Source organism: Phasianus colchicus, chromosome 25 (genome assembly GCF_987193195.1).
Source record: "Phasianus colchicus chromosome 25, bPhaCol1.hap1.1, whole genome shotgun sequence".
Taxonomy (NCBI): domain Eukaryota; kingdom Metazoa; phylum Chordata; class Aves; order Galliformes; family Phasianidae; genus Phasianus; species Phasianus colchicus.
The window spans coordinates 25,687-307,992 of NC_143460.1; the positions used below are offsets into that span (position 1 = coordinate 25,687).

At 48.7% G+C, this 282,306-nt stretch overlaps 5 protein-coding genes, 7 long non-coding RNA genes and 1 pseudogene across 61 annotated transcripts; 6 read left to right on the forward strand and 7 right to left on the reverse strand.

Annotated features, from left to right (window-relative positions):
• Positions 1-5,896: 5,896 nt before the first annotated feature.
• LOC149914998 (uncharacterized) lies at positions 5,897-11,901 on the reverse strand. Of its 2 annotated transcripts, XR_016459917.1 has the most exons (6): positions 11,873-11,901; positions 11,738-11,804; positions 11,229-11,297; positions 9,577-9,708; positions 7,532-7,683; positions 5,913-6,645 (listed from the first exon to the last, which is right to left on the reverse strand). It is a non-coding gene; the product is annotated as an uncharacterized LOC149914998 (long non-coding RNA). The 2 variants fall into 2 exon arrangements; XR_016459916.1 differs by having other exon boundaries at positions 5,897-6,645; positions 7,532-9,708.
• Positions 11,902-12,077: 176 nt separating this feature from the next.
• LOC149914999 (uncharacterized) lies at positions 12,078-35,122 on the forward strand. 11 transcript variants are annotated; one of them, XM_090124681.1, is made up of 5 exons: positions 12,078-14,492; positions 15,628-15,710; positions 17,117-17,226; positions 26,782-26,897; positions 33,465-35,122. In XM_090124681.1, exons 3-5 carry the CDS (start codon positions 17,155-17,157, stop codon positions 34,552-34,554), a joined length of 1,278 nt encoding a protein of 425 aa, XP_089980807.1. In that variant the 5' UTR covers positions 12,078-14,492; positions 15,628-15,710; positions 17,117-17,154; the 3' UTR covers positions 34,555-35,122. The 11 variants fall into 11 exon arrangements, 3 of the variants coding, with proteins under 3 accessions (XP_089980807.1, XP_089980805.1, XP_089980808.1); XR_016459914.1 differs by lacking the exons at positions 12,078-14,492; positions 15,628-15,710; positions 33,465-35,122 and adding exons at positions 16,197-16,301; positions 30,703-30,820; positions 30,956-31,131; XR_016459908.1 differs by lacking the exons at positions 12,078-14,492; positions 15,628-15,710; positions 33,465-35,122 and adding exons at positions 16,195-16,301; positions 30,703-30,949.
• Positions 27,867-29,074, reverse strand: LOC149915000 (uncharacterized). The gene is made up of 2 exons (XR_016459918.1): positions 28,990-29,074; positions 27,867-28,453 (listed from the first exon to the last, which is right to left on the reverse strand). It is a non-coding gene; the product is annotated as an uncharacterized LOC149915000 (long non-coding RNA).
• A 62,655-nt stretch (positions 35,123-97,777) lies between the features above and the next one.
• LOC149915001 (RANBP2-like and GRIP domain-containing protein 8) lies at positions 97,778-128,009 on the forward strand. The gene is made up of 13 exons (XM_090124343.1): positions 97,778-97,945; positions 99,359-99,472; positions 109,264-109,371; positions 110,014-110,151; positions 110,238-110,384; positions 110,893-111,078; positions 111,159-111,242; positions 111,729-111,863; positions 123,729-123,898; positions 125,069-125,270; positions 126,372-126,455; positions 126,786-126,968; positions 127,419-128,009. The coding sequence occupies exons 1-8, from the start codon at positions 97,778-97,780 to the stop codon at positions 111,858-111,860; spliced, it is 1,077 nt and encodes a 358-aa protein (XP_089980469.1). The 3' UTR covers positions 111,861-111,863; positions 123,729-123,898; positions 125,069-125,270; positions 126,372-126,455; positions 126,786-126,968; positions 127,419-128,009.
• A 1,489-nt stretch (positions 128,010-129,498) lies between these two features.
• LOC149915002 (uncharacterized) lies at positions 129,499-134,812 on the forward strand. 4 transcript variants are annotated; one of them, XR_016459904.1, is made up of 5 exons: positions 129,499-130,410; positions 130,834-130,909; positions 131,256-132,223; positions 132,513-133,231; positions 134,238-134,812. It is a non-coding gene; the product is annotated as an uncharacterized LOC149915002 (long non-coding RNA). The 4 variants fall into 4 exon arrangements; XR_016459906.1 differs by having other exon boundaries at positions 132,108-132,223; XR_016459903.1 differs by having other exon boundaries at positions 130,834-132,223.
• A 3,890-nt stretch (positions 134,813-138,702) lies between these two features.
• On the reverse strand, positions 138,703-148,832 carry LOC149915003 (uncharacterized). Of its 8 annotated transcripts, none has more exons than XM_090124536.1 (16): positions 148,738-148,832; positions 147,743-147,871; positions 145,768-145,991; positions 145,122-145,626; positions 144,574-145,038; positions 143,999-144,060; positions 143,291-143,444; positions 142,783-143,039; positions 142,378-142,448; positions 141,947-142,026; positions 141,713-141,824; positions 141,224-141,347; positions 140,513-140,650; positions 140,051-140,193; positions 139,721-139,846; positions 138,703-139,611 (listed from the first exon to the last, which is right to left on the reverse strand). In XM_090124536.1, the coding sequence occupies exons 5-16, from the start codon at positions 144,650-144,652 to the stop codon at positions 139,491-139,493; spliced, it is 1,467 nt and encodes a 488-aa protein (XP_089980662.1). In that variant the 5' UTR covers positions 144,653-145,038; positions 145,122-145,626; positions 145,768-145,991; positions 147,743-147,871; positions 148,738-148,832; the 3' UTR covers positions 138,703-139,490. The 8 variants fall into 8 exon arrangements, with proteins under 8 accessions (XP_089980662.1, XP_089980663.1, XP_089980666.1 ...); XM_090124537.1 differs by having other exon boundaries at positions 147,743-147,868; positions 148,738-148,824; XM_090124540.1 differs by having other exon boundaries at positions 144,574-145,017; positions 147,743-148,828.
• Positions 148,833-151,701: 2,869 nt separating this feature from the next.
• On the reverse strand, positions 151,702-166,822 carry LOC149915004 (RANBP2-like and GRIP domain-containing protein 8). 20 transcript variants are annotated; one of them, XM_090124612.1, is made up of 13 exons: positions 166,624-166,822; positions 165,486-165,553; positions 164,891-165,002; positions 164,071-164,223; positions 163,198-163,428; positions 161,516-161,606; positions 160,560-161,094; positions 159,049-159,222; positions 157,095-158,333; positions 156,513-156,847; positions 155,542-155,656; positions 153,998-154,150; positions 151,702-151,841 (listed from the first exon to the last, which is right to left on the reverse strand). In XM_090124612.1, exons 1-7 carry the CDS (start codon positions 166,696-166,698, stop codon positions 161,036-161,038), a joined length of 789 nt encoding a protein of 262 aa, XP_089980738.1. In that variant the 5' UTR covers positions 166,699-166,822; the 3' UTR covers positions 151,702-151,841; positions 153,998-154,150; positions 155,542-155,656; positions 156,513-156,847; positions 157,095-158,333; positions 159,049-159,222; positions 160,560-161,035. The 20 variants fall into 20 exon arrangements, with proteins under 20 accessions (XP_089980738.1, XP_089980737.1, XP_089980736.1 ...); XM_090124611.1 differs by lacking the exon at positions 151,702-151,841 and adding an exon at positions 152,403-153,152; XM_090124610.1 differs by lacking the exon at positions 151,702-151,841 and adding an exon at positions 152,403-153,278.
• A 4,806-nt stretch (positions 166,823-171,628) lies between these two features.
• LOC149915005 (uncharacterized) lies at positions 171,629-178,270 on the reverse strand. The gene is made up of 2 exons (XM_090124344.1): positions 175,035-178,270; positions 171,629-173,872 (listed from the first exon to the last, which is right to left on the reverse strand). The coding sequence occupies exon 2, from the start codon at positions 172,472-172,474 to the stop codon at positions 171,629-171,631; it is 846 nt and encodes a 281-aa protein (XP_089980470.1). The 5' UTR covers positions 172,475-173,872; positions 175,035-178,270.
• A 268-nt stretch (positions 178,271-178,538) lies between these two features.
• LOC149915006 (uncharacterized) lies at positions 178,539-181,950 on the forward strand. The gene is made up of 3 exons (XR_016459850.1): positions 178,539-178,867; positions 179,849-179,933; positions 181,315-181,950. It is a non-coding gene; the product is annotated as an uncharacterized LOC149915006 (long non-coding RNA).
• Positions 181,951-183,256: 1,306 nt separating this feature from the next.
• On the reverse strand, positions 183,257-188,757 carry LOC149915007 (uncharacterized). The gene is made up of 2 exons (XR_016459849.1): positions 188,362-188,757; positions 183,257-185,665 (listed from the first exon to the last, which is right to left on the reverse strand). It is a non-coding gene; the product is annotated as an uncharacterized LOC149915007 (long non-coding RNA).
• Positions 188,758-197,216: 8,459 nt separating this feature from the next.
• On the forward strand, positions 197,217-206,252 carry LOC149915008 (uncharacterized). Of its 9 annotated transcripts, none has more exons than XR_016459865.1 (7): positions 197,217-197,712; positions 198,225-198,677; positions 201,637-202,134; positions 202,340-202,789; positions 203,467-203,626; positions 204,021-204,395; positions 204,632-206,252. It is a non-coding gene; the product is annotated as an uncharacterized LOC149915008 (long non-coding RNA). The 9 variants fall into 9 exon arrangements; XR_016459866.1 differs by having other exon boundaries at positions 197,217-197,678; XR_016459871.1 differs by lacking the exon at positions 197,217-197,712 and having other exon boundaries at positions 198,008-198,677; positions 204,021-204,080; positions 204,272-204,395.
• Positions 206,253-211,913: 5,661 nt separating this feature from the next.
• LOC149915009 (uncharacterized) lies at positions 211,914-221,009 on the reverse strand. 2 transcript variants are annotated; one of them, XR_016459881.1, is made up of 4 exons: positions 220,439-221,009; positions 219,670-220,044; positions 212,837-212,972; positions 211,914-212,094 (listed from the first exon to the last, which is right to left on the reverse strand). It is a non-coding gene; the product is annotated as an uncharacterized LOC149915009 (long non-coding RNA). The 2 variants fall into 2 exon arrangements; XR_016459880.1 differs by lacking the exon at positions 211,914-212,094 and having other exon boundaries at positions 212,429-212,972; positions 220,439-221,004.
• On the forward strand, positions 216,765-219,546 carry LOC149915010 (olfactory receptor 4M1-like; annotated as a pseudogene).
• Positions 221,010-282,306: the final 61,297 nt, after the last annotated feature.

The following is a 282,306-nucleotide window of genomic DNA, read 5'->3' on the forward strand; positions in this document are numbered from 1 at the left end:
CATAGATCCGGCGAGGCAAAGATGGCGGCGACGGCAGAGAGCGGAGGCGGAGAGACGGAGAAGAAGGAGTCGCCGAGTCAGTCATGTGAGCCGACAGCTCCGCCCCCGCCTTACCCTGTCCCGTCTTTATGCCCTTCTTTGGACAAAACGTCTCAGCCAGAACCGCCCCTTGAAGAACGCGATAGGGCGGTGGGCGGAGTGGGGCGGGGGAGCCCGCGGCCGGGAGGGAGCCCGTGCCGGGGGGGGGGGCCTGGTTACTGACTGGGCTAAAGTTAAAGAGAAAGCGAAAGAAAAGGGCCTAGCGAATCCAGCCGCGTTTATAGTCAGCCCTACAAACACGGGCGCTTTCTCTATCGCATCGGGTTATTGCGGAATCCGATTGGCCCTCTACATGGCCTACAGGGGCGGCACAGATGATAGCGGGAGTGGGAGGAACAACGCCCACCCGGAGGTCCGCCCAGATGGTTGAGATTATCGTAATCAGCAGGGATGGTTCCCTGGAAAGGCCTGTTCTGCTACAGCAGAACAGGGGCAGCACGCATAACAAATTTATAGTGGGGGCCACGATCTGTCAATTGTCAGCGCAGTATGCGATCCCACTACGCTGGAGACAGGAAGTGCGACCTGTCTGGGTGGATCAGTGGTCCTTACTGACGGAAAAGCTTGTAGCGCTTCACGCATTAGTACAGCAAGAGCTTCGCTTAGGTCATATAGAACCCTCTCTTAGTCAATGGAACACTCCTGTATTTGTGATAAAAAAGCGGTCAGGATCCTATCGCTTGCTGCACGACTTGTGCGCAGTTAACGCTCAGTTAGTGCCTTTTGGTGTAGTTCAGCAGGGTGCGCCCGTACTATCCGCCGTGCCTGCAGGCTGGGGGGTTGTTGTTATCGATTTGAAGGATTGCTTTTTCTCCATACCCCTGGCTGAGCAAGACAGGGAGGCTTTTGCCTTCACGGTTCCTGTCCGTAATAACCAAGGCCCGGCTAGCTCAGTCGGTAGAGCATGGGACTCTTAATCTCCGGGTCGTGAGTTCGAGCCCCACGTTGGGCGCCAGCGTTCAGATGCTCGAGGTCAGGGCTGTTGCGATGGCGATTGTTTATTGGCCCTCCCTTCCCTGTAACATAGTCACAGATTCTGCTTTTGCAGCTAAGCTCGCTTTGAAAATGGGCCAAGAAGGCATCCCTAGTATGGAAGCAGCGCTTATCTTAGAAGATGCTTTGTGCACCCGAGTAGAGCCTATAGCAATTTTACATGTAAGAAGTCATTCGGGTGTACCAGGATTCTTTTCAGAGGGCAACGCAGCCGCAGATGCGGCTGCAGGGTCCCGTGTCCTGACGATCCGAAAGGCCAGAGACCTCCACTCCACGCTTCACATAGGCGCCCGGGCACTCGTTCGAGCCTGTGGTATTTCCATTACAGCTGCAAGGGATGTGGTGCAGGCCTGCCCTCACTGTAATTCAGCTCCTGCTATTGGGGCGGGGGTCAACCCCCGCGGCTTAGGGCTGCTGCAAATATGGCAGACGGACTTTACGTGGGAGCCGCGAATGTCACCTCGGTCGTGGTTGGCAGTTACTGTTGACACAGCCTCCACGATGATCGTGGCTACCCAACACGGAAAAGCTAATTCTACCTCGGCCCAGGCCCACTGGGCTGTAGCTATTGCGGTCCTTGGCTTGCCAGTGCAAACCAGATCTGATGAAAGAGAACAGTAACGGGGGACTCTGAGTTTTGCAGGTATGGCTCCTGTGAACGCTGAAGAAGGAGACAGCCCAGGAACCTCAAAAGAAGGCCGGGAGAAGCGTGGAGGAAACTCAATCGTTGCTGCCAACGAGAAAACGCGTTTCTAACAGGGGCATGAATGTGAAGACCTAGAAGGAATGTGCTGTTTCAATCTCAGCGATCACAGTGAATCCATGCACAAGAAGCTCCAGTATCTGAAGGAACATGTCAGCAAGATCGGCGTGGAAACGGACCCCATCAGGGACTGGCTGAGAAGTGTGTTCGGAGGCATCGGAGAATGGGGTGTGCACTTATTGAAGGGTCTGCTTTTAGGGCTTGTAGTTATCCTGCTCTTGGTAGTATGTGTACCATGCTTTCTACAAATTATGCTAGGTTATATTCAAAGGATGATTGACCGCACAGTTAACTATCGCGTAGAATATAGTAAAATGCAAAAGGCTTGTAGGCAGTCAGGAAACGCAGCGGTATAAGGGTAGCGCGGGATTACTTTGCGATTCGGGATGTAACGGGGCAAGGCTTAACTGAGAGGACAATGGCATGTATAGGCGCAAAGCGGGGCTTCGGTTGTACGCGGTTAGGGTCCTCTCAGAATAGGGTAATTACGCTTGTGCATAGGGAGGGGGAGATGTAGACAGCGAGCATAGAACCTTCGAGTAATTGCTAGTAGTAACCAGATAAGAAAGTAGTGACGCAAGTGCTTACGCACGATAAGAGGGGTGTAGACGAAGTTGAACAAGGCTATATAAGCTGTTGCCACGAGTTAATAAACGCCATTTTACCACACACCACATTGGTGTGCACCGAGGTAGATGGACAGACCGATGAGTCCCTAACGATTGCGAACACCTGTATGAAGCTGAAGCGGGCTTCCGGCTTCACTAACCCTAACCTAACCCTAACCCTAACCCCTACCCTAACCCTAACCCTCACCCTCACACTCACCCTCACCCTAACCCCTAACCCCAACCCTAACCCTACCCTAACCCTAACCCTACCCTAACCCTACCCTAACCCTACCCTAACCCTAACCCTACCCTAACCCTCACCCTCACCCAACCCTAACCCTACCCTAACCCTACCCTAACCCTAACCCCAACCCTAACCCTACCCCTACCCTAACCCTAAACCCTAACCTAACCCTACCCTAACCGATGGTGCCTAACCCTAACCCTAACCCTACCCTAACCCTTACCCTACCCTTACCCTAACCCTACCCTAACCCCTAACCCTAACCCCACCCTAACCCTTACCCTTACCCCAACCCTTCCCTAACCCTAACCCTACCCTACCCCTAACCCTACCCTTACCCTAACCCTACCCTTACCCTACCCTTACCCTTAACCCTAACCCTACCCTTACCCTTAACCCTAACCCTACCCTTAACCCTAACCCTACCCTTACCCTTAACCCTAACCCTACCCTTACCCTTAACCCTAACCCTACCCTTACCCTTAACCCTAACCCTACCCTTACCCTTAACCCTAACCCTACCCTAACCCTACCCTAACCCTTACCCTACCCTAACCCTAACCCTACCCCAACCCTTACCCTACCCTAACCCCAACCCTACCCCTACCCTAACCCATAACCCATAACCCATAACCCTAACCCTACCCTAACCCTAAACCCTAACCCTATCCCTACCCTAACCCTACCCTAACCCTAACCCCAACCCCAACCCTACCCTAACCCTAACCTAACCCTTACCCTACCCTTACCCTAACCCTACCCTAACCCTCCCCTAACCCTACCCTAACCCCTCACCCTCACCCTAACCCAACCCTAACCCTACCCTAACCCTTACCCTTACCCCAACCCTTCCCTAACCCTAACCCTACCCTAACCCTACCCTACCCCTAACCCTACCCTTACCCTTAACCCTACCCTAACCTAACCGTAACCCTACCCTAACCCTACCCTATCCCTAACCCTACCCTAACGCCTAACCCTAATTGATGGCCCTAACCCCTAACCCCAACCCCTAACCCTACCCCCAACCCCTAACCCTACCCCTAACCCCAACCCCTTACCCAACCCCTTACCCAACCCCTTACCCCAACCCCTTACCCCAACCCCTTACCCCAACCCCTTACCCAACCCCTTACCCCAACCCCTTACCCCAACCCCTTACCCAACCCCTTACCCCAACCCCTTACCCCAACCCCTTACCCCAACCCCTTACCCCAACCCCTTACCCCAACCCCTTACCCCAACCCCTTACCCCAACCCCAACCCTACCCCTACCCTAACCCCACCCTACCCCTACCCCCTAACCCGACCCCTACCCCCTAACCCGACCCTAACCCCAACCCCTAACCCCACCCCTAACCCCAACCCCTAACCCCAACCCCACCCCCTAACCCCAACCCCTAACCCCAACCCCTAACCCCAACCCTAACCCTACCCCCTAACCCACCCCTAGCCCCTAACCCCCAACCCCTAACCTACCCCCTAACCCACCCCTAGCCCCTAACCCCCAACCCCTAACCTACCCCTAGCCCCTAACCCCCAACCCTCTACCCCCTAACCTACCCCTAGCCCCTAACCCCCAACCCTCTACCCCCTCCCCAACCCCTACGCCTACCCCCAACCCCTACGCCTACCCCCAACCCCTACGCCTACCCCCAACCCCTACGCCTACCCCCAACCCCTACGCCTACCCCCAACCCCTACGCCTACCCCCACCTCTACGCCTACCCCCACCTCTACCCCCTAACCCTACCCCTAACCCCAACGTACCCCTACCCCTAACCCCTAATCCTAACCCCAACCCAACCCCAACCTAACCTAAACCCTAACCTAAACCCTAACCCTAACCTAACCCCCAACCCCTACCCCTAACCCCCTCACCCCAACCCTAACCCTCTCCCCAACCCTCACCCCAACCCTAACCCTCACCCCAACCCCTACCCCTACCCCTAACCCACCCCCCCTACCCCTACCCTAACCCTTACCCTACCCTAACCCCAACGTGCCTCACCCCACCGTGCCTAACCCCAACGTGCCTAACCCCAACGTGCCTAACCCCACCCTACCCTAACCCCCTAACCCTCACCCCAATCCTGCCTAACCCCCAGCCTCCGTACCTAACTCTCAGACCTACCTCCAAGTGTGATCCAAGTCGTGATTGTGACAAAGCAAGTCACTCCACAGCATTAAATGACTCAGCAATAATACTTGTTAAAGCACTATTTTCACAGAATCATATGCACAGAAACTATACCAGCAATTATACCTTGGGAAGTACATCAGGGTTACCCATATTCATTACAATTCCTGAACTTAGTTTATAGCCACAGCATTCATATATTCTGTACATGGCACAATGCAATTTATAGGTGCAGCATCCATACATTCCATATGTGGCACAACACAGTTTACAGGCGCAGCATTACACAGATTGAATATGTGGCACAATGCAGTTTAGAGATGCAATATACACTTACTCCATACAGTTTAACACACGTGGTTTACATACATCAGATTAACCAGAGAAAGGTCACAGAGCCTCCATACCCCATTAGTGACATTACATTTTCAAAAACATTATGTATTGCAATCCACCTCAAAAGCAGTTTAGATCTCAGCCCATCCAAAACAGAATGCAAGTCTCAGACTGGCCGGAAAGGAAGGCAGAATCACAGAATCACAGAATTGCCAGGGTTGGAAGGGACCTCAAGGATCATGAATCTCCAACCCCCCTGCCACATGCAGGGCCACCACCATTCCACCTAATGCTAGACCAGACTGCCCAGGGCCCCATCCAATCTGGCTTTGAACACCTCCAGGGACGGGGCATCCACAACCTCCCTGGGCAGCCTGTTCCAGTACCTCACCACTCTCTCCGTAAAGAATTTCCCCCTGACATCCAACCTATATCTCCCTTCCCTCAGCTTAAAACCATTTCCCCTTGTCCTGCTGTCACTCACCCTTTCAAAGAGTTGATTCCCCTCCTCTTTGTAGGCTCCCTTTATGTACTGAAAGGCTGCAATGAGGTCACCCCGCAGCCTTCTTTTCTCCAGGCTGAACAAGCCCAGCTCCCTCAGCCTGTCCTCATAGGGGAGGTGCTCCAGTCCCCTGATCATCTTTGTGGCCCTCCTCTGGACCCTCTCCAACAGCTCCCTGTCTTTCTTGTACTGGGGGCTCCAGACCTGGACGCAGTATTCCAGATGGGGCCTCACAAGAGCAGAGTAGAGGGGAACAATCACCTCTCTGTCCCTGCTGGCCACCCCTCTTCTGATGGAGCCCAGGATCCCATTTGCCTTCCGAAGGATCCCATTTGCCTTCCGAAGGCAAATGACCTCCAACGGCCCTTGGGTGTTTCTTACAGGGTTGGGTTAGCCCTGCGGTACAAACAAACAAAGCAAAGCTAACCCAACCCCATAAGCAAGGCAAAGCTAAAGCCTATTTGGTTGAAATAAACCGAATGTAAAACTAAAGCCAATTTGGTGGAGAGAAATTGATTGTAAAGCTAATGACAATTTGGTTGACGTAAGTTGAATGCACATACTGAAATCAGCGCAACTCTCAGAATAGCCACAAAGGGGCATGAGTCTTAAACTGGCTGGGAAGGAACACAAAATCACATGAGAAGGAAGGATTGATTGGCCTGGGAGTAGAAGGGCCCTAAGGAAGGGTGTGGGTGGGTTGGATTTGCTGGGCTGAGGCCAATGGGGTGAACTATAATGAGAACAAGTACTGCATTCCACACATTGCCTGTGATGACCTTGGGCAGTGGTAGGGGCTTGTGGCAGAGTGAAAGGAAGACTATGGGAAGGGAAGAGACCGGGGGATATGGGTAACAGCTCAACTGAACTAAGCTGGCGGTGAGTGTGGGAGGCCTGGAAAGAGCATGGCATCCCAGGGGGGAAGTCATCGACTGGAAGTGTCAAAGGCATCTTTGCCTGCAATACAGAGAGACACACTTTAGAAAGAGGAACGCCAAGACACAAACAGCGCTCACCGTAAGACCACCCCCACAAAACGTGCAAGCAAAAGACCACCCCAAAAAATGGCTTAACATTAAGGTTAGGAGTATTTAACAGGGAAGATGTAGAATTATTTTCAGTATTACACTGAAGGTTAGAGATGGGTTAGAGGGTAGGTTCAGGGTTAATTTGGACAGTTAGTATACTTATCTATACAGTCATGGTTACAATTAGCACTACATTTGGTGTTCAGAGCTCATTAAGGTTGGGGTGAAGATATTACAGTTAGGTTTATTAAGATCATGCTCAGCGTGACTGTTAGGGAAAGCCTAGGCAAAGGCAAGAACACTGAAGCAAACACCAAAACAGAGTGTAAAGGTATAGACAGTACCCAAGGGAGGGCAAAGTATCAAAGTAAGGCTAAGTCATGGAAAACAGCAAAGAGGTGGCCACGTCAAGAGGCCGGGCCCAAAGAGGCGGCCGGGCCCAAAGAGGCGGCCTCAGGGAATGCCAAAACGGCACAAGACTGAAGAGAACGTTACACATAACACCATAACAGAGGGCAAAGCCCAAGATAATGCCACAGGGAACACCAAAATGGAGGGCAAGGCCCAATAGAACATCACCACGAATGCCAAAACACTGGGCAATGCACAAGAGAATGCCACCACAAACACCAAAATAGAGACTAAAGAGAATGCTGCAGGAAATAACCAGGCACAGAGGAGAGGCAAGGATAACGCAGAAGGAAGAGAACAGACAGCCTGTAAGGCACGCTGAAGTGCAGAAATGAACTCTGGGTACCCTACCTTGCGTCTTACTAAGTAATATATAAACACTGGTAGATGTACATTGCCCTTACCTGTTGGGCAGATAATTACCGGTCAGCAAAGTCGGCTTCCAGGGCATCCCAGGAAATACAGATTTCTGTTCCTAGCTGCTCTCAGGAGGAACCACAGATCTCTCTGTACAGTTTTTACACTGCTCAGGAGCGCCGCAGCTCTCCGCTGCCACCTGTTGGACACAATACAGTAATGAAGGCACTGTCCCACAAATGCGGGGGCTGCACCCTGTGCACATTGCTCAAATGATGACGCAAAGGAGTGTTAGGGATATAACTAATGCTATTTGTTGGCTTGAAGTCACAGTTAGTTTAACAATTCTTTTCTGCACTACAATTAGGATGAAGGTTATTTTGACAGAAAACAAGGAGTGTTATTTTTATTGCTGCATTTAGGGTTAGAGACATTTTTAATATCAGGCTAAGGGTTAGGGTGACAGACACATTGCAGGTAAATGTAATTATCATTAGAGCTCCCATTAAGCTAGGGATTCAGGTCAAGATTACAATTAACACTGCCTCCCAGCCAATCCCAGAGATCCAAAGGCAAAGGTGAGCCAAACACCCAGGACAAGCAAAGGGAAATCCAAGGTAAAGGCAAAGCAAACAGCTAAGGCTAAGGGAAGGGCAAAAGCAAGGAAAATACCCAATGAAAAGCTATGGTGAGGGCAATGAGAGTACAGCAGGGAAGGCCAACAGCAAAGGCCAAGAGAACACAGCAATAAACACCAAAACAGAAGGCCAAGAGAACATGGTAAGAAATGCCTAGGCAAGAGCTAAGAGAACATGGCAAGAAATGCCAAAACAGGAGGCCAAGAGGACGTAACGCCAGAACAAGCGGCCAAAGAAAACATGGCAAAGAAAGCCAATGCAGAAGGCCAAGAGAAGGTGGCTGGGTATGCCAAAACAGGAGGCCAAGGAGAATGCCACAAGGAAGGGAACGCCAAAACAGGACGCTGAGGAGGACATCACAGGGAATGCCCAGGCAAGGGCTATGAGATGGCAGGAAATGCCGAGGACAACGGCCAAGAGAACACGGCAAGAAATGCCAAAACAGAAGGCTAAGAGAACACAGCAGTAAATGCCTAGGCAAGGGCTAAGAGAACATGGCAGGAAGTGCCAAAACAGGAAGCCAAGAGGATGTGGCAGGGAATGCCAGAACAAGTGGCCAGAGAGAACATGGCAAAGAAAGCCAATGCAGAAGGCCAAGAGAAGGTGGTTGGGAGGCCAAAACTGGAGGCCAAGAAGAATGCCACAGGGAACGCCAAACAGGACACCGAGGAGAACATCACAGGGAACGCCCAGGCAATAGCTATGAGATGGCAGAAAATGCTGGGGACAACAGCCAAGAGAACATGGCAAGAAACACCAAAACCAAACGCTGAAGAGAATGCAGCAAAGAAAGCCAAGTACAATGGCCAAGACAATGGGGCACAGAACACCAAAACAGGACAGCAAGAAAATGCAGTAGAGAATGTCTAGGGTAAAGAGAAGGAGAACACTGCAGTGAAAGGCCAGAGACAAGGAGAACACAGAAAGAAAAGGACAGGCAGCCTTCTGGGCACCATAAAGTGCAATTAAGAGCTCTGGGAGCACCATGTTGTGCCATGCTATGGAATGGGTAAACACTGGTGGGCGTGCGTTGCAGATTTCAGTTCCTGGCTGCTCTCACAAAGAGCCACACATCTCTCTGTGCAGTCGTTACAGCACTCTGGAGCACCACAGCTCTCTGCTGCCACATGTTGGACACAATACAGTAATGAAGGCACTGCCACACATATATAGAGCAGTGCCTCTTTCACAAACGTGCGCTGTAGTCTCCTTTCTCAGAGCAGCGTGGCTGCACTCTGTGCCTGATGCTGCTTACCGGCATCACTGCAGCTGGGAACAACGCACAGGAAAAAGCTCAGATACACAACACCATTTTTGCTTCCCTCTTCTCTGATAACTGCTCATTAGACACAGCCCTCATCTTTGGTTTGGTAGGTGGGGATTGAGGAAGCAATGCCAGTCCCACAGACCCCTCCCCATCCCACACTGTGATGGGACATCAGGTTCTGGACCACCTGAGGATCCAAACATCCAGGAGTCTTTGGGTCCTGGCGAGATGAATCCCAGAGTTCTGAGGAAATTCACCGCTGTAGTCACCGAGCCACTCTCAATGGTATTTGAGAAGTCAAAGCAGTCAGGTGAAGTCCCTGATGAGTAGAAAAAAGCAACAGCACACCTGTTATTAAGGATAGGGAACTACCACCATGTCAGTCTTACCTCTGTGCTGGGAACGATCGCAGAGCAGATCCTTCTGGAAGTGACCCTAAAGCACTTGTTCCAGGGCGTCACCACCCTCCGCGTGAAAAAATTCCTCCTAATAACCAACCTAAGCCACCCCTGGCTCAGTTTAAAACCATTTCCCCTTGTCCTATCACCATCCACCCTCGTAAACAGCCATTCCCCCTCCTGCTTATGCATTCCCTTTGAGTATTAGGGGGCTGTGATGAGGTCTCTCCGGAGTCTTCTCTTCTCCAAGAGAAACAATCCCAGTTCCCTCAACCTTTCTTCATAGGAGAAAGGTGCTCCAGCCCTCTGATCATCTTAGTGCCCTCCTCTGGACCCGCTCCGAAAGCAAAAGCTCCACGTCCTTTCTGTGCTGGGGCTCCAGGCCTGGACACAGTACTGCAGATGGGGCCTTACAAGAGCTGAGTAGAGGGGGACGATCACCTCCCTCTCCCTGCTGGCCACCCCTCTTTTAATGCAGCCCAGGATATAGTTGGCCTTCCAGGCTGCAAGCACACTCTGCTGGCTCATGTCCAGCTTCTCATCCACCAGGATCCCCTAGTCCTTCTCTGCAGGGCTGCTCTCAAGGGGTTCTACGCTCAGCTTCTACAAACATCTGGAATTGCACCTTCATCAGTGACATCAACAGTGGGATCAAGTGCACCCTAATGACATCAAGTTGTGGGGTGCAGCAACACACCAGAGGGATGAGATGCCATCCAGAGGGACCTCAACAGGCTGAGTAGGGGCATAAATCCAAGTGCTGGGTCAGCAGCTGGGATGAAGGAACACCCACCACCAAAACATGCTGGGGGATGAAAGGACTGAGTGCAGTCCTGCCCCATAAGGCCTTGGGGGTACTGATGGGTGGGAGCTGGACACAAATCAGCAATGTGCCCCTCCAGCCCAGAAAGCCAACTGTATCCTGAGCTGCATCCAAAGATGCGCAGCGTAGTCAGCAGGCGAAGGGAGGTGATCCCCGCCCCTCTGCTCTGCGCTGGTGAGGCCTCACCTCGAGTGCTGCATCTGGATGTGGAGTCCTCAGTGCAGGAGAAACATGGAGCTGTGGGAGCACATCCAGAGTACAGCTGCAAATACGAACCGAGGGATGGAACACTTCTCTTATAAGAAGAGAGAGTTGGGCTGTTCAGCCTGGAGAAGAGAAGGCGCCAAGGTGACCTGGTAACAGCCTTTCAATGCCTAAAGGAAAGAAGAAGGGAAAATTGAGGTTAGATATACAAGAAATGTCTTCCACAGTGAGGGTGGTGAGGCAGTGGAACAGGTTGCCAGAGATGTGGTGAATGTGCTATCCCTTTCAAGGTGAAACGGGGTCAGGCTCTGAGCAACCTGATCCAGCTGTGGATGGTCACTGTGGGGGAGTTGGACCGCATCACAAACCTGCATACAAGCAGTGCACCAACGTGGGGCTTGCGATGTTCATTACCTGCTGCACAGATCTCACACCACTGATCAGAGGAGCCCAGGCAATCCTTAAACCCCATCGGGTTGCAAACTGAAGTCAGAAGAGATGCAGAATGTAATTTATTACATGATAATAATGCACAGAATGCCCTTAAAAATTCTGTATTGGTGCAATTAACACATGGCACTATGAATTACAGCCATGAAGTGGGATGACATAGGAGCAGACAAACCACGTTTGGAGCCCCAGACTGGAGATTATGAGGTGAGAATCACTGAAGAGGTAACAACACACACAGCAGATACAGCTGCTCTAATCCAGCTTGAGATTCCCCCAGAAAGGCAGAGCTCACAACTCTGAATCAAAGCAGGAATTGCTCACCCCATACCCCAAAGGAAGCAGTCTCCAGGTTCAGATGTTGTCCTTACAGCTACCACCCTTAAATGACATTAGGATCCCCCAAAGAGGGGGGATCACAGCCCTGAAATAAAAACAGAGCCGCTCACCCCATTCCAAGGACCAACACTCACCCACACACTAAAGGAAGCAGTTTCCATGTACAGATGGCTGCCAGCCCTCCAACATAGTCAGGAAACCCTAGAAAAGAGAGAGATCACAGCCCTAAAATAGGGAAGGGATCACCCACCCCGTTGAGTAAGACTCACTCCACACTCTAAAGGAAGCACTCCCCAGGTTCAGATGCTGCCCCTGTGCTTCCCAGCCCTTAAATGGAGTCAGGGAGAGGTGGAGACTGGTTCTGCCCCACCCCACAGCCAAACTGCCCCCAGCTGTGCTTGCAGGGCTGCACCCCTCCCCAGGCGCTCTATCACAGCTTCAGGCTGTGCTCTTAAAGTGCTGATACAGCCACAGAGCAAAGGAAATGAGTAACGTGAATGTCTACCAAGGGAGGCTGATGGATGACCTGTGATAGTCCTCACACTTTGATCCCAGGCTGTCCTCGGTGCTGGTTGGTGACTCTTCTAACAGACTGGGGAGCACGGATCTCAGTGCTGACACAGCAGATGCTGAGATCTGTGTGAGCAGCCCAGACAGCGAAGGCTGAAATCACAGCTGGGTATGCAGAGTGCTGTTTGCACACCTACAACTCCCAGTGACACACATCTGTCATTTAATGGCCCTGTGAATGGGAGCTGTTGAGTCATAGCTTGAACTGTTTATGCCACTTCATATCTTCTCCATGGTCATGTAGGTAATGCCACAAGGCAAAATGTGACATAGTCTTACTGTTGTCACTTGCTCAAGCAGGAGGACGTCTTCTTTTGATAGAAGAGACATTGGATGACACCAGCTGGGAGGAAACCAAGTTGATCAGGCCCTCCAGTAGGCTGTTTTGGGAATTCTGGTTCCCATTCGATGCATCTGTTACCACCTTGGATCCATCAGCATTAGGCACAGTTGACAGTTTGTCTATTATATCTTCTTGTTTGCTTTCCATTCTGTTCAGCTTTTCAGCTACTTCTGCAATGGCTGAAACACAAACTTGTAGAGGGTGTAAATGTAACTCAAAGTCTTGAAGTTTATTAATCAGTTCACTTATAAGGGGTCTTCTTTCTCCTCTGCCATACATTGCTGCAAATGTACTGGCATACCTTTCTGGTGCAGTCTTTGTGAATGTACACCACATTTGGTGTACACCTGACTCTCTCAGGATCATGCTCTTGGTCTGGCTCATCAGGAATGAAATTGGGACTATGTAGCATTTCCACCACAGCATATTCTCTCAAATAACGGACGCCTTTTTCTATATCAGCCCATTTCTTTTTCTCAGGCATCAGATCGTCTTTGAAGGGGTATCTTTCTTTTACAGCTAACAGCATCCTCTTCCAGAGGGTGAAGGCCTGGTTCTGGCATGTACTAATGCCTCTATCAATGGCTGATTCCCTAGCAATGCCACCCAGTTGGCGAGCTTCTCTCTATCTTATCTAGCCACACACTGTTGGCCCCATTGTCCCAGCATTGAAGTAACCAGGTGGCAATAGGCTCATTTGGGTGACATGAAAAGTCTTTTCTCGGACTTCGAATTTCATTCATTTTCAGAGATCGATCGACAATGGTAACAATATCTTGCTCACCTCTTACTCTTTCAGGACTTCTTGTTGCCCTCATAGGCGTTGATGACCGTGGTCTTACTGAGGGCCCCTCCCCTGGACTCAGGGGTGCTTCCCCTGGATCTCAGAGCCACTCCTCTGGACCTCTTTGCTCCTCTTTCTTCTCTTCTAACTGAGTTGAGATTCATCTTGTTTTCCGTCCTCTCACAGGGGCAACTGACATCAGTTGTGGTGCCTCCTGTGGTTGATCAGATTGGTCAGTTCCAATGCTCTCACCCTCCAGCTCGGCTCGGAGTCTGTCTTGTTTAATTATGAGAGCATTTAGTTCAGATTGGAGGGTGTCTCGGTTAGGATTGGATGGTGTCCCGTTCAGACGGGAGGGTGTTGAGTTTGGATTGCAGGGAGTCTCTTTCGATTCGGAGGGCATCTCATTGAGATTGGAGACTCCTTCTCTCAGCTTGGAGATCTTCCCCTTCGGCTTGGAGACTTTCTTTCTCAGTGTGGAGACACTCTTGCCAGGTTTTGAGATTCTCTCTCCTGGCTAGGAGACTCTCTTTCTCAACCTGGAGATTCTCTCTTTGAGATTGCAGGGAGTCTCTCTCGATTCAGAGGGCATCCTGTTCAGACTTGAGAATATCCCTCTCAGACCGGAGGGCATCTCTCTCAGATTGGAGATTCTCCCTCTCTGCTCAGAGTGTCTCCTGGAAACTCTCCATTTCAGTTTGGAGACTCTCTTGCTCATTTTCTACTGTCTCCCTGAGACTGTCCCTTTCAGCTCTCAGACACTCATGCTGAGCTATCAGAAATAGAAGTAAACATCACAAGAAGCTAGTAGTAGAGACAATGGCAAGACTGAAATGTTCACCACTGCATGGAACTTCTGATAGCAACAGAAAACCAAGCCTTACAAATGTGCAGTTCCTGTGCCACTCTTAAATGGTGATATTTGAAAAGTTCTACCTTACTTTAAGATGTTCTGGGTATCATTAAGTGTATGGGAACTGCTGAATCATGGCCTGAACCTCTGATTGACCACCTGAGACAAGCAATGTGTCAGCCACGGGAGCACAGGTGAAGGTAATTCACCTGTACTACTGGAAGGGGTGGAGTCTGTCTGCACCTCTCCTAGATCCCATTTAAGTGCTGACTGCCACTGAGGAAGGATCTCTTCCTGGAGATCGCTCCTTGTGGAAAATAGTGTGAGCCTACAACATTGGTAAGCATTTTCCATTTATTATCCTCTTGTAGCAATGATCTTACTTAGCCTAACTTTCCTGGATATTTCTTAATTATAACATCTGTATATTCATTGATAGTCTTTCCTAACGCTGGAAGTGAGGCACAGATCTTATGTTTCTCAGGGAGAATAAGGAGTTACAGCTGTATCCAAACCTACAATTTACTTTGGCTAATATAGGAAATATCCAAATAATTTTCTAGGACAGAATCTCTGATAAAGCAGGTTTTATTTGCAATTGCAATGGCAGGCCTCCTGCAAGCAGGAGAGCACATAGAAAACAGAGTTACATCTTTAATTCCCTATTCCTTGGCTTATCTCCTTCTCCCTAGTTCCTTATTGGCTGAGGTCTTCAGGTTCGCAATCTTCTTGATGCTTCACTAAACATTGGAAATACTAAACAAACATAAATTTTTGCTGCATGAGTGTGAATCTGTAGTTAATTATTTCACACCTGATCATTATTCTGCAGATATCTGCTTGTCCTTCTTTCTACAAAGATAAGCTTGAGAGAAAGACAGGGGAGTATCTTGATGCCTGCCTGTCACATCCCAACTTCTCACAGAGTGAGACAGTCTGGCCTTGTGTAGAGGCCCTGGCTTCTTTAGTGTTTGCTAAATCTGTTTTTCTCTTGCTGGGAGTTTCTTATCCTAACAAAACAACTCTACAATATGTTTTCTAATCTCTAACACACTCTAAGTCTCATTGTTTAGAACATTTAACAACTATTCCAGTTTTGCAAGAAAGAATTAATCACATAATTCAGTAAAAAATGTTTCTAAAACGTGCTGCTAACATACATAATATTTTACTTCTAATTTTACTTCTTCTTATTTCTAAGGATAAGTTACAGAATACAACATTCCATTTCCACAGCTAGTAAAATTCCTCCTACAATGTATGTATGAATTAATTCATTTCAGAGAGAGATTTCAAAGAAAAACAGTATATTTTATGGAATGATATTACTTCAAAGCTACATCAGTTACTTTAGTCACCTGTTGTGTAACACCGTAAATAAAAACAATACCCCATCTGCAGGGCAAAATTGGGATTAGGTGAAAATTGGACGGGTTTTGGAGCCGTTTCAACATTTTTTCCTTGATTTTTCCAGCTCCGGGAATGAGAAGAAGCTCTAAAGGAGCTAGAAGCAAAGCTCTAAAGGAGCTAGAAGCCTCTCTGGATAAACTAAAAGAGGTGCAGTAATTTAAGGATGCTTATTTCCTTAAGTGCCATTTAACTTCGTGTTTGTTAACTGAAGCCATCATATGTTTGCCAGCTTTAATGCTTTTTTCTTTGAAGTACTTGAAATATGGAATTGTAAGTTTATCAGATTGCTTTAATACTGAAGCTGACAGGAGCTGTCAGTGCTTCTGGAGCCCAGTTCTATGTAGCTGTCTGTGATGGGTGCACCGAGCAGCTGTTCAGACAGACACACAGCCATAACCTAGCCTTCTGCCTTGCTTCCTCAGGTTTTCTGTGTTATTTCACCTAGAATCCTGCTAGTTTTCTTTTGTTGTTTTTCTTTCATCTATTGCTTTGCTTTGCTATGCTGTATAAGAAGTGTTGAATCCCAGCCTGAACCACTGATTGAGCACCTGAGGAAAGGACCCTTTCCTCAGCCCTGGGAGCACAGGTGAACGCAATGCAGCTCCGTGGCTGGAAGGGGTGGAGCCTGGCTGCCCCTCTCAGAGCTCGTTTAAGGGCTGATTGCCACGGGGGAAGGGTTTCTTTCTGGAAGTTTCTCCATTCTGGAGTCAGTTCTGTGGGTGTAAATCCTTGGAGATGGTGAGCAGTCCTTTTCTTACCTTTGTAATATACTCCCATTCCACTGGTGTTTCTGCCGTTACTTATGTTATGGCTTTCTTTCTTATTTGCTTTTTTTTTGTGTGTGTGTTCTGTCACACACGGCCGGACCGGGCCGTGCTGCGCCGCTCCGGGGGGGGGGGGGGGGCTGCCGCGGCCGGGCGGCTCCGGGGGGGTGGGGGGGGCGCCGCGGCCGCGCCGGGCTTCTTTATGTACATTTCTTTATGTACTGATACGTTGCTGCAGCTGCCCTTCTGTATTGTCGTTGCTTTTTTTGTTAAAGAATATTAACACGTTATGGAGACGATAAGGGTCTGGAGCAGCTCCCCTACAAAGACAGGCTGAGGGAGTTGGGCTTGTTCAGCCTGGAGAAAAGAAGGCTGCGGGGTGAGCTCATTGCAGCCTTTCAGTACCTAAAGGGAGCCTACAAACAGGAGGGGAATCAACTCTTTGAAAGGGTAGATAACAGCAGCACAAGGGGAAATGGTTTGAAGTTGAGGGAGGGAAGATTCAGGTTGGATGTCAGGGGGAAGTTCTTTACAGAGAGAGCAGTGAGGTGCTGGAACAGCTGCCCAGAGAGGTTGTGGATGGCCGTCCATCCCTGGAGGTGTTGAAGGTCAGGTTGGATAGGGCCCTTGGCAACCTGGTCTGGTATTAAATGTGGAGGTTGGTGGCTCTGTATGTGGCAGGGGGGTTGGAGCTCCATGATCCTTGAGGTCCCTTTCAACCCTGGCCATTCTGTGATTCTGTTATCTCTGTGTTTGTTGCCATCCCGTTTTCTTTTCTCTGTTTTGCAGGTCAGCTTGTGCTAGAAGTTGATGGTGTCACTGTATGAATGAAGGTCAATTTAGGAGTAGCTGCTGATGGAAAGAATGAAGTCCATGTTAGTAAACTGAAGCATCTCATGGTAAGGTGTCAGAGCCAGCAGTAGTGATGTCTGTCACTGAAAAAAACAGAGGGCTGGCTCCTCCAAGTGCTTGCTGGTTGTGTGAGAGCATCTGCCCTCTCCAACTGAATGATAAGAAAGCTAAATATGCTGAATCATTACAGCTTATGCAGAAGTTGTGAATATGCTCTCCAATGTTTCCTTTAGTGATAAATTGTGTTTTGGCACTGTGGTGATCCTATCTCTGGCATGATCTGGAACACTTGCAGGCCTTGTGTGTCTGTTTCCATGAGCCTTCCTTTCTTTCTCTCTTCAGAATAAGTGCAGGGTGCTTTTGGGAGAATCATCCAGGAGACTGTCAGAAAGCCAACTGTGGTTTTCATAACATGAAAGGACACATCAGCTTTCTACCTCACTCAGCAGTTTCTACCTGAGCAGAGGTTTGGTCACTTTCCAGTTCCTCTGTAGCACCCCCCTATGCCGTTAGTTCTCTTTTTCTATGTTGGTATCCTGTCTAATTGTCAGTTTGCCCCAGGATGCCAGGCCAGTTGAAAAGACTGTCATTACCATCAAGCAGAATTGAGCTTCTTATGTCATGAAAGATATAATTTTGATTGTTAATTATGAGCAGTTGCAGTGCAATAGGGCATCTCAAGTAACCATTTATTTGGGAGTTCAGGGAAGACTCATGAGAAGTGAAATGCTGGTTTCTGTTTTGGCTGTCAAAATGGTGGAGCTTTATTGGAAGTGAAAGGTGTGGGCTTTCTGTAGGTAGGCCCCAGGTTTACTTCTGTAAGCAGGCCCCCTCTCAGAGATTGGTCTTTGCTTGCTGCTTTGCTGTGCCTACCTGCCTGCTCCCTGTGCTTGCTGCATCTGATACCAGTGGTTGTGGAGCAGGCTCCCCAGGGCTGTGGGCCTGGTCCTGAGCTGCTGCAGCTTAAAGACCGTTTGTGTTTGGGTGGTCCTTCTTGGAACATGAGGTTGGACTTGATGATCCTTGTGGATGCCGTACAGCTTGGGACATTCTGTGATTCTATGATCTTGGTGTTTGCCTGGAAAATACCAGATGATTTTTTTTTTTTTCCCTCATTTTTTCCTGGCATTTGAAGTTGTAGTTTCACTTCTAAATGTGAGAGAGGAGTTAGATAAGGGGAGGGTAAATTGCTTCTTTATTTTCTATTCTCCCAGGTGGGTCTGTATATTTTCTGCCCAAGTTGTGGTAGCTCTGTAACTGGGAATGTTCCTAATGGTCATAAGAAGAGTTTGCTGCCAGCACAAAATTTGGCCACAGGACTGCCTGCTGGATTAAATTCTGTAGATTGATTATATGTTATTTGAGATGGCGTGTTCTGTTTATTTTTTCCAAGACAATCAGGTTTTGAGGTTGCTGAGATCTATTGATTAATCAGTCACTTGCAGCTTGTTTGAGCTTGAAGCAGTTGAATCGTCCCACACAACAGCATTGTTAAATAAAACCTTATAATCACTTTGGAATTGTAGCTCTGTGTTAGGCTATGCCACATTGTGAATGTCTGTGCTGCAGATATCATCCATCCTCATCCTCCCACTGTGCTCCTCATTGGCAGAAGGTATCACCATCAGCTTTCTGCCTTACACAGCAGTTTCTACCTGAGCAAAGATTTGGTCACTTTCCAGTTTCTCTGTGGCACCCCCCTATGCTGTTGGTTCTCTTTCTCTGTACTGGTGTCCTGTCTAGTCTTCAGTTTGTCCCAGGATGCCAGGTCAGTTGAAAAGAATTTTCAAATTATATCCATCCTGATTTTTTTAATGTATTATCTTTTTTCTTGATGAGGAACACACTAGAGTCTTCAGAAGAAATCACCATTTCAGGCGTGCGTACTGTTTATCTGTGTAACCAACTAGTCCTCTCAAGGCTCTTGTTCTCTAATGTGTTCGGTTCAGGATCAGTCCATGTCCTTCGTCCTCCTTGCTTTGCTGTCCTCTATGGATTTACCTGAGGTTTTTCTTCAGCCTGCTTTGCTTTCAGTGCTGACAATCATGAGGAACTCTTAGTTGTATGCTGCTGTGTTCATTTTCCTCAGCACGTTCCTTCTTGATGTATAGCAGGTACTGGTGATAGCAGAGCCACTGTTCTGTGTGAGTGACTTGTGCCAAGCCAATGTTTATTGAGCTCTGATCTGCAAGATTAAACATAGCTTCAAGCTACCTGTGTGGAATTGTGGTTTGCGCTGCTTTGAATTTAGTCCTGCTGGCCAGAGATGGACAAGGCAGGGATGTTGGGATACTGAGGAAAGTGTTGGCGCTTGATATTCTCGCTGGATTTTATTTTTTAAGCAAGCATTGGGAACCACTGAAGTTTAGCAAAGGAGCCTTAGTGGTGTGGTTGTATCAGGTGTACCTGATTTCATGATGATATGTGGTCTTTTAGAAGAGTTTAGGCTCTGACCCCTCAAAGCAGTGAATGGAATGAGTTCTGGGTGATACCAAGGCTAATACAATAAGGTTCCGATGAAGCTGTCACAGAAGAGTTACCTATCTTTACCAGCCTGGCTGGTGTGTGATGTATGTTACTGAGACGCTCCTTCCTCTGTGTTTGATGAAGTAGATGCTGTTACATAAGGGCATTAAGGCATTGGATCTTAGCTTCAAAGCACAGTGAAGGCAGTTGGAAAGCAGGAAGGTGACAAGTTGGAATCATATTGTGAGCCCAAATTCAGCAAGCCATTACTGCTAGACAGGGGCCTCAGGCATACGTTTTAAGTTGTTCTGATTCCTATAAGATTTAAACATCTGTTTATAGGTTTGCAGTGTAGATGCCTAGGAGCCATGTTTTTCCTAGGGAGAACGGTGTGCTTGCGTATCTTGTGTGCTCTTCAGCAAGGACATGGTAAAAACCAGTCCTGGATGTTTGGTGAGGGAGCAGAGTGAGAGAGGTGAGCCCAGTTAGTGATGGGAGTCCTGATCCAACGGGTTTCTGTGCCTCTCTCTAGAGCGAAGACGTTTGGAAATTGTCAGATTAGCTTTGGATAAGCCTCTGAGTTTTGGGATGCTTTTCATGACCAGTTCAGATCTCTCAAAAGCTTGAGGTTTGTCCATTACTAATTTTCAAGGAATTGCATGGAAAAAATATATATGTTTCTTATTTTAAAAATAGAAGCAATAATGAATATGCTAGTAGTGTCACAGTCATGGAGGAGCACAAAGTAGTAGTGAAGTGATGGGAGAAAGGAGGAAGAACGTCCTTTGTTTTTTTCCTCTAGGATCTCCAAGAAATCTTGATAAATGTGAAAATATGTAATGTGCTCATAAAAAAAAAAAAAAAGGTAGTTCTAACAATTGGGTACCTCGCATTTTTTTTTCCTAATTTTACTCTGGGTCAGAAAGCTTTGGAACGCTCCCAGAGTAGAGAACAGTTTCTCTGATTTTTTTTTTTTTTTTTTTTTAATTTTGCTGAGCAGTTGAAAGCATCTGTCATGGTTTTATGATTTTTGGTTATCAGTATTCCACATCATAACATCATGTAATGCACTGGAGGTTTGACTGTGGATGCTCAAGTTCCGGGTGCCTGTCTGGAGGAGAACAACAACTGCATTCCCCAGGGGGCTTTGCGGTCAGTAAGGAGATGTAACTCCTGGCAAGGTCACTTGATGTTCTCTTCTTCACCTGCACTTCTCCGTCTGCTCTTCTGTCTGCTTTTCTTCATCAGCTCAACTGGACTGCACTTCTCACCTCAGCGTTGTGGTGAGACCAATCCACCTTTCACACACACTCCCTCTCTCATTATATTTTGCTGATACTGTATTTAGTACATTAGTTTGTTTCTCCTGAGATCGTTGCTGCTGTTTTCAATTATTTTGGGTCCCCTGTTTCCCTTTTCCAAAGGTGCAGATCTGTGGATCCCTCCGCCCCGCTAGTCACAGAACCAGGCTGAACCAGCCCATAAACCGTTGACAGCATCCGAGAGGACTTGCTGGCCTCTGGATGAAGAGAGAGTATTGAGAGGAAGTGGAAACCAAGTTGTTAAGATCTGTGAAGAAGGAAGAAATTTATTACTGTTTGCATTGATATTTCATAGAATCATAGAATCGCAAGATTGGAAATGACCTACAAGATCATCTAGTCCAACCATCCTCCCATCACCATTGCCACCACAAGCACTAAATCTCATCTCGTAGCTCCTCATCCAGATGCCCCTTGAACACTGCCAGGGACGGCGACTCTACCACCTCCTTGGGCAGCCATTCCAGTGCCTGACCACTCTGAGAGAAAAACCTCAGAGAGGTCTAACCTAAACCTCCTCCAGTACAACTTGTGGCCGTTTCCTTAGGTCCTGTTTGTTACCTGGGAGAAGAGGCCAAACCCCTCCTCATCATCACAACCTCCCTTCAGGAAATTGTAGAGTGCAGTAAGGTCTCCTCTGAGCCGCCTCTTCTCCAGACTAAACAATCCCAGCTCCCTGAGCTGCTCCACATAAGATTTGTGCTTCAGACCCCTCATCAGTTCTGTTGCCCTTCTTTGGACATTGGGGCCTCAGTGCCTTTTTTGTAGTGAAGAGCCCAAAACTGGACACAGTACTTGAGGTGTGGCCAGAGCTGAGTACAGGGGGATGATTCCCTCCCTGCTGCTGCTGGCCACACTATTTCTAATGCAGGCCAGGATGCTGTTGGCCCTCTTGGCCACCTGGGCACACTGTTGGCTCCTGTTCAGCCGAACATCAACCAGTACTCCCAGGTCCCTTCCTCTTCACAGTCATCCAGCTGCTCAGCCCCAAGCCTATAGCACTGCATGGGGTTGTTGTGGCCAAAGTGCAGGACCTGGCACTTGGCCTTGTTGAACCTCAGCCCAGCGATCCAGCTTATCTAGATCCCTCTGAAGTGCCTCTCTGCCTTCAGGCAGGTCAGCACCACCTCCCAACTTGGAGTCATCTGCAAACATACTGAGAGTACACTCAATCCCTTCATCTAGGTCATCAGTAAAGATATCAAACAAGATGGGCCCCAGTACCGCCCCTTGGAGTTGCCAGCTGGATTTAGCTCCATTAACCACTACCCGTTGGGTGCAGCCCTCTAGCAGTTCCTTAGCCAAAGAAGGCTATACCTGTCCAGGCCATGGGCAGCCAGTTTCCCCAGGAGAATACTGTGGGAGACCATGGAAAAGGCTTTGCTGAAGTCTAGGCAGACTACATCAATAAATAGCCTTTCCCTCATCTACCAGGCTGATCACCCAGTCATAGAAGGAGATGAGGTTTGACAAGTATGACCTGCCTTTCAGCCCGGTCCCTTGGGCTTGTGACAGTCCAGATGGAGGAGGAGCTCTCTGACTGTCTCCACCTGAATCACCAGGGGTGTATTCTGCGTAGCATCCCAGACTTACAGATTGGGACACAAAGTGCCCTGATGATAACTGATCTGCCTTTTAAAGGCAGATGTAAAGAAGGCATTGAGGACCTCAGCCTTCTGCTTATCCTCAGTGGTTGCACTCCCCGCTGCATCAAGTAAAGGATGGAAATTCTCCTTGGTCCTTCTCTTACCATTGATATATTTATAAGAGGATTTCTTACTCTCTTACTGCGGTGGCCAGTCTGAGTTCAAGTTGGACTTTTGCCGTCCTAACTTCCTCCCTGCATACCTTAGCAACTTCTTTGTAATCTCCCCAAGTAGCCTATCCCTTCAATTTTGTCACCTTACTGCCCTTCTTGTCTCCCTAGAGCCCATCTGACTTGCTGGGATTGCTGAATAGCTGTGTTTTGCTACCTCCTGCTTGTAACATCCAAAACCAGTGGTATAAAAATCAATGGGAATTTGTTGGAGTAAGTTTTTGAGTATTCTTTATTTTAGTAAAATGCACTGAATGTCTTTGGATGAAAGTCCAAATACCTACCCAAGTGTATTACAGTAATCATGGAATTTCTATTTCAAAGAGTTTTTCAAAGCCCTTCAAATGGAAAGACAAAAGGAAATGCAACTTCGGAGAAGTAAATGGTGCATATTAAGCAAACAAGCATCTAGGAATTTTAAAGAGGACTAACTTATGAAAACTGACTCCAGTAATGTTAGCATATAGCTTTCTTTATGAGGGTACTCAGGAATTCTTTTGGTAGTGAATGATACAATCCCAACTCCAGGTACACACTCAGCTTGGAAATGCGTGCACATTGTGTTTGGTTGGCCAGCTGCTTTGACTCCATCACATTGCATCATCTTGTCTTGATTTCTTTGCTCCCTCTGTTGAAAGCTTTGCTCAATCTAGACTCATTGCAGGTGCTGAATCTGTTATTTTGATCCACGTGAGATTGATACAGAGATTAAACAGAAAATAAGGTAGGGTTCTGCCACACTAATTTGAGTGTCTTAGGAGCACAATCTTGCTTAGGATAGGGTATCTGCCACAGTGCCAATTGTCATCGCCCCACAGCCTTTGTGGGAATCAGACTTGTAGAATTAGCTCCTTGAAGAGAGGGGCTCACAAGGTGTTAATCCATGTAAACTTCAGAGTGCCAGGTTGTGTGATGGCATTTATAGGGCAGAACCCATAGAGAATATGCCTCTGTCGCCACTCTGTCTTGTGATGACACAGCACCTGCTGTAGCATGGGGTTAGCGGGACTGCAGGCACAGCGGGATGGGAGCTGAGCCAGCCACAGCCTGGCAGATGCCATGCAGGGTGCCCTGCCTGGTGCTGGGCTTAGGCTGCCCTGTGCTGGTGAGGCTGCTTGGGGTGGGTGTAGGGCAGCTTCCTGCCAAGCAGGACCACAACCAGCAGCAGGTTACTTGTGTGAGCAGGGGCGTGGGGGGAGAGCGTACTGCACTTGCTGTTACTGCCTCAGAGGAATGTTGTTATCTTTAAAATGTTTTTAACTGCTGTAGGACTCATGTCATTCTTACCTCCACTCTAGAGCACTCTGTCACTACATTTGAGAGTACAGGCTAAGAGTACAAGCTGTTGTTGGATTTCATTTTATTTTTACTATCCACAGGAAACAGTGGGTTGTTTCAAAAATAGAATCGTCTTTGCTAAGATGAAGATTCACTCCATGTAACACAGAACCCTGAACTCTTGGTATTTTATAGCTGATACAACCAGTCTTTCCAATCTACTGAAGAAGTAGGCTTAGGAACACAGAGAATAAGTCCCAGCTGCAGTAGATGATCGTGTAGCTTGAGAAAGGCTGACCCTGGGGGCTCAGGTAGTTCAGATCTAACCTTTTGGTATTCTAAAGCGTGAATAATTCAGCTGATGTACTTTTCCTTGTATTGTTGCCTCTTCATTGTTGATGGATAATTACAGTAGTTTTTGCTGGGCTGGTTGCTGGTTAGCAGATAGGCTTTTGTACTTACCTTCATAAGGCAAAGTGATTTTAGAAATCGTAAATGTTCTGCTTCCGAGTGATTTTCTTCCATTTTTTGATTCAAACAAGAACAACTTATGATTATTTTTATTTTTTTTTAATGCCAGGCATTGTGTTCAAGTTAAAAAATTAACACATCTGTATAATCAATGACAATTATATAAAGGAATATTATATAATCAAATAATATTAAGATGTTATAATAGCAAAATAAGCAAGAGAGTTAGGCACAGCGAGACAAAGAGAGTAAATAGGATGCTTACCTGTGTTGTGGGCTCGCTCAGGAAACTCCAGTGGAGTGGATCTTCTGAAGAGAGAGAGAGAGATCCTTCCCTACTGGTAGTCAGCTCTTGAATGGGTCTAGGAGAGGTGCAGCCAGGCTCCACCCCTTCCTGCAGCACAGCTGAATTGCTTTCACCTGTGCTCCCAGGGCTGACTCATTGCTCACCTCAGGTGATTAATCAGAGGTTCAGGCCGTGACTCAGCAGTTCCCATACACACATTAAACATAGCTTTGTTCACATGTTGGTAACTGCTGAGGCTTTGGCTGACAACAGCTTTCAGCTATGTCTGAACTATACTGGATTTGTCTCATGCTTTTAGTATGTCAGTATTTCTCTTCCAGACCTCTGAATCAATTATTCCTCTGCTATTTATCTTTTTTGGTTGCTAGAGAGAAGAGTTACTATGTTACATCCTGATTTGTAAAATCAAGCGTGGTGATTTTCAGTAATTTAGGATTATCTTGCTTTTCTTTATGTGAAATAAATGGTAACCTGTCCTTTTCCTGTGCGTAATGCAGAGGGATGGGGTTGGAGGTCTGGCTGGTTCATGTGGCATCCCAGATTTTCCTACGCAGCTTAAGTTAATTCCTACATAACCTACATAACCAGAAATTCTCAAATATGGTAAAACTTGATTTCTAGTTTTTTGGTATGCATGTTAAAGTCACTTGTTTCCAGTTCAGACAGCATTGCCTCACATATGTTTGTTGTCTCATAGTAAAAAATTCTTTTAATAATTTGGCTACGTACATACTCCACCCATAGTTTGCATATTGTCGTCTTATGATGAGGTTTGCCTGTTAAGTAGAAAGACAGTGAGCTTAGATTACAGAAGCAGAGGAGCAAAGACAGCTTAGAGGCTCAACACAGTATAGATGAGTTAGACTTTTACTTTAAAGTTGTAATGTTCTGGGTCTTATGTGGGATGAGATACAGGTGTGAGTGTTACAGACAAGTGTTTTTCCTGGGTACATTGTTTACCTGCTGCCATGCAAGCCAGTTCTTTTTTTCTCTGCCTCCGCTTTTATTGCCCATATCTATCTGCATCACAAAATCTCTAACAGATTTCGTTTCTAAAATTGTATGTCCAGAAGAAGGGCTTATCGCAGTCTTTATATCATCCTTGGATGGAAATTGGTAGTGTATGGGGGAGTTTGCATAAATTATTAGCATCTTACCAAAACCAAGGAACAGGAAAAAAAAAAAACCCAAAGAAATGATTATAGCTGAGCCAGGAGGAAACATTATCTTCAGTTTGTGGAGTCTACCCTTTGTCCCCATTCTGCTCAGCACTGACTGGATGGGGTTAACATTGACCACTAACAAAAGCACTCTGCTACCTGTCTCACAGTGCTCCGGTCTTTGTTGCTGCATTATGAGTGTACTGCTCCTACTGACATGTTTTCTCACACCCTCGCTTGTTATCTGAGCAGTGTTATCCCTCACAAGCTGTACAGTACCTGCTTGCTCCAGGTGCTACATAAGCACAGCAGAAGGATGCCAGGGGGCTTGCAGTAGTGTCTGCACACTGTTGTTCTTTCAAAGAAGCCCCTATTCTGGCTAACTGTAGAAGAAACCATTTTTTTCCTTCATAAGATCCTTGCAAACACAGTCAAAGTGAATGGAAGTTTGTGTCTAAATGTCTTTTTGCAGTAGGGGCAATGAGGTTATCTATTTTTCAGGAAGATAAGTGAGACAGTAAGGAAAACTGCTGGCTCAGGCTTCACCTCCGTTGTTGTGTTACCCACTCACAGGTATCATGTCTTTGGTAACGGGGTGTAACACAATGAATCCTGTACCAAGACTGCTGTCATAGGTCAACAAGGGCCTGTGATGCCAGGGTGAAGGCTGATATTGCAGATTACTTCCAGTCACTGGAATACATGGAGTTTACACAGTCTTGGACATGGGGCTTTGCTCCTTTATTTTTTTTGTTTGCTTGTTTGTTTCCTTCTTGTTGCAGGGAGACAGCTGTTCGTTCTGCCCCTGTGAGGTCACTATGTGGAATGAAAGGGTCTGCAGCTGTGGAAGGAGGATCACTGCGTCGGGGTGGCTGCACGTTCAGACACATGGAAATTGGTGTGTTTGCCTAAAGATGTGTTCTCAAACTCAATCCCCAAAACTACTGCATTGCTGTAGGAGGCTAAATGTGCTTTTACAGGCTAGATTCACTTGCTTTGAAATACCGGTTTTGATGACAGGGAAGACAATTGAATGCTGCCAAAGATCTGTGTTGATGAGACAGGTTAATAGTGGGCGTTGGCCTCCTGTGAGATGGGCTTGATACTGATCCACCAGGACTCTTCTGTCCTGGATTTCTACAGAGAACGTTGTTCTAGCTGCTTGTAGTTTTGAAGTGTGGGGAAGGAAAGAATGGTAAGGAACTAAGAACCTGCAAGATAATTTTGGATAGATTTAACTGAGGCAGCTGAAGACAATGTTTCCCTCTGAAGAATCCAACTGTTTTGCACTGTGTATTAGTTCAACAGGCATCTGGATTGGACGCAGGGCTTTTCTGTTCAGGTTTCTGTTTGTTCTTTCATGGGACTGTTCTCTATGCATGTTGATTCAGGTCGAAAACCCTGGGATTTACAGTTACAGTAAAAGATAGTTGTATTATTGCATTTCTACTATTTTACCACTAAGTAAAGCAAGTGTTTTGCCTTCCTGCAGAGAGATGCTTTGTTCTAACTGGCAGCCACAGACTCCTTCTGGGCTGGCGACCCTGAAGTCTCGTCTCTGGTGGAGGTAGCAGCATGCCCAGCAGCTACCCCTTCCTCCTCCCAGGCACGGATGCAAAGATTTTGGCCTCCTGCAGACTCGGTGGTCATCTCTGCTTTGCCATGACCGTGTATTCATTTCCTTTGCTTTTTCGTGTTGCTGCTGCTGCTTCTGGATGGGTTGATGTTGGTTTACTCTGTTTGTTTTCCTGGTTGTTCTTCTGTTGTTTCTGCCTTGGTGTCCTGCTCCTTCTGCACTGCAGTGCATTGGTTTCTTTTCAGTTTTGTTGATTTTCGTTCCCCGTCTGTTTCTGTTCTTTGAACTAACTTTTTCTGTCCTAAGCGTATTCCCCTGTGTTTGTGAGGGTTTCAAGGGATTTAGCTTTGCTTTCCTTGGCTTCCCAGTCCTTCGTCTTTCTTTTATTTTTCCTGGTTTTGCTTGGCTTTGGTTTGCTCTTTGTTTTTTTGTTAGTATCGTGGCCCTGCGTTGCTTTTCAGTTTTCATTCTTTCTTTCCATGGCTAAGCATTGGTGAGCGTTTTTATCTGTTTCCTTTGTTTGGATTGTTTGCTTCATCTTGGTTTGCTTTGGTTTGTTTTCCTTCTTTGTTTTGATTTGCCTTTTGCTTTTTCTGCGGTGAGCCTTTTTGCTTTTTCTGCAGTGAGCCTTTTTGCTTTTTCTGCAGTGAGCCTTTTTGCTGTGCTTTCCATTGTCTTTGTTTCATATCTGATGGTCCTTTGTCTTTCCTGCTCATTTCTTTGCATGATGTTGTTTTTTGCTGAAAGCATTCCTTTCCTTCTCAGAGTATGTTTCTTGGCTTTGCTTTGTTTGTTATTGTTATTCATTTTCTTAATTCTTTTCTTTCCTGTTCTTTTCTTTGGTTTATTTTCCTTTTTCCCAAGAGGATGGCTTGCCTCTAAACCAAATGTTGAGCCCTTTTGTCTTAACACTATCCCCTACGTGAAGCTCTTAACCCCAAACTTAAAGAAGAAAGGCTTAGCGTGTAATCGTGTCTAATAATGTTAACACTTTGCCCTCCTGCTTAATGGGTTTTCTTTAAGCCTGCTAGGAAAATGTAACCCTTAACCAGCAGGTTAACTGTCTGCCTGTTAACTGTCTTATGCCTACCACTTACTCTGTAGTGTAACTCATATCACTAACTCAAATGCATAAACCTGAAATCTTCACTCTAAAGCAAACAGGTAATATGTAACCCTCACCAAATGGATAGCACGTAACCGTTTACTGTTAATGCAACTGGGAAAGCCTTAACCCGAATCAAAAAAGGGCAGCCCTTAATACTAACACAAGAGGGTAGCCCTTAACCATACCCCCATGTGGGAATCCTTTACTCTAATCCAATATCAGAAGCGTTAAACCACAAAAGGGAAGCCTTTCATCCTAATTTAATATGGTACCTCTTCATCCTAAACACTGGCCCCGAACACTCACCTGTAACCTAAAGGGTTTTCCTTAAACCTTAGCACTAGAAGAAATTGGTAACATTTCACCTTTAAACGTAATCCAAATAGTGACCCTAAAACCTAATGCAGAAGGGTAACCCTTCACAATTAGCAGTAATGCTGAACTTCACTATGCACTTCAGCATAATCCAGAGCGGGATGAGGCTGAGTTTGTCTGCTTCCAGGGCTGCTGTGAGGCGCGGGGCTGGTGAGCGGCTGCAGGGCCCGTCGTCATCATGGAAACGCACTGTGACAGCACACAGGTTGCGGGAGCCCGGGTGATGGCTGCTGTGACATCCTGTGGCGGGCCTGGAGCTGCAGCCTCCAAGCTTTTTTGGCCTTGCGCCCTAAGGAGTTAAGCCTGCTGTCCTGCACATGGTCCCACTGCAGAAGCTCTTTGGACGTAAGAAGTTTCTGGGGAGAGGGTAGATGCCTGAAGGCATTATTTTCTTCCTTCCAGAGAGTTTTCTTTTTCTTTTTTCTTTCCAATTGGATTTTCTTTGCTTTTCCTTTTGCTATTTAATATTTTTTTTCTTTCTTTCATGCTTATTTCTCTGTTGCTTTGCAATGCTTTTTCTTACTTTTTTTTTTCTTTTCCTTTTTTCCTTTTCTTCCTTTCAGGCAGAGCCCTGGGGGCTGCTTGGTCAATGCCCTTACTTGGAGCAGGAGGCTGGGTTTTCCTTCTGAGGGCTTCATGCACAAATAGCAAGGAGAACTGGGACACAGGGCAGTCCTCAGGAAAAGCACTACTTTCCTGAGACGCTGTCTCAAGCTGCCTGTGCTCACCCTCCTCTCTTTTCTTGGAAGGTAACTCCCCTGCTTTTTCCATCTCTTTGTCTGATTGCTTGCATTTTTGTACAGCTAGGGCTTAGGAGATGTGTCCCAGGAAGGAACAAAGAGAAAACCTAGGTAGAAAGACAGTGCATCAAGTCCAGGTGGCTGTTGTGTATCTGTACCTCTCGTCGGTGCCTTCTAAAGCTCTGTCTTCTTCCGCTGCCCTTCCGCATGGCTGAGCTTCAGGGGAAGGCCACTTGCATCAGCTGGTGTCACAAACAAAGCAGTACTTGAGGAGCGCAAGCTTCCTATGTTCGATCATAGTTCCTTACGTTTGCCATTCCACTTCTACATGGTGTCCCGTTTCTACAGCTGACTCAGCTGTAGATGTCTCTCCTACATCAAACACATCCTTTCATTCAAAATGTGGGTTCTTACCCACAGAAGCTTTCCATTTCCCACTTTCTCAAAAAGATTGAATCGACTCCTAAGGCTGCTTCCCTAAAACAAAGTGTAATTTTTCTATTTCGCTGAAACCAGTCACCAATAGAAGTTGTCCTCTCCTTTATTACTGTCTCGTCTGTATGTGCTCTTCCCCTGTTCTGCTCTTCTAGTGCTCTTGTCAGCATCCAATCTCTGCGCCGCAGCTCTATGTCGGACTTTATTTTGGGGTGGAGGAAGGTACGTAGGGCCTAGATTTGTACAAGAAAAGCTATTGTGCTGTGCCCAGAAGGGGATGAAGAAGAGCCCTGGGGAACCAGGAGCACAAAGGCAGCGTGTTTCTCCGAAGGCCACAGCGTGAGCACGTGTTCCCTTTGGCGGACTCCTTTGTACCTCTCCAGGAAGTGCTTTGGAATGGAGAATTTTCTGGACTTGTTTCCAGTTGTTGCTTGGATGAGCTGAGGCTTTTCTCCTTGTATCTTGGCAGGAAAGCAGAGCGGAGGGAACGTCTGTGGTGAGATGCTCAGGTGAAGTTGCCTTCCCTGCACCAACAGCCTGTTTGTGTCCACGTGATGCACGGTGAAGGGAAGCCTGCTGTTCTGTCAGTAAGCCTGCCTAGTGGAATGATGTTTTTGGCCTTTTTGGCAAGTGTGTGAGGAGAGGTCCTTGGACAGGCTTTTCTTTTCTGGTTTTATTTTTGGTTGCTTTTTTTTTTTTGTTGTTTGTTTGTTTTTTTCCAGGGGACCAGGGCTGTTCAATTGTTAGTTACAATGGTTGATTGGTGCTTGTTTGAAAAATATTTGTCATCTCGAGAAACAGTGTTCTCGCACCAGAGAAGGAGAAAGTCTCCCCCGATGGAAAAAAGGGCTTGTTGAATGCCTTGGGTGAGATGTTGCAGAAGAGGAAATGAGTGAGGTTAGTTAAAATGTGCCACCTGGGTTCTGTTTGAGCCCCCTCCAACCCCACAAGTGCCGTCCAAAGCTCTCCGGTGCCCCCTGGTGCTCTTTGCAGTTCCCCACTAAGGTCCCATTGCCTCTCGGCGTTGTCTGGACTCTCCTTGTGCAAAGTCAGTGCCCCCCAGTGCTGCCTGGAGCCACCCCAGTGCTGTGTGCGGCCCTCGCTAGCCTCCCAGTGCCCCGCAGTGGACCTCCCCGTGCCACCAGTACTGCCCAGTGCCCCCAGTTCAACACCCCCATTGCTCAGTACGTGACCATCTCCTTCCCCAGGAACAAAACAAGGCAGCAGAGATGATGACAGCAGCGATTGTGCTAGAGATGTTCAGTGTGGAGGAGCTGCAGCTCTTGGCTCCCTGCAGCCACCCCAACATCCCCAGAGGTGGGCACGGAGGCCTGGGGGGGCTTTGGTGCTGCATGAACGACTGCAGGCAGAGGTGTAGCAAAGCGAACGCAAACCATTTAATAGTTAAACGTACAAAAGAGTAAATAAATGACAATATTCCCAACCATTTCCCACCCTAACAATAGTTGCTGATCCCACCCCCTAAAATTCCCACCCTCTAATCAGTTTCCCACCCCCCGATCAAGTTCTCACCCCCCCGCTCCCTCCCACCAACAGTTTCCTCCCCGTCCAAAAAACTTCCCAGCCCCCCCAGTTCCCACCCCAGTAATTCTTTCCTCCCAGTTCCAACGATTTTGGAGTATAACATTGTATCAGAGTACAATTTCTCACTCAGAATTGCCACCCCACAAAAGTCCCTCCCCCTCCCCACATCCCCAGTGCCAGCAGTTACGGAGTACAAGAATTTTTGATGCCAGCCATCTCCCACCGCAGCCAGTTCTCACCCCAGTCATTTCCCACCCCAACAATATCACAGTACAGCCATTTCATTTCCCACTCCAAAAAGATCCCACCGCCCCAAAATGCCCACCCACAGCCATTCCCCACCCCAAGAATTCCCACCCGCAATGCCCACCCACAGCCATTCCCCACCCCAAGAATTCCCAACCCGCAATTCCCACCCGCAGCCATTCCCTCCCCCCAGCCATTCCCACCCGCGATTCCCACCCGCAATCATCCCTCCCCCCACCCCCATTCCCACTCGCGATTCCCACCCCCAACCCTTCCCCACCCCAGCCATTCCCACCCCCCAACCATTTCCCACCCCCCAAGCAACATTTCCCAGCCCAAAGCTTTGACAGTCCAAGACTTTTGCAGTCCATCAGCTTCAGAGTCCCACATTGTCCCAGTCCAAGACGCCGCTTGTGGACAGCCCAGTTTGGGAGGGGTAGGGCTGGCGCCGGTGCTGGTGCCCCTGGAACAGTGCCGCTGCTCTCTGGGTGTCGTGGGGGCCAGCGAGGAGCCCAGGGCTACAGGGAGCCATATTCATCGGCTACGGCCACGTCTCCTGCTGCACCAAGAGGGCTGGTTTCTTGGTCTGCTCCCGCTCGGGCCAGAGTTGGGGTGTGATGGGCACCGAGCCCTCCTGCTGGCCGCCGTGCTGCCACAGCCAGCTTTGCCTAGCGCCGATGTTTGTGGCCTGGAACATCCTGGCAGCGCGGCAGCTTCCTCTTTGCGGCTGGGATGCTGCCAGCGTGCTGCTTGTGCCCGGTGCTCTTGCGTTTGGTGGTGGTGCAGGCGGGCGTTGGGCACCTGGGTGGCTCGGTGCTGTCCCCGTGGTGCTTGTCTGCCAGCCGGCAGGAGATGCATCCGGGTGGCAGTGCGAGGCGCGTGAGAACCACGCGGGGCTGTTTCTGCTGCGCCTCTTCCAGGAGCCATCCAGTTTGCGGCAAAGGAGGCACAGGGCGCTTGGCTGTCTCAATGCTGTCCCCCTGGTGTTTGTCTGCCACCCGGCAGGAGATGCATCCGGGTGGCAGTGCCAGGCGGGTGAGAATCACCCGGGGCTGCCTCCGCAGCACCTCTGCCATCAGGTGTGCCGCGGTGGGCGACGGTGGTGCGGAGGCAGCCAGTGGGTTTGGCAGTGGCAGACGGGTGAGAATCACCCGGGGCTGCCTCCGCTGCACCTCTGCCATTAGGTGTGCAGTGAGGGGCGCCAGAGGTGCTGGGGCAGCCAGGGGGGTCGGCACAGGCAACTCCGGGGATGCTGTCTTCTGCGGGAGCGAGTTGGTGCGGAGCCCAGATTCAGCATCTGTCTCGTTGCTGAGCTCCCTGCTGGCCCTGGGGGAGTCAGGCAGCTCTGCGATGGAAGAGCAGGAGTCGAAGCTGCTGGAGACATCTGGGCTCAGTCGCTCCGTGGCAGTGATGCACTGCATCAGGTCTTTGCTTTTGCAGCTGTCCGGAGCACTCGCTGCTTCTGGAAAAGCGGAACATCCCCCAGAACAATGATGGCAGCCTTCCCACGCCAGCTCGGTGTGGACACGGACCCGCCATCTCTGCAGACCACAAACTCACCATCAATCCAGTTGAGGAAATGGTCAATTTCCGCATCGTCAGCAAGAGTGTTGGTGCTGGGTCTCTCTTCTGGAAAAGGGAAGAAATCCCCAGTGGGGCAATGCCAGCTTTCCCACGGCCACTCGGCGCATACAGCCGCCCAGCAGCTGTGCTGCTCCCAGACTCACCGTTGTTGATCCACGTGAGCAGGTCATCCATGTCTGCGGTGTCGTCCAGGATGCCTGTGTTGGCCGTCACTTCTGGAAAAGGAAAAAATCCCCAGTGGGGCAATGCCAGCTTTCCCGCGCCCACTCGGTGCGAACACCCCCCCGCCAGTTGTGCTGCCCCCAAACTCACCCTCGTTGATCCACATGAGGAGCTCCTCGATGTCGTCCACGATGTCCTCCGGGGTGTCTGCGCTCGTTGTCACTGCTGGAAAAGCAAGAACATCCCCGGTGGAGCAATGCCAGCTTTCCCACAGCCAGCCGGTGCGGACAGCGTGCCGCCCGCTCCGCAGCCCCTGAACTCACCGCCTGGTTCCAGCGTGGCAGCGCTGCAGGTGAGCGGAGCCGTGGCGGGATGGGGGCACACGTCGGTGGGCGCAGGGTGCCCCCGGTCCTCCGAGAGCACCACGGCGTCTTGGAAGGGCTCCATCGGCGCCTCCCAGGTGTCAGGCAGGGTGCAGGGCACGGGGAGCACCTGCTGCTGCAGGGAGGGTACCTGCAAAAGAACGGGTGGGGGGCCGGGGCGGGCGGGGGCCTGCGGCAGGCAGGTGCCTGCGGGCTGCGGGGGCTCCCCGTGGAGGAGCACGGCCCCAGGCCACAGCCCCATGGGCTGCTGGGGCAGCAGCGTCCCTGCCAGCAGGGGATGTCCCGAGCAGGGAGCAGGGGCGGTGGGGGAAGCCATAGCTGGGTGCAGCCCCCCAGGTAGGAGCAGCAGCACCGGTAAGTGCAGCCCCGCAGCTGGGGTCAGGCCCCCAGGTGGCAGCTGAGCCGGGGTTGGGGGCAGCCCCCCAGGTGGGAGCTGCGCTGCCTGTCCCCAGACACCTGGTCCCCCAGGCCAGACAGAGGCCTGAGGTGCCAGGTAGGTGGCAGTGGGGACAGGGGAGGGTTGGGGTGGTACCGGCATCGGTCCGCGGACGGTGGGCTGCATCCAGGCGGGGTCCGGTGGCGGCACAGTCGCTTCAACGAAAATGGCGTCGGGTGTCAGAGGCACCGTCAGCGCTCGTCGAGGGAATCTCTCTGTGGGGAAATGCCAGAAGGGGCGCTGGGCTGAGAGCCGGGGCACTGGGGTGAGATCCGGGTGAGAGGAGAGGGATCTGGGGCGCTGGGGTGCGATCTGTGGTCACAGGGATGAGATCGGGTGTGCTGGGGTGAGATCTGGGGCCCTGGGCTGAGATCTGGTGCGCTGGGCTGAGATCTGGGGTCACAGGGATGAGATCTGGGGCCCTGGGCTGAGATCTGGAGTCACAGGGGTGAGAGAGACCTGGTGCGCTGGGGTGCGATCGAGGGTCACAGGGGTGAGAGAGATCTGGTGTGCTGGGGTGAGATCTGGGGTCACAGGGGTGAGAGAGATCTGGGGCCCTGGGCTGAGATCTGGGGTCACAGGGGTGAGAGAGATCTGGGGCCCTGGGCTGAGATCTGGAGTCACAGGGGTGAGAGAGATCTGGTGCGCTGGGGTGAGATCTGGAGTCACAGGGGTGAGGTCTGGGGTGCTGGGGTGCGATCGAGGGTCACAGGGGTGAGATCTGGTGCGCTGGGGTGAGATCTGGGGCACTGGGGTCAGGTGGAGCATCAGAGCAGGGGGAGCCCGCTGCCTTACCTGCCATGACAGCTGGAGAGTGGCAGTTGGGGGAGCCCCTCCCCCCAGGGGGGTTCCGTGACCGTTGGGGTCAGCCCCTTTCCCCCAGGCTTGCGATGGTTTGACTTTTCGTACCCAAACATCCTTCCCATGCCAGTTGTTTCCCATCCCGATGATCAGTGACCATCCCGATGGGCATTTGGCAGCCCAGTGCTCTTCCTTGCCAAGGGTCTGCCCGTCCCAGTGGGGATTTGCCATCCCTGCAGTGAGTTCTCACCCCAGGGATGGTTTCCCCTCCCGTCCAAGCGATTTCCAGTCGTCACCGCCCAAAATTGTGTTTATCCAGGCCATGGCTAAGAACTTAAAGTGCCAGCATTAGTTACGAGTTCTTGAAAGTGGTAGCGGCCGTGGTAGGCCAGTTAGACCTATGGTAACAATGAAAAGGAGGGATTTCTGTGGGACAGCCCTGGTTTAGCTGAGAACAGTGCAGGAATGAGTCAGTGCCCGTGCAGCGTATGCCGAGCTTGTTACTGTGAACTGGTCCTTTGTGCCTCGGAGAACATCACTAACTTTAAACCGTGGACTTTTTCTCCTGGCTTTGGCTGTCTCTTGGGGGCATTGCTAGCGAGGACAGAAGAGACAGCATTGTCTTTTCTGCTCTTCCCTCTTCCGTGCTTCCCCTTTCTGCTCTCTTCCTCATCTACTCTTCAGCTCTTCTCCCTGAGTGTTATCCTCTTTTTTTCTGCTCATCTGCTGTTCTTTCTTCCTTGTATCCTGAGTCCTCTCCTGCATCTGTACTCCTCTTCTGCTTTTCTTTTTTCTTACCCGTATCCTCTCTTCTCCTCTTGTTCTCCTCATCCACTCTTCTGACTTAACTGTATCCTCTTTGCACATCTTGCGCTCTACGGTTCTTCTGTTCTGACCACTCTCTGCTCTTCTACTTCACAGCTCTTTTCCTTCTCTGCTCTTCTGTGCTCTCTTCCTCCCTTCTGTTCTTTTTCGTTTCTGCGCTTCTCACGGACCCGTGTCCTGTCTTCCCATCTTCTGTACTTCTGCCATACCCGTATTCTCTCTTCTTCTCTTCAGCTCCTCTCCACTTCTGCTTTTCTGCCTTAGCTGTCTTGGCTCATCTCCCTTTCTGCTCTTCTCCCCGTCTGCACGTCTTTCTTACCTTCATCCTCTCTTTTATTCTCCTGCTCTCCTCCTCTTCTGCTCATCTCCTCATTGCTCTGCTGTCTTGCCTGGATCCAACCGTCTTCTCTCTTGCGCTTTTCATCTTCTGCACTTCTTTCTTACCTGCATCCTTTCTTCTTTTTCTTCTCTGCTGCTCTTCTTTATTTCTGCCTTGTCTGTATGTGCTCTTCCCCTGTTCTGCTCTTCTAGTGCTCTTGTCAGCATCCAATCTCTGCGCCGCAGCTCTATGTCGGACTTTATTTTGGGGTGGAGGAAGGTACGTAGGGCCTAGATTTGTACAAGAAAAGCTATTGTGCTGTGCCCAGAAGGGGATGAAGAAGAGCCCTGGGGAACCAGGAGCACAAAGGCAGCGTGTTTCTCCGAAGGCCACAGCGTGAGCACGTGTTCCCTTTGGCGGACTCCTTTGTACCTCTCCAGGAAGTGCTTTGGAATGGAGAATTTTCTGGACTTGTTTCCAGTTGTTGCTTGGATGAGCTGAGGCTTTTCTCCTTGTATCTTGGCAGGAAAGCAGAGCGGAGGGAACGTCTGTGGTGAGATGCTCAGGTGAAGTTGCCTTCCCTGCACCAACAGCCTGTTTGTGTCCACGTGATGCATGGTGAAGGGAAGCCTGCTGTTCTGTCAGTAAGCCTGCCTAGTGGAATGATGTTTGTGGCCTTTTTGGCAAGTGTGTGAGGAGAGGTCCTTGGACAGGCTTTTTTTTTTTTTTTTTTTTTTTCAGGGGAAATGCTATTTCAGTTGTTAGTTACAATGGTTGATTGGTGCTTGTTTGAAAAATATTTCTCATCTCGAGAAGCAGTGTTCTCGCACCAGAGAAGTGAGAAATCTCCTGTACATCCTGTCTTCTCCGTGAGACCTTTGCACAATGTCTCTAGCTGCCTGTAGAAATGGTGGGGGGATAAATGGGGAAGAGCTGAGGTGCAGTTTCTGTGCGTGCTCTGTACACGGAGCAGGCGTCGCCTAGTGAGAGCTAGGGGCCCTTTGCAGCGTGGTGGATTTGTTTTCCTTGCTTGTTGGAGCGTGATGCTTTTGTAGGTGCTGTGTGCATTGTAAGTAACTGTGAACTGTGCTGAGACAACAGGTGTGCTGGAGAGAGCCCCGCTGCAGCCTTTTTGTTTGGGCAGTTTTATTCCCTCTGGGGATTAAAGGGGTCTTGAAAAACTCACAAGTGCAACGTGCTACTGCTCCAGCCTGTCAAGTGGAGATGATGCCTTTCCTCCCATTGGGGCAGGGAGGAAAGTAGGTGAGAAATTCATCTGCCAGTGTGAAGTGGCAGGTTCGGAAGATGGTAACAGGCACGGTAGGCCAGGTAGCAAGATCTCAGAATCCTAGTATCGCCAAGGTTGGAAGAGACCTACGAGATCAGCAGTCCAACCATCCACCTATCATCAATAGTTCTCACTCATCCATGTCCCTCGACACAGCGTCTAACCGTTCCTCGAACACCTCCAGGGTCAGTGACTCCACCAACTCCCTGGGCAGCCCTTTGCAGCGCCCAGCCACTCTTTTGGAAAAGCAGTATTTCCTACCATCCAGCCTGAATCTCCCCCGGCTCAAATGGAGGCCGTTCCCTCCAGTCCTATTGCTAGTTAACAATGTGAGTTAACAGTGAGAGAGTGTTAACAGTGAAAGCGAATGTGTGTGGGGCATCCCTGACTTGGCTGACAGGAGTGGAACAGTGTTCACGTAGACGGCGGGGGGCTTGTTCCTGTGAAACGGCTCCAGGAATCTCTCTGACTTTCTATCATGGCCTCTTCCTCCTGGTTTTCAGTGTGTACAGAGGCACTGGTAATGAAGAGAGAACAGACCTCTTCCTGGGCCACAGAATGGAATGTGCTTGAGAAGCAAAGGCAGGCAGGTGTGTGCAAAGCAAAGGCGTGTGTGTGCTTGCAGAGCAAAGGGAAGCATGTGCACGCATCGAAAGCAAAGGCGGGCAGGTGCTTGTGAGGCAAAGGCAGGTAGGGGTACGTTTGTGAGGCAAAGGCAGGTATGGGTGTGCTTGCTTGCTTAGCAAAGGCATGCAGGTGCATGCTTGCATAGCAAAGGCAGGCAGGTGCATATGAAGGAACGGCAGGTAGATGGATGCATGCTTGCTTCGAAAAGGCAGGCAGGTGCATGGCTGTGAAGCAAAGGCAGGGAGACGTGTGCTTGCTTAGCAAAGGCAGGCAGATGGGTTCTTGCAAAGCAGTGGCAGGCAGGCAGGTGATTGCTTGTGAAGCGAAGGCCGGGAGGTGGTTGCTTGGTTAGCAGTGGCAGGCAGGTGTGTGCTTGCAAAGCAATCTCTAGCCAACTGAGGGGATGATGTTCTCAGGTTTTGTTGCTCTTTAATGACTTTTCTTTTTTTTTTTTTTTTTTTCCCTTTTCTTCTTTACTGCCTTCAGTGTCCCCGTCTCTTCCAGAAGCTGCTCTTTTGGCAGCCGCCGCATGGGCTCGTTAGATGCCCTGAGTGTTTGGAAGAGAGCAGTTTTGTTGAGGGCTGTTGGTGGAATTTCTGTTGCCAGGAGCGCGCGGACAGAGAAAGAAGCGTTGTGCAGGCGGGGCAAAAGGAGTGCTGGGGGTCCTGGGAGCAGCAGCGAGGGAAGGTTTTTGAGCTAGTGCCGTTCCACTGGAACGTCCCTTTGGTTTTCTACTTCTGAGAGTACTGGAACTGGTTGAAAAAGATGTGACTTTAAGCGAGGGTGCAGAGCAGATTTAAGCTTTACAGGCGGCTGTGCCAGAGCGTGAAGCATCATCAGCAAGCATGGGTAGCACCAGCTTGAAACATCAGGGGAAGCAGTTAGCTTCCTCAAAGCCCCCAAGTGGAGTGCCAAGGTGATGAGATGAAGCAGCACTGAGGGTGGTTTTCCAGGATCTGTGTCTTCTAGGGCTCGGGACCAGGGCTGTCACTGGGGTTGCTTTCACTGGACACCCGCCACCCCTCCTCAGGACCCATGGTGAGCGTGTGGGTGACAAACGTGTCACTGAGTGAGAGCATCAGGGTGGGAATGCATGGAACATAGCGGCCAGGGGAGAGACAGGCAGCACAGGGAGGGGGCGTGGGGGGGGAAGGTCAGCCCCAAGGAGAAAGTCTCCCCCGATGGAAAAAAGGGCTTGTTGAATGCCTTGGGTGAGATGTTGCAGAAGAGGAAATGAGTGAGGTTAGTTAAAATGTGCCACCTGGGTTCTGTTTGAGCCCCCTCCAACCCCACAAGTGCCGTCCAAAGCTCTCCGGTGCCCCCTGGTGCTCTTTGCAGTTCCCCACTAAGGTCCCATTGCCTCTCGGCGTTGTCTGGACTCTCCTTGTGCAAAGTCAGTGCCCCCCAGTGCTGCCTGGAGCCACCCCAGTGCTGTGTGCGGCCCTCGCTAGCCTCCCAGTGCCCCGCAGTGGACCTCCCCGTGCCACCAGTACTGCCCAGTGCCCCCAGTTCAACACCCCCATTGCTCAGTACGTGACCATCTCCTTCCCCAGGAACAAAACAAGGCAGCAGAGATGATGACAGCAGCGATTGTGCTAGAGATGTTCAGTGTGGAGGAGCTGCAGCTCTTGGCTCCCTGCAGCCACCCCAACATCCCCAGAGGTGGGCACGGAGGCCTGGGGGGGCTTTGGTGCTGCATGAACGACTGCAGGCAGAGGTGTAGCAAAGCGAACGCAAACCATTTAATAGTTAAACGTACAAAAGAGTAAATAAATGACAATATTCCCAACCATTTCCCACCCTAACAATAGTTGCTGATCCCACCCCCTAAAATTCCCACCCTCTAATCAGTTTCCCACCCCCCGATCAAGTTCTCACCCCCCCGCTCCCTCCCACCAACAGTTTCCTCCCCGTCCAAAAAACTTCCCAGCCCCCCCAGTTCCCACCCCAGTAATTCTTTCCTCCCAGTTCCAACGATTTTGGAGTATAACATTGTATCAGAGTACAATTTCTCACTCAGAATTGCCACCCCACAAAAGTCCCTCCCCCTCCCCACATCCCCAGTGCCAGCAGTTACGGAGTACAAGAATTTTTGATGCCAGCCATCTCCCACCGCAGCCAGTTCTCACCCCAGTCATTTCCCACCCCAACAATATCACAGTACAGCCATTTCATTTCCCACTCCAAAAAGATCCCACCGCCCCAAAATGCCCACCCACAGCCATTCCCCACCCCAAGAATTCCCACCCGCAATGCCCACCCACAGCCATTCCCCACCCCAAGAATTCCCAACCCGCAATTCCCACCCGCAGCCATTCCCTCCCCCCAGCCATTCCCACCCGCAATTCCCACCCGCAATCATCCCTCCCCCCACCCCCATTCCCACTCGCGATTCCCACCCCCAACCCTTCCCCACCCCAGCCATTCCCACCCCCCAACCATTTCCCACCCCCCAAGCAACATTTCCCAGCCCAAAGCTTTGACAGTCCAAGACTTTTGCAGTCCATCAGCTTCAGAGTCCCACATTGCCCCAGTCCAAGACGCCGCTTGTGGACAGCCCAGTTTGGGAGGGGTAGGGCTGGCGCCGGTGCTGGTGCCCCTGGAACAGTGCCGCTGCTCTCTGGGTGTCGTGGGGGCCAGCGAGGAGCCCAGGGCTACAGGGAGCCATATTCATCGGCTACGGCCACGTCTCCTGCTGCACCAAGAGGGCTGGTTTCTTGGTCTGCTCCCGCTCGGGCCAGAGTTGGGGTGTGATGGGCACCGAGCCCTCCTGCTGGCCGCCGTGCTGCCACAGCCAGCTTTGCCTAGCGCCGATGTTTGTGGCCTGGAACATCCTGGCAGCGCGGCAGCTTCCTCTTTGCGGCTGGGATGCTGCCAGCGTGCTGCTTGTGCCCGGTGCTCTTGCGTTTGGTGGTGGTGCAGGCGGGCGTTGGGCACCTGGGTGGCTCGGTGCTGTCCCCGTGGTGCTTGTCTGCCAGCCGGCAGGAGATGCATCCGGGTGGCAGTGCGAGGCGCGTGAGAACCACGCGGGGCTGTTTCTGCTGCGCCTCTTCCAGGAGCCATCCAGTTTGCGGCAAAGGAGGCACAGGGCGCTTGGCTGTCTCAATGCTGTCCCCCTGGTGTTTGTCTGCCACCCGGCAGGAGATGCATCCGGGTGGCAGTGCCAGGCGGGTGAGAATCACCCGGGGCTGCCTCCGCAGCACCTCTGCCATCAGGTGTGCCGCGGTGGGCGACGGTGGTGCGGAGGCAGCCAGTGGGTTTGGCAGTGGCAGACGGGTGAGAATCACCCGGGGCTGCCTCCGCTGCACCTCTGCCATTAGGTGTGCAGTGAGGGGCGCCAGAGGTGCTGGGGCAGCCAGGGGGGTCGGCACAGGCAACTCCGGGGATGCTGTCTTCTGCGGGAGCGAGTTGGTGCGGAGCCCAGATTCAGCATCTGTCTCGTTGCTGAGCTCCCTGCTGGCCCTGGGGGAGTCAGGCAGCTCTGCGATGGAAGAGCAGGAGTCGAAGCTGCTGGAGACATCTGGGCTCAGTCGCTCCGTGGCAGTGATGCACTGCATCAGGTCTTTGCTTTTGCAGCTGTCCGGAGCACTCGCTGCTTCTGGAAAAGCGGAACATCCCCCAGAACAATGATGGCAGCCTTCCCACGCCAGCTCGGTGTGGACACGGACCCGCCATCTCTGCAGACCACAAACTCACCATCAATCCAGTTGAGGAAATGGTCAATTTCCGCATCGTCAGCAAGAGTGTTGGTGCTGGGTCTCTCTTCTGGAAAAGGGAAGAAATCCCCAGTGGGGCAATGCCAGCTTTCCCACGGCCACTCGGCGCAGACAGCCGCCCAGCAGCTGTGCTGCTCCCAGACTCACCGTTGTTGATCCACGTGAGCAGGTCATCCATGTCTGCGGTGTCGTCCAGGATGCCTGTGTTGGCCGTCACTTCTGGAAAAGGAAAAAATCCCCAGTGGGGCAATGCCAGCTTTCCCGCGCCCACTCGGTGCGAACACCCCCCCGCCAGTTGTGCTGCCCCCAAACTCACCCTCGTTGATCCACATGAGGAGCTCCTCGATGTCGTCCACGATGTCCTCCGGGGTGTCTGCGCTCGTTGTCACTGCTGGAAAAGCAAGAACATCCCCGGTGGAGCAATGCCAGCTTTCCCACAGCCAGCCGGTGCGGACAGCGTGCCGCCCGCTCCGCAGCCCCTGAACTCACCGCCTGGTTCCAGCGTGGCAGCGCTGCAGGTGAGCGGAGCCGTGGCGGGATGGGGGCACACGTCGGTGGGCGCAGGGTGCCCCCGGTCCTCCGAGAGCACCACGGCGTCTTGGAAGGGCTCCATCGGCGCCTCCCAGGTGTCAGGCAGGGTGCAGGGCACGGGGAGCACCTGCTGCTGCAGGGAGGGTACCTGCAAAAGAACGGGTGGGGGGCCGGGGCGGGCGGGGGCCTGCGGCAGGCAGGTGCCTGCGGGCTGCGGGGGCTCCCCGTGGAGGAGCACGGCCCCAGGCCACAGCCCCATGGGCTGCTGGGGCAGCAGCGTCCCTGCCAGCAGGGGATGTCCCGAGCAGGGAGCAGGGGCGGTGGGGGAAGCCATAGCTGGGTGCAGCCCCCCAGGTAGGAGCAGCAGCACCGGTAAGTGCAGCCCCGCAGCTGGGGTCAGGCCCCCAGGTGGCAGCTGAGCCGGGGTTGGGGGCAGCCCCCCAGGTGGGAGCTGCGCTGCCTGTCCCCAGACACCTGGTCCCCCAGGCCAGACAGAGGCCTGAGGTGCCAGGTAGGTGGCAGTGGGGACAGGGGAGGGTTGGGGTGGTACCGGCATCGGTCCGCGGACGGTGGGCTGCATCCAGGCGGGGTCCGGTGGCGGCACAGTCGCTTCAACGAAAATGGCGTCGGGTGTCAGAGGCACCGTCAGCGCTCGTCGAGGGAATCTCTCTGTGGGGAAATGCCAGAAGGGGCGCTGGGCTGAGAGCCGGGGCACTGGGGTGAGATCCGGGTGAGAGGAGAGGGATCTGGGGCGCTGGGGTGCGATCTGTGGTCACAGGGATGAGATCGGGTGTGCTGGGGTGAGATCTGGGGCCCTGGGCTGAGATCTGGTGCGCTGGGCTGAGATCTGGGGTCACAGGGATGAGATCTGGGGCCCTGGGCTGAGATCTGGAGTCACAGGGGTGAGAGAGACCTGGTGCGCTGGGGTGCGATCGAGGGTCACAGGGGTGAGAGAGATCTGGTGTGCTGGGGTGAGATCTGGGGTCACAGGGGTGAGAGAGATCTGGGGCCCTGGGCTGAGATCTGGGGTCACAGGGGTGAGAGAGATCTGGGGCCCTGGGCTGAGATCTGGAGTCACAGGGGTGAGAGAGATCTGGTGCGCTGGGGTGAGATCTGGAGTCACAGGGGTGAGGTCTGGGGTGCTGGGGTGCGATCGAGGGTCACAGGGGTGAGATCTGGTGCGCTGGGGTGAGATCTGGGGCACTGGGGTCAGGTGGAGCATCAGAGCAGGGGGAGCCCGCTGCCTTACCTGCCATGACAGCTGGAGAGTGGCAGTTGGGGGAGCCCCTCCCCCCAGGGGGGTTCCGTGACCGTTGGGGTCAGCCCCTTTCCCCCAGGCTTGCGATGGTTTGACTTTTCGTACCCAAACATCCTTCCCATGCCAGTTGTTTCCCATCCCGATGATCAGTGACCATCCCGATGGGCATTTGGCAGCCCAGTGCTCTTCCTTGCCAAGGGTCTGCCCGTCCCAGTGGGGATTTGCCATCCCTGCAGTGAGTTCTCACCCCAGGGATGGTTTCCCCTCCCGTCCAAGCGATTTCCAGTCGTCACCGCCCAAAATTGTGTTTATCCAGGCCATGGCTAAGAACTTAAAGTGCCAGCATTAGTTACGAGTTCTTGAAAGTGGTAGCGGCCGTGGTAGGCCAGTTAGACCTATGGTAACAATGAAAAGGAGGGATTTCTGTGGGACAGCCCTGGTTTAGCTGAGAACAGTGCAGGAATGAGTCAGTGCCCGTGCAGCGTATGCCGAGCTTGTTACTGTGAACTGGTCCTTTGTGCCTCGGAGAACATCACTAACTTTAAACCGTGGACTTTTTCTCCTGGCTTTGGCTGTCTCTTGGGGGCATTGCTAGCGAGGACAGAAGAGACAGCATTGTCTTTTCTGCTCTTCCCTCTTCCGTGCTTCCCCTTTCTGCTCTCTTCCTCATCTACTCTTCAGCTCTTCTCCCTGAGTGTTATCCTCTTTTTTTCTGCTCATCTGCTGTTCTTTCTTCCTTGTATCCTGAGTCCTCTCCTGCATCTGTACTCCTCTTCTGCTTTTCTTTTTTCTTACCCGTATCCTCTCTTCTCCTCTTGTTCTCCTCATCCACTCTTCTGACTTAACTGTATCCTCTTTGCACATCTTGCGCTCTACGGTTCTTCTGTTCTGACCACTCTCTGCTCTTCTACTTCACAGCTCTTTTCCTTCTCTGCTCTTCTGTGCTCTCTTCCTCCCTTCTGTTCTTTTTCGTTTCTGCGCTTCTCACGGACCCGTGTCCTGTCTTCCCATCTTCTGTACTTCTGCCATACCCGTATTCTCTCTTCTTCTCTTCAGCTCCTCTCCACTTCTGCTTTTCTGCCTTAGCTGTCTTGGCTCATCTCCCTTTCTGCTCTTCTCCCCGTCTGCACGTCTTTCTTACCTTCATCCTCTCTTTTATTCTCCTGCTCTCCTCCTCTTCTGCTCATCTCCTCATTGCTCTGCTGTCTTGCCTGGATCCAACCGTCTTCTCTCTTGCGCTTTTCATCTTCTGCACTTCTTTCTTACCTGCATCCTTTCTTCTTTTTCTTCTCTGCTGCTCTTCTTTATTTCTGCCTTGTCTGTATGTGCTCTTCCCCTGTTCTGCTCTTCTAGTGCTCTTGTCAGCATCCAATCTCTGCGCCGCAGCTCTATGTCGGACTTTATTTTGGGGTGGAGGAAGGTACGTAGGGCCTAGATTTGTACAAGAAAAGCTATTGTGCTGTGCCCAGAAGGGGATGAAGAAGAGCCCTGGGGAACCAGGAGCACAAAGGCAGCGTGTTTCTCCGAAGGCCACAGCGTGAGCACGTGTTCCCTTTGGCGGACTCCTTTGTACCTCTCCAGGAAGTGCTTTGGAATGGAGAATTTTCTGGACTTGTTTCCAGTTGTTGCTTGGATGAGCTGAGGCTTTTCTCCTTGTATCTTGGCAGGAAAGCAGAGCGGAGGGAACGTCTGTGGTGAGATGCTCAGGTGAAGTTGCCTTCCCTGCACCAACAGCCTGTTTGTGTCCACGTGATGCATGGTGAAGGGAAGCCTGCTGTTCTGTCAGTAAGCCTGCCTAGTGGAATGATGTTTGTGGCCTTTTTGGCAAGTGTGTGAGGAGAGGTCCTTGGACAGGCTTTTTTTTTTTTTTTTTTTTTTTCAGGGGAAATGCTATTTCAGTTGTTAGTTACAATGGTTGATTGGTGCTTGTTTGAAAAATATTTCTCATCTCGAGAAGCAGTGTTCTCGCACCAGAGAAGTGAGAAATCTCCTGTACATCCTGTCTTCTCCGTGAGACCTTTGCACAATGTCTCTAGCTGCCTGTAGAAATGGTGGGGGGATAAATGGGGAAGAGCTGAGGTGCAGTTTCTGTGCGTGCTCTGTACACGGAGCAGGCGTCGCCTAGTGAGAGCTAGGGGCCCTTTGCAGCGTGGTGGATTTGTTTTCCTTGCTTGTTGGAGCGTGATGCTTTTGTAGGTGCTGTGTGCATTGTAAGTAACTGTGAACTGTGCTGAGACAACAGGTGTGCTGGAGAGAGCCCCGCTGCAGCCTTTTTGTTTGGGCAGTTTTATTCCCTCTGGGGATTAAAGGGGTCTTGAAAAACTCACAAGTGCAACGTGCTACTGCTCCAGCCTGTCAAGTGGAGATGATGCCTTTCCTCCCATTGGGGCAGGGAGGAAAGTAGGTGAGAAATTCATCTGCCAGTGTGAAGTGGCAGGTTCGGAAGATGGTAACAGGCACGGTAGGCCAGGTAGCAAGATCTCAGAATCCTAGTATCGCCAAGGTTGGAAGAGACCTACGAGATCAGCAGTCCAACCATCCACCTATCATCAATAGTTCTCACTCATCCATGTCCCTCGACACAGCGTCTAACCGTTCCTCGAACACCTCCAGGGTCAGTGACTCCACCAACTCCCTGGGCAGCCCTTTGCAGCGCCCAGCCACTCTTTTGGAAAAGCAGTATTTCCTACCATCCAGCCTGAATCTCCCCCGGCTCAAATGGAGGCCGTTCCCTCCAGTCCTATTGCTAGTTAACAATGTGAGTTAACAGTGAGAGAGTGTTAACAGTGAAAGCGAATGTGTGTGGGGCATCCCTGACTTGGCTGACAGGAGTGGAACAGTGTTCACGTAGACGGCGGGGGGCTTGTTCCTGTGAAACGGCTCCAGGAATCTCTCTGACTTTCTATCATGGCCTCTTCCTCCTGGTTTTCAGTGTGTACAGAGGCACTGGTAATGAAGAGAGAACAGACCTCTTCCTGGGCCACAGAATGGAATGTGCTTGAGAAGCAAAGGCAGGCAGGTGTGTGCAAAGCAAAGGCGTGTGTGTGCTTGCAGAGCAAAGGGAAGCATGTGCACGCATCGAAAGCAAAGGCGGGCAGGTGCTTGTGAGGCAAAGGCAGGTAGGGGTACGTTTGTGAGGCAAAGGCAGGTATGGGTGTGCTTGCTTGCTTAGCAAAGGCATGCAGGTGCATGCTTGCATAGCAAAGGCAGGCAGGTGCATATGAAGGAACGGCAGGTAGATGGATGCATGCTTGCTTCGAAAAGGCAGGCAGGTGCATGGCTGTGAAGCAAAGGCAGGGAGACGTGTGCTTGCTTAGCAAAGGCAGGCAGATGGGTTCTTGCAAAGCAGTGGCAGGCAGGCAGGTGATTGCTTGTGAAGCGAAGGCCGGGAGGTGGTTGCTTGGTTAGCAGTGGCAGGCAGGTGTGTGCTTGCAAAGCAATCTCTAGCCAACTGAGGGGATGATGTTCTCAGGTTTTGTTGCTCTTTAATGACTTTTTTTTTTTTTTTTTCCCTTTTCTTCTTTACTGCCTTCAGTGTCCCCGTCTCTTCCAGAAGCTGCTCTTTTGGCAGCCGCCGCATGGGCTCGTTAGATGCCCTGAGTGTTTGGAAGAGAGCAGTTTTGTTGAGGGCTGTTGGTGGAATTTCTGTTGCCAGGAGCGCGCGGACAGAGAAAGAAGCGTTGTGCAGGCGGGGCAAAAGGAGTGCTGGGGGTCCTGGGAGCAGCAGCGAGGGAAGGTTTTTGAGCTAGTGCCGTTCCACTGGAACGTCCCTTTGGTTTTCTACTTCTGAGAGTACTGGAACTGGTTGAAAAAGATGTGACTTTAAGCGAGGGTGCAGAGCAGATTTAAGCTTTACAGGCGGCTGTGCCAGAGCGTGAAGCATCATCAGCAAGCATGGGTAGCACCAGCTTGAAACATCAGGGGAAGCAGTTAGCTTCCTCAAAGCCCCCAAGTGGAGTGCCAAGGTGATGAGATGAAGCAGCACTGAGGGTGGTTTTCCAGGATCTGTGTCTTCTAGGGCTCGGGACCAGGGCTGTCACTGGGGTTGCTTTCACTGGACACCCGCCACCCCTCCTCAGGACCCATGGTGAGCGTGTGGGTGACAAACGTGTCACTGAGTGAGAGCATCAGGGTGGGAATGCATGGAACATAGCGGCCAGGGGAGAGACAGGCAGCACAGGGAGGGGGCGTGGGGGGGGAAGGTCAGCCCCAAGGAGAAAGTCTCCCCGCATGGAAAGAAGAGCTTGTTGAATGCCTTGGGTGAGATGTTGCAGAAGAGGAAATGAGTGAGGTTAGTTAAAATGTGCCACCTGGGTTCTGTTTGAGCCCCCTCCAACCCCACAAGTGCCGTCCAAAGCTCTCCGGTGCCCCCTGGTGCTCTTTGCAGTTCCCCACTAAGGTCCCATTGCCTCTCGGCGTTGTCTGGACTCTCCTTGTGCAAAGTCAGTGCCCCCCAGTGCTGCCTGGAGCCACCCCAGTGCTGTGTGCGGCCCTCGCTAGCCTCCCAGTGCCCCGCAGTGGACCTCCCCGTGCCACCAGTACTGCCCAGTGCCCCCAGTTCAACACCCCCATTGCTCAGTACGTGACCATCTCCTTCCCCAGGAACAAAACAAGGCAGCAGAGATGATGACAGCAGCGATTGTGCTAGAGATGTTCAGTGTGGAGGAGCTGCAGCTCTTGGCTCCCTGCAGCCACCCCAACATCCCCAGAGGTGGGCACGGAGGCCTGGGGGGGCTTTGGTGCTGCATGAACGACTGCAGGCAGAGGTGTAGCAAAGCGAACGCAAACCATTTAATAGTTAAACGTACAAAAGAGTAAATAAATGACAATATTCCCAACCATTTCCCACCCTAACAATAGTTGCTGATCCCACCCCCTAAAATTCCCACCCTCTAATCAGTTTCCCACCCCCCGATCAAGTTCTCACCCCCCCGCTCCCTCCCACCAACAGTTTCCTCCCCGTCCAAAAAACTTCCCAGCCCCCCCAGTTCCCACCCCAGTAATTCTTTCCTCCCAGTTCCAACGATTTTGGAGTATAACATTGTATCAGAGTACAATTTCTCACTCAGAATTGCCACCCCACAAAAGTCCCTCCCCCTCCCCACATCCCCAGTGCCAGCAGTTACGGAGTACAAGAATTTTTGATGCCAGCCATCTCCCACCGCAGCCAGTTCTCACCCCAGTCATTTCCCACCCCAACAATATCACAGTACAGCCATTTCATTTCCCACTCCAAAAAGATCCCACCGCCCCAAAATGCCCACCCACAGCCATTCCCCACCCCAAGAATTCCCACCCGCAATGCCCACCCACAGCCATTCCCCACCCCAAGAATTCCCAACCCGCAATTCCCACCCGCAGCCATTCCCTCCCCCCAGCCATTCCCACCCGCAATTCCCACCCGCAATCATCCCTCCCCCCACCCCCATTCCCACTCGCGATTCCCACCCCCAACCCTTCCCCACCCCAGCCATTCCCACCCCCCAACCATTTCCCACCCCCCAAGCAACATTTCCCAGCCCAAAGCTTTGACAGTCCAAGACTTTTGCAGTCCATCAGCTTCAGAGTCCCACATTGCCCCAGTCCAAGACGCCGCTTGTGGACAGCCCAGTTTGGGAGGGGTAGGGCTGGCGCCGGTGCTGGTGCCCCTGGAACAGTGCCGCTGCTCTCTGGGTGTCGTGGGGGCCAGCGAGGAGCCCAGGGCTACAGGGAGCCATATTCATCGGCTACGGCCACGTCTCCTGCTGCACCAAGAGGGCTGGTTTCTTGGTCTGCTCCCGCTCGGGCCAGAGTTGGGGTGTGATGGGCACCGAGCCCTCCTGCTGGCCGCCGTGCTGCCACAGCCAGCTTTGCCTAGCGCCGATGTTTGTGGCCTGGAACATCCTGGCAGCGCGGCAGCTTCCTCTTTGCGGCTGGGATGCTGCCAGCGTGCTGCTTGTGCCCGGTGCTCTTGCGTTTGGTGGTGGTGCAGGCGGGCGTTGGGCACCTGGGTGGCTCGGTGCTGTCCCCGTGGTGCTTGTCTGCCAGCCGGCAGGAGATGCATCCGGGTGGCAGTGCGAGGCGCGTGAGAACCACGCGGGGCTGTTTCTGCTGCGCCTCTTCCAGGAGCCATCCAGTTTGCGGCAAAGGAGGCACAGGGCGCTTGGCTGTCTCAATGCTGTCCCCCTGGTGTTTGTCTGCCACCCGGCAGGAGATGCATCCGGGTGGCAGTGCCAGGCGGGTGAGAATCACCCGGGGCTGCCTCCGCAGCACCTCTGCCATCAGGTGTGCCGCGGTGAGCGACGGTGGTGCGGAGGCAGCCAGTGGGTTTGGCAGTGGCAGACGGGTGAGAATCACCCGGGGCTGCCTCCGCTGCACCTCTGCCATTAGGTGTGCAGTGAGGGGCGCCAGAGGTGCTGGGGCAGCCAGGGGGGTCGGCACAGGCAACTCCGGGGATGCTGTCTTCTGCGGGAGCGAGTTGGTGCGGAGCCCAGATTCAGCATCTGTCTCGTTGCTGAGCTCCCTGCTGGCCCTGGGGGAGTCAGGCAGCTCTGCGATGGAAGAGCAGGAGTCGAAGCTGCTGGAGACATCTGGGCTCAGTCGCTCCGTGGCAGTGATGCACTGCATCAGGTCTTTGCTTTTGCAGCTGTCCGGAGCACTCGCTGCTTCTGGAAAAGCGGAACATCCCCCAGAACAATGATGGCAGCCTTCCCACGCCAGCTCGGTGTGGACACGGACCCGCCATCTCTGCAGACCACAAACTCACCATCAATCCAGTTGAGGAAGTGGTCAATTTCCGCATCGTCAGCAAGAGTGTTGGTGCTGGGTCTCTCTTCTGGAAAAGGGAAGAAATCCCCAGTGGGGCAATGCCAGCTTTCCCACGGCCACTCGGCGCAGACAGCCGCCCAGCAGCTGTGCTGCTCCCAGACTCACCGTTGCTGATCCACGTGAGCAGGTCATCCATGTCTGCGGTGTCGTCCAGGATGCCTGTGTTGGCCGTCACTTCTGGAAAAGGAAAAAATCCCCAGTGGGGCAATGCCAGCTTTCCCGCGCCCACTCGGTGCGAACACCCCCCCGCCAGTTGTGCTGCCCCCAAACTCACCCTCGTTGATCCACATGAGGAGCTCCTCGATGTCGTCCGCGATGTCCTCCGGGGTGTCTGCGCTCGTTGTCACTGCTGGAAAAGCAAGAACATCCCCGGTGGAGCAATGCCAGCTTTCCCACAGCCAGCCGGTGCGGACAGCGTGCCGCCCGCTCCGCAGCCCCTGAACTCACCGCCTGGTTCCAGCGTGGCAGCGCTGCAGGTGAGCGGAGCCGTGGCGGGATGGGGGCACACGTCGGTGGGCGCAGGGTGCCCCCGGTCCTCCGAGAGCACCACGGCGTCTTGGAAGGGCTCCATCGGCGCCTCCCAGGTGTCAGGCAGGGTGCAGGGCACGGGGAGCACCTGCTGCTGCAGGGAGGGTACCTGCAAAAGAACGGGTGGGGGGCCGGGGCGGGCGGGGGCCTGCGGCAGGCAGGTGCCTGCGGGCTGCGGGGGCTCCCCGTGGAGGAGCACGGCCCCAGGCCACAGCCCCATGGGCTGCTGGGGCAGCAGCGTCCCTGCCAGCAGGGGATGTCCCGAGCAGGGAGCAGGGGCGGTGGGGGAAGCCATAGCTGGGTGCAGCCCCCCAGGTAGGAGCAGCAGCACCGGTAAGTGCAGCCCCGCAGCTGGGGTCAGGCCCCCAGGTGGCAGCTGAGCCGGGGTTGGGGGCAGCCCCCCCAGGTGGGAGCTGCGCTGCCTGTCCCCAGACACCTGGTCCCCCAGGCCAGACAGAGGCCTGAGGTGCCAGGTAGGTGGCAGTGGGGACAGGGGAGGGTTGGGGTGGTACCGGCATCGGTCCACGGACGGTGGGCTGCATCCAGGCGGGGTCCGGTGGCGGCACAGTCGCTTCAACGAAAATGGCGTCGGGTGTCAGAGGCACCGTCAGCGCTCGTCGAGGGAATCTCTCTGTGGGGAAATGCCAGAAGGGGCGCTGGGCTGAGAGCCGGGGCACTGGGGTGAGATCCGGGTGAGAGGAGAGGGATCTGGGGCGCTGGGGTGCGATCTGTGGTCACAGGGATGAGATCGGGTGTGCTGGGGTGAGATCTGGGGCCCTGGGCTGAGATCTGGTGCGCTGGGCTGAGATCTGGGGTCACAGGGATGAGATCTGGGGCCCTGGGCTGAGATCTGGAGTCACAGGGGTGAGAGAGACCTGGTGCGCTGGGGTGCGATCGAGGGTCACAGGGGTGAGAGAGATCTGGTGTGCTGGGGTGAGATCTGGGGTCACAGGGGTGAGAGAGATCTGGGGCCCTGGGCTGAGATCTGGGGTCACAGGGGTGAGAGAGATCTGGGGCCCTGGGCTGAGATCTGGAGTCACAGGGGTGAGAGAGATCTGGTGCGCTGGGGTGAGATCTGGAGTCACAGGGGTGAGGTCTGGGGTGCTGGGGTGCGATCGAGGGTCACAGGGGTGAGATCTGGTGCGCTGGGGTGAGATCTGGGGCACTGGGGTCAGGTGGAGCATCAGAGCAGGGGGAGCCCGCTGCCTTACCTGCCATGACAGCTGGAGAGTGGCAGTTGGGGGAGCCCCTCCCCCCAGGGGGGTTCCGTGACCGTTGGGGTCAGCCCCTTTCCCCCAGGCTTGCGATGGTTTGACTTTTCGTACCCAAACATCCTTCCCATGCCAGTTGTTTCCCATCCCGATGATCAGTGACCATCCCGATGGGCATTTGGCAGCCCAGTGCTCTTCCTTGCCAAGGGTCTGCCCGTCCCAGTGGGGATTTGCCATCCCTGCAGTGAGTTCTCACCCCAGGGATGGTTTCCCCTCCCGTCCAAGCGATTTCCAGTCGTCACCGCCCAAAATTGTGTTTATCCAGGCCATGGCTAAGAACTTAAAGTGCCAGCATTAGTTACGAGTTCTTGAAAGTGGTAGCGGCCGTGGTAGGCCAGTTAGACCTATGGTAACAATGAAAAGGAGGGATTTCTGTGGGACAGCCCTGGTTTAGCTGAGAACAGTGCAGGAATGAGTCAGTGCCCGTGCAGCGTATGCCGAGCTTGTTACTGTGAACTGGTCCTTTGTGCCTCGGAGAACATCACTAACTTTAAACCGTGGACTTTTTCTCCTGGCTTTGGCTGTCTCTTGGGGGCATTGCTAGCGAGGACAGAAGAGACAGCATTGTCTTTTCTGCTCTTCCCTCTTCCGTGCTTCCCCTTTCTGCTCTCTTCCTCATCTACTCTTCAGCTCTTCTCCCTGAGTGTTATCCTCTTTTTTTCTGCTCATCTGCTGTTCTTTCTTCCTTGTATCCTGAGTCCTCTCCTGCATCTGTACTCCTCTTCTGCTTTTCTTTTTTCTTACCCGTATCCTCTCTTCTCCTCTTGTTCTCCTCATCCACTCTTCTGACTTAACTGTATCCTCTTTGCACATCTTGCGCTCTACGGTTCTTCTGTTCTGACCACTCTCTGCTCTTCTACTTCACAGCTCTTTTCCTTCTCTGCTCTTCTGTGCTCTCTTCCTCCCTTCTGTTCTTTTTCGTTTCTGCGCTTCTCACGGACCCGTGTCCTGTCTTCCCATCTTCTGTACTTCTGCCATACCCGTATTCTCTCTTCTTCTCTTCAGCTCCTCTCCACTTCTGCTTTTCTGCCTTAGCTGTCTTGGCTCATCTCCCTTTCTGCTCTTCTCCCCGTCTGCACGTCTTTCTTACCTTCATCCTCTCTTTTATTCTCCTGCTCTCCTCCTCTTCTGCTCATCTCCTCATTGCTCTGCTGTCTTGCCTGGATCCAACCGTCTTCTCTCTTGCGCTTTTCATCTTCTGCACTTCTTTCTTACCTGCATCCTTTCTTCTTTTTCTTCTCTGCTGCTCTTCTTTATTTCTGCCTTGTCTGTATGTGCTCTTCCCCTGTTCTGCTCTTCTAGTGCTCTTGTCAGCATCCAATCTCTGCGCCGCAGCTCTATGTCGGACTTTATTTTGGGGTGGAGGAAGGTACGTAGGGCCTAGATTTGTACAAGAAAAGCTATTGTGCTGTGCCCAGAAGGTGATGAAGAAGAGCCCTGGGGAACCAGGAGCACAAAGGCAGCGTGTTTCTCCGAAGGCCACAGCGTGAGCACGTGTTCCCTTTGGCGGACTCCTTTGTACCTCTCCAGGAAGTGCTTTGGAATGGAGAATTTTCTGGACTTGTTTCCAGTTGTTGCTTGGATGAGCTGAGGCTTTTCTCCTTGTATCTTGGCAGGAAAGCAGAGCGGAGGGAACGTCTGTGGTGAGATGCTCAGGTGAAGTTGCCTTCCCTGCACCAACAGCCTGTTTGTGTCCACGTGATGCACGGTGAAGGGAAGCCTGCTGTTCTGTCAGTAAGCCTGCCTAGTGGAATGATGTTTGTGGCCTTTTTGGCAAGTGTGTGAGGAGAGGTCCTTGGACAGGCTTTTTTTTTTTTTTTTTTTTTTTTTTCAGGGGAAATGCTATTTCAGTTGTTAGTTACAATGGTTGATTGGTGCTTGTTTGAAAAATATTTCTCATCTCGAGAAGCAGTGTTCTCGCACCAGAGAAGTGAGAAATCTCCTGTACATCCTGTCTTCTCCGTGAGACCTTTGCACAATGTCTCTAGCTGCCTGTAGAAATGGTGGGGGGATAAATGGGGAAGAGCTGAGGTGCAGTTTCTGTGCGTGCTCTGTACACGGAGCAGGCGTCGCCTAGTGAGAGCTAGGGGCCCTTTGCAGCGTGGTGGATTTGTTTTCCTTGCTTGTTGGAGCGTGATGCTTTTGTAGGTGCTGTGTGCATTGTAAGTAACTGTGAACTGTGCTGAGACAACAGGTGTGCTGGAGAGAGCCCCGCTGCAGCCTTTTTGTTTGGGCAGTTTTATTCCCTCTGGGGATTAAAGGGGTCTTGAAAAACTCACAAGTGCAACGTGCTACTGCTCCAGCCTGTCAAGTGGAGATGATGCCTTTCCTCCCATTGGGGCAGGGAGGAAAGTAGGTGAGAAATTCATCTGCCAGTGTGAAGTGGCAGGTTCGGAAGATGGTAACAGGCACGGTAGGCCAGGTAGCAAGATCTCAGAATCCTAGTATCGCCAAGGTTGGAAGAGACCTACGAGATCAGCAGTCCAACCATCCACCTATCATCAATAGTTCTCACTCATCCATGTCCCTCGACACAGCGTCTAACCGTTCCTCGAACACCTCCAGGGTCAGTGACTCCACCAACTCCCTGGGCAGCCCTTTGCAGCGCCCAGCCACTCTTTTGGAAAAGCAGTATTTCCTACCATCCAGCCTGAATCTCCCCCGGCTCAAATGGAGGCCGTTCCCTCCAGTCCTATTGCTAGTTAACAATGTGAGTTAACAGTGAGAGAGTGTTAACAGTGAAAGCGAATGTGTGTGGGGCATCCCTGACTTGGCTGACAGGAGTGGAACAGTGTTCACGTAGACGGCGGGGGGCTTGTTCCTGTGAAACGGTCCCTTGTGCTCCAGGAATCTCTCTGACTTTCTATCATGGCCTCTTCCTCCTGGTTTTCAGTGTGTACAGAGGCACTGGTAATGAAGAGAGAACAGACCTCTTCCTGGGCCACAGAATGGAATGTGCTTGAGAAGCAAAGGCAGGCAGGTGTGTGCAAAGCAAAGGCGTGTGTGTGCTTGCAGAGCAAAGGGAAGCATGTGCACGCATCGAAAGCAAAGGCGGGCAGGTGCTTGTGAGGCAAAGGCAGGTAGGGGTACGTTTGTGAGGCAAAGGCAGGTATGGGTGTGCTTGCTTGCTTAGCAAAGGCATGCAGGTGCATGCTTGCATAGCAAAGGCAGGCAGGTGCATATGAAGGAACGGCAGGTAGATGGATGCATGCTTGCTTCGAAAAGGCAGGCAGGTGCATGGCTGTGAAGCAAAGGCAGGGAGACGTGTGCTTGCTTAGCAAAGGCAGGCAGATGGGTTCTTGCAAAGCAGTGGCAGGCAGGCAGGTGATTGCTTGTGAAGCGAAGGCCGGGAGGTGGTTGCTTGGTTAGCAGTGGCAGGCAGGTGTGTGCTTGCAAAGCAATCTCTAGCCAACTGAGGGGATGATGTTCTCAGGTTTTGTTGCTCTTTAATGACTTTTCTTTTTTTTTTTTTCCTTTTCTTCTTTACTGCCTTCAGTGTCCCCGTCTCTTCCAGAAGCTGCTCTTTTGGCAGCCGCCGCGTGGGCTCGTTAGATGCCCTGAGTGTTTGGAAGAGAGCAGTTTTGTTGAGGGCTGTTGGTGGAATTTCTGTTGCCAGGAGCGCGCGGACAGAGAAAGAAGCGTTGTGCAGGCGGGGCAAAAGGAGTGCTGGGGGTCCTGGGAGCAGCAGTGAGGGAAGGTGTTTGAGCTAGTGCCGTTCCACTGGAACGTCCCTTTGGTTTTCTACTTCTGAGAGTACTGGAACTGCTTGAAAAAGATGTGACTTTAAGCGAGGGTGCAGAGCAGATTTAAGCTTTACAGGCGGCTGTGCCAGAGCGTGAAGCATCATCAGCAGGCATGGGTAGCACCAGCTTGAAACATCAGGGGAAGCAGTTAGCTTCCTCAAAGCCCCCAAGTGGAGTGCCAAGGTGATGAGATGAAGCAGCACTGAGGGTGGTTTTCCAGGATCTGTGTCTTCTAGGGCTCGGGACCAGGGCTGTCACTGGGGTTGCTTTCACTGGACACCCGCCACCCCTCCTCAGGACCCATGGTGAGCGTGTGGGTGACAAACGTGTCACTGAGTGAGAGCATCAGGGTGGGAATGCATGGAACATAGCGGCCAGGGGAGAGACAGGCAGCACGGGGAGGGGGCGTGGGGGGGGAAGGTCAGCCCCAAGGAGAAAGTCTCCCCGCATGGAAAGAAGAGCTTGTTGAATGCCTTGGGTGAGATGTTGCAGAAGAGGAAATGAGTGAGGTTAGTTAAAATGTGCCACCTGGGTTCTGTTTGAGCCCCCTCCAACCCCACAAGTGCCGTCCAAAGCTCTCCGGTGCCCCCTGGTGCTCTTTGCAGTTCCCCACTAAGGTCCCATTGCCTCTCGGCGTTGTCTGGACTCTCCTTGTGCAAAGTCAGTGCCCCCCAGTGCTGCCTGGAGCCACCCCAGTGCTGTGTGCGGCCCTCGCTAGCCTCCCAGTGCCCCGCAGTGGACCTCCCCGTGCCACCAGTACTGCCCAGTGCCCCCAGTTCAACACCCCCATTGCTCAGTACGTGACCATCTCCTTCCCCAGGAACAAAACAAGGCAGCAGAGATGATGACAGCAGCGATTGTGCTAGAGATGTTCAGTGTGGAGGAGCTGCAGCTCTTGGCTCCCTGCAGCCACCCCAACATCCCCAGAGGTGGGCACGGAGGCCTGGGGGGGCTTTGGTGCTGCATGAACGACTGCAGGCAGAGGTGTAGCAAAGCGAACGCAAACCATTTAATAGTTAAACGTACAAAAGAGTAAATAAATGACAATATTCCCAACCATTTCCCACCCTAACAATAGTTGCTGATCCCACCCCCTAAAATTCCCACCCTCTAATCAGTTTCCCACCCCCCGATCAAGTTCTCACCCCCCCGCTCCCTCCCACCAACAGTTTCCTCCCCGTCCAAAAAACTTCCCAGCCCCCCCAGTTCCCACCCCAGTAATTCTTTCCTCCCAGTTCCAACGATTTTGGAGTATAACATTGTATCAGAGTACAATTTCTCACTCAGAATTGCCACCCCACAAAAGTCCCTCCCCCTCCCCACATCCCCAGTGCCAGCAGTTACGGAGTACAAGAATTTTTGATGCCAGCCATCTCCCACCGCAGCCAGTTCTCACCCCAGTCATTTCCCACCCCAACAATATCACAGTACAGCCATTTCATTTCCCACTCCAAAAAGATCCCACCGCCCCAAAATGCCCACCCACAGCCATTCCCCACCCCAAGAATTCCCACCCGCAATGCCCACCCACAGCCATTCCCCACCCCAAGAATTCCCAACCCGCAATTCCCACCCGCAGCCATTCCCTCCCCCCAGCCATTCCCACCCGCAATTCCCACCCGCAATCATCCCTCCCCCCACCCCCATTCCCACTCGCGATTCCCACCCCCAACCCTTCCCCACCCCAGCCATTCCCACCCCCCAACCATTTCCCACCCCCCAAGCAACATTTCCCAGCCCAAAGCTTTGACAGTCCAAGACTTTTGCAGTCCATCAGCTTCAGAGTCCCACATTGCCCCAGTCCAAGACGCCGCTTGTGGACAGCCCAGTTTGGGAGGGGTAGGGCTGGCGCCGGTGCTGGTGCCCCTGGAACAGTGCCGCTGCTCTCTGGGTGTCGTGGGGGCCAGCGAGGAGCCCAGGGCTACAGGGAGCCATATTCATCGGCTACGGCCACGTCTCCTGCTGCACCAAGAGGGCTGGTTTCTTGGTCTGCTCCCGCTCGGGCCAGAGTTGGGGTGTGATGGGCACCGAGCCCTCCTGCTGGCCGCCGTGCTGCCACAGCCAGCTTTGCCTAGCGCCGATGTTTGTGGCCTGGAACATCCTGGCAGCGCGGCAGCTTCCTCTTTGCGGCTGGGATGCTGCCAGCGTGCTGCTTGTGCCCGGTGCTCTTGCGTTTGGTGGTGGTGCAGGCGGGCGTTGGGCACCTGGGTGGCTCGGTGCTGTCCCCGTGGTGCTTGTCTGCCAGCCGGCAGGAGATGCATCCGGGTGGCAGTGCGAGGCGCGTGAGAACCACGCGGGGCTGTTTCTGCTGCGCCTCTTCCAGGAGCCGTCCAGTTTGCGGCAAAGGAGGCACAGGGCGCTTGGCTGTCTCAATGCTGTCCCCCTGGTGTTTGTCTGCCACCCGGCAGGAGATGCATCCGGGTGGCAGTGCCAGGCGGGTGAGAATCACCCGGGGCTGCCTCCGCAGCACCTCTGCCATCAGGTGTGCCGCGGTGAGCGACGGTGGTGCGGAGGCAGCCAGTGGGTTTGGCAGTGGCAGACGGGTGAGAATCACCCGGGGCTGCCTCCGCTGCACCTCTGCCATTAGGTGTGCAGTGAGGGGCGCCAGAGGTGCTGGGGCAGCCAGGGGGGTCGGCACAGGCAACTCCGGGGATGCTGTCTTCTGCGGGAGCGAGTTGGTGCGGAGCCCAGATTCAGCATCTGTCTCGTTGCTGAGCTCCCTGCTGGCCCTGGGGGAGTCAGGCAGCTCTGCGATGGAAGAGCAGGAGTCGAAGCTGCTGGAGACATCTGGGCTCAGTCGCTCCGTGGCAGTGATGCACTGCATCAGGTCTTTGCTTTTGCAGCTGTCCGGAGCACTCGCTGCTTCTGGAAAAGCGGAACATCCCCCAGAACAATGATGGCAGCCTTCCCACGCCAGCTCGGTGTGGACACGGACCCGCCATCTCTGCAGACCACAAACTCACCATCAATCCAGTTGAGGAAGTGGTCAATTTCCGCATCGTCAGCAAGAGTGTTGGTGCTGGGTCTCTCTTCTGGAAAAGGGAAGAAATCCCCAGTGGGGCAATGCCAGCTTTCCCACGGCCACTCGGCGCAGACAGCCGCCCAGCAGCTGTGCTGCTCCCAGACTCACCGTTGCTGATCCACGTGAGCAGGTCATCCATGTCTGCGGTGTCGTCCAGGATGCCTGTGTTGGCCGTCACTTCTGGAAAAGGAAAAAATCCCCAGTGGGGCAATGCCAGCTTTCCCGCGCCCACTCGGTGCGAACACCCCCCCGCCAGTTGTGCTGCCCCCAAACTCACCCTCGTTGATCCACATGAGGAGCTCCTCGATGTCGTCCGCGATGTCCTCCGGGGTGTCTGCGCTCGTTGTCACTGCTGGAAAAGCAAGAACATCCCCGGTGGAGCAATGCCAGCTTTCCCACAGCCAGCCGGTGCGGACAGCGTGCCGCCCGCTCCGCAGCCCCTGAACTCACCGCCTGGTTCCAGCGTGGCAGCGCTGCAGGTGAGCGGAGCCGTGGCGGGATGGGGGCACACGTCGGTGGGCGCAGGGTGCCCCCGGTCCTCCGAGAGCACCACGGCGTCTTGGAAGGGCTCCATCGGCGCCTCCCAGGTGTCAGGCAGGGTGCAGGGCACGGGGAGCACCTGCTGCTGCAGGGAGGGTACCTGCAAAAGAACGGGTGGGGGGCCGGGGCGGGCGGGGGCCTGCGGCAGGCAGGTGCCTGCGGGCTGCGGGGGCTCCCCGTGGAGGAGCACGGCCCCAGGCCACAGCCCCATGGGCTGCTGGGGCAGCAGCGTCCCTGCCAGCAGGGGATGTCCCGAGCAGGGAGCAGGGGCGGTGGGGGAAGCCATAGCTGGGTGCAGCCCCCCAGGTAGGAGCAGCAGCACCGGTAAGTGCAGCCCCGCAGCTGGGGTCAGGCCCCCAGGTGGCAGCTGAGCCGGGGTTGGGGGCAGCCCCCCCAGGTGGGAGCTGCGCTGCCTGTCCCCAGACACCTGGTCCCCCAGGCCAGACAGAGGCCTGAGGTGCCAGGTAGGTGGCAGTGGGGACAGGGGAGGGTTGGGGTGGTACCGGCATCGGTCCGCGGACGGTGGGCTGCATCCAGGCGGGGTCCGGTGGCGGCACAGTCGCTTCAACGAAAATGGCGTCGGGTGTCAGAGGCACCGTCAGCGCTCGTCGAGGGAATCTCTCTGTGGGGAAATGCCAGAAGGGGCGCTGGGCTGAGAGCCGGGGCACTGGGGTGAGATCCGGGTGAGAGGAGAGGGATCTGGGGCGCTGGGGTGCGATCTGTGGTCACAGGGATGAGATCGGGTGTGCTGGGGTGAGATCTGGGGCCCTGGGCTGAGATCTGGTGCGCTGGGCTGAGATCTGGGGTCACAGGGATGAGATCTGGGGCCCTGGGCTGAGATCTGGAGTCACAGGGGTGAGAGAGACCTGGTGCGCTGGGGTGCGATCGAGGGTCACAGGGGTGAGAGAGATCTGGTGTGCTGGGGTGAGATCTGGGGTCACAGGGGTGAGAGAGATCTGGGGCCCTGGGCTGAGATCTGGGGTCACAGGGGTGAGAGAGATCTGGGGCCCTGGGCTGAGATCTGGAGTCACAGGGGTGAGAGAGATCTGGTGCGCTGGGGTGAGATCTGGAGTCACAGGGGTGAGGTCTGGGGTGCTGGGGTGCGATCGAGGGTCACAGGGGTGAGATCTGGTGCGCTGGGGTGAGATCTGGGGCACTGGGGTCAGGTGGAGCATCAGAGCAGGGGGAGCCCGCTGCCTTACCTGCCATGACAGCTGGAGAGTGGCAGTTGGGGGAGCCCCTCCCCCCAGGGGGGTTCCGTGACCGTTGGGGTCAGCCCCTTTCCCCCAGGCTTGCGATGGTTTGACTTTTCGTACCCAAACATCCTTCCCATGCCAGTTGTTTCCCATCCCGATGATCAGTGACCATCCCGATGGGCATTTGGCAGCCCAGTGCTCTTCCTTGCCAAGGGTCTGCCCGTCCCAGTGGGGATTTGCCATCCCTGCAGTGAGTTCTCACCCCAGGGATGGTTTCCCCTCCCGTCCAAGCGATTTCCAGTCGTCACCGCCCAAAATTGTGTTTATCCAGGCCATGGCTAAGAACTTAAAGTGCCAGCATTAGTTACGAGTTCTTGAAAGTGGTAGCGGCCGTGGTAGGCCAGTTAGACCTATGGTAACAATGAAAAGGAGGGATTTCTGTGGGACAGCCCTGGTTTAGCTGAGAACAGTGCAGGAATGAGTCAGTGCCCGTGCAGCGTATGCCGAGCTTGTTACTGTGAACTGGTCCTTTGTGCCTCGGAGAACATCACTAACTTTAAACCGTGGACTTTTTCTCCTGGCTTTGGCTGTCTCTTGGGGGCATTGCTAGCGAGGACAGAAGAGACAGCATTGTCTTTTCTGCTCTTCCCTCTTCCGTGCTTCCCCTTTCTGCTCTCTTCCTCATCTACTCTTCAGCTCTTCTCCCTGAGTGTTATCCTCTTTTTTTCTGCTCATCTGCTGTTCTTTCTTCCTTGTATCCTGAGTCCTCTCCTGCATCTGTACTCCTCTTCTGCTTTTCTTTTTTCTTACCCGTATCCTCTCTTCTCCTCTTGTTCTCCTCATCCACTCTTCTGACTTAACTGTATCCTCTTTGCACATCTTGCGCTCTACGGTTCTTCTGTTCTGACCACTCTCTGCTCTTCTACTTCACAGCTCTTTTCCTTCTCTGCTCTTCTGTGCTCTCTTCCTCCCTTCTGTTCTTTTTCGTTTCTGCGCTTCTCACGGACCCGTGTCCTGTCTTCCCATCTTCTGTACTTCTGCCATACCCGTATTCTCTCTTCTTCTCTTCAGCTCCTCTCCACTTCTGCTTTTCTGCCTTAGCTGTCTTGGCTCATCTCCCTTTCTGCTCTTCTCCCCGTCTGCACGTCTTTCTTACCTTCATCCTCTCTTTTATTCTCCTGCTCTCCTCCTCTTCTGCTCATCTCCTCATTGCTCTGCTGTCTTGCCTGGATCCAACCGTCTTCTCTCTTGCGCTTTTCATCTTCTGCACTTCTTTCTTACCTGCATCCTTTCTTCTTTTTCTTCTCTGCTGCTCTTCTTTATTTCTGCCTTGTCTGTATGTGCTCTTCCCCTGTTCTGCTCTTCTAGTGCTCTTGTCAGCATCCAATCTCTGCGCCGCAGCTCTATGTCGGACTTTATTTTGGGGTGGAGGAAGGTACGTAGGGCCTAGATTTGTACAAGAAAAGCTATTGTGCTGTGCCCAGAAGGTGATGAAGAAGAGCCCTGGGGAACCAGGAGCACAAAGGCAGCGTGTTTCTCCGAAGGCCACAGCGTGAGCACGTGTTCCCTTTGGCGGACTCCTTTGTACCTCTCCAGGAAGTGCTTTGGAATGGAGAATTTTCTGGACTTGTTTCCAGTTGTTGCTTGGATGAGCTGAGGCTTTTCTCCTTGTATCTTGGCAGGAAAGCAGAGCGGAGGGAACGTCTGTGGTGAGATGCTCAGGTGAAGTTGCCTTCCCTGCACCAACAGCCTGTTTGTGTCCACGTGATGCACGGTGAAGGGAAGCCTGCTGTTCTGTCAGTAAGCCTGCCTAGTGGAATGATGTTTGTGGCCTTTTTGGCAAGTGTGTGAGGAGAGGTCCTTGGACAGGCTTTTTTTTTTTTTTTTTTTTTTTTCAGGGGAAATGCTATTTCAGTTGTTAGTTACAATGGTTGATTGGTGCTTGTTTGAAAAATATTTCTCATCTCGAGAAGCAGTGTTCTCGCACCAGAGAAGTGAGAAATCTCCTGTACATCCTGTCTTCTCCGTGAGACCTTTGCACAATGTCTCTAGCTGCCTGTAGAAATGGTGGGGGGATAAATGGGGAAGAGCTGAGGTGCAGTTTCTGTGCGTGCTCTGTACACGGAGCAGGCGTCGCCTAGTGAGAGCTAGGGGCCCTTTGCAGCGTGGTGGATTTGTTTTCCTTGCTTGTTGGAGCGTGATGCTTTTGTAGGTGCTGTGTGCATTGTAAGTAACTGTGAACTGTGCTGAGACAACAGGTGTGCTGGAGAGAGCCCCGCTGCAGCCTTTTTGTTTGGGCAGTTTTATTCCCTCTGGGGATTAAAGGGGTCTTGAAAAACTCACAAGTGCAACGTGCTACTGCTCCAGCCTGTCAAGTGGAGATGATGCCTTTCCTCCCATTGGGGCAGGGAGGAAAGTAGGTGAGAAATTCATCTGCCAGTGTGAAGTGGCAGGTTCGGAAGATGGTAACAGGCACGGTAGGCCAGGTAGCAAGATCTCAGAATCCTAGTATCGCCAAGGTTGGAAGAGACCTACGAGATCAGCAGTCCAACCATCCACCTATCATCAATAGTTCTCACTCATCCATGTCCCTCGACACAGCGTCTAACCGTTCCTCGAACACCTCCAGGGTCAGTGACTCCACCAACTCCCTGGGCAGCCCTTTGCAGCGCCCAGCCACTCTTTTGGAAAAGCAGTATTTCCTACCATCCAGCCTGAATCTCCCCCGGCTCAAATGGAGGCCGTTCCCTCCAGTCCTATTGCTAGTTAACAATGTGAGTTAACAGTGAGAGAGTGTTAACAGTGAAAGCGAATGTGTGTGGGGCATCCCTGACTTGGCTGACAGGAGTGGAACAGTGTTCACGTAGACGGCGGGGGGCTTGTTCCTGTGAAACGGTCCCTTGTGCTCCAGGAATCTCTCTGACTTTCTATCATGGCCTCTTCCTCCTGGTTTTCAGTGTGTACAGAGGCACTGGTAATGAAGAGAGAACAGACCTCTTCCTGGGCCACAGAATGGAATGTGCTTGAGAAGCAAAGGCAGGCAGGTGTGTGCAAAGCAAAGGCGTGTGTGTGCTTGCAGAGCAAAGGGAAGCATGTGCACGCATCGAAAGCAAAGGCAGGCAGGTGCTTGTGAGGCAAAGGCAGGTAGGGGTACGTTTGTGAGGCAAAGGCAGGTATGGGTGTGCTTGCTTGCTTAGCAAAGGCATGCAGGTGCATGCTTGCATAGCAAAGGCAGGCAGGTGCATATGAAGGAACGGCAGGTAGATGGATGCATGCTTGCTTCGAAAAGGCAGGCAGGTGCATGGCTGTGAAGCAAAGGCAGGGAGACGTGTGCTTGCTTAGCAAAGGCAGGCAGATGGGTTCTTGCAAAGCAGTGGCAGGCAGGCAGGTGATTGCTTGTGAAGCGAAGGCCGGGAGGTGGTTGCTTGGTTAGCAGTGGCAGGCAGGTGTGTGCTTGCAAAGCAATCTCTAGCCAACTGAGGGGATGATGTTCTCAGGTTTTGTTGCTCTTTAATGACTTTTCTTTTTTTTTTTTTCCTTTTCTTCTTTACTGCCTTCAGTGTCCCCGTCTCTTCCAGAAGCTGCTCTTTTGGCAGCCGCCGCGTGGGCTCGTTAGATGCCCTGAGTGTTTGGAAGAGAGCAGTTTTGTTGAGGGCTGTTGGTGGAATTTCTGTTGCCAGGAGCGCGCGGACAGAGAAAGAAGCGTTGTGCAGGCGGGGCAAAAGGAGTGCTGGGGGTCCTGGGAGCAGCAGTGAGGGAAGGTGTTTGAGCTAGTGCCGTTCCACTGGAACGTCCCTTTGGTTTTCTACTTCTGAGAGTACTGGAACTGCTTGAAAAAGATGTGACTTTAAGCGAGGGTGCAGAGCAGATTTAAGCTTTACAGGCGGCTGTGCCAGAGCGTGAAGCATCATCAGCAGGCATGGGTAGCACCAGCTTGAAACATCAGGGGAAGCAGTTAGCTTCCTCAAAGCCCCCAAGTGGAGTGCCAAGGTGATGAGATGAAGCAGCACTGAGGGTGGTTTTCCAGGATCTGTGTCTTCTAGGGCTCGGGACCAGGGCTGTCACTGGGGTTGCTTTCACTGGACACCCGCCACCCCTCCTCAGGACCCATGGTGAGCGTGTGGGTGACAAACGTGTCACTGAGTGAGAGCATCAGGGTGGGAATGCATGGAACATAGCGGCCAGGGGAGAGACAGGCAGCACGGGGAGGGGGCGTGGGGGGGGAAGGTCAGCCCCAAGGAGAAAGTCTCCCCGCATGGAAAGAAGAGCTTGTTGAATGCCTTGGGTGAGATGTTGCAGAAGAGGAAATGAGTGAGGTTAGTTAAAATGTGCCACCTGGGTTCTGTTTGAGCCCCCTCCAACCCCACAAGTGCCGTCCAAAGCTCTCCGGTGCCCCCTGGTGCTCTTTGCAGTTCCCCACTAAGGTCCCATTGCCTCTCGGCGTTGTCTGGACTCTCCTTGTGCAAAGTCAGTGCCCCCCAGTGCTGCCTGGAGCCACCCCAGTGCTGTGTGCGGCCCTCGCTAGCCTCCCAGTGCCCCGCAGTGGACCTCCCCGTGCCACCAGTACTGCCCAGTGCCCCCAGTTCAACACCCCCATTGCTCAGTACGTGACCATCTCCTTCCCCAGGAACAAAACAAGGCAGCAGAGATGATGACAGCAGCGATTGTGCTAGAGATGTTCAGTGTGGAGGAGCTGCAGCTCTTGGCTCCCTGCAGCCACCCCAACATCCCCAGAGGTGGGCACGGAGGCCTGGGGGGGCTTTGGTGCTGCATGAACGACTGCAGGCAGAGGTGTAGCAAAGCGAACGCAAACCATTTAATAGTTAAACGTACAAAAGAGTAAATAAATGACAATATTCCCAACCATTTCCCACCCTAACAATAGTTGCTGATCCCACCCCCTAAAATTCCCACCCTCTAATCAGTTTCCCACCCCCCGATCAAGTTCTCACCCCCCCGCTCCCTCCCACCAACAGTTTCCTCCCCGTCCAAAAAACTTCCCAGCCCCCCCAGTTCCCACCCCAGTAATTCTTTCCTCCCAGTTCCAACGATTTTGGAGTATAACATTGTATCAGAGTACAATTTCTCACTCAGAATTGCCACCCCACAAAAGTCCCTCCCCCTCCCCACATCCCCAGTGCCAGCAGTTACGGAGTACAAGAATTTTTGATGCCAGCCATCTCCCACCGCAGCCAGTTCTCACCCCAGTCATTTCCCACCCCAACAATATCACAGTACAGCCATTTCATTTCCCACTCCAAAAAGATCCCACCGCCCCAAAATGCCCACCCACAGCCATTCCCCACCCCAAGAATTCCCACCCGCAATGCCCACCCACAGCCATTCCCCACCCCAAGAATTCCCAACCCGCAATTCCCACCCGCAGCCATTCCCTCCCCCCAGCCATTCCCACCCGCAATTCCCACCCGCAATCATCCCTCCCCCCACCCCCATTCCCACTCGTGATTCCCACCCCCAACCCTTCCCCACCCCAGCCATTCCCACCCCCCAACCATTTCCCACCCCCCAAGCAACATTTCCCAGCCCAAAGCTTTGACAGTCCAAGACTTTTGCAGTCCATCAGCTTCAGAGTCCCACATTGCCCCAGTCCAAGACGCCGCTTGTGGACAGCCCAGTTTGGGAGGGGTAGGGCTGGCGCCGGTGCTGGTGCCCCTGGAACAGTGCCGCTGCTCTCTGGGTGTCGTGGGGGCCAGCGAGGAGCCCAGGGCTACAGGGAGCCATATTCATCGGCTACGGCCACGTCTCCTGCTGCACCAAGAGGGCTGGTTTCTTGGTCTGCTCCCGCTCGGGCCAGAGTTGGGGTGTGATGGGCACCGAGCCCTCCTGCTGGCCGCCGTGCTGCCACAGCCAGCTTTGCCTAGCGCCGATGTTTGTGGCCTGGAACATCCTGGCAGCGCGGCAGCTTCCTCTTTGCGGCTGGGATGCTGCCAGCGTGCTGCTTGTGCCCGGTGCTCTTGCGTTTGGTGGTGGTGCAGGCGGGCGTTGGGCACCTGGGTGGCTCGGTGCTGTCCCCGTGGTGCTTGTCTGCCAGCCGGCAGGAGATGCATCCGGGTGGCAGTGCGAGGCGCGTGAGAACCACGCGGGGCTGTTTCTGCTGCGCCTCTTCCAGGAGCCGTCCAGTTTGCGGCAAAGGAGGCACAGGGCGCTTGGCTGTCTCAATGCTGTCCCCCTGGTGTTTGTCTGCCACCCGGCAGGAGATGCATCCGGGTGGCAGTGCCAGGCGGGTGAGAATCACCCGGGGCTGCCTCCGCAGCACCTCTGCCATCAGGTGTGCCGCGGTGGGCGACGGTGGTGCGGAGGCAGCCAGTGGGTTTGGCAGTGGCAGACGGGTGAGAATCACCCGGGGCTGCCTCCGCTGCACCTCTGCCATTAGGTGTGCAGTGAGGGGCGCCAGAGGTGCTGGGGCAGCCAGGGGGGTCGGCACAGGCAACTCCGGGGATGCTGTCTTCTGCGGGAGCGAGTTGGTGCGGAGCCCAGATTCAGCATCTGTCTCGTTGCTGAGCTCCCTGCTGGCCCTGGGGGAGTCAGGCAGCTCTGCGATGGAAGAGCAGGAGTCGAAGCTGCTGGAGACATCTGGGCTCAGTCGCTCCGTGGCAGTGATGCACTGCATCAGGTCTTTGCTTTTGCAGCTGTCCGGAGCACTCGCTGCTTCTGGAAAAGCGGAACATCCCCCAGAACAATGATGGCAGCCTTCCCACGCCAGCTCGGTGTGGACACGGACCCGCCATCTCTGCAGACCACAAACTCACCATCAATCCAGTTGAGGAAATGGTCAATTTCCGCATCGTCAGCAAGAGTGTTGGTGCTGGGTCTCTCTTCTGGAAAAGGGAAGAAATCCCCAGTGGGGCAATGCCAGCTTTCCCACGGCCACTCGGCGCAGACAGCCGCCCAGCAGCTGTGCTGCTCCCAGACTCACCGTTGTTGATCCACGTGAGCAGGTCATGCATGTCTGCGGTGTCGTCCAGGATGCCTGTGTTGGCCGTCACTTCTGGAAAAGGAAAAAATCCCCAGTGGGGCAATGCCAGCTTTCCCGCGCCCACTCGGTGCGAACACCCCCCCGCCAGTTGTGCTGCCCCCAAACTCACCCTCGTTGATCCACATGAGGAGCTCCTCGATGTCGTCCGCGATGTCCTCCGGGGTGTCTGCGCTCGTTGTCACTGCTGGAAAAGCAAGAACATCCCCGGTGGAGCAATGCCAGCTTTCCCACAGCCAGCCGGTGCGGACAGCGTGCCGCCCGCTCCGCAGCCCCTGAACTCACCGCCTGGTTCCAGCGTGGCAGCGCTGCAGGTGAGCGGAGCCGTGGCGGGATGGGGGCACACGTCGGTGGGCGGAGGGTGCCCCCGGTCCTCCGAGAGCACCACGGCGTCTTGGAAGGGCTCCATCGGCGCCTCCCAGGTGTCAGGCAGGGTGCAGGGCACGGGGAGCACCTGCTGCTGCAGGGAGGGTACCTGCAAAAGAACGGGTGGGGGGCCGGGGCGGGCGGGGGCCTGCGGCAGGCAGGTGCCTGCGGGCTGCGGGGGCTCCCCGTGGAGGAGCACGGCCCCAGGCCACAGCCCCATGGGCTGCTGGGGCAGCAGCGTCCCTGCCAGCAGGGGATGTCCCGAGCAGGGAGCAGGGGCGGTGGGGGAAGCCATAGCTGGGTGCAGCCCCCCAGGTAGGAGCAGCAGCACCGGTAAGTGCAGCCCCGCAGCTGGGGTCAGGCCCCCAGGTGGCAGCTGAGCCGGGGTTGGGGGCAGCCCCCCAGGTGGGAGCTGCGCTGCCTGTCCCCAGACACCTGGTCCCCCAGGCCAGACAGAGGCCTGAGGTGCCAGGTAGGTGGCAGTGGGGACAGGGGAGGGTTGGGGTGGTACCGGCATCGGTCCGCGGACGGTGGGCTGCATCCAGGCGGGGTCCGGTGGCGGCACAGTCGCTTCAACGAAAATGGCGTCGGGTGTCAGAGGCACCGTCAGCGCTCGTCGAGGGAATCTCTCTGTGGGGAAATGCCAGAAGGGGCGCTGGGCTGAGAGCCGGGGCACTGGGGTGAGATCCGGGTGAGAGGAGAGGGATCTGGGGCGCTGGGGTGCGATCTGTGGTCACAGGGATGAGATCGGGTGTGCTGGGGTGAGATCTGGGGCCCTGGGCTGAGATCTGGTGCGCTGGGCTGAGATCTGGGGTCACAGGGATGAGATCTGGGGCCCTGGGCTGAGATCTGGAGTCACAGGGGTGAGAGAGACCTGGTGCGCTGGGGTGCGATCGAGGGTCACAGGGGTGAGAGAGATCTGGTGTGCTGGGGTGAGATCTGGGGTCACAGGGGTGAGAGAGATCTGGGGCCCTGGGCTGAGATCTGGGGTCACAGGGGTGAGAGAGATCTGGGGCCCTGGGCTGAGATCTGGAGTCACAGGGGTGAGAGAGATCTGGTGCGCTGGGGTGAGATCTGGAGTCACAGGGGTGAGGTCTGGGGTGCTGGGGTGCGATCGAGGGTCACAGGGGTGAGATCTGGTGCGCTGGGGTGAGATCTGGGGCACTGGGGTCAGGTGGAGCATCAGAGCAGGGGGAGCCCGCTGCCTTACCTGCCATGACAGCTGGAGAGTGGCAGTTGGGGGAGCCCCTCCCCCCAGGGGGGTTCCGTGACCGTTGGGGTCAGCCCCTTTCCCCCAGGCTTGCGATGGTTTGACTTTTCGTACCCAAACATCCTTCCCATGCCAGTTGTTTCCCATCCCGATGATCAGTGACCATCCCGATGGGCATTTGGCAGCCCAGTGCTCTTCCTTGCCAAGGGTCTGCCCGTCCCAGTGGGGATTTGCCATCCCTGCAGTGAGTTCTCACCCCAGGGATGGTTTCCCCTCCCGTCCAAGCGATTTCCAGTCGTCACCGCCCAAAATTGTGTTTATCCAGGCCATGGCTAAGAACTTAAAGTGCCAGCATTAGTTACGAGTTCTTGAAAGTGGTAGCGGCCGTGGTAGGCCAGTTAGACCTATGGTAACAATGAAAAGGAGGGATTTCTGTGGGACAGCCCTGGTTTAGCTGAGAACAGTGCAGGAATGAGTCAGTGCCCGTGCAGCGTATGCCGAGCTTGTTACTGTGAACTGGTCCTTTGTGCCTCGGAGAACATCACTAACTTTAAACCGTGGACTTTTTCTCCTGGCTTTGGCTGTCTCTTGGGGGCATTGCTAGCGAGGACAGAAGAGACAGCATTGTCTTTTCTGCTCTTCCCTCTTCCGTGCTTCCCCTTTCTGCTCTCTTCCTCATCTACTCTTCAGCTCTTCTCCCTGAGTGTTATCCTCTTTTTTTCTGCTCATCTGCTGTTCTTTCTTCCTTGTATCCTGAGTCCTCTCCTGCATCTGTACTCCTCTTCTGCTTTTCTTTTTTCTTACCCGTATCCTCTCTTCTCCTCTTGTTCTCCTCATCCACTCTTCTGACTTAACTGTATCCTCTTTGCACATCTTGCGCTCTACGGTTCTTCTGTTCTGACCACTCTCTGCTCTTCTACTTCACAGCTCTTTTCCTTCTCTGCTCTTCTGTGCTCTCTTCCTCCCTTCTGTTCTTTTTCGTTTCTGCGCTTCTCACGGACCCATGTCCTGTCTTCCCATCTTCTGTACTTCTGCCATACCCGTATTCTCTCTTCTTCTCTTCAGCTCCTCTCCACTTCTGCTTTTCTGCCTTAGCTGTCTTGGCTCATCTCCCTTTCTGCTCTTCTCCCCGTCTGCACGTCTTTCTTACCTTCATCCTCTCTTTTATTCTCCTGCTCTCCTCCTCTTCTGCTCATCTCCTCATTGCTCTGCTGTCTTGCCTGGATCCAACCGTCTTCTCTCTTGCGCTTTTCATCTTCTGCACTTCTTTCTTACCTGCATCCTTTCTTCTTTTTCTTCTCTGCTGCTCTTCTTTATTTCTGCCTTGTCTGTATGTGCTCTTCCCCTGTTCTGCTCTTCTAGTGCTCTTGTCAGCATCCAATCTCTGCGCCGCAGCTCTATGTCGGACTTTATTTTGGGGTGGAGGAAGGTACGTAGGGCCTAGATTTGTACAAGAAAAGCTATTGTGCTGTGCCCAGAAGGTGATGAAGAAGAGCCCTGGGGAACCAGGAGCACAAAGGCAGCGTGTTTCTCCGAAGGCCACAGCGTGAGCACGTGTTCCCTTTGGCGGACTCCTTTGTACCTCTCCAGGAAGTGCTTTGGAATGGAGAATTTTCTGGACTTGTTTCCAGTTGTTGCTTGGATGAGCTGAGGCTTTTCTCCTTGTATCTTGGCAGGAAAGCAGAGCGGAGGGAACGTCTGTGGTGAGATGCTCAGGTGAAGTTGCCTTCCCTGCACCAACAGCCTGTTTGTGTCCACGTGATGCACGGTGAAGGGAAGCCTGCTGTTCTGTCAGTAAGCCTGCCTAGTGGAATGATGTTTGTGGCCTTTTTGGCAAGTGTGTGAGGAGAGGTCCTTGGACAGGCTTTTTTTTTTTTTTTTTTTTTTTTCAGGGGAAATGCTATTTCAGTTGTTAGTTACAATGGTTGATTGGTGCTTGTTTGAAAAATATTTCTCATCTCGAGAAGCAGTGTTCTCGCACCAGAGAAGTGAGAAATCTCCTGTACATCCTGTCTTCTCCGTGAGACCTTTGCACAATGTCTCTAGCTGCCTGTAGAAATGGTGGGGGGATAAATGGGGAAGAGCTGAGGTGCAGTTTCTGTGCGTGCTCTGTACACGGAGCAGGCGTCGCCTAGTGAGAGCTAGGGGCCCTTTGCAGCGTGGTGGATTTGTTTTCCTTGCTTGTTGGAGCGTGATGCTTTTGTAGGTGCTGTGTGCATTGTAAGTAACTGTGAACTGTGCTGAGACAACAGGTGTGCTGGAGAGAGCCCCGCTGCAGCCTTTTTGTTTGGGCAGTTTTATTCCCTCTGGGGATTAAAGGGGTCTTGAAAAACTCACAAGTGCAACGTGCTACTGCTCCAGCCTGTCAAGTGGAGATGATGCCTTTCCTCCCATTGGGGCAGGGAGGAAAGTAGGTGAGAAATTCATCTGCCAGTGTGAAGTGGCAGGTTCGGAAGATGGTAACAGGCACGGTAGGCCAGGTAGCAAGATCTCAGAATCCTAGTATCGCCAAGGTTGGAAGAGACCTACGAGATCAGCAGTCCAACCATCCACCTATCATCAATAGTTCTCACTCATCCATGTCCCTCGACACAGCGTCTAACCGTTCCTCGAACACCTCCAGGGTCAGTGACTCCACCAACTCCCTGGGCAGCCCTTTGCAGCGCCCAGCCACTCTTTTGGAAAAGCAGTATTTCCTACCATCCAGCCTGAATCTCCCCCGGCTCAAATGGAGGCCGTTCCCTCCAGTCCTATTGCTAGTTAACAATGTGAGTTAACAGTGAGAGAGTGTTAACAGTGAAAGCGAATGTGTGTGGGGCATCCCTGACTTGGCTGACAGGAGTGGAACAGTGTTCACGTAGACGGCGGGGGGCTTGTTCCTGTGAAACGGTCCCTTGTGCTCCAGGAATCTCTCTGACTTTCTATCATGGCCTCTTCCTCCTGGTTTTCAGTGTGTACAGAGGCACTGGTAATGAAGAGAGAACAGACCTCTTCCTGGGCCACAGAATGGAATGTGCTTGAGAAGCAAAGGCAGGCAGGTGTGTGCAAAGCAAAGGCGTGTGTGTGCTTGCAGAGCAAAGGGAAGCATGTGCACGCATCGAAAGCAAAGGCGGGCAGGTGCTTGTGAGGCAAAGGCAGGTAGGGGTACGTTTGTGAGGCAAAGGCAGGTATGGGTGTGCTTGCTTGCTTAGCAAAGGCATGCAGGTGCATGCTTGCATAGCAAAGGCAGGCAGGTGCATATGAAGGAACGGCAGGTAGATGGATGCATGCTTGCTTCGAAAAGGCAGGCAGGTGCATGGCTGTGAAGCAAAGGCAGGGAGACGTGTGCTTGCTTAGCAAAGGCAGGCAGATGGGTTCTTGCAAAGCAGTGGCAGGCAGGCAGGTGATTGCTTGTGAAGCGAAGGCCGGGAGGTGGTTGCTTGGTTAGCAGTGGCAGGCAGGTGTGTGCTTGCAAAGCAATCTCTAGCCAACTGAGGGGATGATGTTCTCAGGTTTTGTTGCTCTTTAATGACTTTTCTTTTTTTTTTTTTCCTTTTCTTCTTTACTGCCTTCAGTGTCCCCGTCTCTTCCAGAAGCTGCTCTTTTGGCAGCCGCCGCGTGGGCTCGTTAGATGCCCTGAGTGTTTGGAAGAGAGCAGTTTTGTTGAGGGCTGTTGGTGGAATTTCTGTTGCCAGGAGCGCGCGGACAGAGAAAGAAGCGTTGTGCAGGCGGGGCAAAAGGAGTGCTGGGGGTCCTGGGAGCAGCAGTGAGGGAAGGTGTTTGAGCTAGTGCCGTTCCACTGGAACGTCCCTTTGGTTTTCTACTTCTGAGAGTACTGGAACTGCTTGAAAAAGATGTGACTTTAAGCGAGGGTGCAGAGCAGATTTAAGCTTTACAGGCGGCTGTGCCAGAGCGTGAAGCATCATCAGCAGGCATGGGTAGCACCAGCTTGAAACATCAGGGGAAGCAGTTAGCTTCCTCAAAGCCCCCAAGTGGAGTGCCAAGGTGATGAGATGAAGCAGCACTGAGGGTGGTTTTCCAGGATCTGTGTCTTCTAGGGCTCGGGACCAGGGCTGTCACTGGGGTTGCTTTCACTGGACACCCGCCACCCCTCCTCAGGACCCATGGTGAGCGTGTGGGTGACAAACGTGTCACTGAGTGAGAGCATCAGGGTGGGAATGCATGGAACATAGCGGCCAGGGGAGAGACAGGCAGCACGGGGAGGGGGCGTGGGGGGGGAAGGTCAGCCCCAAGGAGAAAGTCTCCCCGCATGGAAAGAAGAGCTTGTTGAATGCCTTGGGTGAGATGTTGCAGAAGAGGAAATGAGTGAGGTTAGTTAAAATGTGCCACCTGGGTTCTGTTTGAGCCCCCTCCAACCCCACAAGTGCCGTCCAAAGCTCTCCGGTGCCCCCTGGTGCTCTTTGCAGTTCCCCACTAAGGTCCCATTGCCTCTCGGCGTTGTCTGGACTCTCCTTGTGCAAAGTCAGTGCCCCCCAGTGCTGCCTGGAGCCACCCCAGTGCTGTGTGCGGCCCTCGCTAGCCTCCCAGTGCCCCGCAGTGGACCTCCCCGTGCCACCAGTACTGCCCAGTGCCCCCAGTTCAACACCCCCATTGCTCAGTACGTGACCATCTCCTTCCCCAGGAACAAAACAAGGCAGCAGAGATGATGACAGCAGCGATTGTGCTAGAGATGTTCAGTGTGGAGGAGCTGCAGCTCTTGGCTCCCTGCAGCCACCCCAACATCCCCAGAGGTGGGCACGGAGGCCTGGGGGGGCTTTGGTGCTGCATGAACGACTGCAGGCAGAGGTGTAGCAAAGCGAACGCAAACCATTTAATAGTTAAACGTACAAAAGAGTAAATAAATGACAATATTCCCAACCATTTCCCACCCTAACAATAGTTGCTGATCCCACCCCCTAAAATTCCCACCCTCTAATCAGTTTCCCACCCCCCGATCAAGTTCTCACCCCCCCGCTCCCTCCCACCAACAGTTTCCTCCCCGTCCAAAAAACTTCCCAGCCCCCCCAGTTCCCACCCCAGTAATTCTTTCCTCCCAGTTCCAACGATTTTGGAGTATAACATTGTATCAGAGTACAATTTCTCACTCAGAATTGCCACCCCACAAAAGTCCCTCCCCCTCCCCACATCCCCAGTGCCAGCAGTTACGGAGTACAAGAATTTTTGATGCCAGCCATCTCCCACCGCAGCCAGTTCTCACCCCAGTCATTTCCCACCCCAACAATATCACAGTACAGCCATTTCATTTCCCACTCCAAAAAGATCCCACCGCCCCAAAATGCCCACCCACAGCCATTCCCCACCCCAAGAATTCCCACCCGCAATGCCCACCCACAGCCATTCCCCACCCCAAGAATTCCCAACCCGCAATTCCCACCCGCAGCCATTCCCTCCCCCCAGCCATTCCCACCCGCAATTCCCACCCGCAATCATCCCTCCCCCCACCCCCATTCCCACTCGCGATTCCCACCCCCAACCCTTCCCCACCCCAGCCATTCCCACCCCCCAACCATTTCCCACCCCCCAAGCAACATTTCCCAGCCCAAAGCTTTGACAGTCCAAGACTTTTGCAGTCCATCAGCTTCAGAGTCCCACATTGCCCCAGTCCAAGACGCCGCTTGTGGACAGCCCAGTTTGGGAGGGGTAGGGCTGGCGCCGGTGCTGGTGCCCCTGGAACAGTGCCGCTGCTCTCTGGGTGTCGTGGGGGCCAGCGAGGAGCCCAGGGCTACAGGGAGCCATATTCATCGGCTACGGCCACGTCTCCTGCTGCACCAAGAGGGCTGGTTTCTTGGTCTGCTCCCGCTCGGGCCAGAGTTGGGGTGTGATGGGCACCGAGCCCTCCTGCTGGCCGCCGTGCTGCCACAGCCAGCTTTGCCTAGCGCCGATGTTTGTGGCCTGGAACATCCTGGCAGCGCGGCAGCTTCCTCTTTGCGGCTGGGATGCTGCCAGCGTGCTGCTTGTGCCCGGTGCTCTTGCGTTTGGTGGTGGTGCAGGCGGGCGTTGGGCACCTGGGTGGCTCGGTGCTGTCCCCGTGGTGCTTGTCTGCCAGCCGGCAGGAGATGCATCCGGGTGGCAGTGCGAGGCGCGTGAGAACCACGCGGGGCTGTTTCTGCTGCGCCTCTTCCAGGAGCCATCCAGTTTGCGGCAAAGGAGGCACAGGGCGCTTGGCTGTCTCAATGCTGTCCCCCTGGTGTTTGTCTGCCACCCGGCAGGAGATGCATCCGGGTGGCAGTGCCAGGCGGGTGAGAATCACCCGGGGCTGCCTCCGCAGCACCTCTGCCATCAGGTGTGCCGCGGTGGGCGACGGTGGTGCGGAGGCAGCCAGTGGGTTTGGCAGTGGCAGACGGGTGAGAATCACCCGGGGCTGCCTCCGCTGCACCTCTGCCATTAGGTGTGCAGTGAGGGGCGCCAGAGGTGCTGGGGCAGCCAGGGGGGTCGGCACAGGCAACTCCGGGGATGCTGTCTTCTGCGGGAGCGAGTTGGTGCGGAGCCCAGATTCAGCATCTGTCTCGTTGCTGAGCTCCCTGCTGGCCCTGGGGGAGTCAGGCAGCTCTGCGATGGAAGAGCAGGAGTCGAAGCTGCTGGAGACATCTGGGCTCAGTCGCTCCGTGGCAGTGATGCACTGCATCAGGTCTTTGCTTTTGCAGCTGTCCGGAGCACTCGCTGCTTCTGGAAAAGCGGAACATCCCCCAGAACAATGATGGCAGCCTTCCCACGCCAGCTCGGTGTGGACACGGACCCGCCATCTCTGCAGACCACAAACTCACCATCAATCCAGTTGAGGAAATGGTCAATTTCCGCATCGTCAGCAAGAGTGTTGGTGCTGGGTCTCTCTTCTGGAAAAGGGAAGAAATCCCCAGTGGGGCAATGCCAGCTTTCCCACGGCCACTCGGCGCAGACAGCCGCCCAGCAGCTGTGCTGCTCCCAGACTCACCGTTGTTGATCCACGTGAGCAGGTCATGCATGTCTGCGGTGTCGTCCAGGATGCCTGTGTTGGCCGTCACTTCTGGAAAAGGAAAAAATCCCCAGTGGGGCAATGCCAGCTTTCCCGCGCCCACTCGGTGCGAACACCCCCCCGCCAGTTGTGCTGCCCCCAAACTCACCCTCGTTGATCCACATGAGGAGCTCCTCGATGTCGTCCGCGATGTCCTCCGGGGTGTCTGCGCTCGTTGTCACTGCTGGAAAAGCAAGAACATCCCCGGTGGAGCAATGCCAGCTTTCCCACAGCCAGCCGGTGCGGACAGCGTGCCGCCCGCTCCGCAGCCCCTGAACTCACCGCCTGGTTCCAGCGTGGCAGCGCTGCAGGTGAGCGGAGCCGTGGCGGGATGGGGGCACACGTCGGTGGGCGGAGGGTGCCCCCGGTCCTCCGAGAGCACCACGGCGTCTTGGAAGGGCTCCATCGGCGCCTCCCAGGTGTCAGGCAGGGTGCAGGGCACGGGGAGCACCTGCTGCTGCAGGGAGGGTACCTGCAAAAGAACGGGTGGGGGGCCGGGGCGGGCGGGGGCCTGCGGCAGGCAGGTGCCTGCGGGCTGCGGGGGCTCCCCGTGGAGGAGCACGGCCCCAGGCCACAGCCCCATGGGCTGCTGGGGCAGCAGCGTCCCTGCCAGCAGGGGATGTCCCGAGCAGGGAGCAGGGGCGGTGGGGGAAGCCATAGCTGGGTGCAGCCCCCCAGGTAGGAGCAGCAGCACCGGTAAGTGCAGCCCCGCAGCTGGGGTCAGGCCCCCAGGTGGCAGCTGAGCCGGGGTTGGGGGCAGCCCCCCAGGTGGGAGCTGCGCTGCCTGTCCCCAGACACCTGGTCCCCCAGGCCAGACAGAGGCCTGAGGTGCCAGGTAGGTGGCAGTGGGGACAGGGGAGGGTTGGGGTGGTACCGGCATCGGTCCGCGGACGGTGGGCTGCATCCAGGCGGGGTCCGGTGGCGGCACAGTCGCTTCAACGAAAATGGCGTCGGGTGTCAGAGGCACCGTCAGCGCTCGTCGAGGGAATCTCTCTGTGGGGAAATGCCAGAAGGGGCGCTGGGCTGAGAGCCGGGGCACTGGGGTGAGATCCGGGTGAGAGGAGAGGGATCTGGGGCGCTGGGGTGCGATCTGTGGTCACAGGGATGAGATCGGGTGTGCTGGGGTGAGATCTGGGGCCCTGGGCTGAGATCTGGTGCGCTGGGCTGAGATCTGGGGTCACAGGGATGAGATCTGGGGCCCTGGGCTGAGATCTGGAGTCACAGGGGTGAGAGAGACCTGGTGCGCTGGGGTGCGATCGAGGGTCACAGGGGTGAGAGAGATCTGGTGTGCTGGGGTGAGATCTGGGGTCACAGGGGTGAGAGAGATCTGGGGCCCTGGGCTGAGATCTGGGGTCACAGGGGTGAGAGAGATCTGGGGCCCTGGGCTGAGATCTGGAGTCACAGGGGTGAGAGAGATCTGGTGCGCTGGGGTGAGATCTGGAGTCACAGGGGTGAGGTCTGGGGTGCTGGGGTGCGATCGAGGGTCACAGGGGTGAGATCTGGTGCGCTGGGGTGAGATCTGGGGCACTGGGGTCAGGTGGAGCATCAGAGCAGGGGGAGCCCGCTGCCTTACCTGCCATGACAGCTGGAGAGTGGCAGTTGGGGGAGCCCCTCCCCCCAGGGGGGTTCCGTGACCGTTGGGGTCAGCCCCTTTCCCCCAGGCTTGCGATGGTTTGACTTTTCGTACCCAAACATCCTTCCCATGCCAGTTGTTTCCCATCCCGATGATCAGTGACCATCCCGATGGGCATTTGGCAGCCCAGTGCTCTTCCTTGCCAAGGGTCTGCCCGTCCCAGTGGGGATTTGCCATCCCTGCAGTGAGTTCTCACCCCAGGGATGGTTTCCCCTCCCGTCCAAGCGATTTCCAGTCGTCACCGCCCAAAATTGTGTTTATCCAGGCCATGGCTAAGAACTTAAAGTGCCAGCATTAGTTACGAGTTCTTGAAAGTGGTAGCGGCCGTGGTAGGCCAGTTAGACCTATGGTAACAATGAAAAGGAGGGATTTCTGTGGGACAGCCCTGGTTTAGCTGAGAACAGTGCAGGAATGAGTCAGTGCCCGTGCAGCGTATGCCGAGCTTGTTACTGTGAACTGGTCCTTTGTGCCTCGGAGAACATCACTAACTTTAAACCGTGGACTTTTTCTCCTGGCTTTGGCTGTCTCTTGGGGGCATTGCTAGCGAGGACAGAAGAGACAGCATTGTCTTTTCTGCTCTTCCCTCTTCCGTGCTTCCCCTTTCTGCTCTCTTCCTCATCTACTCTTCAGCTCTTCTCCCTGAGTGTTATCCTCTTTTTTTCTGCTCATCTGCTGTTCTTTCTTCCTTGTATCCTGAGTCCTCTCCTGCATCTGTACTCCTCTTCTGCTTTTCTTTTTTCTTACCCGTATCCTCTCTTCTCCTCTTGTTCTCCTCATCCACTCTTCTGACTTAACTGTATCCTCTTTGCACATCTTGCGCTCTACGGTTCTTCTGTTCTGACCACTCTCTGCTCTTCTACTTCACAGCTCTTTTCCTTCTCTGCTCTTCTGTGCTCTCTTCCTCCCTTCTGTTCTTTTTCGTTTCTGCGCTTCTCACGGACCCGTGTCCTGTCTTCCCATCTTCTGTACTTCTGCCATACCCGTATTCTCTCTTCTTCTCTTCAGCTCCTCTCCACTTCTGCTTTTCTGCCTTAGCTGTCTTGGCTCATCTCCCTTTCTGCTCTTCTCCCCGTCTGCACGTCTTTCTTACCTTCATCCTCTCTTTTATTCTCCTGCTCTCCTCCTCTTCTGCTCATCTCCTCATTGCTCTGCTGTCTTGCCTGGATCCAACCGTCTTCTCTCTTGCGCTTTTCATCTTCTGCACTTCTTTCTTACCTGCATCCTTTCTTCTTTTTCTTCTCTGCTGCTCTTCTTTATTTCTGCCTTGTCTGTATGTGCTCTTCCCCTGTTCTGCTCTTCTAGTGCTCTTGTCAGCATCCAATCTCTGCGCCGCAGCTCTATGTCGGACTTTATTTTGGGGTGGAGGAAGGTACGTAGGGCCTAGATTTGTACAAGAAAAGCTATTGTGCTGTGCCCAGAAGGTGATGAAGAAGAGCCCTGGGGAACCAGGAGCACAAAGGCAGCGTGTTTCTCCGAAGGCCACAGCGTGAGCACGTGTTCCCTTTGGCGGACTCCTTTGTACCTCTCCAGGAAGTGCTTTGGAATGGAGAATTTTCTGGACTTGTTTCCAGTTGTTGCTTGGATGAGCTGAGGCTTTTCTCCTTGTATCTTGGCAGGAAAGCAGAGCGGAGGGAACGTCTGTGGTGAGATGCTCAGGTGAAGTTGCCTTCCCTGCACCAACAGCCTGTTTGTGTCCACGTGATGCACGGTGAAGGGAAGCCTGCTGTTCTGTCAGTAAGCCTGCCTAGTGGAATGATGTTTGTGGCCTTTTTGGCAAGTGTGTGAGGAGAGGTCCTTGGACAGGCTTTTTTTTTTTTTTTTTTTTTTTCAGGGGAAATGCTATTTCAGTTGTTAGTTACAATGGTTGATTGGTGCTTGTTTGAAAAATATTTCTCATCTCGAGAAGCAGTGTTCTCGCACCAGAGAAGTGAGAAATCTCCTGTACATCCTGTCTTCTCCGTGAGACCTTTGCACAATGTCTCTAGCTGCCTGTAGAAATGGTGGGGGGATAAATGGGGAAGAGCTGAGGTGCAGTTTCTGTGCGTGCTCTGTACACGGAGCAGGCGTCGCCTAGTGAGAGCTAGGGGCCCTTTGCAGCGTGGTGGATTTGTTTTCCTTGCTTGTTGGAGCGTGATGCTTTTGTAGGTGCTGTGTGCATTGTAAGTAACTGTGAACTGTGCTGAGACAACAGGTGTGCTGGAGAGAGCCCCGCTGCAGCCTTTTTGTTTGGGCAGTTTTATTCCCTCTGGGGATTAAAGGGGTCTTGAAAAACTCACAAGTGCAACGTGCTACTGCTCCAGCCTGTCAAGTGGAGATGATGCCTTTCCTCCCATTGGGGCAGGGAGGAAAGTAGGTGAGAAATTCATCTGCCAGTGTGAAGTGGCAGGTTCGGAAGATGGTAACAGGCACGGTAGGCCAGGTAGCAAGATCTCAGAATCCTAGTATCGCCAAGGTTGGAAGAGACCTACGAGATCAGCAGTCCAACCATCCACCTATCATCAATAGTTCTCACTCATCCATGTCCCTCGACACAGCGTCTAACCGTTCCTCGAACACCTCCAGGGTCAGTGACTCCACCAACTCCCTGGGCAGCCCTTTGCAGCGCCCAGCCACTCTTTTGGAAAAGCAGTATTTCCTACCATCCAGCCTGAATCTCCCCCGGCTCAAATGGAGGCCGTTCCCTCCAGTCCTATTGCTAGTTAACAATGTGAGTTAACAGTGAGAGAGTGTTAACAGTGAAAGCGAATGTGTGTGGGGCATCCCTGACTTGGCTGACAGGAGTGGAACAGTGTTCACGTAGACGGCGGGGGGCTTGTTCCTGTGAAACGGTCCCTTGTGCTCCAGGAATCTCTCTGACTTTCTATCATGGCCTCTTCCTCCTGGTTTTCAGTGTGTACAGAGGCACTGGTAATGAAGAGAGAACAGACCTCTTCCTGGGCCACAGAATGGAATGTGCTTGAGAAGCAAAGGCAGGCAGGTGTGTGCAAAGCAAAGGCGTGTGTGTGCTTGCAGAGCAAAGGGAAGCATGTGCACGCATCGAAAGCAAAGGCGGGCAGGTGCTTGTGAGGCAAAGGCAGGTAGGGGTACGTTTGTGAGGCAAAGGCAGGTATGGGTGTGCTTGCTTGCTTAGCAAAGGCATGCAGGTGCATGCTTGCATAGCAAAGGCAGGCAGGTGCATATGAAGGAACGGCAGGTAGATGGATGCATGCTTGCTTCGAAAAGGCAGGCAGGTGCATGGCTGTGAAGCAAAGGCAGGGAGACGTGTGCTTGCTTAGCAAAGGCAGGCAGATGGGTTCTTGCAAAGCAGTGGCAGGCAGGCAGGTGATTGCTTGTGAAGCGAAGGCCGGGAGGTGGTTGCTTGGTTAGCAGTGGCAGGCAGGTGTGTGCTTGCAAAGCAATCTCTAGCCAACTGAGGGGATGATGTTCTCAGGTTTTGTTGCTCTTTAATGACTTTTCTTTTTTTTTTTTTCCTTTTCTTCTTTACTGCCTTCAGTGTCCCCGTCTCTTCCAGAAGCTGCTCTTTTGGCAGCCGCCGCGTGGGCTCGTTAGATGCCCTGAGTGTTTGGAAGAGAGCAGTTTTGTTGAGGGCTGTTGGTGGAATTTCTGTTGCCAGGAGCGCGCGGACAGAGAAAGAAGCGTTGTGCAGGCGGGGCAAAAGGAGTGCTGGGGGTCCTGGGAGCAGCAGTGAGGGAAGGTGTTTGAGCTAGTGCCGTTCCACTGGAACGTCCCTTTGGTTTTCTACTTCTGAGAGTACTGGAACTGCTTGAAAAAGATGTGACTTTAAGCGAGGGTGCAGAGCAGATTTAAGCTTTACAGGCGGCTGTGCCAGAGCGTGAAGCATCATCAGCAGGCATGGGTAGCACCAGCTTGAAACATCAGGGGAAGCAGTTAGCTTCCTCAAAGCCCCCAAGTGGAGTGCCAAGGTGATGAGATGAAGCAGCACTGAGGGTGGTTTTCCAGGATCTGTGTCTTCTAGGGCTCGGGACCAGGGCTGTCACTGGGGTTGCTTTCACTGGACACCCGCCACCCCTCCTCAGGACCCATGGTGAGCGTGTGGGTGACAAACGTGTCACTGAGTGAGAGCATCAGGGTGGGAATGCATGGAACATAGCGGCCAGGGGAGAGACAGGCAGCACGGGGAGGGGGCGTGGGGGGGGAAGGTCAGCCCCAAGGAGAAAGTCTCCCCGCATGGAAAGAAGAGCTTGTTGAATGCCTTGGGTGAGATGTTGCAGAAGAGGAAATGAGTGAGGTTAGTTAAAATGTGCCACCTGGGTTCTGTTTGAGCCCCCTCCAACCCCACAAGTGCCGTCCAAAGCTCTCCGGTGCCCCCTGGTGCTCTTTGCAGTTCCCCACTAAGGTCCCATTGCCTCTCGGCGTTGTCTGGACTCTCCTTGTGCAAAGTCAGTGCCCCCCAGTGCTGCCTGGAGCCACCCCAGTGCTGTGTGCGGCCCTCGCTAGCCTCCCAGTGCCCCGCAGTGGACCTCCCTGTGCCACCAGTACTGCCCAGTGCCCCCAGTTCAACACCCCCATTGCTCAGTACGTGACCATCTCCTTCCCCAGGAACAAAACAAGGCAGCAGAGATGATGACAGCAGCGATTGTGCTAGAGATGTTCAGTGTGGAGGAGCTGCAGCTCTTGGCTCCCTGCAGCCACCCCAACATCCCCAGAGGTGGGCACGGAGGCCTGGGGGGGCTTTGGTGCTGCATGAACGACTGCAGGCAGAGGTGTAGCAAAGCGAACGCAAACCATTTAATAGTTAAACGTACAAAAGAGTAAATAAATGACAATATTCCCAACCATTTCCCACCCTAACAATAGTTGCTGATCCCACCCCCTAAAATTCCCACCCTCTAATCAGTTTCCCACCCCCCGATCAAGTTCTCACCCCCCCGCTCCCTCCCACCAACAGTTTCCTCCCCGTCCAAAAAACTTCCCAGCCCCCCCAGTTCCCACCCCAGTAATTCTTTCCTCCCAGTTCCAACGATTTTGGAGTATAACATTGTATCAGAGTACAATTTCTCACTCAGAATTGCCACCCCACAAAAGTCCCTCCCCCTCCCCACATCCCCAGTGCCAGCAGTTACGGAGTACAAGAATTTTTGATGCCAGCCATCTCCCACCGCAGCCAGTTCTCACCCCAGTCATTTCCCACCCCAACAATATCACAGTACAGCCATTTCATTTCCCACTCCAAAAAGATCCCACCGCCCCAAAATGCCCACCCACAGCCATTCCCCACCCCAAGAATTCCCACCCGCAATGCCCACCCACAGCCATTCCCCACCCCAAGAATTCCCAACCCGCAATTCCCACCCGCAGCCATTCCCTCCCCCCAGCCATTCCCACCCGCGATTCCCACCCGCAATCATCCCTCCCCCCACCCCCATTCCCACTCGTGATTCCCACCCCCAACCCTTCCCCACCCCAGCCATTCCCACCCCCCAACCATTTCCCACCCCCCAAGCAACATTTCCCAGCCCAAAGCTTTGACAGTCCAAGACTTTTGCAGTCCATCAGCTTCAGAGTCCCACATTGCCCCAGTCCAAGACGCCGCTTGTGGACAGCCCAGTTTGGGAGGGGTAGGGCTGGCGCCGGTGCTGGTGCCCCTGGAACAGTGCCGCTGCTCTCTGGGTGTCGTGGGGGCCAGCGAGGAGCCCAGGGCTACAGGGAGCCATATTCATCGGCTACGGCCACGTCTCCTGCTGCACCAAGAGGGCTGGTTTCTTGGTCTGCTCCCGCTCGGGCCAGAGTTGGGGTGTGATGGGCACCGAGCCCTCCTGCTGGCCGCCGTGCTGCCACAGCCAGCTTTGCCTAGCGCCGATGTTTGTGGCCTGGAACATCCTGGCAGCGCGGCAGCTTCCTCTTTGCGGCTGGGATGCTGCCAGCGTGCTGCTTGTGCCCGGTGCTCTTGCGTTTGGTGGTGGTGCAGGCGGGCGTTGGGCACCTGGGTGGCTCGGTGCTGTCCCCGTGGTGCTTGTCTGCCAGCCGGCAGGAGATGCATCCGGGTGGCAGTGCGAGGCGCGTGAGAACCACGCGGGGCTGTTTCTGCTGCGCCTCTTCCAGGAGCCGTCCAGTTTGCGGCAAAGGAGGCACAGGGCGCTTGGCTGTCTCAATGCTGTCCCCCTGGTGTTTGTCTGCCACCCGGCAGGAGATGCATCCGGGTGGCAGTGCCAGGCGGGTGAGAATCACCCGGGGCTGCCTCCGCAGCACCTCTGCCATCAGGTGTGCCGCGGTGGGCGACGGTGGTGCGGAGGCAGCCAGTGGGTTTGGCAGTGGCAGACGGGTGAGAATCACCCGGGGCTGCCTCCGCTGCACCTCTGCCATTAGGTGTGCAGTGAGGGGCGCCAGAGGTGCTGGGGCAGCCAGGGGGGTCGGCACAGGCAACTCCGGGGATGCTGTCTTCTGCGGGAGCGAGTTGGTGCGGAGCCCAGATTCAGCATCTGTCTCGTTGCTGAGCTCCCTGCTGGCCCTGGGGGAGTCAGGCAGCTCTGCGATGGAAGAGCAGGAGTCGAAGCTGCTGGAGACATCTGGGCTCAGTCGCTCCGTGGCAGTGATGCACTGCATCAGGTCTTTGCTTTTGCAGCTGTCCGGAGCACTCGCTGCTTCTGGAAAAGCGGAACATCCCCCAGAACAATGATGGCAGCCTTCCCACGCCAGCTCGGTGTGGACACGGACCCGCCATCTCTGCAGACCACAAACTCACCATCAATCCAGTTGAGGAAATGGTCAATTTCCGCATCGTCAGCAAGAGTGTTGGTGCTGGGTCTCTCTTCTGGAAAAGGGAAGAAATCCCCAGTGGGGCAATGCCAGCTTTCCCACGGCCACTCGGCGCAGACAGCCGCCCAGCAGCTGTGCTGCTCCCAGACTCACCGTTGTTGATCCACGTGAGCAGGTCATGCATGTCTGCGGTGTCGTCCAGGATGCCTGTGTTGGCCGTCACTTCTGGAAAAGGAAAAAATCCCCAGTGGGGCAATGCCAGCTTTCCCGCGCCCACTCGGTGCGAACACCCCCCCGCCAGTTGTGCTGCCCCCAAACTCACCCTCGTTGATCCACATGAGGAGCTCCTCGATGTCGTCCGCGATGTCCTCCGGGGTGTCTGCGCTCGTTGTCACTGCTGGAAAAGCAAGAACATCCCCGGTGGAGCAATGCCAGCTTTCCCACAGCCAGCCGGTGCGGACAGCGTGCCGCCCGCTCCGCAGCCCCTGAACTCACCGCCTGGTTCCAGCGTGGCAGCGCTGCAGGTGAGCGGAGCCGTGGCGGGATGGGGGCACACGTCGGTGGGCGGAGGGTGCCCCCGGTCCTCCGAGAGCACCACGGCGTCTTGGAAGGGCTCCATCGGCGCCTCCCAGGTGTCAGGCAGGGTGCAGGGCACGGGGAGCACCTGCTGCTGCAGGGAGGGTACCTGCAAAAGAACGGGTGGGGGGCCGGGGCGGGCGGGGGCCTGCGGCAGGCAGGTGCCTGCGGGCTGCGGGGGCTCCCCGTGGAGGAGCACGGCCCCAGGCCACAGCCCCATGGGCTGCTGGGGCAGCAGCGTCCCTGCCAGCAGGGGATGTCCCGAGCAGGGAGCAGGGGCGGTGGGGGAAGCCATAGCTGGGTGCAGCCCCCCAGGTAGGAGCAGCAGCACCGGTAAGTGCAGCCCCGCAGCTGGGGTCAGGCCCCCAGGTGGCAGCTGAGCCGGGGTTGGGGGCAGCCCCCCAGGTGGGAGCTGCGCTGCCTGTCCCCAGACACCTGGTCCCCCAGGCCAGACAGAGGCCTGAGGTGCCAGGTAGGTGGCAGTGGGGACAGGGGAGGGTTGGGGTGGTACCGGCATCGGTCCGCGGACGGTGGGCTGCATCCAGGCGGGGTCCGGTGGCGGCACAGTCGCTTCAACGAAAATGGCGTCGGGTGTCAGAGGCACCGTCAGCGCTCGTCGAGGGAATCTCTCTGTGGGGAAATGCCAGAAGGGGCGCTGGGCTGAGAGCCGGGGCACTGGGGTGAGATCCGGGTGAGAGGAGAGGGATCTGGGGCGCTGGGGTGCGATCTGTGGTCACAGGGATGAGATCGGGTGTGCTGGGGTGAGATCTGGGGCCCTGGGCTGAGATCTGGTGCGCTGGGCTGAGATCTGGGGTCACAGGGATGAGATCTGGGGCCCTGGGCTGAGATCTGGAGTCACAGGGGTGAGAGAGACCTGGTGCGCTGGGGTGCGATCGAGGGTCACAGGGGTGAGAGAGATCTGGTGTGCTGGGGTGAGATCTGGGGTCACAGGGGTGAGAGAGATCTGGGGCCCTGGGCTGAGATCTGGGGTCACAGGGGTGAGAGAGATCTGGGGCCCTGGGCTGAGATCTGGAGTCACAGGGGTGAGAGAGATCTGGTGCGCTGGGGTGAGATCTGGAGTCACAGGGGTGAGGTCTGGGGTGCTGGGGTGCGATCGAGGGTCACAGGGGTGAGATCTGGTGCGCTGGGGTGAGATCTGGGGCACTGGGGTCAGGTGGAGCATCAGAGCAGGGGGAGCCCGCTGCCTTACCTGCCATGACAGCTGGAGAGTGGCAGTTGGGGGAGCCCCTCCCCCCAGGGGGGTTCCGTGACCGTTGGGGTCAGCCCCTTTCCCCCAGGCTTGCGATGGTTTGACTTTTCGTACCCAAACATCCTTCCCATGCCAGTTGTTTCCCATCCCGATGATCAGTGACCATCCCGATGGGCATTTGGCAGCCCAGTGCTCTTCCTTGCCAAGGGTCTGCCCGTCCCAGTGGGGATTTGCCATCCCTGCAGTGAGTTCTCACCCCAGGGATGGTTTCCCCTCCCGTCCAAGCGATTTCCAGTCGTCACCGCCCAAAATTGTGTTTATCCAGGCCATGGCTAAGAACTTAAAGTGCCAGCATTAGTTACGAGTTCTTGAAAGTGGTAGCGGCCGTGGTAGGCCAGTTAGACCTATGGTAACAATGAAAAGGAGGGATTTCTGTGGGACAGCCCTGGTTTAGCTGAGAACAGTGCAGGAATGAGTCAGTGCCCGTGCAGCGTATGCCGAGCTTGTTACTGTGAACTGGTCCTTTGTGCCTCGGAGAACATCACTAACTTTAAACCGTGGACTTTTTCTCCTGGCTTTGGCTGTCTCTTGGGGGCATTGCTAGCGAGGACAGAAGAGACAGCATTGTCTTTTCTGCTCTTCCCTCTTCCGTGCTTCCCCTTTCTGCTCTCTTCCTCATCTACTCTTCAGCTCTTCTCCCTGAGTGTTATCCTCTTTTTTTCTGCTCATCTGCTGTTCTTTCTTCCTTGTATCCTGAGTCCTCTCCTGCATCTGTACTCCTCTTCTGCTTTTCTTTTTTCTTACCCGTATCCTCTCTTCTCCTCTTGTTCTCCTCATCCACTCTTCTGACTTAACTGTATCCTCTTTGCACATCTTGCGCTCTACGGTTCTTCTGTTCTGACCACTCTCTGCTCTTCTACTTCACAGCTCTTTTCCTTCTCTGCTCTTCTGTGCTCTCTTCCTCCCTTCTGTTCTTTTTCGTTTCTGCGCTTCTCACGGACCCGTGTCCTGTCTTCCCATCTTCTGTACTTCTGCCATACCCGTATTCTCTCTTCTTCTCTTCAGCTCCTCTCCACTTCTGCTTTTCTGCCTTAGCTGTCTTGGCTCATCTCCCTTTCTGCTCTTCTCCCCGTCTGCACGTCTTTCTTACCTTCATCCTCTCTTTTATTCTCCTGCTCTCCTCCTCTTCTGCTCATCTCCTCATTGCTCTGCTGTCTTGCCTGGATCCAACCGTCTTCTCTCTTGCGCTTTTCATCTTCTGCACTTCTTTCTTACCTGCATCCTTTCTTCTTTTTCTTCTCTGCTGCTCTTCTTTATTTCTGCCTTGTCTGTATGTGCTCTTCCCCTGTTCTGCTCTTCTAGTGCTCTTGTCAGCATCCAATCTCTGCGCCGCAGCTCTATGTCGGACTTTATTTTGGGGTGGAGGAAGGTACGTAGGGCCTAGATTTGTACAAGAAAAGCTATTGTGCTGTGCCCAGAAGGTGATGAAGAAGAGCCCTGGGGAACCAGGAGCACAAAGGCAGCGTGTTTCTCCGAAGGCCACAGCGTGAGCACGTGTTCCCTTTGGCGGACTCCTTTGTACCTCTCCAGGAAGTGCTTTGGAATGGAGAATTTTCTGGACTTGTTTCCAGTTGTTGCTTGGATGAGCTGAGGCTTTTCTCCTTGTATCTTGGCAGGAAAGCAGAGCGGAGGGAACGTCTGTGGTGAGATGCTCAGGTGAAGTTGCCTTCCCTGCACCAACAGCCTGTTTGTGTCCACGTGATGCACGGTGAAGGGAAGCCTGCTGTTCTGTCAGTAAGCCTGCCTAGTGGAATGATGTTTGTGGCCTTTTTGGCAAGTGTGTGAGGAGAGGTCCTTGGACAGGCTTTTTTTTTTTTTTTTTTTTTTTTTCAGGGGAAATGCTATTTCAGTTGTTAGTTACAATGGTTGATTGGTGCTTGTTTGAAAAATATTTCTCATCTCGAGAAGCAGTGTTCTCGCACCAGAGAAGTGAGAAATCTCCTGTACATCCTGTCTTCTCCGTGAGACCTTTGCACAATGTCTCTAGCTGCCTGTAGAAATGGTGGGGGGATAAATGGGGAAGAGCTGAGGTGCAGTTTCTGTGCGTGCTCTGTACACGGAGCAGGCGTCGCCTAGTGAGAGCTAGGGGCCCTTTGCAGCGTGGTGGATTTGTTTTCCTTGCTTGTTGGAGCGTGATGCTTTTGTAGGTGCTGTGTGCATTGTAAGTAACTGTGAACTGTGCTGAGACAACAGGTGTGCTGGAGAGAGCCCCGCTGCAGCCTTTTTGTTTGGGCAGTTTTATTCCCTCTGGGGATTAAAGGGGTCTTGAAAAACTCACAAGTGCAACGTGCTACTGCTCCAGCCTGTCAAGTGGAGATGATGCCTTTCCTCCCATTGGGGCAGGGAGGAAAGTAGGTGAGAAATTCATCTGCCAGTGTGAAGTGGCAGGTTCGGAAGATGGTAACAGGCACGGTAGGCCAGGTAGCAAGATCTCAGAATCCTAGTATCGCCAAGGTTGGAAGAGACCTACGAGATCAGCAGTCCAACCATCCACCTATCATCAATAGTTCTCACTCATCCATGTCCCTCGACACAGCGTCTAACCGTTCCTCGAACACCTCCAGGGTCAGTGACTCCACCAACTCCCTGGGCAGCCCTTTGCAGCGCCCAGCCACTCTTTTGGAAAAGCAGTATTTCCTACCATCCAGCCTGAATCTCCCCCAGCTCAAATGGAGGCCGTTCCCTCCAGTCCTATTGCTAGTTAACAATGTGAGTTAACAGTGAGAGAGTGTTAACAGTGAAAGCGAATGTGTGTGGGGCATCCCTGACTTGGCTGACAGGAGTGGAACAGTGTTCACGTAGACGGCGGGGGGCTTGTTCCTGTGAAACGGTCCCTTGTGCTCCAGGAATCTCTCTGACTTTCTATCATGGCCTCTTCCTCCTGGTTTTCAGTGTGTACAGAGGCACTGGTAATGAAGAGAGAACAGACCTCTTCCTGGGCCACAGAATGGAATGTGCTTGAGAAGCAAAGGCAGGCAGGTGTGTGCAAAGCAAAGGCGTGTGTGTGCTTGCAGAGCAAAGGGAAGCATGTGCACGCATCGAAAGCAAAGGCGGGCAGGTGCTTGTGAGGCAAAGGCAGGTAGGGGTACGTTTGTGAGGCAAAGGCAGGTATGGGTGTGCTTGCTTGCTTAGCAAAGGCATGCAGGTGCATGCTTGCATAGCAAAGGCAGGCAGGTGCATATGAAGGAACGGCAGGTAGATGGATGCATGCTTGCTTCGAAAAGGCAGGCAGGTGCATGGCTGTGAAGCAAAGGCAGGGAGACGTGTGCTTGCTTAGCAAAGGCAGGCAGATGGGTTCTTGCAAAGCAGTGGCAGGCAGGCAGGTGATTGCTTGTGAAGCGAAGGCCGGGAGGTGGTTGCTTGGTTAGCAGTGGCAGGCAGGTGTGTGCTTGCAAAGCAATCTCTAGCCAACTGAGGGGATGATGTTCTCAGGTTTTGTTGCTCTTTAATGACTTTTCTTTTTTTTTTTTTCCTTTTCTTCTTTACTGCCTTCAGTGTCCCCGTCTCTTCCAGAAGCTGCTCTTTTGGCAGCCGCCGCGTGGGCTCGTTAGATGCCCTGAGTGTTTGGAAGAGAGCAGTTTTGTTGAGGGCTGTTGGTGGAATTTCTGTTGCCAGGAGCGCGCGGACAGAGAAAGAAGCGTTGTGCAGGCGGGGCAAAAGGAGTGCTGGGGGTCCTGGGAGCAGCAGTGAGGGAAGGTGTTTGAGCTAGTGCCGTTCCACTGGAACGTCCCTTTGGTTTTCTACTTCTGAGAGTACTGGAACTGCTTGAAAAAGATGTGACTTTAAGCGAGGGTGCAGAGCAGATTTAAGCTTTACAGGCGGCTGTGCCAGAGCGTGAAGCATCATCAGCAGGCATGGGTAGCACCAGCTTGAAACATCAGGGGAAGCAGTTAGCTTCCTCAAAGCCCCCAAGTGGAGTGCCAAGGTGATGAGATGAAGCAGCACTGAGGGTGGTTTTCCAGGATCTGTGTCTTCTAGGGCTCGGGACCAGGGCTGTCACTGGGGTTGCTTTCACTGGACACCCGCCACCCCTCCTCAGGACCCATGGTGAGCGTGTGGGTGACAAACGTGTCACTGAGTGAGAGCATCAGGGTGGGAATGCATGGAACATAGCGGCCAGGGGAGAGACAGGCAGCACGGGGAGGGGGCGTGGGGGGGGAAGGTCAGCCCCAAGGAGAAAGTCTCCCCGCATGGAAAGAAGAGCTTGTTGAATGCCTTGGGTGAGATGTTGCAGAAGAGGAAATGAGTGAGGTTAGTTAAAATGTGCCACCTGGGTTCTGTTTGAGCCCCCTCCAACCCCACAAGTGCCGTCCAAAGCTCTCCGGTGCCCCCTGGTGCTCTTTGCAGTTCCCCACTAAGGTCCCATTGCCTCTCGGCGTTGTCTGGACTCTCCTTGTGCAAAGTCAGTGCCCCCCAGTGCTGCCTGGAGCCACCCCAGTGCTGTGTGCGGCCCTCGCTAGCCTCCCAGTGCCCCGCAGTGGACCTCCCCGTGCCACCAGTACTGCCCAGTGCCCCCAGTTCAACACCCCCATTGCTCAGTACGTGACCATCTCCTTCCCCAGGAACAAAACAAGGCAGCAGAGATGATGACAGCAGCGATTGTGCTAGAGATGTTCAGTGTGGAGGAGCTGCAGCTCTTGGCTCCCTGCAGCCACCCCAACATCCCCAGAGGTGGGCACGGAGGCCTGGGGGGGCTTTGGCGCTGCATGAACGACTGCAGGCAGAGGTGTAGCAAAGCGAACGCAAACCATTTAATAGTTAAACGTACAAAAGAGTAAATAAATGACAATATTCCCAACCATTTCCCACCCTAACAATAGTTGCTGATCCCACCCCCTAAAATTCCCACCCTCTAATCAGTTTCCCACCCCCCGATCAAGTTCTCACCCCCCCGCTCCCTCCCACCAACAGTTTCCTCCCCGTCCAAAAAACTTCCCAGCCCCCCCAGTTCCCACCCCAGTAATTCTTTCCTCCCAGTTCCAACGATTTTGGAGTATAACATTGTATCAGAGTACAATTTCTCACTCAGAATTGCCACCCCACAAAAGTCCCTCCCCCTCCCCACATCCCCAGTGCCAGCAGTTACGGAGTACAAGAATTTTTGATGCCAGCCATCTCCCACCGCAGCCAGTTCTCACCCCAGTCATTTCCCACCCCAACAATATCACAGTACAGCCATTTCATTTCCCACTCCAAAAAGATCCCACCGCCCCAAAATGCCCACCCACAGCCATTCCCCACCCCAAGAATTCCCACCCGCAATGCCCACCCACAGCCATTCCCCACCCCAAGAATTCCCAACCCGCAATTCCCACCCGCAGCCATTCCCTCCCCCCAGCCATTCCCACCCGCAATTCCCACCCGCAATCATCCCTCCCCCCACCCCCATTCCCACTCGCGATTCCCACCCCCAACCCTTCCCCACCCCAGCCATTCCCACCCCCCAACCATTTCCCACCCCCCAAGCAACATTTCCCAGCCCAAAGCTTTGACAGTCCAAGACTTTTGCAGTCCATCAGCTTCAGAGTCCCACATTGTCCCAGTCCAAGACGCCGCTTGTGGACAGCCCAGTTTGGGAGGGGTAGGGCTGGCGCCGGTGCTGGTGCCCCTGGAACAGTGCCGCTGCTCTCTGGGTGTCGTGGGGGCCAGCGAGGAGCCCAGGGCTACAGGGAGCCATATTCATCGGCTACGGCCACGTCTCCTGCTGCACCAAGAGGGCTGGTTTCTTGGTCTGCTCCCGCTCGGGCCAGAGTTGGGGTGTGATGGGCACCGAGCCCTCCTGCTGGCCGCCGTGCTGCCACAGCCAGCTTTGCCTAGCGCCGATGTTTGTGGCCTGGAACATCCTGGCAGCGCGGCAGCTTCCTCTTTGCGGCTGGGATGCTGCCAGCGTGCTGCTTGTGCCCGGTGCTCTTGCGTTTGGTGGTGGTGCAGGCGGGCGTTGGGCACCTGGGTGGCTCGGTGCTGTCCCCGTGGTGCTTGTCTGCCAGCCGGCAGGAGATGCATCCGGGTGGCAGTGCGAGGCGCGTGAGAACCACGCGGGGCTGTTTCTGCTGCGCCTCTTCCAGGAGCCATCCAGTTTGCGGCAAAGGAGGCACAGGGCGCTTGGCTGTCTCAATGCTGTCCCCCTGGTGTTTGTCTGCCACCCGGCAGGAGATGCATCCGGGTGGCAGTGCCAGGCGGGTGAGAATCACCCGGGGCTGCCTCCGCAGCACCTCTGCCATCAGGTGTGCCGCGGTGGGCGACGGTGGTGCGGAGGCAGCCAGTGGGTTTGGCAGTGGCAGACGGGTGAGAATCACCCGGGGCTGCCTCCGCTGCACCTCTGCCATTAGGTGTGCAGTGAGGGGCGCCAGAGGTGCTGGGGCAGCCAGGGGGGTCGGCACAGGCAACTCCGGGGATGCTGTCTTCTGCGGGAGCGAGTTGGTGCGGAGCCCAGATTCAGCATCTGTCTCGTTGCTGAGCTCCCTGCTGGCCCTGGGGGAGTCAGGCAGCTCTGCGATGGAAGAGCAGGAGTCGAAGCTGCTGGAGACATCTGGGCTCAGTCGCTCCGTGGCAGTGATGCACTGCATCAGGTCTTTGCTTTTGCAGCTGTCCGGAGCACTCGCTGCTTCTGGAAAAGCGGAACATCCCCCAGAACAATGATGGCAGCCTTCCCACGCCAGCTCGGTGTGGACACGGACCCGCCATCTCTGCAGACCACAAACTCACCATCAATCCAGTTGAGGAAATGGTCAATTTCCGCATCGTCAGCAAGAGTGTTGGTGCTGGGTCTCTCTTCTGGAAAAGGGAAGAAATCCCCAGTGGGGCAATGCCAGCTTTCCCACGGCCACTCGGCGCAGACAGCCGCCCAGCAGCTGTGCTGCTCCCAGACTCACCGTTGTTGATCCACGTGAGCAGGTCATGCATGTCTGCGGTGTCGTCCAGGATGCCTGTGTTGGCCGTCACTTCTGGAAAAGGAAAAAATCCCCAGTGGGGCAATGCCAGCTTTCCCGCGCCCACTCGGTGCGAACACCCCCCCGCCAGTTGTGCTGCCCCCAAACTCACCCTCGTTGATCCACATGAGGAGCTCCTCGATGTCGTCCGCGATGTCCTCCGGGGTGTCTGCGCTCGTTGTCACTGCTGGAAAAGCAAGAACATCCCCGGTGGAGCAATGCCAGCTTTCCCACAGCCAGCCGGTGCGGACAGCGTGCCGCCCGCTCCGCAGCCCCTGAACTCACCGCCTGGTTCCAGCGTGGCAGCGCTGCAGGTGAGCGGAGCCGTGGCGGGATGGGGGCACACGTCGGTGGGCGGAGGGTGCCCCCGGTCCTCCGAGAGCACCACGGCGTCTTGGAAGGGCTCCATCGGCGCCTCCCAGGTGTCAGGCAGGGTGCAGGGCACGGGGAGCACCTGCTGCTGCAGGGAGGGTACCTGCAAAAGAACGGGTGGGGGGCCGGGGCGGGCGGGGGCCTGCGGCAGGCAGGTGCCTGCGGGCTGCGGGGGCTCCCCGTGGAGGAGCACGGCCCCAGGCCACAGCCCCATGGGCTGCTGGGGCAGCAGCGTCCCTGCCAGCAGGGGATGTCCCGAGCAGGGAGCAGGGGCGGTGGGGGAAGCCATAGCTGGGTGCAGCCCCCCAGGTAGGAGCAGCAGCACCGGTAAGTGCAGCCCCGCAGCTGGGGTCAGGCCCCCAGGTGGCAGCTGAGCCGGGGTTGGGGGCAGCCCCCCAGGTGGGAGCTGCGCTGCCTGTCCCCAGACACCTGGTCCCCCAGGCCAGACAGAGGCCTGAGGTGCCAGGTAGGTGGCAGTGGGGACAGGGGAGGGTTGGGGTGGTACCGGCATCGGTCCACGGACGGTGGGCTGCATCCAGGCGGGGTCCGGTGGCGGCACAGTCGCTTCAACGAAAATGGCGTCGGGTGTCAGAGGCACCGTCAGCGCTCGTCGAGGGAATCTCTCTGTGGGGAAATGCCAGAAGGGGCGCTGGGCTGAGAGCCGGGGCACTGGGGTGAGATCCGGGTGAGAGGAGAGGGATCTGGGGCGCTGGGGTGCGATCTGTGGTCACAGGGATGAGATCGGGTGTGCTGGGGTGAGATCTGGGGCCCTGGGCTGAGATCTGGTGCGCTGGGCTGAGATCTGGGGTCACAGGGATGAGATCTGGGGCCCTGGGCTGAGATCTGGAGTCACAGGGGTGAGAGAGACCTGGTGCGCTGGGGTGCGATCGAGGGTCACAGGGGTGAGAGAGATCTGGTGTGCTGGGGTGAGATCTGGGGTCACAGGGGTGAGAGAGATCTGGGGCCCTGGGCTGAGATCTGGGGTCACAGGGGTGAGAGAGATCTGGGGCCCTGGGCTGAGATCTGGAGTCACAGGGGTGAGAGAGATCTGGTGCGCTGGGGTGAGATCTGGAGTCACAGGGGTGAGGTCTGGGGTGCTGGGGTGCGATCGAGGGTCACAGGGGTGAGATCTGGTGCGCTGGGGTGAGATCTGGGGCACTGGGGTCAGGTGGAGCATCAGAGCAGGGGGAGCCCGCTGCCTTACCTGCCATGACAGCTGGAGAGTGGCAGTTGGGGGAGCCCCTCCCCCCAGGGGGGTTCCGTGACCGTTGGGGTCAGCCCCTTTCCCCCAGGCTTGCGATGGTTTGACTTTTCGTACCCAAACATCCTTCCCATGCCAGTTGTTTCCCATCCCGATGATCAGTGACCATCCCGATGGGCATTTGGCAGCCCAGTGCTCTTCCTTGCCAAGGGTCTGCCCGTCCCAGTGGGGATTTGCCATCCCTGCAGTGAGTTCTCACCCCAGGGATGGTTTCCCCTCCCGTCCAAGCGATTTCCAGTCGTCACCGCCCAAAATTGTGTTTATCCAGGCCATGGCTAAGAACTTAAAGTGCCAGCATTAGTTACGAGTTCTTGAAAGTGGTAGCGGCCGTGGTAGGCCAGTTAGACCTATGGTAACAATGAAAAGGAGGGATTTCTGTGGGACAGCCCTGGTTTAGCTGAGAACAGTGCAGGAATGAGTCAGTGCCCGTGCAGCGTATGCCGAGCTTGTTACTGTGAACTGGTCCTTTGTGCCTCGGAGAACATCACTAACTTTAAACCGTGGACTTTTTCTCCTGGCTTTGGCTGTCTCTTGGGGGCATTGCTAGCGAGGACAGAAGAGACAGCATTGTCTTTTCTGCTCTTCCCTCTTCCGTGCTTCCCCTTTCTGCTCTCTTCCTCATCTACTCTTCAGCTCTTCTCCCTGAGTGTTATCCTCTTTTTTTCTGCTCATCTGCTGTTCTTTCTTCCTTGTATCCTGAGTCCTCTCCTGCATCTGTACTCCTCTTCTGCTTTTCTTTTTTCTTACCCGTATCCTCTCTTCTCCTCTTGTTCTCCTCATCCACTCTTCTGACTTAACTGTATCCTCTTTGCACATCTTGCGCTCTACGGTTCTTCTGTTCTGACCACTCTCTGCTCTTCTACTTCACAGCTCTTTTCCTTCTCTGCTCTTCTGTGCTCTCTTCCTCCCTTCTGTTCTTTTTCGTTTCTGCGCTTCTCACGGACCCGTGTCCTGTCTTCCCATCTTCTGTACTTCTGCCATACCCGTATTCTCTCTTCTTCTCTTCAGCTCCTCTCCACTTCTGCTTTTCTGCCTTAGCTGTCTTGGCTCATCTCCCTTTCTGCTCTTCTCCCCGTCTGCACGTCTTTCTTACCTTCATCCTCTCTTTTATTCTCCTGCTCTCCTCCTCTTCTGCTCATCTCCTCATTGCTCTGCTGTCTTGCCTGGATCCAACCGTCTTCTCTCTTGCGCTTTTCATCTTCTGCACTTCTTTCTTACCTGCATCCTTTCTTCTTTTTCTTCTCTGCTGCTCTTCTTTATTTCTGCCTTGTCTGTATGTGCTCTTCCCCTGTTCTGCTCTTCTAGTGCTCTTGTCAGCATCCAATCTCTGCGCCGCAGCTCTATGTCGGACTTTATTTTGGGGTGGAGGAAGGTACGTAGGGCCTAGATTTGTACAAGAAAAGCTATTGTGCTGTGCCCAGAAGGTGATGAAGAAGAGCCCTGGGGAACCAGGAGCACAAAGGCAGCGTGTTTCTCCGAAGGCCACAGCGTGAGCACGTGTTCCCTTTGGCGGACTCCTTTGTACCTCTCCAGGAAGTGCTTTGGAATGGAGAATTTTCTGGACTTGTTTCCAGTTGTTGCTTGGATGAGCTGAGGCTTTTCTCCTTGTATCTTGGCAGGAAAGCAGAGCGGAGGGAACGTCTGTGGTGAGATGCTCAGGTGAAGTTGCCTTCCCTGCACCAACAGCCTGTTTGTGTCCACGTGATGCACGGTGAAGGGAAGCCTGCTGTTCTGTCAGTAAGCCTGCCTAGTGGAATGATGTTTGTGGCCTTTTTGGCAAGTGTGTGAGGAGAGGTCCTTGGACAGGCTTTTTTTTTTTTTTTTTTTTTTCAGGGGAAATGCTATTTCAGTTGTTAGTTACAATGGTTGATTGGTGCTTGTTTGAAAAATATTTCTCATCTCGAGAAGCAGTGTTCTCGCACCAGAGAAGTGAGAAATCTCCTGTACATCCTGTCTTCTCCGTGAGACCTTTGCACAATGTCTCTAGCTGCCTGTAGAAATGGTGGGGGGATAAATGGGGAAGAGCTGAGGTGCAGTTTCTGTGCGTGCTCTGTACACGGAGCAGGCGTCGCCTAGTGAGAGCTAGGGGCCCTTTGCAGCGTGGTGGATTTGTTTTCCTTGCTTGTTGGAGCGTGATGCTTTTGTAGGTGCTGTGTGCATTGTAAGTAACTGTGAACTGTGCTGAGACAACAGGTGTGCTGGAGAGAGCCCCGCTGCAGCCTTTTTGTTTGGGCAGTTTTATTCCCTCTGGGGATTAAAGGGGTCTTGAAAAACTCACAAGTGCAACGTGCTACTGCTCCAGCCTGTCAAGTGGAGATGATGCCTTTCCTCCCATTGGGGCAGGGAGGAAAGTAGGTGAGAAATTCATCTGCCAGTGTGAAGTGGCAGGTTCGGAAGATGGTAACAGGCACGGTAGGCCAGGTAGCAAGATCTCAGAATCCTAGTATCGCCAAGGTTGGAAGAGACCTACGAGATCAGCAGTCCAACCATCCACCTATCATCAATAGTTCTCACTCATCCATGTCCCTCGACACAGCGTCTAACCGTTCCTCGAACACCTCCAGGGTCAGTGACTCCACCAACTCCCTGGGCAGCCCTTTGCAGCGCCCAGCCACTCTTTTGGAAAAGCAGTATTTCCTACCATCCAGCCTGAATCTCCCCCGGCTCAAATGGAGGCCGTTCCCTCCAGTCCTATTGCTAGTTAACAATGTGAGTTAACAGTGAGAGAGTGTTAACAGTGAAAGTGAATGTGTGTGGAGCATCCCTGACTTGGCTGACAGGAGTGGAACAGTGTTCACGTAGACGGCGGGGGGCTTGTTCCTGTGAAACGGTCCCTTGTGCTCCAGGAATCTCTCTGACTTTCTATCATGGCCTCTTCCTCCTGGTTTTCAGTGTGTACAGAGGCACTGGTAATGAAGAGAGAACAGACCTCTTCCTGGGCCACAGAATGGAATGTGCTTGAGAAGCAAAGGCAGGCAGGTGTGTGCAAAGCAAAGGCGTGTGTGTGCTTGCAGAGCAAAGGGAAGCATGTGCACGCATCGAAAGCAAAGGCGGGCAGGTGCTTGTGAGGCAAAGGCAGGTAGGGGTACGTTTGTGAGGCAAAGGCAGGTATGGGTGTGCTTGCTTGCTTAGCAAAGGCATGCAGGTGCATGCTTGCATAGCAAAGGCAGGCAGGTGCATATGAAGGAACGGCAGGTAGATGGATGCATGCTTGCTTCGAAAAGGCAGGCAGGTGCATGGCTGTGAAGCAAAGGCAGGGAGACGTGTGCTTGCTTAGCAAAGGCAGGCAGATGGGTTCTTGCAAAGCAGTGGCAGGCAGGCAGGTGATTGCTTGTGAAGCGAAGGCCGGGAGGTGGTTGCTTGGTTAGCAGTGGCAGGCAGGTGTGTGCTTGCAAAGCAATCTCTAGCCAACTGAGGGGATGATGTTCTCAGGTTTTGTTGCTCTTTAATGACTTTTCTTTTTTTTTTTTTCCTTTTCTTCTTTACTGCCTTCAGTGTCCCCGTCTCTTCCAGAAGCTGCTCTTTTGGCAACCGCCGCGTGGGCTCGTTAGATGCCCTGAGTGTTTGGAAGAGAGCAGTTTTGTTGAGGGCTGTTGGTGGAATTTCTGTTGCCAGGAGCGCGCGGACAGAGAAAGAAGCGTTGTGCAGGCGGGGCAAAAGGAGTGCTGGGGGTCCTGGGAGCAGCAGCGAGGGAAGGTGTTTGAGCTAGTGCCGTTCCACTGGAACGTCCCTTTGGTTTTCTACTTCTGAGAGCACTGGAACTGCTTGAAAAAGATGTGACTTTAAGCGAGGGTGCAGAGCAGATTTAAGCTTTACAGGCGGCTGTGCCAGAGCGTGAAGCATCATCAGCAGGCATGGGTAGCACCAGCTTGAAACATCAGGGGAAGCAGTTAGCTTCCTCAAAGCCCCCAAGTGGAGTGCCAAGGTGATGAGATGAAGCAGCACTGAGGGTGGTTTTCCAGGATCTGTGTCTTCTAGGGCTCGGGACCAGGGCTGTCACTGGGGTTGCTTTCACTGGACAACCGCCACCCCTCCTCAGGACCCATGGTGAGCGTGTGGGTGACAAACGTGTCACTGAGTGAGAGCATCAGGGTGGGAATGCATGGAACATAGCGGCCAGGGGAGAGACAGGCAGCACGGGGAGGGGGCGTGGGGGGGGAAGGTCAGCCCCAAGGAGAAAGTCTCCCCGCATGGAAAGAAGAGCTTGTTGAATGCCTTGGGTGAGATGTTGCAGAAGAGGAAATGAGTGAGGTTAGTTAAAATGTGCCACCTGGGTTCTGTTTGAGCCCCCTCCAACCCCACAAGTGCCGTCCAAAGCTCTCCTGGTGCTCTTTGCAGTTCCCCACTAAGGTCCCATTGCCTCTCGGCGTTGTCTGGACTCTCCTTGTGCAAAGTCAGTGCCCCCCAGTGCTGCCTGGAGCCACCCCAGTGCTGTGTGCGGCCCTCGCTAGCCTCCCAGTGCCCCGCAGTGGACCTCCCCGTGCCACCAGTACTGCCCAGTGCCCCCAGTTCAACACCCCCATTGCTCAGTACGTGACCATCTCCTTCCCCAGGAACAAAACAAGGCAGCAGAGATGATGACAGCAGCGATTGTGCTAGAGATGTTCAGTGTGGAGGAGCTGCAGCTCTTGGCTCCCTGCAGCCACCCCAACATCCCCAGAGGTGGGCACGGAGGCCTGGGGGGGCTTTGGCGCTGCATGAACGACTGCAGGCAGAGGTGTAGCAAAGCGAACGCAAACCATTTAATAGTTAAACGTACAAAAGAGTAAATAAATGACAATATTCCCAACCATTTCCCACCCTAACAATAGTTGCTGATCCCCTAAAGGGGTCAGCAACTATTTTCCCCCTAAATTTCCCACCCTCTAATCAGTTTCCCACCCCCCGATCAAGTTCTCACCCCCCCGCTCCCTCCCACCAACAGTTTCCTCCCCGTCCAAAAAACTTCCCAGCCCCCCCAATTCCCACCCCAGTAATTCTTTCCTCCCAGTTCCAACGATTTTGGAGTATAACATTGTATCAGAGTACAATTTCTCACTCAGAATTGCCACCCCACAAAAGTCCCTCCCCCTCCCCACATCCCCAGTGCCAGCAGTTACGGAGTACAAGAATTTTTGATGCCAGCCATCTCCCACCGCAGCCAGTTCTCACCCCAGTCATTTCCCACCCCAACAATATCACAGTACAGCCATTTCATTTCCCACTCCAAAAAGATCCCACCGCCCCAAAATGCCCACCCACAGCCATTCCCCACCCCAAGAATTCCCACCCGCAATGCCCACCCACAGCCATTCCCCACCCCAAGAATTCCCAACCCGCAATTCCCACCCGCAGCCATTCCCTCCCCCCAGCCATTCCCACCCGCGATTCCCACCCGCAATCATCCCTCCCCCCACCCCCATTCCCACTCGCGATTCCCACCCCCAACCCTTCCCCACCCCAGCCATTCCCACTCCCCAACCATTTCCCACCCCCCAAGCAACATTTCCCAGCCCAAAGCTTTGACAGTCCAAGCAGAAGAAGAAGTAGAAGAGCTGAGGTGCAGTTTCTGTGCATGCTCTGTACACGGAGCGGGCGTCACCTAGTGAGAGCTAGGAGCCCTTTGCAGCATGGTGGATTTGTTTTCCTTGCTTGTTGGAGCGTGATGCTTTTGTAGGTGCTGTGTGCATTGTAAGTAACTGTGAACTGTGCTGAGATAACAGGTGTCCTAGAGGGAGCCCCAAAGTCCTTAGTTGAGTGAGGGCCTTTTTTCTCCCTCTCTCAGTTTTTTTTTCTTCTTCTTTTCTTTCTGTTAGTGTGACATAGCTGGCCCATCAGATAATTCACTGGGAGTTGTGCCTTCTTGCGAAGCTGTGGCAGGTGGGTGCATGCACTTCACTGCTAGTATGACCAAGCTGAAGATGCCTGAGCTGTGTGAGAGCTTTGAGAATTGGATGGAGAGTTCTTGACCAAGGAAGAGCCCTGTGGTCCTAGCCCCCTGGGGAGAGGCTGGGATTGCTGAAGGGAGCGAGGATTCTTTGAGTGATCTGAATGGTCTAGGAAGGGAGGTGACAGGTTTAGGGTTCCTTTGCAGTGCTCTGCCCAGGCTGTGACACTGCCGGGGTTTGATTTTGAGTCACTCTGAATACAAAAGGAGACAAATGGTATTTTGTGCAGCCTGAAACCCTGCAACTCTGCTGTAGGGGCTCCAGCCCAGAGTACTTGCCCTGTCTCCATGACTGCTGACCACGCTCTTCCCTTCTCCACAGTGACCACGGCCAGCCCCTGAAGCCCCAGTCATGAAGACCCTGTACGTCATGCCCAATGGCCATCTGTCTGTGCTTCCCATGTCTGTGATGGGTGATGGAAAGAGGTTGGGAAAATTGTCATTTTTCTTTTTCAATGCTTTCTACGTTAAATGATGAAATGTTTAGTGTTCACTTTGCTACACCTCTGCCTGCAGTCATTCATGCAGCACCAATGCCCCTATACAGTGCATTCCTTAAACCCAGAGTAGAAAATGTGTTATTTGTGGGCAAATTGTATGATGTACATTTTTTATTGCTAAATCTGTCTATGATGTACTTAAAAAATGATTATTTTTTTTATAGAATTGGCTTCAGTTTTTAATTTATTTTTCCAGTCGATCCTTTCTTTTGTGTCCTGACTTGATCTGTCTGGTAGCTGCTGTGATAGTCTTACCATTGCCCTTTGGACTAAGGGTCTGTGTCTGCTGTGGAATTGCCTAGCAGGGATAATGGTAACCTAGTTGCAACTGGAAAACTCCACCAAAGGTGTTTTTCAGTGACACTGTTTGTTTGTTACTGGTGATGTTCTTGTTACAGAGGTAGACAGGGGCAGAGCAAATGAAGTGCTGAGTAGGCAAGTGAATGAATGTGAACTTCTCAGACAAAATTCCTTCGATCAGGCTTTGGGCAGGGGGAGGATGTGTTGAAAAATCCTGTTGCCAACAGAGTGAAGCGCTCTTGCCCTTGATGACATCTTTTTTCCCATAAGTCTCCATATTGAGTTAGACAAGTAGTCATAGTCCAGCTGCCTACATATAGCAGTAAGCAGCCGTAGGGGAAGAGGATCTGATTTTGGCATTCTTTCTTTTACTCTCTTCTGAATTCCAGCAGTTATCTGAGTGCTATAATCTAGTGGTGGCCTTTTCACAGTGAATTCAAAAAGTATTTACTGAGAGTTGTAGTTGGAATATCTGGGTCTGTTGAATGGCCATCAATTTCTTTCCTGTTTTATATGGATTGCAAGATCAAGTTACCAGTAGTATACAAATATAATGCAAGTTACCAGTAACCTTTTTTTGTCTTGCTTGTGCATGGGGAAAAGTAGTGTTCTGTGGATCTGAACCTAGTATAGAAAGATCTGGTGCTGAAGATTGTGGAGCTATTCTGCAATAAAGACATCAGTGATGGAAGAGCAAAATACTGGGTTGAGAAAGCTGCCAGGCTGCTCCCTGGGAATGCTGCTGCTCTCTTGGAGGTTGAAGGTAAATTCCAGCTTCTCATGTCATCTAGTCATCTCAATATTTCCTTGGCTAGATTATTTTAGAATCAGGAATCTTAAATCAATTACATATTAATTTCTTTGCTGCCTGCTGTTTTTTTCTAGCTTGCATGAAAATTACAGCTCTGGACTTTCACATGCATTTTAAGGTTTATCTGTTCAAAAATGTGAGGAAATTGTTAGTAATAATATCTAAGAAGTTGAGCTTAGATAGGCAATACCTGATGTGTCTCTTGTGACTAAACTCCTTTTTAGTTTTTTGAGTTTAAAAATGAAGTGTGTGGGAAGTGCTGTCATTCTCAACTACTGTGTAAATGCTTTCAGTTATACAGTGTCACTTTGGCACTTAGTTTTATGTAGCACAGCAGCAATGACATTGAGGTTCTTAGGGGCTTCTGTTGGTTTTCTTTTGTTTTACTTGGACTAGTGTATGGTCAATAAGTATACAGATGCTATGTAGTATATAGAAAAGTTAGGCTGGTAAGGTTATCACGTTGAGAAAGATAATCAGAGATAAATGAAAAAATGCTCACTGATGTTGTGGGCTCACAAGAAACTCCATGAGGAGCGATCTCCAGAGAGAGATCCTTCCTCAGTGGCAGTCAGCCCTTAAATGGGGTCTAGAAGAGGTGCAGCCAGGCTCCATCCCTTGTGGTCACACAACTGAATTGCCTTCACCTGCAGTCCCAGGGCTGACTCAGTGCTCACCTGCGGTGATCAATCAGAGGTTCAAACTGTGATTCAACAGTTCTCATACGGACTAGCTATTCTGTAACAAGGTGTGCTGTCTCTGAATCAAACTGTCTGACAGTCTTAACTTAGCATCTACAAGAGGCACCCTCTGAAGTTTTTTCCCCTGTTATCTTGTTTCTAAGATGTTGGAGTAATTTCATCAAGTCTGTAGTCTGTGTAGTGGAGGTGAGCAAACAGTGGTGATGTGGTTGTTGAAAAGACTGATGCAGAAAAAAAAATTAATTATGTTGCCTTCATGTTTCATAGGAGAAGTTACAAGAATATAAAGTTGAAGATGGCTGAAATTAGCTCTTTTATGTGACTCAAGCTGAATTCCATGCAAGACCTGATGACGTCTCTCTTAACATCAAACTTGGTTGCACTGTACCACTCATGCAGTAAATTACGAGATGCTGTGCTCCATGTTCAGGAGGCAGAGAAGAAAATACCTCTGGAGACGAGCTTGGAATGGTGTTTCTGTGTCGTAAAGACACTTGAGGTATTTAATCATCTTTTGATTCTGTCATAATCTTCCATATCCTCAAAACTGGTCACAGTCTCTTAGTTTCGTTCCACTGACAGCTATTGCTCAAATAATGTAACTCCTCCAAATGAAAGTCAACTGAAGCCAATTGTTTAATGGGGATTTTCTTCCTAAAGTTAAACCTTGTATATTTTCTAACTTCAAGTCTAAGCTAGATATAGCAGCTTCATCAAGGAGAGAACTGTTTGAAGAGTTCCTGGAACTTCACTGCTGAAAGATACATTAATGCCTCACCTGTGAAAGTGAGTTAGGTAGCAGTGTGTCCTGGAGAAGTAATATCCTTGCCTTCACAGAAAGATGGTTATTCCTCTTCCTCTGATGAACTTTATTCTTTAGGAATACCTTGAATCAGCCCAGGACTTGGAATCTAATACAAAGAATTGGAGAGCTATCAAAAGCAGTCATCTACTGGCTCATTCTAGCTTTATTAAAATGAAATTTGCTTTGGGAGATGTCTGTCAGTGCAGAGAGGTGCTTGAAAGGTATTGTTTTATCATTTTTGTATTTAAAAGTCCAGAACGGAATACTTTTTTCTTAGTCAGAGAACATCTAGCAGGTATCAATTTCCCTGCGTAACCAGTTTGTGGACAGGAGAGGAGTTTCTCTGTACTAAGGTTCTTAGTAGGCTTGAAGCCCAAGCTATGTATTTGTCCAAGCTACAAGCCTTGGAGAAGACTTGGTGATATCCTGGGTCGGTTGCCTTCTGTCTCTTCAGTAAGAGAACGTTGTTCTATACTTCAGCATCTAATTCAGATTTCACAGATATTTGTGGACCAGTTTTGTCCTGGTCAGCTTAACACAACCCGCATATGATATGATATGATGAAGAATTGTAGATATAAATGGGAAGCAGAAGGCCACCCCCAGTAAGAGCATTCTTCTTCAGGGAAAACTGGTCAGGCCAGCTAAGCCAACTGACTTCAAGGTATATCACCTGCGGCACGGCCGGAATAGTGCAAAACAATGTTTGTAGCCCATTTCTTGGTGAAGTTCTGTGTTCCATTCTTCCTGTTATGTTTTCTTTCATACTGACTTCTACTGACTTCAGTTGATTTCACTTCCATAAGTGAAGGTCAGTGCTTTGGGAACTTGAGGCTGTTGTCCTGCTTTCTTGTGCAACTCAGGTTTAAACAACTGAGGTGGTAGTAGCAGTTGAATCACCGAGTTGCTCGGTCCACAGTTAAATAACACTGACCCAAAGCATGCGATGGCTTTTACCAGGACTTTGTTGAAAATGAGTCTTTTCTGCCTTCTAGCTTTGATCGTCTCCTTCACTCTGTGAAACAGTATGTGAGAGAAGCTGAGGAGCTGTCTCACACCGTCCTGGAAATGAAAGGACAGCTATACATGCATGCTGGGATGTTTCTGCTCAAACTGGCCCAGAACAGTGAGGTGCAGTGGAGCGATGCGTGTCAACTGGGAGCACTGTGTTATTTGAAAAGTTTCAACGTAAGTCACTTTTCACTTTCTGCCTGTAGTTAATGCAGTTCTTGACCACTCTTGCTGTACATGTGCGGAACACCCATATTCCAAAGATTAATTAGTGTTTGTAAGGCTCTCCCCTCACTAAGTCTTACTCTTCCACATGCCTTTAAAGGACGTGGACAGGAGCTAACTGAGTATCTCCCACATTCTTGTTCACAGACAGTCAGTAGAGCTTAGTCAGTCTTAATTCTTTGCCTTATGAAATACTACTAATTTTCCATTTTGTGCAACTGCTGGTGTTCAGAACTTTACTTTCTCTTGTGTGTGCTTACAGCTATTGGCAGTAGCCAAAATTACTCACTGTGTCTTCTTCATTGATATGTTGCAGAGTGCCTTCAGAATGAGTGTATATTTCTAAAGTTCTCTTGTGCTAGAAATAAGAATATGTTTCCTAATGTTCAAGACTAAACTAAGTGATCTGCTTTTTGTTGTAAAGAAGCTGTGACAAATCCTCTCCTTTCTTCTCCAGGTTCTTAAACCAAAGTCAAAACTAATAAAAGGGGATCCCGCTGGAGAAGACAAGCTGGAAATGTTGGCTTGTGATCGCAAAAGCCAGTCTGGTAATAAGAATTAATCCTTAAGAAAGTTCCATAGATCTCTTTTAATTTTATGAATAGTTACTTGAAGAGTTAAGCGGCTCGATTCCCAACCTTAAGTAGCAAGAGCAGCCCACTGTTGGGGTTGTCCTTCAGTGTTTTTATGTGAAATCCCATTTTTGTTTTCTAGGTCATATGTTGCTGAGCTTAAGCCGTGGCAAGGACAATTTCTTGAAAAAGACTGGAATCTTTTGCCAACACAAGGGGTTTACTGACGTTATTTGAAAGCCTCTTTGGGAGGGGGGCTTCTCTTTCCTTGGCATAGATGAGACAAGCAATGTCAGTACACGAGCACCAATGTAAGAAGAACTTAATAAATATGATAATGGTAAGAGGTGTTTCTTAAATTCAACTGAAGCACGACTGTTTCAGAGGAGCTTTTTTAGCTCCTTCCTTTTGCAACGAAAGAGGTGGGGCTGTGACAGCTGTTCAGTGTATCAATGCAAGGGGGTGATGTGCACGAAGCTTCCATTGATGCTTGTTGCTGAGAGGTGGTACTGTCACGCCTGCTTCTGAAGAATTTCTCATGCACTTCCTGCTTCCACAGTGCTGTCTTCTTGTCTGCTTTGATTCATTTTCACTTCAGCTGTCTGCTTAGCCTTTTGTGTCTGAACACTAGGAAGTGTTAATAGGAAGGCACATCTTGTAATGCAAGAATGCAGTTTCCAAGCATAAAAATGAAGTAACTCTAGGATGAATTGCTGAGACTTGATGATGAAGTCTGGCTTTGAAATTGAGTGAGAGAAGATTAGAATACTGGTAGTTTTCTACCTAGCTGTTAGTTTTCAGAAATGTTTAGATTATTAAATCTAAAATGATCTAGCAGGATACAAAACAATAACTACAGCAACAACTATGGCCTTTTTTCTTGATAGACATAGCTAAAGAGAGATACGTGTAGGTATAAAGGAAAAAAGTTCATAGTTTTACAGTCTCTCCTAAGAGGTTTGTTTCTTTATATTATTTTGTAATGTGTATTTAAAAACAAACTAACAAAAATGAAAACAAAAAAAAAAAAAAAACCCCAAAACAACAGCACTCAAAGGCTTGTGCTTATTATACATGGGATAAAGATTTCCCCTATTAGAGGAAAAGCCATGTAAGCATATTTGCAGGAGTAAAAAACAAAACTGAATTCAAAACAGAAATTAAGCATTCAGGTTGTTTTCTTTGCTGAAAATGGTAGATCTCTTGAGCTTTACAGACTTAGAAAAACGGGAAGGATGTCTGTATAATACATCAGCTTAACCTGATACCTCAAAATGGAGAAGTTCATGTTTAAATTTTTTATGTGCTTCCTTGGAGATGTTCTCTCCATTTTTCGCCTTGACAGAAAGAGCAAATGTACCAATATGTTTGCCTTGTGCACTTCTGTGAAGTTGGTATTTCTCCTTTAAAAGTTACTTGTGTAATCAAAACAGATGGAGAAATCACTTGAAGAGTGTTACATCTGCTTTTCAAAATGCTTAGTTCCAGCTTGTTAGACAAAGGCAGACAGGTGGGAAGAGGTTGCTAGGAAGCTCCTAGGATGGGAGAAATCTTCAGAGCTCCTTACTTCTCTTGGAATGAAACCCAGCTTTGATCAGACGCTAGCCTTCCTCCCTAGGACGTAGATACTAACTTGCTACTGCTTTGTTTTTGCACAGGTGCTGTTCAAATGCACAATGTAGTGTGCTGGTAGTCTCCAGCACCCTGTGTGGCTTGGTTTGCAGTGGTGCTACCCCCAATGTGACAATTTTAAAAACAATTTTTTCACTTGCTGCAAGAAACATCAAGACTTGAGACAGATACTCCTGAATCCATTTGCCTGTTGGACCTTGAAGTCAGTGCACTTTCGTACATCTTAAATGCATTTAAGTGCTATTTTATCTTTTCTTATTTATTTTCTTCTCCTTTATTTTCCTTTATTTCTTTTGGTATCTAATTTTTTGGTTGTTGTTGTTTATTTATTTTCACAAAAACAGGTATTTCTACTCGGGATGGTATTCACTAGCAACTTAGAATTGCAAGAGAAATTTAATATTCGTAATGAAACACATCAGCCTCCTTTCTTACTGTTGCTGCTGTGCAAACAGTGCTATACTGAGAAGCAAACATCCTGGTGGGATGCTGTTCATATTCTTATGCAGAAAAAAAACAATGTAAGAATTCTTCAGTTCAGAAATATTTGAAACAAGCCTTTAGACAGCTTCTGAATTGATTCCCATAGTTTGTGTAAAACTAGTTTGCTTTGTTGGGCTGTTTCGGACGTGAATGTTTTGTTGCAGTAGGGGTTTGAGACCTACTGCATATGAGCTTTCTGTAAATGGGCTTAATGTTTCATGTACAGCATTTCTAAACTAGAGCTAGTTTAGAACCTACTAGCTATTTGTTTTCGTCAAACAAGTCACGTGAATAGAAGAAAAAGAGAAAATACTAACTGAGGACTGTTTCCTTTGATACTCAGACCAGAATCAGAGACAAAACTGAAGTTGCTTGCACAGCATGGATTAAGTACTCTGCAAACACTGGAGAAGCATGGCCTTCGGCCTGCCTTAGTTATACACTGGGCAAGAAGCCTGCAAAATATAGCAAGCTAAGATTATTTTTAAAGGTGTACAATCCGTTTTTTCTCTCCTTGTGTAAACTGAACACACAAAGTAAACAAAATCAGATGAGAAGGTACTATTGAGAACTGCTGTTAACTTTGTCGGGTAAGTTACTTTATCTAGTCAACCTATCAGGTACACTCTCCCTCACTACCTCTTCACATTACAGTGAACTGTAGTGTTGTTTTCTGTCTTTATGTTACTTCAGATAACTCTAGAGAGAGACCTCCTGAAATTTATCACAAGTGTCAGAGAACAATTCTTGAATTTTTCAAGAAAACAACTACACCAGGAAAGAATAAGTGTTAGTAAGACTTGATTTGAATTTGTTGAGGTAGTTTCTTTTCAACAGGGCACCAGCCTGAAAATTTTCTGTGATCAGAAGGAATACATTGGAAGAAGTGTCTACTACTGGAAGAAAATCCTGATTAGTTTGGAAACAATAAAAAGAACAAAAATATTCCTGAACCAACTGATCCTCTCTTCAAATGTTTCCATAATGTGGACATTCAGGTGCAGATTGACCAATCTAAGATTGGAGTAAGGTTATATGTCTTTATACAAGCTTATGGTTGTGATTTAACCTGGAAGATGGCTAAACATGATGTCATCCTGCACGGAACACCCCTTTGGCCAGTTTAAGTCAGCTGTCCTAATTCTGTTCCCTCCCAGCTGCTTGGATTATTTGCTGAGAATGGCTTGGTTCTGTACAACATGCTTAGCAGGAACTATAAGCATTGGTGTGTTCTCAACATTGCTTTTCTCCTAGAACCAAAACATCGCATCATACCAGACACGCTGAAGGAAACAGTTCCATCCCAGCTGCAAATAAGACACTTACATTTACATTGGAGCTTTTTTGTTTTATTTGTTATGTACTCGTTGTTGGTGGGTTTTTTTTGTTTTTTTTTTTTTTGCATTGTGCTAACGATGAGATTTGGTAGTATCAGAATGTATCTGATGAAGGGGGAAAAATATTTTCTGAGAACTTTTCTTAGATGTGAACCTGTATCTGCTTGGATGACACTGAACTCCCTTAGCACCAACTTTGTTGAAAAAGTATTTTCTTGTCTTAGAGGAAGATGAATAATACCTGATTACTTCCTGGATGTTGGCATGCACTAGCTGTTCCAAGTATTCACGCATATGTTAGGTATGACTTGTCTTTGGCTTTGGTTGTAGGTCTTTCAGGTTGCAGCCTATGAAGAAGAGGCACAAATAGCATTTGCAGTGCTGGATGCGGTTGAAGGCAAAACTGATGATGCCTTCCTAGCATTTGAAGCTATCAAGAATGTGATTTCATACTGGAATCTTGCCAAGGTTGGTCCCTAACCTGCATTACCCCAAATGCTCTTTCGTTACTTGCATTCCAACTGATTCTTATTAATCCAAATGCTGTTGCTTAGCTTTGCCAAAGAAAGGCAGAGGAGATTGTGAATGGTGATGTTTTGCCAGAAGAACAAGGAGAACACAAAACCTATCTTCTTAAAAGAAAGCACTACCTAACGAAGATCATTGATGAGTTCTCCTCAGATCTGTCAGTAGCTGACAAAGTAAGTAATTCTTGCCCAACATCTTGTTTGGAGAGATGCAGTGGTGTCGCTTACAGTTTCAAATTGAAACCATTTGCAGCCTTTGCTTTAAGGCAAGTGAAAACTTACTTGTTCCCCCAGACAAATAACTTGCCTTACTCCAGTGGGTTGATATATTCTGGGAAACTTCTCTAACAACACGAGAACATGCAATGTTTTGACTCCTGCAAATGGCAGTTTTTATGTAAACAAACAGCTTTTTCCCACTATCTTCTCAGTGTGGTTGATAGTTTCCAAGTAGAATTCAGGCTTGTGTGAATTGTCCTCTTACATTAATTTTAACAGAGGTTGGGCTTTGCTGGGAAGGAAAAACAAAACAAAACAATACAAAACCAAGGAACAAAACTTAACAACATTTCTGTCTTTTTGTAATGAAAGCCTTGTGAGCTGTTCTACCAGAGTTCAGAATGTAGCCTCTTGCTCTGAGGAAGGATTGCAATCATGACTTGCATTTCAATTAATTTTCCAGCTGCCAGTGTCTATTGAAACTGTAACAGAAATGCTGAACGCAGTGATCCAGGAGCTTGGAGAATTTGAAGAGAAGGAAGAGGGGAATCTTTCCTCCAGAAAGATCTCTCAAGCTGCAGGTTCAGGAGTAAAACATTCCATTCCATTTCCTAAGAAGTTATTGTTCTCACCAACTGACAGCTACAAGGTACATGAGACATATGATTTCAGGGAAGCGTTACGTTTGAATAACAACTCCAAGTTCAGTACATCCTTTTTTTTTTCCAGTTTTCTCCTAAAACTCTCCCTCAGTGGGCAGAAGATGCCCAGTCTTTACTTCAGATGCTCTGTCAGCAAGTGGAGGCTTTAAAGGTAAATAACTTTGTCACTATATTCAATGCAGAACAGTTGATCTTTTTGTTACGGTAGGTACTTGGTGATCCAAGCATTGGACAGACATTCTTTCTGGACTAGTGCATGACTCATGAAAACATCTGCTCTGAACATCTGCTGAAATTGAGTGCGAGAGTAAAACTTGTTGCCTATAAACTCTGACTGGGGACTCAGAGATGCGGAGGGAGCCTTTCTAAGGACTGTGTGAACAAGAAAGAGTCCTGCTTTCATCAGCTTGGCTATCGTCCTCTTGGTTCTGGGCTTTTTCTAGCTTTGGAGAACAGTCTCAGAGTTCTGTACAGGACGGGCAGATCTTGAATTATTCCAGCAGTTAACTCTTGATTTTTTTCTCAGACCTTAAACATGCTTTTAAACAGCAAGAGAGTAGGGATTATTCCTTAGGTTTTCTTCAAATACCGATGGAATACCTTTACATTCTCTTAATTGAAACACTGTCTTTAACAGAATGAAATTCAGGAAATGAAATGTAATAACTCCAGTGTGAGTGTATCATCTCATTGGTGGTCTGCTAAAAGCTATGGAACAGATGCTATGTCAGATAGTTCTCAGCACAGAATCTTCGTGAAGCTCCCTTAACAGGTAAGTTGTTGCTCTTCCAAAGAAAACAACTGCAAAGAATTATGTTTCATGCCAGAGCCCAAATCCAGCTATGTGGGAAACACGTGGCTCCCCATTCACTGAATGTACTGCAAGTTTCAAAGCCAAACATAATACTGCACGAGGGAAATTTGGATCTGGCTTTGCTAAAAAGGAAGGTCAGTGGGACTGTAACATCTGTTCGGTGAGAAACGAACCCACTGCCTCCTAGCATGTTGCCTTTCAGAATCCAAGAAAAACTAATACAAAAGCATCTCTTCAACGATTTTCCTTTAAACTTGAAGAAGCGGATGCTCCAAGCGTCAGAATTACTTGAGAACTGCTTTTTCTTTAGCTGTTCTGTATGCCAAAACGAAGGAAGTGATGAAAACTGTTGTTCCTGTAAGAATCCTAACTCGCAAAGTCAACCTAGTGTGCTACTATCTGTTGTTCAGGATTATTATATACATAATAAATATATAATATTTATAATATTTATATAACTGTCTGTTAAATTTCAAAGACTGAGAGCAGTATTCCGGTGATCTCAGGAGCATGGAACTAAAAGATGACTTCTTGAACAGAAGTTGTTTCAGTAACAGCTACCATGGTAATAGGTTGAGATTAGTTAGTAAAAAGCACAGATCTCCCATGACTGACTTGAAACAAGTCCTCTTCAGTTGCTATTCAACGTCTTCTGTAATTTCAAACACTCAAAGTTATTCAGTAGTACGCGTTGCTGCAAACAGCTTTTTTTTTCTCAGTCCTGCCTGAATTTTACTTCTCCGCTTCTGTAGACGACACCTCTTTGGCTCTTCTCCGTAATCCCGTATTGTTTGATGTGAGGATATAGCTGACCCTTGTGACAGTATGAAGATGCAGGCTTGTTCCTGATCTGAGCCTTGAATTTCAAAGGCAATAGTATAAGACGTAACTGTGCATGGAGATTGGAGCTTGTTACATTGCAACACAGTCTATAATTTCTGCCCCGCCATTCTGTAACTTGGACTATTTTTTTTTCTGTGGGCAAGGAGAAAGTGCGTAGACTCCAAATCTGTTTCTAACTACCTGGGAATTAATTAGCTCAGTAATAAGGGCATTGTGGGGTTAATGTTGCTGTTGTTCTCGAGTAATTCAGTCTTCATGTTTTGCTCAATTTCTGTCCAAAGCTGTGACTGCGCCATCAGACGATCCACCATCTGATGATGTTATTATTGCTGATGAGCTAACAGCTATCCCAAAGCCTTTCTGGGTCTTCCAGAGGGCTTTCTGTAGGTAGGCCCCAGGTTTACTTCTGTAAGCAGGCCCCCTCTCAGAGATTGGTCTTTGCTTGCTGCTTTGCTGTGCCTACCTGCCTGCTCCCTGTGCTTGCTGCATCTGATACCAGTGGTTGTGGAGCAGGCTCCCCAGGGCTGTGGGCCTGGTCCTGAGCTGCTGCAGCTTAAAGACTGTTTGCGTTTGGGTGGTCCTTCTTGGAACATGAGGTTGGACTTGATGATCCTTGTGGATGCCGTACAACTTGGGACATTCTGTGATTCTATGATCTTGGTGTTTGCCTGGAAAATACCAGATGATTTTTTTTTTCCCTCATTTTTTCCTGGCATTTAAAGTTGTAGTTTCACTTCTAAATGTGAGAGTGGAGTTGGATAAGGGGAGGGTAAATTGCTTCTTTATTTTCTATTCTCCCAGGTGGGTCTGTATATTTTCTGCCCAAGTTGTGGTAGCTCTGTAACTGGGAATGTTCCTAATGGTCATAAGAAGAGTCTGCTGCCAGCACAAAATTTGGCCACAGGACTGCCTGCTGGATTAAATTCTGTAGATTGATTATATGTTATTTGAGATGGCGTGTTCTGTTTATTTTTTCCAAGACAATCAGGTTTTGAGGTTGCTGAGATCTATTGATTAATCAGTCACTTGCAGCTTGTTTGAGCTCATCCCACACAACAGCATTGTTAAATAAAACCTTACAATCACTTTGAAATTGTAGCTCTGCGCTACGCTATGCCACTGGTGTGAATGTCTGTGCTACAGATGGCATCCTTCCTCATCCTCATCCTCCCACTGTGCTCCTCATTGGCAAAAGCTGTCTACTTCACACAATGGTTTCTACCTGAGCAGAGATTTGGTCACTTTCCAGTTTCTCTGTGGCACCCCCCTATGCTGTTAGTTCTTTTTTTTTCTGTATTGGTGTCCTGTCTTGTCTTCAGTTTGCCCCAGGATACCAGGTCAGTTGAAAAAAAATTTCAAATTATATCCATCCTGATTTTTTTAATGTATTATCTTTTTTCTTGATGAGGAACACACTAGAGTCTTCAGAAGAAATCACCATTTCAGGCGTGCGTACTGTTTATCTGTGTAACCAACTAGTCCTCTCAAGGCTCTTGTTCTCTAATGTGTTCGGTTCAGGATCAGTCCATGTCCTTCGTCCTCCTTGCTTTGCTGTCCTCTATGGATTTACCTGAGGTTTTTCTTCAGCCTGCTTTGCTTTCAGTGCTGACAATCATGAGGAACTCTTAGTTGTATGCTGCTGTGTTCATTTTCCTCAGCACGTTCCTTCTTGATGTATAGCAGGTACTGGTGATAGCAGAGCCACTGTTCTGTGTGAGTGACTTGTGCCAAGCCAATGTTTATTGAGCTCTGATCTGCAAGATTAAACATAGCTTCAAGCTACCTGTGTGGAATTGTGGTTTGCGCTGCTTTGAATTTAGTCCTGCTGGCCAGAGATGGACAAGGCAGGGATGTTGGGATACTGAGGAAAGTGTTGGCGCTTGATATTCTCGCTGGATTTTATTTTTTAAGCAAGCATTGGGAACCACTGAAGTTTAGCAAAGGAGCCTTAGTGGTGTGGTCGTATCAGGTGTACCTGATTTCATGATGATTTCAGGTCTTCTAGTAGAGTTTAGGCTCTGACCCCTCAAAGCAGTGAATGGAATGAGTTCTGGGTGATACCAAGGCTAATACAATAAGGTTCCGATGAAGCTGTCACAGAAGAGTTACCTATCTTTACCAGCCTGGCTGGTGTGTGATGTATGTTACTGAGACGCTCCTTCCTCTGTGTTTGATGAAGTAGATGCTGTTACATAAGGGCATTAAGGCATTGGATCTTAGCTTCAAAGCACAGTGAAGGCAGTTGGAAGGCAGGAAGGTGACAAGTTGGAATCATATTGTGAGCCCAAATTCAGCAAGCCATTACTGCTAGACAGGGGCCTCAGGCATACGTTTTAAGTTGTTCTGATTCCTATAAGATTTAAACATCTGTTTATAGGTTTGCAGTGTAGATGCCTAGGAGCCATGTTTTTCCTAGGGAGAACGGTGTGCTTGCGTATCTTGTGTGCTCTTCAGCAAGGACATGGTAAAAACCAGTCCTGGATGTTTGGTGAGGGAGCAGAGTGAGAGAGGTGAGCCCAGTTAGTGATGGGAGTCCTGATCCAATGGGTTTCTGTGCCTCTCTCTAGAGCGAAGACGTTTGGAAATTTTCAGATTAGCTTTGGATAAGCCTCTGAGCTTCTGGATGCTTTTCATGACCAGTTCAGACCTCTCAAAAGCTTGAGGTTTGTCCGTTACTAATTTTCAAGGAATTGCATGGAAAAAAAAATGCATATTCCTTATTTTAAAAATAGAAGCAATAATGAATAAGCTTGTAGTGTCACTGTCATGGAGGAACACAAAGTAGTAGCCAAGCAATAGGAGAAATAAGGAAGAATGTCCTTTGGTTTTTTTCTCTAGGATCTCCAAGAACTGTTGATAAATGTGAAAATATGTAATGTGCACATAAAAAAAGATAGTTCCTACAGTTAGAAAAAAATAATGTGAGGTACTCAAGTTTTACCCCTGGTCAAAAAGCTTTGGAACTCTCCCAGAGTAGAGAACAATTTCCCTGATTTTTCATTTTGCAGAGCAGTTGAAAGCATCCAAGAGGACTTGCTAGGATCTGGATGAAGAAAGAGTGTTGAGAGGAAGAGGAAACCAAGTTGTTAAGATCTGTGAAGAAGGAAGGAATTAATTATTGTTTGAATTGGTAGATGCATAGAATTATAGATCACAAGGTTGGAAATGACCTACAAGGTCATCTAGTCCAACCATCCTCCCATCACCATTGTCACCACAAGCACTAAATCTCATCTCCTAGCTCCTCATGCAGATGCCCCTTGAACACTGCCAGGGACGGCGACTCCACCACCTCCCTGGGCAGCCATTCCAGTGCCTGACCACTCTGAGAAAAACCTCAGAGAGGTCTAACCTAAACCTCCTCCAGTACAACTTGTGGCCGTTTCCTTAGGTCCTGTTTGTTACCTGGGAGAAGAGGCCAAACCCCTCCTCATCATCACAACCTCCCTTCAGGAAATTGTAGAGTGCAGTAAGGTCTCCTCTGAGCCGCCTCTTCTCCGGACTAAACAATCCCAGCTCCCTGAGCCGCTCCACATAAGATTTGTGCTCCAGACCCCTCATCAGTTCTGTTGCCCTTCTTTGGACATTGGGGCCTCAGTGCCTTTTTTGTAGTGAAGGGCCCAAAACTGGACACAGTACTTGAGGTGCAGCCTCACCAGAGCTGAGTACAGGGGGATGATTCCCTCCCTGCTGCTGCTGGCCACACTATTTCTAATGCAGGCCAGGATGCTGTTGGCCCTCTTGGCCACCTGGGCACACTGTTGGCTCCTGTTCAGCCGAACATCAACCAGTACTCCCAGGTCCCTTCCTCTTCACAGTCATCCAGCTGCTCAGCCCCAAGCCTATAGCACTGCATGGGGTTGTTGTGGCCAAAGTGCAGGACCTGGCACTTGGCCTTGTTGAACCTCAGCCCAGCGATCCAGCTTATCTAGATCCCTCTGAAGTGCCTCTCTGCCTTCAGGCAGGTCAGCACCACCTCCCAACTTGGAGTCATCTGCAAACATACTGAGAGTACACTCAATCCCTTCATCTAGGTCATCAGTAAAGATATCAAACAAGATGGGCCCCAGTACCGCCCCTTGGAGTTGCCAGCTGGATTTAGCTCCATTAACCACTACCCGTTGGGTGCAGCCCTCTAGCAGTTCCTTAGCCAAAGAAGGCTATACCTGTCCAGGCCATGGGCAGCCAGTTTCCCCAGGAGAATACTGTGGGAGACCATGGAAAAGGCTTTGCTGAAGTCTAGGCAGACTACATCAATAAATAGCCTTTCCCTCATCTACCAGGCTGATCACCCAGTCATAGAAGGAGATGAGGTTTGACAAGTATGACCTGCCTTTCATGAGCCTGTGCTGGTTGGGCCTGATCCCCTGGATGCCACGCACATACCATGAGATCTCACCCAAGATGATTTGCTCCATAACTTTCCCGTGACTGGGGACTGGCTTGTAGTTCCCCAGATCCTCCTTACAGCCCTTCTTGTAGATGGGAATCACAAGTAGTACTGGTACCTCTCCAGTTAACCAGGTGTGCTGGTAGATAGTGGAGAGTGGCTCAGCAATCACCCTCACCAGCTCCCTCAGTGCCCTAGGATGGAGCCCATCCGGTCCCATGGGCTTGTGACAGTCCAGATGGAGGAGGAGCTCTCTGACTGTCTCCACCTGAATCACCAGGGGTGTATTCTGCGTAGCATCCCAGACTTACAGATTGGGACACAAAGTGCCCTGATGATAACTGATCTGCCTTTTAAAGGCAGATGTAAAGAAGGCATTGAGGACCTCAGCCTTCTGCTTATCCTCAGTGGTTGCACTCCCCGCTGCATCAAGTAAAGGATGGAAATTCTCCTTGGTCCTTCTCTTACCATTGATATATTTATAAGAGGATTTCTTACTCTCTTACTGCGGTGGCCAGTCTGAGTTCAAGTTGGACTTTTGCCGTCCTAACTTCCTCCCTGCATACCTTAGCAACTTCCTTGCAATCTCCCCAAGTAGCCTGTCCCTTCAACTTTGTCACCTTACTGCCCTTCTTGTCTCCCTAGAGCCCATCTGACAGAAAAACATTATTTGAAGACTCATTTCAACAGGTATTGTACTAAAACATATTAGTAGTGGGCATGAGAAGTTGAATTGAAGAAATCTGTTATCTGTATGTCATTCTTAATGCCCTGACACCTTAATAATGTTATTTGAACAGAGACTAACAAAAACTAACAGTTAGCACACAGGCATGCTTGTATATCTAAAGATCATGCAAAAATGTGAAATTCTGTCTCCAAGTGTCACTGTGTCCATGAAACAAATATAAATATATATATATACGTTTGGGGTTTTTTTGCACAAAGACGAGAACTGTGTTGGAAACATCATAAAAATACTACTTAGAAAAAATTTTAAACAGCATTTAGTTTTAAAGCATTGTAGTTCGGTACTAATTTTGTAAGAGCAAGTTTCCAGGGCACCATTTGTTCTAATAACAGTGGTGATTTTTTTTTTTTTTCCTGACACTTAAAAGCAGGAATTGGAGGCTGAGGAATAGAAGGGATAAATAGTTAAAACTTCTACTGCTATAATGATAAATAATAATTCTTTAAAAATCTGAAAACTTAGGCTGGTTTAAGGGTCTAGAGAGGTAAAACGTATTTCACTCAAGAATGATCAAGCATTTTTTAAAAAGCTTAGGAGATGAATGCATTTTTAAGAAGCAGAAATGTGAAAGACGAAAAGTAGTGCATCTCTGGTGATGAATCTTGGGATTGTTATTGTAAGCAAGGAAGAAAGGGTGAAAGAGCTTTTGAGATATTTACAAGTTGAAATCACAGAATCACAGAATCACAGAATCACAGAATGACCTGGGTTGGAGGGGACCTCAAGGATCATGTAGTTCCAACCCCCCTGCCTAGCAGGGCCACCAAACATACACCTTTACTAGATCAGGTTGCCCAGAGCCTCGTCCAACCTGGTCTTGAACACCTCCAAGGACGGGGCATCCACAACATCCCTGGGCAGCCTGTTCCAGGACCTAACCACCCTCCTAGTAAAAAACTTCCCCCTGGGTAATGTGCTGCTAGAAGGTGCAGTAAGAGAACATTTCATTAGGAAACTTCAGTAGTTGGCATTTGAGTAAAGATGCCGTGAAATTGAGACCTGAAAGGGAAAAAAAGATCGAAGGCTTGATTCTTGAGATTAAAGAATCTCAAGCAGGTGTGTATTTTTTTCTTTATCCTTGTTATCCTGTGACTTACTGGATTTTAGAAATCAAGCAAATACAACAGTGAGAGAAAGCTACAGGAAAGAAATTTACACTAATTGGTCTTTAATCGAGGGGCAAGGAATTTGTGAATAAATTCTAATAAGTACCATCTGTAACAAAATTTACCTTAAGAACAATGTCACTCCATTACCGTTCTGTGGAGAGTCTAAGAGTGAAAGAGCAGTATAACCTTTTGTAAACATAGTCACCTCTTTGCATTTGTCTATTAGTAAAGGTGAGCTGGATACTTGTTCAGCACTATCATTTGCACATTTCAAAACAGTGTTTTGGTTTTTTTAAATAACATCTGATAACCTGAAGGTCTTTTGGTGCAGAAGTGTGTTGTTTTTATTCTCTGTATAGTTCTTTTGATGCATGTGTTGCTAAAATGGATCAAAAGAGAGCACAGAGCCTTCTGAATACCAGTACTAAGCTGCTTGTTAGTGGCATGGAAGAGAACTTGTAGACATTACAGATTACTTTTTCCTCCTCCTCACCTTTACTTCAAAGTGTGCAGCATTGCCAGACAGCATTCAGGTGATAGTTTGTGTGAGCTTTCCAAGTACAAAAAGTTTGAGTAGGTTTCCAAGTAGGACCAGCAGTCCTACCAGGAGAAGCTTACATAGGAAGTAGGGAAATAAAAAACTCAGAACTTGTCAAAAACAACTTTTGCATTTCACTCTAAGTGTTATTTTCAAATTTCTCCACTCTGCTGGCTACATACGCTTTTATTAATTTACACTTAGTATTTTGAGGGGGTTTTTTTTTGGCTAGTTTGGCTGTTCGAAGTTTTTTTTTAATTTCTAGCTTATTGCCTCAGAAAAAAAAGCAATGAGGAAACTTAGGGCTGTAGCAAGAACTTTTCTGAAAGCTGTCTCTAGAGAAAATACAAACTACATGTCAATTACAGTATCTGTACTGATACAGAAGTCTTCTAATCTGGAGTCCATGAAAGGCTTTGCCCCTTTTGAGTAAACACGGAAGTACCTGAGCATTTCAGAGAAGAACCTTCAGACCTCTAAGCAGTGTGCACTGAGCTCTAAATGCAGAGGTCAGTAGCTGGACCTGCTTACCAGCACTGCTGAAGGAAATCACTGTAAATGTGCAGTAAAAAAATCACACCTGGCAGGGAGGATACCTTTTTATTAATCACCAAAAAAGCAAATGATGCAAATTCCCAGGAAGCTTTGCAATAAACACTTTCTGGTCCCACTTTTTCAGAAAATCTGCAAAATTACTTTGTTTGGAAAGACCTGGAGAGTTCGTCTAGTGAGGCCCCTCTGCTCAAGCTGAGTCAGTTAGAGCAGGTGTCTCATTTGAAAGGAAGAAGTAATTTTATTTTGCCATCCATCAGCTCTCCTGAGGTTTTGTATTGTATTTTGGAGAGATCAAATTGAGAAGCACTGTTGCATCACAGCACTAAATACATCACGGTGATGTTTTCAGTAATGATGTTTCTATGTTTATAGTTAAGGGCATTTACATTTTATGTTGGGGAAATGTTCATCAAGTGGTGGTTTCACACCAGTTATCAACAGAACACCACCACACCATGCTGTTACTGCCCCTCAAAGGAAGAGGGGGGAGAGAAAATGTGGTTGGAAAATAAATGAACGAAATGCTCATAGGTTGAGATAAGGACAATTTAAAGGAAAAGGAGGAAAAAGAAAAACACCAAGCAAAGGCCATACAAGGAGAGAAAACAATTATCCTCTGCTCATCATAGAGTGGCCTGGGTTGGAAGGGACCTCAGAGTCCACCTGGTTCCAGCTCCACTGCTGCCAGCAGGGTTGCCAGCCACTAGATCAGCTTGCCCAGGGTGCCATCCAGCCTGGCCTTGGAGACCCCCAGGGATGGGAAATCTGCAGCTTCTCTCAGTAGTAAGCAGTGTTTGGCCACCCCTTGGAAAGCAAGGCCTCAGTACATGTTGTGGCCCTTCCCCAGCTCCTCATGCTGTGTGTGGCATCGTATGGTATGCGATATCCCTTCAATCAGTTTAGATCAGTGCCCTGCTGATGTCCTTCCCCCTCCTCTTGCCCACGCCCAGCCTGCTGGCTCAGGGGCTGCAGAGTTGATGCTGTGCCAGCACTGCTTGGCAGGAGCCAAAACATGGCTGTGATACCAGTGCTGCTCTGGCAGCAAGTGCAAAGCACAGCACCGTGTGGCTGCCGTGGGAACAGCAACCTTGTCCCTGCCTGCCCCAGTACAGCACCCCTGCATATGTGCATCACTGCTATAGAGAAGCACATACCAACATAGAAATTGCAATGTTGCACCTGTTATTCTGGCTATTAAACCACATAAACAGAACAGAGATCTGAGCAATGTTTGTTGAATTAAGGTTCTTCTTATTTTGAAGTTTCTAATGAGAAAATTCCTCTTTCTCAGGAACATATTATTTTGTTAACTTAGGAGCTTGGAATATTTTGATTTACAAGATAGTCCCATAAATATACTGGAGTTGAAGATAATTCATTAAGCATTCTAAATCTTTTCCTTCTTATCTGCTATTACTTCACAAGGCAGCAGGTAATGAAACATACAACAATGTCATTACTTCAAAGGTTTTTGTATTCTATAGGCATTCCACTTAGAGGCGGTGGGTAATTTGTCAGCCCAGTGACAGATGAATTTAAGGATACAACTGTACCTAGTGCACAGTTTGCTTATGCACATCAGTGAGGTGTAGTCTGTAAATCTTACAAAACCACAGTTATTGTGTAACGTTTCCTTAACTTGATTCGTGAGCTCTAAAGAGTTAAGAAAAGTCCTTATATTCTTCGTACCCATCTCTTCTACTGCGTGCACAGTCTGGACCTGGTTATTAATAATTACATTTTCATCCTTGCAGAGAGAATGATATTTAAGAATGTTGCTTGGAAGTGTTTTTCTCAGTTGCTAAAGAAATTCTAGGTGAAATCCAAAGCCATGATTTGAAGCCAAATGGTAGCAACATTCTTGTGACGGAAGAAAACAAAGAAGAATATATTAAGTAAGATTAAATGAAGATTTTAAAATACTTTTATCTCTCCCATTTCTTTTAGCTCAATCAAGAAAATACTGTCACACTATGTAATCTGAAGCATTATTGAAATTCTGTCTATGAATAAGTACTGATGGCAAAATGTGGCAAAATGTGGCAATTGTTCAGATTCCACATTTGAAAGGAAAATATTGATGGAAGTATTTAAAATAGATATATATTACATTTCCAAAAGGTAATATATATATATTACTTTTCCCAAAAGATTCAGTTTAGTAGAAGCTCCACTTGTTGTGTTTTTTTCCCAGAGATAATTAAGTTTAGCAGAACATCGTGACAACAAATGTGAACGTCAGGTACTTCACCGTACCATTGCACACATTTATTATTCACATTTTGGCTTTGTAGACTGCTGATATTCTATCCAGCCATTTATGGTGTTGCTTGTTTTTAACCAAAGAACAGTTTTGGATGCTTTTGTGGTAAACTTGAGTTTTTAAAAATGCATAGTTTTGATACTAGTTTCCATGTGAACTGCCCTGATAGAGCTGTTATGTCTAGGCATTTGTAACAAGGCAGCATTACGAACAATGTAATGTGTTGTACTGTTGTAAATGAGGAATTATGATATAGCAGTAGCAGAATGTTTTAAAGCAAGGACAGGAGCCTATGAGTGATTACAGAAGAAAAACATGAGCGATGAGGTGCTTTGTCTCAAAATATCCCCTTCTTGTCTTGTAATATCCCCAGCGAGCAGCAGTATATAAGCTCTGCTTTAAGGTGTGAACTTCAACATCATCTTACATAGAGGAATTGCTCAGAACAAAAAGAAACAAATAGGAAACCACTACACACGTGGCAGGCATGAGATAAATTGAATGAGTAGAATTTTCCTCTTATGATATATTCTGTGAAGGCTTTTTTGTGGGAAAGGTTTGAGGGATGAGGGAGTAGGAATTGCTTTCATCATGAGTCGTCCAAAAACATTTCACAGAAATTGTAACGTTTGCAGAAGGAACATATTGGCATTTTGCAGTTGTGCAAGATATTAATTGGGATGAAGAGTAAGGAGTATCTGCAGAAGACCATTCTCCTCTAGTTTTGAGGAACCCAGGCAGAGCTCAGATTGCAGCCTAAGTAATATTCTTTTGCCATAATAGGTCCTGTGTTACGCTCCCCAGAGTTTCATCTCTTCTTTAGATTCCAGTTCTCCTGACAGGTTAGGTTTGAATTCAGCATATCTGCTTCTCCCTGGGTTCAGGTTCTTTGGGTCTCCTGCCTGCTTTCCACCTTTTTATTAATGGAGAGTGGAGTTTCTACCACAAAGCAAAGTTTCATGATTAACAGAAACAAACATGGAACTTTCCAAATGGACATAATCGTTTCTTGATAAGCTAACAGTCCTACTTATCTTCACTAGTACCGCCTGACCTAGATTTTACCTTGTTGTGGATAATGACTGAGATTTCTGGGGACAACATTAGATGAATCTAGCTCTGCCTTTTTTTTCCTTTTCCAAATACTTAGGGATTGCTGTGCTCTCATTAATATCATCAGCTGCCTCCTGTTTGAGCCTAAAATGCTTTCCATAGTGGAGTGGTTGGAAACATAGGATTTTAACTTAAAACTGTTTGCACAGACTGAAGATTGAGTTATCTAGCCATAATTATTACATTCTCCTTTCTTTTATAAAACTTGTTGTCATCCATACACTCTTAGTATAGTTCTCCTTTCTGTCTTTTCCTACAAAGGAATCACTCAGATGGCCTTGAAAGCTCTGAAGATGCTGCTTCAAATAAAAACAAGACTGTTAATGGCAGTGATTCCCCACTACTCACCAATGGAAGCTGCAAACCTTCTCGACCTCGCAGGCCTTTTTGACCACCTCCACCCACACCCCGCAGACCCACATCAGTAGCTGGTGCGTATTCTAGGGCCAGACATCCACTTCAAAGCTGTGGATTCTCTGTACAGTCTTAAAATGAACGTAACGTTTTCCAATGCGTGTTTTTAACTACAGTTTTTTTCAGGGTAAATTCTTGGATATATAACTTCTATTTTAACAGCTTGCATTCAGCATCGTTGTTCCTCTTATAAGTAATTTCTGTTTCCACGACAGGTAAGTGATGATTGCAGCGATACTGCTAAATATGTTGGAGCTGGTGCCAAAAGAACATGAGTGAGTGCTACTGTTGCATTCAGTTAACTTTAATGAGACCCGTGAACAAATGTGCTGAAGGACTTACAGAACTGCCTCAAGTAGATAATACTGGAGCTTGAAAGACTAGTGATTTGTTTCTACAGTCCTGGTTAAATTATTTGAAACAGCAGCACTTCAAACACTGATTGCGTGAAAATAAATATGTTTTTTAGTACATCTTATAATTTAGAAACTACAAAGCTTTAAGACAGTGGTAGGTGTTTTCAGGTTAACTCCTCCACATGCATACACTACCATGTGTTTTGGTGATCTTATTGTCACAATTGATAAATACTGAGGCTGGACGGAAAACTGGGCTGCAGTAATTATTTTAAAAGATAAAGGCAGTGTAGTTTAGTAATAAGACTTGTGTATAGTTCTTAACACTGCCTACCAAATGGCCTGCATGGGAAAAAAAATCTGAAAGCGTTTAAAGAATGCATGTATTCTCCCTTCCACAGCCTTAATTTTTCTCTTCTTGAAAATGTTATGCACGCTGCCTCTTAAATTGTTGCAAATATTAAATGGGAAATCCATCAACGCAAGCAAGTAGCTTTTTCTTTATAATCATCTAATGTTTAGAAAATGCAGACAAGTTGCTTTAGTGAATAACTTTTCTTTGTCATATCAAAGCTGTGCAGCTGAATAGCTGATAGTTCTTGGATTGAAGCATTTTTACAGAGTGCAGCTAAAGTTGCCTTTTGTGTGTGTCTGTGTGTGTGTGTGAAATAGAAAATGTGGCTATATGTGCATACTACTTCAAACCACCACCTTTTGCACATCTACTTTTGTGACTTACAAATTCTGAAATAGATTACCAATACAGAGAGAAATGCAATGACATGTCTGGCGTCGTAGGAAGTGTAAATGGTTCTCCATCCACATCCACAGAGAATGATGGGGCCAGTGCAGGTTCACTGGCAGGTGCAGCTGCAAATACATCTTCAGAACCAAGCCCTGAGGGGGGAACAGAAGCAACTACAGCTCCTGCAACTGCTGCACTCACCACACCTCCAGTATCAAGACAAGTCCAGCCAGTAACTCCTGCAACTCAGGCACTAACTACAGTCAGTCAAGGTCCTCTTCCACCTGGGTATGAGTTTAGTGAATTTTTCTGCTGCCTTTTCTGTTTTCTTATTTTAAGCATACCAAAATACACATAACATCTGTCTTTTGCTGCATAACAAAAATTCACATAATCTGCTATATGGCTTTAAATTTCATAGTTCATACATTGCACCTCCTGAGAGCAATGTGGGCGCAGCGAGATACTTCATACCCATGTGGAATTTGTCAGATGATTGGTCTCTTGTCTCAGAGATATTATTTAGATTCTTAACTTTTTCTTAAAAAAATAGAAATGTTTCTTTACTCTGAGTAAGAAAGGGAAAGCAAAAGCTTCTTAATGCGAGTGGTATAATAGATAAGAGTGCTGGGCAGGTGGCAGCCATGTCCAGCATGAAGAGAGCTAGAGAAGAGGATAGCGTGGTTTTAAATGGGAAGAGGGAGCTGGGGGCCCCAGAACCGAAGAGGAGGAGGGGGCCCGCCGTGACCATCAAGTGGAGGAGGGAGAGGAGGAAGAGAGCCCGGTTCCATTGCACCCAGACCTCCGCTGTGACTGATCATGGGGAGCCCATGGAGGTGGATCCACCTGCAGAGGAGCCCATGGAGGTGGATCCACCTCCAGAGGAGCCCATGGAGGTGGATCCGCCTGCGGCACAGCTGGCCTGGCACCACACCACCGTGCCAGGCCCCGCATCGGCGCGGTCACAGCTCCGCCATCGCTGGTCCGGGCGCTGGGCTCCTTACCCGCCGCGCGGCCCCACCCCCAGCATTAGCTGGGTGGCATTGTTTAACATCTGCTCCTCCTCCACCTTGTTGCTCCTCCGCGGTTCTGCAGGCCTCCAGTTCCATCTTCCCCTTTTAGCAGTTAGGTCCCCCTTCTGGGTTTTGTTGTTGATGTTAGTGTTAGCGTAGTTTTAGTGTTTAGTTTTAGCGTTAGGCATAGGTTACTGTTAGTAGTTTAGAGTTAGGCATAGATTGCTGCTAGCAATTGGCAGTAAATGCCGCTCACTCAGTAAGCACTCCCCTGATTTACCATGCAGAGAAATGAGTGCGAGTGCACTGAGACGGGAGGTTTGATGACGTCTGCGATGAATTGAATTTCTGTCTTGTGACTTTTCTTCTGTTGCAGAACATTGAGGAAGGAGAGCGTGAGTGGCTGAGAAATGGAGTTGGGACTCAGGGGAGCAATAGGTGCCTGTGTGACCCTTGCCAGGTAGGTGTGCCTTACTGTAAGCGTGCGCTAAGGCAGTGCTGTTCAAACACAGCTTGTGGCACTGTCTGCAACAGATCTGCTTGCTGTTAAGCTTTTCCCTTATTTCATGTCCACCTATCCTCTTCAGCTCCTGCTCCCCTCACCTGCAAGTGGAGCAATGCTCAAGTTGGAGGAATCTTTTCCTCGGCAGGTGGTAAAAGATGATGCAACTGCGTTTCATGCCCTTCTTTGTTATTGGGTCAGTAGGCCAAGGATATCTTCAGAACAGCTAAGTCAGTCTGTAACACCAATGTGCATGAGAGAATGATGACTCTTTTTCCCCTCTTGTAGAAAGCAGCCTCCTTGAGAGTGGGAGAGCAGCAGGCTCCTGAAGGGCATTTCTCCCCAGCTGAGATCCCTGAGCCCACGCTGGCGGAGAATGTGCTGCACCACGATCTCTTCTGCGGAGCCACTTTGCAGCTCACAGAGAGTGCGTCAGTTGTAATCGTGCCAGTTTCCATGTGCCATAAGCCAGTAAGTCGTGCTCTCTGAGGCTGATAGAAAGGCACAGACAATAGGCAGGGAGGGAACAATTTGTAGCTGTTGCCTACGGTAGTGTGTCCCGGCACTGCTGAAAGAGGCGTAGTTTGTTCTGTCCGTCCTTCGGTGTGTGTGCTGTACCTGATGCACGCAAGAAGCCTTGAGGTGCAGACTCATCTTACTGCTGTGCTCTGTGCACTGCCAGGCAGTGTCCAACCCTGTGCAGGCGCTGCCTTGCAGGAGATGGCTTTGGATTCTAGTTTGTGTGGGTCTTTTGGGATTAAGATAGAGGTGGAGTTTCTAGCGTGCCCTAATGTCGGAAAGGTGGTTTCTAGTACTGGCAGCCAAAGCTGCCCAGGAGGGTGACTTGAGCTCCCAAAGCGAGCTGTCAGCCAGTTGTTAGCTGTGAAGGTTCCCTGACCGTTTCTGAATTGATTCTTGTAGGACTCACACAGTCCTGGAACTAAGACTTGGGAGACAGTGAAGAAACCCAAGGCAAGTGCTGCTCAGCTGAGGAAGAAAGCCAAGAAGGAAAGCAAAAAGAACCAATAAGGGCTTGACCAAGAAGGCCCACAGGACACTAGAGTCATCTGGAATGGTTCCTCAGAGGTGGCACCAAAGGCAGCTGACTGAGTCGTCCGGTTTTCTGGCATGGCCGTGCTTTCCCTGTCACGGACAGTGCAGAGGAACTAAGGCAACTGGGAGGGAAGGGCTTGTGCTGCGTTCCAAGCAAAGAGGACTTGCCAGAGGCAGGACTTCATCTATGGCAAGAGATGGAGACACTGTCTTCCTTCAGGATGCATCTCTTCAGGGCCAGAGCCGGTCTAGTATGAGATTGAAATACAGCTAGCCGGGCCTGGAGAGAGAGAAGGTGACGTAGCCACAGGGTCAGGCTTCTCCTTGTGTCTGACGGGAGGCTGAATGACTCACTGCTAAGCAGAGATCCTGGACACTGGGGTTTCATTTTGGGCTGTGTTGATAAATACAACCCAAATCCTTTTGTATTGAATAAAAGCGAAATCAACTTTTTAAAAACGGTGCTGCCTGTTTCTGTAGCTGGTCAAAAGGTCCCTTGCTTGGGCTGGCAATTGCGGGGTGATGAACCGGTCGGCTCTCCCCTGAAATTCTGCTGGTTTTCCCTCATTTCCTTGTTGGTGTTCCCAATGGGTGGCTTTTCAGCCCAACTGTAACTGCTAGCAATAGGCTGTGAGCATCCCCTTGCTCTCCATGGACTGCTAACAAAAGCACAAAGGAGGGGAAGCAGCCCAGGAGGAAGAAAGGTGTCCCTGCACTCAGCCCCTTGAGCTCGCCTCTCTTTCCTGATGGCTTTTTCAGCCTTGGGCTGTACTGAGGGTTGCTGTTTGCCCTGGGAAACCCAGCTGCACGCAGGCAGCCATGGCCTGCACATCAGCCTCCCGTTTAGGCACGAAGAGTTGAGGTGTGGGTGGGATGGTGTGAAGAGCAGAGCTGGGAGTGGGGAGGAGGAGAGGGCAGCGGGAGAACGTGCCTCGGGCCCAGAGCTCAGCCCCGAGGAAAGGAGCTGGTTGCAAAGAGAAAACCAGCTTCCACTATTTCTAAGTGGTCATTGCATCTTAGGTCTGGGTCTGGATCCAGCAGGGGGGCCCACGTGCAGCCGTTCGGGAGGAAAGTCCGAGAACAATTCCACAGCAAAGAAGGCAGTTTCAGTGCTAAGGCCTGTCTTCCAGCTGGACATCGGGGTGCTGTGGCTGCAGGACCTCCAGTCTCCCAACGACATCATCCCTGGTGAGAAGGCAGCAGCCACCTTCCCCTTCCCACCACACGTCCGGCCAGGTGTGTTATCCCTGCTCTTTGGAAATGGCAGAGAGCAGCAGAGAATTGTTTGCAAAGCTTGGGGTACAGCGTGAGTTCCTCCAGGAGGAACCACAGACCAAGAGCTGTTTCTCTGAAGGACCTTTCCTATGGGATTTGGTCACGATCATGTTGCATGGGAATGTGGCTTGCTGTGGCAGTGAGGCTGTGCCTTCTCCTGGCAGACGATGTCAAGACTGAGTCGCTGAACTACCATCAGCTCTTGCGAGCCTCTGGCATCCCACTGCACATGGTACAGTGCTGCATGCAAGAGTGCATGCTCCTGTACTGTCATCTCCTGAGGAACAAGGAGCCCGTCTCAGCATTATGACGTGCCAAGATGACTTCCTCCTCACGAGGTTCTTCTAAAGCTGCATTGCAGCACTGGAGGGCAATACCAGAGTCATTGCACTGTCCCACACTAAGTTGAGGTTTTGAGGGTGTGCAATCAAATCACCACTGGCCAGCCTGGATGTGGCAGGCTAGCCAAATGTCTTTCCCCGTGCTTGCCTCCCGGAGTGATGGGGAGCCGAATGCTGATCCCTATTCATGGCAGAAATTCTTCTCTTCACCCTTCAGGAGTCTCTCCACACTGCACCGGAGCCCGTCATTACATCTGTGGGAGCACAGGGGGAGACCGAGGTGCACGGGGTCCTGCAGACTCCACGTGTCTGTTTGCAGCACGTTCCCAGCATGAGCAGGCAGCTCCCGCAGGACGAAGAAAGCGGGACAGAAGAAAGCACCTACTTCTGCTCAGACCAGCACAGCACTCCATGCAACAGAGGAACGTGAGTGCTGCAGGTAACGGCGCCGCACGGTGCGACAGCAGAGGCTCGATCAAAGCTGCCAGTCGTTCCGCGGCTCAGAGTCCCGTGCGGAGGAAGTCGTCTTGGCCCGGTGGTTCCGCCGCAGGCGCCGGCTCTCGCCGCGGCTCGCTCTCCCTCGCCTTCTCCCACGCGACAGCGGAGGCTCGCTCAGAGCTGCTCGCTCTCCACGCCGCTGCGGAGCGGCCGAGCCGCTCGGAGCCGGACAGACCGTGCGCAGTACGGCCGCTGCCACGGCGCGACCGTGTGGGTCGGTGCCCGCCGGGGCCGGGCCGTCCTTCCGTCGTACCCGAGCCGCCGCCGCCGCCGTGGAGCGACCGAGTCGGTCGGTGCTGGGCGGACCCGGCCCGTTCCGGGCGTACTCGGGCTGCGTGGATCGGCGGCAGGCGCGGCTGACTGCCCCCGCTGTGAGGGGTGTCCGGCCTCTGTGGGTGCCTGTGCCAGTGCTGCAGCACTTACAGTGCGGGAGTGTTCCTGATGTTTGGTGGCAACCTCTGGTCCTGGCACTGGGCTCCACTGGATGCAGCCTGGCTCCGTCCTCTCTGCCCCTCCCTGCAGGGATTGATGGCCGTGTGTGGGATCCCCCTGAGCTGCCCTTCTCCAGGCTGGGCAGCCCCCTCTCTCTCAGCCTCTTGTCATAGAAGAGGTGTTCCAGTCCCTTCACCATCCTGGTAGCCCTCCATTGGACTCTTTCCAGCATGTCCATCTGTCTCTTGTACTGGGAGCCCAGACCTGGACACTGTTCTCCAGGTGCAGCCTCACCAGTGCCGAGCAGAGCAAAGGTAATGGTGCAGAATAATGGTCCTTACTGCTACAGGTCAGGACTAGGGCTATGATGGGAGCACGCTGCTTTATGATTGACATGGAGAACTGCTAGGAAGAAGGCCTGGTGGGCCTGAACACAGGTGCCAGGTGGCCCAGCTTTTATTTCACTGGAAACCAGAGACTCCATGGGCAGCAATGTGGAGATATGTTCTCCATGTAGTTGTGCCCCTGTGGCTTCTTTCTGATATGCTTGGGAAGTCCCACTAGAGCAGACTGCTGCGTGAGACAGAAGCCTGATACAACATCACTCGTGTGGGTGGAGTTTTACTATCTCTGTGTTCACCTCTTTTATGTTTGTTTGTTTCTTTGTTTGTTTGTTTTCAGTTCAACTCTTATGTGTTCAAGTCTGCCTTTACTAAATCCTTTCCTTGTGACCTTAGGCAACAATCAAGCGGGCCTCAGTTTTCAGCGCTGAGCAAGAAGCGCAGGCGCTCAGGAAGGTCATGAAGGGCTTTGGTAAGTTGATCTCCCTCCACAGGTCAACTTTTATTTTTTCCCCAGCGCTGGGAATGGCTGCTCTGATGGTTTGTTAGAGGGAAGCATAGCTGCTTGCATTGCTCCACTGTCCTAAACACACTGCACAACTGTCCTAAAAATCGTTGAAAGGTGGAAACAGAACTGCCCTTCATGTCCCAAAATGCAGCTGCTCTGGTGGTGTGGGTCCTGGCAGCTTTGTGCGCATAGATGTAGTCCTGGGGCTGTTGAGAACCGGCTGTGTAGGGGACTGGAGGTGGCACAAGAGCAGAGGTCTCTTCTGATTCTTGTGCAAGCAGCCTGACTGGCTTCCATTTGTTGGTTTCAGGCACAGATGAAGACCAAACAGGGACACGAGAACCCTTTGAAACATGGAAGATGTGTCAGATGCCATCCTCAAGGGAGCAGCCAGATTCTAGCAAGAACACACACACAGCATCCTGTGTCTTGACCAAACTAAACGTTTCCCAATGTCAGCAAGTTCTGAGCACTATTGGCAGGGTAGGTGGTCTTCAGAGATGTGTGAACGTGGTTGTGTCACTTGGGTGAAAAGTGCGAAACGACCTAATCTCCGTAAGAGAAAGGTCAGCAGAGACTTTACCTGACCAGGGTTGTTTTGTTCTTGTTCAGTTCAGAGCAGTTGTTGATGCAAGGAGGGTTGGAGCCTGAAGAGAAGTGGTGAACAGCTCAGTTCCTTCTACGTTATGGCTAGAAAATGTGGGCAGCACCCAGGTGGTGGCCCTGCTCCTAACGGATGCTGTGTGTGTGTTCTTGCTAGAATCTGGCTGCTCCCTTGAGGATGGCATCTGACACATCTTCCATGTTTCAAAGGGTCCTTGTGTCCCTGACAGAGTGAAGTGTGACTGCCACTGGGGCAGGGGGGAGAGGAGCTAAGAAATTTGATTGGCAGCACAAAGTAGCAGGTCTTGAAAATGGTAATAGCTGTGGTAGGCCAATTAGAAGACTGCTAGCAATGAAAATGAAATATTTCTGAGGGACGGTCCGGATTTAGCTGAGAGTGCTGCAGGAATGATAGAACGTTCGTGCAGCATATAAGGAGCTTGTTGTTGCAAAGCAGTCTTTTGAATCTGTCATGGTTTTATGTTTTTTGGTTTTCAGTATTCTGCATCGAAACATCATGTAGTGTACTGGAATTAAAGTGTTAATGCTCCAATTCCAGGTACCTGTCCCTATACATTACGGAAGTCATGGATCTGACCCTTCCGGGTGGGGCGGGCTCTTACTGCCTGGCAGTGGGTGCTGGAGGTGCTTTCCCAGCCGTTCCAAGCTTTCCAGGTTTGACTCGGTCTCAGGAACTCTCTCTCATATCTTATTTGATTTATTAGTCTCAGTTTCAATTAGATTGTGTTATATTGTGTTATCTTGCATTCCGATATCATAGTTAGTAAAATAAGTTTTCCTCCTTGCCGCTGTTTTTTTCAATCTCCCTTCCTTCCTTCGCATTTTGTGGGGCCGGGGGGGGTGTGGGGGGGCAGGGGCCTACTGCCCCCTGTCACAGGCATAGATTGATCTAGTAAACTCCGTGTTAACTCTCTGACTTTCTGCCATGGACTCTTCCCCTTAGTTTTTGATGGTAGTGAGGCATTGCTGACAAGGACATAACAGACAGCATTAAATCTGCGGTGTCAGGAGACCTGGAAGATGCGTTGCTGGTGGTGGGTGAGTGCTCTGCTTTAAAACGTTGTCTACAAAGTGATGTAATGATGAAAGGTGCTGTGTCTTCCCTCGAGTGGCTGTTAACGTAGTTTCAGGAGGCAGACATGGTTTGTCTTTGTTTATGGGCACAAAGCCAGGCTGGGTGGGACTTGGAGCACTCTGGTGTAGAGGAGGTGTCCCTGCCTATTGCAGGGGGTTGGAACTAGATGATGTTAGGGGTCCCCTCCAACCCAAACCATTCTATGATTCTATGCTTTACAGACCCAGTCAGGCGAGAAAGCTATCTTGTGCTTTATGGTACAGTGTGCTTGGTCATGGGGTGCTTTGGCAGCAGAGGTTTGCTGCCAGGAGGCATGAAGACCTTCATGCAAATACTGCTGTGCGCCAGGCACAGAGATGTCAGCTCACAGCTCATCACTGACTGGATGCCTGCACTGCAGCTGCTGTTTGTTAACCTGGAGGTGCATCTTGACAGAAGAAACACCTGCACCAAGAAAGTGCTGCAGCATTGTGGAAAACCTCCTGCTTTTACTGACTTTAATTCTCTTGTTCTTGTCTCTCCTTAGTGTAAAGTGCATGTGAAATAAGCCTGCGTGCTTTTCTGAAATACTGTGTGATTCCATGAAGGTAAACAGATCGTGGAGTAAGATTGCTTGCTTCCTTCTTGCATTTTCATGCTCAAGTCAGCAGCATCATGGCAATCGTGAGATGGAAGCTGCAGCCAGTCAGGAAACTGGCTTTTCTAGGAAACATCAGGCTTTTCTGCACATCAGGGTAGTAGTCTTACTCAGGAGCAAGCTGCTGCTAATGGATCGCTCCGTTAATGCAAAATTGCTGTAATTAAGAGCAGCTCCTGCACAAGACTGGGCACTGAGACCTTTGTGTCTGTCGGTGATTCTCCAGCAAGTTCTGTATTAGCTGCATGGGGCTTCTTTCCTTGCTAGGGCCTGGGAACAGCCAACAGCACTCTGATCAGAGTGATGGTGTCCGGCTCCGAAAAAGGATCTTTTTAGATCTGCTCTTCTTACCTGTATCCTCTCTTCTGTTCTGCCCTCTTTCTTCTCCCCTCTTGTTCATCACACTTCTCCCCCTTACAAGCTCCTCTCTTCCCTTTTTCCTTTGTTCTGCTCAATCTTTTCTCTCCTCTCCTTCTCTCCTCTCCTCTCCTCTTTGTTGGCAAGAGGACTCCGAGCTCCCTTGCTGGTGCGGAGAGGCTCAGACTCCCTTGCTGGTGCAGAAGGAAGGATGAAGGACTTTTACTGAAGATGCTTACAACCTTTTATACCTGTGAAACAGCAACTTACATGTAGGAAGCAGGAGCCTTGTGTGTGTTTATGTCTGGCTCAAGTTACTGCTAAGCTTCTTTACTCATTAGCAAGATAATGACTTTATCCCACATCTCCCCCTTCTCTATTAAGAAAAAAAGAAGCACGGTTCAAAAACAATCCTAAAAGTAGCTAAACTAAAATTAATACACTGAACAAGGATGGGTTCTGTAGAGTACAAACAGCAGTCCATATTAACCAGTCCCAACGATTCCAATTCTTATGATTCCTTGGTGACACAGTTGACAAAGTGCGTCTTGTCGCTGTGAGTCCAAACCACTGATGAAAGTGCTGTGGTCATGTTACAGCAGATGATGAGACGGATGGCCAGACCCCCCAGATTCGCATGAGCACCCACTGGACACCCCAGGACTCCTCTGGGACATCCCCAGACCCTTCTGGATGACTCCAGGACCACTCAGACCCACATGAGAACTCCCTGGACCCTACCAGACCCTGCTGGGACATTTTCAGATCAGCCCAGGGACTCCTCAGAGCTCTTGGGCCCATAGTGGGAACTTCCAGATCCTTCCATGGTGCCACAGGACCAACATGGGGACTCCCTGGACACCCCAAGGTCCCGCTGGGATATCTCCAGACTCTTCTGGTTGAGTCCAGAAGAGCCCCCTGGAGCCCCCAAACCTCTCTAGGATGTCTCATGCAGATCCTTCTGCATGATTTCAAGGGGGGATAAGGGGGGATAAAGGAGGGTGTGGGTGGGGCGAGAAAGGGGTCAGTGGGACTTTTTTGGGCTGGAAAGGGGGGTTGTGTGGAATCTAGGGGGGGAAGGTGTGAGTGAGTGGGACTGCTGTGGGGTGGAAAGGGGTTCTGGTGATGGAGGGAGGGATGGAAGGGAAAAACTGGGGAGTTGTGGGGAGCTTCTATAGGGTGTAAAAGAAATAATTTAAAAAAAATATATATTAAAAAAAAAAATAGGAGGACCCTGGGAACTATAGGCCAGTGAATTCTCACCTCTGTGCCTGGGAAGATCGTGGAACAGATCATCCTGGATGACATGCTTGATCACATGAGGAAAGGGCGTGTGATCCGTGACAGCCAGCACGGCTTCACCAGAGGAAGGTCATGCTTGACCAATCTGGTGGCCTTTTATGATGGAGTGACGGCATCGGTGGACAAGGGAAAGGCGACCAATGTCATTTACCTGGACTTGAGCAAGGCCTTTGACATGGTCCCCCACCACATCCTTCTCTCCTAACTGGAGGGATGTGGATTTGATGGGTGGACCACTCGATGGATAAGAAACTGGTTGAAAGGCCACAGACAGAGGGTGGTCATCAATGCCTCCATGTCCAGGTGAGGCTGGTAATGAGTGGCTTCCCCCAGGGATCTGTCTTGGGACCGGTGCTCTTTAACATCTTTATCAATGACATCGATGACGGAATCGAGTGCACCCTCAGCAAGTTTGCTGACGACACCAAGCTGAGTGGTGCGGTCGACACGGTTGAAGGAAGGGATGCCATTCAGAGGGACCTCGAGAGGCTAGAAAGGTGGGCCTGGGTGAACCTGATGAGGTTCAACACGGCAAAGTGCAGAGTTTTGCACTTGGGCCGGAGGAATCCCAGGCATCCCTACAGACTGGAAGGAGCGGTCCTTGAGAGCAGCCCTGTGGAGAAGGACCTGGGGGTCTTGATGGATGAAAAACTTAACATGAGCCAGCAGTGTGCCCTTGTGGCTCGGAAGGCAAATGGTATCCTGGGCTCCATCAGAAGAGGGGTGGCCAGCAGGGACAGGGAGGTGATTGTTCTTGGTTGTTCCCCTCTTGTGAGGCCCCATCTGGAATACTGCGTCCAAGTGTGGAGCCCCCAGTACAAGAAAGACAGGGAGCTGTTGGAGAGGGTCCAGAGGAGGGCCACGAAGATGATCAGGGGACTGGAGCACCTCCCCTATGAAAACAGGCTGAGGGAGCTGGGCTTGTTCAACCTGGAGAAAAGAAGGCTGAGGAGTGACCTCATTGCAGCATTTCAGTACCTAAAAGGAGCCTAAAAACAGGAGGGGAATCAACTCTTTGAAAGGGTTGATGACTGCAGGACGAGGGGAAATAGTTTGAAGTTGAGGGAGGGGAGATTTAGGTTGGACGTTGGGGAAATTCTTTACAGAGAGAGTGGTGAGGTGCTGGAACAGCTGCCCAGAGAGGTTGTGGATGCCCTGTCCATCCCTGGAGGTGTTCAAGGCCAGATTGGATGGGGCCCTGGGCAGCCTGGCCTAGCATTAAACAGGGAGATTGGTGGCCCTGCATGTGGCAGGGGGGTTGGAGATTTGTGATCCTTGAAGTCCCTTCCAACCCTGGCCATTCTGTGATTCTGTGATTCTGTGATTCTGTAAAGGGGGTCTAGGGCAGAGAGTGGGGGTTGTGGGGGGATGACTGGGGGGAGGAGAATGAAGCTTCCATGAGTGGAAAGGGGGCCTGGGGGAAGGAGGGAGGGGAGAGCTGGTGGTTGTGGGGGGCTACTATGGGACATAAGGGGGGTCCTGTTAGGGAATATTGGAGGTCAAAATGGGGGAATGGACTCCAGAGGTCAGGAAGGAGGGCATGGGGGGTACAGGGGACTCTATGGATCAGAAAATGGGGTCAGGAAGGAGGGGGGCAAACTGAGGGGACTGGGGGATGGTAGGAGACTACGGTTCAGAATAGGGGAATTAGAGTGGGGGTATTTGGGGGGACAGGGAATTCTGGAGGTCAGGTAGAGGGGACTGGGGGGGGGGGTGAATCTGCGGGACAAAATGGGAAGAGGTACGGGGGGGGCGGGAAAGGGGACACAAGGGATCAGAGTGGGGGACTGAGGAAGGAACGGGATGGGAGGGGGCCAGGCATGGGACCCTGGGGGTCAGAATGGGGAACAGGGGCAGACACTGGTGGAGGAACAACTGGGGAGGGGTGGACGAGGACTCCATCGATGAGAATGGGGGAATTGGAGGTGGGGACAGGGGAGAGAGTGGAACCCCAGGGGTCAGACTGAGGGACTCCAGGGGTTGTAGGCGACCCGTGGTGGAGGTGGGGGGAAGGCAGTGAAATACCCTGGGTGGGGGACGGGGGACACGGGGCCTGAAGCCTGAGTGGGGCTCAAGGGGCAGTGGGAGGCGAAGAAGACCGGGTGAGTGGGGGGACGGAGAGCCCTCAGGGATCTCCTGGGGAGGTGGGAGAGCGACTCGGGGGAGGGCAGAGCTCCAAGGGTGGGATGCAACAGGCAGGCATCAAGATACTCCCCTCGATCCTACTTCCAAGCGTCTCTCTATGCAATTATCTGGATATTTCCAACCATACAAACACCATAATCCTCAAAGGAAGAGGAGGGATTGATGTGGGGTGCTCTGTTCGGCAGCAGGGATTAGCACATCGGTTTAAGAACCAACGTGTGAGTTTAGCAAAAGGAACCCATGAGCGATAGTTCCGAAACTTTCCGTTTCGGCTTCAGGGGGAGAACAGCCTCGTTTCTCCTCCGGAACTTCACACGGGGACACAAATGAACGCTTCTCCCTTCTGCCTCGATGACTGTGCCTCGCAAGAAGCCTCGATCGCCGAGGTTCGCTGCTTCGGAGCTGTTCCAGCCAGAACCGCAGCGACCGACCGCGAGGTACGGGGGTTTTCGCTCGGTCCCCTCACCCAGGGATCCCCGAGACAACAGAGCGGCCGGGCAGCTCTGGCGAGAGCGGCTGACGCGGCGGGGACGTCGCCAGGGCAACGGCTCTGCATCCGCGCCCCCGCCGAGAAGAAGCCTCTGGGAGGGCAGCCTCGCGTCGCTGCCCACCACAGACGGAGAGGAGGAGTCGGGCTGTGAGGATCAGGCGGGCTGTTTCAGCGAGGAGAAACCGTAAGCCGCCCGTACGCGGGACTACACCGCAAGGAGGGTTGCGATCGCTGTCGGTGAGCGGTAAGTGCGGGGGCTCCCGTTAACGAGCCGGCAACGGGGCGAGGGCAGAGCCAGCAGTACCGGCAGCGGGGCGGGGCTGATCAGTCACACCCCATTAGGCTATCGAGTAGTGTTAGTGTGCCCCCAGATGGACCCCTGGGGGACAGCGCTGGTGACCGGCCTCCGCCGGGATGTGGAGCCACTGACAACAACCCTCTGGCTTCCACCATCCAGCCAATTCTCTATCCACTCGAGAGGCTGCTCCTCAAATCCATCTCTCTCCAATTAGAGATAAGGATATGGGGCGGGACCATGTCAAAGGCATCACACAAGCCCAGGTGCATGACATCAGTTGCCCCTCCTTGGACCACCAGTGCCGGCACTCCCAATGTAGAAGGCCACCAGATGGCTCAGGCACGATCTGCCCTTGGTGAAGCTGTGCTGGCTGTCTTGGATCGCGTCCTCATCTCGCATGTGTCTGAGCATCTCTTCCAGGAGCATCCACTCCAAGATCTCCTTGCGCTCAGAGCTCTGCCTGGCAACCATCTGCCTTCCTTTCCCCTGTTCTGGATTTCCCTTCCAGCTGTGTTCCCCGTGAAAAGGCAAATGGTTTCTCACTGTACAGCTGTTCCAGTCAAGCTTAATGTGGCCTTCAGACTGCCAGCTCAAATCTTTGTCTCAGTGCTGTCAGAGAGAGAATGTAAATGTTCCCCTTGTGGACAGCAGTGTTGGTTTGAAACTCCCTGCCTACAGTTACAAGCAAATCCACCTTTGCAGAGCTCCTGGCAATACAGTTCCCAGCTGCAGGCAGGAGTGCTCACAAGCCCTCTGGGGAAAGGAGAGGCCTTTCAGAAGCCCTCATGTTCCCTGTGCCCCTGCCTGCTCCTCGTCCCCACAGAGCTCCCCTGCGGTTCTCCCACGGAATTTCTGTTGCTGGGAGGGAGCTATGGGGATACGAGGGGACACATCAATTCTTCTGCACAGGAAGTGTGCACGGCCAGCAGAGATGGCTGCCGTCCTGGGAATCCGCTCTTGGAGAGCATGGGCCTACCGGGCCTTGGGAGCAGCTCTTGTTGCCACCCAAACTCCTCTCTCAAAGCACGGCTCCATCACATTAGTTGATGGCAACAGACACGACACCAGCAGAAAGACTGGAAATAAGGCCAATTTATTTTTTTGGGGAGTACTGCGTCCAGGGCTGGGGCCCCAGTACAAGAAAGACGCAGAGCTTTGGATCGAATCCAGAGGAGGGCCACTAAGATGATCAGAGGGCTGGAGCACCTCTCCTATTGAGAAAGGTGGAGGGAACTGGGCTTGCTTAGTTTGGTGAGGAGAAGGCTCCGGGGAGACCTCATTGTGGCCAATTCTTGAAGGGAGGATATAAAGTGGAGGGGGAACGGCCGTTGACGAGGCTGGATAGTGACAGGACAAGGGGGAATGGTTTTAAACTGTGGAAGGGGGGGCAGAATTTGGTTAGATGTTAGCAGTTCTTCCCGCGGAGGGTGGTGACGTGCTGGAACAGCTTGCCGAGAGGTGGGGGATGCCCCATCCCTGGAGGCGTTCAAGGCCAGGCTGGATATGGCTCTGGGCAGCCCGGTCTGGTGGTCGGCGACCCCGCACATAGCAGGTGGGTTGAAACTAGACGACCTTCAATGCCCTTTTCAACCTAGGCCATTCAATGAGTCTTTGATTCTAAGATCTTCCATTCACAGGTGGAAATCTGGACAGCTTCCCAGCCCCCTTGCCGAGAGCTCCACCGCGGTCACCACCGTTGGCTGCACCTTCCCCTCTGGAGCGACGCGAGCATCGAGCACTACGGAGGTGAAAAGAACAGCGCACGGAGCGTTACGGGCTGAGCGCAGGCAAGTAGTGCAGGCTGGGCTCCAGCCCGGCTCTCAGGATCTGCTGCCTATGGAGCTCACCAGGGGAGCTGCCGCTTCAGCTCCAGCTTCTGCCGGTTTCTTTCCGCTGTGCTGGCAAAAGCCTCTTGCTGATGGAGGTGCGGCTCCAACCTTTGGAGCACCTGAGCCACTCGTGGGGAAAGGAGGCTGCAGCAGGAGGAGAAAGTCATCCCTTGGGCTCTGCTGAGCCCCCCTGCCTCTCCCCTCACCCAGCCCAGCATCCCCATGCTGCCGCGTGTCCCCACCCTTGCACCCCGCCAGAGTTTTTGGCCGGGCCGTGCCTGTCCCCGAGCTGCAGGGTCACAGCTGCCCGAGTGCCTCAGGCAGCCAGCAGAGCCCGCACACACTTACTCAGCATGCAGTGCCAGCTTGGTCGCTGTTCCCATTTTACTTCCCGGCAGAGGATCCACATCCTTCCTCCACCTCCTCTCCACTTGCTGTCCCCTGGGCTGGGCTGGAGGATGCGGAGCACGCATGCTCTGCCTGGCCATCAGCTGCCAAAGAGGAGACGCTGTCAGCAAAGTGGCTGGGAGCACGGGGCTGTTTCTCAGAAGCCCTCTGTCAAGGGCCCTGCAGCTTGCCCCGGCAAGCAGGAGACTTGGCCCTGCCAGCCCACGGCTGCCCGCCGCCCTTCCCTTCTCCCTGCAGGGCTCTCCCTGCGAGGTGCCAAGCTCTCCTCCCCAGGAGGAGCAGGCCAGCCCCTGCCATGCTGCACGGCGCCTGTCCCACTCCCCACCCCTTCAGTCCTGCTGAGCTCGCAGCCTGGCTCTGAGGATGGTGGCTGTTGCCAGCAGGCTCGATCCCTGACAGTACCTGGGGTGGACGCTGGTCCGCCCCTATGCTCCAGCCTTCCCACGCCGCCCTTTCTGCCCGTGCTTGCTCTACTTGCTGCTGGTGCATGGGCCACGTGCGGTCTACTTCTTTCCACAATGCGGACACTTCCCGGAGCTCCTGCAGAGACACAGCAGCATACAGGATCAGCCTCAGCCCCTGGGACTTTCCTTCAGCTCCACGCTCCTGCTCCTCGCCTCTGGCAGCCGGTCAGCACTGTTTTGTCCCTGAAAGACCAGGGGCCCTAAAGGCAGGACGGGATCCGCAACTTGTAGCAAACGTGGCTCAGAGGTCGTATTCCACTCTCATGGCCCCTGCTCAAAATCAGAGTGCTGTGGCAGGTGGCAGGCCAGGAGGCGAGAAAAGATAGGGAAGGTGTGCAGCACCCTCCATCTACTGAAGAGGAGCTGAAGGAGCGGGTAGAAATGTGAAATGATGGCACCCCAAGGGCTGTGCTCCAGGTCACTGCACACACAGAGGCTTTTGCTTCCCTCCCTGTGGAAGCACTCAAGGCCAGGCTGGGTCAGGCTTAGAGCAACCTGGTCTAGAGACAGGTGTCCCTGCCTACAGCAGGGGATTGGAACTAGGTGGTCTGAGTGGCCCCTTCCAACCCAAACTTCTCTATGATTCTACCATTCTGTCATTTGTGCAGTCTCAAGCAGCACAGTCCCCGTAGCAAGGCAGGGCCGGTACCTGCAGCACCCTCTTAGACTCCTCTGTGGCAGGGGGTGCAGTGCTGGTCTGGGCAGGAGTAGATGCTTCCTTCTGTCCCGCTTTCTTTGTCCCGCGGGAGCTGCCTGCACATGGCGGGAGCGCGCTGCAAACAGACACAAGAGGAGTCTGCAGGAGCCCAGGGCACCTCGGTCTCCCCCCGTGCTCCCACAGCCGTAAAGATGGGCTCCGGTGCAGTGCGGAGAGACCCCTGAAGGGAGAAGAGCTTCTGCCATCACTGGGGATCAGCATTCAGCTCCCCCAGGGATCGGGGGCCAGGGTGGAACATGAAGCTGGTGTGTCTGCCTCGAGCAATTGTGCTGCGTGCTTGCCATCCCTGGAGAGAACGGCTCACACTGGGACACGTGTGTCAGGAGCCTCTCTGGGTGCTGAGAGCTGGCAGCTCCAAAGGGGAGGCTACTCCTACACGAGCACACGCATCTCCTTCTTCTTTTCGCCCAAGGCTCTCACCTGGCAGAAGGCTCCTTCGCCACGTCTTTCTGCCTTGAGCTTGGCTTGCGCTGCAGCAGCATGGAGGGGGGAAGTGTCTTCCGCCTCTGCAGCAGCCTGCCGGCAGAGCCCCCTGAAACCAAGACAGAAAGAAGTTCTTCAGAGCAGCCCCACGGACACAGCACGTGAACCTGGATCCGGTCACCCGGCACGGGACAGGGCCCACCTCCCTACAGCTGGGACCCGTTCCCTCACCTCTACTCATCTTCCGCTCTACTGCAGCTTTCTTTTCCGCGGCAACCTCTGCTCTGCTCTTTTCCACAGTGAGCTGAAACCTGGAAACAAAGAGTGACAACCCTTGAAGAAGGATGACCTCCTACCCATGCAGCTGTTGGCGGTATTTATCTATGTGCTATGCAAAGCGTGGCATCCTTTTCCTTCCTGGCCATGCCAAACCAGCACACGTAGCCCAAATTCCTCTGCACGTGCAGTCCATTCTCTCTGATGAGAATCGGGACAGCTTGGGCACCAGTAACACAACCATGATTCCCAGGAGCCAGACTTTCCAGGATTTCTACCCGACTGGATGCCGAGCACGGAGACCCAGCAGGGCACGTCTCAGAGGAGGAGGTGGGAAATAAGCCTGTCTCCTGGCCAGCTAAGTGCTGCAGAGGAAATGCGCTCACCTCGGGAACACCCGGATCCCATGGGCGGTGGTCTCTGGCCCGAAGTCAGCAGAATCTTCTGTCCAAAATCTCTGCAAAGGGACACAGACCTGCTGGAGGCTTGCCAAGGCCATTTTTTCATGGCTCTTCTTGACAGGAAGCAAGCCTGGCTCCCATGCCAAGAGAAAGCTGCTCTCCACCAAAGCCTCTTCCGTGAACATCAGAGCTTTGTTCTGCTCTGAAGGAGCAGGATGGCCAAATAGAGAGGCTGTGCAAGAGCACTGCCAGGCTTTCTGCAGGGGCAGAGATCCAGGAAATCTCTTTGCCAGTGGAGAAAGCCGTGGGGACAAGCATTGGACTGGCCTGCCACATCCAGGCTGGCCAGCAGTGATCTGATGGCGCACCCTCAAAACCTCCTCAACTTACAGTGCGGAACAGAGAAAGGATGGTGGCATTGCTTTCCAGCGTTGCAATGCAGCTGCAGAAGAACCTCATGAGGAGGAAGTCGTCTTGGCACGTCATAACGCCGATGTTCTTAAAGACAAATGAGACGGGCTCCCTGTTCCTCAGGAGGTGACAGTATAAGAGCACGCTCTCTCGCACGCAGCGCAGCACCACGTTCAGCGGGACGCCGGAGGCTCGCGAAAGCTGCCGGTAGTTGAGCGACTCAATCTTGACATCGTCTGCAAGGAGAAGGCACAGCCTCACTGCCACAGCAAGCCACATTCCCATGCAACATGATCGTGACCAAATCCCATAGAAAAGGTCATTCGGAGAAACAGCTCTTGAGCTGTGGTTCCTTCGGGACGAACTCACGCTGTACCCCGAGCTTTGCAGACAATTCTCTGCTGCTCCCGGCCATTTCCAGAGAGCAGGGATAACACACCCAGCCAGACGTGGGACAGGAAGGGGAAGGTGGCTGCTGCCTTCTCACCAGGGATGATGTCGTTGGGAGACTGGAGGTCCTGCAGCCACAGCACCCCGATGTCCAGCTGGAAGACAGGCCTTAGCACCGAAACTGCCTCTACTTTGCTGTGGAATTGCTCTCGGACCCCAGCAAAGACCCCGAGCCCCGGAACCAGGACTCCCTGCACGGGGAAAAGACAGAAAGGCTGACGAGTGTGTACTTTAGGGGCGGCAAAAGCCACAAACATCAAGAGCATGGGGTCACTGCTCTCCGCCCTCCCCACTCCTGATGGACAGCAGGGTGAGATGGGGCTCTCCGGAAAGCTTTGGAAAAATCTGTGATCCCTGCAAGACAGTCACCTTCGCATAGTATTTCCCAACATCCTTTGGCTAGAGAAGAGCCCGGGCATTTACAGCACAGGGCTTAAGCCTGGGACTTATTCCCAAGGACATCCTTGGCATAGGGCCAGAAAAAATCCCCCACCCATTTCTCCCTTGGCTCTCCCCGTTCTGATCACAGGGCAGAGCAAAGCCCCTGCGTGTGCCGAACGTTTGCTCAGAGCAGCTCTGGCCTTGGGTTTCCCTCCCAGTTGGCCAACAGGCTGCTCTGGGCACCCGGCTTGGGCTCAGCGTGCTGCTCAGTGTGGTGCTCAGGGAGGGACGGCTCTGTGAGGCCCACACTCTTGGCGGGACTGAACCTCTCTCCAGGGCGAGGGCCACCAGCATACCAGCCCACCTTGTCCAGCTTCATCTGTTCCAGGATGTAATCAGACACGGCATCCCAGACCGCCACAATCTCTGCAAAGGAAAGAAAAGACATGTCATGCTCCAGGACAGCCTCTTCACAACTGCTTGGCAAGCTCCTCACACAGACAGTGATCGATACAGGCACACGCACACACCCCAGAAAAGCACCGCCATGGCTAGCGGAGCTGGGCTTTGCTCTGATTTCAGCCTTATTCAGGGCCCCGAGGGGAAATGGGGACATAGGAAGCCTGTGGGACACAGGATGCCTTTCCTCCCAGAGCTGGAACCTACGGAAACACCTGTAGGTGTGTTCTCCCAGGGAAACCTGGTCTTGGACTGCCCTATCACAGGGGACTGAGCATGCCTAAAGGAACCTGGGGGCTCTGAGCAGCTCTACTATTGGGACCTGGCTGCCACGTGGTCCCCAGAAGAGCTGGACCCTTGGGCAGGGCTCTTGCAGCAGCCCCCAGCCATGCCCAGCCAAGCACAGAGAGCAGGAGCTGAGGCTTTGGACAGCTAACAGCCCCGTGCGATGCCTTGGGAAGGGAGTCCGGAAAGCCTTACCTTTGGTAGAGAGTTCCAGCAGCGTTGGGAACGTGTAGACCAGCTCCGAGCTGAGGCTCACAGTCCAGCAGCCTTCCATGTCGCTGGCGACAGCCCTCAGCTCAGAACTAAGGATGCCCTCCACCAACAAGGCTCCTCAACCAACCAACAATTCTCCGCAAAGTGCCCCTGCTCCTCCACGTGTCAACAAAGGTCACCCAGTGCAGCCTTGCTGCCCCTGAGCCGACTCCTGACCGCAGAAGGACAGAGCCCCTGAGCAGTGCTGCAGCAGCGCCCAGGCCTTGCAGGGAAGTGCTGGCACTGATGCTGCCCTGTGGAAGATCTCCTTGTGATGCAGCGCATCGCACTGTGACATCAGCCCGGGTCACCTGGAGCTCTGTTGGGTCACTGGCATGGAGAGGAGATCTCCTCTTCCAGGAGGAGTTCCAGTTAACTTACTGAATTCTGTTATGAAAGAACGCAAGCCTAACTTTAATGGCTTAGTAAGAGAAGTTGTTTCACGTCTGCTTAATAAACAAAAACCTGTGCGTTCACAGGCACACACACACCTCACGAGGTTGAAATATCATTATTGACAGTCACCGTGGTTTACTCGGCAAATGGCACGAGAACTTGCCACGTGTCATACAGGCTGAAGCTGGTGAGCTGCTGGCGACGCACAACGATGATGACACTGCATCACGGCTGTGCCACGCTGATGTCACATGTGGTCTCCTCTGGTGGTGGCACAGAGTTCACCACCGTGTGTGTCCCCGTCCTCGTGGCAGACAATGATGGGCACCAAAGGGCTCCAGTGTCACTGAGTCCGGCTGTAGGCAGGCCTGGAGGGGTGACAAAGGACAGCAAGAGGCTCAGAGACAGCACGGTGACAACGCGGGGCCACCAGTGCCTACCTCTGTGTGGTGATCACAGCACAGGGAATAATGTCATCCAAGGGATGGTGACACACGAGTGATGGCGACACCGGATGACGGTAACAACAGTGACAGCCAGGGATGGGGACACTGCATCACGGCTGTTCCACATCGAGGTCACCCTGTGTCACGGTGTTACCTGAAGACAGTGACACTCGATGACACCCAATGGCATCCAGTGAAGGTGATACCCAACGATGGTGACACCACCAACCCCATGTCACACCCCACGTGTCCCCCAACTGCCCCCAGCCCCCCTCCCTGTACCCCTCCTCGTCACCTCTTCAATGAGGATGGCACCGCGCTGCAGTTGTGCCACCATGGCAGGGGGGACAGCTTGGGACAGTCATGGACAGCCAGGGTGACAGCGACACCAGGCTCCAGGAGCTGTAGGACGCTGATGGGGCTCTCGAGGTAGACGGGTTGGTACGGCCCCAGATTCCATGGTTACAGTGACAGTGTGGACTTCGGGACAGGCGGTTGTCCCGGTGCTGGCATCCGGTGCTGGGATCGGGGGGGGGGGGGGGCAGACAGGTGGACCCTGGGGGTCAAAACGGGGGAGGCACAGAGGGGAGGGGTGGGCACCTTCGGCCCACGGAGCCGAGCGCGTTCCACCGCCGCCTCCTCCTCTCCCTCCCTCCCTCCGCCGCTCGGGCGCGTAGCGCTTCCCCACGCCGCTCTTCCTTCCCTCCACCCCCTGCCGCTCCTCCCTTTTCTCCCCCCGGCCCCCTCCGGGCCCCGTCCTCCCTCCCCACCGGCTCCGCTCCCTCCCCCGGCTCCCGGGGGTCTAGCCGAGCTGCCCTCCCCCTTCACCGCCCCTACCCGGCACCGCGCCCCTCTCCCCGGGCCGTGCCGGGGATTACGCGCAAATCGCCTCGGCCTTAACCCTGTTTGCGGCCGCTCGGGCTGTCGGGGAGCTCCCGGGGGTGTGCGGACGGCCCTTCTCCGTTGCCCCGGACCGGACCGGACCGGACCGGACCGGCGACCCCCGGCCCTCATCGAGCGACCTTCGAGCTCGGCGCCCCCTAGACTCGCAGGAGGGGCCCGAGGGGGTGAGAGCATAAAGGGCAGCCCTACTGAGCAGCCCCTTGCCCCCGCTGTGGCATCTGGGCTCAGCAGCTGGTCCCGCGTATAGGGCGAGCACTGCGATGTAGTCCTTCGAGGCATGGGTCGGGACGCGATCCGTGGCTGGGACGTGGGCTGGGACATGGGCCCTGCGTTAAATGCAGAGCAGAGATGGACACCGTGTGCATCCGTTCATGGGGGCACCACGCCTTAAGGAGCAGCACATTTCTCTGCCCTCCACCAAGCCTTTTATTGACACACTGAGTGTTTACTTGGAGGCTTCTCAGTTTACGAGTTACCAGCATACCCTTGAACCAGCATACCAGCCAACGTCTCATGGCTCTTCAAGTGGAGCTCATGTCTCCTACAAACTCAACCCTTTCACTGATTGTTTTTTTCCTCTTGCTGTACAACAGCAGGGTATGTGAAAGAGCAGAATTTCAGAGGAGATAGGAAACAAAGCTCCATCACCACGTGAAGCCACGCTGTTCTCTTCTCCAGCATTTCTGTGTTGCTTTCGTTCCAGCCTGCCCTTTTGAGTTCACAGCTGCCAGGTTTGATCACAGAAAGTAATCACTGGGTTGTCTACTTGGTAAGTGCAAACATCAGGAAAGCAGTTGGAATTCACAAGAATAGAAGAAAGGAAATTGCATTGCTAATATTTAAAGATATAGTCATTTTCTTTGTGGTTTTAGGCTTTCATACAGAGCATTGGGATACTGCAAACTGAGGGTAGTTTGCAAGAAGTAGCAATTTTTGCCTCTCCTGCCCTCCCTCTCAGTAAAAAGGTGAAGTACCTTCTGTATTTTATTAAGCCTACTAAGTTAAAGTGGTGCACCACTAACTCAAGCCCAAAGAAGTGCTGCAGTGGTATAGCTCATCGGGAGACTGAAACTGCTGCAGCTCTTCCAGCAATAGAAAAAAAGAACTATTTTTGTTGACCGTGAGTTTATGAGTGGTCTGTTGTTGAATTGCTTTTGTTGAAGGGTTGTAACCTCAGAAGGGAGCAAGCCAGATGACTGACAGCAGGTTACTTTTTTGATGATGGTGAGAAATTGCATGTGGTTGTCCGAGGATGTTTGGTCTCCCTCCCTTTACCCCCAGGTGAAAGATACTGCTAAGGAATACCATCCTACAAAAGCCTGTAGACTAAGAATTGGTGTCAGAGTCATATTAGCTCCCCTACTTACCACGTGATGCACTGGATAATCACACGACTGCTGTTCTGTATCCTTTGACATCATCCAGCCTCTGTAGCCATGGCCATGCTTTGTGGCAGAAGTGGTCTGCTATTAAATATTTGTCATCCTTGCACCCTGCTGAACCACAAAAGCCAAAAACAAGAAACAAGACTCTTATTTAAGCTACTTCTTCAGCTCCAGCCCTATACATATTCTACTACCTTAAAGTTCAAACTGGTTCTTGGTGTCCCTTTTGCCCCATTTTTTATTTCATATGCCTTAAATCTTACAGCTGTGACTAGATAGATAGACAATTTTGTTCACCTCATTTCATCCCCTGGAGTTCAAAACTTAGTTTCCATTAGTGGAAAGCTAGTATAGGCCCCTGAAGACTACAACAACCTACTTAAGCTTAAGGTATGTTTCAAGGTCGTGTTGGATAAGGAGGAAAGAAATCAGCTCCTACTAGCTAATGAAAACTGCAATGTCATTTCAGATCAGGCCTGCCAGTTTGGGCTCCAAGATGCCAAATTTGTTTTTTCACTTCTTTTTGTTCAGGGGATAGATTCAAACCTGCTGACAAGCCTGCCCTTAGTGATTTCCCCTCATGTGAGCTTTGCTCACCCTATCTGAGAGCCCCATTTTACAGAGACCAAGGTCTGTGCACTGCTTGACAGAACTAACTGAAAATCACAGGCCAAGTACTCCTCTAAAAACATGTAATTCTGTCAAAGCAGACATGGAATTTGAGGACAGGTGTCAAAACCACAGGATTATTTATTTATTTCTTTGTTTGTTTGTTTATTTTTAGGGGCATGCTGCTGTGTTTGCAGAGGGGCAAGAGAACTGAAGGCAAGGGAACTTAAGTTGAGGAGTGCTTAAGTAGTGCTGCCCACTAAAATAAACCATGGCACCTGTCCCCTGAAGGAAGGGGGTGGTGGTCTGGGAGGAAACCTTCCAGAGGTCTACGGTTGAACCAGATGATATTCATGGCCTTTTCCTACCTTAACGATTCTGTGAGTCCATAATTCAGAGAGCAATCTTCACAGCTGGCCTGGGAGCAGGAAGTGAGCATATAGCTAGTCTGCCAAACTGCATCAAAACATCTCCAGCACAGCCTGGGGGTTTGTTTCATTTCATCCTATTTTTTTGATTTTGTTCCAAGTTGTGTTTTGTGTGTTGTTTTTATTTTCTTTTCCTTCAAGTTTTTCCACTTAGTCTAGACGTTTGGGTTTGAATTTCTCAGTAGTCTGCTGTATACGCTGCGTTCAAAGATGTCTCATATCCTTCTGTCTCTTCTGTTCCCTGCCCTTAATGACTCAGTGAGAACTGGATCAACAGAGTGAATGCTTCATTATTGACTTTTTTTTTTTTTTTAAACATGAAACGCATTGAAAATAGTAACACATGCCTGCCTTCTCTAAGCAAAATATTTTGGCTGTGTTGGACACGCTGAAACATACAGATTTTGAATTCAATGCAAATGTTTTGTTTAGACATTGACAACAAAACCCCCATCTCTTGAAGTACTTCCATTCTTCATGGAAAACAAACAAACAAACAAACAAAACAACAAAAAAGCCTTTCCATTGAAGAACTTGCCATTTTCTTTCCCTAAATTGAGGCAGGAAGACCTTAAAACAATGATTTTCTTAATATTTTTTTTTTCCAGCATGTACCATATAAAGAATATATGCTAATGTTCATCAACTGATGCTAGCATCAAATTTCCTTCTTTTCTTGGCACATAATACGCACGCCTACTTTGAGTAAATTCTTCAAGGAAATGTTGCTCATTCTCCTCATAGTAGATATGCCAGTTGGATTCTTTTCTGTTAAGTAATTTTGGATGACATCCAAAGGTAAGGTTTGATCAACGGGGTAACTGGGTAGTTCCTGCCAGACAGATAGGTGGTAACAACCCACAGGAAATGGATTACAAGCAGAGAAAAAAGCACTTAGTTTTCAACCCTTCAGAGAGAGCCAAAGTAACACAATGGGTTAAGGAACACATTTAAAACTAAAGGTATGTTTTATTATTGGCCAAATCCTGATACCTGTCTTGAAGCCCGCTCCTTTCTCTTTGTGAGGGCATTCAGACAAAATGCTGTAGAAGTTCTGGATTTCTCCCACTTCACAGTGTCTGTTGCTTGGGAATATTTCGTGCAAGGACCGAATTGAGAAAGCAGGATAGGAAGTTGTTAGCAATAGAAGTCACTCGCTCAGTGAGGAGAAACGTGCCATGAGTGCCATGGGCTGCACTCAGTGAGGAAGTGAGCCAGCTGCAGGGAGATGCTGCCCTCGAGAGCAGGGCAGCCGGAGATTGCCTCTTCTGGGCCTGCTCACGGGTGAGAGGAGTTAAAGGAGCGCCAGGACAGCAACGTGGGGATGTGCGACCGCAAGGATGTGCGAATGTCCCCAGCAAAGGAAGCAAAGGGACGGAGCAGAGAGCGACGCTTCATTAGCGTGACAAAACACAGCCCCCATCCTCCCCTCTCTCCCACGGGTGCAGATGTGCCACGAGAACGAGCTGTGAAACTGCCCACGGCCTGGCAGCCGGCTCGGGGCGTGCTCGCTGTGGGAATCGCTGCCCGGCACCTGAGGCTGTGCCGAAGCGGCCAGAGCCTGGCTGGAAGCCATCCGGGCAGCACCGCGGCGGCAGGAGGTGCAGCAAGGCCGTCCTGCGGCCAGCTCCGGGCTGCGGGCACTCGGCATCCCCTGCTCTCCCAGGAGCGACTCCCAGGAGCCCGGTTGCCTGCACCAGAGGTGGGAGCAGCCTGCTCCGCACCCAAGGTAGGAGCCCTTCGTGCCTCGTGCAGAGGAGCGCACGCTTCCTGCCCCCTGCCAGCAGCGGTGGGAGGGCAGCGGGGAGCGGCACCGGGCGGGGCGGAACCGGCACTGCTGTAGCCCAGGCGGGAGCCGGGTCCCGGCTCCAGCTCCTGCCCAGCACGGCAGGTTTGCTGGGCCAGACGGGCTGCAACGAGGGGAGCAGCGGTTCCCAGGCGTGTTGCAGCCCGGCTTGGGCTCCGAGAGGCACAGGAAGGGGTTGGAGCTGGGACAGTGAGGAAGTGAGCAGAGGAGCTCAGCGTGCTCTGCTGCCCGGTTAGCTCTGTGTAACACAGCCCAGCCGGGAGTGCGTTTCTCCCTCTGGGCCACGGCAGACACGAGATGATCCCGCTCCACAGCTCTGCACGCATGGATTGATGGCAGCTTTCAACTCCTCCTTTGGAGTGTCTGAATGGGAAGCCTCCAGCGGGGGAACTTCCACTCCCCTCTCTCTCCCCGGCAGCCCGCAGTTTCCCTTCGGGGACCCAGCAGGCAACATCTGCCTCTAGCGGCCCTTCCAGCGTTCCCTTCTGTGCGCTTAGCGCCGGGCTGACGGCTCACCTGGGGTCGTGCAAACCCCTCCCGAGGCTTTTCTTCAGGCTGTCCCGGCAGCTGCAGGTGCCTTTAGCGCACACCAGCTCCGGCACTGGGCTGTGTAATAGACGCTGAAAAGCCGACAGCCTGCGGGCTGACTGGAGCACACGTTGTGAACGCGGCCGAGCAGCACGTCAGTAAAGCGCAGCCCGGGCTGCCCGGTGCAAAGGGCGCACGCTGCTGAGAACGCCCCCTGGAAGTGAGCGCAGGGTGCGTGCTGAGCTGGATGGGGAGCAGCGCCCCCTGGTGGGGGACGAGGGAAATGCAGCCGCCGAGGTCCAGCCCAGTCCCCAAGTGTGGGGAAAGCGCATTTCTGGAACGTAGGTCTCACCCTATATGACTACATGACCCACATGACTATGAGCTACTTTATGGCTCCTTTTGTATACCAGAGGCTTCCTCCCGCTTTGAGAATGGATTTGGCTTAGGTGAGGCTAAGATGTGTATTACAGTGTTAGGTGAGGGAGCTGTAGAGCTAGGGACAAAATAACGTGGCATGACGCACGTGAAATGATTTGCCTTAGGGCATTTCATCATTGATGACAGTCCAAAAAGCCCACCGAACAATCTCTCCTCCTCAAAATTAAGACACTTGCACTTATGCCTTTGCAGGACAGATCTTTCCAGGTACAATCCCTTCCTGGTTTTGTGCAATTATCATCAGCCTCTGTTTTCAAAAGACAGGTGCCTGTGACAGATAGGTGAATATCTCCAAGAACCAAACTGAAACAATAGAAGCTAGGCACTTAATAAAAAATAATCCCTCACAAAGCCCACCTAAATTGTTCAGTATCTATATATTTTACAAATCTGGGTCATGGATCCCTAAGTTCATTTGGGGAGATGCCTATGTGGTCACCCTCAGAGCGGTATGTGTCCCTTTTTAAAGCCGGCGGGGCAGGAAGCCTCCTCTGCATCTCCCAGCATCTCTGGCCTTTGGTTACTACTAAAAGGTTTCTCTTTAGCTCCTGTTTCATCTTCCATCATCACAAAACAGCTGCTGTAAGGTCTTCTTCCCATTTGGCCTCTGACTAATCACATCTATCCTGATGTCTGATAGAGAGAATGCCTCTTTGCGGTCTAATGGGAGCAGTGAGGGATTCAACAAAGGACCTTCCTTCCACTTTTAGAAAGAACTTTCATCAAAACGTAACTAAGCTAAGAAAACAGCTAGAGAACTGCTTACCATCTCCTTCAATCACATGACTGCAGGGGAAACAAAACAGCTGAAGAGGAAGGAGAAACAACAAAGTTTTCAAGCAATGATTTTATTGACGGTAATTTCTCAAATGTATCTCAATAGCTTTCCTGTTTTATTTAAAATGAAATAAAAGGAGAAGGATGGCAAGTCTGATTTGGGTTTCCAATTGAATCTTGCGTCATCTAATTACAAATGTCTTCATGATATTAAAAATGAAAATATTTCTTTACATCTGCTCCACCCTCTACAAATATGGTTTTGTTTTGCTGCTTCCCTAATCCTGAACATCTGAGCATTTGAAATCCAGCAACGAAGAGTCACATACGCATTTTTAGTAAACATCCAGCTGAACATCTGTACATCCACTCAACACACAACTCTTCCCTGGTGTATGTTCTTGCTCTATCCTGACTGCAATACTGTTGCTAATCATGTCATGGCATTTATTGTCTGCAGGGATGCCAGCATATTTCAATCACCTGCCCTTCATCGCTGACAAATTTAGGATCCACCTGCAAATTTGCAGAACTCCCAAATGTAATCCTCCTTTATTTATCCAAGCAGAGATGTGTACACAACACCTTGCACCTGGCTTCCAAAGAATAAAGGTCTATCCATTATGGTGCTGGACTGCACAGTCAAGGGAGTCTGGAGGGAAACGGTACAACTACATATACCTCTTCTTTAAATGCTAGGTGCTGTCCTCTGACAAATTTAGTCTTTGTTAGTCTTCAGCAACCGGATGAAAGAGCTGCTTGATGCAGCTGATCTTAACACACGGTCATCTTAGAACTGCAGCTGTAAGGAAGACCACGCCATTCAAAAGCTTTGTGTTAAACCACTACTCCTGAGTGGCAAGTCGTCTTTATGTTCTTGGGGAAAACTGGGTGTCATTAGCTGCTCTCATTTAAACATCTGTAAAAGCTTGAAACAGCTCAACATAAGTAACACTAAGCTTGAAGAGCAACTAGATTCTGATTAGCCCAGCTATCGTGAAAATAAGAATTACAACTATTGTTTTGTACTTTTAGATCACTAAAATAACATTCCTTTTACTGTCTTTGACCCAAAAATTACAAAAAAAATGCACTGAAGTGATTCTGATACGTTATTAATGACAAAGATTACATTTTCAGCACCACTGCATCTTGTGAAGAAAGTACATGCTACAGGATATTTTCACAACAAAAGGACTAGACTGCTTATCTTTATAACTTAAATGGAAGATAAAGAAGTAAATCTTGTACAGAGACTTGAAATATGAACTGTCACCTAAACTGCTTTAGAGATACTTACGTGGCAAGTAACTGGAAGCCATAGAAACGTTATAATGCCCACTAGCACTACGTTTGTCACAGAACTTTACTGCCTTTCCATATATCCTGCTTCTCACTTGGTGACATTTTCTTCTGCAAGGACCTCGCAATGCTTCCTGGGACATCTCCTGATTTTAGCTCCGCAGGCAGAGGTCTTTTCTCAGTGGAAGATCAGGCACATCAAGGTTGAAAATGGGATTAGGAGATGCATTTGCTGATCACTGCTGCACACTTTTCTAACCCTTTCATGGAAGCTGATCAGCGATATTCCAGGTAAGTACGTTAACCTTTACACTTGTGAAAGACAACGTGTCAGCTGATGCTTACCTCCACGTGCCACTGTTTGCCCATAGCATTCACCACACGTCCTTCAACTGGTCTTCTATGTGCTCCACAGATGGGGACGCCCATTTTGTCACGGCAGGTAAACCATGTAATTATTCTCTCTTTGGTTTGTGAGCATCAGCAGTGAGTTCCTTCCTGTTCAAAAATTCATTAATTGAGAGCATGAATAGAACAATTTCAACTTCAGAGCTTCTGTAGAGATCATTTAATTTTTAGCACTTGTTTCAGTAACAGGATTTATACTATGTCTTTAGCAGCATCAAATATGACAGTTCAATATGATTATTTTTTTTAAACAAGCTTGATTGATTCTGAGAAAAGCCTGCTAAGTAGGATGCATCAAATCTCTATGAAAATAGCTACGGAGCTTGTCTCAAACAGGTTAGAAAGCTGTAGTCATGCCTGGCTTACATTCTGGCTCTCTTAGCACAGGCTTCTTTTAGATTTACTTAAATGTAATTGAAGGAAAGAAAAACGCACTCCTCTGCATTTTCCCTGTGATATCAAACATCAGAGAAAGAAAAATATAAGCTGACAATACCGCTGACACAACACTACAGGTTGTTCTTCAAATCAGCCTCTGCCATGATAATGAAATGATAGCTTCCTTTGTACTAAAAAGCAAACAACTAGTAACGTGTGTTGTATCCTACAATGCCCCCTCATCCATGCATCACTGGGGGATGTAAAAACATGCAGCTATGTATTCTGCAGCTGCAGAAGCTGATGAAACGAGATGAAGGAAATCTGAAAAGAAAAACACACTTTGTGCAACTCAACTAAAAGCAAAGAACATAGGCAAGATAATGACTGAAGCAGCTGAAGACAACCAATTTTCTGCCCTTTGTATTAGAAAAATAATGTCAATCATTTTGCTGCTATAAGCAAGTTTGCACCCAGATTTCCTATTTCCTATGGTACCACCCTGTGCTGCAAATTGCAGTCTTTCATCCCGCCCCACTCCCATGCTTTACCCTCAGACTCTTCAGAAATTTACATTGGAAGCTGGATGGCAAAACGGGCCCTAACTCTCTACATAACCACGTCTATTGCATTAAAAGCATGAAATCAATGGCTACACAGTTTACTTTAAAAAAAAAAAAAACGTGAAGGATCCCACTGAAATGAGCGCATTTATTAGTGAAAAAGGTGATAAACTGGACTCAAATTGGGGAACCCCTGTTGGGAAAATAAAAATCTATTTAAAAATGACAAAACTTCTGCATCTGATTTGTTTTTAAGTGTCTACCACAGTGTATCCTACTGATCTTGAAACATCACCAGGTACAAAACACACTTCACAGGAAATCTGGTGTCGAAGTAGACAAGTAGTTAATATTTTATGCACACATTTTAAGATATCCACTCTCAGTTTTGTGATGCATTCTTAGACCTTTTTCTCGTAAAAGACACTTTGGTTACTCCATCTCAGCAGGAAAGCCTTAGGAACCATAACCTCTACATCCCTCCCAACTGTCATTCCATTTTCATCATTACCAGTGATAGAAGGAAGGGTGAAGACCCACCTGCCGCCATTCTTGACGAATCCAACTCCTGCCAATACTTGTTGGCAGATATCACAGCAGAAGCACTTCCAGTGGTTGTTCATAGCTTGAGTAACGCAACCAATAACGAACTCACCTGTAGGAAACATAGTAACAGGATGTAAAATGCCATGCTACACAAAGTTAAAAGAAGCCTGCAACTGAATCGCTAGAATTACATCACCATTTTTGCCTTGCTCCTCTTCTAGAAAAGTACACTTTTCAACTGTTGTTCACAGTGTTGGCTTCTACTCCACTAGGCCTAGAATCAAGGCTTGAAAGAGCTCCATACTCAAAGCACAACAGAACTGAGTTTGGATGGCCCTGACCCTCCTGCGAGAAAACTCCTGCAGTCAAAGTACAGTAGAATACAAAGACACACAAAGATACAGCAGGAGAATGCACTTGCTAAACAGCAAATCCAACACGCACACCAATTTCTGATCTACCACAGAGTCCTGTGCTGGGAGGCACTGAGGAAGTGAGAAAACTACCGTTTCATATTCTCTGCTGCACAGCCATGCCAAACACTCACGCTGTTCTCTGCACGCACGCTGCAGCCAAGGCCCTGAGCAGCGCAAACGCTGCCTGCAATACGTCGGGAGCTCCGCCTCCTGCTGCTGCCAAAGGCTGACACCCGGCTCTGAAGAGCCTACAGATCAAACAGCTGCCAAAGAGAAGTGATCAGGCAGATAACAGGTATGAACGAAACGAACTCTAACATGCAAGTCTGTGGCATTCCCATGAAGTCATAGCTTTCCAAGAATAAAATGCGATGGTCTCTAGAAGTGTCGGGAAAGCTTGAGGCATCGCTGCTGACTGCAGCCCTGCTGATTTCGGCTACTCTCACCACATTCAAGAACTGGAAAAGCCCACTTTCAGGCAGGATTCATGGAGTGCTGCAGCCCAGATGGCTTTTTTCTCTCAGTGAAAAGCCTTCACATTAAGCTTACCTGACATCGAAGTCACTAACTATTCTGTGAAATGTGGTATTCTTGAACCCACAAGCCTTTCTCCCCTGTGCACAGGGCCCTGAAATTTTCAGCTGTTCGAGGGACAATATTTGAAAGCAGCTCCGTGGTTGTGTGTCCTACAGGTTCGTCACTGGCAGAAACAAAATACACAACAACAGGGTTGGTGTCCTTTGACAGCTCCGCTGCCAGAGAGAGGTGGCCCTTCTGCAGCTCTGACAAGCTTTGCTGGCATTCTTCAAATCTCCTCTCAAAAGAATTGGCCAGTTCTTGAACTTTAGCTCTGACCCCAAATTGCTCTACTTTCACTTCACCATCTAAAAACAAATCCAAGAAGAGATTTCCTTAGCTCTAGTCACTGCAGCCAGAGATCAGCAGCTTTTGTTCTGTATAATCTCCAGGGTAAAACAAAGCCAAACAAACTACAGAAGATACTGAAAAGAACTGTAAAAACCACTCAACCGACTAACCAGCATCACCTGTAGCTGTCCAAATTAAAACACTGTTTGATGTTTCAGAGGGCACTAAGTTCATTTCTTTAGCGATGACATGCTTTGCACACACCTCAAGAACTTGGTCCCTTCTCATAAGGATCCTGTAACACTTCTTCTGTGTATGGAAGAGGACCCTGAGCTCTCCAACACTCCTTCCTGCTGCTCCTTCCACTGAGCAGCATCTCTGGCCCAACTGTAAAATTTCGCCCTCTCTTTGAAGGGAATTCCTTCATCTTCTTCTCCAGACTACCTCCACCTAAAACACAGCACAGTAATGCGTGATTTCCCCAGAAGTTGTTGTCACCAACAACACTGTTACAATTCTGACATCATAATCCAAAATTATTCGATGTTTTCCTTTCTTCAGTGGCTTTGTACCCACAGCTCTATACTCATCATGCACTGAAGTGACCGAACAGCCCTGCCTTCTCAAAAGGAGAGAGCCCAACAGATTTCAGCCTTTGAAATTCATTTTTAAGCTATCAAGTGTGCCGGCATATTTCCCAGTGAAATTTCAGGTCTGCTGAATGATGTGCTGAGTGATAACCCAGCACTGTTAGCATTCCAGGTGTTCCCCTTATGAAGGCTGCTAAGTAACTTAATACTGGCATTTGATCAGAATAAGAATCAACTGAAAATAATAAATGGAGGCCTCACAGCTGCGTATCCTCCTCACTTTATATGTGCACATTACTGCCTTTTAACATCCTTCAATTAACACATCTTCCACAGTTAAAGAAAAGCTTGAAAGAACTGGAGAAACGTGTGACAGACAGGCATTTCTGAAGGAGAAAAAGAGCAGGCAAGGCAAGAAAGAAAACAACAGACGTCGTAATATGATTAACGGATGAGGAAAGGCAGACAAGATATTGCAGAAAGAGGAAGACAACATTTTGCAGACTTCATCAGATTAACTGTTCCAATTAAAGGACACTACATACTGTTTTTTTGTGCTCTATCAGTCTTGCTTAGTCATTATACTAACCTGCAATTAAGTTCTATTCTTTACAGGAAGCCAAACTAGAAGACTACAGTCATTGCAAGCTTCTCCTCTTATTAGGCATACTAAGGTTAAACACGAAATCCAGACATGAACAACTGAGTTAAGCCTTACAAAGCTACATCAGGCTTCTTCAAGCAAGTTGTTCTACTTCCTAAAAAGCTGTATCACCACCTCCTGGTAAACTCTCTGACACGCGAGCAGTTTCTGTGGATTCTGCTTCTCCGCTGCTGGCAGCTGACTGCACAAATACTGTTGCTGTTGCTTCACTGGTTGATGGAGTATGTAATTCTTCCTTACTTGTAGAGACTGAGTCAGTACGATTAATAAAACAGTAAGCAAATAAGCCATAAGAGCCTAAGATACAAACTTCAAACTACATTAAGTCTGGACACTAAGAATAACGACTCCCTCCAAAAAAGCCACATTTTCTCTCTCCCCTCCCTCCCTTCCAGAAATTGATAAATTTCTTCATTTATTTACAACAGCAGTACAGTAAAAGCATGATAGTAAGTTCTCAGTCTCCAACTTTCCTATAGTGCTACTAATGTTTCAGAACAGCTAACTAACAGGGATTAAGGGAAGTGAACAGCTGGGGAAAAACAAAAAAACAAACAAGAATTGTTGTTGGAAGGTTTCAGACATTCTTCATCACTCTTAAAACACACACAGCTTTGACTCAACAAGAGACTGAAGTACCTTTGAAGCAGTACGATTCCAAAACAAGCACCATTTCCCTTGGAAACTGCTCTGAAATCACTTAACTCTTACATACCTGCTAGGAGGAATTCTACTAGCCAAAGCTGTTTCTACTTTAGGAGGCAAAGCTGTTTCCTTTCTCTCCCGGAGAAACTTAAGTTCTTAGCAGTACCATAGTTCCAGTTCCAGAACAGACTTGAGACACAGTCAAACAAGCCAAGTAGTTTCTAATCTGCCAGACGCTTTATTTCTCACTAAGTGAAAATAGTCTAAGAATCATACTGCAAATTTATTGCCTAAACTTTCGTAAAGACTTGACTCGTACTTTTTCTTTGAGTTTTTACTTCTTTCTGAGAGCCTTCTGGACTGGCATCCTCCGCACTGCTACTAAAGCCACAGACAGATGTAGAAGGGACCTGTGGAGTTTCTCCTTTAGCCTTCTGCTCAGAAGATTTAGTTTCCCAAGCAGTAACACATTCATGTTTGACTGGGGGGTCTGCTGCAAAGCACAAAAATTAGTGGAAAACAGCTGATAAGACAGCTAAATACCGTGATCATTTTTGGCACATACATTATGAAGTAACCTAACGACATTCAGAACATCTTAAATGTAGAGCTTTTGAAATAACATCATTATGTAAAAAGACACTCATTCAGGATAACCAAGGAACTGTAAGTCCGTCATACTTGGGTTTTCTGCTGCTATCAAAGAACCTCCATGCAATAATGAAGACTTCAATCTTGCAACTGCCACTACAAATACTAGCTTCCTTTGACATTTACTTATATTTCTGGAAGCTCAATACGTGCCACCTTTTATTAGTACACAGACACTCACAGCCTCAGAAAGAGTGACTGGCCAAATGGAAGATGACAGTTTTTCTCAATTTAAATATTGTAAACATATTGTAAATGTTGTCTGTTGGTTCTAGTAGCACTATACACTTTCCTTTTGAAATTCAAGTCTCAGACCAAGAACAGGTCAGCATTTTCATATTGTTACAAGAATTATTGATGGCCATACGCCAAACAAAATGCAACCACAGAGAAGAGCCATATGGGTATCATCTACAGAGGAAAAGCAAAACCAAGGACTGAAAAAGAAAGTAAGAAACGGAAAGCAGTCAGCAGCAGCGTGTGCTACCGATGAACTTTGAGCATTTGGAACTCCAGATGATATTAACCAGAGACTGAATAGAGCTTATTTCACAACACTTCTGGGAAGTACAAGAAGAAAAACCACGACAAACAAAGGCTCAAGCGACAGATATGAAGTTACTGGAAAGGAATGGAAGCAGACAAGAAGAATGCCTCCTAGTTGAAGGGATAATTCGAGTTGAAGCTTAAGCACAACTGCTGTTCTCGTAGGTTACCAGTCAGAGCGAGGCCTTGAACACAATAACTGCCAGCTCAACACAAAAAATGCACTGTCAGCACTTCACCCTGACATTTTAAACAACGCCTCGTTGTTTAAACAATATTAGCATCTCCTGGTTCTAGCAGTACCAAACTCCTTCCCTACAAAAAAAAGCAACACTAAGATCAACTCTGACGCCCCGGACAGATTCCAAAATCCTACCCGCAACTCCCTTTCTCACTACAGAGTTGCACTGAATCCTGCATAAGGCACATTTCTGTTCTTACGTGCAAAGAACTACAACTTCATATTTACTCAAGTTGAAAGTCTAGGATTTGAAGATTCACAGACGTGCATTAGAACTGAAAGAAACAACATATTGTTAAGACAGAAGTAGTAATACACAATGACCAGCATTAACAAGTGACTGACTAATGAGCTGCACACTTGAATAAATTACTGGTTCAATTAACACTCACCTTTCTCCAGGATTTTAAACGAGAAGTTGGAGGGCCCACCCTGTGCCGAAGGAGCCGGCTGGGATGCCTCGCTCTCCCAAGGTTTCTGAGTGGCACTACAGCTTCTGGGGGGCTCAGCTACTCCCGCTTTTTCCTGCTCTGCTTTCCGAGATGCTGAAGTTCCTTCATCGCTCTTTCTTGGACGATTCAAGCTGAATCCAAAGAGGGAGCCGGGGGCTGAAGTATTCCCAAACACTCAACTTAAACAAGGACAACAATATTTGATGCAGTGGGTTGTTCCTGCTGCTTTAGGCTGGGAATCCAGACTTCCCCTTATGATATTTACAAATTTCTAACTTACACTCTCCCTATAATTAAGTCACCCTTTTAGCATATGGGCTGACAGCAGTCCCAAGGCATTTTCAAATCCAGTTCTCCAGAATTACTGTGTATTTTTATTACAATGACACTGCAATTGTCTTCAAAGTATGTAGCTGTCAGTCTCCTCTATTCAGGAACAATTCAGCCTGATGCCCGGTGTTTTCCTCGTTTTCACCTAGAGCCCACAGGATAATGAAGACTGAAAACAACTACCTCAGCTTCACCAAAAAAATGAAAAAAAAATGCACCAAACCTGTTGGAACAAAGAAGGGAACAAAAGCGACAGGAAAGGAGCAATATTTTCTTTTATACTTGGGACTAGCAATGCTTACAAATAGTATATTAGTAGGCAGAAACCAGCAGGCTCGGAGACACTGAAAGTTAAATTCTATCTTAATGTCCTGGAAATAAAAAGAAAAAGCCCATTACGTGTCAGGATCAAACCGCTCTTTTGTATTTCATACGTAGCTAAAATACAGAACGTTTGATAGCATGTTCCAAGACGCCAAGTGTGCTCTTTAACAAGCCATTAACTCTGACATTAACTGCTCATAAAATGGAACTATGGAACATTTATAATGCTTAGTTTTTATTACCAGACTGGCTTTTTCGGTCACAGGCCAACATTTCCAGCACATCTTGCCCAGCACGATCTCCTCTTATTAGTTTTGACTTTGGTTTAGGAATCTGGCAAAGAAAAGAACTGCTACAGCTTCTTCTCAACAAAAAACAACTCACCCTCATTTAGTCTTAAAAGTTAGGAAACAAGCTTGTTTCTTTCCCGAAAAGGACACAAGGTGAGTAACTGAACAATTGCAAATAGCTGTAAGAGCGCACAAGAGAAAGCGATGTTTTGAACGCAAGCACTTGTGCAAAAGGGAAAACTGATTTTATTCCATAAAGCAAAGAATTAAGCTTGATCAAGCTCTGCTGCTTATGCAATTAGTATATGAGAGCTACTCAGGTCATTCCCCTCCCCCCCATACCACTAACCTTAATACTAGTTATTTTAGCTGCATTACAGAGAAGGGAATAGCCTATAGGAAACACACTCATTAGCCCTTAGTCACTTTACTTCTGACAAGTGAAACAGATGAGATTTTCTTCACACTACTTGAAATCTTTTAAACAAGTATGGAAGGGTAAGATTTGGCCAGGAGACAGCCTCAAAAACAGTAGTTAGTTTTTGGAATGCAGGCGTTCAGTGCGCGTACAGTGAGAGCATTCAAGAACTGCAACAATTACAGGCACAAACTGAAGAGTGACTTACGTGGAAACTTCTCAGATAACACAATGCTGCGAGTTCACATGCATCTCTCCATTGTGCCTCGTTGTTCTGGGCCGTTTTCAGCAGGAAAGTTCCAGCGTGCATGTAGAAGTGTCCTTTCATTTCAAGGAAGGTACGAGACAGCTCATCAGGTCCACTCGCACACGGCTTCACAGAGTGAAGCACACGATCAAAACTGGAACATAGAAAAGATTCATTTTCAACCAAGTCCTGGTCTCCCAGGATTTATACTAGACCCCTATCACTGAGTCTTCTCTGAGGCCTTTAGCTCAGACACAGCTTGTGGATCAAGCCTAGCAACATTTGCTCTTTGCAGTTAGTACAGAGGAACTCCTCTTCCATCCATAAAACAGCTACTCACTGAAAATGATGCCTGCTAGAAGTTCGGTGACCCAGAAAAAATATTCATTTTTTTTCTTTTTTTTTTTTCTTTTTTTAAATAAGCAGAACAGTTAAAAGAGTACCTTTCAAGGGCCCCTCTGCTTTCTCAAACATCTCTAGAAGCAAGCATCATTTTAACCAAGCTAGAATAGGCCAGCAGATGATCCTTCTTGACAGCTCTCCAATTATTTTTTATCAGCCTCCAAGTCTCGTACTGATTCAAGATATTCCTAAAGCATAAAGTTCATCACAGAATGAGGAACCACCATCCTTCTATGAAGGCAAGAGTTTCTCCAGAACTTCTTGCTACATAATCCAGTTTCCCAGGTGAGATGTTAACGTATTCTTCAGCAGCAATGTTCCAGGAACTATTTGCCTCAGCAATTCCCTCCCTGATGGAGCTGCTGTATCTAACTTAATACCTCAGCTAGAAACTAAACAACTCTTTAAGGCTTAAGAAAATCCTAAATAAATCACTGTTTCCACAGACATTACATTTAAAGGAGTTAAGCCACTTGAGAATTAGCTGCCATTGTAACGATACTAAGAGAATAACACCGGTTTCAAGGACATGGGAGATTATGACAGGATCAAAACATGATTAAATACCTCAAATGTCTTTATGACGCACAAACACCACTCTAAGCTGGAGTCTACAGGTATTTTCTTCTCCGCCTCCTGACAATGAAGCACAGCATCTCTTAATCTATTATTTGAACGGTAGAGAGCAACCAGTCTGATGTTAAGGTAGGGATCGTCTGGTCTCGCATAGAGCTCGGTTTGAGTCATATCAAAGAGCTGATTCCAGCCATCTTCGCCTTTACGCTCCAGTAACTGCTCCTATCAAATACGAAGGCAACACGTTAAAATTTCATTCTCTACGAGAGCCTCTTCAGCAACTATGTTACCTGACTGTTTTCTCATCGCCATTACAGGCTACATTACTCAAACTGCTCTGGAAAGCTGGTAGGTGCTACAGAGAGTTTGACAAACATTTTAGAAGTGAGGGAAAAAAAAAAAAAAACAAAACCCAAAGCTTTAGAGTTTGCATCTTGTAGATGCTAAGTTAGATGCTAAGTTAAGACTGTCAAACCACCTGGTTCACAGATGCCACACATCAATACAGAACAGCTTGTCTAAAAAAATAAAATAACATAACCACACAAAAAATCCCAAAGCACAAGCCTCTCAAGACTTTGATTTCATTGCAGTTGTGCTCCAGAAACTAACACCTGTACAAAAGTGAGATTGTATGACTGAAAGCATTTACACAGTATTAGGGAATAACAGCATCTCCTACACTTGACAGTTTTCAACTCAAATTAAAAAAAACTAGAAAGCAGTGTAGTCATGTAATAGAGACAATACTTAACCTATCTAATCTTGACCTCTTGGATAATATTACTACCATGGTTTTCCCATCGCTTGACGCAACTAAAGTTTCTTCTAGGCACAGAACAGAGATCAGAAGCAGGAATTTACCTTCAATCTGTAAGCAGCAGGATTCCCAGGGAAGAGCCTGGCAGCTTTCTCAACCCAGTACTCTGCTCTTCCATCAGCGATGTCGTTACTGCATAGTAACTCTGCAATCTTCAGTACAAGATCTTTCTGCATTGGATTCAGCTCCACAGAACGCTGGTTTTCCCCATGCATACACATAAGAAAAAAGGTTACTAGTAACTTGATCTTGCAGTCCACGTAGAACGAGAAAGAAAACATGTCAAACATGTCCCCCATTAAACAGACCCAGCAAGTCAAATTAGAACTATCAATAAATACTTTCTCACTACTTTAAGAAAAGCCTCCCTTTCAAGAAGGCCACCATTGGTTTGTAACACCCAGACAACTGCTGGAATTCAGAACACCATAAGAGAAACAATGTCAAAACCAGCTCCTCTACCACCCGCTGCTGCTCTACTCAGACAGCCAGACCAGGGGTATCTCTAGCCTAACCTAATACGGAGGCTTCCGGAAAACAGAATTAAGTCACAAAGGCTGATGGCACTCAGTCACTGTGCTGGCAACAAGACTTTTGTGTGTATCCTCTCCCTCGCCGGTGCCCGAATAATGAAACACAGACTGTGAAGTTCACATTTATATGCTTACCTAATCGGAACTGTATTTGCCCCATTCCCTCTACCTCTGAGGAAACAAACAAACAAAAAGCCCACCGCTAACAAGAAAACAAACAATGCAACTGAAAAACACTCTCAGCCCAGTCTTTCAGCAGCAGCCTACTGCAGAATTCTACAGGGCTCAAAGATTCTTAGTCCAAAGGGCAGCGGGAAGAAGACTATCTTACCTTGTAACACCCAAAAGCTTTTTCCGTGTTATCCTGAGCCTCGTAGATCTGTCCCAGAAACCTGTGAGATTTGGGATCTCTCTCTCGGACACTGAGATAAATAGATGTGTATCTACAGAGTAAATAAATAAAGAAAGAAAAACCAGAAGGATCAGTATTCCTCAGTATTACAAGTCCCCCCACACCTTGCAGCTAACGTGGGACTTTAATCTGTCATACAGGACAGTTAGCTGTATTTAGTTCAAGGGGCTTGATCTAGATCTTCAAGTAAGGCACAACATTATTGCTACACGTACAGATGTTGCATATTTGCCTGCAAGCACTGGCCTTCATTAAATAAAGCAGTAGCTCACAGGAACTGTAAGAAGGACGTAGCACGATGGCATAAAAGACATTTCTACCGGATGGGTTTTTACAGCACCACGTAACTACCCATGCTTTAAGTTGCCGTTTTAGGAAGATTTAAATGGCACCACATTTCCCATTTGCTGCTACCTTAAAACAGCATGACAACGGTCTTCATTTCTCCACTCTACTTCATTTAGCTTTCCCATCACACTTTAAAGAACAGAACAACATACGTAACGTTTATTACCTCTTAGCAAGTTCGTATTCTTTTATCTCAAAGTACAGCTTAGCAAAAAAGAATCCTCTTAATGATCTCTGAAGAAAAAAAAACCAAAAGGTACATTTTAAATATACAGTACTTTTGAAGTAATTGAGTAGGGAGACCCTTCTTTCCAGGGGTGCATAACACTCCCGAAAGTGTCTTCATAGCTATCAGCTCCAGTTCACTCCTTGTACTCTGGGCTTTGTTTTTGAAAGACACAGGAGTAAGAAAATAACATTTCTTCCCAGTAACTGGCAAAGGCTACCAAAGCGAAACTGAGGTTAGTAGCAAAGCAAGTCCTCACACTTGTTACTTTTCACAAGCACACTTCCGACTAAAGAGAGGAGAATGGGGTCAGCTACATACAAGCTGTTTCTCTTGCAACCTATCTACGTTGCAGAAGAAAACAAATGCCACAAATCAAGCTCCTCCTGTCCATGCTTCTGTCACCTTCCTCTCCCGCCTGCCCCGCCTCCTCGTAAACGGGGCTGGAAAGGAACTTCAAAAGAAACGCCGGCAGCCTCGCACAACCCTCCTCTCCAAAATCAACGCAACAGGAAGACCAGCAGCTACTTCCATCACCGACCGCGCTCCACAGCCAGTCGTTCCAGAGAGCAGGGGATCACCCGGCTGCCCAGCCACCAACGCAGGCAGCAGAGCTATTTCCCGCCGCCTCTCCCTCTCTTCCTGCCGGCGTTTCACAACGCCGTCGCACCCACGGCAACAGCAGCCGCACAGCGGCCAAACGAGCCCAAAGCCGAACGGCACGCGTTCCCTATTCCGGCTCCTCGAGAGAGGGAAGGCCGGAAGCCCGGGGACCGTGCCCACGGAACGGGAGGGAGCCGAACTCCGCCCCGCCGCCGGGCTCCTTCCGAAGCCGCCGAGGGCTCAGCGGCTTTCCGAGGCGCGCAGCTGCGGCGAACCGCGTTTCCGAGGAGGCGACTCCGCGCCCGCCCGCCGGCAGCCTCCCTCGGCTTCGACTCCCCGCCGGAGGAGCCCGCCCTCGGGCCCGGCACCCGCGGGAGGGGCGGAGGGACGGGGCGGGCGGGGAGCGGCCCCCACCGCGGCCCGGGGAAGGCCGAGGGAGCGCCGCCGGCGGCGCCGGCCGGGCCGCAGCACTCACCGCTCTGGGAGAGGAGGCGGCGGCCTGCACGGAGGCGACGTACCGCTCCACCTCGGGCCTCGTGCGCCGTGCCATGGCCGGGAGAGGGAGCGAGCGAGAGGGAGCGGCGGAAGGCCGGCACTCGCGCGCCGCTAAGGGAGCTCCCCGCCGCACGCGGCGGAACGCCCTCCCTGCCGACCGCGGCGACGCGCGACGTCACAGCGCGGGGCGGGGCGGGGCGGCGCATGCGCGGCGCCGAGCGGCCGGTTCGCGCTTCGCGCGGCGGCGCTTTGAGCCGCGGGACGTCGGGCCGCTCGGCGCGGGCTGCCGGGCGCCGCGAGGGGCTGCGCGCGCCGCCGGTCCCGTCCTCGGCCGGCCTGCCCTCGCGCGTCTTACGGAGCTCGGCGCGGTGAGGCGTACCGAGCCGCTCTGCTCACCCGTAGCGACGCGCCGCGCCGCGGAGAGTGGAAGCGTCGTTTCTGCGTCGGGTATTGGAAAGGGCGGTTGATCTGAAGAAGCGCGCTGTGGCGCATCCTTAGAAACAGCTGATGTGAAAAGTGGAAGTTCCGTGCGCACATTAGTAGCGTGTTTTAGAAACGCAGTTACCGAGTTACGTGAGAAATCCTTTCTCACAAAGCTGCGGTAGGCTCTAGATGTCCTAAGCGATGTGGGTGTAGTGTTCTGAACCGGGAAACCCGCTGTGAGGTGGTTCGTTAGGCCAGCAGAAGTGAAACACATTGAACACGCTTTCAAGGAGCCAGGGCCTTTGCACGAAGCAGAGCTGTCCCACTCTGTGGGAACCTCAGGGTGCCGCAGGCGGGCTCCAAGACACTCCCCTCTGTCCTCCTTCCCTGCTTATCTCTGTGCGAGGACAGAGGGATGACCAGAACAGTGACCAGTGTAAAGGGCACAAATGCTAGGGGTAATTAAACAACTAAGAGCTTATGTTTCTGTGCTATCTTGGTGCCTGCCTGTCACGTCCCAACTCCTCACGGAGTGAGACAGTCCGGCCTTGTGTAGAGGCCCTGGCTTCTCTGATGTTTGCTACATCTGTTTTTCTCTTGCTGGCAGTTTCTTATCTAACAGAACAACTCTACAGTATGTTTTCTAATCCCTAACACACTATACTCGCATTGTTTGGACCATTTAACAACTATTCAGTTTTGCAAGAAAGAATTAATCACATAATTCAGTAATAATGTTTTAAAACATACCGCTAACATATACGGTATTTTACTTCTTAGATCACTATTTCTAAGGATAAGTTACAGAATACAAATGCATGATGTTCTACTTCTTCAAACCAGCTGCTCTTGTTAATGTCAAATGCAGAAACAACATTCCATTTCCACAATTCCCCCCTCTTTTTCTTTCAAAGTGTTGATTTCTGCAATTCCTTTTTTTCTTTTTTCTTTTTTTCTTTTTTTAAAGGTACGATTCTAAAAACTTCTTCACTTTCTTCATTCTCCATTTCATCTAATATCATCATTTTATCCGAGTGCGGTGGTGGTTCCACTGCTGTTTGCTTAGGCAGCGCAGTTTCTGTTAATCGCTGCACCAATCCCCCCACGCAGGGGATAATACAGCAACTGACGGCCGTCAGGACTCCTGCTGCCACAGTCAAAGAAGTAAATAAGGACACAATCATCCCTTTCCATTTGCCAAACCAGGACTCCAAACATCCAGTGAGGGAATTACCTATTCCTGAGTTTTCTGCTAATTCACTGGCAAGAGTAGTAAGCCCCCGTAATGCTCTAGTTATTGTGCTAGCTGGGGCTGTGTTATTTGCGATAAAGGTACAGCATTGGGTGCCCAACATCACACACACACACCCTTTTTCAGCTAATATCATGTCTAGGGCGATCCTATTCTCCCAGGCCATCCTGCTTGTAGCATTCAATTGTTCTGCAATTCCCTTTATTGCCTCCTTTGTATAGTTTATAAATCTCTGCTGATTGTAATAGATGTAGTTTATACAATCTACATTTTTGTTAATTGTCACCCACCAGAATAGAGATTCAAATCCTGCAGCAATTGATTTCTAGCCTTAAATTCATCAGGGACACCTCTGGGCACCCCAATTGAGTCTTTATATATTGTATCATCATCAAATGGGATTCCTAAACCTCTTCTGTTCCTTTTGCGAATGTGTGATAGATCCTTCTCAAATGCCAGAGTGAACGGTATAGCCAGTTAAACAAGTGCACAGGTACCTCCCCAATGAGATGGGAGAGTGGACCGTAAGATCTTCCCACCGCAATGCCACCAGAGATCCGCTCTGGGGATTCCCAGCCTTGAATAGTTCCCCGCCAAATCCTTCGTAACATCCAAGGTTCCACTGCACAGTGAGAAATTCCCGATAGGCCTGATAGCCCTCACACTCTGCCTTGAGAGACAAGCTGTATGGTTACCTGTGGCCATGGAGAATGCAGGAGGGATTTTGGCATCTATCTCTGATATCCGGGGAAACAACAGGGAGAGTGATTTTCAGGCTTCATTTTCCCAGGCTGTTTTCTCCTGGTACAGGGCAACCATACATTGCATCCCTTGGGAATCCTTGGTCCACCCCGGAGGAAGGGGTACAACCTGAGCTACATGCCATCCCAATGCACAAGCATTGTCGGAGCTCGGCGGGAGACAAACACACGACCACAGAATTGATCAGAAAGTCTCAACTTTAATCAGAAGGTTGCGTGCATTTATGTTGGCGCTAATGAAGCTCATACACATTGCAAAGCCCGAGCTCCTGATAGGCTCTTCAGCTACTTGTTGCCCCAGCCCTTCTTTGTACTTTTTGTGATTAGACCATGCCATTCATCTTTCTTATTTCTACATTCTCCTACCTTCCTACACATCCTGTTACTTTGCTCAAGGACTCTCTCCTCGTTAGCCTTGTTTACATCCTGTTACATTGCTCAAGGACTCTCGTCTCACTAGCCAAATACTGTCTGTGTGGCCTTTCTCAGCCAGCCAGGTCTCAATCACGCTCTCCACACTTCCCCTGTTTTCTTTTTGGACACCTAGGCTAGCTCCTACTAGCTTATCAATTGCTCGGTGTATTAAGCGCTGTAGACAAGAGAACACACATGGCACCACCAACAGTAACACAATTAACACCCCCAGTATCATAAGCATGAATTGTATGATGTCTCGAAACCAGGGACCAATTCCTAGCCCACGGAGCCAGTCCTCTAACCCCAAACCCTCTTCTTCCTGCAAATGGCTGGTGAGGTTCTGTAGCTTATCTATTTGTTGGTGTATTGATGACGAGTGTTCCGTGAGGTTCATGCAGCACATTCCATCAAAGTCCTCACATCCGTGCCCATGAGCCAGCAGTAAAAAGTCTATAGTGGCGCGATTTTGCAGCGTGGCATGTCTGACTGAATCTGTATCTACCAACAATTCCTCTCATACCCTTGAAGTGGCATTTGTCTGCTTAGCCAATCAGAGCCGTGAGATGTTCTTTCTTCTTCTGAAGGTGTCCTTGGTTCTCATGCCACTTATCTTGCTCCGCAGCTGCTGCTCCATGCAGTTTTTTCTTACGTTCCCACATTTCCCCCTTTTTTGTTTATTAGCAAACTTCTACCATACTATAAAATAATAACACTAATTATATTAATAATACAATCATTATAATTCAATCAAGGCCTCGATTGACAATACTATAAGTGTGAGAAAGGAAACAAGGCAAACATAACATCATGACAAGAAATCACAGAATCACAGAATCACAGAATTGCCAGGGTTGGAAGGGACCTCAAGGATCATGAATCTCCAACCCCCCTGCCACATGCAGGGCCAATACTGTTAACCTACTAAAAAGAACAAACACGTGTTTGGTCTGCAGCCCAACTTTCTGCAACCTGGAAATAAATCCCCAAGGGCCCCATTCTGTGCTAATCTCTAACTGCTTTGAAAGAAGTCTTCAACTTTTATATATTCTGATATATTGATTTTGAAAAATCACTAAGATTTGTACAACAGATGCTTTTAGAGTGCTCATGATTGTGCCTTTGGGCTAATAGAAAATTAATAGTTGAGGAACTTTGCATGCCAGATAGAACTAGGGGCATTATTACTTACTGACCCTCAAGAAACAACAACCTGCAGAAAAAGGGTGATGAATGCGATAGGCAGTGCCAGCAGGGCGTCCCCTGCTTCAAGGTGCACTTTTCCTCTCTCACCCACCACAGATTCTCTCTTTCTTTTGTTCTTCTCAGGGTCCAAAGAGTATTTTCCATTTGTACACTGCATCCGCATGGCCAGTGCGTGATACAGAGGCCAAATGGAACATCTACTTGCAGAATAAACTATCAAGGTTAACTCTCTTAGCGTGTGCCTTTGTCTCAGGTGCTTCATGATCATATTTTAAATTCCCGAATAGTGGGATGAAAGAGAGTTAATCATTCTGTAATATAAGGTCATCCCTTTGCTTGGGATTCCTTTCCAGGTTTTGTCTTAGCACTACTAATACATTAAAATAGCTATCTCCATAGATTTCAGCATTAGTAACATTAAATCCTGTTAATTCACATTCAATCTATTACTAAAAAAAAAATAAAAAAAAATAAAAACCACACAACAACGGTTACTACTCTGCTATTTGAAATACAACAAGTTACAAAGCAAAACCAAATAATAAGAAGCACACAATCCCAATCACTATGAGTTCATGGTCGTTTCAAGCCTGGTTTCAGTCTTTCTCATCGTTTCACATCCTGACACCGTTCTTTTTGTGGGTTCCGTGAGCTGCAATGGGAGTACGCACAACCATTCCCCGCAATATAGACCACAATGATTCTATAAGTTCATTTGGAATGCTGACTATGGGCTGTAGCCACTGCAGGTCTCCTAGTAATTTTTGGGTGTCGTTTTAAGTCCTTATCAATTGAAGCTTTTGCGGCATGACGATTTTATCATTTAATATCAGTCCGAGATATTTCCAGGGGGACGTATGCTGGATCTTTTCTGGTGCTATCACTAGTCCTATGCTGCCAGTGTTTCATGCAGGAGTGTCATCTGTTGCTCAGCGTGTGTGGACTTCTGACGCTTGCAAAGGTGCAAGAGCTGCCATTACCTGCGACTGACTAGCTTGTGCCTGGGCTTTTAATCCCTCACCCAGATCTGCCATTGCCTTCACTAATAATGCTTGTGGACCACTAGGTATATTTGATATTCGCTCTAGTGCTTCTTCTATTGTCCATCCACTACTCAATGTGTTTAAAACTCCCCGAGTTGTAGAATTGCAATTTTGTAATGCACATTGTTTTAACATAGCTCCCTTCATGTATTCAGGTACCCCTGCAGCCTCTATAGCTGTCGCTATCCTATCAATAAAGCTCCCGAAATCCTCACTCCTTCCTTGCTGGATTCCCATGCATGAGGGGAGTCCACCTGGTGCCCTAATTCTGGACATGGCCTGCCTAGCCAATTGCATAGATTCTCTCAATTTGTCCGGACCTAAGAGGGCTCGAGTCTCCGTCCTCACGTATGGTCCCAGCCCTAGTAGTTCATCAAGTGTTACCCCATGCAGCGGATCTCCTGGCTGCCTCTGAATCATCACACTCTGCTGGCACAGATCTTGCCAGTGAGCATTAAACAGCAATAACTGATGCTGAGTAAATATCAACTTTGCTACTCCCCTTATGTCTGCTTGTAGCAATATTTGTGAACCCCAGATAAAATCCAACATTTGCTTCACTGGCTCACCCGTGACTCCACACTGGCTAACTGGAGCCCTCAGCTGTGACAATAATTTCCAGTCTAATGCTGATATGGTTGCCTGCATTCCTCCTGCAGCCAAAGGAGTATAGGTCACAGGGCACGCCAATTCCTGCACCGCCGCCGCCCCTTCACCATCCCGCTGCTCCATGCATGCTTTCGCTATGCTCGCCCATGCCTCTCTGTGCTCTCTTGCGATTGCCTCCGCCAGGGCACTTTCTGCCCCAGGGACCGGCTCATCGCCTTGCTTTTCTAGGGCAGTTGCTGAAGGGGTTAATGGTTCCACAAGGCACGGTTGGAACAGTCATTGGCCCCGAGCCCACGGCTGGAGCATTTACTGGCTCTGAGCCCGCAGCCCGTTCGGCTGGGATAACGATTGTGCTTACAGCAGGAGGAACTGCTGGCAGCCAATTCCCATAACCCTCATTTCGCTGGTGTGCCCCCACAACTTGTTGAGCTGCCCTTTTCTCACCCTGACTCTGAAGCAATTCATTATGAACTGCCTTCCATAACTTCCCCAGTTTCCTTGCTACTTTATTGTCCTCTATCGTAGCCTCCCACAACACATCTCCAAACTTCCGCCACTCACTCAGCTCATGGACTGAATGAGGGTTAACAAGCAAACCCCGGCTCTGACCATAGGCCAATAATCCAGGGAGCCCTTTTTTAAGATCTGTTCCTTTTATCCCACGCTCTTCTAAAAAGCGAGTAAATAATTGATAAGCTGCTTCCCTTTCCATACCTAAGTTTCAGCGCTGTTGCAGCCTTGCAAAGTCCGGCAGCCCGTATCGGTCAGGTCTCACAGAGTGTCCTGAGGCGCGGCACCTCTTCTTTCTCGGAGTGCTTTCGCCGTCCCCGCTGCTTAGGGACCCGAACTTCCTACGCCGCTCGTCTGGTTCTATCCAACGGGTATCACGTCGGGGTCACCATTAGTCGAAGCTCGGCGGGAGACAAACACACGACCACAGAATTGATCAGAAAGTCTCAACTTTAATCAGAAGGTTGCGTGCATTTATGTTGGCGCTAATGAAGCTCATACACATTGCAAAGCCCGAGCTCCTGATAGGCTCTTCAGCTACTTGTTGCCCCAGCCCTTCTTTGTACTTTTTGTGATTAGACCATGCCATTCATCTTTCTTATTTCTACATTCTCCTACCTTCCTACACATCCTGTTACTTTGCTCAAGGACTCTCTCCTCGTTAGCCTTGTTTACATCCTGTTACATTGCTCAAGGACTCTCGTCTCACTAGCCAAATACTGTCTGTGTGGCCTTTCTCAGCCAGCCAGGTCTCAATCACGCTCTCCACACCCACATTGTTCAGAACATTGAAAATCTACTGCAGTTTTGTGAGAACCCTAATCACACTACAAGGAAGGATGCATACATACAGCGATTACACACACCATCCCCACAAACAACTTCTTTAACCAGTGCAATTTGGGAAGCCAGGAAGTCACGTTGGTTTCAGCTCACATCGTCTTATGTTGTGCAGTATTTCACTCTGGTGCCATATCTTATCGCCATCTGCTTCAATTCTACCACTCTGACCTGCATGAACACAACAATATCATTTATTGCTGCATGAACTCCTTCTTGTGCACCTAACAACATACCTGAAGCCCTTCTGCATTGCAATACCACCCAGGCCAAGCTTTGGATGCTTTCCCCTCTTCCTTTCTTCCCTTCTTCTCTCCCCTCCCCTGCCCTCCCTTTCCCTCCCATCCCCTTCCCTTCCCTCCCCTTCCCTTCGTAGGAAATATCCAAATAATTTTCTAGGATGGTATCTCTGATAAAGCAGATTTTATTCGCAATTGCAATGGCGGGCCTCCTGCAAGCAGGAGAGCCCCGAGAAAACAGTGTTACATCTTTTATCCCCTACTGCCTGACACTTCTCTCTTTCTGCCCTGGTTCCTCATTGGCTGAGTACTGCAGGTTCACCCTCTTTCGCGATGTTTCACTAATCATACAAATACCAAGTAAGCATAAATCTTTGCCGCCCAAACACAAATACCTTAATTGTTTAATTGCCTTCTAACAATTGCTTTCTCAACAAACATTTGGTCGCAGTTTTTGGATGTCTGTTTTACAACATAAACATAGCCTCTTGATTGTTTAATTACCCCCCCTAACATTTGTCCCCCTTTTACACTGGGTCACTGTTCTGGTCATTCATCTGTCCTTGCATAGAAATAAGCTCAGGAGGAGGATAGAGGGGAGCATCTTGGAGCCTGCCTGTGGCATCCTAACATTCCCACAGAGTGGGACAGTTCTGCTTTGTGTAAAGGCCCTGACTCCTTGTAGGTTTGTTAGATGTATTTCGCTTCTGCCGGTCTAATGAACAACGTTACAGTAGGTTTTCTAGTTCAGAATACTATACGCACATTGTTTAGAACATTGAAAATCTACTGCAGTTTTGAGAGAAAGAATTTGTTAGGTACTTCAGTAATTATGTTTCTAAAACATGCCGCTAACATATACAGTGTTTTACTTCTTAGATCAACTATTGCTAAGGATAAGTTACAGAATACAAATGCATTATGTTCTACTTCTTCAAACCAATTGCTACTTTTTAATATCAAATGCAGAACCAACATTCCCTTCCCTTCCTTTCCATTCCCTTCTCCCCTTTTTTTCCCTTCTTCCCTTTTTTTCCCGTTTTTCCATTTCCCTCCCCCCTCTCCCTCCCTCCCTCCCTCCCTATCAGCCTCACCCATCACAGACGTGGTCAGCGCAGACACTTTGGTGTCCGACATGATGTAAAGTGTCTTCGTAGGGCTGGACGTGGTCACTGCATAGAAGGAAAGAACGTGGTCAGCAGTTGTGGGGACAGGGTGCCTACCCTGGGCTGCAGCCCTGGCAGCAGAGTTCAAAGCAGGTTTCAAACAGGCTTCAAACTGCACAGAAAACCCCCTTGTCTCATTTTGTTTTCAGACTGACTCCAAAATAAACCCCAGCACTGCCACAGCCTGCGCAGAGCACAGCAAGGGAGCCCCAAACCTTTCAGCTCCCTTTCTAGACCCCTCAGAGTCTAAGAATCCTCCCTCCCTTTAGTGATCTCACTCTCTCCCCAGGGGGCTAGGACCATAGGCTTCTTCCTTGGCCATCCCACTCTCAGAGCTGTCACACAGCTCGGGCATCTTCAACTCTGACCCACCAGCACACACCACCTGACATGGCTTCACAAGCAACCATCTGCCTTCGCATCACATGCCTCTACCTGCCTTTGCTAAGCAAGCACGCACCTACCTGCCTTTGCTTTGGAAGCATGCACACGCTTCCCTTTGCTAAGCAAGACCACAGTCCCTTTTAATCTCAGGAGGGAATAAAACAGCCCAAACAAAAAGGGTACAGCAAGGCTCTCTCTAGGACGCCTGTTGTCTCAGCAGAGTTGACAGTTACTTAAAATGCACAAAGTACCTACAAAACCATCACGCTCAAACAAGGAAAGTAAACAAGTCCAGGATGCCGTGAAGGGTTCCTAGCTCTTTGTAGGTAATACCTGCTCCGTGGGCACAGGATGCGCACAAATTGCCCCTCATCTCTTCCCCATCCCCTTGCCCCCCCCACCCCCCCGTGATTTCCACAGGCATTTAGAGACTCTGTGGAAAGGCAACATAAGGCCCATGGAGAAGACTGGATGTACATGAGGTTTTTCCCTTCCCTGGTGCTAGAGCACTGCTTGTCTAGATGATGAATGTTTTTCATACAAGCACCAACCAAGCGTGGCAACAAACAGCTGAAATGGCATTTCCGCAGCAAAACAACCAGCCTGTCTAAAGACCTCACCTCAGAGACTTGCCAAAAAGGCCAGAACTCCCTTTTGGCAGGCTTACTCACAGAACAGCAGGCTTCTCTTCACCGTGCATCACATGGACACAAACAGGCTGTTTGTGCAAGGAGGGCAATTTCACCCGAGCACCTCACCATATGTGTTCCCTCCACCCTGCTTTTCTGCAGAGATACAAGGATAAAAACCTCAGTTCCTCTGAGCAACGACTGGAAGGAACTCTGGAAAATTCTCCATTCAAAAGCAGCTCCTTTGTGGTCTTGGTTCCTGAGGGCTCCTTTGGATCACCTTTCAGGCAAAGTGTAAGAGGTTCTACTGTACAAACCTATGTACCTGGGTACCTTTTTCCACCCCAAAACTAATTCTGACAGAGTTGTGATGCAGACATTGGACACGGAGAAGAAGAGAAAAAGAACAGAAGAGAGGATAAAATTAAGGATACCGGTAAGGAAGAAGCGCAGAAGATGAAAAGCACAATAGGATACAGGCAAGACAGCAAAAGAGATGAGCAGTAGCGGAGAGAATAAAGGGAAGAGACGCTGAGAAGGATAAGAGCAGAAGGAGAACAGACAAGAAAGAAAGAAGAGCAGAGAAGAAGAAAAAGGATGTAGGTAAGAAAAACAAGCAGACAAGGAGAAAAGCAAAAGAGGTATTAGCGTATACAGAGCGCATACAGAGCGTATACAGAGAAGACAAAAGCAGAAGTGGAGAGAAGCTGAAGAGGAAAAGCGAGAAAGGAAGTCTGGCAGAAGTACAAGAGACAGTAAGAGAGGAAAGTGGCAAATGAGAAGAGCAGAAGAGAAGTGAGTAAAGAAGAGCAGAAAACGAAAAGAGCAGTAAAGAAGAGCAGCAGATCGTGCTATGAAGAGAACAGTAAAAGGAGAGCACATGAAAAAAGAGGAGAGAGGACAGTGAAGAAGGAACTGCAGAAGAAGACAGTAGAAGAAGGTGTGAGGACTGGAAAGAAACAAAGTGAGTGTAGTAACAGGACACCATTTCCCTTGGGACTCTGCAGTCTCTTTCACTTCTGACAGACGGAGGCGCTGAGAAGAACAAGAGCCATGTCTGTGTTCACCAAGGACTCACCTCTGCACGTGCAGCGGCAGCTCTCAGAGAAGCCTTCTTTAGTCCCACTTTCCTCTCTTCAGGTCCTGGCAGGCATGGGGAGGAGCCTGACCACCAATGAAGACCGAGGCAAGACACTTATTGAGCACCTCAGCTCAGCTTTTTCCATGTCTGAGGAAGCCAGTTCTCTGTCCTCATTTATCAGAGGGGGAACGCTCTCCTTGGCCTGTCTTCTGCCTGCGTACCTGTAGAACCCCTTCTTGTTATTTTTCACATCCCACACCAAGTTCAGCTCCACCTGTGCCTTGGCTTTCCTAATCCTATCCCTGCACACAGACAGCAGCCCTGGCAGGAACGCAGCGCTGTGGCAATGTGCAGAGCTTAACATGCAGTTCCATCAGCGCATTGTGTTTTCGCACTCAGACGTTACTGGCTGCCGAGCGGAGCGGCTGATAAGGCCATAGTGAGCCACTTTTCCCTAGCAGTGTATGTGGGACCCGAGGAAAATGTCCTCGCGCGTTTTGAGGCAAAAGATAAAAGTATTCTACTGGGACTCTGGTGCTTCTCGTGAGGCACAGTCATGGAGGCAGAAGGTAGAAGTATTCATTTGTGTCCCCATGCAAAGTTATTGAGGAGGAACGAGGCTGTTCTCCCACTAAAGCTGAAATGAAAGTTTGAGAACGATCACTCATGGATTCCTTTTGCTAAACTCATACGCTGGTTCTTAAACTGATCTGCTAATCCCTACTGCTGAACAGAGCACCCCACATCAATCCCCCCTTTTCCTTTGAGGATTATGATGTTCACATCCTAATCCTCACCACCTTTGACCTTTCATACTTAGAGATACATCTCCACAGTCCACTGACCTACATGAACACAACAATATCATTTATTGCTGCATGAACTCCTTCTTCTGCACCTAACAAGATACCTGAAGCCCTTCTACATTGCAATACCACCCAGGCCAAGCTCTGGACTTTTTCCCTTTTCTACTTCCTTTCTGCCCCTCTTCCCCTCTCTCCTTCTTCCTTTCCTTTCCTTCTTTTCCCTTGTCCCCTTTTTTTCCCCTTTTTCCATTTCCCTCCCCCCTCCCTCCCTCCCTTTCTTCCCATTCCTCCCTCCCTCACTCCCTCCCTATCAGCCTGGCTCTCACGCTGTTGTCCAGATGCCCGTCTTCCTTTTCCCACACCTCCATGCTCTGCCCACATCCCCCTGTTTGGCTGCATCTCCCTGCGGATGTCCCACCCCACAGCCCCACTCACAGCCGCCATCCCCGGAGCTCAGCCCTCCCCCAGTCGCTCCCCCACCTCCCCAGGAGATCCCTGAGGGCTCTCCGTTCCCCCCCCACACCCTTCTTCGCCCCCCGCTGCCCCTCGAGCCCCACTCAGGCTTCAGGCCGTGCGTGCAGGCCGCGCTGCCACGGCGACAGCGCGCCCTCCCTCCTTGCGGCGCGGGAAGCCGTCCCCGCGGCGACAGCGCATGCGCGGCGGCGTCTCCATAGCGACAGCGCCCCGGCGCGGCCGTTGCTCGAGCGACGCGCCGTCCCCGCTCCCCGCGGAGTGACGTCATCACGCGGCGACCCGAGGACGCGGCCATGCGGAAGCGGAGCGGGGCCCCGCGCTGCCCCAGCGCCGCGGCGCAGCCCCGGGACTCCGAGCGCCGCCTCAGCTCCGCCTCAGCTTCTACGAGTGGGTGTTCGGGGGCGGCGGGGGCACCCGGGGCATCGGGGCTGGGGCCGTCCTGTCTTGGCCGCGTGGGTCCTCTGCTGCTCAGGGCCTCTGCTCGGCGGCGGGAGGTGCCCTGTGCCCCCCGCCCTTCCCCCCCACCCACGGTGTTTCACTGCCTTCCCCCCACACCCACCCCCCCCGCCGCGGGTCGCCCACAACCTCCCGAGTCCCTCAGTCTGACCGCTGGGCTTACGCTCTCCCCCCCCGTTCCCCACCTCCACTTCCCCCATTCTCATCGCTGGAGTCCTCTTCTACCCGTCCCCTCAGTTCCTCCGTCACTGTCTGCCCCTGTTCCCCATTCTGACCCCCAGGGTTCCATGTCTGTCTGTCTCCCACTCTGATCCCTTGTGTCCCCAATCTCACCCCCCCACGAGTCTTCTCATTTTCTCCCCTAGATTTTTCTGCCCCCCGTCCCTTCTATCTGACCCCCAGAATTCCCTGTCCCCTCAAGTTCCCCTGCTCCAATTCCCCCATTCTGATCCATAGAGTCTCCTACCATCCCCCAGTCCCCTCAATTTACCCCGCAGGGTCCCCTGTCTTCCCTTACTCCCCCCGCTCCTCACCCCATTTCTGACCCCTACAGTCCCCTGTACCCCCATGCCCTCCTCCCTGCCCTCTGGAGTCCGTTTCCCCTATGTTGGCCCCCAATTTCCCCCAACTGGACCCCCTTCATGTCCCAAAGAAGCCCCCCCCACAACCTCCAGTTCTCCCCTCCCACCCCTCCATCCCCAGACCCCCTTTCCACTCATGTGGTCAGCCTTGTTCTCCTCTTTTCATTCCCCTCACTCTCTTCCCCCAGACTCCCTTTCCACCCCACAGAAGCTCCACACAACTCTTCAGTTTCCCTCTTCCACCTCTCCCTCCATCCCCAGCCTCACTAGCTCATTTCTTCCCCTCCAACCCCCCGCTGAACCCTCCTTATCCTCCCTTGGAATCATGCAGAAGGATCTGCAGGAGAAGTCCTAGAGAGGTTTGGGTGCATCCAGGGGGTTCAGGACTCAACCAGAAGAGTCTGGAGATGTCCCAGGTGGGTTTTGGGTGTCCAGGGAGACCCCAGGTTGATCCCGTTAGCCCCTGGAAGGATCTGTGAGCTCCCACTATGTGTCCAGGAGCACTGAGAAGTCCCTGGGCTGATCTGAAGATGGTCCCAGTTGAGTCTGGTACGGTCCAGAGAGTCCTCATGAGGGTCTGAGTGATCCTGGAGTCATCCAGAAGGTCTGGGGATGTCCCAGAGAGGATTTGGTGGGTCTGGGGAGTTCTCATGTTGATCCATGTGGTCCGTGGGTTCATCCAGAAGGGTCTGGAGATGTCCCAGACGGATCCTGTAGGGTCCAGGGGGTCCCACGTGTGCCCAGGACATCCTCGGAGGCATTCAGAAGCAGCTCGAGGACTTCCCAGGGGAAGTGAGGACACCGCATCGTGGTGTCACATCCCCAAACTTGGGGACACTCCCAGAGCGTGAAGTTGGGGACAGCCCTATGTCATCCCCACAGTGGCACACCCGAAAGCTGCGAACAAACCTGTGTCACCCCAATGGTGTCCCACCCCGAAGTTGAGGACACCCCTACAATGTCACGCCATGAAGCTGGGGACACCTCTCTGTCACTCGAATGGTGTCACACCCCAGCGTTGGGGCACCCCCACAGAGTCAAACCCCAGGGCCCCATCCAATCTAACCTTGAGCACCTCCAGGGATGCACGGGGCATCCGCAAGCTCTCTGGGCAGCTGTTCCAGCACCTCACTACTCTCATAGGAAAGAACTTCCCCCGGACATCCAACCTAAATCTTCCCTGCCTCAACTTCAAACCATTTCCCCTTGTCCTGCTGTTATCTCCCCTTTCAAAGAGTGGACTCCTCCTGTTTGTAGGCTCCCTTTAGGTACTGAAAGGCTGCAATGAGCTCACCTCGCAGCCTTCTTTTCTCCAGGCTGAACAAGCCCAGCTCCCTCAGCCTGTCTTTGCAGCCCCCTGATCATCTTTGTGGCTCTCCTCTGGACCCTCTCCAACAGCTCTGTGTCTTTCTTGTCCTGGGGGCTCCAGGCCTGCACACAGTACTGCAGATGGGGCCTCGCAAGTGCAGAGTAGAGAGGGACAATCACCTCCCTGTCCCTGCTGGCCACCCCTCTTCTGATGGAGCCCAGGATCCCATTTGCTTTCCGAGCTGCAGGAGCAAGCAGCACTTGATGTGGGATTTGGATGTGGGATTGGGATTGAGATTAAGAATGGCACTGGGTTACGGACGTGGGATTGGGAGGTGGGACTGGGATATGGGATCGGGATTGGGATGTGGCTCGGGGTGGAGATTAAGATGTGGGATTGGGATGTGGGATATAGGATTAGTGATACGGGATTGGGATTGGAGATTGAGATTACGATGTGGGATGTAAAGAAATGTGCTCTGTTCACAGATGGATTGTGTCCTGTTGTGGGGAAGCGTTGCAGACGGAAAGCTGCTGTGTGGAGCCCCACACGACGAGCTGCAGAGGCCGCTGAAGGAAAAGGAGAATCAAGGCAATGTGCAGAGGTAAAGGCTGTCCAGCTGGCCTCAGATGCTGCTGAACGGGAGAGGTGGCCAGTGCTCCATCTTTACACGACTCATGGATGGTGGCAAGCGCCTTATGGGGGTGGTTCCAGCAGTGGGAAGAAAACAACTGGCGGCCCAAATAGGGCTAAATCTATTTGGGTTGCTGAGCTGTGGAAAGACATTGCTGCCCAAACAAAGAATACGGGTGTAAAGGTGTGCCATGGCGATGCTCATGTGCTCAGCAGTTGGGCCAATGAAGGACAACAAAACAACCGTCAGGAAGATCAAGCTGCCAAAATTGAGGCTTCGTTTATTTTCCCTTGCTTTGCTTTGCTCTTTTGTTCTTCCTTTTCACCTCTGCTTCACATTGTTTTGCATTGCTTTCTAGTTTTCTTTCTTTGCTTTGCTTTACTTTCTACTCTGCTTGTTCCCACTTCTTCCCTTTGCTTTTGTTTTATCTTTTTAGTTTTTTAAATTTACTTTATGTTCTGTTGAGTCCTTTTTCCTTTTCTGACTCGTTTAACTCAAGCCTGTTCCCGTGCTCTCCTTCTGTGCTTGGCGCTGTTGCAGTTCTGTCTCAATGTCACGAATACCTTTGCATTCCTTTGCACTGCTTTTTAGTTTTCTTTCTTTGCTTTGTTTTCCTTTCAGCTTTGCTGGTTCTCTTTCCTTTGCTTTTTTATTTTTTTCTCACTGTTTTTTCATTTACTCTTTTTAGCTTTAGTTAGGTTTTTTTTTTTTTCTTTCCCTTTCTCTGTTTGAATGCTTTACTTTGCCATGATATTGCATTCTATGGTTTTGATTTTTCTTGGCATGTCTTTTTTTTTGCTGTGCTTTTCTTCTGCTCTTTTTTTATTGCTTTATTTTTCTTTGTTTTTTAACCAAACATTTGTTTTGTTTGTTTCTTTTGTATTGTTTTGCTTTGGATGTTGTTGCTTTGCTTTGCTTTTTTTTCTCTTGTATTTTTACTAAAACATTTTAACATTTCTTTTATGTTGATTTGGATGTTGTTGGTTTTCTTTGCTTTTTTTTCCCATTATTTTTCCTTACTGCGTTTTTCTCTTTGCTTTCCACTGTTTTCTTCATTTTGTCATTTTTTTTTCTTTGCATTTCTTTCTTCCCATTATTGTTCTTTTTCTATGAGAATTCCTTTTCATCTTCCTTCTTTTCAAAATATTTTTCAGTGCTATCTTTCACTTTGATTACTTTTTTCTTTCTGTTCCTTTTTTTTTGTTTTTCCATTCCCTTGGTTTCCTCTTTTGTTTTTCATTCCAAATTTGCTCATTGTTTTTTAGTTTTCTTTCTTTGCTTTGCTTTCCTTGGCTTTCTTGTTTGCTCCTTCTCTTTTTTTTCCTTTGCTCTGATTTCTTTTTTTTTATATATATATATTTTTAACCTTGATTAAATTTTTTAGATTTCTTCCTTTCCTTCTTTCTCCCCTTCCTTGTCCCCATGCCTGCCTGCTTCCTCTTACATTGCCTTTACTTACCTGACATTAGTCCTCTGGATTCTTCATTTTTATCTTTCTTTCTTCTGTTGGTTGGTGTGGGTTCTTTTTGTTTCCGTTTCTTGTCTCTTTTTCCGCTGGGTCGCATTGGTTTGCTCTCGTTTGTTCACTTGATTTCGTTTTCTTTACTGCTTCATTGCTTAGGTTTCCAAAGTTTATTTCATTTTTATTTTTATTTTTTCCTTTGGTTTGCTTTCTGTTTTGTTGTTCTTTCTTTTCCTTGGCTTTTTGGTTTTCTTGTTTTGCTTTGCTTTTCCTACTTTCTACTTTGCTTCTTCCCTTTTATTCTCTTTGCTCCCCTTTTTAATGTATTTGGCTATGGTTTTTTTTTTTTTTTTGCGTTCTCATTTAGCTGTTGTTTGCTGGCATTTTTTTTCCCCGTCTTTGTCTGTATAAATCCTTTCATTCGCCATTGTATATTGTTGTCTTTGCTTTTTTTTTGTTTTTCCCTTTTTGGGTTTGCTTTGGATATTTTTGTTTCTTTTTTTGTTGTTGGATTTTTCTTTTTTATTATTGTTTTTCCTTTTTATCTTTTTTTCTCTTTACTGTGTCATTTTTGCCCATTTCTTTTTGCTTTCCTTTTTTTTATGCTTAGTTCTTTTTTTTTCCTGTTTGTTTTTTCATTTTGTTTTTTTTTTCTTCATTTTGTGTGTGTGTTCTATGGTAATTTTTGTATTGTGTGTTTTATTGTAACTTTTGTATTTGTGGTGTGCATTGTTGGTATTTGTATTCTGTTTTTTTTGTTTTGTTTTTGGTTTTTGATTTGTGATCTGTGCTCATTCTGGTTTCTTATTTTCTGTATTTGTGGTTTTTGTTTCGTTCCTTTTTGCTTTTTTGTTTCTATTTTATGCTTGTTTATTTTTTGCTTTTTTCTTTTTTCGTTTTTACATCTTTTTGGTTTTTTGTGCTTGTGTGTTTTTTGTGCTTTTGTTTTTTGCTTTTCTGTTTTTTATGATTAATTTTTGCTTTTCTTTTTAATTTTTTTCTGTTTATTTGTGGTCTTTGTTTTATGCTTGTGTGTTTTTGTTGCAATTTTTATATGTTTGGTGTTTAGTTTGGGGTTTTTTTAATTTATGTTGGTTTTGCTTTTTATTTTCTTGGGTTTTTTTTGTTTTTGTGTGTGTTTTTCTTTTTGTGCTTTTGTTGTTGTTGTTGTTGTTGTTTTAATATATCATTGTGTGTGTGTGTGTGTTTTCATTTTTTGTCCTTTTGTTCTTTTACATGTTTTGCCTGTTTTGTCTCTTTTTGTATTCTGGGTTTTTTTTGAACCGTTGTTTGTTCTTTTTTTTTGAGGTTTTCTGTTTTCTTCCCTTTTTCTTTTTTCTTTGCCTTTTTATTTAGTTTTTACTTTTCTGTTTTGGTTTGCTTTCTTTTGCTGTTGCTTAGTTTTCTTACCTGTTGTTTTTTTTCCTTTGCTTTCCACTGTTCTCTTCACTTGGGTTGGATTTTCATGGCAGTTTCTTTCTTTCCATTTCTTTTCTCTTTTTCCTGAATATTCCTTTTCATTTTATTCTTTTGTCCATTGCTTTGCTCTCCTTTGCTCTTGGTTTTCCTTCCTACCTTTCCTTTGCATGGCCTTTCATTCTGCTTGCTTTACTTAGTTCTCTTTTATTCCCTTTCTTTTTCTTTTCTGTTTCTTTTTCCGTTTACTTCCTCTTGCATTAGTTTGCCTATTTTTTTTTGTTTGAATCCTTTGCTTTGCCATGATACAGCATTGTATGTCTTTGCCTTTTCTTTCCGTTCCCTTTCGTAGTTTTGCTTTGATTTTTCTTAGTCTTTTTTTTTTCTCCTGCCTGTTTTTCTTTCGTTTTGTTAGTTATTATTTATTTTCTGTTGGGTATTTTGTTCCCTTGGATGTCATAGGCTTTGTTTGCTTTTTTTTCCACTTAGTTTTCCTACTGCTTTCTACTTTGCTGCTTCTCTTTTATTCCTGTTTGTTTTCTTTTTTTTCTTTTTCTTTTTTTTTTTCCATGTACTCTCCTTAAATTTGTTAGCTTTTTTATTGTCTCAAGTGTTTCCTTGAATTCTTTACTTTGCCATATTCTTGCAGTCTATGCCTTAGCTTTTTGTTTGTCCTTTTTTCCCTTGGTTTACTTTACTACTTTTCTTTTCCTTTTCACATTTGTTTACTGCTCCTTTGGCTTTGCTTTCTGCTGTTTCTTTTCCTTTGTTGTTGGTTCTTTTTCTTTCCAGACCATGCCTTTGCATTATTTTTTTCTGTTCTAGAAGTATTGCTTTTCTTTTCTCCTCTTTTCAATGTAGTTTTTTTTGCATTCCATGAGCTCCTCTTTTTTTTTTTTTTTCTCATTACATTCTTCCTCCTTCCTTGTCCCCATGCCTGCCTGCTTCCTCTTACATTGCCTTTACTCACCTGACATTAGTCCTCTGGATTCTTCATTTTTATCTTTCCTTTGCTGACTTGTTTAACTCAAGCCAGCTCCCTCTGCTTTCCTCCTCTGCTTGGTGCTTCCTCAATGGCTCAGCTGGCTTCCCGCCTCCTGGGTGTCCTTGCCTCATGCCTCGACATGGACTGGAGGCTTTCATCAGATGGCCGGCACATCCGTGCCCGGTAGCTACCCTTACCTCCTCCTCGGCATGACCACGAGCGCTTTCCCTTCCTCCAGAGAGATGGTTTGTCCTCATTAGCAGCCGCGGACTCCTGCACGGGCGCTAGCTGAGAAAGTGCATCTCTGGTGGAGGTCGCAGCATGCCCAGTAGCTACCCTTTCCTCCTCCCAGGCACGGATGGTTTGCCTCTGGCTGCACCACAGTCTCTTGTCATCTTTGCCATGCCATCCAATTGAGGAGCAGATTTCTTTGCTCTTCTGTTGGTTGGTGTGGGTTCTTTTTGTTTCCGTTCCTTGTCTCTTTTTCCGCTGGGTCACATTGGTTTGCTCTCGTTTGTTCACTTGATTTCGTTTTCTTTACTGCTTCTTTGCTTAGGTTTCCAAAGTTTTTTTCATTTTTATTTTTATTTTTATTTTTATTTTTATTTTTATTTTTATTTTTATTTTTATTTTTATTTTTTCCTTTGGTTTGCTTTCCGTTTTGTTGTTCTTTCTTTTCCTTGGCTTTTTGGTTTTCTTGTTTTGCTTTGCTTTTCCTACTTTCTACTTTGCTTCTTCCCTTTTATTCTCTTTGCTCCCCTTTTTAATGTATTTGGCTATTTTTTTTTTTTTTTGCGTTCTCATTTAGCTGTTGTTTGCTGGCATTTTTTTTCCCCGTCTTTGTCTGTATAAATCCTTTCATTCGCCATTGTATATTGTTGTCTTTGCTTTTTTTTTGTTTTTCCCTTTTTGGGTTTGCTTTGGATATTTTTGTTTCTTTTTTTGTTGTTGGATTTTTCTTTTTTATTATTGTTTTTCCTTTTTATCTTTTTTTCTCTTTACTGTGTCATTTTTGCCCATTTCTTTTTGCTTTCCTTTTTTTTATGCTTAGTTCTTTTTTTTCCTGTTTGTTTTTTCATTTTGTTTTTTTTTTCTTCATTTTGTGTGTGTGTTCTATGGTAATTTTTGTATTGTGTGTTTTATTGTAACTTTTGTATTTGTGGTGTGCATTGTTGGTATTTGTATTCTGTTTTTTTTTGTTTTGTTTTTGGTTTTTGATTTGTGATTTGTGCTCATTCTGGTTTCTTATTTTCTGTATTTGTGGTTTTTGTTTCGTTCCTTTTTGCTTTTTTGTTTCTATTTTATGCTTGTTTATTTTTTGCTTTTTTCTTTTTTCGTTTTTACATCTTTTTGGTTTTTTGTGCTTGTGTGTTTTTTGTGCTTTTGTTTTTTGCTTTTCTGTTTTTTATGATTAATTTTTGCTTTTCTTTTTAATTTTTTTCTGTTTATTTGTGGTTTTTGTTTTATGCTTGTGTGTTTTTGTTGCAATTTTTATATGTTTGGTGTTTAGTTTGGGGTTTTTTTAATTTATGTTGGTTTTGCTTTTTATTTTCTTGGGTTTTTTTTGTTTTTGTGTGTGTTTTTCTTTTTGTGCTTTTGTTGTTGTTGTTGTTGTTGTTTTAATATATCATTGTGTGTGTGTGTGTGTTTTCATTTTTTGTCCTTTTGTTCTTTTACATGTTTTGCCTGTTTTGTCTCTTTTTGTATTCTGGGTTTTTTTTGAACCGTTGTTTGTTCTTTTTTTTTGAGGTTTTCTGTTTTCTTCCCTTTTTCTTTTTTCTTTGCCTTTTTATTTAGTTTTTACTTTTCTGTTTTGGTTTGCTTTCTTTTGCTGTTGCTTAGTTTTCTTACCTGTTGTTTTTTTTCCTTTGCTTTCCACTGTTCTCTTCACTTGGGTTGGATTTTCATGGCAGTTTCTTTCTTTCCATTTCTTTTCTCTTTTTCCTGAATATTCCTTTTCATTTTATTCTTTTGTCCATTGCTTTGCTCTCCTTTGCTCTTGGTTTTCCTTCCTACCTTTCCTTTGCATGGCCTTTCATTCTGCTTGCTTTACTTAGTTCTCTTTTATTCCCTTTCTTTTTCTTTTCTGTTTCTTTTTCCGTTTACTTCCTCTTGCATTAGTTTGCCTATTTTTTTTTGTTTGAATCCTTTGCTTTGCCATGATACAGCATTGTATGTCTTTGCCTTTTCTTTCCGTTCCCTTTCGTAGTTTTGCTTTGATTTTTCTTAGTCTTTTTTTTTTCTCCTGCCTGTTTTTCTTTCGTTTTGTTAGTTATTATTTATTTTCTGTTGGGTATTTTGTTCCCTTGGATGTCATAGGCTTTGTTTGCTTTTTTTTCCACTTAGTTTTCCTACTGCTTTCTACTTTGCTGCTTCTCTTTTATTCCTGTTTGTTTTCTTTTTTTTCTTTTTCTTTTTTTTTTTCCATGTACTCTCCTTAAATTTGTTAGCTTTTTTATTGTCTCAAGTGTTTCCTTGAATTCTTTACTTTGCCATATTCTTGCAGTCTATGCCTTAGCTTTTTGTTTGTCCTTTTTTCCCTTGGTTTACTTTACTACTTTTCTTTTCCTTTTCACATTTGTTTACTGCTCCTTTGGCTTTGCTTTCTGCTGTTTCTTTTCCTTTGTTGTTGGTTCTTTTTCTTTCCAGACCATGCCTTTGCATTATTTTTTTCTGTTCTAGAAGTATTGCTTTTCTTTTCTCCTCTTTTCAATGTAGTTTTTTTTGCATTCCATGAGCTCCTCTTTTTTTTTTTTTTCTCATTACATTCTTCCTCCTTCCTTGTCCCCATGCCTGCCTGCTTCCTCTTACATTGCCTTTACTCACCTGACATTAGTCCTCTGGATTCTTCATTTTTATCTTTCCTTTGCTGACTTGTTTAACTCAAGCCAGCTCCCTCTGCTTTCCTCCTCTGCTTGGTGCTTCCTCAATGGCTCAGCTGGCTTCCCGCCTCCTGGGTGTCCTTGCCTCATGCCTCGACATGGACTGGAGGCTTTCATCAGATGGCCGGCACATCCGTGCCCGGTAGCTACCCTTACCTCCTCCTCGGCATGACCACGAGCGCTTTCCCTTCCTCCAGAGAGATGGTTTGTCCTCATTAGCAGCCGCGGACTCCTGCACGGGCGCTAGCTGAGAAAGTGCATCTCTGGTGGAGGTCGCAGCATGCCCAGTAGCTACCCTTTCCTCCTCCCAGGCACGGATGGTTTGCTTCTGGCTGCACCACAGTCTCTTGTCATCTTTGCCATGCCATCCAATTGAGGAGCAGATTTCTTTGCTCTTCTGTTGGTTGGTGTGGGTTCTTTTTGTTTCCGTTCCTTGTCTCTTTTTCCGCTGGGTCACATTGGTTTGCTCTCGTTTGTTCACTTGATTTCGTTTTCTTTACTGCTTCTTTGCTTAGGTTTCCAAAGTTTTTTTCATTTTTATTTTTATTTTTATTTTTATTTTTATTTTTATTTTTATTTTTATTTTTATTTTTTCCTTTGGTTTGCTTTCCGTTTTGTTGTTCTTTCTTTTCCTTGGCTTTTTGGTTTTCTTGTTTTGCTTTGCTTTTCCTACTTTCTACTTTGCTTCTTCCCTTTTATTCTCTTTGCTCCCCTTTTTAATGTATTTGGCTATTTTTTTTTTTTTTTGCGTTCTCATTTAGCTGTTGTTTGCTGGCATTTTTTTTCCCCGTCTTTGTCTGTATAAATCCTTTCATTCGCCATTGTATATTGTTGTCTTTGCTTTTTTTTTGTTTTTCCCTTTTTGGGTTTGCTTTGGATATTTTTGTTTCTTTTTTTGTTGTTGGATTTTTCTTTTTTATTATTGTTTTTCCTTTTTATCTTTTTTTCTCTTTACTGTGTCATTTTTGCCCATTTCTTTTTGCTTTCCTTTTTTTTATGCTTAGTTCTTTTTTTTCCTGTTTGTTTTTTCATTTTGTTTTTTTTTTCTTCATTTTGTGTGTGTGTTCTATGGTAATTTTTGTATTGTGTGTTTTATTGTAACTTTTGTATTTGTGGTGTGCATTGTTGGTATTTGTATTCTGTTTTTTTTGTTTTGTTTTTGGTTTTTGATTTGTGATCTGTGCTCATTCTGGTTTCTTATTTTCTGTATTTGTGGTTTTTGTTTCGTTCCTTTTTGCTTTTTTGTTTCTATTTTATGCTTGTTTATTTTTTGCTTTTTTCTTTTTTCGTTTTTACATCTTTTTGGTTTTTTGTGCTTGTGTGTTTTTTGTGCTTTTGTTTTTTGCTTTTCTGTTTTTTATGATTAATTTTTGCTTTTCTTTTTAATTTTTTTCTGTTTATTTGTGGTCTTTGTTTTATGCTTGTGTGTTTTTGTTGCAATTTTTATATGTTTGGTGTTTAGTTTGGGGTTTTTTTAATTTATGTTGGTTTTGCTTTTTATTTTCTTGGGTTTTTTTTGTTTTTGTGTGTGTTTTTCTTTTTGTGCTTTTGTTGTTGTTGTTGTTGTTGTTTTAATATATCATTGTGTGTGTGTGTGTGTTTTCATTTTTTGTCCTTTTGTTCTTTTACATGTTTTGCCTGTTTTGTCTCTTTTTGTATTCTGGGTTTTTTTTGAACCGTTGTTTGTTCTTTTTTTTTGAGGTTTTCTGTTTTCTTCCCTTTTTCTTGTTTCTTTGCCTTTTTATTTAGTTTTTACTTTTCTGTTTTGGTTTGCTTTCTTTTGCTGTTGCTTAGTTTTCTTACCTGTTGTTTTTTTTCCTTTGCTTTCCACTGTTCTCTTCACTTGGGTTGGATTTTCATGGCAGTTTCTTTCTTTCCATTTCTTTTCTCTTTTTCCTGAATATTCCTTTTCATTTTATTCTTTTGTCCATTGCTTTGCTCTCCTTTGCTCTTGGTTTTCCTTCCTACCTTTCCTTTGCATGGCCTTTCATTCTGCTTGCTTTACTTAGTTCTCTTTTATTCCCTTTCTTTTTCTTTTCTGTTTCTTTTTCCGTTTACTTCCTCTTGCATTAGTTTGCCTATTTTTTTTTGTTTGAATCCTTTGCTTTGCCATGATACAGCATTGTATGTCTTTGCCTTTTCTTTCCGTTCCCTTTCGTAGTTTTGCTTTGATTTTTCTTAGTCTTTTTTTTTTCTCCTGCCTGTTTTTCTTTCGTTTTGTTAGTTATTATTTATTTTCTGTTGGGTATTTTGTTCCCTTGGATGTCATAGGCTTTGTTTGCTTTTTTTTCCACTTAGTTTTCCTACTGCTTTCTACTTTGCTGCTTCTCTTTTATTCCTGTTTGTTTTCTTTTTTTTCTTTTTCTTTTTTTTTCCATGTACTCTCCTTAAATTTGTTAGCTTTTTTATTGTCTCAAGTGTTTCCTTGAATTCTTTACTTTGCCATATTCTTGCAGTCTATGCCTTAGCTTTTTGTTTGTCCTTTTTTCCCTTGGTTTACTTTACTACTTTTCTTTTCCTTTTCACATTTGTTTACTGCTCCTTTGGCTTTGCTTTCTGCTGTTTCTTTTCCTTTGTTGTTGGTTCTTTTTCTTTCCAGACCATGCCTTTGCATTATTTTTTTCTGTTCTAGAAGTATTGCTTTTCTTTTCTCCTCTTTTCAGTGTAGTTTTTTTTGCATTCCATGAGCTCCTCTTTTTTTTTTTTTTTCTCATTACATTCTTCCTCCTTCCTTGTCCCCATGCCTGCCTGCTTCCTCTTACATTGCCTTTACTTACCTGACATTAGTCCTCTGGATTCTTCATTTTTATCTTTCCTTTGCTGACTTGTTTAACTCAAGCCAGCTCCCACGGCTTTCCTCCTCTGCTTGGTGCTTCCTCAGTGGCTCAGCTGGCTTCCCGCCTCCTGGGTGTCCTTGCCTCATGCCTCGACATGGACTGGAGGCTTTCATCAGATGGCCGGCACATCCGTGCCCGGTAGCTACCCTTACCTCCTCCTCGGCATGACCACGAGCGCTTTCCCTTCCTCCAGAGAGATGGTTTGTCCTCATTAGCAGCCGCGGACTCCTGCACGGGCGCTAGCTGAGAAAGTGCATCTCTGGTGGAGGTCGCAGCATGCCCAGTAGCTACCCTTTCCTCCTCCCAGGCACGGATGTCATAGGCTTTGTTTGCTTTTTTTTCCCTCCGTTTTTCCTACTGCTTTCCAATGTTTTCTCTACTTTTGTTGATTTCTTCCTTGCGGTTTCTTTCTTTCCATCGTTTTTTTTCCTATGAATATTGCTACGAATTGCTGTGGATCTGGTAACTCTTATACATGCCAGAAATGTGTCACCCTTAACACTTATCACTAACACAAAATGGCAACCACTAGCCACATCCAAAAAAGGTAGATCTTGTGCCTAATGCAAAAGGGTATCCCTGAATCCTAAACCCCAATCCAAACCTCGAAGGGCAACCATTAAACCAAACCAAAAATGGGCACCCATCACTCTTACCGCTTCTCCAACACGGTAACCCTTTACCGTTCCGTAACGGCACAACCCCGAACCCAAACTGATAACAAGCCTAACCCCAGAGAGAAACCGGTAACACAAACCCCAAACCGTTTGCCTTAACGCTTCGCCCTCAGCCAAAAGCGTGACCTTTAAAGCTGACCCGAATGCAGAACGCTTGACACGTAACCCTGAAGCAGAACCCCATCTGGGAAGCCCTAAGCCGAAAGCCGAACCCAGAGGGTAACTCAGCACTCACCAATCACACAAACGGTAACACTTCGCCACAACCCAGAGCGGGATGAGGCTGAGCTTCTCTGCTGCCTGGGCTGCTCTGAGGCACAGGGCACGGCGAGCGGCTGCGGGCAGCGCAGCTCACAGAGGAGGTGCCTGCACCCAGCTGCCTTGGGCAGGGCCCTCCGTCCTCATGGAAACGCACTGTGACAGCATAAAGGCTCCAGGGGCCCGGCTGATGTCATCTGTGCTGTGACGTGCTCTGTGCTGGTGCTCTGCCTGGCCTGGAGCCAATGCCTCCAGCTTGTAGTTTCATGGCGTCTTAGTGTTTTTTGTGTGTTATTTTCTGTTTGCTTTTTGTTTTTTCTTTTTCTTTTTTTTTTTTTTTTTTGTCAGTTGTCATCTCTGCTTTGCCATGACATTAAATCCTGTTTCTTTGGTGTTCTGTTGGTTGTGTTTCTTTATATTTTGGGATATGGATATGGGATCAATTTGGGATAGGATACGGGGGTATCGACTTGGGATTAGATGTGCACATGGAATGAATATGGTCTGGGATATGGATAGAGGATGAGATACGGGATGGGAAAAGGGGAGATGGTTATGGGATGGGCTGTAGATATGGGATGGATTTGGGATATGGGTATGGGATGGAGATGAGGGTCTGTATATGTGTTATACATATGTATATGTATAAAACATATATATATATATATATATTGCCCCCACCCCATGGGAACAGTGTGGTCTGTGGTGGGGGACACACAGAAGGGGCCCCCCAGCTTTGGAATGTGACACCATGGGGGGATGCGGGGGCGCCCCCAGCTGTGGGACTGTCCCCAACTCTGGGGTGTGACACTGTCAAGGTGACATAAAAGTGTCCCCAACTTTGGGGTTCAACACTGTGGCAGTGTCCCCAATGCTGGGGTGTGACACCATTGGAGTGACAGAGAGGTGTCCCCAACTACATGGTGTGACACTGTGGGGGTGTCCTCAACTTTGGGGTGTGACACCATTGGGGTGACACAGATTTGTTCGCAGCTTTGGGGTGTGACACTGTGGGGATGACATAGGGGAGTCCCCAGCTTCAGGGCGTCACACTCTGGAGGCATCCCCAACTTTGGGGATGTGACACCATGATGCGGTGTCCCCACTTCCCCTGGAAAGTCTTCCCCAGGGGGGTCCTTTCGTCCCCTCTGCGTGAGGATGACACCCAATGACAATGACACCCTGTCAGAGCTGTTCCACACTGATGTCACCCCTAGTCCCCTCTGGTGGTGGCACAGAGTTCACCCCTGTGTGCATCCCTGTCCTCGTGACAGACGATGGTGACAGCTCCAGAGGGCGCCGGTGTCACTGGGTCCGGCTGTAGGCAGGCCTGGAGGGGTGACAAAGGACAGTGTGAGACTCAGTGACAGCACGGTGACTGTGTGGGGCCACCTGTGCCTGCCCCCATGTGGTGGTCAGAGCACAGGGAATGCTGTCACCCGAGAGATGGTGACACACAAGTGATGGTGATACAAAAGTGATGGTGACAAAAGTGACAGCCAGTGATGGGGACACTGTGCCACAGCTGTTCCACACTGAGGTCACATGCAGTCACCTTTTTAACAGTGTCACCAGAGTGATGGTAACACCCAATGACAGAGACAACAGTGACACCCAATGATGGTGACACCCCAAGAACAGTGACACTCAGTGGTACCCAGCAATGGTGACAACAGAGACACCCAAAAGCAGTGACACCCTGGCTGGGTGGATGGGGGGAGAGCAGTGGATGTAGCCTACCTTGATTTCAGCAAGGCATTTGACACTGTCTCCCACGACATCCTTATAACGAAGCTGAGGAAGTGCGGGATAGATGAGTGGACAGTGAGGTGGGTTGAGAACTGGCTGACTGGCGGAGCACAGAGGGTTGTCATTGGCGGTGCAGAGTCTGGTTGGAGACCTGTAACCAGCGGTGTTCCCCAGGGGTCGGTGCTGGGACCGGTCCTGTTCAACATCTTCATCAATGACCTTGATGAGGGGGTAGTGGCCACCCTCAGCAAGTTTGCTGATGATACGAAGTTGGGAGGATTGGCTGACACGCCCGAAGGCTGTGCTGCCATTCAGCGAGACCTGGACAGGCTGGAGAGCTGGGCAGTAAGGAACCAGATGAAGTTTAACAAAAGCAAGTGTAGAGTCTTGCACCTAGGGAGGAATAATTGCATGCACCAGTACAGGTTGGGGGATGACCTGCTGGAGAGGAGCTCTGTGGAGAGGGACCTGGGTGTCCTGGTGGACGACAGGTTGGCCATGAGCCAGCAGTGTGCCCTTGTGGCCAAAAAGGCCAATGGCATTCTGGGGTGCATTAAAAGGAGCGTGGCCAGCAGGTCGAGGGAGGTGATCCTCCCCCTCTACTCTGCCCTGGTAAGGCCTCATCTGGAGTACTGTGTCCAGTTCTGGGCTCCCCAGTACAAAAAAGACAGGGATCTCTTGGAAAGAGTCCAGCGGAGAGCCACAAAGATGGTGAAGGGCCTGGAGCATCTCCCCTATGAGGAAAGGCTAAGTGATCTGGGTCTGTTTAGCCTTGAGAAGAGAAGACTGAGAGGGGACCTGATCCAGGTCTATAAATATCTAAGGTGTGGGGGGCAAAGTGGCGAGACCAGACTCTTTTCAGCAGTGTGCGGAGACAGGACAAGGGGAAATGGCCAGAAGCTGGAGCATAGGAAGTTCCGCACCAATGTGCGCAAGAACTTCTTTACGGTGAGGGTGACGGAGCACTGGAACAGGCTGCCCGGGGAGGTTGTGGAGTCTCCTTCTGGAGATATTCAAGACCTGCCTGGACGCCTACCTGTGCGACCTGGTGTAGGGATCCTGCTTTGGCAGGGGGGTTGGACTCGATGATCTCTGGAGGTCCCTTCCAACCCCTACGATTCTGTGATTCTGTGATTCTGTGACACCCAATGATAGCGACACCTGAAGACAGTCACAATGGTGACACCCAGTGATGGTGACAGCTGTTGACGGTGAGACCCAATGACACCTGGAGGCACCCAATGACGATGACATTCAAAGACGGTGATAACGGTGACACCCAAGTGATGCCCACACCCAATGACACCCAATGACGGTGACAGCAGTCACCCTGTGCCCCTCTGGGTCATCTCCAGACCCTTCCAGTAGACAACAGGTCCCTTGGAACCCACCTAAGGACCCCCCAGACCCTACAAGTCCTCTCAGGGACATCCTCAGATCCTTCTGAATCCCTCTGAGGATGTCCTGGACACACCTGGGACTCCCTGGACCCCACAGGATCCTTCTGGGACATCTCCAGACCCTTCTGGATGAATCCACAGACCCCATGGATCAACATGAGGACCCCCTGGACCCGCCAAGTCCTCTCTGGAACATCCCCAAACCATTCTGGATGACTCCAGGACCATTCAGACCCTCATGAGGACTCCCTGCACTGTACCAGACTCTACTGGGACATCTTCAGATCAGACCAGTGTCTCACTCCGATTTATAGGAGGGAGAGGAGGTTCTTTTAATATCTGTATACCCGGCGTGAGATTAAGAAACAACGGTTCAAATGTTGGTCCGACCAGTTTATTACAGATCTTAATTAGGGAGATGGGGAAGGGGAGGACGGACGCTATTATGAGTTACGGTAATGGGGAAGGAAAGGAGGGCGATAGAAAAGGTAGGAAAGAAGAAGCAAGGAGTCTTTATAGGAAGAAAGAGGGACATAGTCACCACCATGGATCCAGCGTGGTTCGTAGTTCAGCCTTTGATCTTCAGTAGTGGTGGGTCATCGGGCATTGTTGTTGATGGCGACGACGACAATGGTGACCATGGTGATGATGGCCCTTTTTCAATGCTTTCAAAGTGGTCAAGTCAGCTGTCTTTGGAGTGACAGCTCAAATCCAAAGTGGTTGAGTCAGCTCTCCTTGGAGTGGCAGTTTCTGGCTCTGGGATCTCAGCAGAAATTCCTTTGTTCCCACCTTCCGGGCCTTGCCAGCAGATAAGAGAGAGCAGGGATGCCCATCTGCATCCTGTTTTTCACAGGACACGATGGTATCGTTCCCCAATTTTCCCATACAAGGCTGGAGCTATTTAGTCACAGGCCAGATCTTCCGCCAGTAAGCACTTCTGACCACTCTCTTCCAGAGGTAAGCAACTCTGGAGGAAGGGGCTTTCAAATGTTCCCAGAGGGATGTCAATTGTCATATGGTAGCACCCATCTCTTGCCTCCTCAACAAATCAATCAGAGTCTTATCACAAGAAATACCTCAGGAAGCAAGCTTTGAGCCAAAAAACAAAGAAAGATTCTCACAACCAGAGACTTCTCAGTGCTCCTGGACTCCTAGTGGGAGCTTACAGATCTTTCCAGGGGCCCATGGGATCAACCTGGGGACTCTCTGGATGCCCCAGTACCACTCTGGGATAACTCCAGACCCTTCTGGATGAGTCTGGAACCCCCTGGATGCCCCCAGACCTCTCCAGGACTTCTCCTGCAGATCCTTTTGCATGATTCAAACGGGGGATAAGGGGGGTTCAGCAGGGGGTGGGAGGGGGAGAAATGAGCTAGTGAGGCTTCTGTGGGGTGGAAAGGGGGTCTGGGAGGAGAGAGTGCTAGTTGGGGGGGGGGAAGAGGAGAGGCAGACCACATGAGTGGAAAGGGGTTCTGGGGGTGGAGGGAGGGGTGGGAGGGGAGAACTGGAGGTCGTGGGGGGGCTTCTATGGGACGTAAAGGGGGTCCAGTTGGGGGAAATTGGGGTCAACATAGGGGAACGGACTCCAGAGGGCAGGGAGGAGGGCATGGGGGTACAGGGGACTGTAGGGGTCAGAAAATGGGGTCAGAAGCAGGGGGAGGAAGGGAAGACAGGGGACCCTGGGGGTGCAAACAGAGAGGACTGGGGAATGGTAGGAGATTCTATGATGTGAATGGGGGAATTGGAGCAGGGGAACTTGAGGGGACAGGGAATTCTGGGGGTCAGATAGAACGGACGGGGGAGGGGGATGAATCTAGGGGAGAAAATGGGAAGACTTGGGGGGGTCGGGGGAGAGAATGGGGACACAACGGATCAGTGAGAGACAGACACGGAAGCCTGGGGGTCAGAATGGGGAACAGGGGCAGACAGTGACGGAGGAACTGAGGGGACGGGTGGAAGAGGACTCCAGCGATGAGAATGGGGGAAGTGGAGGTGGGGAACGGGGGGGGAGAGCGTAAGCCCAGCGGTCAGACTGAGGGACTCGGGAGGTTGTGGGCGATCCGCGGCGGGGGTGGGTGGGGGGTGGGGGGAAGGCAGTGAAACACCGTGGGTGGGGGGGAAGGGCGGGGGGCACAGGGCACCTCCCGCCGCCGAGCAGAGGCCCTGAGCAGCAGAGGACCCACGCGGCCAAGACAGGACGGCCCCAGCCCCGATGCCCCGGGTGCCCCCGCCGCCCCCGAACACCCACTCGTAGAAGCTGAGGCGGAGCTGAGGCGGCGCTCGGAGTCCCGGGGCTGCGCCGCGGCGCTGGGGCAGCGCGGGGCCCCGCTCCGCTTCCGCATGGCCGCGTCCTCGGGTCGCCGCGTGATGACGTCACTCCGCGGGGAGCGGGGACGGCGCGTCGCTCGAGCAACGGCCGCGCCGGGGCGCTGTCGCTATGGAGACGCCGCCGCGCATGCGCTGTCGCCGCGGGGACGGCTTCCCGCGCCGCAAGGAGGGAGGGCGCGCTGTCGCCGTGGCAGCGCGGCCTGCACGCACGGCCTGAAGCCCGAGTGGGGCTCGAGGGGCAGCGGGGGGCGAAGAAGGGTGTGGGGGGGGAACGGAGAGCCCTCAGGGATCTCCTGGGGAGGTGGGGGAGCGACTGGGGGAGGGCTGAGCTCCGGGGATGGCGGCTGTGAGTGGGGCTGTGGGGTGGGACATCCGCAGGGAGATGCAGCCAAACAGGGGGATGTGGGCAGAGCATGGAGGTGTGGGAAAAGGAAGACGGGCATCTGGGCAACAGCGTGAGAGCCAGGCTGATAGGGAGGGAGCGAGGGAGGGAGGAATGGGAAGAAAGGGAGGGAGGAAGGAAGGGAGGGAGGGAGGGAGGGAGGGAGGGGGGAGGGAAATGGAAAAAGGGGAAAAAAAGGGGACAAGGGAAAAGAAGGAAAGGAAAGGAAGAAGGAGAGAGGGGAAGAGGGGCAGAAAGGAAGTAGAAAAGGGAAAAAGTCCAGAGCTTGGCCTTGGTGGTATTGCAATGTAGAAGGGCTTCAGGTATCTTGTTAGGTGCACAAGAAGGAGTTCATGCAGCAATAAATGATATTGTTGTGTTCATGTAGGTCAGAGTGGTAGAATTGAAGCAGATGGAGATAAGATATGGCACCAGAGTGAAATACTGCACAACATAAGACGATGTGAGCTGAAACCAACGTGACTTCCTGGCTTCCCAAATTGCACTGGTTAAAGAAGTTATTTGTGGGGATGGTGTGTGTAATCGCTGTATGTATGCATCCTTCTTACACTTTACATCATGTCGGACACCAAAGTGTCTGCGCTGACCACGTCTGTGATGGGTGAGGCTACCTCAGTCCCTCTCAAACTGCCAGGCATCCAACCTTCCTCCTCCGCCAGCTCTCCTCCTAGCCCTGTCACCTTTGCCACCTCCCCATGTTGTGTTGTGTCATGGAGATCTGTGGTGCTGGGGCAGGCCTGAACTCCCCTCCCTGATAGCAGACGCGTTTCTGAAATCTCTGCTCATTTCCTCATCCTGCTGGCTCATTCTGTATTTACAGGTTTGTGTCCTTTACTTTTCTTGGGTAATTTAGGACTGGTTTAAAGCAGCTGTATTTGCTATTGCCTTTGTCTGCAGTTACCCTTGTGGGTGATGGTGATGGGATATACCCTTTTGGGTTAGGTTTTTATGGAAGGGGAAATGGTGGAATCACCATCCCCAGAGGTGTTCAAGGAGTGTTTAGATGTTGTACCGAGGGATGTGATTTAGTGGGAAATGTTGGACTAGATGATCTGAGATGTTGTTTCCAACCGTGGTGATCCTACGATCCTAAGGTTTACACTTGTGGATTGTGATGAAGTGTTAGTGTTTAGTGCTAGAGCTAAGTGCTGATGGTAACCCTTTGGGGTTAGGGTTTCATGTTACTGTTTTCTGTTAGGTTTAAAGGTCAAGGCTTAACACTTGATGTTAGTGATGGTGGGGGTGTGCCCACCTGGTTGGGGGTTTATGGCTTGTCCTTTTTGTTAGAGACAACAGCAGCACTTTTGAGATGGGAATGAGGGTTAAGCGTTAGCATTTTGGATTAGGGCTGAGGAGTATCTTTTGGGGTGAGTGTTAAGGATTAGCCTTTTAGGTTAAGGTAAAGGGTTAAGGGTTGTCCTGTGGAGTTAATGCTAAGGGATGCTGTAGTGTAAATGCTGAGACATGGCTTGAAACCTGATTTTTCACCTGGTAGAAAGGCAGGGCCAACCCAGAGCATGCAATGTTCCAGAATGACAGAAGGGGTGGAGCCAGGATCCACCCCTTCCCAGCCCTCCATTGAAGGGTTGGCAGTGTAGGCAAAGGAGATCCCTGCCTACCTGAATCCTTCTGAAGATAAGCAGCTCCTTGCCTTGATTTCTGTGCCCACGGCTGTTGCCTTTGAGCAAATTCTCCCTTGCTGCAGCCTTAGACCTTGCTCCTCTGCTGTCATGGCATGAGGCCTGGCCTCATGGGGTGCAACCCTGCTGACTGATAGATGTGTTGGTTTGGTTGGGGGTGGATGCCGTAGCTAATGGCAAAACCATTTCCTTAGTGCAACTAAGGAGGTAAGTGAGAAAACAAGAGAGTCTTGAGAGGAAAGAGTGACTGATGGCAGCGCTGTACTGGAAGCAATAGAGAGGCTGACAGTGGCTGTCGGTGGCAGTAGAGCGATCCGAGTCTGTGTCTAAATGGTTCTTAGAGCTGTGTCTGTTCCTTGGAGAGGCCAAACAGTGTGGAGGTACTTGTACTCACAGTTGTTTGACTTAGGAATGAAGTGTTTCTCAGCTCATGCACCTGACAGCGTTGTGTTTGCTTGTGCAGCTTTGCTTTGTGCATTGTAGAGCTGTCAGACAGATGTGGATTCATTTGCCACTCACTCAGCAGGAATGAGACTAGTAATACTTTCTGTAAATGCATTTCAGTTGAAAAAAATGAGTTTGTTTTGGCTGTAGAAATGGTGTATTGGAGGGATTTTGGTGGATGTGGACTAACAGGACAAGGATTCTATTGGCAACTGCTTTCTGTGACATGGAAAGGCTGTACTTTATTTTAGGGATGGAGCATGGGATTCTATTGACTCATATTGAGAAAGGGGGAAATGGAAAGCCTCTGTGGGTAAGAATGTTTTGTGAGCTGTAGTTTGGGTACTTTCATCTAAATAGGACTGTGTGAAAGGGTGTGTGTGATGGAGGAGAGAGAAAAGTGCCTCGTGTTGACTGTAAGGAAGGCATAATGTTAGAGCAGTGGAAAGGCAAATTTAAGAAACTGTGCTTGAAAACTTGAAGTTAGTGGCTGGCTGTGCTAAAATCTTCTTCCAAAGAGTTGCTCTTCAAGTATTTCCTGCTTTCTCTCTGCGAGAAACTGACGCCAGTGGCCTTCCACTGCAGCATGGCCGTGCGGAAAGGCTGGGGAAGAAGACAGAGCTGGAGAAAGCACCAAAGAGAGGTACAGATACACAACAGGCATCTGGACTTGATGCACTGTCTTTCTGCCCAGGCTTTCTGTTTGTTCATTGCTGGGACAGTTCTCTGCAGTTTGCATCCCAGCTTTCTCCCAAGTCCTGGCTGCACAAAAATGCAAGCATTCAGAGGAAAAGGAAAAAGCAGAGGAGTGGGCTTCTGAGAAAAGAGTTGAGGGGGAGCGTGAGGAGCTTGAGGCAGAGTTTCAGAAAAGTGGTGCTTTCACTTAGGATTGCTCTGAGATTTCCTTGCCCTGGGTTATGATTGAGTGTAGCTATTGGTTTCTTGGTTCCTGTGTATGCATTGTTGGTAGACAGATTAGTGTGTGGAAAACACAGCTGAGAATCCGGGACATGGTAATGTACCAAATGGACTGAACTACTGGAAGGATTGTGGGAATGAGAAGAGAACCTGGATTTCTCTTGCACAACAAGCCTGTATCAGTTGTGTCTCCTTTCACTGAGCTGAACGCACGGTGTGTGTGAAGCCTTCTGATGGGAAACCCACAGTCCCACAAAGTGGGCGTGGAAACGAAATGGAGCTGAGGTGCATCTGTGTGCTGAGTCATACTGCTGAGGACAGAGAGGAGCCCCAGCTGAAAAAGCAGCTTTGGTAAGAATAGTGGTGAAAGTAGGAGTGGGTATGGAAGGTTTAGACTGCTCTTGGAGGAAAGGTGAAAGTTTCATATGTTCTGCAGATTCAGTATGCCTTGGTGTGCCACATCTGCCTGCCCTGTCAGCACTATGTCAGGCTTTTTTTCCTTTCCTTTTTAAGGTAGGAAAAACAGTTTCTGGCTAGGAGAAGAAGAAATGCAAGTCTTCCCTGCATTGCTTCTTGGGCAGTGGGTGCTGATGAGCAGTCCTTGTATGAGAATAATGTATTGTCATTTGATCTGTCTTTCCATTCCTTCAGCAACTGGGGTGTTGACGCAGCTGCACGTATCTCCTGTTTTGTCCTTCTGCTTTGTGTAAAAGAATAGTATAGTATGCAATCTCTGTGTGAAATTTTCTTAAAGTATTTTACTTTATTTGCCCCTAGGAAGCAATGGCTTGGAAATGATGGCAGTGTCACCCAGCAGCCCACACAGTGACCTGATGTCTCATTGCTTGCGTCTGTTAAAAACCACCACGATGAGAAAAGAACGTTTGCATGGATTCTGTGCTGACTGTGTCAGTACAGCCCTTAGGAGTGGTGTGGACATGGCATGGCAGGGAGAAGGGAATTCCCTTCTGATGGGAAAGTGCCCGAGGAGTGTTGACATCCCGTGTGTTGGTGCCCCATGCCCACCCCATGCCCCACGCACTTCTGAATGAGCAGCACAGCTTTTGTGTCATTCAGCCACCTGTGGCAGAGCAGATCAGGCTTTCTACAGGCGTCAGCAATCATCCCATCGCTTTCTGCCTTATAAGGAGTTGAAAACCTTTTCATTTTGGAATCCTACTTCCAAGCTTAACCACCTCCAGTGAAGCAGATGTCATTTTTCTTGTATCCTTCAATTCTGAGTCCATATTCTCCCAAAAGCAAAAGAGTTTGGAGGTAACCACCAATAGTTAAGTGAGTGATTTCAGTATGTATTTCTGATCGTGACAATTACTTCAGTTTAGAGGTCACAGTTAATGTACTGTGCCTGTTTTAATTCTGACCAAGGTTGTAGTTGTAGCTGACTTCCCAAGGCTGCAATACGTGGTGGTGACACAGCCGTGGGCTTCTGCATTTGCATTAATCCCACATTTCCTTGCAGGTCAGCTTGTGCTGGAAGTGGACGGTATCAGAGTGTGAGTGAAGGTCAGTGCAGGAGCAGCTGTTGATGGGAGTCCAGGCTAATGAACTCTGGAGCATCTCCCAGTACGGTACCGGAGGAGGCAGGAATGCTGTTAAGGAGCTCCTCAGCAGGAAGGTGGCTCATCCAAATGCTTGCTGACAGTTTGAAAGCCCAGACCCTTCCAGCCTCCACCTCAGAGGCAACATCTCCTTTGTCCGATCATGCAGCACCTGAGCAAGAGGGTGACCTGAGCTGGCTACACAAGAGTCATCTTAACTTCTTTGTTATTTTACTTCAGATAACACCATTGGGTGACCCTGCTGTTGGTTTCTTAAAATTTGGATTACATCTGATGGAGGCCCAGAAGTGATGTAGGCACTCACAGAGGTCACAACTGTTGCTGGGGTGGGAGCGTTTGTCCCACAGCTGGTGAGCAGAGCTGGGCTGCACGCAGAGACTGGGCTCTGGGCCTTCCTTGAGAGAGATCGCCCTGTGAGAACCCGTCAGAAGCACTGCTGCAGCATGTGCATGAGCTGGGCACAGCTCAGGCTGAGCAGGCCGAGTGGGTGAACTGGGTTTGGTGCTGGGTGGTTGCTGGGAGGTGTCTCAGAAGAAAAGCTGGGCTGGGGTGGGCCCGCTGTGTCAGCCCTTGTCCCAGCTGGTGGTGAGAGCAGGGTGGAGGCTGATGGGTGCTGCCCACTGTCACTGCTGCTCTTACCATGTGGATCAGCAGTGCTCTGGTGTGTGAGCTGGGAGGGAGGAGGACAGCCACTGTGCCTGGCTAAGGCAGAGCTGAGGTCTGTTGAACACGTGGATCATACCAGTGCAGCTATTGTGGCTGCAGTAGGGGTGGAAGACAAAGGGAGTTTTCTTCATGACAGCAACACCAGCCACTTGCTTCAAGGTGTATAAATGTTGAGGAGATGGAGAACACTTGCTGTCAGAAATCATGGCAGCTGTACAGAATCTAGTTGTATTTTGGGGATGGTTCTTGTTACCAGTTGATTTTATGACACTGTCCTACTCAAGAGTCTAAAGTGCATGATAGAAGAAAGCTGGGAAAATGCTTCTCCTTACTATTTTTCACTTGCAGATTCTTTCTTTAGGGATTCTTTCCAAAAGGAGATTTTGGGGATTGAGGCAGTTGAAGAAAGAGTGAAGCCAGGGGGCAGTCCCTGTGGAGAGGACCCCAGGAACTGAGCTTCCCCACCACTGTCTCAATGAGAAGACAGACGCAGTTCCCATTCCTGCTCTGCATATGGAAAAGTATGGCTGGATTTATTTGTTTGGGTTTTCTTCCTTTCTCTCATTTTGAAGGGGAAAAGCTGGAGCAGGGGGAGCACTACTGGTCCTTTGTTACCTCCATAACCGGTTGGATTCTGCATGTGCTGCAACAGGACAGCATTGCCAGGCTCCTTAACCTGCTGGGGCAGGGTGGGAGCAAAGAGCGTGAACTGCCCTCCTGCCAGCTGCACCTAGTTATGGTTTGCCAGGTCCCTGCTGCCCTGAATTTCACCTGAAAGGTTTGTTCTAGCTGCTTGCAGTAGTAAAATTTAGGGAAGAAATGGAAGTCAGGAGCTAAGGCTCTGCACAATAACTTTGCGTGGATTGAACTGCGGCACCTGAAGACTGTTTCCTGAATAATGCTGGCATTTTGCAGGTGTGTTGGTTTAACCCACTGAACTGATGTCTGTGAGCGCCAGTCTTCTCCACCTGAACAGTAAGAAAGCTGGGATATGCCCAGAAATTGCAGCAGTTGCTGTGAATACTCTCCCAAATGTTTGTTTCCTTTAGTGGTAGCTAATGACTCAGCACTGTGATATCCTGTCTCTGGCACGATCTGGAACGCTGCATCTCTTTGCAGATGTTGGGTGCCCATTTCCATGGACCCTCCTTTCTTTCTCTCCTCAGAAGCAGCACAGTGCGGTTCCCTGCGTTAGGGAGCAGCAGCCAGCAGGCTGCCAGAATGCCAGCTGGGCCTTGCAGCGCGCAAAGGGACGTGTTGGGGATGGACCATCCTTAGCACCACGCAAAAGTGAGTCTCTTCAGTCCTCTGTCGTGAAGTATGGAAGAATGCATTTTAAGTATTACTTCTGAGCGGGTGCAGGACTGTAGGGATGTCAGGTAACCATGGTGGAAGCTTTGGGGAGGCCGACAGCAGCAGCTGATGGCAGCAGTGTGACAGAAGGCCGTGTATAAGTGGTGGTGCTCAGAGCTGAGTGCATTCCTGAGAAAGGCACTCTTGACTTTATGGCGTTTTCTTTCACCTAGTGATATGTAGAAAGTTAGTGAAGAAAGGAACAACAAGAACAAAAATACCCTACTGCAAGGGCAACTGCATTTGGATATTTACAGCATGCTAGAGCGTTATGTGAGAACCAAGAACTCCGTGACCTGTAGGATGCAATGTCTTCTGAGAGATTATTGGAGGACTTTGTGGACGGAGACGTGTTTAGCTCACTCTGCATCATCTACACTGCCTAAGGAAGTTACACTGCAGTAAGAAAACCATGCTCTCTGAAAGCACAGTTTCCCATTGAGAAGAATTATTTGGCTGACCACCTTGGGGTCAAACTATAAAGCGGATTACAGGGCAAGTACAAGGGGCGAGACAAACACGCCTAAGGCATGGTTTATTACTTCTCAAAGTAGAAATTAAGAAAGGATTAGCTGAACTTCTCCCTAGAAATGCCTGTTAGTTTTGCTGGAATCCTTAGTGACTAATTCAGACAGACATCTGTGCTGCAAATGTCTGTAACTGTATGGATGAAGTTTATGATCTGCACGTCCTGTAAAGCTATAGCTACATTGTCTTTGATTTTTACTTAACAGATTGCAATGTCTTGCCTATGCTATATGAATTGCAAAGCTTGCCTGCAAGCTGGATCATCCAGCAGCTTTCACACTCTCCCTTTGTGGAAATGTAATCAACTCATTCAATGGTGGGATCATGAATGAGTCCAACGAGAAGGCAGCATCAACAGTGAAAGTTTGACTATAAACTGAAATAATGAATTACCATGGTTGAAGCTGAACCAGTAGTCCAGTAATAGTTCTATGAAGTCTCAACACCTACCAGATACTTTCTAATGAATTTAAAAGATTCTTAATGATAACTTCATAGTGCATGAATTGGTTCCTTTACACAGGTTGGTTCTTCCTTAACTTATTCCATACAGGTTTTAGTATCACTCTAGGGATTTTTTTGATAGAAAAGGACTTCTTGAAGGTTATCACTTGTACATTATGCTTTTACATAACGTACAGTGTGGATTTGTTCCTAAGAAAATTGCATGAACAAAACGAGGAACAAATAAACTTTCATTTATTTCTTTCAAATTTTTTTTTTTAAATATGTATTTGCTGACCAACTTCCATACGGAGCTTTTGATCTCCTTGTTACAGCATGTAGATCATGGGATTAGTCAAGGGAAGACAACCGTATGGAAAAGAAAGGTTTCCCAATGGAAACCTTTTCCATTGGGACAGCCTCAGAGGGTAGGACATATATGTAGACAGCTGGGCCAAGCGTGACAAAAACAACGATGATGTGGGAAATGCAGGTGGAGGTTATTTTGTTCTTTGTTTTGGTGTGTCTGGAGCTTCAGCAAGAGGATTATGTAGGAGATGAGGAGAAGTGCAAAGCACATGACAATGACAACTCCATTGTTGAGGAACATCAGAAGTTCCGCCGTGTAAGGTCAGCACAGGCCAAGTTCGCCAACTGACGCACATCACAGACAAAGTCGTCCAGGACGTTGGGGCCACAGAAGGGGAGCTTGATGGTGAGAGCAAATAGAATGACGCCATGAATGAAGCCACCGCCCCACGAAGCTCCAGCCAGGGCACAGCATACAGTCCTGTTCACAAGCATGGTGTAGTGGAGAGGTTTGCAAATAGCAACGTAACGGTCACAGGCTATGGCCAACAGCAGGAAAGCTGCTGCTGCTCCCAGGAAGTGAAGAAACAAAGGCTGGGTCAATCAGGCCTTGTAGGAGTTGATCTTAGGATTTGAGAAAAAGTCAGCCAGCATTTTGGGTGGGGTCACAGAACAGTAGCAGATATCCAAGAATGCCAGATTAGCCAGGAAAAAATGCATGGGTGATCCCAGCTGGGAATCCCCCTGAATTGTGAGAATGATAAGGATGTTGCTTGGGAGAATTATGATGTAGAACAGGAGGAAGAAGAAGAAGGGAATTGACTGGACTTTGTGGGATTGAGACAATCCTAGCAGAATAAACTCTCTAACTACAGTTTTCATGCTCCATTTTGACTCTTGCAAGCCCTGAAAAACAGACAGCAATAAACACACAATGCCAATATGTTGCAATATTTAGCAACTTAGGCTACGCTTAGGCTACTGAAAATGCACATCCTGTGACCGTTACCTGGTTTTATGGAGGACCACATCCCTGTATGTAAAGGAATATCAGATTTATTGGGCCATACCATACGGCAGGCCGCCATTAACCATTCTATTATTGAATGGTTTTCATCATTATATTGATTACCTGCATATAATCTCTGTCTAAGAACAGGATGGACGGTCATTGTGGCCAATTTGGCTATTTCCAGGCCATTCACCAGAACACTTTCTGCCCCAGAATCCCATAGTCTTAATAACCAAGCCGGTACACTTTCTCTAGGTTTCTGCCTGAATCGTTGGACTAAGTCCATCAGTTCTGTTGCCGTGTACGGTTGGGCTGTTACGTGCAAGTGGGTTTGAGCGGGGGGCCACTGATCAGGCGGCACCCCTGCTGGTCTGTCCTGTACCTTTTTTGTTTTTTGAGATATAACAGGATGGATTTCTAGTGCGTCCGTCAAAATTGGGGATTCAAGATCCGATTTAGATGGTTTATTTTCCTGATCAACACAGTCCGTTGATTCAGGAGCCTGGTCATTGTTTATTGAAATACTACGAACTTGACCTATTGGAAGACGTAGAATTGGTTTTTTTTCCTGTTAATAGGCCAAGTTCCTGTTCTAATTTTTCAATACGATCTTTTAAAAGTTCATTTTCATTCACTGAAGTATTATTCCTTATTTCGGCATTGTTTAAAGCATTTAATAGTGGCCATGCCACTGTAGAAGCAGCTAATTGTCTTTCTCTAGTGACTAATATATCTTTGCCTAGTCCCTGAAAGTAATCCGCTAGGCGATATGGGGAAACGTTTCCCACAGCACTTAGGGGACCCATTTTTCAATGATAGTTGCCAATTCATAATAAGGGGATCCCGCAAATCCTGGGATCTGCCCTGGAATTATCTTATCTAGGGGGGTAGTGTTCTCCCCCTTGAACCATTTACAGAAATTCCAAAGAAAGGACATAGTGTAAGTTTCAGTATATTCGGCTTGCCTGCCTGGCTCGCCAAGTGTATAATCAATGAAAATTATATAAAGGAATATTATATAATTTAATAATATTAAGATGTTATAGTAATGAAATAAGCAAGAGAGTTAGGCACAGCGAGACAAAGAGAATAAATAGAAGGCTCACCCGTGTCGTGGGCTCGCTCAGGAAAGACCAGTGGAGTGGATCTTCCGAAGAGAGAGAGAGAGATCCTTCCCCACTGGTAGTCAGCTCTTGAATGGGTCTAGGAGAGGTGGAGCCAGGCTCCACCCCTTCCTGCAGCACAGCTGAATTGCTTTCACTTGTGCTCCCAGGGCTGCCTCATTGCTCGCCTCAGGTGACTAATCAGAGGTTCAGGCTGTGACTCAGCAGTTCCCATACACTGAAGTAATCTACCTGGACTTGTGCAAGGCTTTGATATGGTCTCACTCCACATCCTTATCTCTGATTTGGAGATACGTGGATTTGAAAAGTGGATTAGTAGCTGGCTGTATGATTGCAGCCTGAGGGTTGTGGTCAGCAGCTCTGTGTCCAGGTGGAGGCTAACAATAAGTGGTTATATTAAGGAATCCCTCAGGGTTCCATCTTGGGACTGCTGTTTTTAATATCTTTGTGGGTGATCAAATAAATTCTTCACTGTGGGGGCTGTCAGGCACAGGAAGAGGTCCCCCAGAAAGGTTTTGGATTGCCCCATCCTATGAGGCATTCAGGGCCAGGGTGGATGTGGCTCTGGGCAACCTGATCTACTGCATGACAACCCTTCCCATGGCAGAGAGGTTGGAACTGTATGATCTTTAATATCGCTCCAACCTAAACCAGTCTATGATTCTCTGAATCTAACTCGGTTCAGTTGGTCAATCTGGGACCCAAATAAATATCTGTATAAACATGCCAAGGCACCCTAACAGCCTAACACAAGTGCACGTGGCTGGCACAGGATGGATCCCCTTCCACCCCTGTGCAAGGAGAAAGGATGAGGAAAAGCAGACAGGTTCTCAACGCCTTTTTTACATCTGTCTTTAATAGTCAGGCCCGTTATTCTCAGGGTACTCAGCCCCCTGAACTGGAAGACAGGGTGGGGAGCAGAATAAACCCTCCACAATTCAGAATAAAACAGCACGTGACCTGCTGCTCCACCCGGGCTGTCACACATCCGTGGGATTGGACTGGATCCACCTGAGGGTACTGAGGGAGTTGGTGGACGTGGCATCCTAGCAGCCCTAATCAATCAGGGAGTTCCCAGGTGACCGAATACTTGCTAATGTGGTGCCCATCTACGAGAAGGATCATCCTGATGTCCTCCTATGACTACATACCCACCTGGTGGATGAGATGCTGTGGGTGGAAGCTACCTGGACTGGAGCAAAGCCTCTGACACCGCCTCCTGTAGCATTCTCCTGGAGAAGCTGGCAGTCCATGGCTGGGATGGGTACACTCTTTGCTGAGTAAAAAACTGCTAGGAGGGCCAGGCCCAGAGAGATCCAGATGGAGTCCAGTTCTGAGAGGCGTTCCTCAGGGGTCGGCGCTGCAGCCTGTCCTGTTCAGTGTATTCACTGACGAGTCGGATGAGGGAATTGGGTGCACCCTCAGTAAGTTTGCAGATGACACCAAGTTAGGAGGAAGCGTCCCACAGACGGACTGAGATAGGCTGAATCACTGGGCTGACTGCAACTGCATGAGCTTTAAGAACGTCAAGAGCTGAGTGCTGCTTTTTGGCTACAGAAACCCCAGGCACCGTCACTACAGGCTTGGGGCAGAGCGGCTGTAAGGCTGCACGGACGAAAAGGGTCTGGGGTGCTGGTGACAGCCGGCAGTGCCCTCCAGTGGCCAAGGAGCCCAATGGCAGCCTGAAATGGGGCAGTCAGGAGCGGGGATGCGATCGTCGCTGTGATTTGCCAGTGGCCCCAGGGGATCTAAATTGCTAGCGGTTGTCCTTGTCCCATCAACTGCAGCCCAGCCCAGCCCAGCCGCTCCCTACAAGAAGACATGGCGGCCCTGGAGTGTATCCACAGAGGGGCACCAAAGCTGGGAGGGGTCTGGAGCGCAAGACTTAATGGGGAGTGGGAGAGGGAGCTGGGATGGTTCCGTGTGGAGAAGAGGAGGCTCAGGGCAGACCTTATCGCTCCGTCCAGCTACCTGGAGGGAGGTTACAGTGAGATGGGACCTCTTCTCCCAGGTAAATAGCAATAGGACTACGGGGAATGGCCTCACATTGCACCATGGGAGGTTCAGATTGGATATTAAGAAAAGTTTCTCCCAGAAGGGGTGGCGAGGCATTGGCACAGGCTGCCCAGGGAAGCGGTGGAGTCTCTGGAGGTGCGTAAGGAAAGGGTAGCTGTGGTGCTTCAGGACAGGGTTTGTTGGGCAGTGTTGGTGGCAGGTGGATGGTTAGACTGGATGAGCTTTCCAACCTTAATGATTCCGTGATTCTCCTCTCAGTACCTTACGTTCGCAGAAGTAGCACTAAATATACCGTGGATCTTTCTAAAGTGCAGAAGGTTACAGTGAGCTGTGTCTGTTCCATAATGTTCTTCCATTGGCTCTGGAGCATCGTTCTCCAATTGATGTGGATCCAGGGTGGATCCAGGGTGTCCCTTAAGGAGACCTGCATAGGCAGGAAGAGCAGTTGCTTAATCTGACACTGCATGGACAACGTGACTGCCCATCTCCCCAGCCCTGTCTGCTTAATGCCACCTGGCACTTGCCTTGCTTTTCCTTACATCAGACTTCTCTTCTAAAGTCTGCACTGAATGTTTCAGATCCTTTGTAGCAGCTGCCACCTGCTCTCCTCAGAGGACACGGGTGCAGAAGGGTTTCTCTTACCTTTAAACAAAGAACAGTAAGTGTAACAAAGCGTAACACAGGTTACCAAGAAATAGAACGTACTCCTCAGCTGTATGCCTCCACTGAAGTTCTCCTTCCCAAAAGATGACTGTACAAGAAATATGTCACGTACATAGATAGGAAATGATAAATATTAATATGAAAGGCATATTAATTAAACAGTTAGCTGGCTAAGGACACAGTGAGACAAACTGCTAAGGAGGGACAAACATTAGCTCCCTGAAACTCAAAGAACTGCACTCATTAAAAGGGCTATAAATGATCAGAGATTAAGGGGAGAGGAAATTGGGATAACAATAGAAACTGCAAAGGTTGAGACAGGCAGCTGGAAAGGTGGCTTCCAACGTGGTCAGCCTAATCAGGGCAGGTGGAAATACCTGTAAAATGAGGGCAGTTACATGCACAGAATGAGAGAGAGTTGTCAGTGCAAGAACAGCGGAAGATTGGTTTTTCTTTCCATACAGTGAATATCCATCCTGAAAGGTCACGTTTTCTCATGATAGAAATTCCACTTATTGTGTGCGTGTTTCACTGACAGGATTGAACCAGGGCAGCTCATGAGGAGGTGCTGAGTGTTTGAAAAACACTGAAGATGACTTCAGGTTTTCAAGCAGAGCTCCACCGTGTGACCACAAGCAGCCGGTGCCATCTCGAGAGGCCCTGGTGTTCCTGAGGTACCTGCCTGGGACTAACAGTTGTCAGAGAGAACCTGCAGGAGACCAGAGCCCTTTGGGACTGCAGATGGAGCCTGGAAGGAGAGCCTCAAGGGATCTGATTGCTAGCAGTTGTCTTTGTCCCTGTACTGCAGCCCAGCCCGGCACTAAATCCCCCCCCCCACAATAAGACAGTGGATCGTTGGGGATGATCCACAGTTGAAGTGGCCACTGGAATCCAAGAAACTCTTCCTGGTTCTTAGTAGATATCCAGATATCCACGAAACGTCCTGGATTATCTGTGGCAAACTCAGACTGAAAGAGTCGAGTGCAGGTCACGCCAAGTAACTGTGGTAGAATCCATTATTTGGGAAGAACATCTCCTTCCAGCTAGGGAAGTTAAATGGAACAGTGTGAAAAGATCCATCCGGCCAATCCTCTGAGTAAGGGAAAATCAAATGTTGGTTGGGCTTGATGTTCTTAGAGGTCTTCTCCAACTTCAGTTCTTCTGGGATTCTAGGACAATAGGACTCTGGGATTCGGGCATGATATTAGGATTCCCCCCTTGGGGCTCGGTGCCATTGGGTTCCCAGCACTTAGTGCCCTTCCCCTGATCCCTGGCTCCTTCCCATGCCCTGGAGCTCCCAGCGTACAGTGGAAGATGAAAGCAGTTGCTGTCATCGTGCTCCTGTCCCATCGTGGGACAGAGGGGACCCAAAGAGCAGGAAGCAAGGGAACCCAAGGAGAAAGTGGTTGCGAGCCAGCCCGTTACCAAGAACCCGTCTGCACACCCTAGCCTGTGCCTGGAGGCACATGGAGGCGAGGAGCAGGAGCACGATGACAGCAACTGCTTTCATCTTCCACTGTACGCTGGGAGCTGGGTGAGGCTGCAAGAAGCCAGGGCTGCATTTATTCTCTTGGGACCCCCCTCACGTTCCCAAATGCCCCTGGGCTTGGCAGAGTCCCCTGGCACAGGCTGAGCCTGGCATGCAGCCAGCCCCTACCTTGGCTCCAGGGCATGGGAAGGAGCCAGGGATCAGGGGAAGGGCACTAAGTGCTGGGAACCCAATGGCACCGAGCCCCAAGGGGGGAATCCTAATATCATGCCCGAATCCCAGAGTCCTATTGTCCTAGAATCCCAGAAGAACTGAAGTTGGAGAAGACCTCTAAGAACATCAAGCCCAACCAACATTTGATTTTCCCTTACTCAGAGGATTGGCCGGATGGATCTTTTCACACTGTTCCATTTAACTTCCCTAGCTGGAAGGAGATGTTCTTCCCAAATAATGGATTCTACCACAGTTACTTGGCGTGACCTGCACTCGACTCTTTCAGTCTGAGTTTGCCACAGATAATCCAGGACGTTTCGTGGATATCTGGATATCTACTAAGAACCAGGAAGAGTTTCTTGGATTCCAGTGGCCACTTCAACTGTGGATCATCCCCAACGATCCACTGTCTTATTGTGGGGGGGGGGATTTAGTGCCGGGCTGGGCTGCAGTACAGGGACAAAGACAACTGCTAGCAATCAGATCCCTTGAGGCTCTCCTTCCAGGCTCCATCTGCAGTCCCAAAGGGCTCTGGTCTCCTGCAGGTTCTCTCTGACAACTGTTAGTCCCAGGCAGGTACCTCAGGAACACCAGGGCCTCTCGAGATGGCACCGGCTGCTTGTGGTCACACGGTGGAGCTCTGCTTGAAAACCTGAAGTCATCTTCAGTGTTTTTCAAACACTCAGCACCTCCTCATGAGCTGCCCTGGTTCAATCCTGTCAGTGAAACACGCACACAATAAGTGGAATTTCTATCATGAGAAAACGTGACCTTTCAGGATGGATATTCACTGTATGGAAAGAAATACCAATCTTCCGCTGTTCTTGCACTGACAACTCTCTCTCATTCTGTGCATGTAACTGCCCTCATTTTACAGGTATTTCCACCTGCCCTGATTAGGCTGACCACGTTGGAAGCCACCTTTCCAGCTGCCTGTCTCAACCTTTGCAGTTTCTATTGTTATCCCAATTTCCTCTCCCCTTAATCTCTGATCATTTATAGCCCTTTTAATGAGTGCAGTTCTTTGAGTTTCAGGGAGCTAATGTTTGTCCCTCCTTAGCAGTTTGTCTCACTGTGTCCTTAGCCAGCTAACTGTTTAATTAATATGCCTTTCATATTAATATTTATCATTTCCTATCTATGTACGTGACATATTTCTTGTACAGTCATCTTTTGGGAAGGAGAACTTCAGTGGAGGCATACAGCTGAGGAGTACGTTCTATTTCTTGGTAACCTGTGTTACGCTTTGTTACACTTACTGTTCTTTGTTTAAAGGTAAGAGAAACCCTTCTGCACCCGTGTCCTCTGAGGAGAGCAGGTGGCAGCTGCTACAAAGGATCTGAAACATTCAGTGCAGACTTTAGAAGAGAAGTCTGATGTAAGGAAAAGCAAGGCAAGTGCCAGGTGGCATTAAGCAGACAGGGCTGGGGAGATGGGCAGTCACGTTGTCCATGCAGTGTCAGATTAAGCAACTGCTCTTCCTGCCTATGCAGGTCTCCTTAAGGGACACCCTGGATCCACCCTGGATCCACATCAATTGGAGAACGATGCTCCAGAGCCAATGGAAGAACATTATGGAACAGACACAGCTCACTGTAACCTTCTGCACTTTAGAAAGATCCACGGTATATTTAGTGCTACTTCTGCGAACGTAAGGTACTGAGAGGAGAATCACGGAATCATTAAGGTTGGAAAGCTCATCCAGTCTAACCATCCACCTGCCACCAACACTGCCCAACAAACCCTGTCCTGAAGCACCACAGCTACCCTTTCCTTACGCACCTCCAGAGACTCCACCGCTTCCCTGGGCAGCCTGTGCCAATGCCTCGCCACCCCTTCTGGGAGAAACTTTTCTTAATATCCAATCTGAACCTCCCATGGTGCAATGTGAGGCCATTCCCCGTAGTCCTATTGCTATTTACCTGGGAGAAGAGGTCCCATCTCACTGTAACCTCCCTCCAGGTAGCTGGACGGAGCGATAAGGTCTGCCCTGAGCCTCCTCTTCTCCACACGGAACCATCCCAGCTCCCTCTCCCACTCCCCATTAAGTCTTGCGCTCCAGACCCCTCCCAGCTTTGGTGCCCCTCTGTGGATACACTCCAGGGCCGCCATGTCTTCTTGTAGGGAGCGGCTGGGCTGGGCTGGGCTGCAGTTGATGGGACAAGGACAACCGCTAGCAATTTAGATCCCCTGGGGCCACTGGCAAATCACAGCGACGATCGCATCCCCGCTCCTGACTGCCCCATTTCAGGCTGCCATTGGGCTCCTTGGCCACTGGAGGGCACTGCCGGCTGTCACCAGCACCCCAGACCCTTTTCGTCCGTGCAGCCTTACAGCCGCTCTGCCCCAAGCCTGTAGTGACGGTGCCTGGGGTTTCTGTAGCCAAAAAGCAGCACTCAGCTCTTGACGTTCTTAAAGCTCATGCAGTTGCAGTCAGCCCAGTGATTCAGCCTATCTCAGTCCGTCTGTGGGACGCTTCCTCCTAACTTGGTGTCATCTGCAAACTTACTGAGGGTGCACCCAATTCCCTCATCCGACTCGTCAGTGAATACACTGAACAGGACAGGCTGCAGCGCCGACCCCTGAGGAACGCCTCTCAGAACTGGACTCCATCTGGATCTCTCTGGGCCTGGCCCTCCTAGCAGTTTTTTACTCAGCAAAGAGTGTACCCATCCCAGCCATGGACTGCCAGCTTCTCCAGGAGAATGCTACAGGAGGCGGTGTCAGAGGCTTTGCTCCAGTCCAGGTAGCTTCCACCCACAGCATCTCATCCACCAGGTGGGTATGTAGTCATAGGAGGACATCAGGATGATCCTTCTCGTAGATGGGCACCACATTAGCAAGTATTCGGTCACCTGGGAACTCCCTGATTGATTAGGGCTGCTAGGATGCCACGTCCACCAACTCCCTCAGTACCCTCAGGTGGATCCAGTCCAATCCCACGGATGTGTGACAGCCCGGGTGGAGCAGCAGGTCACGTGCTGTTTTATTCTGAATTGTGGAGGGTTTATTCTGCTCCCCACCCTGTCTTCCAGTTCAGGGGGCTGAGTACCCTGAGAATAACGGGCCTGACTATTAAAGACAGATGTAAAAAAGGCGTTGAGAACCTGTCTGCTTTTCCTCATCCTTTCTCCTTGCACTGGGGTGGAAGGGGATCCATCCTGTGCCAGCCACGTGCACTTGTGTTAGGCTGTTAGGGTGCCTTGGCATGTTTATACAGATATTTATTTGGGTCCCAGATTGACCAACTGAACCGAGTTAGATTCAGAGAATCATAGACTGGTTTAGGTTGGAGCGATATTAAAGATCATACAGTTCCAACCTCTCTGCCATGGGAAGGGTTGTCATGCAGTAGATCAGGTTGCCCAGAGCCACATCCACCCTGGCCCTGAATGCCTCATAGGATGGGGCAATCCAAAACCTTTCTGGGGGACCTCTTCCTGTGCCTGACAGCCCCCACAGTGAAGAATTTATTTGATCACCCACAAAGATATTAAAAACAGCAGTCCCAAGATGGAACCCTGAGGGATTCCTTAATATAACCACTTATTGTTAGCCTCCACCTGGACACAGAGCTGCTGACCACAACCCTCAGGCTGCAATCATACAGCCAGCTACTAATCCACTTTTCAAATCCACGTATCTCCAAATCAGAGATAAGGATGTGGAGTGAGACCATATCAAAGCCTTGCACAAGTCCAGGTAGATTACTTCAGTGTATGGGAACTGCTGAGTCACAGCCTGAACCTCTGATTAGTCACCTGAGGCGAGCAATGAGGCAGCCCTGGGAGCACAAGTGAAAGCAATTCAGCTGTGCTGCAGGAAGGGGTGGAGCCTGGCTCCACCTCTCCTAGACCCATTCAAGAGCTGACTACCAGTGGGGAAGGATCTCTCTCTCTCTCTTCGGAAGATCCACTCCACTGGTCTTTCCTGAGCGAGCCCACGACACGGGTGAGCCTTCTATTTATTCTCTTTGTCTCGCTGTGCCTAACTCTCTTGCTTATTTCATTACTATAACATCTTAATATTATTAAATTATATAATATTCCTTTATATAATTTTCATTGATTATACACTTGGCGAGCCAGGCAGGCAAGCCGAATATACTGAAACTTACACTATGTCCTTTCTTTGGAATTTCTGTAAATGGTTCAAGGGGGAGAACACTACCCCCCTAGATAAGATAATTCCAGGGCAGATCCCAGGATTTGCGGGATCCCCTTATTATGAATTGGCAACTATCATTGAAAAATGGGTCCCCTAAGTGCTGTGGGAAACGTTTCCCCATATCGCCTAGCGGATTACTTTCAGGGACTAGGCAAAGATATATTAGTCACTAGAGAAAGACAATTAGCTGCTTCTACAGTGGCATGGCCACTATTAAATGCTTTAAACAATGCCGAAATAAGGAATAATACTTCAGTGAATGAAAATGAACTTTTAAAAGATCGTATTGAAAAATTAGAACAGGAACTTGGCCTATTAACAGGAAAAAAAACCAATTCTACGTCTTCCAATAGGTCAAGTTCGTAGTATTTCAATAAACAATGACCAGGCTCCTGAATCAACGGACTGTGTTGATCAGGAAAATAAACCATCTAAATCGGATCTTGAATCCCCAATTTTGACGGACGCACTAGAAATCCATCCTGTTATATCTCAAAAAACAAAAAAGGTACAGGACAGACCAGCAGGGGTGCCGCCTGATCAGTGGCCCCCCGCTCAAACCCACTTGCACGTAACAGCCCAACCGTACACGGCAACAGAACTGATGGACTTAGTCCAACGATTCAGGCAGAAACCTAGAGAAAGTGTACCGGCTTGGTTATTAAGACTATGGGATTCTGGGGCAGAAAGTGTTCTGGTGAATGGCCTGGAAATAGCCAAATTGGCCACAATGACCGTCCATCCTGTTCTTAGACAGAGATTATATGCAGGTAATCAATATAATGATGAAAACCATTCAATAATAGAATGGTTAATGGCGGCCTGCCGTATGGTATGGCCCAATAAATCTGATATTCCTTTACATACAGGGATGTGGTCCTCCATAAAACCAGGTAACGGTCACAGGATGTGCATTTTCAGTAGCCTAAGCGTAGCCTAAGTTGCTAAATATTGCAACATATTGGCATTGTGTGTTTATTGCTGTCTGTTTTTCAGGGCTTGCAAGAGTCAAAATGGAGCATGAAAACTGTAGTTAGAGAGTTTATTCTGCTAGGATTGTCTCAATCCCACAAAGTCCAGTCAATTCCCTTCTTCTTCTTCCTCCTGTTCTACATCATAATTCTCCCAAGCAACATCCTTATCATTCTCACAATTCAGGGGGATTCCCAGCTGGGATCACCCATGCATTTTTTCCTGGCTAATCTGGCATTCTTGGATATCTGCTACTGTTCTGTGACCCCACCCAAAATGCTGGCTGACTTTTTCTCAAATCCTAAGATCAACTCCTACAAGGCCTGATTGACCCAGCCTTTGTTTCTTCACTTCCTGGGAGCAGCAGCAGCTTTCCTGCTGTTGGCCATAGCCTGTGACCGTTACGTTGCTATTTGCAAACCTCTCCACTACACCATGCTTGTGAACAGGACTGTATGCTGTGCCCTGGCTGGAGCTTCGTGGGGCGGTGGCTTCATTCATGGCGTCATTCTATTTGCTCTCACCATCAAGCTCCCCTTCTGTGGCCCCAACGTCCTGGACGACTTTGTCTGTGATGTGCGTCAGTTGGCGAACTTGGCCTGTGCTGACCTTACACGGCGGAACTTCTGATGTTCCTCAACAATGGAGTTGTCATTGTCATGTGCTTTGCACTTCTCCTCATCTCCTACATAATCCTCTTGCTGAAGCTCCAGACACACCAAAACAAAGAACAAAATAACCTCCACCTGCATTTCCCACATCATCGTTGTTTTTGTCATGCTTGGCCCAGCTGTCTACATATATGTCCTACCCTCTGAGGCTGTCCCAATGGAAAAGGTTTCCATTGGGAAACCTTTCTTTTCCATACGGTTGTCTTCCCTTGACTAATCCCATGATCTACATGCTGTAACAAGGAGATCAAAAGCTCCGTATGGAAGTTGGTCAGCAAATACATATTTAAAAAAAAAAATTTGAAAGAAATAAATGAAAGTTTATTTGTTCCTCGTTTTGTTCATGCAATTTTCTTAGGAACAAATCCACACTGTACGTTATGTAAAAGCATAATGTACAAGTGATAACCTTCAAGAAGTCCTTTTCTATCAAAAAAATCCCTAGAGTGATACTAAAACCTGTATGGAATAAGTTAAGGAAGAACCAACCTGTGTAAAGGAACCAATTCATGCACTATGAAGTTATCATTAAGAATCTTTTAAATTCATTAGAAAGTATCTGGTAGGTGTTGAGACTTCATAGAACTATTACTGGACTACTGGTTCAGCTTCAACCATGGTAATTCATTATTTCAGTTTATAGTCAAACTTTCACTGTTGATGCTGCCTTCTCGTTGGACTCATTCATGATCCCACCATTGAATGAGTTGATTACATTTCCACAAAGGGAGAGTGTGAAAGCTGCTGGATGATCCAGCTTGCAGGCAAGCTTTGCAATTCATATAGCATAGGCAAGACATTGCAATCTGTTAAGTAAAAATCAAAGACAATGTAGCTATAGCTTTACAGGACGTGCAGATCATAAACTTCATCCATACAGTTACAGACATTTGCAGCACAGATGTCTGTCTGAATTAGTCACTAAGGATTCCAGCAAAACTAACAGGCATTTCTAGGGAGAAGTTCAGCTAATCCTTTCTTAATTTCTACTTTGAGAAGTAATAAACCATGCCTTAGGCGTGTTTGTCTCGCCCCTTGTACTTGCCCTGTAATCCGCTTTATAGTTTGACCCCAAGGTGGTCAGCCAAATAATTCTTCTCAATGGGAAACTGTGCTTTCAGAGAGCATGGTTTTCTTACTGCAGTGTAACTTCCTTAGGCAGTGTAGATGATGCAGAGTGAGCTAAACACGTCTCCGTCCACAAAGTCCTCCAATAATCTCTCAGAAGACATTGCATCCTACAGGTCACGGAGTTCTTGGTTCTCACATAACGCTCTAGCATGCTGTAAATATCCAAATGCAGTTGCCCTTGCAGTAGGGTATTTTTGTTCTTGTTGTTCCTTTCTTCACTAACTTTCTACATATCACTAGGTGAAAGAAAACGCCATAAAGTCAAGAGTGCCTTTCTCAGGAATGCACTCAGCTCTGAGCACCACCACTTATACACGGCCTTCTGTCACACTGCTGCCATCAGCTGCTGCTGTCGGCCTCCCCAGTGCTTCCACCATGGTTACCTGACATCCCTACAGTCCTGCACCCGCTCAGAAGTAATACTTAAAATGCATTCTTCCATACTTCATGACAGAGGACTGAAGAGGCTCACTTTTGCGTGGTGCTAAGGATGGTCCATCCCCAACACGTCCCTTTGCGCGCTGCAAGGCCCAGCTGGCATTCTGGCAGCCTGCTGGCTGCTGCTCCCTAACGCAGGGAACCGCACTGTGCTGCTTCTGAGGAGAGAAAGAAAGGAGGGTCCATGGAAATGGGCACCCAACATCTGCAAAGAGATGCAGCGTTCCAGATCGTGCCAGAGACAGGATATCACAGTGCTGAGTCATTAGCTACCACTAAAGGAAACAAACATTTGGGAGAGTATTCACAGCAACTGCTGCAATTTCTGGGCATATCCCAGCTTTCTTACTGTTCAGGTGGAGAAGACTGGCGCTCACAGACATCAGTTCAGTGGGTTAAACCAACACACCTGCAAAATGCCAGCATTATTCAGGAAACAGTCTTCAGGTGCCGCAGTTCAATCCACGCAAAGTTATTGTGCAGAGCCTTAGCTCCTGACTTCCATTTCTTCCCTAAATTTTACTACTGCAAGCAGCTAGAACAAACCTTTCAGGTGAAATTCAGGGCAGCAGGGACCTGGCAAACCATAACTAGGTGCAGCTGGCAGGAGGGCAGTTCACGCTCTTTGCTCCCACCCTGCCCCAGCAGGTTAAGGAGCCTGGCAATGCTGTCCTGTTGCAGCACATGCAGAATCCAACCGGTTATGGAGGTAACAAAGGACCAGTAGTGCTCCCCCTGCTCCAGCTTTTCCCCTTCAAAATGAGAGAAAGGAAGAAAACCCAAACAAATAAATCCAGCCATACTTTTCCATATGCAGAGCAGGAATGGGAACTGCGTCTGTCTTCTCATTGAGACAGTGGTGGGGAAGCTCAGTTCCTGGGGTCCTCTCCACAGGGACTGCCCCCTGGCTTCACTCTTTCTTCAACTGCCTCAATCCCCAAAATCTCCTTTTGGAAAGAATCCCTAAAGAAAGAATCTGCAAGTGAAAAATAGTAAGGAGAAGCATTTTCCCAGCTTTCTTCTATCATGCACTTTAGACTCTTGAGTAGGACAGTGTCATAAAATCAACTGGTAACAAGAACCATCCCCAAAATACAACTAGATTCTGTACAGCTGCCATGATTTCTGACAGCAAGTGTTCTCCATCTCCTCAACATTTATACACCTTGAAGCAAGTGGCTGGTGTTGCTGTCATGAAGAAAACTCCCTTTGTCTTCCACCCCTACTGCAGCCACAATAGCTGCACTGGTACGATCCACGTGTTCAACAGACAGGGAAGGAATAATCTTGTCTATAAATAGTGATAAGCATTTTCAGCATCACAGTGCATGTGTAGGCTTGTTCAGTCAAGAAATCAGACGATAGGACCAGCAGAATATATATTAACAGATAATTAATCTACTTCCTATAGTAACTTTTGATGAAGTAATTTCTAGCTTTGTTCTGATGTTTTTATTTTGGTAGTTTGTAATATATTATTAAATAGCTATTATTTTTGTCTGTATTTCCTATGACAAAAGTTCACTAAAAATGGAAATTTTTCTAATAAAGAACTGATCAGCAGTCTCTTCAGATAGAATCTGAACAGAAACTTCAGTGCTTTTTTTTTCCCTGAGAGTCAATACAGTTTAGAACCTGCTAATCCTGACTGCATCTTTCACTAATGTTTGAGGTCAAAAAGCTAAATCTTGAGGGAAAAAAATAAATAATACCTGAAAGCTTACAGTAACTAATACACTTTGAAACAGCAATGATAGAATATACTGAATAAATGTATCTTCCACGTGAAGATTTTTATATCTTCTGATGAGTTATGCAACTTATTAGAAACAATGTTAAGAAAAACTATTGTAATTTTATTTTATGATTTTTAATATTGTGCTTGCTTCAAGCTGTGAACTACTGTTGTTCTCTTAAAAAAAAAAAAAATCAAGGAAAATTGCACCTAGGTATGTATAAGGATTATTTTTAATGCTAATGTGTGAAGATTATGCAGAAGCATACTTTAGATATGATCCCACTGATTCTTTGACTCACAAACATCCATTAAAATTGAAAGATACATTGTAGATAAGCCAGCTTCTTATGTGCCTGAAAATTGAGTAACAGATTTCTAATTTTAGAGAAATTACCTGTTTATATATTTTATTCACTTATTTGTTTTTTGATAAAACACAATCAGGATATGTTTTGAGCTTTTAAGAGGGAAAGTAAATTTACAAGTAAAAAATTAAAAACTGTATAATGTAAAAGCTAAAAGCAAGTTTAATAATTATCGACTTATATAGATTGGTGTAAAATTTTCAAATTATCAGAAAAAGTCTGGAAAGAAAGAAGTATTCCAAATTCCAAAAAATATTCCAATATTATTCCTGAAGGATGCTTTCCCAGGATTTACTGGGATCTTTACTGGACAAAGTATTTCCCCTTCAGCTCAAATTAGCTGTGTGCTCTGGTGGCCAGGCAGGGTCCTGTCCACCTCTCCCCAGATGGCCACCTCTGTCTTGGCACCAAACTATCCATCCCATAAGTTTACCACTAGCTGGCGGAGTCCCAACTCCAGTACCACCTTGCAGGCTCACATGGCCATTCCTGGTAATTCTTTTGACAACAAAAGCTCCTGTGAGACCATCCTTCGCATCTCCATCCTTTTCCCTTGCCAAAATCTGTCATTTCTTCTTCCCCAAGTCCTCAGGAATAGGGGAAGGCAGAGACCAGCATTCTCTGAGCTGCTGTGCCAGGACAACAGAAGGAATCCAGCAGAAGGACCTGAGCTGACTGGGGCCCTGAGAATGTGTCAAACAAGTTACAGAAGTGGCTACTCATGTGGAGAAGATGACTTTGGTTCTGACATGAAGCAGCCTGAAGTTCAGCATGAAGGTCATCTTTTCAAGATGAGGCATATTGAACAATTGATTCAATAAATAAAAAATGAGTAATACTTAAGAAAACGAACTCACAAAAACAACAAAAACAACACATATTTCTCTCTCTATTTTTTTCCCCCTTTTGGACCTTGAGAATCTGCATGTGGATTCTTAAGTCCCTACCTGGTGTCCCTGGTATGAAAAAGACATTGCCACATGGAGCAAGAGCTCAGCCAGGGCTGGTGAGAGTCCAGGGCACCCAGCAGTCGCAGCAAAGGCTGAGGGAACTGCCTACAATCAGTATTAAAAAAAGTGAGTGTTACCTACAGATGCTTACTAGGATTGTGGAAGATCATGAAGCCTGGCTTTTCTCAGAGGGGCTCAGTGACAGGAGCACAAGCGGCACCAGACACATGCTGCAGCATGGACATCTTCCAGCTGGGAGAAAAAGACTGTCCCCATGAGGATGCGTTCCCAGAAAGCATGGGGGTCTCTGTCTTCCTCATGATATCTAACCTTGACTCAATCTAGCTGAATGTAACTCCCCTCCTCTGAAGAAAAGCTCTGGGCAACATGTTCCAGTACTCTGTAACCCTCATTGTGAAGAAGTTCTTTCGCTTATTGGTTCGGAACTTCCTATGCTCAACTTTATGGCCATTTCCCCTTGTTCTGTCCCCATGGACTGCTGAAAAGAGGTTGGCCATGTCCCTTTGACTCCCACACTTAAGATATTTATAGACATTAATAAGATCCCCTCTCAGTCTTCTTTTCTCAAGGCTGAAAAGATTCAGGTTACCTAGCCTTTCCTCATAGGGGAGACTCTCCAGGTCACTTGTGGTCCTCTGCTGGACTATCTCCAGGAGATCCCTGCATTTTTTGTACTGGGAAGCCCAGACCTGGATAGAGTACTCCAGGTGAGGCCTGACCAGAGCAGAGCAGAGGGGGAAGATCACCTCCCTGGACCTTCTGGCCATGCTCTTTTCAATGAACTCATTGGCCTTCTTGGTCATCAGAGCAGTATGTTGATAATATATTGTTTATGTGCTTAAATTTTCATAATGATATTTTGGTGCCCGTGATTAATAACAACAACAAAATACATGTGTGGAATATGGTAGCCCAGCGAGAGGCTCTTTGATACATTTTACGTTTTTGAAAGATAGATGCTTTTAAAGGATAGATTCATGGTTAATGCTTTTTAGTCATACAGAATTAGTATATGCATTAGTGCCCATACAGCAGCATAAGGCTCACATAATATGTTAAGAAAAGAATGCTGAAAGTGAAGATCCTCACTCTAAAAATGTTTTAATCTAAAAAGTATGTCAGATGAAATAGAGTTAATGGAAGTGGAAAAAGTGAGAAAAATTTCACCTAAGATTGCCAGCAATCATTAGTACAGAACCTTTATATTTTTAATCCCAGTGAAATGTTTTGTAAGAAGTGTGCAGAGTTGATCGTGTAGAAGCCATTGGCAATTTTGAAATATGTGTGAATGGTAAATTTCCTATGAATATTGTTGGCTTGATTTCAGATATATTCACAAGCATTTCTCTGGAAAGTACACTGCTATTCTGTCCAATGTAAATTCACTGACACCTGCTCTTAGCAGGAATTTTTTAGTAATTCAAGGCAGTAACGTTTATCAAAGTAGCTAAATTAGCTGTTATGAAATCACTGTTGAGTTTTTGTGAATAAGCACCTCTATGCACTATTCTACTTCTATTCTAGCACTTTTCAGACACTAACATAGGTAATAGACTAATGAGGCAGGGGAACCTGCGAATCCAAGCCCTGGGAAAAGGAAAAGGGGAAAAGGTAGGGAGATGGGTCTAAAAACAGCACAGTGGCAATGATCTGAGGAGAAACAAACTAATTTACTAAATAAGATATCAGAATGCAAGATAACATACTATAATGCAATATAATATAACGTAATTAGAATTGAAGCTAATAACTAAAGTGAGAGTGTCTGAAAAATAGAAGCCTTACTCTAATTAAGCTGAGGTGATATGGCTGGGAGCAGAGATGAGCCAGAAAATCAAAAAAGGGAAGTCAAGAGATCTACGAATGGTTTTTATCTTTCCCACTGAGCAGAAATGGTAACAGAACAGTGAGCAGTCCTCCGGGGGATATAGTTCTTCTTCTCTTCTAAAACAGGTACCCTGAAGTATCTACTATGCATGGAACAGGAGCATTAATGCTTTAACATGTACTACATGATGTTATGATGTGGAATACTGAGAACAAAAATCTAAAACCATGACATATAGTTACACTTCTGTCACCAGAAAAAAGAGGAAATAGGGAAGTTCTGGAGTCTGAGTCTAATTCAAAATTGTTTGTAATTAATTAAATGAATTATTTTGGAATTCAAAAAGGAATCTCTTTTACAGATTTTGTTCACTGACCAAAATTTACAAAATTCTTCAAGTAGACACAAGTATAGGGCAAAAAATATCTGAACAAGCCTACCCAAGTCTAATAAGGTAATAAGACTGTGGGTGGTGACTTATTTTCCTTTGAGATTTGGAATTGGGGTCACTTTTGTCACCAGATTTTTTAACACCTTCTTCGAGATATTCTGATTTATTGTTCTTCAGAGGAAAACTGCTTAAATGTGGCATCACAGAAATATATTGGATTAAGGGCTAATACATTTTCCTAGCCAGATGAAAGTGGTGTTGTATTTTTAACATGTCAATAGTGCTTATCCATATCTCAGGAAATCCAACAGTGGAGAATTCAGGTTTAAAGTAATTAGATTTATATTTCTTATTTAAATGCATATATTTATTTTCAATATTGTCAGTTACTTTTTTCCTATCTTACCACATTTTTGTCTCTCTTCCTCTTTTCCTGTCTCTCTCGTGCACTAAGTAAATATATAAACAAATATATAAACATATATGTATACACTTATATACTGTCTCTTTCCTATTAATGGTAGTTAGTTTAGTGACTAAGGATGAAAAATATTATATATTTACGCTTCAATTATAGGAACAATATGTTTTACTGTCTAAGTACCATTTCTTGTCATGGTTATTATCGTGATATTAAATAGCTGAGAGTCATTGTAGAAGGAACATAAGTCATTACCATCTTTCTATACATAATGACTCTTAAACATAATTGCTATGTAATCTTTAGGTGAATTATTATATTGAATTATTATATAGGCCAGTGCACATGCTGGTAGCTTAGCTAGGAATAAAAGAAAGCTACTCAATCAAAGATTAGTCCTGTTTCTTTTTTAATTGAATGATTTCAAAGCATAATATTCAGGGCCGTGTTTTAGAAATATGTGATACTTTTACTTGACTCTGTTAAAGTGTGTGATATTAATTTATGTAAATTGATAATGAAAAGAACATAACTGCATGACTGAAAGACTGATCCAGGTATGAAAAGGATACTTGTATTTCATGAGCTACATATTGAGAACCCACAAACCCACAAAAATCTAGTCAAAGTCTTGATTAGATGTGAGTCACATGCTTGACAGTCAAGGTAACTTATGCTGATGTTACAAAGAGATACCAGCTGATCTTAGGGGAAAGGTGATATGTTCTACATAGGGGACTTTACAAACAGCAGAAAATTAAATTCTTTCCTTTGACCTCCTTCATAGGATGCGAAGTCAATGCTGTGGAAGTCATGATAGGTTGAGGTGATCCATGAAAATATCTACATATTAATATATATCTGTACATATATATATAGGCAATTGGAAAGAGCCTGAAAACCTTCCAGTGATGTGACATGTCTATTTTGGTGATACTAAGCTGCTATTACATCAATTGTGTTCAAAAATAACATGAAATAAAAATGCTCTGTAGGTGCCTTTTACTCCAGTAGAATGTAGAGTAACAATGTCATAGAGAGACATGAGGAAACTTGCACTATAGAATCTATCCCCTCAGTCTTCTTAATCTCTTTTACTTCCACAGGAAGAATTTTGTGGAGCCTATGACTGTTTCAAGTACAGAAAGAAAGTATTACCTTTTTCTGATCTAACTAGCCACTCCCAGGGCAGTCCATCCCAGTGCTTGACCAATCTTTTGGAAAAAAAACTTTTCCTAACATCCAACCTGAACTCCTCTGTCACAGCTTGTAGCCATTCCCTCTAGTCCTATTGCTAGTTACAAAGGAGAAGAGGCTGACGCTCACCTTGCCACAACTTTCTTTCAGGTAGTTGTAGAGAGCAATAAGGTCATGCCTGAGCCTCCTCTTTTGCAGACTAAACAATCCCAGTTCCGTCAGCTGCTCCTCATAAGACTTGTGCTCCAGACCCCTCACCAGTTTAATTGCCCTTCTCTGGACAAACTCCAGGCTTTCAGTGTCTTTCTTCTAGTCAGGGGCTAAAAACTGAACACAGTACTTGTGATGCAGCCTCTCTATAACTTAGTACAGAGGGATGATCATTTCCCTGCTCCTGCTGGCAGCACTATTTCTGGTACAAGCTAGTATGCCATTGGCCTTCTTGGCTACCTGGGCATACTGCTGGTTCATGTCTAGATAAACCTCTATTATAGTTTGCGTGTAACTAAATAGCAAGCATTACTTTCAGAGTGACCTATGAATTAGTGATTGGTGCATGGGTTTCCATACTTTTGGTTTGCCTGGTATGTTCTGAGAAAAGAGGAATTTTTGTGGGCTACATGTACGTAGGTTACTGCAAGTAATGTCTCCATGGAAACTACAACAGATACAAAGAGCATAATAACACTATTTGATAGAGCAAATTCTCAGCCTCATAATACTATTTTTTCAAGAAAATCACCACCACTAGCTGTGTATTTTCACCAGGGATGAACAAGAAACCACAGGCCATTCTTGTAAAAACCTGCACCAGAGGAGGAGACTAGCTGTCATAATTGCTGAAATCTACCACCTACCAACTCGTATTCACATCCACTGTTGGTGTTCATCAGTGTTGAGTCATCACCAGTGAATGTCAATGAGAGCCAATTTTCCACCTGGAGGAATTGAATTATCCACCTTTGCTTCTTATGCACTTCTGTGTCAGAGGTTATTTTGTCAGACCACCATCCTGCTTCCATCTGTCACACACAGAATGTGATGGAATATGGTCAGGAAGTTTCAGCCTCTACCACCACACTTTCAACATCTGTCTCTGTCACCATGGGCCAACACAATAAAGCAGGAGGCATTATTTTTGGAGCATCTCTTGTAAAATATATAATATAGTTTATGTATGTAAGTAACAAAACATTTCAATTTTTAATTTTTAAAAAGGGGGCGGGGGGGTGGGGAACCATAAAACTAGTAAGATATTTGATTTCATTTCTGTGAAATCAATGCACAAGTCTGTTTTTATAGTAGTGGTTGCAATTCCTAGTGAGTTCTCAAGGTGTTAGTGAGAGACTTTTGATGAAATTTCATTCATTCTGTGCTTCATCCTTGATAACTGTTGTTCACAAATTTATGTACAATCAGAGAGCAATGACATGAATAAGATGGGATGGTGAAGCAAGGAATGTTTGTCTCTGCTAAGAGAGGTCTTACAGAAGTCTGATGAAGAGACAGGATCAATGTTTGAGTTAAATATGTGATTGTAACTCTACACATTACATTTAAAAATTTGCAGGTAATTTATTTATGGGAACTGAAAATAGGGTCATGAGTACACAAAAGAAAAAAAAGAAAAGAAAAGAAAAGAAAAGAAAAGAAAAGAAAAGAAAAGAAAAGAAAAGAAAAGAAAAGAAAAGAAAAGAAAAGAAAAGAAAGAAAAGAAAAGAAAAGAAAAGAAAAGAAAAGAAAAGAAAAGAAAAGAAAAGAAAAGAAAAGAAAAGAAAAGAAAAGAAAAGAAAAGAAAGAAAAGAAAAGAAAAGAAAAGAAAGAAAAGAAAAGAAAAGAAAAGAAAAGAAAAGAAAAGAAAAGAAAAGAAAAGAAAAGAAAAGAAAAGAAAAGAAAAGAAAAGAAGATTCTTTTCATCAGTCTTGAAATATAGTCTCAAATTCCTTTATCAAAACAGAAAGCATGGCTGCATGTTTTTCACTGTTTGCAGTACTGTTTTTGGCTAAAGTATCAAATAGTATAAAATTATTTGCCATAACCTGACTTACCTGTACACTGAGCTCCTGGTTTCAGTCACCATGATGTTAGTGGCAGATCTATGTGTGGTTGTTTCTAGGTGAGCACCTAGGGCCAGACCAGGCAGGTAGGTTAAGAAGACTAATCACCATGGTGGTGAGGGGCAGAGGCTGGGCCTCTTGACAGGCTGCGCCAGATTGCATGTTGTCCACAGTCCATGGGTTGGACATGCCTAGTCTAGCTGGAAAAATCCTGAAGGACAGAAACATAATGTGTTGGTGCGTATATCAGAAAACTCACTTTGCTTAATGGTGAAAGGATGTATGGACAGGCACTTAATAAACATAACTGCGAGCCTTGATCTCAACTGACTGTTGTTTAGTTAATGAATAGAAGATGTTTGTGGATTTTGTGACTGGACAATGAAATAGAATGAAACATTGGTTCTGTTTGTACATACTTTCAGTAAAGAATAAACATCATGAAGCTTGCTTTTCTCTGACACTCAGGTAACTTTTCTATCACTGCAAAAATGTTCCTGGAAATTATAGAATGTGAAAAGAAGCCTACATTGATGCTGTACATAAGCAGTCTCTTGATAGCAGTTGAGGACTCAGAACTCGTAAAAATTGACTCAGCAGATCATTTTGGTATCCCCTAAATTCCCAGACATTTAGGCATGGTTGTAGACATTTCTTTAGGCGCTTCACTGAATCTGGATGAAAAATAATATTTCAAGAATTACTTCAAAGTAAGCATTTTTTAAAATGCATGTCTGACATATGTTGCCAAAAACAAAGGCAACTTTTTTAACATAATAGCGGATAATGTTGACTACCTAAATTTGAACTGAAATATATATAATTTATTAATCATTTATATGTAATATTAATCATGTACAAAATGCTATAATGGAATTTTTAAAGATTCTGCTGCACTAACTGCACAATGGAATGTTTTTGTTTGTGTGTTTTTGAGAAGGTCTGAAAGATTTAAGTTACTTTCCACCATGATAACAAAAACTAGTTAGGATTTTTAGAAAGTTACAAGCAGTCACACAAGAAAATAGGCACACAATAGAAGCAGGCAAAAATAAGGAAGATGTAATTGAAGAATTTATGATAAATTTTATTTTTTATTTAATTCAGAACATGAAATGAATTATAGTAATATGTTGTGCCAATAACAGTGGACGCTTCCGTAGAATATAAGTGGGGAAGACTCTTTTCTTTAAAAAGATCAACATTTTGGTTGGACTCGATGATCTCTGGAGGTCCCTTCCAACCCCTACGATTCTGTGATTCTGTGATTCTGTGAAACCTTGTAATTGAGGTTTGGTCCCAGATGCTTTAACATTCCCAGCGTTTGACTCTGAAGGTAGTTTGGCTTTTTCCACCCTTTCCAAAATGCTATTTCCTTTATATTCATATATAGACTTACTTTCTTTGCCTCTAAGTTCCAAATTTTGGGGCCGGGAGGTTTGATTCTGTTGAACTGGAGAGCTGAGTTCTTTGTGAGTTTGAATGCTGGAGGAGACAGAAGTGATAGAGCAAATCTGTTCTTCCTGATTCTGTGACCGTGTCCCCATGCATCCCTAGAAGAAAGGCAGCTCTTATTTAAAAACCAGTTGGCTTTTTTTCCTGTCACACTGCTAAACTTTTATAAATTTAAGATAGAAGCAGTTTTCTGCTTTTTTTTTTTTTTTTTTTTATCCTATCTCCCCTCAGATGTGATGAAATTTTCCACCTGCCCTCACCTAAGCACCCGTCTGCCTTATTTATGCCAGCAATAATCTCTGCTCTGCACTGAAGCACCACTTAGCACTTATTGCCTCAGGGAATGGGAAAACCTTTGGGATGACTTAGCCCCTGTGGATTATCAAGCCTTATTGTATCCATATTCCTCCTGTCTGATGGGAAGGAGCATCAGACTGCACTGTACAGATGTTTAGAGCCTCATATTATAGCAATGATGAGACTTCCATTTGGGCTGTGTAGTACTCTCCTGCCAGTTGAAATCTGGGGTTTTTTTTGTATACATTTTGCATCTGTGTATTGCTCTGTGATTTTAAAGAATTATTTTTAAAGAATTTAAATTATTAGTTGTGAATAGAGAGGAGGAAATAATCATAGAAATAATAGCTAGGGCACTAGTTACTGGTCACAGGTTAAGTGGCTTTTAAAGGGTTTTATTAAACAAATCTATAAAATTTTAAAGATCTATATGTTTGCAGTCTTTTACTGAACTGTTTTTAAAAGAGAAGATTCAAAACTCACTAGAAGTATGCCTGTTCATTGAAATGAAATTCTGTAGCTATTACTTCTGGACCGTGCATCCAAAAAAAGTTGTGAAAAATTCTGTCTCATTCTTAAAAAAATGAAAATAAGAATATATCAAATTTTGTAGTATATTATGCAACTTTTACATGAATATTGGATTAACTTTAAAAGATAATCATTGCATCCCTCAGTTTTCCTCCCTGATTTTGAATAAAACCAAACCTAGATAAAAGCTTGGTCCAAATGATAGAATTTTTTCTTCTCAAGACCAGTTGAAGCTAAATTTTATCAAACATTTCTATATATACAACTGAACATGGCAAGGAAAAATATTTTAAAATTCCTACACAATTTTTTTAGTTTCATGTCTTAGTGATTACAGTCTTCACAGATGCATATATTTGATTTTAGGAGGCATAATATGAGTAATTAATGATAACTCAGAAGTTGTCAACTAGTTAAGAAAATGCATAGGAAAACAAATACATTTAAGAAAAGTCAGAATAAAATTAGTACTGTGGCAGTATTTGTTTTCCTGATGCTGCTTTTTTACATCCTATGAATTAAACTTATGTCCTTCCTCGTTCCTACTTTTTATAGGAATAATCCTTGGTCAATAGAAAATATATTTGCAATGCATACTGCACTTGCACAGGTTTTTATTCTGTTCAGATACAATCTGCATACAACGTATCTGTTTTTTCCAATAGCTACTGGAATATATAATCGCTCATAAACAATGTTATGTTTTTGTTTTTTTTTTTTCTTCATTAGGGGCTGATGTTATCAATTTTGATGGCCACGTAGTGCTACCATACAGATTCAGGAACAAGAAAATGAAAACATTGAAAGATGTCATCTCTCTGAAATTTAAGACCTCTGAAAGTGAAGGTGTAATTTTCCACGGAGAAGGACAACAAGGAGACTATATCACCTTGGAACTCAAGAAAGCCAAACTTTTTCTAAATTTAAATTTAGGTAATTTTTTTTTTTTTTTGTATGCTTTTGTGTCCTTTTTAACACTTGTTCTGGTTTCAGCTGAAACTGGCTTTTGCTTAGTCATGGGAGCATGTCCATGGCCAAGCCAGGACAGGCCACTTAGTGGGAAAAAGAAGTCACCACTATACGCATGACTGCAAGGGGAGGGTGGAGCCAGGACAGGTGGCCAGAATTAGGCCAAGGGTTATTCTATAAAATATGACATGCAGAAGGTCATGACTACTACCCTCTGCTGATCTTCCACAGATGGGGAGGAAACTGCATCCCATAGTCTGAGGGGAATGAAGAAAGTCTTCAAGGCCTTGGGACAGTTGGTGAAAGGGTCTGGCGCACAAGTTATTTTCTCTTCCCTCCTTTCGTTTTCAGGTGATGACATGGGATGGAATAGAAGGATCCAGTCCATAAATGCCTGGCTACAAGACTGATGCTATAGGCAGGGCTTTGAGTTCTTTGATCATGGCTGGTTTTATAAGACACCAGACCTGACAGTAATACATGGAAAAGGTTTATTTCACAGTAGCAAAAGGGTTCTGGAACAGGAATTAGCAGGGCTCATCCAAAGACCTGTAAACTAAGTTTGAAGGGGGATGGGGATGTAGATTGACTTGGACTGGTGGAGAAGTGCTCTAGTATTGATGAAGGCCAGGACATGGGACAGACACCCCTTGAGGGTTGCTGGGCATTGGTTGGTATGGGGTAAGAACTTGCATTGCTGGCAGGCCACAGGTCAGCAGGGAGTTGTATTTATTGCTGTGGATTGGTCAGTAGGTAGAGAGTAATTGCACTGTGGCTGTATAAAGTATGCATTTATATATTTATAGTTGCATTTCTTCCCATTTTCCTCTTCTTTCTTAGTGTATAGTTTTTATCTCAACCTGCAATTCCTGTTTTTTTTTTGGTTTTTTTTTTCCCCAATTCTCTCCCTCATTCCATCTGGGATGGAAAGGGGGAGTCTGGAGAGAGTGAATGGCTGTGTGATGTTTAGCTACGTGACAAGTTAAACCGCAATTCTCAAAAGAACTTATATCCTTCTTTTTCTTCAGATATGGCAGGCCACATAATTTAATTTTGTGAAAATATTCATCATTCCTTTTATGTTGTTCTTTTTTACTTCCTGTCCTATGTCCCCCCCACTTTGTGTGAGATAACATGAAAGTAAAATCAAAATGAAGATCAACAATATATTATTATTAGAAACTTGTTGGAAAGGATTGGTAGGGGATTGGGAGAACTGTATTTGCCTCAGCTATAATTTCATCTTCAGAAACTTGCAAAATTGTTGAGATTGGAAGGACTTCTAGAGGTCATCTCGTCCATCCCCCAGCTCAAGCAGAATCAGCTAGAGCAGGTTGCCCATAAGTACATCCAGAGCTTCAAGTATCCAGAGCTTTGAATATCTTCAAGAGTGGAAATTGTCATTATCTCATTTTAAGAACACAATCAAGTGGCTGTGTGAAAGAAAGATGCTGTTTTTAATGCTAGGGGAATAAGGATCACTCTTAAAAATCTGCAGCAAAAAAAGATTACTGTATGGGAAGCTACAGGCCACATGAGGTTCAGTAACCTTCCTACAAAGAAACAGAGCTTGAAGATAGGCAGGGAGAAGGTCCTGTTTGTTTTTTTTTAAGCTATACTATGAAGCACTGGACCCACTGAAGCTGGTGAAAATTCTCAGAAGGATCAATAACCTTCAGCAAAAAAGCAGTAAAGATCATTTGTAGGAAAATACTGTATTAAGCCATGGCAGTGTGATTTGCTAGAATGTGTTGTCAACTTGCACATCTTTACTGATTTTCAGGCATGCTCCAGGAATGCATTGTCTTCTCATGTATTTAAAACATAGAAGAATACACTGAGTTATTGGGCAGTGCAGCGATTTTTTAAACTTCTTGGTGAATTTGTCATTTGCTGCTTCACTTGAGATATATACTACCTACCTTTCTGGCTTATTTATGTCAGCCAGACTGCAGTGAAATATGACCTCTGATGAGCACAGCTACACAGGCAAAAGTTTCCAGAAAGCACAGCAGTAAGCTGCAAAACTGTATTTACGTTAACTTTAATTGCCTCCCAGAAAAATTGCAGAATCACAGATGGCCAGGGTTGGAAGGGACCTCAAGGATCATGAATCTCCAACCCCCCTGCCATGTGCACAGCCACCAACCTCCACATTTAATGCTAGACCAGGCTGCCCAGGGCCCCATCCAATCTGGCCTTGAACACCTCCAGGGATGGGGCATCCACAACCTCTCTTGGCAGCTGTTCCAGCACCTCACCACTCTCTCTGTAAAGAACTTCCCCCTGACATCCAACCTAAATCTTCCCTCTCTCAACTTAAACCCATTTTCCCTTGTCCTGCTGTTGTCTACTCTTTCAAAGAAATGACTCCCCTCCAGTTTGTAGGCTCCCTTTAGGTACTGAAAGGCTGCAGTGAGGTCACCCTGCAGCCTTCTTTTCTCCAGACTGAAGAAGCCCAGCCTCAGACTACCCTCAGACTATCTTGGTAGGGAAGGTGCTCCAGTCCCATGATCATCTCTGTGGTCATCCTCTGGACCCTCTCCATCAGTTCTGTCTTTCTTGTACTGGAGGCTCCAGATCTGGACACAGTACTCCAGATGGGTCCCCACAAGAGCAGAGTGGAGAGGGACAATCACCTCCCTGTCCCTGCTGACCACCCCTTTTCTGATGGAGCCCTGTATACCATTTGCTTTCTGAGCTGCAAGAGCACGGCTGGCTCATGTTCAGTTTATCATCCATCAGGACGCCCAGGTCCTTCTCTGCAGGGCTGCTCTCAAGGACTGCTCCTTTTACCTCATCTAGTGAAATGTGTCCCTACCCAGGGTGACACTTAGTAGAATGAAAAGGCTCTCACTGTGAGGGTGCTCAAACGTGGAACAGGTGACAGAGATACAGAGGATCTCAATCCTCCCCAGATTAACCAGATATAAGTAAGCTTCACTGAATCTAACCTAAAGAACCAACAACCAATGCTTGCAAGTTGTATTCCGTTCAGAGGCTTTCCTCAGAAAACGAGTCAAAGAAGAGAAGCTATGAAGCAGCGGTGAAGGGACAGCTGTCCCACTTACCCCATTAGTCCAGTGGACAGTTCAATGGTACAATTTTCTGCATCTATACAAGGCATAGAAAAAAATATAAGAAGTACCCAAGCAAAAGGGGTGCGTTGAGATCCTCTGGTACCATGGCAACACTGATGTCACCAAAAACAACACAACTAACTCAGTTTTCTTTAGTTCAGTAACAGTCTGTATGATTGTTTGCAATTTAGTCTTCATAGGAAACAGAATCACCGCTTTTCTCTCTACCTGAAGAGAATGTACACAGGGGTAAAGTGATGGGGGGACAGACACACTTATACATGCATCACTAAGCAAGAGCATCCGTAAATAAAAGCATGCTACATAAATGCCAGCTGTGGCTAAACAAATAGAATCATAGAATCACTCAGGTTGGAAAAGACATTCAAGATCATTGAGTCCAACGACCTAACCTTACTACCCTAACAAGCCTCTGCTAAATCATGTATCTGAGCAGCACATCCAAATGGTTTTTAAACACATCCAGGGATGCGATCTTTTAGGTAACAAAGAACTTTTTTATAGCTATAGTTTTATAAAGTTATTCTCTCAAGTTGTTCAATATAATTAGAACCAAAAGGGCAACTATGTACCATGAGAAATAAAGAAAACAAGGAGAGAGAAAACGAAGGAAGAAAGGAAGTAAGAACATGTTTATATTGAAAGAATTAAAAATCCACTACTTCAAGTTTCTGAAAAGAAAAATAGAGATGTTACCATGCAAGGAATTAAGCAATAATTCTTTTTCCTCTTTCTGGTTTATTTGGATGTGAATTTTCTGTTTGCTTGTTTTGTTTGTTAGTTGATTACATTCTGTTGCCTGTGACATTAAAGCAAAATCTACATATGTAGATTTGGTAGTGTTAGAGGTTTACCACTAAACTGTGGCATGCTAGTTTAATCTGATGATTCACTTCTGAGAACATAAAAACAGAAGTGAACTTTGCTTTCAGATGAATTACTTAAATTTCTTCCGCTCTTCAAAAACAGAATCAGTTTCACTTATGAAATCAACATGGATGTTTATGTTTCTTACAAAAAAACTTTTATTCTTCTAGTTTTCAACCTGATTTAGCATGAAAAATACTAAGCTGAAACTACTATTTTTGTTAACCACGTTTATGTTAATGGCACTTAAGCAATCCAACCAGGATCAAAGCTCCATAGGAGGAGGAACTGTGCAGATGCATAGCAGTAGACATATCCTGCCCTAAAGAAAAAGCAAAAATAAATAACGTAATGAAATGGAACACAAAGTAATTGGTAAAGTTATAAGAAGCATCATAGGGGGAAAAAAAATAGATGGACAAAGAATAAAAAAGAGGTTTGAGACAAAAATAAAAATGTTCTTACTGTCAGATTTCAGAAGTTGTACAAGGAAAAGGAGTAAAAAATTAAATTTATACAACGAGGATGTCCAGAAAATCTAAGAAGTTAATCTTGATTTTACATTGAACAAAAATAGAGTTAATAAAAATCCTTAGGTCTCACAAATACGTATGTTATGATCATAAATGCACCATTGAAAGTCTTTCAACACCTTCTTAAGCAATTTATTCATTTTACCTTTAGAGGGTAACAATGTGGAGCAAAAAAGTTTTGCAGTCCTCTGTGATAGAACAAGTGGCAGCAAACCTTTGAGGAGAAAGAGTAAGATGGATGGCCTTAAACAGTTTTTGCTTTTATTAATGGAGCCTGATTTGTTTTCACAGAAATGAGGCAAATAATAAACATACACAAAAAGGAGAGTAGGAGATAGAAGGACAACAAGAAAAAAAAAGTGGAGTGTCAAATTTTCTCCCAAATGGACTTGCAAGAGTTGACAGTGACTTACTAGAGCATTAATTTCTTCTTTACAGCTTTATTCAGGTCTAAGACAGAAAAAAAGAACATGCACACGAGTCTTCCAATCCATATTTTCTATGTTATTTAAAGTAATAAGGTTATGTATGGTATTTTATGTTGGTTTCATTTACATTTACAGGTACTAAAATCTAACAAGTTTCTCAAAACCTGTAACAGAAAAATGCTGAGAAGAATCAAATTTATTGCTCTCTCTCTTCACATACATTGGGCTTATGATCTTCCCACTTCAGTGGCTGCTCTTCCATGTATTACTGAGTGCAATCATGTACAAATATAAGATAAACATTTTCTTTAAAGTATTTATAGTATGTTGCGCTCAAATAAATATTTGAGAAAAATAAAGAAATAACCTGACAGCTATTAATCAGAGTTTTATTGCCTTTAATATACGATCCATCTTGATATAGCAATTATTGTTGTTTTAGTAAATGCATTACCTCACTTTTACAGGTTTATTTTCAGCCAGTATATATATCCTTTTGCTCAACACAACAGAGAACTTTCCAATAGCCAAAAAACATTCTGCCTTTAAATTAAATTAATCTTCTTGGAAATATTACTCTTCCAACTCTCCTGTTCTGTATGTCAGCTACTGCTCAAAGCTGTCTACTGTTCCTCCTGTTAACCATACAGTTATTAAAACTTGGTATATGAATACCTTTTCATCATATTTATCCACAATAAATGAATGAGACTTCTCCCCATAGAATCTTTCTATGAAACTTTCCATCCCTCTGTCTTTCTGCTAAATCTCAAATAATCTGAACTGCAGTTCATTTAGATATTAGACCTCAGGTTCAGATAACATCCTTGAGGTAATAAAATGTTATTGTCTGACAGATCTAAAGTGATATTTTTCCTGTAGAAAATTCCATGGGGCACTTACACTGAAACTGAGAAGTGTTTTTCCTTCTCTTGCTGAGTGAGGGTTTAAATAGGAAATGCATATACACAGAGCAAAATTTGGAAGGTAACATTTCCCATCAGGTCTTTTCAGTATTACAGAGCAAGAAAAAGATTTTTAAGACTTGCATGTGCTGATTAAGGTGATTGAATTTTTTCTACTATTATTTTCCTTTTAGTTTAGCAATAAAGAAATACATTAAAAAAATGCAGTAGGGGAAAGATCTGCCCATGGATTTGTTGTATTTGTGCATATCTAAATAGCAGTACAGGCATCTTGTCATCCCAAGGACACCATGGAGTATTCATATAATATAAAGAGAGATGATGGGGATTTTCTAATAACTAAATTGGAAATCAGAAATGTTACTTTTTTTTTTTTTTTTTTTTTTTCCCAATTTACCAGTTTGCAAGCAATGCCTCCTTTTCCATAAAGACAGCTCTTCAAGAAAGCCCATTTCTAACACTCACAGACCTGTGCAGAACACCGTTTTTCATAGATGACAGACAGTAACTTTACAATAACATCAGCCATTTCTTTCAACACTGTCACAAATACCATTCAACAACAAATAGCATTCAACTAGGCCTCAACTTCCTAATTTCATTGAAGCCTGTATACCTTTCATTCAGTGTTAACATTACTTGAAACAAAGTGTTTGGACGTTACATTATATTATCCTCAGTTCATCGTGTTGTAGCAGATCTAATCTTTAATGAAAACGAGACATGTAGGAATCCTATTTGAACTTTTCTTTTATCTTCACTCTTATTTCAAAAAGAAAGTAGTTGATTAAACACACCTAGTGACAAACCAACATGTGATTATCATCTATAATAAATGATACTCCTGCTTGCTAGTATAATTGTATTTGCTTTTCTTGTTGCCTTTGCTTGCTTCATCCACACCAGTAGATGTGTTGAGAAAACTGACTGGGAGAAAAGAGGTCATTCCCTGGTCCTGGTTACAAAGACAGCACAGACACAGCCCATGGTGACTGAAAAACAAGGAATAAAGAGGTTCAAGACTGTACTGCAAAAGTGTATTGCAACTGCAGGTTGCTTAAAGAAGTAGAAGCAAAGGGAATGTCCACAGGTTTGAAAAAGTGGCCTGCAACTACACAATATTCATTGTTTCAGAAAGGAGATTTAACAATGCAAAATCTTTGGCAAGAATACAGTTGTTTTTAGGGATCAAATAGAGAGAGAAATAGTGCTGGGGACCTAGACTCCATTTAGGACATAATACTTGTCTTGTCTTTACACATGAAAATATTTTAAATTACTAGCTGAGAGATCAGGGGTCCTGAACCATGGTATGTTCATTATTGTTGATTGCATGTACTGTGTCATATCACTTAAAAAATTAAAAACATTAATGGCACTGAAATTTCAAACTGGGTGCATGTACCACTGTGCATAACAACTGACAAGCTATTATCTACGTTGATTAAAACTCCTAGTGCTAGTGTTTTAGCTTCTCCAAAAGCAAGGAATAAACAATTTGACTGTAGGCTTTATCAGTATTTGTACTTGTAATAAAACCAGGAATATTCATAGAATCATAGAATCATAGAATTTTTTTTTGAGTTGGAAGGGACTCTTACAGACCATTGAGTCCAGTTCCCCAGTAATGAACAGGGACACCCACAGAGGTCAGAGACCTCAGAGGCCTGTCCAGCCTGACCATGAATATCTCCCCACTGCCATAATGTTGTCTTGCCCCAGACCTATACAAGACTACAAAGTGAGTCACCAGCTCTGGATTCCTACTTAGGAGGGGTTTGCCATCAAGATAGACAGCAAGTCTCCATGTAACCCTCTCCTCTAGGCATCAGCCCTGGGAAACATGCTGCCAAATATTCTTCAGAAAAGCATCTCAGAGAGGTTTCTGTGAGCAGATGGGGGACATTTGATGAAGCAAACGGATGCTGGGTAAGCAGTAATTCTCACTCAACAACCAGCCTGGGGGCTCCGTTCTTTCTTCATTTCCATTCTTTCTGATGGAAATGTCCTTGAAACTTAATTGAGTTTGCATGGAATTTTACACCTTTTGGATTTCTAATCTTTCTCATCATTAATCCTTAAATATGTGTTCCACAATACCACTAACCAATTATAGAAAAATAATTTAAAATAATCATGTATCAAACTTTTTTAAAATTCTATTTGGAAGGTAGGAGACCTAATTACAGGCATGGGACTTTAATGTATGTGCTGAAAACTGAAACTCAATATCTACTTTTTCATTGCTCTTCAGCAACCTGAGCAAACAGATTACCTCCTGTGATAGGTTTCTGACAGTCCCTCTTAGTTTGACAGTTATTTTAGAGAGAGTCACTTTTGTATATAATGAAAGGAAAAGTTGCCAAGCATACTTACATAATTTATGTTTCTTAAAACTTAAAAGCTAGAGGAAAGACTCCATTTTTAGTCATGCCATTTTAAATTCAGAGTATTTGTACTGTCCGCCAGGTTTACATTAATGACACAGAATGGCATCTAGCCCAAGGGCTGAGTTACATTTCTTGCACAGGAAGGGCAGCTTTTATAATTGAGTGTATCAGTTACTGCTTTGAACTTTTGTTGTGTTACTACATTCATGTGAAAATATGATGTGCATTTTTGCATCTTCTATGTATGCCAAAAGAATTACAAGCAATTTCTGTCGAAGTGTTTCCTTGAAATTGCAACATAAAAAATATATAAATATTAAAAACAATAAAACAAAACAAGACATTTTCTCCCAGAAATACCAGGACTCTTAGAAATACCTCACGTTTCATCTCAAGAATACTGCTTTCCACTCCTCAAGATCACACTGACTCCCATCACAATGGCCTTTTCTCCCCCATACACCAGCTTTCTCCCAAATACACGACATTTTCTCCCACATACACCCGTTTTCTCCCAAAGATGGGACATATTCTCCCAGAAATGCCAGCTTATTCTTTAAAAAAACGGCCTTTTTTTCCCAAAATACCAGCTTTCTCACAAACACCTGTCATTTTCCAACCAAGTCTGCTACTATCTCCCAGAAACAGCCGGTTTCCGAGAAATACCTGACGTTTGCTCTCCCAAATACTACTTGACACTCCTCCAGAGGACATTGTCTCCCCTATTTACCACGTTTTCTCCCCAAGAGACCACTTGGCACACCAAAAAGACCACCGTTGCTCTCCAGTACAAGATATTCTTTCCCACCGGTTCCCACTTTTCCCCCCAGCTATGTCATTTCCTCCCAGAAATGCCACTTTTCCCTTGGAAATTTCACCTTCTCTTCCAAAAAGAGGAGATTTGCTCCCAGAAATACCCCTTCTCTTACAACTGCCACACGCTTTCTCCCCAAAAAGCCTCCATGACAATGCCAAATGGGACACTTGCAGCCAAGAAGAGGACACCTTCTCTCAGAAAGACCACTTTTCTCCCCAAGAGAGGAGATTTTCTCCCAATTGGATGACATTTGCTGTAAGGAAGACCTGTTTTCTTCCCTCAAGAGGACATTGTCTTTCCCACTGAGGACATTTTCTCCCAGAAGTGCCGCTACTCTTTGAAACACCTCCATTTCCTCCCAAATCTACTCCATGACACGCCTCAGGATGACACTTACTCCCCGATTTGGGGCATTTTCTCCCAGAAATACCACTTCTCTCCCAAAGGGATGGCCTTTTCCCTCTCTAGCATCTGTTTCCTCACCAATACCTGGCATTTTCTCCCAGAAACACCAGCTTTCTCACAGATACGTCACCTTCCCCCCCCCCCCACATCAGACCTCTTCTCCCAGAAACACCAGGACTCTGCTGAATATTTCCCATTTCCTCTGGAACATACAGCATTACACTCCGCAAGAGGACAGTTTCTTTCAGAAATGTGGCATTTTATCACAGATACACCATTTTTATGCCCAGTAGAGCTCCTTTTCTCCCAGAAATAGTACTGCTCTTAGGAAGAGCTCCCATTTTCTAACCAAAATGCTGCTTTACACTCCTCAAGATCACACTTACCCCCATCAAGATGGCAGTGTCACAGAAATACCAGCTTCTGCCCCCAAAATGGGACTTTGGCTCTCCAAAACAAGACATTTTCTCCCAGAAATACCAGGACTCTTAGAAATACCTCACGTTTCATCTCAAGAATACTGCTTTCCACTCCTCAAGATCACACTGACTCCCATCACAATGGCCTTTTCTCCCACATACACCAGCTTTCTCCCAAATACACGACATTTTCTCCCACCTACACCCGTTTTCTCCCAAAGATGGGACATATTCTCCCAGAAATGCCAGCTTATTCTTTAAAAAAACGGCCTTTTTCTCCCAAAATACCCGCTTTCTCACAAACACCTGTCATTTTCCAACCAAGTCTGCTACTATCTCCCAGAAACAGCCGGTTTCCGAGAAATACCTGACGTTTGCTCTCCCAAATACTACTTGACACTCCTCCAGAGGACATTGTCTCCCCTATTTACCACGTTTTCTCCCCAAGAGACCACTTGGCACACCAAAAAGACCACCGTTGCTCTCCAGTACAAGATATTCTTTCCCACCGGTTCCCACTTTTCCCCCCCAGCTATGTCATTTCCTCCCAGAAATGCCACTTTTCCCTTGGAAATTTCACCTTCTCTTCCAAAAAGAGGAGATTTGCTCCCAGAAATACCCCTTCTCTTACAACTGCCACACGCTTTCTCCCCAAATGCCTCCATGACAATGCCAAATGGGACACTTGCAGCCAAGAAGAGGACACCTTCTCTCATAAAGACCACTTTTCTCCCCAGGAGAGGAGATTTTCTCCCAATTGGATGACATTTGCTGTAAGGAAGACCTGTTTTCTTCCCTCAAGAGGACATTGTCTTTCCCACTGAGGACATTTTCTCCCAGAAGTGCCGCTACTCTTTGAAACACCTCCATTTCCTCCCAAATCTACTCCATGACACGCCTCAGGATGACACTTACTCCCCGATTTGGGGCATTTTCTCCCAGAAATACCACTTCTCTCCCAAAGGGATGGCCTTTTCCCTCTCTAGCATCTGTTTCCTCACCAATACCTGGCATTTTCTCCCAGAAACACCAGCTTTCTCACAGATACGTCACCTTTCCCCATCCCCCCCCCCACATCAGACCTCTTCTCCCAGAAACACCAGGACTCTGCTGAATATTTCCCATTTCCTCTGGAACATACAGCATTACACTCCGCAAGAGGACAGTTTCTTTCAGAAATGTGGCATTTTATCACAGATACACCATTTTTATGCCCAGTAGAGCTCCTTTTCTCCCAGAAATAGTACTGCTCTTAGGAAGAGCTCCCATTTTCTAACCAAAATGCTGCTTTACACTCCTCAAGATCACACTTACCCCCATCAAGATGGCAGTGTCACAGAAATACCAGCTTCTGCCCCCAAAATGGGACTTTGGCTCTCCAAAACAAGACATTTTCTCCCAGAAATACCAGGACTCTTAGAAATACCTCACGTTTCATCTCAAGAATACTGCTTTCCACTCCTCAAGATCACACTGACTCCCATCACAATGGCCTTTTCTCCCCCATACACCAGCTTTCTCCCAAATACACGACATTTTCTCCCACATACACCCCTTTTCTCCCAAAGATGGGACATATTCTCCCAGAAATGCCAGCTTATTCTTTAAAAAAACGGCCTTTTTTTCCCAAAATACCCGCTTTCTCACAAACACCTGTCATTTTCCAACCAAGTCTGCTACTATCTCCCAGAAACAGCCGGTTTCCGAGAAATACCTGACGTTTGCTCTCCCAAATACTACTTGACACTCCTCCAGAGGACATTGTCTCCCCTATTTACCACGTTTTCTCCCCAAGAGACCATTTGGCACACCAAAAAGACCACCGTTGCTCTCCAGTACAAGATATTCTTTCCCACCGGTTCCCACTTTTCCCCCCCAGCTATGTCATTTCCTCCCAGAAATGCCACTTTTCCCTTGGAAATTTCACCTTCTCTTCCAAAAAGAGGAGATTTGCTCCCAGAAATACCCCTTCTCTTACAACTGCCACACGCTTTCTCCCCAAAAAGCCTCCATGACAATGCCAAATGGGACACTTGCAGCCAAGAAGAGGACACCTTCTCTCAGAAAGACCACTTTTCTCCCCAAGAGAGGAGATTTTCTCCCAATTGGATGACATTTGCTGTAAGGAAGACCTGTTTTCTTCCCTCAAGAGGACATTGTCTTTCCCACTGAGGACATTTTCTCCCAGAAGTGCCGCTACTCTTTGAAACACCTCCATTTCCTCCCAAATCTACTCCATGACACGCCTCAGGATGACACTTACTCCCCGATTTGGGGCATTTTCTCCCAGAAATACCACTTCTCTCCCAAAGGGATGGCCTTTTCCCTCTCTAGCATCTGTTTCCTCACCAATACCTGGCATTTTCTCCCAGAAACACCAGCTTTCTCACAGATACGTCACCTTCCCCCCCCCCCCCCCCACATCAGACCTCTTCTCCCAGAAACACCAGGACTCTGCTGAATATTTCCCATTTCCTCTGGAACATACAGCATTACACTCCGCAAGAGGACAGTTTCTTTCAGAAATGTGGCATTTTATCACAGATACACCATTTTTATGCCCAGTAGAGCTCCTTTTCTCCCAGAAATAGTACTGCTCTTAGGAAGAGCTCCCATTTTCTAACCAAAATGCTGCTTTACACTCCTCAAGATCACACTTACCCCCATCAAGATGGCAGTGTCACAGAAATACCAGCTTCTGCCCCCAAAATGGGACTTTGGCTCTCCAAAACAAGACATTTTCTCCCAGAAATACCAGGACTCTTAGAAATACCTCACGTTTCATCTCAAGAATACTGCTTTCCACTCCTCAAGATCACACTGACTCCCATCACAATGGCCTTTTCTCCCACATACACCAGCTTTCTCCCAAATACACGACATTTTCTCCCACACACACCCGTTTTCTCCCAAAGATGGGACATATTCTCCCAGAAATGCCAGCTTATTCTTTAAAAAAACGGCCTTTTTTTTCCCAAAATACCCGCTTTCTCACAAACACCTGTCATTTTCCAACCAAGTCTGCTACTATCTCCCAGAAACAGCCGGTTTCCGAGAAATACCTGACGTTTGCTCTCCCAAATACTACTTGACACTCCTCCAGAGGACATTGTCTCCCCTATTTACCACGTTTTCTCCCCAAGAGACCACTTGGCACACCAAAAAGACCACCGTTGCTCTCCAGTACAAGATATTCTTTCCCACCGGTTCCCACTTTTCCCCCCCAGCTATGCCATTTCCTCCCAGAAATGCCACTTTTCCCTTGGAAATTTCACCTTCTCTTCCAAAAAGAGGAGATTTGCTCCCAGAAATACCCCTTCTCTTACAACTGCCACACGCTTTCTCCCCAAAAAGCCTCCATGACAATGCCAAATGGGACACTTGCAGCCAAGAAGAGGACACCTTCTCTCAGAAAGACCACTTTTCTCCCCAAGAGAGGAGATTTTCTCCCAATTGGATGACATTTGCTGTAAGGAAGACCTGTTTTCTTCCCTCAAGAGGACATTGTCTTTCCCACTGAGGACATTTTCTCCCAGAAGTGCCGCTACTCTTTGAAACACCTCCATTTCCTCCCAAATCTACTCCATGACACGCCTCAGGATGACACTTACTCCCCGATTTGGGGCATTTTCTCCCAGAAATACCACTTCTCTCCCAAAGGGATGGCCTTTTCCCTCTCTAGCATCTGTTTCCTCACCAATACCTGGCATTTTCTCCCAGAAACACCAGCTTTCTCACAGATACGTCACCTTCCCCCCCTCCCCCCCCACATCAGACCTCTTCTCCCAGAAACACCAGGACTCTGCTGAATATTTCCCATTTCCTCTGGAACATACAGCATTACACTCCGCAAGAGGACAGTTTCTTTCAGAAATGTGGCATTTTATCACAGATACACCATTTTTATGCCCAGTAGAGCTCCTTTTCTCCCAGAAATAGTACTGCTCTTAGGAAGAGCTCCCATTTTCTAACCAAAATGCTGCTTTACACTCCTCAAGATCACACTTACCCCCATCAAGATGGCAGTGTCACAGAAATACCAGCTTCTGCCCCCAAAATGGGACTTTGGCTCTCCAAAACAAGACATTTTCTCCCAGAAATACCAGGACTCTTAGAAATACCTCACGTTTCATCTCAAGAATACTGCTTTCCACTCCTCAAGATCACACTGACTCCCATCACAATGGCCTTTTCTCCCACATACACCAGCTTTCTCCCAAATACACGACATTTTCTCCCACACACACCCGTTTTCTCCCAAAGATGGGACATATTCTCCCAGAAATGCCAGCTTATTCTTTAAAAAAACGGCCTTTTTCTCCCAAAATACCCGCTTTCTCACAAACACCTGTCATTTTCCAACCAAGTCTGCTACTATCTCCCAGAAACAGCCGGTTTCCGAGAAATACCTGACGTTTGCTCTCCCAAATACTACTTGACACTCCTCCAGACGACATTGTCTCCCCTATTTACCACGTTTTCTCCCCAAGAGACCACTTGGCACACCAAAAAGACCACCGTTGCTCTCCAGTACAAGATATTCTTTCCCACCGGTTCCCACTTTTCCCCCCCAGCTATGTCATTTCCTCCCAGAAATGCCACTTTTCCCTTGGAAATTTCACCTTCTCTTCCAAAAAGAGGAGATTTGCTCCCAGAAATACCCCTTCTCTTACAACTGCCACACGCTTTCTCCCCAAATGCCTCCATGACAATGCCAAATGGGACACTTGCAGCCAAGAAGAGGACACCTTCTCTCATAAAGACCACTTTTCTCCCCAGGAGAGGAGATTTTCTCCCAATTGGATGACATTTGCTGTAAGGAAGACCTGTTTTCTTCCCTCAAGAGGACATTGTCTTTCCCACTGAGGACATTTTCTCCCAGAAGTGCCGCTACTCTTTGAAACACCTCCATTTCCTCCCAAATCTACTCCATGACACGCCTCAGGATGACACTTACTCCCCGATTTGGGGCATTTTCTCCCAGAAATACCACTTCTCTCCCAAAGGGATGGCCTTTTCCCTCTCTAGCATCTGTTTCCTCACCAATACCTGGCATTTTCTCCCAGAAACACCAGCTTTCTCACAGATACGTCACCTTTCCCCCTCCCCCCCCCCCCACATCAGACCTCTTCTCCCAGAAACACCAGGACTCTGCTGAATATTTCCCATTTCCTCTGGAACATACAGCATTACACTCCGCAAGAGGACAGTTTCTTTCAGAAATGTGGCATTTTATCACAGATACACCATTTTTATGCCCAGTAGAGCTCCTTTTCTCCCAGAAATAGTACTGCTCTTAGGAAGAGCTCCCATTTTCTAACCAAAATGCTGCTTTACACTCCTCAAGATCACACTTACCCCCATCAAGATGGCAGTGTCACAGAAATACCAGCTTCTGCCCCCAAAATGGGACTTTGGCTCTCCAAAACAAGACATTTTCTCCCAGAAATACCAGGACTCTTAGAAATACCTCACGTTTCATCTCAAGAATACTGCTTTCCACTCCTCAAGATCACACTGACTCCCATCACAATGGCCTTTTCTCCCCCATACACCAGCTTTCTCCCAAATACACGACATTTTCTCCCACCTACACCCCTTTTCTCCCAAAGATGGGACATATTCTCCCAGAAATGCCAGCTTATTCTTTAAAAAAACGGCCTTTTTTTCCCAAAATACCCGCTTTCTCACAAACACCTGTCATTTTCCAACCAAGTCTGCTACTATCTCCCAGAAACAGCCGGTTTCCGAGAAATACCTGACGTTTGCTCTCCCAAATACTACTTGACACTCCTCCAGAGGACATTGTCTCCCCTATTTACCACGTTTTCTCCCCAAGAGACCATTTGGCACACCAAAAAGACCACCGTTGCTCTCCAGTACAAGATATTCTTTCCCACCGGTTCCCACTTTTCCCCCCCAGCTATGTCATTTCCTCCCAGAAATGCCACTTTTCCCTTGGAAATTTCACCTTCTCTTCCAAAAAGAGGAGATTTGCTCCCAGAAATACCCCTTCTCTTACAACTGCCACACGCTTTCTCCCCAAAAAGCCTCCATGACAATGCCAAATGGGACACTTGCAGCCAAGAAGAGGACACCTTCTCTCAGAAAGACCACTTTTCTCCCCAAGAGAGGAGATTTTCTCCCAATTGGATGACATTTGCTGTAAGGAAGACCTGTTTTCTTCCCTCAAGAGGACATTGTCTTTCCCACTGAGGACATTTTCTCCCAGAAGTGCCGCTACTCTTTGAAACACCTCCATTTCCTCCCAAATCTACTCCATGACACGCCTCAGGATGACACTTACTCCCCGATTTGGGGCATTTTCTCCCAGAAATACCACTTCTCTCCCAAAGGGATGGCCTTTTCCCTCTCTAGCATCTGTTTCCTCACCAATACCTGGCATTTTCTCCCAGAAACACCAGCTTTCTCACAGATACGTCACCTTCCCCCCCCCCCCCCCACATCAGACCTCTTCTCCCAGAAACACCAGGACTCTGCTGAATATTTCCCATTTCCTCTGGAACATACAGCATTACACTCCGCAAGAGGACAGTTTCTTTCAGAAATGTGGCATTTTATCACAGATACACCATTTTTATGCCCAGTAGAGCTCCTTTTCTCCCAGAAATAGTACTGCTCTTAGGAAGAGCTCCCATTTTCTAACCAAAATGCTGCTTTACACTCCTCAAGATCACACTTACCCCCATCAAGATGGCAGTGTCACAGAAATACCAGCTTCTGCCCCCAAAATGGGACTTTGGCTCTCCAAAACAAGACATTTTCTCCCAGAAATACCAGGACTCTTAGAAATACCTCACGTTTCATCTCAAGAATACTGCTTTCCACTCCTCAAGATCACACTGACTCCCATCACAATGGCCTTTTCTCCCACATACACCAGCTTTCTCCCAAATACACGACATTTTCTCCCACATACACCCGTTTTCTCCCAAAGATGGGACATATTCTCCCAGAAATGCCAGCTTATTCTTTAAAAAAACGGCCTTTTTTTTCCCAAAATACCCACTTTCTCACAAACACCTGTCATTTTCCAACCAAGTCTGCTACTATCTCCCAGAAACAGCCGGTTTCCGAGAAATACCTGACGTTTGCTCTCCCAAATACTACTTGACACTCCTCCAGAGGACATTGTCTCCCCTATTTACCACGTTTTCTCCCCAAGAGACCACTTGGCACACCAAAAAGACCACCGTTGCTCTCCAGTACAAGATATTCTTTCCCACCGGTTCCCACTTTTCCCCCCCAGCTATGCCATTTCCTCCCAGAAATGCCACTTTTCCCTTGGAAATTTCACCTTCTCTTCCAAAAAGAGGAGATTTGCTCCCAGAAATACCCCTTCTCTTACAACTGCCACACGCTTTCTCCCCAAAAAGCCTCCATGACAATGCCAAATGGGACACTTGCAGCCAAGAAGAGGACACCTTCTCTCAGAAAGACCACTTTTCTCCCCAAGAGAGGAGATTTTCTCCCAATTGGATGACATTTGCTGTAAGGAAGACCTGTTTTCTTCCCTCAAGAGGACATTGTCTTTCCCACTGAGGACATTTTCTCCCAGAAGTGCCGCTACTCTTTGAAACACCTCCATTTCCTCCCAAATCTACTCCATGACACGCCTCAGGATGACACTTACTCCCCGATTTGGGGCATTTTCTCCCAGAAATACCACTTCTCTCCCAAAGGGATGGCCTTTTCCCTCTCTAGCATCTGTTTCCTCACCAATACCTGGCATTTTCTCCCAGAAACACCAGCTTTCTCACAGATACGTCACCTTCCCCCTCCCCCCCCCCACATCAGACCTCTTCTCCCAGAAACACCAGGACTCTGCTGAATATTTCCCATTTCCTCTGGAACATACAGCATTACACTCCGCAAGAGGACAGTTTCTTTCAGAAATGTGGCATTTTATCACAGATACACCATTTTTATGCCCAGTAGAGCTCCTTTTCTCCCAGAAATAGTACTGCTCTTAGGAAGAGCTCCCATTTTCTAACCAAAATGCTGCTTTACACTCCTCAAGATCACACTTACCCCCATCAAGATGGCAGTGTCACAGAAATACCAGCTTCTGCCCCCAAAATGGGACTTTGGCTCTCCAAAACAAGACATTTTCTCCCAGAAATACCAGGACTCTTAGAAATACCTCACGTTTCATCTCAAGAATACTGCTTTCCACTCCTCAAGATCACACTGACTCCCATCACAATGGCCTTTTCTCCCACATACACCAGCTTTCTCCCAAATACACGACATTTTCTCCCACCTACACCCGTTTTCTCCCAAAGATGGGACATATTCTCCCAGAAATGCCAGCTTATTCTTTAAAAAAACGGCCTTTTTCTCCCAAAATACCCGCTTTCTCACAAACACCTGTCATTTTCCAACCAAGTCTGCTACTATCTCCCAGAAACAGCCGGTTTCCGAGAAATACCTGACGTTTGCTCTCCCAAATACTACTTGACACTCCTCCAGAGGACATTGTCTCCCCTATTTACCACGTTTTCTCCCCAAGAGACCACTTGGCACACCAAAAAGACCACCGTTGCTCTCCAGTACAAGATATTCTTTCCCACCGGTTCCCACTTTTCCCCCCCAGCTATGCCATTTCCTCCCAGAAATGCCACTTTTCCCTTGGAAATTTCACCTTCTCTTCCAAAAAGAGGAGATTTGCTCCCAGAAATACCCCTTCTCTTACAACTGCCACACGCTTTCTCCCCAAAAAGCCTCCATGACAATGCCAAATGGGACACTTGCAGCCAAGAAGAGGACACCTTCTCTCAGAAAGACCACTTTTCTCCCCAAGAGAGGAGATTTTCTCCCAATTGGATGACATTTGCTGTAAGGAAGACCTGTTTTCTTCCCTCAAGAGGACATTGTCTTTCCCACTGAGGACATTTTCTCCCAGAAGTGCCGCTACTCTTTGAAACACCTCCATTTCCTCCCAAATCTACTCCATGACACGCCTCAGGATGACACTTACTCCCCGATTTGGGGCATTTTCTCCCAGAAATACCACTTCTCTCCCAAAGGGATGGCCTTTTCCCTCTCTAGCATCTGTTTCCTCACCAATACCTGGCATTTTCTCCCAGAAACACCAGCTTTCTCACAGATACGTCACCTTCCCCCTCCCCCCCCCCACATCAGACCTCTTCTCCCAGAAACACCAGGACTCTGCTGAATATTTCCCATTTCCTCTGGAACATACAGCATTACACTCCGCAAGAGGACAGTTTCTTTCAGAAATGTGGCATTTTATCACAGATACACCATTTTTATGCCCAGTAGAGCTCCTTTTCTCCCAGAAATAGTACTGCTCTTAGGAAGAGCTCCCATTTTCTAACCAAAATGCTGCTTTACACTCCTCAAGATCACACTTACCCCCATCAAGATGGCAGTGTCACAGAAATACCAGCTTCTGCCCCCAAAATGGGACTTTGGCTCTCCAAAACAAGACATTTTCTCCCAGAAATACCAGGACTCTTAGAAATACCTCACGTTTCATCTCAAGAATACTGCTTTCCACTCCTCAAGATCACACTGACTCCCATCACAATGGCCTTTTCTCCCACATACACCAGCTTTCTCCCAAATACACGACATTTTCTCCCACACACACCCGTTTTCTCCCAAAGATGGGACATATTCTCCCAGAAATGCCAGCTTATTCTTTAAAAAAACGGCCTTTTTCTCCCAAAATACCCGCTTTCTCACAAACACCTGTCATTTTCCAACCAAGTCTGCTACTATCTCCCAGAAACAGCCGGTTTCCGAGAAATACCTGACGTTTGCTCTCCCAAATACTACTTGACACTCCTCAAGAGGACATTGTCTCCCCTATTTACCACGTTTTCTCCCCAAGAGACCACTTGGCACACCAAAAAGACCACCGTTGCTCTCCAGTACAAGATATTCTTTCCCACCGGTTCCCACTTTTCCCCCCCAGCTATGTCATTTCCTCCCAGAAATGCCACTTTTCCCTTGGAAATTTCACCTTCTCTTCCAAAAAGAGGAGATTTGCTCCCAGAAATACCCCTACTCTTACAACTGCCACACGCTTTCTCCCCAAATGCCTCCATGACAATGCCAAATGGGACACTTGCAGCCAAGAAGAGGACACCTTCTCTCATAAAGACCACTTTTCTCCCCAGGAGAGGAGATTTTCTCCCAATTGGATGACATTTGCTGTAAGGAAGACCTGTTTTCTTCCCTCAAGAGGACATTGTCTTTCCCACTGAGGACATTTTCTCCCAGAAGTGCCGCTACTCTTTGAAACACCTCCATTTCCTCCCAAATCTACTCCATGACACGCCTCAGGATGACACTTACTCCCCGATTTGGGGCATTTTCTCCCAGAAATACCACTTCTCTCCCAAAGGGATGGCCTTTTCCCTCTCTAGCATCTGTTTCCTCACCAATACCTGGCATTTTCTCCCAGAAACACCAGCTTTCTCACAGATACGTCACCTTCCCCCTCCCCCCCCCCACATCAGACCTCTTCTCCCAGAAACACCAGGACTCTGCTGAATATTTCCCATTTCCTCTGGAACATACAGCATTACACTCCGCAAGAGGACAGTTTCTTTCAGAAATGTGGCATTTTATCACAGATACACCATTTTTATGCCCAGTAGAGCTCCTTTTCTCCCAGAAATAGTACTGCTCTTAGGAAGAGCTCCCATTTTCTAACCAAAATGCTGCTTTACACTCCTCAAGATCACACTTACCCCCATCAAGATGGCAGTGTCACAGAAATACCAGCTTCTGCCCCCAAAATGGGACTTTGGCTCTCCAAAACAAGACATTTTCTCCCAGAAATACCAGGACTCTTAGAAATACCTCACGTTTCATCTCAAGAATACTGCTTTCCACTCCTCAAGATCACACTGACTCCCATCACAATGGCCTTTTCTCCCACATACACCAGCTTTCTCCCAAATACACGACATTTTCTCCCACCTACACCCGTTTTCTCCCAAAGATGGGACATATTCTCCCAGAAATGCCAGCTTATTCTTTAAAAAAACGGCCTTTTTCTCCCAAAATACCCGCTTTCTCACAAACACCTGTCATTTTCCAACCAAGTCTGCTACTATCTCCCAGAAACAGCCGGTTTCCGAGAAATACCTGACGTTTGCTCTCCCAAATACTACTTGACACTCCTCCAGAGGACATTGTCTCCCCTATTTACCACGTTTTCTCCCCAAGAGACCACTTGGCACACCAAAAAGACCACCGTTGCTCTCCAGTACAAGATATTCTTTCCCACCGGTTCCCACTTTTCCCCCCCAGCTATGCCATTTCCTCCCAGAAATGCCACTTTTCCCTTGGAAATTTCACCTTCTCTTCCAAAAAGAGGAGATTTGCTCCCAGAAATACCCCTTCTCTTACAACTGCCACACGCTTTCTCCCCAAAAAGCCTCCATGACAATGCCAAATGGGACACTTGCAGCCAAGAAGAGGACACCTTCTCTCAGAAAGACCACTTTTCTCCCCAAGAGAGGAGATTTTCTCCCAATTGGATGACATTTGCTGTAAGGAAGACCTGTTTTCTTCCCTCAAGAGGACATTGTCTTTCCCACTGAGGACATTTTCTCCCAGAAGTGCCGCTACTCTTTGAAACACCTCCATTTCCTCCCAAATCTACTCCATGACACGCCTCAGGATGACACTTACTCCCCGATTTGGGGCATTTTCTCCCAGAAATACCACTTCTCTCCCAAAGGGATGGCCTTTTCCCTCTCTAGCATCTGTTTCCTCACCAATACCTGGCATTTTCTCCCAGAAACACCAGCTTTCTCACAGATACGTCACCTTCCCCCTCCCCCCCCCACATCAGACCTCTTCTCCCAGAAACACCAGGACTCTGCTGAATATTTCCCATTTCCTCTGGAACATACAGCATTACACTCCGCAAGAGGACAGTTTCTTTCAGAAATGTGGCATTTTATCACAGATACACCATTTTTATGCCCAGTAGAGCTCCTTTTCTCCCAGAAATAGTACTGCTCTTAGGAAGAGCTCCCATTTTCTAACCAAAATGCTGCTTTACACTCCTCAAGATCACACTTACCCCCATCAAGATGGCAGTGTCACAGAAATACCAGCTTCTGCCCCCAAAATGGGACTTTGGCTCTCCAAAACAAGACATTTTCTCCCAGAAATACCAGGACTCTTAGAAATACCTCACGTTTCATCTCAAGAATACTGCTTTCCACTCCTCAAGATCACACTGACTCCCATCACAATGGCCTTTTCTCCCACATACACCAGCTTTCTCCCAAATACACGACATTTTCTCCCACACACACCCGTTTTCTCCCAAAGATGGGACATATTCTCCCAGAAATGCCAGCTTATTCTTTAAAAAAACGGCCTTTTTCTCCCAAAATACCCGCTTTCTCACAAACACCTGTCATTTTCCAACCAAGTCTGCTACTATCTCCCAGAAACAGCCGGTTTCCGAGAAATACCTGACGTTTGCTCTCCCAAATACTACTTGACACTCCTCAAGAGGACATTGTCTCCCCTATTTACCACGTTTTCTCCCCAAGAGACCACTTGGCACACCAAAAAGACCACCGTTGCTCTCCAGTACAAGATATTCTTTCCCACCGGTTCCCACTTTTCCCCCCCAGCTATGTCATTTCCTCCCAGAAATGCCACTTTTCCCTTGGAAATTTCACCTTCTCTTCCAAAAAGAGGAGATTTGCTCCCAGAAATACCCCTACTCTTACAACTGCCACACGCTTTCTCCCCAAATGCCTCCATGACAATGCCAAATGGGACACTTGCAGCCAAGAAGAGGACACCTTCTCTCATAAAGACCACTTTTCTCCCCAGGAGAGGAGATTTTCTCCCAATTGGATGACATTTGCTGTAAGGAAGACCTGTTTTCTTCCCTCAAGAGGACATTGTCTTTCCCACTGAGGACATTTTCTCCCAGAAGTGCCGCTACTCTTTGAAACACCTCCATTTCCTCCCAAATCTACTCCATGACACGCCTCAGGATGACACTTACTCCCCGATTTGGGGCATTTTCTCCCAGAAATACCACTTCTCTCCCAAAGGGATGGCCTTTTCCCTCTCTAGCATCTGTTTCCTCACCAATACCTGGCATTTTCTCCCAGAAACACCAGCTTTCTCACAGATACGTCACCTTTCCCCATCCCCCCCCCCCACATCAGACCTCTTCTCCCAGAAACACCAGGACTCTGCTGAATATTTCCCATTTCCTCTGGAACATACAGCATTACACTCCGCAAGAGGACAGTTTCTTTCAGAAATGTGGCATTTTATCACAGATACACCATTTTTATGCCCAGTAGAGCTCCTTTTCTCCCAGAAATAGTACTGCTCTTAGGAAGAGCTCCCATTTTCTAACCAAAATGCTGCTTTACACTCCTCAAGATCACACTTACCCCCATCAAGATGGCAGTGTCACAGAAATACCAGCTTCTGCCCCCAAAATGGGACTTTGGCTCTCCAAAACAAGACATTTTCTCCCAGAAATACCAGGACTCTTAGAAATACCTCACGTTTCATCTCAAGAATACTGCTTTCCACTCCTCAAGATCACACTGACTCCCATCACAATGGCCTTTTCTCCCCCATACACCAGCTTTCTCCCAAATACACGACATTTTCTCCCACCTACACCCCTTTTCTCCCAAAGATGGGACATATTCTCCCAGAAATGCCAGCTTATTCTTTAAAAAAACGGCCTTTTTTTCCCAAAATACCCGCTTTCTCACAAACACCTGTCATTTTCCAACCAAGTCTGCTACTATCTCCCAGAAACAGCCGGTTTCCGAGAAATACCTGACGTTTGCTCTCCCAAATACTACTTGACACTCCTCCAGAGGACATTGTCTCCCCTATTTACCACGTTTTCTCCCCAAGAGACCATTTGGCACACCAAAAAGACCACCGTTGCTCTCCAGTACAAGATATTCTTTCCCACCGGTTCCCACTTTTCCCCCCCAGCTATGTCATTTCCTCCCAGAAATGCCACTTTTCCCTTGGAAATTTCACCTTCTCTTCCAAAAAGAGGAGATTTGCTCCCAGAAATACCCCTTCTCTTACAACTGCCACACGCTTTCTCCCCAAAAAGCCTCCATGACAATGCCAAATGGGACACTTGCAGCCAAGAAGAGGACACCTTCTCTCAGAAAGACCACTTTTCTCCCCAAGAGAGGAGATTTTCTCCCAATTGGATGACATTTGCTGTAAGGAAGACCTGTTTTCTTCCCTCAAGAGGACATTGTCTTTCCCACTGAGGACATTTTCTCCCAGAAGTGCCGCTACTCTTTGAAACACCTCCATTTCCTCCCAAATCTACTCCATGACACGCCTCAGGATGACACTTACTCCCCGATTTGGGGCATTTTCTCCCAGAAATACCACTTCTCTCCCAAAGGGATGGCCTTTTCCCTCTCTAGCATCTGTTTCCTCACCAATACCTGGCATTTTCTCCCAGAAACACCAGCTTTCTCACAGATACGTCACCTTCCCCCCCCCTCCCCCCCACATCAGACCTCTTCTCCCAGAAACACCAGGACTCTGCTGAATATTTCCCATTTCCTCTGGAACATACAGCATTACACTCCGCAAGAGGACAGTTTCTTTCAGAAATGTGGCATTTTATCACAGATACACCATTTTTATGCCCAGTAGAGCTCCTTTTCTCCCAGAAATAGTACTGCTCTTAGGAAGAGCTCCCATTTTCTAACCAAAATGCTGCTTTACACTCCTCAAGATCACACTTACCCCCATCAAGATGGCAGTGTCACAGAAATACCAGCTTCTGCCCCCAAAATGGGACTTTGGCTCTCCAAAACAAGACATTTTCTCCCAGAAATACCAGGACTCTTAGAAATACCTCACGTTTCATCTCAAGAATACTGCTTTCCACTCCTCAAGATCACACTGACTCCCATCACAATGGCCTTTTCTCCCACATACACCAGCTTTCTCCCAAATACACGACATTTTCTCCCACATACACCCGTTTTCTCCCAAAGATGGGACATATTCTCCCAGAAATGCCAGCTTATTCTTTAAAAAAACGGCCTTTTTTTTCCCAAAATACCCGCTTTCTCACAAACACCTGTCATTTTCCAACCAAGTCTGCTACTATCTCCCAGAAACAGCCGGTTTCCGAGAAATACCTGACGTTTGCTCTCTCAAATACTACTTGACACTCCTCCAGAGGACATTGTCTCCCCTATTTACCACGTTTTCTCCCCAAGAGACCACTTGGCACACCAAAAAGACCACCGTTGCTCTCCAGTACAAGATATTCTTTCCCACCGGTTCCCACTTTTCCCCCCCAGCTATGCCATTTCCTCCCAGAAATGCCACTTTTCCCTTGGAAATTTCACCTTCTCTTCCAAAAAGAGGAGATTTGCTCCCAGAAATACCCCTTCTCTTACAACTGCCACACGCTTTCTCCCCAAAAAGCCTCCATGACAATGCCAAATGGGACACTTGCAGCCAAGAAGAGGACACCTTCTCTCAGAAAGACCACTTTTCTCCCCAAGAGAGGAGATTTTCTCCCAATTGGATGACATTTGCTGTAAGGAAGACCTGTTTTCTTCCCTCAAGAGGACATTGTCTTTCCCACTGAGGACATTTTCTCCCAGAAGTGCCGCTACTCTTTGAAACACCTCCATTTCCTCCCAAATCTACTCCATGACACGCCTCAGGATGACACTTACTCCCCGATTTGGGGCATTTTCTCCCAGAAATACCACTTCTCTCCCAAAGGGATGGCCTTTTCCCTCTCTAGCATCTGTTTCCTCACCAATACCTGGCATTTTCTCCCAGAAACACCAGCTTTCTCACAGATACGTCACCTTCCCCCCCCCCCCCCCCCACATCAGACCTCTTCTCCCAGAAACACCAGGACTCTGCTGAATATTTCCCATTTCCTCTGGAACATACAGCATTACACTCCGCAAGAGGACAGTTTCTTTCAGAAATGTGGCATTTTATCACAGATACACCATTTTTATGCCCAGTAGAGCTCCTTTTCTCCCAGAAATAGTACTGCTCTTAGGAAGAGCTCCCATTTTCTAACCAAAATGCTGCTTTACACTCCTCAAGATCACACTTACCCCCATCAAGATGGCAGTGTCACAGAAATACCAGCTTCTGCCCCCAAAATGGGACTTTGGCTCTCCAAAACAAGACATTTTCTCCCAGAAATACCAGGACTCTTAGAAATACCTCACGTTTCATCTCAAGAATACTGCTTTCCACTCCTCAAGATCACACTGACTCCCATCACAATGGCCTTTTCTCCCACATACACCAGCTTTCTCCCAAATACACGACATTTTCTCCCACATACACCCGTTTTCTCCCAAAGATGGGACATATTCTCCCAGAAATGCCAGCTTATTCTTTAAAAAAACGGCCTTTTTTTTCCCAAAATACCCGCTTTCTCACAAACACCTGTCATTTTCCAACCAAGTCTGCTACTATCTCCCAGAAACAGCCGGTTTCCGAGAAATACCTGACGTTTGCTCTCCCAAATACTACTTGACACTCCTCCAGAGGACATTGTCTCCCCTATTTACCACGTTTTCTCCCCAAGAGACCACTTGGCACACCAAAAAGACCACCGTTGCTCTCCAGTACAAGATATTCTTTCCCACCGGTTCCCACTTTTCCCCCCCAGCTATGCCATTTCCTCCCAGAAATGCCACTTTTCCCTTGGAAATTTCACCTTCTCTTCCAAAAAGAGGAGATTTGCTCCCAGAAATACCCCTTCTCTTACAACTGCCACACGCTTTCTCCCCAAAAAGCCTCCATGACAATGCCAAATGGGACACTTGCAGCCAAGAAGAGGACACCTTCTCTCAGAAAGACCACTTTTCTCCCCAAGAGAGGAGATTTTCTCCCAATTGGATGACATTTGCTGTAAGGAAGACCTGTTTTCTTCCCTCAAGAGGACATTGTCTTTCCCACTGAGGACATTTTCTCCCAGAAGTGCCGCTACTCTTTGAAACACCTCCATTTCCTCCCAAATCTACTCCATGACACGCCTCAGGATGACACTTACTCCCCGATTTGGGGCATTTTCTCCCAGAAATACCACTTCTCTCCCAAAGGGATGGCCTTTTCCCTCTCTAGCATCTGTTTCCTCACCAATACCTGGCATTTTCTCCCAGAAACACCAGCTTTCTCACAGATACGTCACCTTCCCCCCCCCCCCACATCAGACCTCTTCTCCCAGAAACACCAGGACTCTGCTGAATATTTCCCATTTCCTCTGGAACATACAGCATTACACTCCGCAAGAGGACAGTTTCTTTCAGAAATGTGGCATTTTATCACAGATACACCATTTTTATGCCCAGTAGAGCTCCTTTTCTCCCAGAAATAGTACTGCTCTTAGGAAGAGCTCCCATTTTCTAACCAAAATGCTGCTTTACACTCCTCAAGATCACACTTACCCCCATCAAGATGGCAGTGTCACAGAAATACCAGCTTCTGCCCCCAAAATGGGACTTTGGCTCTCCAAAACAAGACATTTTCTCCCAGAAATACCAGGACTCTTAGAAATACCTCACGTTTCATCTCAAGAATACTGCTTTCCACTCCTCAAGATCACACTGACTCCCATCACAATGGCCTTTTCTCCCACATACACCAGCTTTCTCCCAAATACACGACATTTTCTCCCACCTACACCCGTTTTCTCCCAAAGATGGGACATATTCTCCCAGAAATGCCAGCTTATTCTTTAAAAAAACGGCCTTTTTTTTCCCAAAATACCCGCTTTCTCACAAACACCTGTCATTTTCCAACCAAGTCTGCTACTATCTCCCAGAAACAGCCGGTTTCCGAGAAATACCTGACGTTTGCTCTCCCAAATACTACTTGACACTCCTCCAGACGACATTGTCTCCCCTATTTACCACGTTTTCTCCCCAAGAGACCACTTGGCACACCAAAAAGACCACCGTTGCTCTCCAGTACAAGATATTCTTTCCCACCGGTTCCCACTTTTCCCCCCCAGCTATGCCATTTCCTCCCAGAAATGCCACTTTTCCCTTGGAAATTTCACCTTCTCTTCCAAAAAGAGGAGATTTGCTCCCAGAAATACCCCTTCTCTTACAACTGCCACACGCTTTCTCCCCAAAAAGCCTCCATGACAATGCCAAATGGGACACTTGCAGCCAAGAAGAGGACACCTTCTCTCAGAAAGACCACTTTTCTCCCCAAGAGAGGAGATTTTCTCCCAATTGGATGACATTTGCTGTAAGGAAGACCTGTTTTCTTCCCTCAAGAGGACATTGTCTTTCCCACTGAGGACATTTTCTCCCAGAAGTGCCGCTACTCTTTGAAACACCTCCATTTCCTCCCAAATCTACTCCATGACACGCCTCAGGATGACACTTACTCCCCGATTTGGGGCATTTTCTCCCAGAAATACCACTTCTCTCCCAAAGGGATGGCCTTTTCCCTCTCTAGCATCTGTTTCCTCACCAATACCTGGCATTTTCTCCCAGAAACACCAGCTTTCTCACAGATACGTCACCTTCCCCCCCCCCCCCCACATCAGACCTCTTCTCCCAGAAACACCAGGACTCTGCTGAATATTTCCCATTTCCTCTGGAACATACAGCATTACACTCCGCAAGAGGACAGTTTCTTTCAGAAATGTGGCATTTTATCACAGATACACCATTTTTATGCCCAGTAGAGCTCCTTTTCTCCCAGAAATAGTACTGCTCTTAGGAAGAGCTCCCATTTTCTAACCAAAATGCTGCTTTACACTCCTCAAGATCACACTTACCCCCATCAAGATGGCAGTGTCACAGAAATACCAGCTTCTGCCCCCAAAATGGGACTTTGGCTCTCCAAAACAAGACATTTTCTCCCAGAAATACCAGGACTCTTAGAAATACCTCACGTTTCATCTCAAGAATACTGCTTTCCACTCCTCAAGATCACACTGACTCCCATCACAATGGCCTTTTCTCCCACATACACCAGCTTTCTCCCAAATACACGACATTTTCTCCCACATACACCCGTTTTCTCCCAAAGATGGGACATATTCTCCCAGAAATGCCAGCTTATTCTTTAAAAAAACGGCCTTTTTTTTCCCAAAATACCCGCTTTCTCACAAACACCTGTCATTTTCCAACCAAGTCTGCTACTATCTCCCAGAAACAGCCGGTTTCCGAGAAATACCTGACGTTTGCTCTCCCAAATACTACTTGACACTCCTCCAGAGGACATTGTCTCCCCTATTTACCACGTTTTCTCCCCAAGAGACCACTTGGCACACCAAAAAGACCACCGTTGCTCTCCAGTACAAGATATTCTTTCCCACCGGTTCCCACTTTTCCCCCCCAGCTATGCCATTTCCTCCCAGAAATGCCACTTTTCCCTTGGAAATTTCACCTTCTCTTCCAAAAAGAGGAGATTTGCTCCCAGAAATACCCCTTCTCTTACAACTGCCACACGCTTTCTCCCCAAAAAGCCTCCATGACAATGCCAAATGGGACACTTGCAGCCAAGAAGAGGACACCTTCTCTCAGAAAGACCACTTTTCTCCCCAAGAGAGGAGATTTTCTCCCAATTGGATGACATTTGCTGTAAGGAAGACCTGTTTTCTTCCCTCAAGAGGACATTGTCTTTCCCACTGAGGACATTTTCTCCCAGAAGTGCCGCTACTCTTTGAAACACCTCCATTTCCTCCCAAATCTACTCCATGACACGCCTCAGGATGACACTTACTCCCCGATTTGGGGCATTTTCTCCCAGAAATACCACTTCTCTCCCAAAGGGATGGCCTTTTCCCTCTCTAGCATCTGTTTCCTCACCAATACCTGGCATTTTCTCCCAGAAACACCAGCTTTCTCACAGATACGTCACCTTCCCCCCCCCCCCCCCCACATCAGACCTCTTCTCCCAGAAACACCAGGACTCTGCTGAATATTTCCCATTTCCTCTGGAACATACAGCATTACACTCCGCAAGAGGACAGTTTCTTTCAGAAATGTGGCATTTTATCACAGATACACCATTTTTATGCCCAGTAGAGCTCCTTTTCTCCCAGAAATAGTACTGCTCTTAGGAAGAGCTCCCATTTTCTAACCAAAATGCTGCTTTACACTCCTCAAGATCACACTTACCCCCATCAAGATGGCAGTGTCACAGAAATACCAGCTTCTGCCCCCAAAATGGGACTTTGGCTCTCCAAAACAAGACATTTTCTCCCAGAAATACCAGGACTCTTAGAAATACCTCACGTTTCATCTCAAGAATACTGCTTTCCACTCCTCAAGATCACACTGACTCCCATCACAATGGCCTTTTCTCCCACATACACCAGCTTTCTCCCAAATACACGACATTTTCTCCCACATACACCCGTTTTCTCCCAAAGATGGGACATATTCTCCCAGAAATGCCAGCTTATTCTTTAAAAAAACGGCCTTTTTTTTCCCAAAATACCCGCTTTCTCACAAACACCTGTCATTTTCCAACCAAGTCTGCTACTATCTCCCAGAAACAGCCGGTTTCCGAGAAATACCTGACGTTTGCTCTCCCAAATACTACTTGACACTCCTCCAGACGACATTGTCTCCCCTATTTACCACGTTTTCTCCCCAAGAGACCACTTGGCACACCAAAAAGACCACCGTTGCTCTCCAGTACAAGATATTCTTTCCCACCGGTTCCCACTTTTCCCCCCCAGCTATGCCATTTCCTCCCAGAAATGCCACTTTTCCCTTGGAAATTTCACCTTCTCTTCCAAAAAGAGGAGATTTGCTCCCAGAAATACCCCTTCTCTTACAACTGCCACACGCTTTCTCCCCAAAAAGCCTCCATGACAATGCCAAATGGGACACTTGCAGCCAAGAAGAGGACACCTTCTCTCAGAAAGACCACTTTTCTCCCCAAGAGAGGAGATTTTCTCCCAATTGGATGACATTTGCTGTAAGGAAGACCTGTTTTCTTCCCTCAAGAGGACATTGTCTTTCCCACTGAGGACATTTTCTCCCAGAAGTGCCGCTACTCTTTGAAACACCTCCATTTCCTCCCAAATCTACTCCATGACACGCCTCAGGATGACACTTACTCCCCGATTTGGGGCATTTTCTCCCAGAAATACCACTTCTCTCCCAAAGGGATGGCCTTTTCCCTCTCTAGCATCTGTTTCCTCACCAATACCTGGCATTTTCTCCCAGAAACACCAGCTTTCTCACAGATACGTCACCTTCCCCCCCCCCCCCCCACATCAGACCTCTTCTCCCAGAAACACCAGGACTCTGCTGAATATTTCCCATTTCCTCTGGAACATACAGCATTACACTCCGCAAGAGGACAGTTTCTTTCAGAAATGTGGCATTTTATCACAGATACACCATTTTTATGCCCAGTAGAGCTCCTTTTCTCCCAGAAATAGTACTGCTCTTAGGAAGAGCTCCCATTTTCTAACCAAAATGCTGCTTTACACTCCTCAAGATCACACTTACCCCCATCAAGATGGCAGTGTCACAGAAATACCAGCTTCTGCCCCCAAAATGGGACTTTGGCTCTCCAAAACAAGACATTTTCTCCCAGAAATACCAGGACTCTTAGAAATACCTCACGTTTCATCTCAAGAATACTGCTTTCCACTCCTCAAGATCACACTGACTCCCATCACAATGGCCTTTTCTCCCACATACACCAGCTTTCTCCCAAATACACGACATTTTCTCCCACATACACCCGTTTTCTCCCAAAGATGGGACATATTCTCCCAGAAATGCCAGCTTATTCTTTAAAAAAACGGCCTTTTTTTTCCCAAAATACCCGCTTTCTCACAAACACCTGTCATTTTCCAACCAAGTCTGCTACTATCTCCCAGAAACAGCCGGTTTCCGAGAAATACCTGACGTTTGCTCTCCCAAATACTACTTGACACTCCTCCAGAGGACATTGTCTCCCCTATTTACCACGTTTTCTCCCCAAGAGACCACTTGGCACACCAAAAAGACCACCGTTGCTCTCCAGTACAAGATATTCTTTCCCACCGGTTCCCACTTTTCCCCCCCAGCTATGCCATTTCCTCCCAGAAATGCCACTTTTCCCTTGGAAATTTCACCTTCTCTTCCAAAAAGAGGAGATTTGCTCCCAGAAATACCCCTTCTCTTACAACTGCCACACGCTTTCTCCCCAAAAAGCCTCCATGACAATGCCAAATGGGACACTTGCAGCCAAGAAGAGGACACCTTCTCTCAGAAAGACCACTTTTCTCCCCAAGAGAGGAGATTTTCTCCCAATTGGATGACATTTGCTGTAAGGAAGACCTGTTTTCTTCCCTCAAGAGGACATTGTCTTTCCCACTGAGGACATTTTCTCCCAGAAGTGCCGCTACTCTTTGAAACACCTCCATTTCCTCCCAAATCTACTCCATGACACGCCTCAGGATGACACTTACTCCCCGATTTGGGGCATTTTCTCCCAGAAATACCACTTCTCTCCCAAAGGGATGGCCTTTTCCCTCTCTAGCATCTGTTTCCTCACCAATACCTGGCATTTTCTCCCAGAAACACCAGCTTTCTCACAGATACGTCACCTTCCCCCCCCCCCCCCACATCAGACCTCTTCTCCCAGAAACACCAGGACTCTGCTGAATATTTCCCATTTCCTCTGGAACATACAGCATTACACTCCGCAAGAGGACAGTTTCTTTCAGAAATGTGGCATTTTATCACAGATACACCATTTTTATGCCCAGTAGAGCTCCTTTTCTCCCAGAAATAGTACTGCTCTTAGGAAGAGCTCCCATTTTCTAACCAAAATGCTGCTTTACACTCCTCAAGATCACACTTACCCCCATCAAGATGGCAGTGTCACAGAAATACCAGCTTCTGCCCCCAAAATGGGACTTTGGCTCTCCAAAACAAGACATTTTCTCCCAGAAATACCAGGACTCTTAGAAATACCTCACGTTTCATCTCAAGAATACTGCTTTCCACTCCTCAAGATCACACTGACTCCCATCACAATGGCCTTTTCTCCCACATACACCAGCTTTCTCCCAAATACACGACATTTTCTCCCACATACACCCGTTTTCTCCCAAAGATGGGACATATTCTCCCAGAAATGCCAGCTTATTCTTTAAAAAAACGGCCTTTTTTTTCCCAAAATACCCGCTTTCTCACAAACACCTGTCATTTTCCAACCAAGTCTGCTACTATCTCCCAGAAACAGCCGGTTTCCGAGAAATACCTGACGTTTGCTCTCCCAAATACTACTTGACACTCCTCCAGAGGACATTGTCTCCCCTATTTACCACGTTTTCTCCCCAAGAGACCACTTGGCACACCAAAAAGACCACCGTTGCTCTCCAGTACAAGATATTCTTTCCCACCGGTTCCCACTTTTCCCCCCCAGCTATGCCATTTCCTCCCAGAAATGCCACTTTTCCCTTGGAAATTTCACCTTCTCTTCCAAAAAGAGGAGATTTGCTCCCAGAAATACCCCTTCTCTTACAACTGCCACACGCTTTCTCCCCAAAAAGCCTCCATGACAATGCCAAATGGGACACTTGCAGCCAAGAAGAGGACACCTTCTCTCAGAAAGACCACTTTTCTCCCCAAGAGAGGAGATTTTCTCCCAATTGGATGACATTTGCTGTAAGGAAGACCTGTTTTCTTCCCTCAAGAGGACATTGTCTTTCCCACTGAGGACATTTTCTCCCAGAAGTGCCGCTACTCTTTGAAACACCTCCATTTCCTCCCAAATCTACTCCATGACACGCCTCAGGATGACACTTACTCCCCGATTTGGGGCATTTTCTCCCAGAAATACCACTTCTCTCCCAAAGGGATGGCCTTTTCCCTCTCTAGCATCTGTTTCCTCACCAATACCTGGCATTTTCTCCCAGAAACACCAGCTTTCTCACAGATACGTCACCTTCCCCCCCCCCCCCCCCCCACATCAGACCTCTTCTCCCAGAAACACCAGGACTCTGCTGAATATTTCCCATTTCCTCTGGAACATACAGCATTACACTCCGCAAGAGGACAGTTTCTTTCAGAAATGTGGCATTTTATCACAGATACACCATTTTTATGCCCAGTAGAGCTCCTTTTCTCCCAGAAATAGTACTGCTCTTAGGAAGAGCTCCCATTTTCTAACCAAAATGCTGCTTTACACTCCTCAAGATCACACTTACCCCCATCAAGATGGCAGTGTCACAGAAATACCAGCTTCTGCCCCCAAAATGGGACTTTGGCTCTCCAAAACAAGACATTTTCTCCCAGAAATACCAGGACTCTTAGAAATACCTCACGTTTCATCTCAAGAATACTGCTTTCCACTCCTCAAGATCACACTGACTCCCATCACAATGGCCTTTTCTCCCACATACACCAGCTTTCTCCCAAATACACGACATTTTCTCCCACATACACCCGTTTTCTCCCAAAGATGGGACATATTCTCCCAGAAATGCCAGCTTATTCTTTAAAAAAACGGCCTTTTTTTTCCCAAAATACCCGCTTTCTCACAAACACCTGTCATTTTCCAACCAAGTCTGCTACTATCTCCCAGAAACAGCCGGTTTCCGAGAAATACCTGACGTTTGCTCTCCCAAATACTACTTGACACTCCTCCAGAGGACATTGTCTCCCCTATTTACCACGTTTTCTCCCCAAGAGACCACTTGGCACACCAAAAAGACCACCGTTGCTCTCCAGTACAAGATATTCTTTCCCACCGGTTCCCACTTTTCCCCCCCAGCTATGCCATTTCCTCCCAGAAATGCCACTTTTCCCTTGGAAATTTCACCTTCTCTTCCAAAAAGAGGAGATTTGCTCCCAGAAATACCCCTTCTCTTACAACTGCCACACGCTTTCTCCCCAAAAAGCCTCCATGACAATGCCAAATGGGACACTTGCAGCCAAGAAGAGGACACCTTCTCTCAGAAAGACCACTTTTCTCCCCAAGAGAGGAGATTTTCTCCCAATTGGATGACATTTGCTGTAAGGAAGACCTGTTTTCTTCCCTCAAGAGGACATTGTCTTTCCCACTGAGGACATTTTCTCCCAGAAGTGCCGCTACTCTTTGAAACACCTCCATTTCCTCCCAAATCTACTCCATGACACGCCTCAGGATGACACTTACTCCCCGATTTGGGGCATTTTCTCCCAGAAATACCACTTCTCTCCCAAAGGGATGGCCTTTTCCCTCTCTAGCATCTGTTTCCTCACCAATACCTGGCATTTTCTCCCAGAAACACCAGCTTTCTCACAGATACGTCACCTTCCCCCCCCCCCCCCCCCCACATCAGACCTCTTCTCCCAGAAACACCAGGACTCTGCTGAATATTTCCCATTTCCTCTGGAACATACAGCATTACACTCCGCAAGAGGACAGTTTCTTTCAGAAATGTGGCATTTTATCACAGATACACCATTTTTATGCCCAGTAGAGCTCCTTTTCTCCCAGAAATAGTACTGCTCTTAGGAAGAGCTCCCATTTTCTAACCAAAATGCTGCTTTACACTCCTCAAGATCACACTTACCCCCATCAAGATGGCAGTGTCACAGAAATACCAGCTTCTGCCCCCAAAATGGGACTTTGGCTCTCCAAAACAAGACATTTTCTCCCAGAAATACCAGGACTCTTAGAAATACCTCACGTTTCATCTCAAGAATACTGCTTTCCACTCCTCAAGATCACACTGACTCCCATCACAATGGCCTTTTCTCCCACATACACCAGCTTTCTCCCAAATACACGACATTTTCTCCCACATACACCCGTTTTCTCCCAAAGATGGGACATATTCTCCCAGAAATGCCAGCTTATTCTTTAAAAAAACGGCCTTTTTTTTCCCAAAATACCCGCTTTCTCACAAACACCTGTCATTTTCCAACCAAGTCTGCTACTATCTCCCAGAAACAGCCGGTTTCCGAGAAATACCTGACGTTTGCTCTCCCAAATACTACTTGACACTCCTCCAGAGGACATTGTCTCCCCTATTTACCACGTTTTCTCCCCAAGAGACCACTTGGCACACCAAAAAGACCACCGTTGCTCTCCAGTACAAGATATTCTTTCCCACCGGTTCCCACTTTTCCCCCCCAGCTATGCCATTTCCTCCCAGAAATGCCACTTTTCCCTTGGAAATTTCACCTTCTCTTCCAAAAAGAGGAGATTTGCTCCCAGAAATACCCCTTCTCTTACAACTGCCACACGCTTTCTCCCCAAAAAGCCTCCATGACAATGCCAAATGGGACACTTGCAGCCAAGAAGAGGACACCTTCTCTCAGAAAGACCACTTTTCTCCCCAAGAGAGGAGATTTTCTCCCAATTGGATGACATTTGCTGTAAGGAAGACCTGTTTTCTTCCCTCAAGAGGACATTGTCTTTCCCACTGAGGACATTTTCTCCCAGAAGTGCCGCTACTCTTTGAAACACCTCCATTTCCTCCCAAATCTACTCCATGACACGCCTCAGGATGACACTTACTCCCCGATTTGGGGCATTTTCTCCCAGAAATACCACTTCTCTCCCAAAGGGATGGCCTTTTCCCTCTCTAGCATCTGTTTCCTCACCAATACCTGGCATTTTCTCCCAGAAACACCAGCTTTCTCACAGATACGTCACCTTCCCCCCCCCCCCCCACATCAGACCTCTTCTCCCAGAAACACCAGGACTCTGCTGAATATTTCCCATTTCCTCTGGAACATACAGCATTACACTCCGCAAGAGGACAGTTTCTTTCAGAAATGTGGCATTTTATCACAGATACACCATTTTTATGCCCAGTAGAGCTCCTTTTCTCCCAGAAATAGTACTGCTCTTAGGAAGAGCTCCCATTTTCTAACCAAAATGCTGCTTTACACTCCTCAAGATCACACTTACCCCCATCAAGATGGCAGTGTCACAGAAATACCAGCTTCTGCCCCCAAAATGGGACTTTGGCTCTCCAAAACAAGACATTTTCTCCCAGAAATACCAGGACTCTTAGAAATACCTCACGTTTCATCTCAAGAATACTGCTTTCCACTCCTCAAGATCACACTGACTCCCATCACAATGGCCTTTTCTCCCACATACACCAGCTTTCTCCCAAATACACGACATTTTCTCCCACATACACCCGTTTTCTCCCAAAGATGGGACATATTCTCCCAGAAATGCCAGCTTATTCTTTAAAAAAACGGCCTTTTTTTTCCCAAAATACCCGCTTTCTCACAAACACCTGTCATTTTCCAACCAAGTCTGCTACTATCTCCCAGAAACAGCCGGTTTCCGAGAAATACCTGACGTTTGCTCTCCCAAATACTACTTGACACTCCTCCAGAGGACATTGTCTCCCCTATTTACCACGTTTTCTCCCCAAGAGACCACTTGGCACACCAAAAAGACCACCGTTGCTCTCCAGTACAAGATATTCTTTCCCACCGGTTCCCACTTTTCCCCCCCAGCTATGCCATTTCCTCCCAGAAATGCCACTTTTCCCTTGGAAATTTCACCTTCTCTTCCAAAAAGAGGAGATTTGCTCCCAGAAATACCCCTTCTCTTACAACTGCCACACGCTTTCTCCCCAAAAAGCCTCCATGACAATGCCAAATGGGACACTTGCAGCCAAGAAGAGGACACCTTCTCTCAGAAAGACCACTTTTCTCCCGAAGAGAGGAGATTTTCTCCCAATTGGATGACATTTGCTGTAAGGAAGACCTGTTTTCTTCCCTCAAGAGGACATTGTCTTTCCCACTGAGGACATTTTCTCCCAGAAGTGCCGCTACTCTTTGAAACACCTCCATTTCCTCCCAAATCTACTCCATGACACGCCTCAGGATGACACTTACTCCCCGATTTGGGGCATTTTCTCCCAGAAATACCACTTCTCTCCCAAAGGGATGGCCTTTTCCCTCTCTAGCATCTGTTTCCTCACCAATACCTGGCATTTTCTCCCAGAAACACCAGCTTTCTCACAGATACGTCACCTTCCCCCCCCCCCCCCCCCACATCAGACCTCTTCTCCCAGAAACACCAGGACTCTGCTGAATATTTCCCATTTCCTCTGGAACATACAGCATTACACTCCGCAAGAGGACAGTTTCTTTCAGAAATGTGGCATTTTATCACAGATACACCATTTTTATGCCCAGTAGAGCTCCTTTTCTCCCAGAAATAGTACTGCTCTTAGGAAGAGCTCCCATTTTCTAACCAAAATGCTGCTTTACACTCCTCAAGATCACACTTACCCCCATCAAGATGGCAGTGTCACAGAAATACCAGCTTCTGCCCCCAAAATGGGACTTTGGCTCTCCAAAACAAGACATTTTCTCCCAGAAATACCAGGACTCTTAGAAATACCTCACGTTTCATCTCAAGAATACTGCTTTCCACTCCTCAAGATCACACTGACTCCCATCACAATGGCCTTTTCTCCCACATACACCAGCTTTCTCCCAAATACACGACATTTTCTCCCACATACACCCGTTTTCTCCCAAAGATGGGACATATTCTCCCAGAAATGCCAGCTTATTCTTTAAAAAAACGGCCTTTTTTTTCCCAAAATACCCGCTTTCTCACAAACACCTGTCATTTTCCAACCAAGTCTGCTACTATCTCCCAGAAACAGCCGGTTTCCGAGAAATACCTGACGTTTGCTCTCCCAAATACTACTTGACACTCCTCCAGAGGACATTGTCTCCCCTATTTACCACGTTTTCTCCCCAAGAGACCACTTGGCACACCAAAAAGACCACCGTTGCTCTCCAGTACAAGATATTCTTTCCCACCGGTTCCCACTTTTCCCCCCCAGCTATGCCATTTCCTCCCAGAAATGCCACTTTTCCCTTGGAAATTTCACCTTCTCTTCCAAAAAGAGGAGATTTGCTCCCAGAAATACCCCTTCTCTTACAACTGCCACACGCTTTCTCCCCAAAAAGCCTCCATGACAATGCCAAATGGGACACTTGCAGCCAAGAAGAGGACACCTTCTCTCAGAAAGACCACTTTTCTCCCCAAGAGAGGAGATTTTCTCCCAATTGGATGACATTTGCTGTAAGGAAGACCTGTTTTCTTCCCTCAAGAGGACATTGTCTTTCCCACTGAGGACATTTTCTCCCAGAAGTGCCGCTACTCTTTGAAACACCTCCATTTCCTCCCAAATCTACTCCATGACACGCCTCAGGATGACACTTACTCCCCGATTTGGGGCATTTTCTCCCAGAAATACCACTTCTCTCCCAAAGGGATGGCCTTTTCCCTCTCTAGCATCTGTTTCCTCACCAATACCTGGCATTTTCTCCCAGAAACACCAGCTTTCTCACAGATACGTCACCTTCCCCCCCCCCCCCCCCCCACATCAGACCTCTTCTCCCAGAAACACCAGGACTCTGCTGAATATTTCCCATTTCCTCTGGAACATACAGCATTACACTCCGCAAGAGGACAGTTTCTTTCAGAAATGTGGCATTTTATCACAGATACACCATTTTTATGCCCAGTAGAGCTCCTTTTCTCCCAGAAATAGTACTGCTCTTAGGAAGAGCTCCCATTTTCTAACCAAAATGCTGCTTTACACTCCTCAAGATCACACTTACCCCCATCAAGATGGCAGTGTCACAGAAATACCAGCTTCTGCCCCCAAAATGGGACTTTGGCTCTCCAAAACAAGACATTTTCTCTCAGAGATACCAGGACTCTTAGAAATACCTCACGTTTCATCTCAAGAATACTGCTTTCCACTCCTCAAGATCACACTGACTCCCATCACAATGGCCTTTTCTCCCACATACACCAGCTTTCTCCCAAATACACGACATTTTCTCCCACATACACCCGTTTTCTCCCAAAGATGGGACATATTCTCCCAGAAATGCCAGCTTATTCTTTAAAAAAACGGCCTTTTTTTTCCCAAAATACCCGCTTTCTCACAAACACCTGTCATTTTCCAACCAAGTCTGCTACTATCTCCCAGAAACAGCCGGTTTCCGAGAAATACCTGACGTTTGCTCTCCCAAATACTACTTGACACTCCTCCAGAGGACATTGTCTCCCCTATTTACCACGTTTTCTCCCCAAGAGACCACTTGGCACACCAAAAAGACCACCGTTGCTCTCCAGTACAAGATATTCTTTCCCACCGGTTCCCACTTTTCCCCCCCAGCTATGCCATTTCCTCCCAGAAATGCCACTTTTCCCTTGGAAATTTCACCTTCTCTTCCAAAAAGAGGAGATTTGCTCCCAGAAATACCCCTTCTCTTACAACTGCCACACGCTTTCTCCCCAAAAAGCCTCCATGACAATGCCAAATGGGACACTTGCAGCCAAGAAGAGGACACCTTCTCTCAGAAAGACCACTTTTCTCCCCAAGAGAGGAGATTTTCTCCCAATTGGATGACATTTGCTGTAAGGAAGACCTGTTTTCTTCCCTCAAGAGGACATTGTCTTTCCCACTGAGGACATTTTCTCCCAGAAGTGCCGCTACTCTTTGAAACACCTCCATTTCCTCCCAAATCTACTCCATGACACGCCTCAGGATGACACTTACTCCCCGATTTGGGGCATTTTCTCCCAGAAATACCACTTCTCTCCCAAAGGGATGGCCTTTTCCCTCTCTAGCATCTGTTTCCTCACCAATACCTGGCATTTTCTCCCAGAAACACCAGCTTTCTCACAGATACGTCACCTTCCCCCCCCCCCCCCCACATCAGACCTCTTCTCCCAGAAACACCAGGACTCTGCTGAATATTTCCCATTTCCTCTGGAACATACAGCATTACACTCCGCAAGAGGACAGTTTCTTTCAGAAATGTGGCATTTTATCACAGATACACCATTTTTATGCCCAGTAGAGCTCCTTTTCTCCCAGAAATAGTACTGCTCTTAGGAAGAGCTCCCATTTTCTAACCAAAATGCTGCTTTACACTCCTCAAGATCACACTTACCCCCATCAAGATGGCAGTGTCACAGAAATACCAGCTTCTGCCCCCAAAATGGGACTTTGGCTCTCCAAAACAAGACATTTTCTCCCAGAAATACCAGGACTCTTAGAAATACCTCACGTTTCATCTCAAGAATACTGCTTTCCACTCCTCAAGATCACACTGACTCCCATCACAATGGCCTTTTCTCCCACATACACCAGCTTTCTCCCAAATACACGACATTTTCTCCCACATACACCCGTTTTCTCCCAAAGATGGGACATATTCTCCCAGAAATGCCAGCTTATTCTTTAAAAAAACGGCCTTTTTTTTCCCAAAATACCCGCTTTCTCACAAACACCTGTCATTTTCCAACCAAGTCTGCTACTATCTCCCAGAAACAGCCGGTTTCCGAGAAATACCTGACGTTTGCTCTCCCAAATACTACTTGACACTCCTCCAGAGGACATTGTCTCCCCTATTTACCACGTTTTCTCCCCAAGAGACCACTTGGCACACCAAAAAGACCACCGTTGCTCTCCAGTACAAGATATTCTTTCCCACCGGTTCCCACTTTTCCCCCCCAGCTATGCCATTTCCTCCCAGAAATGCCACTTTTCCCTTGGAAATTTCACCTTCTCTTCCAAAAAGAGGAGATTTGCTCCCAGAAATACCCCTTCTCTTACAACTGCCACACGCTTTCTCCCCAAAAAGCCTCCATGACAATGCCAAATGGGACACTTGCAGCCAAGAAGAGGACACCTTCTCTCAGAAAGACCACTTTTCTCCCCAAGAGAGGAGATTTTCTCCCAATTGGATGACATTTGCTGTAAGGAAGACCTGTTTTCTTCCCTCAAGAGGACATTGTCTTTCCCACTGAGGACATTTTCTCCCAGAAGTGCCGCTACTCTTTGAAACACCTCCATTTCCTCCCAAATCTACTCCATGACACGCCTCAGGATGACACTTACTCCCCGATTTGGGGCATTTTCTCCCAGAAATACCACTTCTCTCCCAAAGGGATGGCCTTTTCCCTCTCTAGCATCTGTTTCCTCACCAATACCTGGCATTTTCTCCCAGAAACACCAGCTTTCTCACAGATACGTCACCTTCCCCCTCCCCCCCCCCACATCAGACCTCTTCTCCCAGAAACACCAGGACTCTGCTGAATATTTCCCATTTCCTCTGGAACATACAGCATTACACTCCGCAAGAGGACAGTTTCTTTCAGAAATGTGGCATTTTATCACAGATACACCATTTTTATGCCCAGTAGAGCTCCTTTTCTCCCAGAAATAGTACTGCTCTTAGGAAGAGCTCCCATTTTCTAACCAAAATGCTGCTTTACACTCCTCAAGATCACACTTACCCCCATCAAGATGGCAGTGTCACAGAAATACCAGCTTCTGCCCCCAAAATGGGACTTTGGCTCTCCAAAACAAGACATTTTCTCCCAGAAATACCAGGACTCTTAGAAATACCTCACGTTTCATCTCAAGAATACTGCTTTCCACTCCTCAAGATCACACTGACTCCCATCACAATGGCCTTTTCTCCCACATACACCAGCTTTCTCCCAAATACACGACATTTTCTCCCACATACACCCGTTTTCTCCCAAAGATGGGACATATTCTCCCAGAAATGCCAGCTTATTCTTTAAAAAAACGGCCTTTTTTTTCCCAAAATACCCGCTTTCTCACAAACACCTGTCATTTTCCAACCAAGTCTGCTACTATCTCCCAGAAACAGCCGGTTTCCGAGAAATACCTGACGTTTGCTCTCCCAAATACTACTTGACACTCCTCCAGAGGACATTGTCTCCCCTATTTACCACGTTTTCTCCCCAAGAGACCACTTGGCACACCAAAAAGACCACCGTTGCTCTCCAGTACAAGATATTCTTTCCCACCGGTTCCCACTTTTCCCCCCCAGCTATGCCATTTCCTCCCAGAAATGCCACTTTTCCCTTGGAAATTTCACCTTCTCTTCCAAAAAGAGGAGATTTGCTCCCAGAAATACCCCTTCTCTTACAACTGCCACACGCTTTCTCCCCAAAAAGCCTCCATGACAATGCCAAATGGGACACTTGCAGCCAAGAAGAGGACACCTTCTCTCAGAAAGACCACTTTTCTCCCCAAGAGAGGAGATTTTCTCCCAATTGGATGACATTTGCTGTAAGGAAGACCTGTTTTCTTCCCTCAAGAGGACATTGTCTTTCCCACTGAGGACATTTTCTCCCAGAAGTGCCGCTACTCTTTGAAACACCTCCATTTCCTCCCAAATCTACTCCATGACACGCCTCAGGATGACACTTACTCCCCGATTTGGGGCATTTTCTCCCAGAAATACCACTTCTCTCCCAAAGGGATGGCCTTTTCCCTCTCTAGCATCTGTTTCCTCACCAATACCTGGCATTTTCTCCCAGAAACACCAGCTTTCTCACAGATACGTCACCTTCCCCCTCCCCCCCCCCACATCAGACCTCTTCTCCCAGAAACACCAGGACTCTGCTGAATATTTCCCATTTCCTCTGGAACATACAGCATTACACTCCGCAAGAGGACAGTTTCTTTCAGAAATGTGGCATTTTATCACAGATACACCATTTTTATGCCCAGTAGAGCTCCTTTTCTCCCAGAAATAGTACTGCTCTTAGGAAGAGCTCCCATTTTCTAACCAAAATGCTGCTTTACACTCCTCAAGATCACACTTACCCCCATCAAGATGGCAGTGTCACAGAAATACCAGCTTCTGCCCCCAAAATGGGACTTTGGCTCTCCAAAACAAGACATTTTCTCCCAGAAATACCAGGACTCTTAGAAATACCTCACGTTTCATCTCAAGAATACTGCTTTCCACTCCTCAAGATCACACTGACTCCCATCACAATGGCCTTTTCTCCCACATACACCAGCTTTCTCCCAAATACACGACATTTTCTCCCACATACACCCGTTTTCTCCCAAAGATGGGACATATTCTCCCAGAAATGCCAGCTTATTCTTTAAAAAAACGGCCTTTTTTTTCCCAAAATACCCGCTTTCTCACAAACACCTGTCATTTTCCAACCAAGTCTGCTACTATCTCCCAGAAACAGCCGGTTTCCGAGAAATACCTGACGTTTGCTCTCCCAAATACTACTTGACACTCCTCCAGAGGACATTGTCTCCCCTATTTACCACGTTTTCTCCCCAAGAGACCACTTGGCACACCAAAAAGACCACCGTTGCTCTCCAGTACAAGATATTCTTTCCCACCGGTTCCCACTTTTCCCCCCCAGCTATGCCATTTCCTCCCAGAAATGCCACTTTTCCCTTGGAAATTTCACCTTCTCTTCCAAAAAGAGGAGATTTGCTCCCAGAAATACCCCTTCTCTTACAACTGCCACACGCTTTCTCCCCAAAAAGCCTCCATGACAATGCCAAATGGGACACTTGCAGCCAAGAAGAGGACACCTTCTCTCAGAAAGACCACTTTTCTCCCCAAGAGAGGAGATTTTCTCCCAATTGGATGACATTTGCTGTAAGGAAGACCTGTTTTCTTCCCTCAAGAGGACATTGTCTTTCCCACTGAGGACATTTTCTCCCAGAAGTGCCGCTACTCTTTGAAACACCTCCATTTCCTCCCAAATCTACTCCATGACACGCCTCAGGATGACACTTACTCCCCGATTTGGGGCATTTTCTCCCAGAAATACCACTTCTCTCCCAAAGGGATGGCCTTTTCCCTCTCTAGCATCTGTTTCCTCACCAATACCTGGCATTTTCTCCCAGAAACACCAGCTTTCTCACAGATACGTCACCTTCCCCCCCCCCCCCCCACATCAGACCTCTTCTCCCAGAAACACCAGGACTCTGCTGAATATTTCCCATTTCCTCTGGAACATACAGCATTACACTCCGCAAGAGGACAGTTTCTTTCAGAAATGTGGCATTTTATCACAGATACACCATTTTTATGCCCAGTAGAGCTCCTTTTCTCCCAGAAATAGTACTGCTCTTAGGAAGAGCTCCCATTTTCTAACCAAAATGCTGCTTTACACTCCTCAAGATCACACTTACCCCCATCAAGATGGCAGTGTCACAGAAATACCAGCTTCTGCCCCCAAAATGGGACTTTGGCTCTCCAAAACAAGACATTTTCTCCCAGAAATACCAGGACTCTTAGAAATACCTCACGTTTCATCTCAAGAATACTGCTTTCCACTCCTCAAGATCACACTGACTCCCATCACAATGGCCTTTTCTCCCACATACACCAGCTTTCTCCCAAATACACGACATTTTCTCCCACATACACCCGTTTTCTCCCAAAGATGGGACATATTCTCCCAGAAATGCCAGCTTATTCTTTAAAAAAACGGCCTTTTTTTTCCCAAAATACCCGCTTTCTCACAAACACCTGTCATTTTCCAACCAAGTCTGCTACTATCTCCCAGAAACAGCCGGTTTCCGAGAAATACCTGACGTTTGCTCTCCCAAATACTACTTGACACTCCTCCAGACGACATTGTCTCCCCTATTTACCACGTTTTCTCCCCAAGAGACCACTTGGCACACCAAAAAGACCACCGTTGCTCTCCAGTACAAGATATTCTTTCCCACCGGTTCCCACTTTTCCCCCCCAGCTATGCCATTTCCTCCCAGAAATGCCACTTTTCCCTTGGAAATTTCACCTTCTCTTCCAAAAAGAGGAGATTTGCTCCCAGAAATACCCCTTCTCTTACAACTGCCACACGCTTTCTCCCCAAAAAGCCTCCATGACAATGCCAAATGGGACACTTGCAGCCAAGAAGAGGACACCTTCTCTCAGAAAGACCACTTTTCTCCCCAAGAGAGGAGATTTTCTCCCAATTGGATGACATTTGCTGTAAGGAAGACCTGTTTTCTTCCCTCAAGAGGACATTGTCTTTCCCACTGAGGACATTTTCTCCCAGAAGTGCCGCTACTCTTTGAAACACCTCCATTTCCTCCCAAATCTACTCCATGACACGCCTCAGGATGACACTTACTCCCCGATTTGGGGCATTTTCTCCCAGAAATACCACTTCTCTCCCAAAGGGATGGCCTTTTCCCTCTCTAGCATCTGTTTCCTCACCAATACCTGGCATTTTCTCCCAGAAACACCAGCTTTCTCACAGATACGTCACCTTCCCCCTCCCCCCCCCCACATCAGACCTCTTCTCCCAGAAACACCAGGACTCTGCTGAATATTTCCCATTTCCTCTGGAACATACAGCATTACACTCCGCAAGAGGACAGTTTCTTTCAGAAATGTGGCATTTTATCACAGATACACCATTTTTATGCCCAGTAGAGCTCCTTTTCTCCCAGAAATAGTACTGCTCTTAGGAAGAGCTCCCATTTTCTAACCAAAATGCTGCTTTACACTCCTCAAGATCACACTTACCCCCATCAAGATGGCAGTGTCACAGAAATACCAGCTTCTGCCCCCAAAATGGGACTTTGGCTCTCCAAAACAAGACATTTTCTCCCAGAAATACCAGGACTCTTAGAAATACCTCACGTTTCATCTCAAGAATACTGCTTTCCACTCCTCAAGATCACACTGACTCCCATCACAATGGCCTTTTCTCCCACATACACCAGCTTTCTCCCAAATACACGACATTTTCTCCCACATACACCCGTTTTCTCCCAAAGATGGGGCATATTCTCCCAGAAATGCCAGCTTATTCTTTAAAAAAACGGCCTTTTTTTTCCCAAAATACCCGCTTTCTCACAAACACCTGTCATTTTCCAACCAAGTCTGCTACTATCTCCCAGAAACAGCCGGTTTCCGAGAAATACCTGACGTTTGCTCTCCCAAATACTACTTGACACTCCTCCAGAGGACATTGTCTCCCCTATTTACCACGTTTTCTCCCCAAGAGACCACTTGGCACACCAAAAAGACCACCGTTGCTCTCCAGTACAAGATATTCTTTCCCACCGGTTCCCACTTTTCCCCCCCAGCTATGCCATTTCCTCCCAGAAATGCCACTTTTCCCTTGGAAATTTCACCTTCTCTTCCAAAAAGAGGAGATTTGCTCCCAGAAATACCCCTTCTCTTACAACTGCCACACGCTTTCTCCCCAAAAAGCCTCCATGACAATGCCAAATGGGACACTTGCAGCCAAGAAGAGGACACCTTCTCTCAGAAAGACCACTTTTCTCCCCAAGAGAGGAGATTTTCTCCCAATTGGATGACATTTGCTGTAAGGAAGACCTGTTTTCTTCCCTCAAGAGGACATTGTCTTTCCCACTGAGGACATTTTCTCCCAGAAGTGCCGCTACTCTTTGAAACACCTCCATTTCCTCCCAAATCTACTCCATGACACGCCTCAGGATGACACTTACTCCCCGATTTGGGGCATTTTCTCCCAGAAATACCACTTCTCTCCCAAAGGGATGGCCTTTTCCCTCTCTAGCATCTGTTTCCTCACCAATACCTGGCATTTTCTCCCAGAAACACCAGCTTTCTCACAGATACGTCACCTTCCCCCTCCCCCCCCCCACATCAGACCTCTTCTCCCAGAAACACCAGGACTCTGCTGAATATTTCCCATTTCCTCTGGAACATACAGCATTACACTCCGCAAGAGGACAGTTTCTTTCAGAAATGTGGCATTTTATCACAGATACACCATTTTTATGCCCAGTAGAGCTCCTTTTCTCCCAGAAATAGTACTGCTCTTAGGAAGAGCTCCCATTTTCTAACCAAAATGCTGCTTTACACTCCTCAAGATCACACTTACCCCCATCAAGATGGCAGTGTCACAGAAATACCAGCTTCTGCCCCCAAAATGGGACTTTGGCTCTCCAAAACAAGACATTTTCTCCCAGAAATACCAGGACTCTTAGAAATACCTCACGTTTCATCTCAAGAATACTGCTTTCCACTCCTCAAGATCACACTGACTCCCATCACAATGGCCTTTTCTCCCACATACACCAGCTTTCTCCCAAATACACGACATTTTCTCCCACATACACCCGTTTTCTCCCAAAGATGGGGCATATTCTCCCAGAAATGCCAGCTTATTCTTTAAAAAAACGGCCTTTTTTTTCCCAAAATACCCGCTTTCTCACAAACACCTGTCATTTTCCAACCAAGTCTGCTACTATCTCCCAGAAACAGCCGGTTTCCGAGAAATACCTGACGTTTGCTCTCCCAAATACTACTTGACACTCCTCCAGAGGACATTGTCTCCCCTATTTACCACGTTTTCTCCCCAAGAGACCACTTGGCACACCAAAAAGACCACCGTTGCTCTCCAGTACAAGATATTCTTTCCCACCGGTTCCCACTTTTCCCCCCCAGCTATGCCATTTCCTCCCAGAAATGCCACTTTTCCCTTGGAAATTTCACCTTCTCTTCCAAAAAGAGGAGATTTGCTCCCAGAAATACCCCTTCTCTTACAACTGCCACACGCTTTCTCCCCAAAAAGCCTCCATGACAATGCCAAATGGGACACTTGCAGCCAAGAAGAGGACACCTTCTCTCAGAAAGACCACTTTTCTCCCGAAGAGAGGAGATTTTCTCCCAATTGGATGACATTTGCTGTAAGGAAGACCTGTTTTCTTCCCTCAAGAGGACATTGTCTTTCCCACTGAGGACATTTTCTCCCAGAAGTGCCGCTACTCTTTGAAACACCTCCATTTCCTCCCAAATCTACTCCATGACACGCCTCAGGATGACACTTACTCCCCGATTTGGGGCATTTTCTCCCAGAAATACCACTTCTCTCCCAAAGGGATGGCCTTTTCCCTCTCTAGCATCTGTTTCCTCACCAATACCTGGCATTTTCTCCCAGAAACACCAGCTTTCTCACAGATACGTCACCTTCCCCCCCCCCCCCCCCACATCAGACCTCTTCTCCCAGAAACACCAGGACTCTGCTGAATATTTCCCATTTCCTCTGGAACATACAGCATTACACTCCGCAAGAGGACAGTTTCTTTCAGAAATGTGGCATTTTATCACAGATACACCATTTTTATGCCCAGTAGAGCTCCTTTTCTCCCAGAAATAGTACTGCTCTTAGGAAGAGCTCCCATTTTCTAACCAAAATGCTGCTTTACACTCCTCAAGATCACACTTACCCCCATCAAGATGGCAGTGTCACAGAAATACCAGCTTCTGCCCCCAAAATGGGACTTTGGCTCTCCAAAACAAGACATTTTCTCCCAGAAATACCAGGACTCTTAGAAATACCTCACGTTTCATCTCAAGAATACTGCTTTCCACTCCTCAAGATCACACTGACTCCCATCACAATGGCCTTTTCTCCCACATACACCAGCTTTCTCCCAAATACACGACATTTTCTCCCACATACACCCGTTTTCTCCCAAAGATGGGACATATTCTCCCAGAAATGCCAGCTTATTCTTTAAAAAAACGGCCTTTTTTTTCCCAAAATACCCGCTTTCTCACAAACACCTGTCATTTTCCAACCAAGTCTGCTACTATCTCCCAGAAACAGCCGGTTTCCGAGAAATACCTGACGTTTGCTCTCCCAAATACTACTTGACACTCCTCCAGAGGACATTGTCTCCCCTATTTACCACGTTTTCTCCCCAAGAGACCACTTGGCACACCAAAAAGACCACCGTTGCTCTCCAGTACAAGATATTCTTTCCCACCGGTTCCCACTTTTCCCCCCCAGCTATGCCATTTCCTCCCAGAAATGCCACTTTTCCCTTGGAAATTTCACCTTCTCTTCCAAAAAGAGGAGATTTGCTCCCAGAAATACCCCTTCTCTTACAACTGCCACACGCTTTCTCCCCAAAAAGCCTCCATGACAATGCCAAATGGGACACTTGCAGCCAAGAAGAGGACACCTTCTCTCAGAAAGACCACTTTTCTCCCCAAGAGAGGAGATTTTCTCCCAATTGGATGACATTTGCTGTAAGGAAGACCTGTTTTCTTCCCTCAAGAGGACATTGTCTTTCCCACTGAGGACATTTTCTCCCAGAAGTGCCGCTACTCTTTGAAACACCTCCATTTCCTCCCAAATCTACTCCATGACACGCCTCAGGATGACACTTACTCCCCGATTTGGGGCATTTTCTCCCAGAAATACCACTTCTCTCCCAAAGGGATGGCCTTTTCCCTCTCTAGCATCTGTTTCCTCACCAATACCTGGCATTTTCTCCCAGAAACACCAGCTTTCTCACAGATACGTCACCTTCCCCCTCCCCCCCCCACATCAGACCTCTTCTCCCAGAAACACCAGGACTCTGCTGAATATTTCCCATTTCCTCTGGAACGTACAGCATTACACTCCGCAAGAGGACAGTTTCTTTCAGAAATGTGGCATTTTATCACAGATACACCATTTTTATGCCCAGTAGAGCTCCTTTTCTCCCAGAAATAGTACTGCTCTTAGGAAGAGCTCCCATTTTCTAACCAAAATGCTGCTTTACACTCCTCAAGATCACACTTACCCCCATCAAGATGGCAGTGTCACAGAAATACCAGCTTCTGCCCCCAAAATGGGACTTTGGCTCTCCAAAACAAGACATTTTCTCCCAGAAATACCAGGACTCTTAGAAATACCTCACGTTTCATCTCAAGAATACTGCTTTCCACTCCTCAAGATCACACTGACTCCCATCA

Coding starts and splice junctions, on each gene's coding strand:
- LOC149914999 (XM_090124681.1), top strand. CDS start 17,155: ATGAAGGTCAATTTAGGAGTAGCTGCTGATGGAAAGAATGAAGTCCAT. Junction 17,227..26,781: donor GTAAACTGAAGCATCTCATG/GTAAGGTGTCAG, acceptor TTCTTGTTGCAG/GGAGACAGCTGTTCGTTCTG. Junction 26,898..33,464: donor GTTCAGACACATGGAAATTG/GTGTGTTTGCCT, acceptor TTGCTTTTGCAG/CTGTCCGGAGCACTCGCTGC.
- LOC149915001 (XM_090124343.1), top strand. CDS start 97,778: ATGGTAACAGGCACGGTAGGCCAGGTAGCAAGATCTCAGAATCCTAGT. Junction 97,946..99,358: donor GTTCCTCGAACACCTCCAGG/GTCAGTGACTCC, acceptor TGTGTCTTCTAG/GGCTCGGGACCAGGGCTGTC. Junction 110,152..110,237: donor CATACTGGAATCTTGCCAAG/GTTGGTCCCTAA, acceptor GCTGTTGCTTAG/CTTTGCCAAAGAAAGGCAGA.
- LOC149915003 (XM_090124536.1), bottom strand. CDS start 144,652: ATGGAAGGCTGCTGGACTGTGAGCCTCAGCTCGGAGCTGGTCTACACG. Junction 141,825..141,946: donor AGAGCGGAAGATGAGTAGAG/GTGAGGGAACGG, acceptor TCTTGGTTTCAG/GGGGCTCTGCCGGCAGGCTG. Junction 139,612..139,720: donor CTGAAGCGGCAGCTCCCCTG/GTGAGCTCCATA, acceptor TCACCTCCGTAG/TGCTCGATGCTCGCGTCGCT.
- LOC149915004 (XM_090124612.1), bottom strand. CDS start 166,698: ATGGCACGGCGCACGAGGCCCGAGGTGGAGCGGTACGTCGCCTCCGTG. Junction 165,003..165,485: donor GAATACGAACTTGCTAAGAG/GTAATAAACGTT, acceptor TTTACTCTGTAG/ATACACATCTATTTATCTCA. Junction 161,607..163,197: donor GCGTCATAAAGACATTTGAG/GTATTTAATCAT, acceptor TTTCTTTGCCAG/ATTCCTAAACCAAAGTCAAA.
- LOC149915005 (XM_090124344.1), bottom strand. CDS start 172,474: ATGGAGCAGCGGGATGGTGAAGGGGCGGCGGCGGTGCAGGAATTGGCG.